At 39.5% G+C, this 253,947-nt stretch overlaps 3 protein-coding genes and 2 pseudogenes across 8 annotated transcripts; 2 read left to right on the top strand and 3 right to left on the bottom strand.

The window, feature by feature from the left end:
- The first annotated feature begins 38,108 nt into the window (after positions 1–38,108).
- PAQR9 (progestin and adipoQ receptor family member 9) lies at positions 38,109–47,581 on the top strand. Of its 2 annotated transcripts, none has more exons than XM_027587119.2 (2): positions 38,109–38,217; positions 38,588–47,581. In XM_027587119.2, the coding sequence occupies exon 2, from the start codon at positions 38,742–38,744 to the stop codon at positions 39,873–39,875; it is 1,134 nt and encodes a 377-aa protein (XP_027442920.1). In that variant the 5' UTR covers positions 38,109–38,217; positions 38,588–38,741; the 3' UTR covers positions 39,876–47,581. The 2 variants fall into 2 exon arrangements, with proteins under 2 accessions (XP_027442920.1, XP_027442921.1); XM_027587120.2 differs by having other exon boundaries at positions 38,161–38,299.
- Positions 47,582–62,697: 15,116 nt separating this feature from the next.
- LOC113915986 lies at positions 62,698–63,982 on the bottom strand (annotated as a pseudogene).
- A 20,907-nt stretch (positions 63,983–84,889) lies between these two features.
- LOC113918685 lies at positions 84,890–85,223 on the bottom strand (annotated as a pseudogene).
- A 17,585-nt stretch (positions 85,224–102,808) lies between these two features.
- On the top strand, positions 102,809–174,077 carry PCOLCE2 (procollagen C-endopeptidase enhancer 2). The gene is made up of 9 exons (XM_027587799.2): positions 102,809–103,263; positions 104,274–104,382; positions 146,541–146,796; positions 151,174–151,298; positions 154,365–154,501; positions 164,434–164,588; positions 168,579–168,662; positions 170,721–170,888; positions 173,195–174,077. The coding sequence occupies exons 1-9, from the start codon at positions 103,181–103,183 to the stop codon at positions 173,323–173,325; spliced, it is 1,248 nt and encodes a 415-aa protein (XP_027443600.2). The 5' UTR covers positions 102,809–103,180; the 3' UTR covers positions 173,326–174,077.
- An 8,102-nt stretch (positions 174,078–182,179) lies between these two features.
- On the bottom strand, positions 182,180–253,141 carry TRPC1 (transient receptor potential cation channel subfamily C member 1). Of its 5 annotated transcripts, XM_027584205.2 has the most exons (13): positions 252,512–253,140; positions 242,539–242,693; positions 235,994–236,095; positions 231,277–231,479; positions 218,052–218,183; positions 215,129–215,324; positions 210,126–210,462; positions 199,454–199,593; positions 197,624–197,767; positions 187,713–187,885; positions 186,022–186,223; positions 185,489–185,683; positions 182,180–184,093 (listed from the first exon to the last, which is right to left on the bottom strand). In XM_027584205.2, the coding sequence occupies exons 1-13, from the start codon at positions 252,684–252,686 to the stop codon at positions 183,866–183,868; spliced, it is 2,382 nt and encodes a 793-aa protein (XP_027440006.1). In that variant the 5' UTR covers positions 252,687–253,140; the 3' UTR covers positions 182,180–183,865. The 5 variants fall into 5 exon arrangements, with proteins under 5 accessions (XP_027440006.1, XP_027440008.1, XP_027440009.1 ...); XM_027584207.2 differs by lacking the exon at positions 235,994–236,095 and having other exon boundaries at positions 252,512–253,141; XM_027584208.2 differs by lacking the exon at positions 242,539–242,693 and having other exon boundaries at positions 252,512–252,685.
- Between the last annotated feature and the right edge of the window lie 806 nt (positions 253,142–253,947).

The following is a 253,947-nucleotide window of genomic DNA, read 5'->3' as shown; positions in this document are numbered from 1 at the left end:
GATGAACAGACAAACAAGCAAACGAGATGATCAGAAAGTGACAAGTGCTATGCATTGAAATTATATTGGAATGATGCTTTGCAATCTCCAGTCCAATTGAATTTATTTCCAGTCTCAGGTTTTGTCACACTTTTTCAATTCCGGGCTTCTCCTACCCTCATTCTGATCTCTAATTGAAAAGGGAATCAATTTTACGCTCTTACTGAAGATATCACTTCCTCCAGGAAGCCTTACAGACCTCCCTCCCCCACCAAGCCTAAGATAGAGACTCTGCTTCTGTTTCCATAGGAACCTAATACTTTCCCACTCAAAATGTTCATCAAACTAGACCTTAATTGTTTACAATCGGGTTAGAAAGTGAAATCATCAACTGAGATGAAGGAAGAAGGAGTGGGACTGGCTGTGCTAGTCATGTTCTGGCAGTGCTGCAGGCTGATTGTGCCAGTGATAAAGGATAGTTGGAAGGAAGACAGGCATGGACAAAGGATAGTTGGAAGGAAGACAGGCATGGACAAGGGGCCCTAAGAAGAAAACACCCTTAAAAGGATTTTACACCACCCTGGAAGGAGCCCTCCACCCTTTCCCATGTGATAGATAGATGACAAGAACCTGATTGGATGACAGGCGCAGGGAGGGTTAATCAGATTAAAACAGCCCACCAACAAGCGCATAAAAACCCCTAGACTTAGAAACTCCCGTGGCGGGCGCCTGGGTGGCTCAGTTGGTTAAGCGACTGCCTTCGGCTCAGGTCATGATCCTGGAGTCCCGGGATCGAGTCCCACATGGAGCTCCCTGCTCAGCAGGAGTCTGCTTCTCCCTCTGACCCTCCCCCCTCTCATGTGCTCTCTCTCTCTCATTCTCGCTCTCTCAAATAAATAAATAAAATCTTTAAAAAAAAAAAGAAACTCCCGTGGCAACCAGCTCGGGTCCCCTCCCTCCTTGGGAGCTTTGTACTATCACTTTGCTGTCACTCAGTAAACCTTGCTTTGCTGCCCACCACTCTGTCTGATCTACTACTTCATTCTTCAAAGCAGCGTGACCAACAACCATGGGCACTGACTGAGAAAAAATCCTATAACACCCGGGCTCTAAAAAAAAAGAAGATAAAGAGGGAGAGAGAAAGAGCTAAAAATCAGATTTAGCTCTTCTGCTAAGAGAAATCCCAGCTGCTTCTAGGAATAGTCAGGGAACAGCCTTCAAGGAGGATGTAATCTGTGTGAAATTAAAGATTCTTTTTGATAAACTTGACTGCCTGTCCACCCCAAAATGCTAGCCTGACAAGATTTCAGTGGCAATAGCAGTTTCTCCCTTTTCTCCCCTCCCCCACCAAAAAATTATTACCCGACTTACTTACTGATAATATCTAGAATTCCTTTGATAATAGTAATTAGCAGAGGCTTTTTTTTTTTTTTTAACTAAAAATGCCTGGGAAATAAAAGATATCTTAAAGTGGTGTCAACAAGCATATAGCCCAAGAATGGGCTGGTGACATGTTGAAGATAATAAAAATTGCTATTTTAGCTATGATCCTGGTGAGAATAATACCATGAGCATGCTACCATGAAGTAATTATTTTATCAATGAGATAAAACCTAAGATGGTCTAGATGGGGTATTCTGGAAACGGTGTTCCTAAGTGAGTGTGTGTGTAGGTGTATGCATGTGTGTTTGTGGCAAAGGTGTACATTCTGAAGGACCCATGGCAAGTCAAGACAACTGGCAAAGGGCAACATCTCCTAGGGAGCCCTCACTGGCCATGACCTGGCAGTCCAAAGGTGGACTTGGCTTAGATCACCAAAAGATCAGGCCTCAACTTGTGACCTGCCTTCTGCCAGTGGGGAGCCTGTATATCCCCATGAAGACTGAAATTCTTAAGACAAGACCAAGTAATATAAAGGCTAGGTGAAGAATAAACTTATGAAGAGAAAATGAAACAACTTCTTCCCTTATCAATTTCACTCGGTTGCCAATAACAGAAGTCCAAGTGTAGTGGTCTTAAACACATGAGGCATGTACCTGGGTGGCTCAGTTGGTTGAGCGTCTGCCTTTGGCTCAGTTGGTAATCCCAGGGCCCTGGGATGTAGTCCCACATCAGGCCCCCTGCTCCTCAGGGAGTCTGCTTCTCCTCTGCCCCTTCCCCCACTCATTCTCTCATTCTCCCTCTCTCTTTCTCTCTCAAATAAGTAAATAAAATCTTTTAAAAAAAATTAAACACTTAAGGCTTTATTTTGACGTTGTTATGGTAAGTCTATCAAAAAATATAATATACCAAAAAAAATATAATATACCATTCTTCTTTTTCAAGTTTTGTTCTGTTGACTTTGCCTATGTCTTATTTTATTTATTTATTTATTTATTTATTTATTTATTTATTTATTTATTTAAAGATTTTATTTATTATTTGACAGAGAGACACAGCGAGAGAGTGAACACAAGCAGGGGGAGTGGGAGAGGGAGAAGCAGGCTTCCTGCCGAGCAGAGAGCCCGATGTGGGGCTCGATCCCAGGACACCAGGATCATGACCTGAGCCGAAGGCAGACACCCAACAACTGAGCCACTCAGGCGCCCCTTGCCTATGTCTTATTTTATTCTTACTTATTTTGTCTTTTCTGTTGTTACTGCAAATAGATTGTTTTTACATTATTTATATATGTCCTAAGTAATTGTTTATATGTTGATTACTATACCTTAATGTTGTGTCCAGCCACTTTGCTGAATTCCTTTATTATTTGTATAATTTTTCCGTTTTTTCCTCTTAGTCTTTCAGGTATACAGTCATATCATTTGCAAGTAATTGCAAATTTCCCTCCTCCTGTCCCTTTCCCCGCCCCATCTTTTGTTTTTCTCTTGCGCAGTAACAGCCAGACCTCCAGAATAACATTAAGTAATAGTGGTACTAATGGATATCCTTGTCTTGTTCCTGACTTTAATAAGAATGCTTTTAGTGTTCTTATCAGGATAAGGCTGACTTTTGGGTTGAGAGTTGAATTTTTATTTTTTAGCTAACCATGGAACTGAAAATACATAATTTTAAATTCTCATAGAAAAGTCGGGGACTCTGAGGATATGCCAAAGAATGCCGATGGTCAGACAAGATGGTTAGAGAAACACTTACATGTTAAGAAGAACCAGGACATCGGGGCCCCTGGGTGGCTCAGTCGTTAAGCATCTGCATTCGGCTCGAGAAAAACCAGGACATCTCAATGACTTGGGAAAATAAAGGAACACAGGAAAAATGTCCTGCTCTCTGCACCAAGGAGAATGGGAAGTGGGGAGGGCAAATGAGAGGGAGGACATGTAGAAATCTATGTTAGCTTCCTGTTGCTGACATTACAAATTACCACAAAGTTAGTGGCTTATAGCGACACAGATGTATTATCTCACAGTTCTGGAGGTTGGAGTCTCAAATGTGCCAGCAGGCCTGTGTTCATTTGGAGGCTCCAGAGCAGAATCCTTTTCCTTGCTTTTTCTAGAGTTCACCTACATTCCCTGATTCACGGCCCCTTCCCCATCTTCGAAGTTGGCAGCATAGCATCTTCTCTCCTCTCTTACCTCCTTACATCTTCTCTCTGACTCTAACTCTACTGCCTCCCTCTGATAAGGCCCCTTGTGGTTACCCTGGGCCCACCATAACAATCCAGGATAATCTCCCCATCTCAAGAGCCTTCACTGACTCCCGTCCACAAGTCTGCTTGCCATGTAAATTAACATATTTGCAGGTTTGGGGGGTTAGGATATGGACATCTTTGGAGGGCTATTGTTCAGTCCCCCACAGGATCTAAAATGAACTTTCTGCTTCTGTGTTTTGTCGCTGGTTGGCAGGCACAGCTTTGATTCCATCAGAAAATTGACATGGGAATGGTTCTAATAAATATGGTGATGCCGAACCAATTGAGTTCTTGAAATTGTTACTGGGGAATTCAGTGGCTGTGATTCCAGTGAAGAAGGGATAAGACAGGTCCCTATTGTCAAAGACTTAACAGGGCATAAAGGAGACAAGTGTATCACAACAAGAGTGTCTTAAGTGAAGACAGAAATTTTAGTCTGATTTATTTCCTGCTGTATCCGAAGTGCCTGGAACAGAGTAAGCACCAAGCAGGCACTCGGCAAGTATTTATTAATGAATGAAATCTCTATCAGAGGAGGTTTGGGGGAGCTTAGAAGATTGGCACTGCAGAAGAGGAGAGGGAAGACCTCATGAAAGATGCTGTAGAACTTTTGGGCGTGTCTGTCTCAATCTCAAGACTTCACATCTGGGTTGAACTCCCAGGAGTTAACTAGAAGCTACTCAGAGAGCAGAATGAGAACCTTACAAAACGTTGTCTCATTTTAAGAAAATGCAAATTTTTTCTATTTGGGCAGGCTTACACATCTCCCTTCAGGTACAAATTTTGAAATAATGCAACTCTCCTCTCATCCCCAATGAAAAAACAATTTTCAAGAATCGTGTAATTTGTACACAGGCAGGCTCAATGGGCTGCAAACGTCTTTTACTGTTTGCCACCTGGAGGTGCTGCTGCAGCTGGTAAACAAAAACAAAAACAAACAAAAATTTGTAGGTATCCCAGGAACACACACAGAACCGCTGTGATCATGTTGGTGCTCTTGTCACAGCTTTTGCTACAATGAAAAGTCTTTCTAGTATCCTGTTGTTGTCCACCAAGCTTTCACTGGGCAACTGTGCTAGGGCTGTTGCTAAAAAAAAAAAGTGCTAAAAAATAATTTAGAAGGGGAAGTTAAATGTGATAAAATCATGAAATACTGTGTTGTTTATTTAGGGGCAAACAGTCCACTAAATATTAGAGATAACAAGAATATTAGAGACAACATTAGAGATAATAGCTTTACAGTCAGGCTTGCTCTATTTCTCTAGGAAGGCAGGGACAGGGCTGAATCCCGCACCTATTTCCATGCCTGGCACACAGTAGGCAAACTATATTTGTTGAATAAATAATAAATAAACATGGAAGATCACCTATAAGCCACCTGATAGCTCCCAACCACATATCTATCCTCTCAGTTTTACCCCTACCTAGAGACCAACAAAAAGTTCCTGAAACCAAATTCCAAAATCACAGCAATAAGTTTCTGAATAGTTCAGCTCAGGTTAGCTGCTCATTTTGGGTCTAATCAACGGTGCCACATAGTACAAGTACAAATGGCTCCCAGAGGCTCACCATGGGATGAATGAAGATTTGGGGGAGGGGGATGTGTGAGCTAAAGTTAATTGTAGAGTGTATGAATAATAGGTGTCAGATACATATACAATAATTTTTCATATGTTTGCAGATGCATTTGTTTTACTGTGGTCAAATACACGTAACATAAGATTTGTCATTTTAACCATTTTTAAGTATATACTTCGGTGGCATTAAGTACATTCATATGGGACAAACTATCACCACCATCCTTCTTCAGAACTTTTTCAGCTTCCCAAACTGAAACTCTGTACCCATTAAACAGCAACTCCACAATCCCCCCTCTTGCCACCCCAGGAAACCACCATTCTATTTCTGCCTTTATAAATTTGACTACTCTGGGTACCTCAGATGAGTGAAGTCATACACCATTGGTCCTTTTGTGACAGGCTTATTTTCCTCAGCACAGTGTCTTCAAGGTTCATCTGTGATGTAGCATGTGTCAGAACTCCCTTCCTTCTTAAGACTGAATAATATTCCATTTTATGTCTAGACCACAATTTGTTTATCTGTTCATCCACTGAGGGACATTTGGGTTGCTTCCAGCTTTTGGGTATCCTGTATAATGCTGCTGTACATGTTGTCAAAGCACTCTTGAATTCACAACAGCTCTTTGTCATTATGCATACTCTCGATCAAAGGTCCTAAAAGTACACCTACTATCGTGTGGGGATCAGCAGAAAAACTGGCACTATGAGTATCCTCCTGCTTGCTATCTGTTGAATCTTAGATGAGGAGTATGTAAAGAGGAGAGGAATCAATGTGGTCGTACACCTGGGAATCAACTCCAGTGAAGAAGGAATGATGCAAAATAGGCATCAGCCTGGAGAAAAGCAGACTTAACGGAAGGAAGTGAAGCAGGAAGCGATCAGAACTGTTTACAATGAACAAAGACTTTTTCCCTGTTGCTCCTTAAGGCAGTTGAGAAAGCACTGAATGGAGGCATAGAACAACAGATTTCTGATCTCAACTCAATGTAAAAAACAACTGTTAACTTCTAGAACTGTTTAACAATGGAACAGTCTACCTTAATGAAATAAGCATTACTCTGTGAAAATACAAAGACAGAAACTGATTTTGCAAAAAGGACGAGGAGGTTGGAAAAGAATTATATCTGGACTCTAAGACTTCTTAGAGCCCAACATTCTCTGTCTTTCTAATGCTTAAAACATCAGTAGGAAAGACAAAAATGACCAAAGCTGTAAAGTTGCCAAAGTCGATAATTATTCAGTGTATACTTGGTTTGATAGTTATCAGTGTCAGGTCCCTCAGATGAAGTTTGAATCTGATTAGCTAACTGTTGAGTGCTTTTAGAAATCCAGACAACCTTAGAGGAGGATATTATCTAAGATGATAGTGACAGGAGCCAGAACAGATTATCAGGGACACTGAGACCTAAACCAAGAGTCCTTGCCCTTTTTGTATAATATACTAGGAAAATACCCTGGTAAATCCAGATCAAATTAAACAAATAGCAGAGTCTTGCTCCATTTTCTTTTAATAAACATCAGTGACTCCAATTTGTCCTGTTTATTAGACTTTGGTTTTTAGTTTTTCTTCCATGATTTCTCTTTTCCTTTTTCATTAAAATTTGTGGGGAAAAAAAACTCCTCAAGGAGCTATAGAGAAGTAGACAATTCTCATACTTGGGGTTGGAAAATAAATTGGTACCACCTCGCTTGAATGGCCATTTGGCCATAGTTACCAAAATGTGAAGTTCACATACCCTTTGACCCAGCAATTCCAATGATAGGAATTTACCTTCCGGATGCATTCTCACACCAATAAAGAATGTGTGCAGCAAAAGATCAAAGACACCTTAACTAACTGCCCATCAATAAAGGACTGTTTAATAAAGGTATGGCACATCCAAAAAAAAAAAAAATCAGTGTGGAGTCAGGCCTGAAATCCTATGCCATTGCTAGAAGAATGAGGGAGGTCTTTATGGACTAACTTGGAAATTGGTTCAAGATACACTCTTGTATGACAAAAGCAAGGCGGGAAACATTTTTGTGCTTTAAAAAAAAGGCATCTATAGATAGAAATATAGTATACACATGTGCACCAGGCATCTTCTAAGTTGATGGCAATGATCTCCAACCTCCAGTAACCATGCCCTATGTAATTCCCTTCCCTTGAGATTGGGCTCAACCTAGAGACATGCTTCTAACGAACAGCAAAAGTGAAAGGATGTCACTTCTGAGACTTGGTTATAAAAAAAACTTTCGGGGCGCCTGGGTGGCTCAGTCGGTTAAGCGTTCAACTCGTGATTTCAGCTCAGGTCATGATCTCAGGGTCATGAGATGGAGCCCTGCATGGGGCTCCATGTTCAATAGGGAGTCTGCTTGAGATTCTCTTCCTCTCCCTCACCCTCTGCCCTTTCCCCACTCTCTCAAATAAATAAATAAATCTTTATTTATTTATTTTTTATTTTTTTAAAGATTTTATTTATTTATTCATGAGAGAGAGAGACAGAGGGAGAAGCAGGCTCCCAAGGAGCAGGGAGCCCGATGCGGGACCCGATCCCAGGACCCAGGGACCATGACCTGAGCCGAAGGCAGACGCCCAACCGTCTGAGCCACCCAGGCGCCCCAATAAATAAATCTTGATTAAAAAATTGTTTGGCTTGTTGTGTTCCTTGACTTTTCTGGCTCTTCTTGGCTATTTGCTCTGGGGAAGCCAGCTACCATGCTGTGAGGCACCCTATGCCGAAGCTCATGCAGCAAGAAACTGAAGGAGGCCTCAGGCCAAAGGCTAGTGAAGAAATGAGGCCATCAGTCCAACAGCTTATGAGAAACTAAATCCTGCCAACAACCCCTTGAGTGAGCTTGAAAGCAGATACATCCTAGAAGAGGTATGAGATGACTACAGCCCCAGGTGACAGCTCGACCACAACCTTGCAAGAAACCCTGAGCCAGAGGCCCAGCTAAGCCACTGGATTCCTGACCAAAGGACAGGTGAGATAATGAATGTTCATGGTTTTAAGCCACTAAGTTTTGAGTAATTTGTTACACAGCAGTAGACAACTAATACAAGATGTAATGTGTGTTTATGCATATATACAATATATTCCTTCAAAAATTGGCCACTGTGCTTGCCCCTGAGGAAAGAAACTTAAAATTCTGGGTATCAGGGGTGGGAGGAAATTTACTTTTCCCTGTACACACTTCGGTCTACTTGAATATATTGTTTACTCAGCAAATGAACAGAGGCAAAGAATAACATTTTTAATACCTTCCAATAAACAATAATTCCAAAGACCCATTTCTAAAATTCTCTTACACATTTTTTTCTATATCTGTATCCATTAGCTACTCACGAAAAAGTTTTTTTCATACTTCTCTTAACTTGGGCACGTATCACATCATTTCACATTAAGAAAGAGAGAGAGGGTGGTGCCTGGGTGGCTCAGTCATTAAGCGTCTGCCTTCGGCTCAGGTCATGATCCCAGGATCATGATCCCAGGATGGGCTCCATGCTCAGCGGGAAGCCTGCTTCTCCCTCTCCCACTCCCCCTGCTTGTGTTTCCTCTCTTGCTGTTTCTCTCTCTGTCAAATAAATAAATAAAATCTTAAAAAAAAAGAGAGAGAGAGAGAGAGAAGAGACTTTCCTTTCATACTTTTTGGGGGAATGGGAAAAATGCCTTCTTTTCAGTCTCCTTGTCTGCCCCTCCTGGTCTGACTCCCCTGTGCTCCAGCCACACCAAGGTTCCAGTTCCCGCATTCGGATCTGTTGTTTCCAGTCTCTGTCCCTTAACTCACACTTTCTCTCAATTTGGAATACTTTTCCTCCCAGGCCTCTGCCCTGACTAATTCCTATGCCAAATACAAAACCCAACTCCAGACTCCTCCCCTGACACCCTCAGGCCATTCTGGTCCCAGCCTGCCTCTTGCCTGTCCCCCTCCCCCACATCCTGCAATTCTCTTTCTGGCTATGCATCCCTGGTAAGTTGGTCCCTTACTTCTTTGGGCTGTCCCTTATTTAACATAGTCCAGAATAGGTCTTGACCCACTGTACTGCCATTTTTCTGCCTTGTCTACTAGTCAGTAAGCGTCACGGAGATAAGAAGGGAAGGGATAGAAGGCAGGGATATGGGAACTGTGGTACAACATACCCTTTTCACTTCCCCTTTCCCAGTGCATAATCCTAACCAGAGCAGTGGGAGTGGATATGTTTAGCTGACATATAGGTCATTTACATTCTTGACACAAATTCACAAGAGATATCTGAAGATTTATACATGCATCACCTTAGGGTGCATGTATAAAATACCTTTAGTTGCAACTGACAGAAGCTTCCTCACTTGTGTAGCTTAAACTGTAAGGAAATTTCATTTCACCCATCAAGAAGCTCAGAGGTAAGACTGCTGCAGGATTTGTTAATTTAGCAGCTCAGTCTCATCAAGGACCCAGTTTGAACTTTCCATCTCTGCAATGCTATCTTCAGTGGGTCAACCTACCCCCCAGGCTAATCCCTCCCCCCCCCCACCCATGGATTGGCTACCACAGCTCCCTACACTACACCAGAAGCAGTGTTCCTTTCTTCCTGAAAGCTTGTATATCTCTTTTTTTAGGACCGAGGGAATAAAGTCCTAGAAACCACTCCAGCAGACTTTCCCTTCATGTTTCATTGGCCATACATGGGTTGACACCCATGCCTTATCTATCTGATGGCAAAGGGAGTAAAATAGATGATTGGCTTATATGGAGCACTTGGACATGCATTATCTGAAAATCTGCCTTTTGCTAAAAGGAAGGAAGGGGGGTGGGTAACAACAACACTGTCTTCTATATTGTGAGGACCTGGGCTCTCTTTTTTTTTTCTCACTATTATGCTAAATTGCATATATTATAATTAGAAAACACTACAACACTCCCAGCACCTGGAGATCTTTTTTTAAAAGTACCACACATGCGACCTAAATCCAGCTCAGAATATGTATTTTTATTAAAAACTTTGAGCATTGGTACTACTAGTCTTATTGTTTGGGAAAGATACAATGGGGGTCTGAGAAGAGTGAGGCAGTTAAAACTGGGACCATGCTGGTGTTTGCCAAAGGACTGAGGTGATGACTTTCTTCCCTTTCCCAGTTGGCCAGGACACTTCAGAGAGCTTAAAGAACAACCAGACCAAGAGCTGACAAGCTGGGCATATTGTAGAATAGGACACACAGGTTCTCTAGCCAGATTCACTACTTTAAATCCTAACTCCACCACTTAATATCACATGAAATTTGGGCAATGACAGTAGATTTTCTGGGCATCTGTTTCCTTATGTGTAAAACAGAGATAATAATATAAACCTTGCAGGTTTGTGAGATTAAGTGAATCATCTGAAATGAAAAGCATATGGCAGAATGCCTATAAAATAAGAATAAACTATCAAGCCTATCACAGTAAAAACAAAACAAACAAAAAACAGTGTTATAATAGCACAAGAACTGACAAATTGGCCAATGGACTAGAAGAGAGATCTTAAACATAGACCCACTTGCACAAGAGAAATTAATGTGCAACAAAGGTGTCACCACAAATCAATGTGGGAAAGATGAATTGTCCAGCAGACAATGGGGAAATGGTGGGGAAAGTGACTCACTATGAAAAAAAAGAAAACCTGGTCCCTATCTAACACCATGCCCCAAAGCAGGTTCATGGGACTGTGGTGCAAAAATCCCTTTTCACTTTCCAAACTAGCAGTAAGGTTTCAAGATGAATGAAGGATCTAATTGTCTAAGGAAGAACTCTAAAGTTGATGGCAGAAATTGTAGTAGGGTGTCTTTGTGACCCTAGGAGTTGGGAAGCATTTCCTAAACAAAATTTCACAAGCACAGACCATAAAACAAAACGTTGATGCAATAAAGGAGCACCTGGCTGGCTCAGTTGGTAGAGCTTGTGACTCTTGATCTCTGGGTTTTAAGTTTGAGCCCTATGTTGGGTATAGAGACTGCTCAAAAAAATAAAATCTTTTTTTTTTAAGATTTATTTATTTATTTTGAGAGAGTGAGAATGAGAGAGAGAGAGTATATGGGGCGGGAGGGTTAGAGGGAGAAGCAGGCAGGGAGCCCGATGCGGGACTCGATCCTGGGACTCCAGGATCATGACCTGAGCCGAAGGCAGTCACTTAACCAACTGAGCCACCCAGGCGCCCCAAAAATAAAATCTTTAAAAGGGGTGCCTGGCTGGCTTACTCGGTAGATCATGCAACTCTCAATCTCAGAGTTGTGAGTTCAAGCCCCATGTTGGACATGGAGCTTACTTAAAAAAAAAGAAAGAAAAATGTTGATGCATTTGATTACATAAAAAATTAAAGAATGGGATTCAACAAAGGCTATCATGGATAAAAATAATAGATTACATGATAGATGATATTTGCAGTATGTGAAAACGAAAGGGTATTAATATCTGGAATATGCAAGAACTACAAATCATCAAGAAAAAACAACAACTTCACAAGAAAAATGGGCAAAGGACATGAACAGGCAATTTAAGAAAAAGAAGCCCAAAGTACACCAAACATATAAAGAAATATTCAATTTTATTAGTAATCCTAAAGAATCCAAATGAAACAAGATATCATTTTATATCTTTAAGATAGGCAAAGATTAGAAAGCTGACTGATACCAAGTGTTGGTAGGATGTGAGATATATCATGCCCTGTGATGAGGAGTTATCAACTTGTCTATTTTTTTTTTCACTTATCTACTAAGTACATAGCAAAACATCCAAAACTTAGTGGCTTAAAACAACAACCACTTCATTTAGCTAATAATTCTGTGGGTTCTCAATTTGCCCTGGGCTCTGTTGGGTAGCCAAGTCTGGTCCAACTGTTCTCAATTCACTTAGATGTCTGGGGCTTCAGCTAGTGGCTGAAGCACCTGGGTCCTCTCTCTATATGGTCTTATCCTCTAGCCCGCTAGCCTGGGCTTGATGACATTATGGTAGAAGGGCTCCCAGCTCAACAACAGGAGTTGTAGGATCTCTTGAGGTCTAGGCTCAGAATGCAACCATTTTTGCCACCTTCCACGAAAGCAAATCACAAGGTTAAATCAGATTCATGGGGAAGGGAAATAGGTTCGACTTTTTTTTTTTTTAAGATTTTTATTTATTCATTTGACAGAGAAAGAGACAGCGAGAGAGGGAATACAAGCCGGGGAGTGGGAGAGGGAGAAGCAGGTCTCCCGCTGAGCAGGGAGTCTGATGCAGTGCTCAATCCCAGGACCTTGGGATCATGACCTGAGCTGAAGGCAGACATTTAACGACTGAGCCACCCAGGCGCTCCTAAGTTCAACCTTTTGATGGGAGTTGCTACTAAGAATTTATGAACATTTTTTTGCACTCTGGTATAGGATATGTGCATTAGTTCATCCATTCTGGAGAACAATCTGGTGTTACAGTCAAATTAAATACATTTATATCCTATAGCACAGCAACTTCTTCCCTGAGTATATATTCCAAAGATTCTCACTCAGGTTCATTAGAAGACAGCATTATTTGTGGTAGCAGGGAATTAGAGACAATCAGATACACATCACTTGGCGGGTAGATTATGTTAAAGTGGTGGCTACTCACCAGAAGTATTATGCAACAACTAAAAACAATGGATTAAAAGTACACATAGCAATATAAAAATATCTCAAAGACGTGATGCTGAAAGAAAAGAAAAGAAACAGAATGAGATATATAGTACAGTACCATTCAATTAAAAATGCATGTGCACAAAACAATATACATTTTACGAGAAACATGCAGATACACATTAAACACATTATAATGGTTGCCTTTGGGGGAAGCTTAAAAAGAAGCAGATAAAGGAAGAGAAGATAATAAATCATTTAAGGAATAGGGGCACATGGGTGGCTCAGTTTTTAGGCATCTGCCTTCGGCTCAGGTCGTGATCCCAGAGTCCTGGGATCGAGCCCCGCATTGGGCTCCTTGCTCCACGGAAAGCCTGCTTCTCTCTCTCCCACTCCCCTTGCTTGTGTTCCCTCTCTTGCTGTGTCTCTCTCTGCCAAAAAATAAATAAAATCTTTAAAAATAAATAAATAAATAATTTAAGGAATAAATCAATGACAAGAAGAGCCCTGCCCAGACCAACAATGACAACATACCCGGAAATTTGAAACTTTTGTATCTGAAGTCCAGGAAGAAAAAGAGATATAGCAGCTTCATCTCTTCCATCCCTTCCTGCATGAGAGTTTCTTTTCATCATAAAACATTAAAGAATTATCAACTTCAGAAATAACAAGAGCCAAGGAAGGGGAAGGGCTAGCCCAGGGACAAAGTCATATTTAAGGGTCACATCTCTGTGTGAAGGCCACTTTCACAGGTGGCAAATTCAAGAAAATGTGGCATGTTAATATCCTGGGCATTTTTGCTAGAGTTCAAGGGTAACAGGCATGGGAACTGGATGTTCTTCCTTGAAAAGTACTCAACACCTATTTTCCTACCACTGACCTGGGTGGAATGGTTGGTCACTTTTATCAAGATGGCCACCACTCATCCCACTTTGAGCTGAACTCGCTGTTGGAAAAAAGTGCTTTCAGAAGACCCTATCCCAACTTTCCATAGGCTTCCAGACCTCTTCAAAGAGGTCCTGGTTTACCATGATCAGGCCCAAGGACACTTTGCAAATGAAGGACACACATGTGACAGTCACACTCTTAAACATGTCTATGACTTTTGTTCTTAGATCGTTTACTAAAATCAAGCATTCTTTCATTTACCAATTCCAATGGCTATTTACTTTATGATGCATCTATGTTTCTTTCATGGGCAAATTAAAGCTATGGTTAGTTTAGTATTTTTTTACTCTCAATTCAGTGATCCATATAACTAAATCTACACTTGGAAAATCACATTCAATCTGTGTATTTGGCTTCAGAAAACTGGATATTAAGGAAAAATAAATATATTTTCAATCATTCCCTTTGTTAGTTACTATTTGTTTCCGGCTTAAGAAATGTATCTGTTGTAATGGGCTGAATGTTTGTGTCCCCCTCCCACACACACACACACACACACACACACCAAAATTCATTTGTTGAAATCCTATCTCTCAACGTGATGGTATCAGGAAGTGGGGCCTTTGGGAGGTGATTAGGTCAAGAGGGTGAAGTCCTCAGGTACGGGATTAGTGCCCTTATAAAAGAGGCCCCAGGTGCCTCTCTTGCCCCTTCTGCCATGTGAGGACATGGCAAGAAGATAGCTTTTTATGAACCAGGAAACAAGTTTTCACCAGACACCAAATCTGCCAGCACCATGATCTTGCTTCCCAGTCTCCAGAACTGTGAGAAAGAAATGAGTTTTGTTTAAGCCATCCATTCTCTGGTGTGTTTGTTTTATCAGCCTGAAGGGACTAAGACACCTACTATGTTTATGCTGCTCATGGCTTTTTGTTTTTTACATTAGCACTTAGAGTTTTCACACAGATTTTTTGAAAAACACAGAAGTCCTTGATTTTTGAGAAAACGAGAGGCTGATGAAAGAATAGTTTGTTTTCTTTAACCACTAGAGGGCCCCCTGCATCAGATGTTTTGGATTTTTTTTTTCCCATTTCTATGTAATTTAAATGTGTATTTCAAAAGAATGTCAAAGAATGAGAGAAAGAATAAGAGAACTTTGATATTTCAATGTAAATGATTTTTTAAAAAACTTTCATTAACTAAATAATAAATGATTAAGTATGAAGAAAGGGACAAAATAGAGGGGGAAAAAATTCAAAATCCTTAAAACCTAAAAACTGATTAATCCAGAGAGTGTACTTGACAAGCAAATAAATAAACACACAAGTTTTTCTGTTCAGTTATTAAGTGGAAAGAGGATAACTCTGACTCTCTAGGGAGAAAAAGAGAGTATTGCAGCCCCAGAGAAGAGCCATATTATGAAGTTTACACAAAAGAAGTTCTATGAGAGGAAATTCTGTACTTCAACAGAAGTCACTAGATGTTTTATTCAGTTTTATTGAATTGGCAATATATGTATATCATTAAAAATTTAAAGGTACAAAATATGTATAGTGAAAGGAAAAGTCTCCCTTCTCCCCACAATACACAGTTCCCCTCCTTGGTGACTACCATTACTACTGATCTCTTATACATCCTTCAGAAACCAAATCTATACATTTACAAGCATATAACTGAGCAAATATGTTGAGTTTTTCCCCCACAGAAACAGCAGTGTGGTAAATACATTGTTCTCACTTTGTTTCTTTTCTTATTTTAATTTTTTGAAGCATAATTGACATATTGGTTTCAGGTGTATGACATAAGGATTTGATTTTGTATATATCACAAGTGATCACCAAAATAAGTCCAGTTAACATCTACCAGCACACACAGTTACAAGTTTTTTGTTTTTTTTTTTAAGATTTTATTTATTTATTCATGAGAGACAGAGGGAGAGAGAGAGAAGCAGAGGGAGAAGCAGGCTCCCAAGGAGCAGGGGGCCCGATGCGGGACTCGATCCCAGAACTCTGGGATCATGACCTGAGCCAAAGGCAGACGCTTAACCATCTGAGCCACCCAGGTGCCCGTTACAAGTTTTTTTTCCTATGATGACAAGTGTCAAGATCCAGTCTCCTACCTACTTTCAAATATACAAGACAGGATCATTAACTACAGTCACCATGCTGTTCATTACATCATGACTTTGCTTCTTTTTATTTTTTTTTAACTTAATAGTATATCTTGGGGATCCTTCTCTGTACAGATAGATCTGCCTTATTTCTGTCTTATTATTTTTAGTGGCTGCCTGCAATTGAAATTACATTATTTTATAATTCTGTTTAAAAATATACCCTTCTTGGGGCGCCTGGGTGGCTCAGTCGTTGAGCGTCTGCCTTCAGCTCAGGTCATGATCCCAGGGTCCTGGGATTGAGCCCCGCATGGGCTCCCTGCTCAGCGGGGAGCCTGCTTCTCCCTCTCCCACCCCCCTGCTTGTGTTCCCTCTCTCACTGTCTCTCTCTCTCTGTCAAATAAATAAATAAAATATTTTTAAAAAAATAAAAATATACCCTTCTTTTATTTAATCACTCTATTAGTGGACATTTAAGTTCTTTCCTATCTGGTTTTGTTTTGGGCTTTTTTTTTTTTTTAAGTAGGCTTCATGCCCAGCGTGGAGCCCAACACGGGGCTTGAAATCACGACACTGAGATCCAAGACCCTAAGATCAAGACCTGAGCTGAGACCGAGTCAGAAATTTAACTGACTGAGCCACCCAGGCACCCCCTTTCCAATCTTTTTTTAAAATTAACACTATTGCAATGAAACCCCTTTTACGTATGCCATTTTGGACTGTGTATATAAAGAAGTAGAACGTTGAGGTATTATCAGCCAAGTTAAGACCAAGGTGGTATACATTTAGTTGGGAAAAGAGAATCTGGGAAAGTCCTGAACTGGCCCTATAAAGAAGGCCCTCGACCTCACCCCTCAACCCCTCTACTCAGGCCTATACTATGCAGGGACCCCATCCCCTCCACAGATCTCACAGGATCCTTCCCCATCAAACCAAGATCAGATCAGATACCACTTGGGGCCAAAATGTACCCCAACTCTCTCGTCCTCATAATCCTCAGCCCTGCTCTGACCTGATCCCCTGCTCAACCTCTCCCCCTGCACTTTTTAAATCAACTCTGTCCAATAGAAATATAATTCAAGCTACATATGTAACTTAAAATTTTCTAGGAGCTACATTAAAAAATATGGAAACAGTTGTAATTGTTTGAAATAATATTTTTATTTAACATACAATACCCCAGGGCCCCTGAGTGGTGCAGTTGGTTAAGCGTCTGCCTTCGGCTCAGGTCATGATTGGGATCCAGCCCCGCATCGCGCTCCCTGCTCGGAGGCAGGGTTCTACTTCCTCTGTCCCTTCGCCTGCTCGCGCGCTCTCTCTCTCTCTCAAATAAATTAAAAAAAAAATCACAAAGGTTATACATCATAGTGTATAGGTCCTGACTACTGATGCGGAACATTAGGTTGTTTTCAGTGGTTGTCTTACAAAAAATGCTGCAGTAAACATCCTTGCGTGTGCTTCTCTGTGTATGTCTATCTCTAGGATAAAGAAAATAGAGACCAAAAGAAGCAGTAGTCCTAAGGCTCCAAGATGGAACAGAGCTCAGAGTGATGAGAAACAGGGAGAAAGCCTGTGTGGCTGGAGCACAAGGACCAGGGTGGAGACTTAAGGGCTGATATGGGCAGTGGCCATAATAGGGCCATGGAGGCCATTGGTAAGCTTTTGGATTTTATTCTGAGATGAAGATGATATGATGAACGTTTTAAAAGATCACTCTGGAGGCTGCACGGAAATGGTTTTGAGGGAAAGAGTAAGAAGCAAGAGACCAGCTATGACAAATGTAAAAAGGGGCACCAGAGCCGTGGCTGCAAGGAAAAGAATCAATCCTCAGCAAGGTGCAACGAATGGAAAATAAATGGAATAGGAAGTGCCCTGCTCCCAGCAGTGAAATCTCTAAGTGTGCTGAGGGACACAGGGATCCACAAGGCAGCTACGCTTTCTGCCTCAAGGAGCTTAGTCTTTACGTAGATTAAGCAAATAATTTCAGGTGTAGACAACAATCTACACCCGGTGTAACTGGCTTTGAAAGTCACATGGCTCTGTACTCGCTGGGAATTCTGCTCTCCCACTTATTAGCTGCTACTTTGTTGAAGTTTCTCTCTCTCGAATTCTGCTCTCCCACTTATTAGCTGCTACTTTGTTGAAGTTTCTCTCTCTCTCTGTCTCTCGCATCTGATTTCTTCATCTCTAAGGCTTAGTGAGAGGATTAAATGAGATCATGTTTGAAAAGCACCTAACACTGGTAAAAAGGAGGCACTTAATTATATTTGGTGAGTGAGTGGAAAAAAAATTCCCCTTTCTCTGCCATCTGTCCTCCTGTGCCCCTGCCCACCTTTCCAGGCAATCATCTTGGTTCTAAATTCCTGCCATCCCCTCCAACTACAGAATGTGATTACCAATGGAGTCAACCCAGCTCATTAGCTCTTTGCATGTAGTTTTGTCAGAATCATGAGTTGCCATGTAATGCGAATTAATTGTTTGCACTCCTGTCTTTTTCCAAAGTTACCTGTTTAAAAATAAATAAAATACTTCCCCCTCACCCCCTTTTTATTATCAGGAAGCTTAAAATATGCTAGAAACAATAGATGGAGGAATTAATTTATTTGATTAATGGATACCAAATTATTATAGTTAAGTTTATTGTTTTGGACCACAGCTCCATGGGGACATTAATAAATGGGAGTGCTTTTGCTAGAATATTCGTTAATCCTCTGGTTTAATGCACCGATAATGGAACATGCTGTTCCAGTGACTTTTAATGAGCGTACTCCACTATCTAGCAGGAAAGCAAATAAAATAATTTTACAAATGCATACATGTTAAAAAGACTAAGGTAGTTTTTAAAACTCCTTATGCTCTCAGAACATGTCACAGAATTGTTCTTAAATGTAATTTTTTCCTATAGATCTTTTTAAAATTTCAAATAGAAATCTGAGGAATGTTGCTCTTAAATTCTGAAACAATATGAGTCATTCCTGGTTACTGGAGTTTTAAAAGACTTTCTTTGGCTTGGAGACCTTAATTAAAATGATTTGTTTTGACAGTTACTGGGTTTTGCCTTCCTAGTGAGTAAATAATTCTAAGCCAACAAAGTAATATGCCGATAATAGATATAGTACCTTGATAATCCAGGTCATATCCACAGTTGCAAAGTGAAATACAAATAATGTTATTTACAAAATCATGGGAGATTTCCACTCAAGGAAAATAGATTGCTGAGGTGCCAAGTCAAACGTTAGCTCTTGTGGGTACCCTTTCATGCCTTCCACTGCCCTCCCGGCAATCTATCTAAATCAACGCATGCATATGCAGGGCAGTTCCCCCCCACCCCCAATTTCTTGTTTAACAACATGAAATTAAAGGCTTGTGGTTCAAGAGAGTGGACCAGTCGTACACATTTGCCTCCTGCTATTCTAGAGACCATCACTGTATACACAATTTTTTAAGAGATGCGGGGTGGGGGGTGTAAAATTAAAACAGCAAAGGGAATAGGTGAGCAAATCACCAGTGGGACAATAATTTCTGGAACGCAAGTCAGATAAAATAGAGCAGAGAAAGACAAAACCCAGGATATACCAGGAAGGAGGATGCAGACACCACCTGAGAGAGTCCCCTAGCAATGATATTTAATGAAGATATCACATGTTAATGGCTTAGTACATTGTAAGTGCTGAATAAATGTTAGCTATTATGTTCTTACTCAAGGACTTGCTTTTGCTCGTCCTGGTTTATACATCTACACGTAATTTATTCTTTTGTAGAAATACATAATATTCCATAACTTATTCATCCATTTTCTTATTTAAGAAATCTTCAGATTATTTTTAGGTTTATTTGTTTTTTTGATAGAATGGTCTGCCAAAATATGGTGCAACAAATTTCCGTATACATCTGTGCTTTAATCATTTCTATATGCTAGATTTTCAAACGTGACTTTGCTTGATCAAAAGGTATGTGCAAGTTTAATTTTAATTGATTCACCAACTGAATGAACTCTTTTAAGAATTATAGCATACGTGGGCACCTTGAACCGGGCTCTCTGGGGCTCTCTGCTCAGCGGGGAATCTGTTTCTCCCTCTCACTCTCCCTCTGTGCTCTCCCTCTCAAATAAATAAAAGATTTTATATTTATTTGAGAGAGCGAGAACACAAGCGGGGGTTGGGGGAGAGGGAGAGGCAGAAGCAGGCTCCCCAGTGAGCAGGGATCCTGATGTGGGGCTCCATCCCAGGACCCTGGGATCATGACCCAAGCCGAAGGCAGACACTTAACTGACTGAGTCACCCAGGGGCCCCTAAATGAAATCTTAAAAAAAAAATAAAAGATAATTATAGCAGACGAACTCTGGCCAGCAATGCTGAGGACCGCCTGTTTCTCTGTCCTCCAGCCAGAGTTGGATGTTATCAATCTTGTAAATCAATAAATTTATAAACTGTTGTCAGTTTGGTGAATTAAGAAAAGGAGATGTAACTACTATTGTAACTTGCATTTTCCTGGCCTAGTATAATTGAACATTTTTTAATACATCGATCAGCTATATGAAGTTCTTCATTTGTGAACCAATTATTCATATGCTTTGCCCATTTTTCTTTTGCTATTTGTTATCAGAGTGCTTTGTATTTTAAGATATTAATTTCTTGTCTGTCCTGTATTGACTTTGATTACCATTGTTTGCTAGGCAGAAGTTTCTAATTTTTATGTATGTTCACCAGATTTTTCTTTTATGGCTGCTGGGTTTCCAGTCTTGCTATAGGCTAGGTCTCCCCCATATTGAGATTATACAAATACTCTCCCATATTTCCTTGTTATTTTTACTGTTTTATGTTTTAAATTTAGTTCTTTAATCCATCTGGGATTTATTTTTATTTTTTTATGCCACTCTCATTTTTTTAATTAAAATTTTTTTTAAGTTTTTATTTTAATTCCAATTAGTTAACATATATATAATATTAGTTCCAGGTGTATAATATAGTGATTCAACACTTCCGTATGCTGCCCTTTGCTCATCACAAGTGCACTCTTTAATCCCCATCACCTATTTTACCCAGCCCCCATTCCCTCCCCTCTGGTAACCATCTGTTTGTCTCTATAGTTAAGAGTCTATTTCTTGGGCGCCTGGGTGGTTCAGTTGGTTAGGCGACTTCCTTCGGCTCAGGTCATGATCCTGGAGTCCCGGGATCGAGTCCTGCATTTCTTGGCAGGGAGTCTGCTTCACCCTCTGACCCTCCCCCCTCTCATGTGCTCTCTCTCTCTCTCATTCTTTCTCTCAAATAAATAAAATCTTTAAAAAAAAGAGTCTGTTTCTTGATTTCTCTCTCTGTCTCCCTCATTCCCCCCTTTGCTTGTTTTGTTTCTTAAATTCCACATGAGTGAAATCATATAATTTTTGTTTTTCTCTGACTTCTTTCACTTAGCATTATACTCTCTAGTTCCATCCAGGTCGTTGCAAATGGCAAGATTTCATTCTTTTTTATGGCTGAATAATATTCTGATATATATTTACCACCTCTTCTTCTTTATCTATTCATCTATCGATGCACACTGGGCTGCTGCCATATCTTGGCTATTGTAAATAATGCTGCAATAAACATAGGGGTGCATATATTCCTTTGGATTAGTGTTCTTGTATTCTTTGGGTAAATACCCAGTAGTGCAATTGCTGGCTCATAAGATAATTCTATTTTTAACTTTTTGAGGAACCTCCATACTGTTTTCTACGGTGGCTGCACCAGTTTGTATTCCCACCAACAGTGCACAAATTTCCTTTTTTGCCACATCCTCACCAACACTTGTTGTTTCTTGTGTTGTTGATTTTAGCCACTCTGACAGGGGTGAGGTGATATCTCATTGTAGTTTTGATTTGATCAATGATGTTGAACATCTTTTCATGTTCTGTTGGCCATCTTTGTATCTACCTTAGAGAAATGTCTGTTCATGTCTTCTGCCCATTTTTAAACTGGATTTTTGTTTTTTGGGGTGTTGATTTGTCTAAGGGATTTATACATTTTGAATATTAACCCTTTTTTGGATACATCTTTGCAAATATCTTCTCCCATTCCATAGGCTGCCTTTCAGTTTTGTTGATTGTTTTCTTTGCTGTGCAGAAGCTTTTTATTTTGATGTAGTCCCAATAGTTTATTTTGCTTTTGTTTCTCTTGCCTCAGGAGACATATCTAGAAAAATGTTGCTACGGCTAATGTCAAGGAAGTTACTGCCTATGTTCTCTTCTAGAATTTTAGTGGTTTTCTGTCTCACATTTAGGTCATTAATCCATTTTGAATTTATTTTTCTGTATGGTGTAAGAAAGTGGTCCAGTTTCATTCTTCCGCATTGTTGCTGTCCAGTTTTTCCAATACCATTTATTGAAGAGACTGTCCTTTTCCCATTAGATATTCTTTCCTGCTTTGTCAAAGATTACTTGACGATATACTTGTGGGTTTATTTCTGGGTTTTCTATTCTGTTCCATTGATCTTTGTGTCTATTTTTGTGCCAGTACCATACTGTTTTCATTACTACAGCTTTGTAATATAACTTCAAGTCTGGAATTGTGATGCCTCCAGCTTTGCTTTTCTTTTTCAAGATTGCTTTGGCTCTTTGGGGTCTTTTGTGGTTCCATACAAACTTTAGGTTTCTTTGTTCTAGTTCTGTGAAAAATTCTGTTGGTATTTTGATAGGGATTGCAATAAATGTGTAGATTGCTTTGGGTAGTATAGACATCTTTTTTTTTTTTTTTTTTTTAATTTGGTAGTATAGACATCTTAACAATATTTGTTTTTCCAATCCATGAGCATGGGATGTCTTTCCATTTCTTTGTGTCATTTTCAATTTCTTTCATCAGTGTTTTATAGTTTTCAGAGTACAGGTCTGTCACCTCTTTGGTTAGGTTTATTCCTGGTATCTCATTATTTTGGGTGCAATTGTAAATGGGGTTGTTTTATTTTTTTTTATTTAAAGATTTTTATTTATTTATTTGACAGAGAGAGAGAGCACAAGTAGGCAGAGTGGCAGGCGGAGGGAGAGGAAGAAGCAGGCTCTCTGCTGAGCAGGGAGCCAGACGTGGGGCTTGATCCCAGGACCCTGGGATCATGACCTGAGCCGAAGGCAGCTGCTTAACCGACTGAGTCACCCAGGCGCCCCTGGGGTTGTTTTCTTAATTTCTCTTTCTGCTGCTTCATTATTGGTGTAGAGAAATGCAACAGATTTCTGTACATTGATTTTTGTATCCTGGGACTTAACATACACAAAAGTTACAGAACACTTTTCCTTAAAAGATAGAGATAAATAATTCTAAATAAAACATTAACAAATTTAATCTAGCAATGTGTTAAAAGAATGATAGCAAATAATATGGGATTGTAATTAGAAGTTCTAAGAAATTCAAACACCACAAAAACACTAAAGGAATTTGAAAAAAAATGGCTAGAAATCAAAAACCACTAATATCAAAAATTAATAATAGCTTTTCTATATGCCTACAACAACCAGTTAGAATTGGAAATGAAAGAAAAATATCCTACTCATACCATAGTCTTATTTTTTTAACAGCACTTTTGGAAAAAAAATATTTCCAGTGTTATTTGGGAATTTGTGAAACATATTCTTGAAAATGGAAAGTAAACATGGGTGGAGCCCTGCGTGCTTTCTAATGATTAATTCATGCAAGACCATTTGGTGATAAAGCACCAAATGCATGGCTGACTCATCAAATCTTCATTCCCTCAAGGAGAACAAGTGCACCAGGCGAATTCAAGATTATCCTGTAGTTTCCCTGAAAACTGCGGCTTAAACTGTGTTTCACAAGAGAATGTCTGGAATTAATTTCATTTTGTTTGGGTTGGTCTTTACATCAAGGGCATGGCTGAAACTCACTTTCAGTCAGCTAAGCATTGTGTTGTCCATGTTAACTATTAATAAAACAAAAAACTGTCACATGTAGCTTGGATACAAAGTCCCCCTGGAGAGAAAGCACTGGGTTGTCTCCTCTATTGGAAGTTTCCTACTTCTAAGAATACATTCATTCATTTATGAATATAACAAATATTTACCACATGCCAGGCACGGTACCAGGTGCTGGGAGCACCACAACCGGACAGGCCCCCTCCCTCATGGACCTGACAGACTCGTGAGCTAAGGATCATGCTCTGAAGAAATTGTGACTGACCCATTGATCGCTTTTCTCTAGAACAGGAACATGGAGAGCAATGGGTGAATGAAGAATTGGTAATCTCCTCTTCTAACTGTACAAATAGTGTCTTTTATCATGAAAAGGCCTGACGGCAGTACGCCACAATAAAGGCTACACTAGTAGGAAAGTCCTTTGCCAGTGCAGTTCTCTATCTTGCTCCCCTCTACTGCTCCCGGCATGTATTCTCCAAGCAGAAGGCGCAGCAGCATTTCCGCTCTGCCTTCTCGCTGGGGCTGAGGTCAGCCTTGGGCCAAGGCCAGCATGAGTCAGCTTGCCCAGCACGTGCTCTCGCCTCTGCCTTGAAGATGGCCTTGCTAAAACCTTGATGCACACATGCAGTGTGTGTATCCAAGGTCCAGAACAAACGTGGGGCATGTCCCTGTGGAATATGGGCTTCGAAAGCCATCTAGGATTTGGGTTGACTGGATAGTGAGGGGAAACATTCCTTTTTTTTTTTTTCAAAGAAATTGGCTAGTCATAACAGGAGCCACCAAGCTGTCCATATATTTTTATCTCATGATTCCATTTTGAAGAATTTATGGCAAAGAAACAATCTAAAAGGAAAAAAAAAAGCCCAAAGATAATCTCATAATTGCCTTTGGTAATCATGACAAATTCTTAGCATCCCAAATACTGCCAATAGAGAAACTATAATATAATCTAGATGAAACATTACAGAGGTATTAAACATGGAAAGGACGCATACTATGTTAATTCACAGAAATATCTACGTTTAGAACAGAACATAAGATGGAATTCACATGAAACATCTGTAGACATATCAAAGAAGATTAGAAGAGAATTTTGAATATTGCTAATGGCTTAGAATTTCATTTTTTTTCCCTAGAATTCTCTATTTAAAAAAACACAACCACCATTCTTTTATGCATATAAGAACAAATGACAACTGACATATCAACATACACAAGCTATTCGGAGCAGGCTTAAGAGGGTAGAGCAGAAGCAGTGGTCTGCATGTTAGGATTTGTCAGTCTGTCCCACCACCAACCTCTCCAGGTCCTGAACAGAAGCCCATGTTCTAAGGCCCCACCACCTCCTAACAGATCACCCTGATGTCTGCTACTCAGACCTACAGCATGCATCTCAACTCTTCTGGGTTTCTGGTTGCTGGGCTCTGTCCCTCAAAAGTCTAATTAGGTGTATTACCTGAATCCGGCGACCTCCCTGGAGGCTGCCTGCTTGTCTCCCTGCCTGCCTGCCTGCCTGCCTGCCTGGAACACCACCATGTCTTTCTCCACACCTTTTGTGTGCTCCTCACATGAGCTTCTTCCCAGCACCTTCAGCTGAGCTGTTCCCCTAACACTTATTCAACACACTGCATGTAGCTGGGTTGTGCCCGGATGTCCTCTCCATTACTAAAGTTCATCGCTATGTATCTCAGTGGCTTTTCATTTTCAAGGATCTCGACTGAAAGATAAATATCCTTGAAAGTTGTGCGAACTTTGAAGCCAGTGTTTTGTAATATCTCGGCTGGGGTTGTTGTTCTTTGAGTAAGGGGGTGGTGCATAGGAATAACAGTAACAACTACCTTATATTGACACCTTGTTTGTTATCTAGCACTTTTTACACATCCAATCTTCACAACAACCTTGCAGGAGAGCATTGTGGCTTCCCTTGGCAAATCAGAAAGACTAAACAACTTGCCCAAGCTCACACGGCTGATCCACAAAAAAGTCGGACTTCAAGCTCAGGCCCATCTGACTCAAAAGCCAGGGGTCTTTCAACCACCTCACACCATGTACCCAAGGTAGTGTCAGAGAAAGCACAGGGCTGAGAGTCAGAAACCCAGGTGTGTGGCCTTGCACAAGACTTCGCTTTCCTGGACTCTGGTTTCCTCATCTGTAAAATAAGGGAGAGCTGGACCTAAAAAGCTAGGAAGGAATAGAAGGGGCTAGGAAAATGGCAAAAAGGTCTCCAAAGGCCCTTCTTTACCATTTTACCCTGAGACCACTGATAGGCTGTTGTTAGATGCATGATTCTGGGCAGCTATCCAAGCACTGGAGAGAAGAGGAGAAAGGGTCAAGGGTGGTCACCACAGTTGTCACATGAAGAACCAAGCACAGGACTCCTTACACATTTGGAAAGAGAATCCTTTCTGACAGGGAGCTCTCGGCTGGCAATTTTAAGCCCTGTAATATAAATACTTTCCCATATGATGTGGGGAAAGTCCTGGTGGAAATGTTACTGGCACCAGTCTGGGTGCAGGATTCACAGTGAGGAGGTCCTCTTGGGACAGACTCTGAATTTGCAGAAAGGGTTTGGAAGGAAAAAGTCCATGCAGATGTAATTTTTGCACTCAGGGCTAAGTAATAGCATTATCACAGGCTCTGTCATCAAAGAAAACAATGCAAACAAGAAGCATTACAACTGGAATTCCGCCCCCCGCCCCCAGGGCATATGTCAGACAATAAAGCACAGACTACTCTTTTCCCAGGAGCTACCACCAGGTGCAACCTACGTGGGCCATCGTGCACCCATATATAATATAATCACCCCTCCTGAAAATGCAAAGCTATACTTTCCTAAGTAGATACATTAAGCACATTAGATAAAATGAGAGCCAAACTCAATCAAGCTGGGAGGCATTTAAAGTTCAGCTTCCAACCATCAGGGATTAATGCTGCACAGTCTTCCTCCACCTCTCACACACCCATGTCCCAGGGCTGTTTTCCCTCAGGAGCCTCTGCAGCCCACGCAGGGCTTTAAGCCGCCTTCTCCGCAGGAGGCTGTCAGGGCACCTGGCACCTGCAGGGCCTGCCACATCCAGAAGAGGGCACACAGAGAAGGTGCTCAGCAAGCCTGCCTGCTGCCCCTGTTCTTCCCAAAGGGAGCTGGCCTCGGGGGCACATGTGTGCAAGTGAGACAGGTCACCAGGTGTAAGTGCGAGCGCGGGGGTGGGGGTGGGGTGCACGGGGGGGCGGGGGGGGGGACTCTGTGTAAACCAGTTTCTCTCTGCAGCTTGGCTGTGCTCTCAGCAGTGGGTCAAAAATTCGTGTGTGGCAATTTCAGCAGCTCTTAACGACATTTGCAAAACTCCAAGTATTTTTAAACCAGACTTTCAGGAGGAGGATCTGTTAGGTTCTAAAAGCTCAAGCTGTAGCCAAAGAGGGTGTAAATTTTTTATACCTCTACCCGCACTCTATCCACACTGACATTTGCTTCTATCTCAGTTAAGGTGAAACCATGGTGAGACAGAGTCCTAAACAGTCTCTGCTGAGCTGCAGGGGTGCTAAATGATGCTATTAATAGAAGAGATTGGAGGAATTCTCTTTGATACAAACTACTTTGTTAGAATTGACCTTTAAAATCCAAAGCATTGTAAATCTTTCCTATCATAATAGCTCATGTTATATGTTGTTTCTTTCCTAATAAATCACTAGTCCACGACCTTCTAGAACTTGAGCTGAGTGGGGGTGGAGGTTGGGGGCTATGTGTCACATTTTGATGTTGTTCTGTCCTTAAGATCGCTGGGGTGGGGGCGGGGGTGATTCTGAGGTGCAGAAACCACTGTCCTGGTCACTGAAGTTCACAGCCAACAGCTTTTGTGTTTTCTATTTTTGGTTTAGCTTTTCTAGGTTGTGGAGGTCAGTTAATTAGAGATTCTGCCTGAGCTGGGTCAATGCAGATATTCTGAGTTTAGCCTAACTCTGGACTTAGAAAGCCTTGGGGGTGGGATCTTTTTTAAACATTCCACAAATGTTTATTAAGTGCCTACTGTGTGCCGCCCTCTCTGATAGGTGCTCGGGATAGAGCAGCCAGCAAAGCCCTGCTCTCACAGAGCTTATACTTTAGAAGGGAAGAAAAAATGAATTAAGTATGTATTATGCCATATAATGTCCAATAATAAAATATGAAGAAATTAAAGCAGAGTGAGGAGGTAGAGATGATGAAGGCTGTCATTTTAGATAGGATGGGTGGCAGAGTTTTCTGAGAAGTGATGTTAAGCAAAGAACAGAATGAAGGGAGAATGTCCGGGTGGGAAGCATCTGAGGCAGAGGGAGACAGAAAGAAGCAAGTGCAAGGGCCCAAGGGCAGTAGTCAGCCCACCAGTGAATCAGGAAGACACCTGTTCTCCTGGGCAAACAGTCCCTGCCTGGGCGCTGAGCCTGGCCAGCAGATTATGGGCTGCCTGTCAGACCTCCCTGCCCCCTGAGCCAGGCCGTTGTGCGGAGACAGCGGTGCACAGCCTTGCAGAGACCCTCCTAGTGGTTCATGCTTGGGACTTAGAGGAACAGCAGGAAGACGCTGGTGCAGTTGGAGAGGAGAGAGGATAGAATCAGGGAGAATGGTAACTAGCAACCTCAGTCTTAAAAGGTTAGCGATTTAGGATAAAAATTCCTTTGTTATGTGAACTAACCACCAACTACTTGGGATAGGATTTCAGAGCAACCCCTCCATGGTCTCCTCTGCATCCTCCGTTGCGGTGATGATTTTCTGCCATCAACCATGAGGCTGATACAGAATTTAAGAACCACACCAGACCTAAAGAAAATAACATTCCAGTTTGGAAATTTAAGGCTGGCTCTTTCCATGCCCATCTCTGAGAGAAAGTCTCTCCGCCTGCCCCTCTTTTTATTTCTTCCTTTATAGCATTTGTATCATACTCATCTTCATTGAGGCAAGACATTGTGCACAACAAAGTCAAAAGAGCCTTGGCATTAGTGTAAAATCACCAATATTCTTTAAAGATTTTATTTATTTATCTGTCAGAGAGAAAGAGGGAACACAAGCAGGGGGAGTGGCAGAGGGAGAACAGGCTTCCCGCTGAGCAAGGAGCCTGATGCAGGGCTCAATCCCAGGACTCTGGGATCATGACCTGAGCCGAAGGCAGAGGCTTACTGACTGAGCCACCCAGGCATCCCAAAATTACTAATATTCTTTAAATTACATAAAAAAATAAATAAGTAAAATAGACTTTCTTCACCCCTTCTTCCATCTCTAACTCCCTTATGGGAGACTTTCATTCTCTACTTTATTTCTAAATTGTTTATAAAATGTTTTACAAATCCACAACTTTGACAAGCCCATAACCAATTACTCAATATTATTTTAATTTTTCTTAATCACTTAAGAAAAAAAAAGTGTTGTGTTGACATCTGCTAGACCCAGATTAGCTTGTCTCCCCTAAGTGGTTATTGCGAAGAATTTTGAGGACAGTAGGTAAAATGTATGTACATTGATTGCTGAAGACCTGTTAGAAATAGTAATTTGAGAATTTCCAATGCAGTCTGAAGCTGGGAATATGAGATAGAATTGTAGCCTGCAGAGCCATTTCATCCCCACTCCACTTCCCTCCCAACATAGACCCAATTAAATAAGGTTAGTAGAATCAGGAAGCCTCCAAAATACAGGAGTGGCCATTCATGCGGTTTAATATGGAAAACAAAGTAAGTTCCTTTCTCCAGCATTCAAATCTATTTGTTAATTAAAAGTAAAAGAGCGTGGACATTGTTATAATAAAGGAGAAATCAGGAAAGTGAGATGCAAGCCAAGGGACAGGCAACAAATAACACAGGATTGACAGTTCTCTTACAGATGAACAAGTCTGGTTGACTCATGACTTTTAGTTTTACATGGCTTGCTTGCCAGATGGTGCTTAACCCTCCCTCCAGCCCTGACCTCCAAGGGGTGGGGATCAAGGCTGGGGTGCAGGTGTCTGTCTAGCACATTACTCAGAGGTAAAAACACTGAAAGCTTAATGGTGTTTGAAACAGCTTTGAAATATTCCTTGTTTCCAAATGGCTACATTAAATAAGCAATCACAAAATGGTTGCATTAAAACATGGTGGACACATTTCTCATATGATGGAAAGGAGGGATGATTCTGACTTCCCTTTGCTGTGCTCCAACTTGCCTCTCTGCTCTTCCGTGCCCTGTGCATCTCGTACCAGCTTTGTACGTAGGTGATGTTTATTACTGCTGGTTAAATATATATTCAAAAGTGTCTCCAGAATGCTCCCTGTAGATTTATTCATTAATCCCTATCCAGTATGGGGAAGTGTCTCTAGACGGTGAGTTAAGTGCGTGTGAAAATTAGGTATACGGAGTTGAGACTCTTGGGAGGAGGGTGGGAGGTTGGAGTAGGGCAGGGATCAGGAATAAAACAAAACTAATGCATTTGACCATGGAACTCTCAGAACACAAGGCTCAAAGGAAACATGTCAATGGGTGAGTGACCATGAGCGTAACTATGCTCCTAGAAATAAATGCTCCTTATTCACTTTGTAGAAATGAATTAAGTGTACTGAAAAGATCCTATTGATAACTCCATATTATATACCATATTCTTACAATAAAGTAAACTAAAGAAAAGGTTATAAAGGAAATCATAAGAGAAAATGTACAGTTCTAAACTGTATTTATCCAAAAAAATCCACATATAAGTGACCCATACAGTTTATTTTTTTTAAAGATTTTATTTATTTATTTGACAGAGAGACACAGCGAGAGAGGGAACACAAGCAGAGGGAGTGGGAGAGGGAGAAGCAGGCTTCCCGCTGAGCAGGGAGCCCGATGTGGGGCTTGATCCCAGGGACCTGAGCCGAAGGCAGATGCTTAACAACTGAGCCACCCAGGCGCCCTGACCCATACAGTTTAAACCTGTGTTGTTCAAATTCTTGAGGTTTTCACATGAATGGGATACAAGAATGAACTAAGATCACTGAAATTCTCTCTCTCTCTCTCTCTCTCTCTCTCTCTCACACACACACACATATATATATATGATATATATCCTTCAATTAGTTTAGTGATTGGTACCTGGAAAATTATGCTGCTAAATATTTTCAACAAACAGATATTATACCTCAAAGAAAAGAAAAATTGTTACATTAAAAAACTAAATGTACAGGCACATGAAAAGATGCTCAAAATCACTCATCCTCAGAGAAAGGCAAATCAAAACCCCAATGAGATATCACCTCACACCTGTTATCAAAAAGACAAGAAATAACAAATGTTGTTGAGGATGTGGAGAAAAAGGAACCCTTATACACTGTTGGTGGGAATCTAAACTGGTATGACCACTATGAAAAACAGTATAGAGGTTCCTCAAAAAACTAAAAATAGAAATGCCATACATTTCAGCAATTCCACTTTTGCATATTTATCTGAAGAAAATGAAAACACTAACTTGGAAAGATACCTGCATTCTCATGTTCATTGCAGCATTATTTACAACAGCCAAGACATGGAAACAACCTAAGTGTCCATTGACGGATGAATGGATAAATAAAATGCAGTAGATATATGCAATGGAATACTACTCAGCCATAATAAAGAATGAAATCTTGCCATTTACAACAAGATGGATGGAACTTGAGGGCGTTATGCTGAGTGAAATAAGTCAGACAGAGAAAGGCAAATAACATATGACCCCATTTATATGTGGAATTTAAAACAAAACAAAACAAAAACCAAGCTCACAGATACAGAGAACAAATTGGTGGTTGATAGAGGCAGGAGGTGGAGGGATGGGTAAAATGGGTGAAGAGGGTCAAAGGTACAAACTTCCAGTTATAAAATAAATAAGTCATGGGGATGTAGAATATAGTTTGGTAACTATAGTTAATAATACTGTATTGCATATTTGAAAGTTTCTAAGAGAGTCAAACTTAAAAGTCCTCATCACAAGAAAAAAACAATTTTTTATAACTATGTATGGTGAAGAATGTTAAGTAGACTTAATTCCCAATATATACAAATATCGAATCATTATATTGCACACCTGAAACTAATATAATGTTATATGTCAATTATACCTCCATAAAAAAATTTTTTTAAAGATTTTATTTATTTATTTGACAGAGAGACAGCGAGAGAGGGAACACAAGCAGGGGGAGTGGGAGAGGGAGAAGCAGGCTTCCCGCAGAGCAGGGAGCCCGATGTGGGGCTTGATCCCAGGACCCCGGGATCATGACTGGAGCCGAAGGCAGATGCTGAATGACTGAGCCACCCAGGTGCCCCTACCTCCCTAAAAATTTTATTTTAATTTTTAAAAGTAAAAAAAGAAAACAACCCGAAATGGAACTATGGCAAGTGAGCTTGAGGCCCAAACAGAGCCCAGTAATTGAGATGCCCTCCCCTTGAATGTTATAGCAGAACATTTTCCTTTCCATATGAATGTGTTGCCATAATCAATAATATTGTGCTAAATGCAAGGATCATCTATGAAATCATGGAATTGGCTATTTTCCTCTTTGCAGAGATTGAGGGTATGGCAAGCCCCCTGGTAACAACAGATGTTATTCGTTTGCAGAAAAATGCTCTTTATGTGAAATGTACCTTCCAGCCATGCCTAATCAATATCCAGCTGTCACATATGCATGCACGCATGACTTATTTGGCACATTCTTTTCAAAACTTTTTTTTTAAGATTTTATTTATTTATTTGACAGAGAGACACACAGCGAGAGCAGGAACACAAGCAGGGAGAGTGGGAGAGGGAGAAGCAGGCTTCCCACTGAGCACGGAGCCCGATGTGAGGCTCGATCCCAGGACCCCGGGATCATGACCCGAGCTGAAGGCAGATGCTTAACAACTGAGCCACCCAGGCAGCGCCCCTGGCACATTCTTTTCAGGGACTTCCTAACCAGATCCAATTGGTTACCACATCCAGTAATACTTACAGTTGAGTTTTGGGCCAAGATGCAACAGTGGTTTATTCTCATCAGTTGTGCTCATTTAATTATTTACAAAGTTTTCCAACAACAATTTGAAAATGGAAGGGGAGGCTATGTGAGGTAGTAAGTCCCTTTACTGGAGATGTTCAAAGCTGGCTATCCAGTAGCCTCTCAGGAAAAGGCACCCTACAAAGGAAAGAGTGGGAGGGGTTGGAATTAATAAAGTTTGACTCTGACTTTGCCATCCAACAGCTTAACATCTCTGAGCCTCTGTGTTCTTACCTGAAAATAAGGATAGTATGGATTTACCTTGCAAAGAATATTCTGAGAATTAGAGCTAATGTATGTAAAGTGCCTATCCCAGTACCTGAACACAGTATATGTATTCAGACTATCATAAAGGGGAAAACAGTTGGACTAGGGATGACTCACAGGATTATGTGACGTCCCTATTCTAAGATTTTAAGATTCTAAGTCCCAACCTTTTAGGGTTTTTTAATTTTTTAAAAGATTTTATTTATTTATTTGAGAGAGAGGGAGCACGCGAGAAAGCACTAGTTGAGGGGGAGAGCACGAGTTGGGGGAGAGTGAGACTCCCCACTGAGCAGGGAGCCTGATGCACGGCTCCATCCCATGACCCTGGGATCATGACCTGAACTGAAGGCAGATGCTTAACCAACTGAGCCACCCAGGCACCTCAGTTCTAACCTTTTAAAGGCTTATAGTACTGAAAAGAATTTCTCCAACCACAAATACATGGTGAGTGCTTAGCATGTGCAAAGCACTGTGTTTCAAAGAAAACTGTTCATAAATAATGAGTAGGAACTCAATAATCTTACACACTTGTATAACTCTCAAGTTAAATTCATGAATGCTACCTAAAAGTCCCTATCAAAAGCAAGCCAACAGCCTATGACAATCTCTTACCCAAAGGGTAACTCTGAATTGGGATGAATAAAACATGTAAATGTTATGCCTTTATGGAAAGACAATATAGGCTCTAGCTAGGAAACAGGGAGGGCAGAATTGGGAGAAATAACCCCAGAATGGAGACTGCCATCCTAGCTCAGGGAAGCCGAAGGCTTGGGCAGGTCTGGTCACAGCTTAGGGACTGTTGGGTGACAGATGGCGACCTCCAAACACTCTCTCCAGTGACCTCAGAGGCAGGAAAGGGGAGTCCATCCTAGACCTGGGAGAGGGGATGGAAGCAAGTTGGACGAACAGGAGGCACAGACTGTACAACACAAGTCAATAGCATGGATGGCATACCCTTATCAGCCAAAGTGTCTTGACCCTCCCCCATGCCCCAACCTGTTATTTATAAATTACTTCCATGTAGTACATATTAAGTGTATCATAAAACCTTCACAGAGTATAGACACTGAAAAGGATTTTGAAACAGAAGGTGTAATATTTTATTCTTCACCCTGATCAGTCTTCTTGTGTACCCCACTTTGGAGACCAGTAGTACAGAACAGGTGAACTTGTGGGAGAGAGGGGAGTATGGAATTGTCCCTCCCTGCATAGAACCCCAAAAGGGAAAAACACCATCTACAAGTCTCCCCCTGCTTTTCTTCAAAAGAGAACCCTGTCACCATGTCAGTGAATAGGCAGGAATAGTGCCAGATAAGAACTCAGTGTCCCCACCACACTCTCTCTAGCTTCCAGCCTTCTGCCTGGCCTTCAGATTGCACTTGTCTTCCAAGGTTGCCATAGTTACACCTGATGCCACTGCCAGAAGGTTTTCCACCATTAGGAAGCGCAGACTCTACAATCTGGTAGTGACCATATCTGACCTGAAAGAGTTTGGATGATAACACTAGGACTGTTTTCAATTTTGGGGAAGGGAAGCACTTTGTCTCGACTGTATATTACAAGGAGAGGGAATGAATCTTACAGAGTTCTCTTTATACAGAGTCCTGGGTGCAATTAAGCACTGGATCCACAGTGGGTTTTGTTTTGTTGGTTAATTGGTTTTGGCTAAAAATTAGACTAAGAAAAAATTATTTCCTGCAAAAAACAGGTGTATTATAAGCAAATGTCATAGCATTTTTTCCCTGTGGACTCTACAAATAGCTACCAGAGAACATCAAATTTGCTGCAGAATTTTTATATATGCTTCATCTTATGATTGTAGAGAGAAACACAAATAAACCTCTAAGTCAGTCTGTAAAAACATCACCAAAGCAAGCCATATGGGGAAAAAAACATTTGTCCAGTTTGCTACAGGTCCCCAGTATGATTGCATTCTGCAGTCGGGACCCCTCAGTCCCAAATGTACAGAACTACGAAACTACAGAACTCCATAGAATTCCAAAAACATTTGTGGTCTTGGTTTGACAGCTTTCAATGGGGAGAACTAGCTGGTTTCTGCCTCTAAACTCTGGCACTGGCATTCCAATGTAATACTTGGTGATTCTTCTTGTCAAGAACTTGGTAGTCAGGGGCACCTGGGTGGCTCAGTCGTTAAGCGTCTCCCTTCGGCTCAGGTCATGATCCCAGGGTCCCGGAATCGAGCCCCGCATCGGGCTCCCAGCTCCGCGGGAAGCCTGCTTCTCCCTCTCCCACTCCCCCTGCTTGTGTTCCCTCTCTCGCTGTGTCGCTCTCTGTCGAATAAATAAATAAAATCTTAAAAAAAAAAAAAAAGAACTTGGTAGTCAGTCCTGGTTACCTTAGAGATGCCTTATCTCCCAGTGAGCCTTCAGGGAATGGTGGCCAGGCTGCTGCTTCTATCACTTTAGCCAAGCCCATGGGGTGCGGGTGTGGTTCTCACTGACAAGAGGCAGTTAGCTTACTAGAGCTAAACCACAAAACCTAGCCTGTGTAGGATTTGGGGAACACATTTTTTTATCCCCCCCCAAAAATTAAGAAAAGTTAATTCTATAGATTGGTAGTAATTATGGAAAAGTCATAATGCTGGGTTTGGTTTGGTTTGGTTTTTGTTTTTTTTGATAAGCTAGATCAGTTTTGCTGTCCTTAGATCCTATTTACTTGGCTTTGTCAAGGTGTAGCAAAGACAGCTGTTGGGTTGGCACCAAAGAGCTTTCACGACACCAGTCCGTGGCATCTTGATCTTGTGCCTCATGTGCAGTGGGAGATGGAAGAGAAAAGAGAAAAGCAGAAATCACAAAGACTTTCTGAAAGTTAGGTTTCAGATTTTTTGACTTTGTAAAACACTGTTTCAAAGAACATTATATTTTATTATAGACAGTCTCACCACTCTCAGTCATAGAGATAAATATTATTTGATCTAACTAGAGTTTTTACACATTCATTTACAGTCAATTCCATTATTTCACTCCACGTTAACTATTATATTTTCCCCAATTAAGTGAGCTGATTATGCAACTAAAAGATTGGTAAATATGGAAGTTATTATTGGATCAACATTTTCTACAGGCTACAGCTTAGATTGTGGAGTACAAAGAGAACATGAATTTTTTTTCCTACTCTGCCCTAGATTCGAGTTATTCATTCCCAGGATTGATTTATAAATGTCTAAATCGTAATCCCTTTTACAAATTAGCATGGGCCTTTAGCCCAGATGTTAAAGGAAATTTGCTTTAAATTGCTTTAAAACAGTAAAACAACAGTGGGAAAACAGAAAATACTAAAACAAAGCACTAGTTGAGTAACTACAGCAAAATCTCATCTATTTAAAATTCATTCATCAGGGATTGGTGATAGCTGAGAAAGGCACAAGACCAAAGTGTACCTTTGGCCTAATTGTTAAGACTTCGCTAAGTCAATTACTAGTGGAAAACAGTTTTTTAGAGAGAAGGCTGAAACCTCTACTGAGAACGTTTCTAATACCCTTAAGTAATTTTAGACATTTATATATTTTTTAAAGATTTTATTTATTTATTTATTTGACAGAGAGAGAGACACAGCGAGAGAGGGAACACAAGCAAGGGAAGTGGGAGAGGAAGAAGCAGGCTTCCCACCAAGCAGGCAGCCCCATGCGAGGCTTGATGCGGGTCTTGATCCCAGGATCCTGGGATCACGGCCTGAGCCAAAGGCAGACACCCACCGACTGAGCCACCCAGGTGCCCCAATTTTAGACATTTAAAACATTGAATTATTTCTCAGTTATAAATAATCCTTATCAATAATTTAAGTCCTTCTTGAGCCACTACTAAGTCTTCCTTGACCTCCTTGTGGGATTTGCTGTAGTGATGAAGACAGCCTTTCATTTATAAAATGAAAATGAAAGCCTCTTCCTAAATCAGATGCCCTTCTCTACTAGTTTCATTTGTGCAAAGCAGGTCAGATGTTCTGGTTTAAGTACATGAGCTCTAGAAGCAGCTTGCCTGGGTTCAAATCTCCCTTCTACCAATTGGGCATGTTATTTACGGTCGTGGTGCCTCCATTTCCCAGTCTGTAAAATGGAAAAAATAATAATACCTAAAAGATTTTAAAACTGTAAAGCACTTAGAACAGTGCCTGGTCCCTTTAAAATTAGCTCTTGTTGCCATTAACACTGTACTGCAGGTCAGTGAGGCAAGTTAGACTCAGTCACAGCCCCAGGGCATCGCGAAGAGAAACTTCTCTGAAATGGTACATTTTAGAGCAGACAGGTTTTTAAGCCCCTCCTCGCACAAAACTAAAGGGCAGATTTGCTTTCACACCGCAGCGCATCACAACCGTTTTCGATTCTTAAGCCTTCCTTTCTTCTGGCCTCCATCCACCCAACCTAGCCTGCCAGGTACTTCTGGTTAATTATGCATAAGCCTTTTCCAAGCCACCGCCTCCCAGTCTCTACGACTTCGTTCTTTTATTTCGTGCTAGACCGCACCTCCTCCCTGAAGTCCTCCCTCATCAACGCACCCCACTATCTATGATCAGCCCTTGACTCGGGCACAGCTCTGGTTGGGAACCCTTCTCAATAAATTCTTGAGATGGTTAGGGGCTTTTTGAATCGCCCGGTCTTCATCTGAAATTTTTCATTAAAACGTGGAGTTTCAACAGTCCGCCCTGAGCTGTTGGACTTCAGCCCCAAACCAGACTCCTAGCTAAAGACACAAGAACACGAAGATGGGTGGGCTGCGAGCCTCGAGGGCTGGTGAGCGCGACCGGAGTCCCATTTAGGAACGGTTCGTTTGGACAGGACCGGGACGAATGCGAGCGGAGGTTAGTGACGCACCTGAATAAGTCCGCTAGACGAAAGGAGATAAACGAAGGTTTTAATCGTGCAGGCTAAGAGCCGCGTGCGCGCACGCGCGCAAGCGCGCGCACACACAACACATACACGGGAAGCGAGGAGCCTTCTCAGGTATCTGACAATGACACGACTCTGACCCGGACAGGGTCTCAAAGGCCCCCGATTTCCCGAGAACCCCTGCCCCCGCCACCTCCGAAGATTACCGTTAGCACATCTGTCCGCCAAAGCCCAGGCTCCGGCGCGCCAGGCACCCTCCCCCCAAGCCCCGCGGCCACAGCTCCCCGCCCCCCGCGAACGCGGCTGCCCTGTGTCCTCTGGAACGCCTGAGTGACTGTCGGGTTTCGAACCCGGGCGTCGACCCTGGCCCTCGGCGCGCGCAGCTGAGTCGCTGGCGCAGCCTTTGGCCCCCACATCAATCATTTACAGGCCAGCTAGGGCTACTGCGGCCCGAGGAGGGGGGATGGTACGGAACTCGAGACCGGGGACAACTCTATCCCCCAAGGCGGCCGCGAAACACTAGCGGGGGAGGCCCCCGCCCTCCCTCGGTGCGCCCGTCCCTCCCTCTTTCCAGCGCCTAGGCTCCCACATCCCCGCCTCCCTCTCCGGGGGCGGCGGCGGCGGCGGCTGCGCCCGCACCGCGCGAAGCCCAGTCACCGCAGCAGCGCCGCCGCTGCCGCCGCAGTCCGCCGCCGCCGCTGTCGCTGCCGCAGCGCGGGCGGCCGCGAGCCCGTAGCAGGGAGCCTGGCGCAGGGGCCGCCGAGCCCGCGCGCTCCTACCAGTCGCTGTGCTGCTCATAACCTGATTGTTATTTTTATTTATTTATTTATTTTCAGGAACGGTTGCTTCGAATCAGGTCTTTTCTTGAATCTGCAGCGACGCCCCCGGCGCGTGCACAAAGGCTCCGACGGCGGCCGGCGGGGACTGCCGAGCGCGCCGGAGCCGGCGCCAGAGGTCGCCTGTGCGCGCCCTAGCCAAGCCCCAGGCACCATGCCGCGGCGCCTGCAGCCCCGGGGCGCGGGCACAAAGGGCCCGCCGGCCACGACCGCCGCGGCTTCGGAGGCGGCCTCAAGTTCCCACCCCTCCGCCTCCGGGGACCCTCCAGCATCGGCCAAGCCGCTGCTGCGCTGGGACGAGGTTCCCGACGACTTCGTGGAGTGCTTCATTCTGTCGGGCTACCGGCGGCTGCCATGTACCGCGCAGGAGTGCCTAGCCTCGGTGCTGAAGCCTACCAACGAGACGCTCAACTTCTGGACGCACTTCATCCCGCTGCTGCTATTCCTGAGCAAGTTCTGCCGCCTGTTCTTTCTGAGCGGCCAGGACGTGCCCTTCCATCACCCGTGGCTGTTGCCTCTGTGGTGCTACGCGTCGGGCGTGCTGCTGACCTTCGCCATGAGCTGCACGGCGCACGTGTTCAGTTGCCTGTCGCTGCGCCTGCGCGCTGTCTTCTTCTACCTGGACTACGCGTCCATCAGCTACTACGGCTTCGGCAGCACAGTGGCTTACTACTACTACCTGCTGCCGGGCCTGAGCTTGTTGGACGCCAGGGTGATGACACCGTATGTGCAGCAGCGCCTGGGCTGGCACGTGGACTGCACGCGCCTCATCGCCGCCTACCGCGCGCTCGTGCTGCCAGTGGCCTTCGTGCTGGCCGTGGCCTGCACAGTGGCCTGCTGCAAGAGCCGCACAGACTGGTGCTCTTACCCATTCGCGCTTCGCACTTTTGTGTTTATCATGCCCCTCAGCATGGCCTGCCCCATCATGCTCGAGAGCTGGCTCTTTGACCTGCGCGGCGAGAACCCCACGCTCTTCGTGCACTTCTATCGTCGCTACTTCTGGCTGGTGGTGGCCGCCTTTTTCAATGTGAGCAAGATCCCCGAGCGCATCCATCCAGGCCTCTTCGACATTATTGGCCATAGCCACCAGCTCTTCCACATATTCACTTTCCTTAGCATCTATGACCAGGTGTACTACGTGGAGGAGGGCCTGCGCCAATTCCTCAAGGCGCCGCCTGCGGCGCCCACCTTCTCTGGCACAGTGGGCTACATGCTGCTGCTGGTGGTCTGTCTGGGACTGGTCATCAAGAAGTTCCTAAACAAAACCGAATTCTGCAGTAAAAAGTGAACCTCCGCCTTGGAGGAGGCTGCTGGTTTGCCCACCTATTTGTTTGGAGTTTCTGTTGTTGCTGTTGTTGGTTTGTTTTCAAGTTTTGTTTTGTTTCCTTCTTTGCTCAAGGAAGGTGCTGCAAAACCACAGGGAAAAAGTCGAATGCAACAAGGGGGTCTCAGTGCACTTGGGGGCTTTGGAAGAGGGAGATATGGTTCAAGCAAGAGGGAGAGTGCCACTGGTTCTTGCCCCTGGAAAAAAAATTCGGGTGGTCTTTCTGACATCCAGGGGTTTTTCAAAGGGAGTGAGTAAAATCCCAAATAAAACCCCGAACAGTTTGGTTTTCCAGTCATCTTCTGCACCAGTGGTAATGAGGAGTAGTCCTGGTGAGGTCAGATATGCAGTAAAGAGGGTAAGTAGACAAAATCCCTGGGTGCTTCCATTTCGGTCTGAGGAATGCTTGGATTTGTAAAAAGAATGGAGCTTTGTAGGAAATGGGCACAAAGACACAAACCCAGGGCTTAACCTACTAGAAAATGCATGGAATGTGAACACAAATTATTTCAAAATGTTTCTCAGATGTTATTTAAATAGTAATATATACAATGATTTTTCACAACTTATCAAAGCCTGTGATATGCACTGAATTTTCTTTGTTACATAGTTTTGAATTTTGCAGCCCTTCTGCATTGCATACACTTGAACTGGACATCAGGGCAAGCTGCTTGAGAATTCTCAACTACTTTTTTAAACAGTGTTTTCTGAAGGCTTATGTGTGTTATGATACAACTGTGAATTATTCTACCTTAGGGACTCTGGTTAAACTATTGTTGAGGAGCTCAGTGGTTTATATACATCCCAGGTTCCAATTCCTTTATTACACAAAGCCCATCTAATTTTTTGTTTTGTTTTTAATTTTATTCTTTCTTTCTCTACTTATTTAAATTGCCACTGGAATAAATGTGCCTTTGAAGCAATGCCCAAATGACTGGTCGTCAGACATAGTTTGCGTGGAGAGAGCAGTAAGAATAAGCTTTTCTTACTTTACTGTAAATCAGGGTCAAAACATTCCATCCAGGAGGGAAGGAAGATGGTGTTGGTTTTAATATTTTCGTAGGACTGAAAGTAGCTTACCAGGAGAAAGGGAGCCAACCCACTAATGTGGCTGTGGTTCTTAATGCAGCCATCAGGGGAGGTGAGAGGACACTATTTTAGACCAATGCCATTTATCCTTGCTTAAAATTAAAAACATAATATTCAGGAATAACTGAGGCAGTTATATTAGGAAAGTCAGGAGCATATTACTTGAGTTGTAAGTGAAGATGTTGAGTTAAATAACATTACCTTTGCATAGTTAAACACTGGTATCATTTGGATCCATACTATGGAAATGAATGGCAGTCACCCTAAATCACTGAAAAATTAGTGAACATGTTCCTGAGATCCTTTCTGACAACCACATTGGCCAATGTTATTTAAGACATTTCTCATAAGTGATAACCTGTACTTGAGATAACAACTCTAGATTAACACAAACCACTGAGGTGGCTTATTTAATTTAACTTATCACACTTCCTGACAAGTCCTTTTGGTTAAGGGCCAAATAAGTCATTGAGTGGGGAGTCTTGACTTAATAGTATAATTTAGATCAAGCACATAAGGTAGATGAACACTTACCTCAGCACTTGGTAGGTTGGAACTCCTAAAAAGATTGCTGTTTTTGTTTATGCTTTTAATCTCTACTGTATTTGTAAACAGAGAGGCTTGGCACAATTCCCTGGAGGAACCAGTATCTTTGTGCGTTAATTTGCACACAGAAGTTAACTTTTTATATGTCTGTATTTAATTTGGAACCTCTTAATGGGATCATAAATACACTTTGCACATTTGCTGATGGGTGTCAGTATCTGATCTTTTGCAAAGTGCAAGGAGATCCCCATTAGGTGATAGAGGCTGAGAATTTGTGCCTAGCACGGATGTTATAGCTAGTTATACCTCAGCTGTAACTTAACTCAGTGCATGTATTCAAGAACAATTGTGGAAATCAGGATATTTCCACGTGCAAACTTATTTGCATGTCATTGTTGTCCCTTCTAGAGCCCTAAAGAATGTTGGTTTGGAAGCTAGAGAAATAGGTTGAGGAGTGTTTGGTGGCTTCCTTGTAAAATGGGACCTCCCCTTTCAGAAGGAACTTTCAAGGGACAGAATTCTAAAAAAGGTCCATGAGTTTGAGAACAAGAAATAAACCCTGTATTTGTCATTTTAAGTTTTTGTTGGAGATCTTCTCGGTCTACAAACAATTCTCTTCTCACCCTGTGTCTTTGTCCTTAAGTAGAGGCCATTTAAGGATAAAATTATACCCATATCATTTTCAAGTGGTTATGATGCATGAGCCCAGTAAGGTGACACACTTTTCCCCTCAAAGTTTTCAGACCCACTATGCCCCAGAGAGAATGAGGACTCACTTCCTTCCCTTTGTTGTTTCCTTCCTTTACTTTCTTTTCTCCCATTCCATCTTAGTGTTTATATACCACATATAACATTGACAAAAGGACATTCTAGTTGAAAACAGTGGTTTGGCTTCACTTCCTGTTTGCAAATAGATATATGCTATGTAGGACCAGGGATGATTTGTGAAACCGTGTATGTTATTTGCTAAATTATATCAGATTTCTGCCCAGATAAATGGTGATATTTTAGATTCAGCATATATTTACTGAGTCTCCATTTGCATGGAACTAGCCAAGTATATTATTACATATTTCAGGGGTAATAGGACAATCAGAATGAAATATCTTTAAAAATATTTTTCACATTCTCCACTTTGCGAATTAGGATTCAGTTTTACTTTTATTGTGTTCACCTGCTTGAAATGTAGGACAAATTATAAATGTAGAATGTAAGAATGTACTCCATTATCTCTGTAAACCTATTTTGGCAGTGGAATTTTGAAGCATATTATGTAATGCATTTTATTTTTACTTGTTAGTCATGATCTAGATGACATCTCAAGAAGTAGCGTCAGAGAGTCCTGCCTGGGAAATGAAGGTGTTTGACTTTGGAGCCTGTCACCCTGGGGGTTGGTCTGTGGGGTTGACTCAGCTGAGTTAGTTGGTTAAAGGGGGTTGCTTTCTTCCCTGTCCTTGGCAGCTGCACCCTCAGGTGAAAGGGATGACCTTCCCAGACAGAAGTGAGTTTTTTGGTCATGTCATGACTGGCTTGTAAAAATAAGCGTGATCTTTTCCGCTGTCCATACACTTTCTATAAATAGCCCAGGAAGAAAGTATGGGGCTTCAGAGCTAACCAGAGTGGCTTTCACATGTTTCCATTCATAAATCCTGCCCGTAAGTGCTTGCAGTTAAAAACCATTTAGCCTAATTCATTATGCCACTCCAGGGTAATCATTTCTAAGAATGCAAAATTGGGGGGATGGAGGTGATTTTTGTAATTTTTTTCAGATTTGGTGCTGAATCTGAGGGCTCACAGCAATAATAAACAGGGATTGTTACCTGCAAATCTCTTCACAACTCTACGTAGTTAATCTGCACAAAGCTAGAGTAAGAGACAGGTATAATAGGAACTATCTCCATTTCTAGGTTATACCAAGGTGGCAGAATCAAGTTTTCTTTTTTTTTTTAAAGATTAAAGATTTTATTTATTCATGAGAGACAGAGAAAGAGAGAGAGAGGCAGAGGGAGAAGCAGGCTCCCAAGGAGCAGGGAGTCTGACGCGGGACTCGATCCCAGAACCCTGGGATCACGACCGGAGCCAAAGGCAGACGCCCAACCATCTGAGCCACCCAGGCGCTCAGAATCAAGTTTTCAAACTGGCATTAGAAGTAGGGATGGTTGTGTGCTCACTTGTGAGTGTTTGCTAGTTTGCATGGCTCTGATGCCTGGTCAAGCACAGAGACACCAACTGGAGATGTGTATCTCCATAATTATATATCTATGATTAATAATATCTAATACCTATTTTATATATAGAGATATATAATTTATCATTGTAAAACAGCAAAGTGAGATGTGGTTATCCTTGAATTTAGATTATAGAATCTTAAAAAAGTGTACTTAGTTTTTATCATCTTGGGTTGTTCATCTGTTGAAGTCTTCTACTGCTGACTTCACTCTGTCAGTATCCTTTGAGTTGATTTCCACATTTGTCCACGTCATCCTTTTAGTGATCATTGAGCACCTACTGCATATAAGACATCAGGCAAGGATCCATCCATATTATTACAGCTGTTACCCCTTTGCTGGCGGAACAGAGATGGAAACACCAGAAAGCCCTCTAGCCAGGAACCAAACTCTGACCTTGGCCATAGCAGAATGTCTTAAGCCACTGAATTTGGTTCTTTTCTCCTTTCTGTTAGCATAGGAGCAATGCATAGAATCTTACTTCAGTTAACATGCTAACTTATCCAGAATCAATTTCTTCCTTCCTTCCTTCCTTCCTCTCTCTCTCTCCTTTCCTCCCTCCCTCCCTCCTTCCCTCCCTTCTTTCCTTCCTTCCTTCCTTTTACTGTCTGCTCCTAGGCCTATGTGAATTTTGTGGCTAAAAATAACTAGAGAATTTAATGTAGGATGCAGGTGAAGGGATAGCAGGCATATGTACTTGGAGAGAGTTGAAAATTTTTATCATCACTATTAATTAATAGGAATGCTACTAACAACCACTTTTTGGGAGGTTAATAGTATTTATGTCATTATGAAGCAAGTTTCATCCAAAGTGCCTAGACTATGATGTCATTAAATGTCTGAATTTCATAGATAGCATACTTATGTTTTAAAAATAGGAGCTTCAATCCGCAAAGGTGAACTCATGTTCTTTAGCCTTTTTCTTCTTTTAAGGTCTTTGTGTTGTAATCTATAAAACATGTCTTAGAAAAAATTACTCTGGAGGAAATTATTAAAAAAAAAATATCAGATGTGAAAAAGGAAGAAGGCATGAGAGCAGGGGAGAACAAGGAGGATTAGATTCAAACAGAATGGGATAGCAAGTTCAACTGTGGACAATTTCTCCTGAGTTTTAAATTTTGTCCCTAGAAAAGCATGTGAACTCCCATGGTGTTAGCACTCAAATGGACAGGCAAGGAATTCTCTTTGGCAGCCTAACCACATCCTGTAGTTTTTGACCTGAGCACCAGTGCCAAGGTATATTTTGAGTAGTACTCTTACCCTTGGCTTAATGTCCTTAATTTGTTTCCATAAAATTAGGACATAAGGCAAAAAGGCATTAGGGGATAGCACCAGCCAATTGTAAATCACCTTTCGAATCATTTCTTTGAAGGACTATCAATATCCTCTGATATAAATTGCCTGACGAAAAGCAAACAAGTCTAGACAAACTGAAAAAAGAAAGCATTCATTGCTTAAGCTGAGTGAGCACCATTGTATTCCAATGTGATAGGCCGCACACCTTCCTGTTGAAGGTTTTATTCCTTCATCACTACTATGAATAATTATCTTTTAATTGTGAAATGGGTATCAATTCTTAATTACTCTTCCAAAAATCTAATACAAATTTTTGCTCTTGTTTCAAAAGAACAGATGTATTGCATTTCTGGTTTGTAGATTTCTAACTAGCTTGTAGACATTTTTGTTTTAGAACAGCTTAAGAGTCTGTGAGCAAGTTGCAGAATTAGAGTGTTTATTTATAGGTCAGGGGCCAAGAATGCTCCATTGGCTGTTAGCCGTGGCAGAATGTGACTTGGGAAAGCTCTGAACACATCCTTACGTGCAACAAAACGATCACTTATTTACTATCTAACTCAATGGAAAAGAGCCTTTTGTTTGAGCTTTGGGAAATGTTCCCCAATGTATTGTGCTTCTAAATGTGATGCATGATCCTCAATATTTTTTGTTCTTGAACAGTCTCTGAAAGCTATTCCAAACGTGGCGTTCCTCAAGGGATATTTCTTGAATGTGCAAAAGTATTCTCGAATGTGTCAATGTGGCAGGCCACCTTTCTCATGCCTTACAGCTCCACCTAAAATATGCAATAAGCACTCACGTAGGAGTGGAAGGGTCTTCAGATGGTTATATAACCACGCCGTAGAAATGGCCCTGCTCCTCATGGCTCACACACCACACTGAGAAAGGACATCATGTAAATAAACTTTTGTTTCTAGATGAGGGGAGTACGGGGACACACGTTAATTTCGTTTCTTCTTTTAGTTCCATCTGTAATTAGAAAGTGTAATCTTTTTAATATGCTGGATGCAAAAAAAGAAAATAGGAAAACATTTTAAAGAGGTATTCTAATTTTCTATTTTAAAATTTATAATAGCAGTTTGTTTGTAAAAACAGGCCTTAGCACATAGATGAGAACCAGCGCTTTTTGGAAAGCCTCATCTTTGTCCTTGGGAGTTTAATCACCTTGAGCTCTTATCCAAATGATAAAGACCTAGCAGGTCTTTAAAAATGTACATAATGTATAGTTTAAAGAAGGGTAAAAAACAAAAAAAACCATTTTTTTAAACGAAAGAAAACAGGTCAGATATGTTCTAGGTGTGTAACAAGGTTAAATTAAACATCTTTTAAAAATTCTAGTTAAAAACTTCATTAAATTCACTCTTCCAGCAAGACTTAGCACAGAAGGTCTACTTTTCGACCAGGTTGATTTCCTTTTCTGGAGACTATGAGCAGAATTATTCTGACGAAGAAACTGAGTCCCAAGGCAGTAAGGGGATGAGGCACAGTTCACTTCGATGACGGTATAACCACAGCAAATGACATAGCCGGGAAACTGTACAACCCTGGACACGTGCTTCTCGTTTCTGTGGAGTGGAAAGGAGTGTAGAGCCCCATGCTATCACTACACAGACCTGGAGAAGGCTGTCTGCATTGCAGGGCTGGGGGTGACCCGGTGGCTGTTAAACTTTTATCTGCATAAAGCATGTGGTAGCTCTAAACTCCTCATTTCAGCCTTCTCCCAGGCCATTCCCACCACCCTCGAAGCCTTCGGTTTCCACAACCTCTGCCTTGAAGACAAAAGGGTCTAGAAGGATTCCATGTGTATTTAGGCCTTGTCCAACCATCTGCCTTATGAAGTTCATCCATTTCTAAACCAAGGACTTAAATATGATTACTGCGCTTGGATTTACAAGAATGTACAATCAGCAGGTCCCCTTTTGCAGTAAAGGGCATTAATCGAAGGCCATACTCATTTTTTCCCTCAGGTCAGAGGCGGAGGGAGAATTTCATTGACCAAATAGAGACCTCCTTGTGTCAGTATTTTTTTTTTTAAGTTCATTTAATGGTGATAATGGAGGGAGAAAGGAGTCAAGGATAATGCAGGCATGAAGAAAGAAACCAAAAGAAAGATCCCACTGCTTGCTAAATTAATTCTTCTTAGGCTGCCTGACTCCAGCCATCACCCACAGCTGTATTTAGCTGGCTAGAGAGGCTTCTCAGGATGTGTGAACTTCCATACAGGGACGATGATGTGATTTCAAATCAGTGGTGTTCTCTACCAGAGAAGCATTACTCAATCATAATTCCACATTACCTGATAAACCAATTTATAGAAATAGATACCACTTTGGTCAGTTCTGTGCATGTAGCTAACAAAATTGTGGCTCATTTCTCTTGTATAGTTTGCTATGATTTTGGTTTTCTAAGACATTTGTTCCTTATGGTCTCGAACATGGAATTCTATATTAATATTATAACTGTGTATTTTTTGCTGAAAAACAAATGTATGAAGTAAGAATAAATTATTTGTAAGCATAGTGTTTAGGTCTGTATTTGTATGCCTTCAGCAAACAATTCCTAAGTTAATAGTAAGTATGTATAACACTAATACACATGATAAGAAGAAGCATCCTTTTTATAAAAATCAGCAGGCAGAACGGAAGAATGTAAGTTTCTAATGGAAGTCCTGAAGAAGCACCCTTAGTATATTTTTTATAATTTTATTTAAATGAAAAAGAAAATTCATGAGTTACTTTGAAACCGTGTCTTCTAAGAAAATACTTAAGCCCAGATAATGAATATTTTCCTTACTCTTCCCTATATTTAAAGGCACATGTTGCGCATGGACTTCTGTGCAGTGCCGCCTGTCCCAGAGCCCTAGTGATGTGTGTGAATTTGTGGTCTCTCTGTCCCACATAACCCTAACAAAGAAGATCCAGCTTCAGTTTTTAAGGTCTGTGAGGTAACCTCAGGGAAGCCTAAGTGTAACCCAGAGGGAAGCCAGGATAAGAGTAGAACCAACACATGGAATGGGGCTGAATAGAGTAAATCACAAAGGGAGGCTTGATCGATCTGTGCCTGAAGCCAACACACTTTTGGACTTGTTCTTATATGAGCCAAGAAATTCCCTTCATTTTAAAACATTGCTTATAATCAGAAGTATCTTAACTGATCCATAAGGTTTGGTAACCTTCCAGCCATCTACAATAGGATTTGCACAGCCCCCATCCCACCTTCCCTCAGCCAGTCCCACATTTTAGGACCTGCATATTAGATATTTGAAAAACCTCATTTTTATTTTTTTTTATTTATATTTTTAAAAGATTTTATTTATTTATTTGACAGAGAGAGACAGTGAGAGCAGGAACACAAGCAGGGGGAGTGGGAGAGGGAGAAGCAGGCTTCCCGCTGAGCAGGGAGCCCGAAGCGGGACTCGATCCCAGGACCCCGGGATCACGACCTGAGCCGAAGGCAGACGCCTAACGACCGAGCCACCCAGGCGCCCTGAAAAACCTCATTTTTAAAGTACAGATTTCTGTATTAGGGCCCAGTGCTGCCCTGTGACCCTCCTGGGTTGCCTAAATCACTTTCTCTCCTGTTCTCCACTGCAGATATTTCATATTTCTGACCTTCCCACCCCCTCTCACCCCTCAAATCTCTCACCCCACCACTTCCCATCTCTTCAGCAACCACACTATTATTACGCATTGTTCTCCTGTATGTTAACTACTTCTACTCAATAGGGTTCTTCCTACGAATGTTTAAAAATGTACCAGTAGTATCTCCCATCTTCTAAATAAAGGAAGTCACCCTCTCCCCACTATGTCACACTCTAACAACCACCACCCTCTCTTCTTCACAACCAGGCTTTTTGCAAGAGTGGTGTGCACCGTCTTTGTTTCCATACCTCCCACTCTCTCCTTCACCCACTGCATTCCGGCTTCATTAACCTCACTAGAATGGCTCTTACATGATTCCCGACAACCTCCTTCTTGACTTCCATTCCCTTCCCCTGAAACTCTTCCCTTGGCCTCTGTGACCTCATACTCCCTGGATTCCCTCCTACTTCTCGGGCTACTGTTTAACAATTGCCTTTACTGACGTCTTCTCCCCCTGTTCATGGCCAAAGTCGATTTTCTCAGAGTGTGAGCCAGACCAGGGGCGCCTGGCTGGCTCAGTTGAAAGAACAAGTGACTCTTGACCTTGGGGTCATGAGTTCAAGCCCCACACGGGGTGTAGAGATTACTTAAAAAAAAAAAAAGTGTGAGCCAGACTATCTACATTAGTATACTTTAAGGACTTCTCAGCGTCTTGATTCTGCCACTTCCTTTCAGCTGTCACGGCAGAGGTATAATTCTTGTTCTAGGAAGCTCAACCTTGAGCCTACTCCAATACTTCCAGTGGATTTTTAAGCCAGCCAACACCTGTTAATAAATCCCCTTCAGCCCCAACTAGGTTGAGTGGGTTCTGTTGTCTGCAACTGAGCCTTAACTGATACAGCAGGTAAACAGAAAAAGATGGTGATCAAAAGTTCTGCAATGGGAAGCCATAACTCTTTATTCCCCAAACCAATCATTGGTGGATAGTCTGTTGGGCTTCTGATTTTTTTTTAACCTTTAATTTTCCTTGGAAGACAAAGCAGGTTCTGGATCAGGCGGCTTCTTCAGAGAGTTTGGTTCTATTTCAAAGCAAAAAAAGAAACATTAGGAAGAGAATTACCTAGAAATTTGTTTCCCCTTAATGTTGACTTAATATGGGTGGATGGAAACACAACATGAATACTTAGAATTTACGTCAGGTGAAAGAAATCTAAAATAACAAGGCTCACCAACAATAAGTGGCATTCCCATATCACTGAAGTTTATATAACTTTCATATAGAGATTAAGACCCTGATAACTAAAAATCCACTAAAGACTATACAGAATTATAACACTGGGTAGTGTTATAGGAGACTGAGCCAGAACTTCAGCAGCTGCTTGGATTCCTCTTTCCCTGGACAAAGGTGCTTTAATGCATCCCCCTTTTTCTTCCAGCAGTACCCTAAAGTTCCTTTTAGGAAGGACCCCTCCCACTCAACCTTGGTAGGACTGCTCTCCCTGGTGGAGGTAGGCGTGTGACCCAAGGTAGGCTTGCAAGCACAGAGCTTCTCTAGATTCTGAAATTTCCATAACTCGCCTGCAGATGTCTTCATGCAATTCTGAGAGCTATCCCATGGCCTTCAAAAATTTTTTTTAATTATCTTCTCCCTGTAAGTTAACCAGAAGGTTCCCATTTCTTGCAACTAAAGAGAATTAACTAAGGACTTCCAGTTTCTGGTCTGGCATATAAGGAGCTTAGAAGTTATCACTCTATCCTAACAACAATTAAAAAGCTGAATAAACTAAAAAACCAACAACTCTTCTTAGATCCGTCCGAGAATTATGGGTCACAGGGCAAAATGCTGTCCTCAAAATTAGAGAGACACACAGGTGGATACAGAGTATTACAACTTACCACATTGGGAACCCACAAGTAGAAACCTCTGCAGGAGCCAGTACTGGTTCCTTTTACCTGATATATCATGTCTGGCTTTCAAAAAAATGACAAGACTACTAAAAGGCAAAACACATAGTTTAAGGAGACACAGGAAGCATCAAAACTAGTCTCCAATAAGGCAGGATGTTGGAAATATCAAACTGGAAATTTTAAACAATGATGCTAACAGCTCTAATGGGAAAAGTAGACAACATGCAAGAACAGATGGGTAAGTGTGGACAAAGAGATGGAAATTCTATGAAAGAATAAAAGATAAATGCTGGAAATCAAAACCATTGTGACAGAAATGAAGAATACCCTGATGGACTCATTAGTAGACCAGACACAGCCAAGGAAAGAATCAGTGAACTTGAGGATATATCAGTAGATGCTTCTAAAACTGAAAGACAAAGAGAAAAAAGACTGGAGGGGAGAAAAGTAGAACACGCAAGAACTGTGGGACATCTACCAAAGGTATAAAACATACATAATAGGAATAACAAGGAAAAGAAAAAGGAACAGAGCACATTGACTGACACAACACCCACTCAAAATTCATAACTTGAAAGGAAAGGACATGATTTTTGAATCATTTGGAAAATGATTTCTTCCTCTCTCTGTCTTAGAAGACTCCTATCTATTTCTGACTGCCAAAATTTTTTTTCAAGAGCAGAAGGAATTCTTTAAGAAAGGTGAGAATTTGGTGGCTTAGTTGGTTAAGCATCTGACTCTTGATTTTGGCTCAGGTCATAATCTCAGGGTCTTGAGATCAAGCCTGTGTTGGGCTCTGTGCTCAGCAGGGAGTCTGCTGGAGATTTTCTCCCTCTGCCCCTCCCTCCCGCTCACGCAGTCTCTCTAAAATAAATAAATATATCTTAAAAAAAAAAAGAGTGGTGAGAATTTAAGAAATTTGATTACCTTTGCAATTTATAAGTACTTTCTAAAACCATAGGATTAACAAAAGAGATCCCATACCTGCCTGCCTGCATAATTTCCATTCTTTCCACCTTGCTTGAACCTATGTACTATAAAAATATATGTGGAAAGCTGAGAGGTAGGCAGAAGGCATGTGAACATTTATCAGTACAAAATGTAATTTCCTAAGAGCTACCTTATTAATTCAAGAAGACTTGAGTGGGTTTTTACTCCGGCTCTTAATTTAATGGTTCACTGTGTTAGCTCATCCTTACCCACTATAAATCTGTTTTGATGGTAATCTGTAAATATCAATTTAGAGTTCTTTCATATTCTAATTTTAGTTACACAGAAATGTCATAAAGTACAAAAAGAAATGAGTTTAAGGAAAATGTTTTCTAAAGATATACACATATAATACACCAACTATAAGTAGATGATGTTCATATCTTGCATATAAGGCAAGAAAGGCATTCTTGTCCTCATTTCCATTGTTCTGAGTGGATTTTTTGGTTTTGACTTTGGCGTTTTCTTTTCGCCCCATTCAGCTCTTAGAGAAAGGGGTCAGATATAAAACATGGCAGATGTGAAATCCTGCCAGAAGTCCCTCATTTTGATCTCCAGTGTTACCTATTTCTTGCCAAATGTAAAGTTTGTTCATTTACAGGTGCAAATTTATCACAGAAACACATAAAGGGATCCCCAACACATGGTATAAATCATGGTTCCTCCCTTCATTTTTATTACACAGGTGGATCTGGCTAGAATGAATTTTAAAAAAGAGAAGAAAAGGGGGATTTTTCTGAGCAGTAGATGGCAATTCTACATTGTCTCCCCGCCTACTGCTTCACGGAATCATTTGAGTCCTGGGGCTATCATTTGCTTGGTTGTGGCAGAGGGAGCTGTCAAGGCGGATGAGTCACAGCTATCCTGTAAGTCAGATTCAAGTCTTCCTGAGCCTAACAAACTGGGGCTCGTTATATGGAAACCAGGATACCTTAAAAAATAAACCTTGCACTCTGTGTCCTTGCTGTCCAGTCCCATTAATAATTCTAACAAGACATATGTCAGGCCACAGTGTCACTCAGCTCCCCCCACAAGGGCTGGTGACTTTTCACAGCCCCTCCTAAGAAATCCCATCCTGAAAAATGGGGGACCACATCAGGAATAGCTGCTTAAGTGTTTGGGACATCTTAGCGTCCAGCCTGGTTCCTCGCGTAGACGCAGCCTGAAGTTACTTACAACTGGGAAGAAAATGCTGGACCCCCAAATTGGGGGTGAGGGCAGTGGGGATCCTGCCCACCCCGTCCAGAGAGCGGTATCTAAAGAGTGATGGACACACAACACACACACTCTTCCCCCCCACCCCGCACACCCCAAACTCAAACTCCCTGGTCACTGCGAGAGGATGAGATGATTCTCCAAGCCGTAAAGGTCCCTAGAAAGGCCTCTTCCAGAACCATGGAAAAGAGCGAGGGGATTCCTGCAGGAATCCTGGCAGGCCGGGCCTGGGCTCCAGAATACACTGAGCAGCCAGAGGGAGGCGTGTGTTTTCCCGCCATGGGCGTGGGCGAGCTCGCAAGGGTCAGGAGCTGGGAGGCCCGCGGGGCAAGGTGGTAGCAGCGCCGCGGGGCAGCCCCGAGGCTGGTGGGACGCATGTCGGGGGTGATGCCATCAGCGCGCAGGCACGGGCAGGGGACTCACGCACCTCGGCACCTGCCTGCACCCAGGCCAGCCTGGCCCGGGGCAAGGCGCCGGTGGGAAGGCCCGCAGGCCGGGTGGTGGGACCCAGGGAACTCGAGGCCCCAGGGTGACAGGAGACACCACCACGTGGTCCCGAGCCCGTAGGTGCTCTAACTCCGGCGTCTCCTCTATTTGCTATTTGCCTCTTGCGTCATCAAGACCTCGGCTGGGTTTGACTTCTGGAGCCATTATTCTCTAGTCTTGTCATGTTAGGAAGTTACTTGGCCCCTCGGGACCTCCATTTCCTCATCTGTAAAATGGAGTTGTAAATATCTCTTACTTAGAGTGGCGCGAGAATCCAGTGAATCAATCTAAAGCTTTTCCGCTCGGTGCCTGGCACATGGAAACTGTTCAGTACATTTTAGCTAGTGCTGCATTAGCTAAAACACTTAAGAACCCATAACACACCCAATCCGTGAGGATCCTGAGGGCATGTGTGCATTCCGAGGAAAAAAGTGGAATTGATTTCACTTTCTTTCTAGATCAGTGCTATTCAATGGAAATATAATGCAAACTGTATATGTAATCATCTAGTATCCACATTAAAAGGGTAAAAAAAAAATCAAGTGAAATTAATTTTAGTAATACATTTGATTTAGTCCACTCTATCTTAAATATCCTAAATCATTTCACCAGCCACATTTCCAGACCTTCAATTTCCTAAGTTCTGGACAGCACAGCTCAGACTCCTTGTCACCATGTGGGTCTCAGCTCGTGTCACCACCACCTTTGAGCATCTAAGTAACCACCTTGGTCTCTCCCCCCACCCCCCCACACACATTCACCATGACTTCATCCTGTTTTATTTCCTACACATTATTTATCAGCATGTTAAATTACCTTATTTATTGTTTCCTTCTCCCCATGAGAATCTAGGCTGTAAGACTGCAGAGATGGATCCTTAGCAGCCAGCATAGTGCCTTGCATATTGCAGACACCCATTGAATATTTGTCAAATGTATGAATCAATGACTGAACAAATTCATAAATGACTGGATGTGGTATTATCTACCTACTCTACAGACAGAACTATCCAATTTTAACTAAGATCTCTCTGCAACGCGGAAATAATATTATATTTGAAGAATTCAAAGGATGCACAGTACTCACAGGGGTATAAAAACAGAATTCTACCAGGGCACCTGAGTGGCTCAGTCGTTAAGAAACTGCCTTTGGCTCAGGTCATGATCCCAGGGTCCTGGGATCAAGCCCCGCATAGGGCTCCCTGCGCAGTGAGAAGCCTGCTTCTCCCTCTCCCACTCCCCCTGCTTGTGTTCCCTCTCTCGCTGTGTCTTCCTCTGTCAAATAAATAAAATTAAAAAAAACAACAACAGAATTCTACCATTTTGACAATTATGGTGGCAATGGCAAGTGACTCAGCTACTGCCTTTATACCTAGGTTTATAAACTGCCTCTCCCAACTGTGATGGCATAATTATCAGATATTCTTCAATAGCCATTTATTTACTTTATGCATTATCTAAAATGTATACCAACTCAAAGATTTAAGATTTTTAAAAACAGTTTTAAAATAAAGATTAATATATAAAAATATTAAACTGAGTCCAAATGGTGAAGAGCCAGTTAACTATGGTTAGGTTAACCCTCACTAAAAAGAGAGTAACTGGCCTACTGTAAGAGTAGGTATATATCTCTGTTGGGACAATTCTACAATAGAGCTTTCTTGATAAAACTACGTTTGGGCAATGGGTCAATAACAATAGTTAAAACCTATTTCTGGACGGGCTACCCATTTAAGGCAATAATGTGTTTGTGGTACTGGTTCTAGTGGTCTTATTCACTATTATAAAATGGTTAGTGAAATAGTGGTTTCCAAACCTGGCTGCCTAGTAGACTTACCTAGAGAGTTTTGCAAGCCAGCTGATTCCTAGGGCCTATCCTCAGAGATTCTAATTCAGACAATCTGTCAGGACTTGGAAACTGTTGTTAGAAAAGCTCTCTTGGTGTCTCCAGTAATGAGCTGGGTCTGGGACACTCTGAAGCAGAATTGTCCAATTATCACCAGAGGCCGATTAACCAAGACACCAAAGAGGCTCAATTTTCAAGGACATATCATGTGCATGAGTCCCTTCCAAAGCCCGGTATCTAATTTTGTTTTTGTCATTTTGCATTCTTTTTCTTAAACAAGACCCCCAAATTATAAAGGGATCACTCCCACAAAACCTGGATCTGCTCCCGACCGACCATAAACTATACTATAGTCAGAAAACTACAGCCACAGAGCAAATCCAGCCCTCTGCCTATTTTTGTACAGCTCATAGCTAGGAATGGTTGCTACATTTTTTACTGCTTGGAAAAAATGAATAATACTTCACGACACGTGAAAGTTACATGAAATTCAAATTTTGCTTTCTATAGGTAGTTATATTGGCTCACAGCCGTGCATGCTCATTCATTTACAAATTGTCTGTGACTGCTGCCATGGCAGAGTTGAGCAGCTATTTCAGAGATTATATGGCCTGCAAAGCTCAAAAGTATTTATTAGAGGCCTTTTACAGAAAAAGGCCTTTGCCAAGCTTGAGCTACACCATCAAGTGATAACATCATAGACACAACAGAACACTGATTGAAATGAGTTACTTTATTTAATGTGAAAAGCATGTATGATGGGGGAATTGTTTAACATAAATAACTTATGAACAATCCCAACTGTAGAAGTGAGAGGTTTGTTTCACGAAAATCTAGAAGTGACTAAATTCACATGTGAATAGCAAAGAACCATAGCATCTGTTTTTTTAAAGATTTTATTTATTTATTTGAGAAAGAGAGAGCACAAGAGGGGGGAGCCGGACAGGAGAAGCAGACTCCCCGCTGAGCAGGGAGCCCGATGCAGGACTCTATCCCGGGACTCTAGGATCATGACCCGAGCCGAAGGCAGACACTTAACCAACTGAGCCACCCAGGAGCCCAAGAACCATAGCATCTTATTCAATATCACTCAGAGTAAGCTATGTTTGGTCTATAGGTTAGGAGCAATGGTTGGTGAGACCAAAGGCTTTGTGAGATGATTAAGGATAGAATGATTAGCAGTAAAAACCTTCCCAGGTAGGACATACAGGAAAAATCTGGCAGGATAGTTGCAAAAGATGTCTGCAGTTAGATTAACCACTAAGCATAAAATAAACATGTGTTCTGAGTTGTGGAAAAGTATAGAGAAATGTTGCTAAAGTTGTACTTCAAAGTTTAGCTCTGAGGTGGGTTCCTAAACCAGTTAATCCAATACTTGAAATGAAGCTAAAAACTTTGAACAATAATGACTAGGTGAATTGGGCAAGAACTGTGACAGATCATCGAATTCTGGTAGCAAAGCAGATCAAAACTACTGATTTGGCTGTCCCTCTGCATAGAAGTATGACAAGAAACTTAGGTAGAGCCGTGCGAGGGTCACTCTGAAGACCTGAGATGGAAGTGGGGAGTCTGTCAAAGGACAGCTAGAGTACCATCTGAGTTGTTGTGACTGCTGACTGGCCAGGGGCCATGAGTGTTGCAGATTTCTCAGTCAGGCAAACAGCAGGTAGAAAATTAGACCAAAAGGCAAATCAGTTGGGAAGATTAGTCAGCAAAGAGGTTATTAGGTTGAGAGGTTAATGATGACGGCACAGCTTTTTTATTAGTCGGTTGACTTTAAAGATCTCATGATTGGATTATGCCAAAAAAAAAAAAAAAAAGAACAACAACAACAACAAGAGATCTTCCTTAACTGACTCAGAGGCCCAAGACTTTGAAGATCCAAGTGGTCTGCTACTTCTGGTTCTGATGGAATTTTAGCTGTTTGAAGACCATTGGTTCTGTGTCTTTTGGAGAGATCACAGTCCTCTGTTCCAAAGACCATCTGGGAATACTATCCCAACCATAGTCCAACATTTCCACTTTCATGATCAGAGAGGAGTCTTGAGAGCTGGCAGGTAAGAAGATTGTTGAGTTGATCTGACAGATGAGTGATTTACCAGGCAGACAGACATAGGGAAAAAAGAAGTAAAGGAACATTGTGGAGCATCTGCTCTGTGCTAGCTGCTTTATATATGTTACTTCATTATCTCCACATCCCCTCAGTATAATTATCATTGATTCCACTAAATGTCTGAAGAAACAGAGATGGTAAGTTTGCAACAGGGGAAAACTTAGCATATCTGACTCCATATTGCTTCTATTGCCCTTGCTGCTGTGACCCATAGCTTAAATCTGCTTACAGCAAGATGTGCATAAATTGCTTTTTACCCCAAATCTACCTCACTCAAAGAGATAAGGAAATATGTACAGAAATGACTATGCTCTCTTTAAGATCAGGATCGACATGACCAGATTCCTGTACCCAACGATCAACTGACCAAGGTCAAAGAAGTTACCTGACTTTCCTGGGATGTCTACAGATAATCAGTCACCTTTTGACTCCAACCCCATTCTGCTTCTCCCTTTTGCTAACACAAAAGAAGCTTAAATTTCTTGCCAAGGGGAGATGGTTCTTTAGGACGATAGTCCCCCATCTCTTTGGTTTGCTGGCTTTCCAAATAAAGTTGTTTTCCTTACCCCAACATCTTGCCTCTTGACTTGTTGGCCTGTCCTATGGCAAGCAGAACGAGCTTGGACTCAGTTACAGTTTCATGCTTACAATCATCCAGCCAGTAATGGTAGAGTTGAAATACGAACTCAGGTCTGACTATCTGCTTGGCCCTGAGGTCCTCACTCTTTCCCACTCACCATCCTGCCCCCAGTAGGCCCTCCAAGCAGAGAAAGCAACAGGCAGAAAAGCACAGCATCATAAATATGGCTTGCCACTTTCAGTGACCACCGAGACATTTCTTTGTTTACCAAATTATAAAAACAGAACTAAACTACTACCCTTAATTAATTAGTAATACTGTCTCCAAGTTGGAAGGTCACATTACCCATTGTAGTCTTTCTTAAAACAAATTGCCATGTTCTAAATCTAGGAAATGTCCTTTATTGGGTCTCTTTGAGATTTTACAGAATTTAAACTCCCAAACTGGCTGTAAAAATTGCCTCCTATGCTAATGCAAAGTTTTGCTGACTACAGATTACTACAGGCTACAAAAACAGCTCTTTTGGCTCCTTGCTCCATCTGTGACTAGTTTCTCTGTCACCATATTTCAATTAGAAATGAGGTTGTAATTCTGCCTTCCGTCCCCATGGGGTTTCTTTACACAGGCCATTACAGTAATGAGTTACATGGTCTTCCCTCAGGTGATGGTCAGTGGTGAAAACACAGTCAGTAGATCATTAGAGCAATTATTACAAGCTTCTTTAAAAATTGGTTAAGGAACATGTGCTACCATTTAGAAGTCCTTCAGCAACTTATGTGATCAATTTGTAGATATTTCTGTTCCTTCCAAAACTGCATCTTCAAATTTGTCAGAGCTTGAAATATTTATATCTCCCCCTCAATTACAAACCACTCAAAAGAGGCTATAGGAAGACACTACTATCAAGTAATGCTATTTTAAAGAATCCTGGTATTTAGTAGATTTCTTTTGTAAACCTAGGCCTAATCTCAGATTAAACAGAACAAATGGTAGCTACATAGATGGCCTCTTTAAATCTATTTGCTTTACCACAGATGAACAAGCCAAGAATTTCTTAATTTGTAGTTGAGAGCTCTCTTCCCAACTTAGAAGCAGAGGGAAAAGGAAGACCAACAACCAACCTAAACAGAGATTCTGTAATTATAGGATTTTAGGTTTGGAGTCACTTCACTTAATCTTTGCATAACCCAGAATTCAACCCAGAAGATTAAAAGAACAGCATTTTGAATTCTATTCATGAAAATGAAGGACTTGGCTAGAGTTTATTAACAAAGCCAAGGGGAAAAAATATAAGTTGTTAGTCAAAGCAACATAATCCTCACTCCAATGCAAAGTGGGGAAAAAAATTTAGTTGTACATGATTTCCATTGTAAGAGGTAATACTTTGGCATACAGACTTATAAAAGAGGACATAATATCCTGAAGGTGAATTACTCCATGTGGGAGAACCGTATGAAGATTCCACTGTTGAAGCAACCCCTGAAGCTTATCAGATCTAAATAAAAGATTGATGGTGATTCTGAGCTTAAAATTTAATGCCCAGGCTAGCTACTAAATTTTACATTACAAGAATGTTGGTGGTACTGTAAATCAATAAAATCAATTATGCCCTCTTAGGGGATGGAGTTTGTAACATAAAAATTATTTACATATAGTGCTTTTTCAGAGGGCTTTGTTTACTTATTTCGCTCAGCTGTCACTTGTCAAAATTTTCATTTTGATGGATTTAATGGGTAGTATTTCATACATGCTTCATTAGAAATCCCATTCTTCTAAAAATGCCGTTTTCCCTAGAAATTACTGATAGACATGATCATTTCTACCTATAAACATGGCATATGGATTTGCAGATACGATCTAATAACGTGATACACCCATAGTCAAGAAAGCAATTCCCAACTTTTAATTTAACTGATCCTCTCCCTGGAAAAAGGAACTTCAAGGCAGCTACATTGTACTGTGAAGAAATAATCAATATAATAATCATAGCTATGAGGCTGCTTTGTAAATAAATGGTAAGTGTCTGTTTATCCAACACCTTAGTTACTATGTAAGTCTTTTCCCAAAAGCAGGTTACCAATTCACAGGAGCTTTATCTTCAGCGAAGCCCATCTCTCAGGTGAGTTAAAGGCTCGTGAGAGAAGGTAAGTGACCGTTTCTGTGTTTAAAATGGGCTGTGAGATGAGGACCTGTGAAATGCCACTCAAAGGCAAGAGTCAACAGCGTTTTCCTCTGCATGATGTCGTTAGTGTCCCCACCAATCTCCCCCTCCCCAGCCTCCGGGAGGGAAAAAGCCAACTTACTAAATAAAGCAAATGTAAGTACTGTAACAACATATGCCTCCAAATTGTGTTTTTGTAAAATTATAACATCAAGATTTTGATCATTTGGGCTGATCAGATACTTGGTGACGTTTATAATCAAGAAATCAAAGATGACAGTGTGGAAAAAGTCACAAACGCTATCCTAAGTAATCATTTAAAACATATTTCAAAATAAACTATGATAAGAACTTCCAGTTTATTAAGTCAGAATTAGAATGTGAGAAAGACAAATTTCCAGGTCAATAGCGAAATAATTTATTATTTTGTTTTCTTAACAGGGGGGAGGATATATTTTAATCATTAGGGAGAAATCCTGTTTCCTATTCCTAAATATATTGGATTAATGTCATATGTGCATCAAGTTAGCTAGGAAGAAGGCCATTTTATTTTATATTTATTTATTTATTTATTTGACAGATAGAGAACACAAGTAAGCAGAACGGCAGGCAGAGGGAGAAGCAAACTCTCCGCTGAGCAGGGAGCCCGATGCGGGACCTATCCCAAGACCCTGGGATCATGACCTGAGCCGAAGGCAGACGCTTAACCGACTGAGCCACCCAGGCACCCCGGAAGAAGGCCATTTTAAGGAACATTAATCATTTTAATTCAAGATAAAGATATAAAGAGCACTAATCAACTACATTTAAGTTCTGAAATCAAGAATTTACTCAAAAAAGGTTTTCTAGGTTTTCATCAGCTAATATGATTATTCTTTAAAGATGTTCTAGTATCAGATTTAAGCTGTTTTTCTTTTCCCAGGTCACTTGGACCATTACCCCCTCTATAAAATCCCATATTTGGTGAAACACAAAATATATGACATCCGTTTTTTTTTTTAAATTTATAAGGTTTAAAAAAAACTACAAAAGATACAAACACTCATATGCAAGTCAAACATTATAGAGGTGTACTAACACCCCTTCACCTTCTCCAATCCCATCCTCCTGAGAAACTCAATGTTAACATTTTAGAGTATATCCTCCACACCAAATAAATATGTCCAAACACATCTATCCAAACACAAATGCGTAATTATAAAAGCTCTGCTTAATAAAGTCAGAATCAGTTCTCTATATTCATCAGGAATCTTTTGATTACAAGTAACAGAAACAGAAAGTAGTGTAAGTGAAAGGGAGGATTTACTGGTTCGCAAATCTGGTAGGCTTCAAGCACAGCTGGATCTAGGGACTTAAAGCAGCACCTGGTCTAGCTTTGTCTTGGTTCAGTTTTTCTCCGTCTTGGGACATTCTTGGGAAAGTCTCCCCCTGTGGTGGCAAGATGGGCACCACCGCTCGGGGTGTACATATTTATAGTTCCAAACCCAGGAGAAAAGAGAGTATGTTTCTTTTTCAACAGAATCAATGAAAGTTCTGAGATTTTGCACTTACTGCCTCTGATTATATTAAATGTTCACCCCTGAATCCATCCCTGTGGCTAGAGGAATGCTCTGATCCTCCAGTCATGTGTCATGGGCACACATGGATTGAGAACTGGGGCCCGTCTTAGTTTGGGCTGCCATATAAAAACATCCTACACCGAGTAGCTTAAACAACAAGCGTTTATTTTTCACAATTTTAGAGGCTGGGAAGTCCAGTATCAAAGTGCTTTAAGATCCGGTATGTGGTAAGGACACTCTTCCTGGTTTGCAGATGGCTGTCTTGGAGAGAGAAAGAGACAAAGAGGCAGAGAGAGACAGAGAAAGAGATGGAAGAAAAGGAGTGAGGGGAATGGGGAGGTGGAGGAAGAAGAAGGACTGAGAGAAAGATCTCATGTCTCTTCTGTAAGGGCACTAACCCCATTCATGAAGTCTCCACCTTCATGAACTATGAATGACAAGGGGTGCCTGGGTGGGTCAGTCCCACATCTGGCGCCCCACTCAGTGGAGAGTCTGCTTCTCCCTCTCTCCCTGCTCGTGCTCTCTCTCTTTCTTTCAAATAAATAAACAAAATCTTTAAAAAAATAAAAAAATAAAAAGAATGATGGATCTGCATATGCGAGAAACATCTAAAATCTGTATGTCAATAAAAAGACAACTTCTACCATCTTGAAAGCCAGACTCAGACCAGAAGAGAATATTTGCTGCAGATATGACTAGATGAAGGCTTCGGGTTCCTCATTTGTATCTCCTTAACCATTTAGTGACAATTTGATTTTTTCGTATTTTTATTGGCCACTTGCTTTTCTTCCTCTGCAATTAACTTGTCTGGGTCCTTTGTTTTTTAATGGATTGCTGATTTTTTTTCACCACCTTTAAAAGTTCTTTATATATTAAGAATGGTTTCTGAATTTTGTCTATTCCTCCTTTAGGAGCATATATTTATTCTTTTTTTTATAAAACTATTTTGTGTACTTTAATTTCAGAACAAAATAAACCAAAAAACCCCACAATACACAGCCAAATTCCTTATCAAATATGGGAAGGGCTAGGGCTTGAGGCCCTTATATCCTGCCTCAAAGACAGGAGAAAAATAAAAACCCACTAGACATCAGCAGAGGGAACCAGGTGAGCTGGGGCCACTCTGGGCTGCTGGGGAGGAGCTATGGGGACACTACTCACGGGGCCCACAGTCTGTCGAGAGAAACCCCTAATCTACCTCTTCCATGAGAGAGGCATCCTCATCACCCTCAGGGCTGGGGTGGGGGTGGGGGAGTCTCATCAGGAACAGCAGCTCCGGGTTCCTCTGCCGTCTCTTCATCTTCGTCAATGCCCCCGCCTCTCTTGATCATGTGTTAGATGCGGTGGTCGTGAGTCTGGGGACCCTCCAGTGAGAAGCCAAAAGAAAGCAGAGCCCTTTCAAACAGCAGTCCTGCCAGGTCCTCGACAGCCTTGTCATTCCTGTCCGCCTCCGCCTTGTGCGGCGGCACTTCCACAATGGGGCGGTCAGAGTTGATCTCCAGGCGCTTGTTGGCCATCGTATAGCCCACTGTAGCGTCGTCCCCAAGAGCCTGGGCCTTCGTGATCCTCTCCATGTTGGCTGTCCTGCCGTAGGTGCCGGTTAGTGACACTGCAGCTAGTCACACTGCAGTCACATTGCCGTCACAACCAGCCTGGAGATTGTCACCTTCTCAACCTTCTTATCCAAGATTCCTTTCATGAGTTTGCAGAGGTTCCCAAGCTGGGCTTTGCTCTCCTTCATTTTCTTCTCCTCCCCTTCATCCTCAGGCAGTTCCAGGCCCTCCTCGGTAAGGAGACCAGACTCTTCCCATCGGACTCCTTGAGCTGCCCGCAGTAGTCATCCACAGCCTCCGTCATACACACTACCTCGAAGCCCCACTTCGGCACTCGCTCTGCAAAAGCCGAGTTGGCAACCCACTCTTTGCTCTCACCAGTGATGTCAATAGCTGGACTTCTGGATCTCCATCATGTGGGAGACAGAGTCTGAAAGAGAAGTCCTCTCATCTCCAGACTGAGAAGTGTGATAGCGCATCAGCTCAGAAAGGCCGTGCCGAGGTGTCGGGCTCTCATGGATCCCAAGCTTTAGGTTTTTAGAGAAGGCCTTGTAGAATTTCCTGTTGTTCTCCTTGTCCTCTGCCAGCTCAGAGGCGAGCTCAAGGCATTACTTTACAGTGTTTTTGCAAATGACCTTCAAGATTTGCTCTGCTGGAGCATTTCTAGGGAGATGCTCAGGAGCAGGTCCTTGGAGTCAACCACACCACAGATGAAGTCGAGATATTCTGGTAGCAAGTCATCACAGTTGTCCATGCTGAACACATGGTGAGCACAGAGTTTAATGTTGTTCGTTTCTTGTTCTCAAAGAGGTTGAAAGGAGCCCCAGGGGGGATGAACAGCAATGCCCTGAATTCCAGCTGACCTACAGAGAAGTGCCTGACTGCCAAGTCGTCTTCCCAGTCATTGGTAATAGGAGCATATATTTATTCTGTAATAGGAGCATATATTTATTCTAATATAAGATTATTGACTTTTAATTAGTTAACATAATATATTGAATTACGTTGATGTATTTCCTAAGGTTGAATCACCTTTGCGTGTGGTCACAGGGCATTAGTCTCTGAATCCACGTGTAAAGTCAGTTTCCACCTATTTTATTTTGGATCTTTCACTACAGAGAGAGATATATTGTTTTCCTTCGTTCATACACTTTATTTTTAAGCTTTCTTTCTATACATATACATTTATTAAAATTCCTAAATGTAATCATAGATGTTTGCATCTTTTGTTTCCCTTTTTCTTTGTTCTTCCCCACCTTCCTTATTCTCATCACCCACATCATTCTTTCCCCACCCTCCCTTTTACTTCCATGCTCACATGACCATGTTAAAAATAGATTGTGCATCTTTCCATGTTTTTTCTTGAAGCTGATGTAATCTTATAAATATAGATGTGTCTATATGTATGTTTTTAGTTTGTCCTCCCAGGGATTTTTCTTTTTGGGCAGGGAGTGGGAGCAGGGATGGGATTCTTTTTGAATCTATGGGGGTTTTTTTCCATCGGTTCTGGAAATTGACATACACACACAAGTTCCAAGAAACAGACTGTCTTCCAGCAAAAACTTTAAGCATACTAGGATATAAGGCACCAAGATCCAGCAGAACAGATAGATATCAGCAAAGGACTCCAGAGACCTCAGATACTGAACATATCAGACACCAAATATAAAATAACTATGTCTAATAATTTTAAAGAAATACAAACAAGCTTGAAATATGGACAGGCAATAAGAAATCATTTTAAAATATCAGAGACTTAAGGACCATTTAAAACTTATAAGAATGAAAACTATAATGATGAAATTAAAAACTCAATGGAAGATTTCTATTTCTGACCATAGTGGTTACCAAGATGTTTTGGACCACTCTCCCACTGAAAATAACTGAAAATGCTGGCTGAACTAGAAAAAATATCTTAGAGGCATCAAAGAGGTAACAGAACAGTAAGAAATAACCAAGCCAAAACCTAAGTGCAAGTGGGAATACAGAAAAATAAGCATAATGATGAAACCAATATTTATTTATTCAAGGTACTTTCTAAATGTACTTTAACTGTGTGTGGGGACATGCCTCATAACCTCGTGTCTTGATGACCGTATGAACAAGGCCTCAACACTGAATGGCTGTCCGCTATGCTGAGGGGATACTCAACAGTGGGCTTGTCTGGACAGGGGCCAATTAGAAGGCACTTGCCTGCACATCTCAGAATGAGATCTGTCCCTCAAAAGTCTAGACCACAGACAGCCAACTCTGCAGAACCAGCACAACGATGGGTTTGCAAACCCTTAGCTCATAATATCCAAGTAAGATTGGATTGGGGTGAGGATGGGAAGGATGAGCTAGCCTGTCATTCTTCCTACCTGCCTTACCTACCACAAAGAGGGTGGGGGAGGGGGCATGACGCTCACCCTCAGTTCCAGGGGAGACGGAGGCTGCTGAACTGAGTTCAGACCTGCCTTCCTTCCTGTACTGCAGTCGCCTTGTAACTATTCCCTGCTGCAACCTCCTTTCCTGCACTGGGTCGATGCGTTAGGCCAAGTTCAATCGCATACACAGCCTATTCGGACACTCTGTTATGGCTCAGGGCTCTGATAACACCGACTGCCAGGACTCCAACCTCAGTTAGGATGCTTCTAGCTTCACGTAACTGAAAGTCCAGCCCAGAGGGGCTTAGATACAACAAAAGGGGATGTTTGGCTAAACGTCCTAGAGAGGATTCTCAGTTTCAGCACTAAAAAGTGATTCTGACTGATCTAGGAAATAACACATTTGTTGAAAGGATGTTGGGTAAGTCAAAGGCTAGGGAGAACCGCAGCAAAAATGAGGCCACAGAAGCAGTTTGGTAAAGACAGTGCGCTACATTCTGACCCTGGGATTCAAGATACTAAGTGCTACTTCTGAAACTGTTGCTCTAGGACACTGAATGTTGCTACCGTCCACCAAACCTGCTGCTAACAAAATGAATTCTCCACGTTCATGTCGCTAGCCCGGGATTCACAGAAATCACACAGGTCGTTCAGATGGCCAAGCAGAGAAGAGAAGCCTGAGCCTCAGCTGTGAAGCTGCCTGGAACTATGAATATCCAGTCCTCAGTGCTTCTACACTCGGAGGCATCACTGTCCCCCACTGTTATGCATGTGGTGGGATATCCCCAAACATGGCAGTGTGTTGAGAAGCAGGTCCGGGCCTCACAACCATATACCATATTCACTCAGAAGGTCGGAGAGCATATGAACCCCAGAAATTCCACAAAAATCCTGAGCTTCCAGCTGACTGAGTTCTCATGTCCAGTCCCTGTGGCTATAGGAATTTCGTGAATTACCACAACCCATCACTTGGTTCCAGAGGCTGGGATTACTTTGATTGATTTAGGCCAGTTAGGGATCATCCCTGGAGCTGGGGGTGAAGATAATCTCACATAAATAACATGATTTTTTTTCCAAAATGGGTTGAGGTTTAATGGATGTTGGGGAGAAAACACTGTCCCTTCTCCAACTAGTCTCACTGGTCTTTCAGAACTTATTATTTCATACCTTCTGTAATTAATTTTTAAAAAAATGCACTGATTACCTCCCCAAATAGACAACAGGATTATGTGAACAGGGATTAGTTTTATAATGCTAGGATTCCCTCAGTGCCAAACACATGATAAGCATTCAGTAAATGATAATAAATTAAAGATTGGTTCTCCATTGCTCCATTGTTGGTGATCAATTAATCAAGACCATGAAAGTAAGGTTGAATTGAGTCAAATAATTAAATAACTAGACTTTTCACCAGTTATTTTAGTTTTTCACAGATACTCATTAAATTTTTACACAAAATGAGAGTAAAATATTTATCTTTCACATAATAGGGGCTATAGAGATTCCTTTTAAAGAGTTTTGAACTAGTGGGGAAAGAAGCATCATCTAAATCTAAGCTTTGTTCTTATTTCTCTTTAAGCCCTAAAATTGTCATAAAGGGTCTTCTTTATGAGGTAGGTATTTATTGTGTTGCCTCTGAGTTTATGTTTTTTATTAACTTATTTATCCCTTTCTTCCTCCCTACCCCAGTCTACGGGACAATTAATACAGTTGGTTGTTAGAAGAAGCATATTTCTTCAAAAGTGTGCCTTGCCCTGGTTAGTGCCAAAACAAATCCCCTTTGGGTGAACTGATACAGTAATATACTTTATAATTATTATTCTTTTTTTTTTAAGATTTTATTTATTTATTTGAGAGAGAGAGAATGAGAGATAGAGAGCACGAGAGGGAAGAGGGTCAGAGGGAGAAGCAGACTCCCTGCTGAGCAGGGAGCCCGATGCGGGACTCGATCCCGGGACTCCAGGATCATGACCTGAGCCGAAGGCAGTCGCTTAACCAACTGAGCCACCCAGGCGCCCTATAATTATTATTCTTACTCTATTAACTATTCAGTAAATAGTGCAAGAAAGTGCTTTAGGGACCAAGCTTGTCTAACTCCCTCATCATTTGCAGATGACCACTCTAAAGAAATTGTTCTTGGAGTTTTATGAACAACCACTGGGAGCTAAATAAGCAACTGACTTACATAATTAACATAGAAATTCGTCAAAAAAACAGTTTTATGGATTGAGTGTCTATTTACATAAGGAGTTTATGGTGAATTAAAAAATAAAAAAGTGTTTCAGAGACTTCGCCTAAGTTTCCAAGGATCTGAGTAAGGAAAGCAGTTCCATGTCTCCAATGTTAAGCAACAGTAACTAAAAAGTTGGACTTGCCATCTTAACACAGATGGTGTAGTGGAGTGCCTCAAGGCCCCCATCCTTCACTCTACCTTGTACCCACTCTCTTTGCAATGTGACTTTGCACCTACTCCCCCTAGGGTGAGTCCTTCAACTCTGGGTTTGGCCAACAGAATAAGAGAGAGTGAAAGTGTGTTAGTTCCAAACCTGGGCCTCAGAAGCCTTCATGCTCAACCCCTCGATGTTGGAGTTATATAAATATTTTATTTTCATATGATTCCAAGATTTTATGGATGTTTGTTTCACAGTAATATCTGACCGATAAAACTAGCTTATTTTTACATTATTTGTATCAGTTTTTTCTGGGAATGAATTTGACTTAAGATATAAAAAATTACTCTTAAAAATCAAGACTCCAGGTTCAGAAAACCAAGACTCTACAGCTAGTTCATAGGCTTGTGGTTCATCTCCCTGCAATGGAACAAATAGAAGTTCTTAAAACTTTTTGTCCCATATGCTCTTAAAAATTGCTGGGGACCCAAAAAGCTATTTCAGGTGGTTACATCTATTGATATTTACAGTTTGGAAATTAAAACTGAGAGATTTTAAAATATTAATTAATTATAAACTACATATAATAAGCCCATTATATAGTAACATAAATGACATCCTTTTATGAAAAATAACTATATTTTCAGAACAAAAAAAGATAAGAGTGAGAAAGTAGCACTGTTTTACCTTTTTAGAAATCTCTTTAATGTCTGGCTCAATAGAAGACAACTAGATTCACATAGTTCTTTAACTTCACTTTAATTTATAGCAATATATTATTCTGATCAAAGCATATGAAAAAAAATTTGGCTTCATACAGATAGGATGTTGGAAAACGAAAGAGAATTATTTTGGGGGGCTGGAAGAGTATTTTAACAGCGTTTTCAGATCATTGAAGATAGCCTTTTGTGTTACTACACCAAAACTTAACAAGCAGTAGTTTCTTGAAACTTAGTTGCAGTGTCAGGACACCTGAATGGCTCAATGTTTTAAGCGGCTGCCTTCAGCTCAGGTCATGATCCTAGGACCCTGGGATGGAGCTCCACATGGGGCTCTTTGCTCAGTGGGGAGCCTGCTTCTCCCTCTCCCTCTGACTGCCGCTTCCCTGCTTGTGCTCTCTCTCTCTCTCTCTCTCTGACAAATAAATACATAAAATCTTAAAAAAAAAAAACAACTTACTTGCAGTGTGGAAACTGATACCATATTGATGAATATTTTGCACCTTGTTATCTTAAAATCCATTGGTCTACCCAGAATTTTGAACAGATCTTTTGTGCATGCATGATTTTGACCCCATGAGCTCCCTGAAAAGGTCTTGGGATCTCCAAGGAGTCTTCAGACCACACTTTGAGAACCACTGATATAAAATATCAACTAAGCTTAATCTATATTCTACTTCACAGAGCAGCCATCTCTTTGCAAACATGCCTCTTCCCGTGAGACACAGATAGATAAAGAACATTATCCACAATCTCATTTAGTACATTAACAAAAGCTATACTTATATTTTTCTGATCCTTGAATTTTATATAAAGGGAACCAAGGAACACAATGAAACTGTGTAGAAAACAAGGCTATTTCTTAAATCATCCTTAATCTATATATGCGGGCTATTGAACTGAAGTTGGAACTATAGAGACAAATAAAACAAAGTCCTTGCTCACAACATATGTACGCCTCACAGGGAGGGTAACAGATAACACACAGGTAAATAAACAAAGATGACAATTTCAGGTCTTGGTGAGAGTTCTGAAGAATATGAGGCTCCCCACAAAGTTCAAATGTGATGTTGCCTCAGACGTAAGAGGGAAGCATATGAATCTTCAAATCTGTGTAAGTCTAGGCAAGAAGCACAAGGAGCCCTGGGCGGAGGGGAGGGGTGGCCGGGACCTGCTATGGGCAAACAACAGGGGAAGCAGAGGAGGTTGGGGCACGGTGGGGATGGAGATGGGGGCTGTTTTCTCTCCCCTCCCAATGTTCTTGGCAAAGCATTGCCTGGCCTGGTGCCACTTTGAGACAAAGCAGCTGCTGGACAGGGGTGGCAGGATGATACCAGGACGGTGCCAGAGGCTGGCCAGGTAAGGAAGGTAAGGATGGGGCCATCCATCCCTCCCACAGCCCGAGGGCTAGGGGATTACCAACAATCTCGGTAAAGGGTAGGACAGGGGTGCTAGTTCTCTGAGGGGCGTGTGTGTAGAGCATATGGGGATGGGGTGAGGGGTAGGACAGCCCCGGCTGTGGCGCTGGGGGCTCTTCTTATGCTCGCCTGGAGGGAGTCACTGGCAAGTTTACACCCCAGCTCTGTCACTAACGACCTTGAACAGGTCATTAGCCACTCAGTTTCTTTACTGGTAAAACGGGGATAACACCTACTCCAGAGGCTTCTTGTGAGGATTGAGTGATTTAATACATGTAAAGCATCTAGAACTTCTACGTATATAAGTATGTATATACAGATGGCCAGCAATCCCTCCCCAGATAGAGGTCCCGATCAATTCTCACTGAGGTCTATAAAGGGGCAAACATGAGGATAGTCACTGTAAAGCTCTTTATGGGAGCTCATCCTGAAGGGGGACAAATGCACTCTACAGAATGCTAGGGATCACTTGGAAGCAATGAACCAGAGGTACGAATAGCGAATACATATGGATCTTTAAAACCCACTGTTGATCGTAAAACATAAATAGAACAAGGTCTATGGCACAATACGATTAATAAAAATTTGAAACATATACAAAACAACACCTGACATTTTACAGTATTGCACTTATATCAAAGAGTATATATCTCCTATCTTATGGTGGATGCCTACGTGGAACGGGAGGGAATGAAAATGGAAATCAGGGCTGAGTGGGAGAAATAGCCATGAAAGAAAGGCAATAATAGTGTACCATAAACTGAGGTATATGATTGACTCACTGTTTTTTACATGAAGCATTAAAAAAAAAATGAAGAAAGAACAGGAGGGGCGGGGAGAGAAAGAATAAGATAATTAGATAGTGTCTGGGCTGCAAGTGGGGTGATTGGCACTGAATAGGGTGGTCAAGGAAGGCCTCTCCAAAGAGGTGACTGTGAAGCCTGTCATATAATGATCTGGGAATATGAATTCCAGGCAGAGGGAACAGCATGTGCTAAGACCCTGAAACAGAAATATGACATATTTGAAGAATAGGGGAAAAAAGACAAGTGTTTTTGGTGCATAGTGAGCAAATAAAGGTGAGTTTTGATTTTAAAAGATGGTCTGGTAAAGGCCTTTCCTCATACACTGGTCTATATGTCTAGATGGTTTAGGACAACTAGTTTCACAGAACTGGTAATTCCCCAGGAGAAGGGAAGTCCTCTGTGGGCTTATGGTGATCTGGTTTGTGACAGGGAGGTGAGAGCTGAGCATCAGGCAATGGGAGAGGGGCAGGATCAAACTCTGCTCCCTTGAGTGTAGAAGAGCCAAATCCCACCCTGGGGAAGACAGAAATTTTAGTGGGGCCTACGATTTAAGTTCTCCCCACCAATCGCTGGGCAGTCAGCAAAGTACCTGGTTGGGCAGGACTTCTGACACAGCACTATCCCAGATGTGGTCCTGTTTTCGCCCATGTCCTCAATGCTTCCCAGGCAACAGCGCCTCCCTGGGACCACTGTCGACATCTGTCCCCTCTGGGATTTGAACGCTGGTCTCTTTTTGCCCCCCTTCCACACCTTTCCACAGAACATACATTTCTTGGTTTCCTTCAAAATATCATCTGGTGTATCAAAACTATAAACCTCAGGTTTTCTCATCTGTCCTGGGGTATTGAGCTCTCGTCACCCAACCAAATGCTGAATGTTCCTGAAATAGCAAACAAGAAAAAAAAAAAAACCCCAATAACAAGCTGTTTTTTCATGAACAAGAAATCCTTGAGAACAGAGACCTAGTCTATCATGATTTCCATGCCTCGAAAAATGCCAGGTCTACAGTAGGTGATCAAGAAAATGGATTGAATGAGTTCATACACACATACACACACACAAACATACACACACACAAGATGATGAAAAATATCATATATTGTTCCCATGGCAAAAGCTCCAACTGGAATTCATCTTTCTCAAGATAACAAGCATAAATGTAACTTCGTTCAGCACCCGTTTTTGCTCACTTGATTTTCCTCCTTGGGGCTATAATGGGTAATGATAATGTTTATTGAGTACTATGTGCAAGACATTGAATCTCATTTAAAACCCAAGACAACCCTCTGAATTGAGGACTATCTTATCTTTACCTAAAAGAAGAGAAAGTTGAAGCTTAAAGAGATATAGGACCTTTTAAGTGATGGCTAGATCTGGGTTTTTAATCCCAGGTCACCTGACCCCAGAATTCTTGGAGGAACTTCTGAAACGCAGGTCACTCTTACAAAAATAAAATGTATTAAAGCTGTACCTGAAACAACTACGCTCCTCTGAATATTTTTCTTTTCTAGACTAATCATTGGCATCCATATATTTACGCATGTTTTAAGGAACTGAAAGCTTTTCACAATATTGCAATGATTTAAAATATAAAGTTACAGGACAGTTTGCAAAAGAGCAAGGGAGAAAGAATAGCAGTGAAATCTCCTAAGTCATAGGCTGTCCTTTGCACTGAGTCCGTGTTTGCTTTAATTTTAGTTTTCAGCTTGAAATTCCCTTTTTTTTCCCCTCTATTTTTCTTTCTTTTTCTTTGTTCTGACGGTTTAGTTAATTCTTGAGATCATAAAACAATGCCTAAGCATTGTTTTGCTGCAGTAAACATTCTTTGTCTGAGTCTGAGTGCCCTAGAAATGATAGCCTGAGGCAAAATTTACATTCTAAAGCTTTACTGGAAGAATGCAAGCCCAAAGAAGCCAGAGTGAAGGGGGACAGGGCATGGAGGCAGGAAGGAGGGGGAAGGAAAGTTCCTGAAGTGGCTCTCCGCTTCACTAAAAAGCACAACTGGATGCTTGCTCATGGAGGACGTTTCCAGAGAAGCCTCATGGAAACATTTCTCAGAAGAGTCCTTCGGGGGAGAGGAAGGAGAAGAATTTTTTCTATGGCTCTCTCTCCCATCCGTCACCTCTCCGTGGTTGAAATTTGCTTCACTGGGTATGAACGCCTGGCACTTCTGGCATTGTTTCCTGGCTCCCCTTGCTGCCAAAAAGAAATGGGAGTGACATCCACCACCCTATGAGCAGACACAAGCCAGGGACATTCCCTTTCTGCCTGCAGCCTCCTGGGCCCTATGAAGCCCATGTGCCCCTGGCAGTCCTGTTGTATCTTGTACCTCAGCGGTGACAGGGAGGCCCTGGGTAGGAGAGGGGAGGCCTGCAGTGTGAGGCACAAGGTAGGCGATGACTGGCCTGTGCCGTGGGCGAGCTGGGAGGCCTGGAGCCCAGCTGGTAGAGCAGGAGGAACATTACAACAGCGTGGCTTCCGCGGCAATGGCCCAGAAGGCAATTCTCCTGTCACGCTGAGTAGCCCGATACAGTCAGTCTGTCAGAATGTTCTCACACCTGTCTGCTTGTGCACATACAGGAGATGTCTCCTGGGTGTACCTCCTCAAGTGGATTGGCTGGCCCACTGGGAAGCTTCGACTGTACCAGATAGTGTCACGTTATACACCTAAACAATAGCTTTCAATAATCACTTGTTATTTGATTTGGTCTGATTTTTTTCCTTTCCTATACATACATCTAAAACTCATCTGTTGCTTCATATTCGCCCTGGGACGCGGGGGTGGGGGGGGACATCCCTGAATATCCCTATCACAACTTCCTCCTTAATTAAACTACAATACGCATCTCTTGCCAAACTCACAGGGAACCTGAAAATAAGAATTAAATAGTATCTGTGAAGGATTTCGAACTTCTTGAAGAGAGAGGCTATTTAAATTCACATTCATTTTAAAAACCAAAATTTCCTGTTATTTCCAGGAGAGGGCACAAATTCATCTTATGTGTATTCCTCCTGCTCTTCACCAGCCTCCCTAACCTCACCCCTCACGCACACACACGTGCACATACGCACGAATACACACCCTAACTCCGATCTTGCACTCACTCAAACCATTTATACTATCATTTCAAAACCCACGAAAGGCAACCCAGGGCAGGCTCCTTACCCTGCTGCAAGATCCAGAATGTCCACTGGGGCTTCATGAGGTCCCTGTGTAGGGCTGGGTCCCCTGGGCCTGGAATGGGGAAGGAGGAAGGGTTTTACAAATTCAACACATCTGGCTCTAAGTTAGAGTTCCTATATTATTTTTCCTCATTTCCTACGGCATGGGTGTAGTGATAGGAGTGGTCTCAAGCAATAAGGGCGTGCACTGTCTGTAGAGAATTTTGAAACAATAATAAAACAGAGCAAAAGTTGGTCTGCTTTTAAAAACGACAGTCACACACCGGCAATTCTACACAATGTCAGATCCCATGTAAAATATTCTTCTTGCCCCCAAATCTTTTGTCAGTCTAAGTTCAAGACAATTTCTGCAGTTACTATTCAATTTTATAATAAATAAAATTAGCACTTTTTAATCCTTCCATAGGCATCGTATTCTATGTAGAAGTCAGAGGAGTGCTGGCATAAACGGACCCATCTATACGTGCTCGTTGGAGAGTTACGTTCCTTACGGTTCAGAATCTTCCACGCGGGTGGCTCAGTCTGTTAAGAGTCTGCCTTAGGCTCGGGTCATGATCCCAGGGTCCTGGGGCTCCCTGCTCAGTGGGGTGTCTGCTTCTCCCTCTCCCCCTGCTCGTGTGTTCTCTCTCTCTCTCACTCACTCACTCTTTCTCTCAAATAAATAAATAAAATCTTAAAAAGTTAAAAAAAAAAAAAAAGAATCATCCATGCTTGCTTTGGGCGCCTTTCATGTCTCCAACTCGGGTGGATCTATCTGCTTCTGCGTTTAAACCCTAGATTTGAAAGAAGTGATTGTAACAGAACTCGTGCTACTTCCATTCTCTCGGACTCAATTTAATTCTCTCACTCTATGTGACCACTTGGAGCTTTTATTTGTGATTAAAATTTAAAACAGTGCAAACTGCAAGCTATAATATTCTTGTTTGGTAAGTGCAAGTTTTCATACATGAAATATTTTACTCTATTGGAATAGTATCTTTGAAATTTGAAATGGAGCCTTTTTTTTTTAAAGATTTTATTTATTTGACAGAGAGAGAGAGAGCGAGAGAGGGAACACAAGCAGGGGGGAGTAGGAGAGGGAGAAGCAGGCTTCCCCACAGAGCAGGGAGCCCGATGCGGGGCTCGATCCCAGGACCCTGGGATCACAACCCGAGCCGAAGGCAGACGCTTAACGACTGAGCCACCCAGGCGCCCTCAAAATGGAGCCCTTGTTATTATTAGCCTGTAATGTTATTACTCATGTCTGAGGCAGACTAGTATGTAGGTATATGCTTTTATCCTTTCATTTGGAAAACACTAATGTAGTTTAAAAATATTCATCTATCACCTTTCCCTCTTCTTTGATCCTGTATTAATTCATTTTATTATTTATTATTTATTTTTATTGACATGATTACATATACAAAGTTCAATAAAAGAAAAATCTCACTGTTTCTTTTCTCTCTGTTATTATGAGTATTCATTTCGTTTCAGTATTATTACTGAAAATAATGTTGTATGGAGAAGTTTCTGTTAAACAATGATCTGCCCTGTTAGATACACCGGGTACACTGCTGTTTCCTGGAGTGGTAAAACTACCTTGCAGATCCACAGAGCTGCCCAGCCTGAGGAGCCTGCACCCTGCTCCTCCGGTATGAATCTGATCACTGGGCTAATGGAGGGAGATTAACCCTCACTTTACCTTCATTGTATATTTAACTCCAAGAGGACTGAACTTGGTCTTGTTCAGCCCTGATCCCCGGGAAACAGAGCAAGCAATGAATACATTTTTGTTGAATGAAAGTAGTGTGGTGTTACTTGGCACACGTTGGAGTGTGCACATCTTTGTATTTCTGAGCGTCTTGTGGGAGTGTTTCCAGCACAAGATAGGAGCACAAAAGCAAACATCATGTATTTCCCTTCTCCACCCCCCATCCCTGCATCCCAGCAGTGCCAGGCTGACTAATCTATTAACTATAGGGTCAGGACTCAAAAGACTACTCTAAAAAAATTAAGAATGGCCAAGGAGTTAAAATTAAATAAAATAAAGTAACATTTTATATTATTTTCTTATCATCTTACTGGTTGCTTTTGGGGACAGGGTGACTCATTAGAAATAAAATGCTCAACTTATCAAAAGACACTATAATTGCTATTGATCTCTCCCAAATTTTAATAATTTATTTCTCATTCATCTAACAGATGCCCAGAAATACATCTAACTATATGTCAGAACTACTAAAGGTTATTTTCCAAGTTGGAAATGAGGGACGGTGTAATTTTTAAAAGATCTGAACAGATCATATAAGATGTTCTTTCAAAAGTAAGTAATATAGAATGTTGGCATTAGAGACCCTAAAGCTTACATAGTCCAGCCTCAGTCTGTAAGTGAAGCCAACAAGAATGCAAGACTTTTGTCAGGCTCACAGTGTAGGGGTAGAGCCAGGACCAGAGCCAGCAACCCTAACTTTTACCTCAGGCTCTCCTCCAAAATGACAGAGCTTCTAAAGTCCAAGAAAATGGCTCTCTACTTGTTTATTATATCAACTTGAGTAAAGTACTTAAGATAGGTGGTCCAGAGTTATAGCTGTTTATAGTGACCATTGACTAAACAAGGAAAAAGAACATTATAAAGACACTTTACATTGGCAGATAACAATATATTGAATAATGATTTGAAGTTACCTTTACGAACCTCTTTTATAGCACATACATTTATGGAGTAGAATTAATAAATAATTCTTGATCTCGGGGTCGTGAGTTCGAGCCCCACGTTGGGCATAGAGATTACTTTTAAAAACTGGTAATAAATATTTGTTAAGCATCTATATGTACATGACACAGTTATTTTCTATAGAGACTTCTGGATGAATAAATAATAGCACCTATTTACATAAAACTCACCATATGCCAGTCTCTGTTCTAAATGCTTTACATTCATTGACATAATGAATCTCACAACAACCTGCTATTACCATCATCCCAATTTAACAGATGAGGAAATTAAGGCATAGAGAACTTCACCAAGATCAAACAGCTGATAAGTAGAGCTGTCCTCATCAGATCATCTGGCTCTATAGGCTGCACAAACTATGATCTACTTCTCATTTTAAGGAACATAAACATAGAAAAAGGTTAATGGCAGTGCAGGTTAAAAAAATAGTTAAGGAAAATTATAAGGTCCACAAGGTGGTACACAAGAGCTGAGTGGTAAAGTCAGAGCTGTTTGGGTGCAAGTGGCAGAAACTAAATTAGAAATAGCTTAAGTTATTTCAAAATCTAGTTATTTACTGTCCATATTAGTTTTAACAGGCTAAATTGTGCCCCCTTCCTCAAAATTCATGAACTGAAGTCCTAATACCAAATACTTCAGAATGTGACTCTAGGGACGCCTGGGTGGCTCAGTCAGTTGGGTGGCTCAGTCAGTTAGGTGTCTGACTTCGGCTCAGGTCATGATCTCAGGGTCCCGGGATCAAGCCCCACATCAAGCCTCACGGCACCAGGCCCTGTGCTCAATGGGGAGTCTGCTTCTCCCTCTGCACCCCACCTCCCCAATGGGACTCTCTCTCTCTCAAATAAATAAATAAAATCTCAAAAAAAAAAAAAGAATGTGACTCCACCTGGAGACAGGGTCTTTAAAGAGATGATTAAGGTAAAATGAAGTCATATGAGTGGGCCCAATTCAATCTGATTGTTATCCTAAGAGGAGGGTAGGATACATCCAGCACAGAGGGAAGGCCCTGTGAAGGCCGTCTACAAGCCCAGGAGAGAAGCCTCGGAAGATGCCACCTCTTTCATTTTGGACTTCTCACCTCCAGGGCCATGAGGAAATAAATTTCTGTTGTTTAAGCCACACAATCTGTGGTACTTTGTGATGGCAGCCCTAGCAAACCAATATAGAAGGATACTGGGTAGTTTATAGAATTGAAGGAAGAATTACAAGGACCAGTCAAAGCTAGTAACCTCAAAGTTAGAACAGGGCCTCAACACATCCAAGACACTCACCTGGACGGACACCCACACACATCAACCTCTGTCCCTCCCTCTTTCTCTGTTCCTCGCCCCACCTCCCTCTCTCTGTGTCTCTCTCTGTCTTTCTTTCTCTCTCCTCTGTATTTTACTTCCTTCTTTTCTATTTCAAAAGGCTTTCTTTATGTGGAGGGGAAACATGGCTTCCAACTCTGCTTTTCTCTCGCACTTTCAGAATATAAAAGTGCCAAGGTTGGACTCAGTTGGCCCAATTTGTGCCATGTCTAATCCTGAACCAATCAGTTAGTTCTCTTGCACATGGTGTCTCCACCACCCTGGCCTGGCCTCTGTCCCTGAGTCTGGAGCTGCTTCTGGTTCACCGTCTTGAGCATAACCCGGACTTCTGCTGGGGTGGGAGAGAGGTGGTCACTTGGCTGCTGAGAAAAGGGGAGGGGATCCTGGGATCTGACTGCTCCTTCAGAAGACTTTCCACAAGCCTGTTTACAGCTCTGTCTCTTACCCTCTCTTTCAGAAGAATCTGTGCCTCCAATTGCAGGGCCTTTCCAGGGTGCTGTGCCCCAGATTGGCTTCCTTCTTCACATCCCCATCTGCAGACACTCAACTTTCCATTTCCTCAGCTCCGTGGGCTTAGTCTCCCTCATCTAGCCCCTGTCCATGTTCCAGAAAGGGTTGACACTGACTCTTCACCCATTTGGGCCCCTTTGTTGTCAATTTAGAGGCATTTTGGAAAGGATCAAAGTAAAGCGCATGCTTTTAAACCGCAGTGTTTGACCAGAAGTCTATTCTGGGGCTTTTCAAATCCTCCTCCCTCTCTGAACACTCCCCAGCAGCTGCCTTCATGTCTGGAAGGAGAGGTGTTGGCACAGGGGCAGAGGGGAGGGAGCAGCAAGAGAAGCGCGGGCAGGCTCTGGCTCTCACCCCTCCATCAAGCACCCCTACAAACCTCTGCTTTTTTCTGGTTTATATTTTGAGCTTCTAAGATTTTTATCTGAATGAAAAGCCTTTAACTAAAAATAGAAAACCTTAAAAACCACTGTACAACACACCAGGCTGCTCCCTACCTATTTTATAGAGTAGTAATCACAGTGTCCATATGGTTTGGTATTCTGGTTTTGTGTGTTTATGTATTTATTTATTTTCCATGAGATTGCATTATAAACCTGTTTCTAAATTTCTGTCTGGTTTCTTAACCCAGTGCCAGGTACATAACAGGTCCTTAGTAAATAGTGATTGAATGAGTACATGAGTTGTAATACTTAATAGCTGCTGTTTCTAAATATTTTTGTGATTATAGTAATAACTTCTGTTGAGTTCATGCATTCATTCGCCCAACACATATTCGTTGAATAACTGCTATGTGCCATACACTGGTGGATGGGGCTGGGAATACAGCAATGAATAGATAGACATAGTCCTTTCCGTGGAGTCGAAAGGGGAATCTGACAAGTGAGTGGACAATCACAATGTAGAAGCATCAAAGCTATGAGAAACAGAAAGGACAATGAGAACACTTAGTAGGGGCCTCTGAGACTGGAATGTCCGGGAAATCTCCCTGGAGGAAGAGACCAAGGAAAATAAAAAATAAACAGGACAGGGGCACCTGGGTGGCTCAGTCATTAAGCATCTGCCCTCGGCTCAGGTCATGATCCCAGGGTCCTGGGACTGAGCCCCGCATCAGGCTCCCTGCTCCTTGGAAGCCTGCTTCTCCCTCTCCCACTCCCCCTGCTTGTGTTCCCTCTCTCGCTGTGTCTCTCTCTGTCAAACAAACAAACAAACAAACAAACAAACAGGACATGCCAGTGCAGGAGGGAAGATAAATGCTCCATGTAGAGGAAGTAGCAGGTGGAAAGACTCTTGTCTTCTCATTAAATAGTAACTCCCTGGGCACATACTACATGCCAGGCATATAATGTATTTAAGGTGCCTGAGGGAAGTCTCAGTGAAGTTGTCTGTGAAATGAGCAGAAATGTAGTTCAGAAGCACAGGAGAGAGGGCTGGGCTGCAGGTGGGGTTGTGGGTATTCTCAGCATCGACGTGGTAAACGATGTGGAACTGAATAGGGCAGTGAGATCCCTCAGGGAATGATGTGGAGGAGAGAGAGGAAGCTACTATCATCACCCTAATCTTATAAATGAGGAAATTCAGACTCAGAGAGGTTAAGTAACCTGTCCAAGGCCACATAGCTATCGAATGACTGAACCACGACTCCAAATTAAGATCTCTTGGCCCTTGGAGCTTATCATCCTTTCCAGGACACCACACTGACATTGCTGATTTCTCTCTGCTTTTGTTGCTGACTTGAAGAATGGAGAAAAAGTCATTTTAGGATATGGTCTAACAGTGTTCTCAGTAACTGTCATACAGAAGATTGTAAAACATGCTACTTTAGGAAGCCCTTTCAGACCAGTAGGAAAGTCAGTAGATTCTGTCATTTTTCCTTTAAAATTCAGTAATGAGTATATAGCGTAAACAACAGCAACCTCCAAGAAATAGCCAGATAGAATACAGTCAGTGAAAAATTAAGGTATTGGAATACGAGAAAGGAAACAAGCAGCTAGATAGGAGAAATATTCACCTTTCTTGGCTTTTATTTGGTGGCACTTAATATTTAAAAAATTCTGAGTGTTCAGCTCCCTGGCATGATTCTAAGAACAAATTTTTTACAAAAATTACATGTGTCAGTGAATTTCCTAGGAACATTCTTTCATGGTGACACAAAATTAGGTGGCCTTAGTTCTTCAAACTTGTAAAAATGACTCTTTGCTTACATGATTTTGTTTTTCTAGCACAGAAACATCAAGCATAACAAGTTATCACTGCCTGGAATGAGAACCCTGCCCTCATTCCTAGGTAATGATCCAGGAGTTGGATTGTATTTTCTTGTTTTCACAAACCCATTGCATTATGGCTTTTTCAATTCATCTAATAACATTACTCATTATTTCTTGACGATGATCATTTAACAATTAATTTGTTTTTCGTTGGGATTCCAATTCTAATTACAAATTCATTATAATAAAATTAAAATATAGCTCAATTTCTGCTAATGGAATGTGGCATTCTTCATATTAGAAAAAAGTTCTATCTGTATGGCATTATAAAGACATAGAGTTCCAGGAATATTCTGAACAAAGTCAGAAATATCCAGTAACAGTCCTTACTTTGGCCAGATTCCCAGTAATGTCATTGTGCCTTTTCCCCAGATGGTCTACTAGAATGCTGGTTTCTTTTAAAGATGAGCAGTCCACCCTTGTTTGATGTGAAAGATGTCTCTTTTGGCCTGACTCCCTTTCTTCTCTCTGACCACCTGTCTTCCGTCTAAGAAGTGCTCCATGAAACACTTTTTTAAAATAAAAGTGAGAGGTGCCTGGCTGGCCCAGTTGGTAGAGCATGTGACTCTTGATCTCAGGGTCCTGAGTTCGAGCCCCACGTTGGGCATCGAGACTATTTTTAAAAAAATAAAAGTGAAATGAAAATAACTGTGTTTTGAGATTTTCTCCCCCCACAGAATTCTGAATCAAGCCTAGAGAATCAGCTTCAATCAAGACAATTTTATAGCCCTACTCCGTGATGAAGACAATTTTATAGCCCTTAGCAAATCCTTTTAGATTCATTAGCATCTAAAAATTTTATCATGGATTTACTATTTCTTCCTTTTCACTTAATGAAAATTTTAGAATTTAGTTAAAATAATTTACTTAAATAGAGGATTTCAGAGAGGAACCTAGCTTTCGGAGACGCTCACTGTCACATTTTCAGCCATGCAACGGCTGTGCTTTATCCTTAGCTCCAGGCCCCAGGGTAGTAGGTGGAGTGCAACCCAGCACACAATGGGGTGAGACCAAGGCAGGAATGAAAACGTGAGAGTGGCCTGGGCATTGTCTGAATCCTGTATCCGTAGGCAGATGTTGTCTTTTCCACCTTCACCCTCCCTCTGTTCTAACATATTCAGTATTCTCAGAGCTTGGTGGTTCTAACATATTCAATATTCTCAGAGCTGGGGAGAGGGAAGCAGAGAGTCAGGCAAATTTACAGAGGAGCTGAGGGAAGGAAGTGGACCCATTTTGTGGTTCAGAATGTGGTCCGTAATAGCCCATAATGTGGCCCTGACAGCAGGCAGATGGGGAAAAAAAGCATGAGAGCTTCAAGGGAATTCACCTTGAAGGAAGGAGAAGACTGAGCTACTGGCTGAGGTACCATCAGTTCACTGGGGAGCACTGGTGCTGGTCACTGAAGCCTTGGTAACTGGCATGACCCAAGAGGGTTGCCAGGTGGAGGATACATATGAAAGCTGGGGTGGAGCTTCTAAGAGAATCTCAAAGGGCAGAAGCATCCTTCTTTGTGTCTTGAGCTATCAAGACACAAGCGCCCTGGCAGGGATCTGCTCTGGGGCAGTGAGGCGAGAGAGCCATCTCTGGTCTCCAGGGCTGAACAAGGAATTCTAGGGTTAATGAGAGCAGCTGAGATGAAAAGTGGCATCTGCCTGAACTTTCAAGGTTGAGGATAGCAAAGACTTTTACAGCAACAATAACACATTGTGAAGAAACCAGCTGCCGTGTCACCTCAAACAGCACTAGAAAAAGAGTAAATATAGAGAGGACTGTTGAGGTCAGAGCCACAAGGCTGAGTGAATAACATATTCCATGTGCCTTGGGCCGAGTTCCCTGGAAACAAATTCAGATAAGACTTGCTTGCAGGTGGTTCACTGAGGGCTGTAGTCAGCGACAACCCCTATAAAGAAGTAAGGAAAGCAAGACTGGGCAGAGGGGGAGACTGAACTGCAATGCAAGTGTGACAGAGGCCTAGTTTATTTCACCTTCAGTGGGAACTGGGATAGTCCTTCAAAGTGGCCCCAAGTGGGGACTGATCTTTTGACTCCCTCACAGACCAGCCACTGGGTGCAATCCTTGGAGAGGGGGTGTAAATCTTGTCCTGAGGGATACTCCTAGACAGATGCCAATGGGAGCCTTTAGCAGCTGACGTCCCAGCAGCTGGGGGAATGAAAGCCTTGGTGCTAAGTGAGAGATCAAGGAGGCCCACTACTGCATCTGCTACACATCCATCCATGAAAAAAAAATCTACTGAATAACTACTCTTGGGCACTGCACTGGGCACTGGAAACACATCAGGGATGGAGACAGACAAATATCTGGCCTCATGGTAGAGTTATATTTCTTAAATGCTTCTTTGCCTCAATGACCTCACTGTGAACTATGGATAATAAGTTCCTAACTCATAGGATTGCTATAAGGAACGAATAAGGTAGCACATGTCAAGCCCCTAAAACTCTGCCTGGCACATAGCAGGCTTTCAATTAGTATCAGATGTTGTTATTACTATTGATAATATCTATGCTACGGTGTTTGAGGACCGCCTGGAGGACCAGCGGGCCAGTCAATTCCACTGTAATCACTACCACAGGCATGGATTTGCATGAAGGAGGAGCTCCGAAGGGAGAAAAGGTTGGAACACTGGGCCTGCCCCAAGAGAGGTAATAAGCTACCCCTGAAGGAAAAGCATGGTTCCCAGAAGTCTACCATATAGATTGATGGCCAGCCCAGTCCCCAGGAACTCAGAGTGTGAAAGGACTGCCAGAAAGAGTGATAACACCCAGGGCTCTCTGACTAAAATGTCTGTGGAAAAATAAGCATATCCCCTCTTGGAATACCATGCCAGCCCAGGCCACCAGCTCTGGGAGAGCAGCTATGGGAAAATCATCAAGCAATCAAGTCAAGCTCAAGCCCATCTCTCCACCTTGGCGCTCCCCCACCTCCCTGTACTTGGGGTCTGAACTGGGACTTGAAAAGGGCACTGCATCTAGGAGTCTCCCTTGGCTCCATGGCTCCAAACCCTGGGCTTTACAATCACAAATAGCTGTACCCCAGCCCCAGCCCCTGGTTTACCTGTTGGCTGGGCACACACCACCTAACCACCATTTGTCAGAGGGACTGGATGGCAGAAATGGCAGTGGAAGGTACTGTCCTCATGCAGAGTCCCTGCTGCAGACATGGGAAGAGACACCATTTTTATTTATTTATTTTTTATTTTTTTTTAAGATTTATTTTTATTTGAGAGAGAGAGAGAGGGAGAGCGAGCGAGTGGGTGGAGGGGCAGAGGGTGAGAGCTAAATCTCAAGCAGGCTCCCTGCTGAGCACGGAGCCCGACCTGGGGCTTGACCCCAGGACCCTGAGATCATAACCTGAGTTGAAATCAAGAGTGGATGCTGAACCGACTGAGCCACCCAGACCCCCCTCAAAATATGAGTTCTTATATAAATGTGTAACTGCACACGGGCTTCATGGTGTTTCTGTTGTATCTGAAAGGACTGTGAAGACACGAAATCTTGTTACTGGATAAAACTAGTGGTCCAGCCAGCCAAGGGTCCTTTCCAGTGGCACCTTATTAACTTGTAGAGAGCAGAAGTACCTGCCAGATAACCTTTAATCTGCCAATTTATCCAAATTTTGAAAGTGCCACAGGGGATTTTAGGAATCCCAGCCATCAGTGAGTGGGTTACCCAGACATCCATCCTACCCGCAGGTGCTATACACTGCGGCTCAGAGGGAGGCATGTGAGAAGTTAACGCTCTCCTTACACCTGGCTTCCCTGTCTTTGCCCATCCCCTCATGTCTTCAGTCACCTATGTCACGGGACACAGGTAAGTAGATGGGATGGGTTAAACTCTGGGTTAAACTCTGACAGTAAAGCAAAGTCAGAGTGAAAGGCAAATGCTGTACCAGTCACATTCAAACACAAGCTAGTGAATGAAGAACTTTTGGTTCAAAGGGCCAAATACTCAGCATTCCTGAGAAATCTCAATCAATTCCTCATTCTGGTATTTCCACATTGTATTCTGCTGTCACAAAAACTAGGTGGGTGTACATTTTTGAGTGTAGATGTACCACTTCAAGATCTGAATGAGGAGATGAAAGAAAACATTTTGTATCTATGTATTTTTCAAAAATCTGTCCATGAAGAAGGAGCCAATTATTAGTTTCCTATAGGGGCAACATTCTCATGGAGATACTGTAAGGCCAAGTCGGTCCACTTCATTTCTTGTACTTTAACAGATTCTGTGGTGCCACCGTTGTCCTGTTCAGGTTCAGGAAGCTCATTTTATTTCTATGTGTTGCTTCTTTAGATCCCCAGGGGCAGGAACTGTAGCTTATGCTCACATAGTCTTATGGCACACAGTAGGCTTCAAAGAAATGCCAGTGGTATTGCAACATCCTCATATGGCAGCTTGGCGAGAAGACAAGCATCGTCAATCAAGTCCAAGATCCTTCCATCTCTCTGTACCTCACTGTCCATTCTCCTGCAGCTTTGATCTTGTCAGACCCGCGCCGGACCCAGCGCTGCGCCCGCTTCCACAAAGCTCCCTCTCAGCATCACGTGACTGCGCGCCATTCTCACCGATCCCGGATGTGGGTGAGCCCATTTGCTTGCGCGGAGGGGCGGAGACGCCATTTTTAAAGGGTTTGGCTTTTTTTTAGCAGCAGGGGCAGTGTCCACTATCTCTGGAAGGCACTGGGGACTGCAGCAACAGCACTGTGCTTTGAGCCCCTTGGCCTTGGCAGCCACAAAAACATCCCTGGAGCCCACGGCAAAGGGAGAAGAGGTTACAGGTCCTGAGTGCTACCCAAAAGAAATGTTTCACAAGTATACATGAGACTCCCTGCTAAAATCTCCAGGGACGGAAGCTGACGTTTCCTCCCATGTTCTCACAAAGCAGGTGGAGGTAAAAACAGACAAATTCTACTTTGTATGTTCTTGTGACTCTGTCCCTCCCATCTGCCTCCCAGCGCTACCACCATCCTGTGTGGCCTAAGGCGCTAAGAGTTATATACTTACAGTTTTGTCACTCGCTCTCCATTCCCTCTGCTGGAAACCATAGCACAACTCCCTTCAGGGGGATTACCAACTCTTCTCTCCGTTCATAAAATGATGGTGGGGTAGATTGTACCATTGGCTTGAGGTATGCACATGTGACTCGACTCAGCCTAGCCATTCAGAAAGAATGTGACTTTTTTTTTTTTTTTTTGGTGGCAATGGTTGGTTTGGGGATGGGCACACAATCCAGACAGAGTCAATAAAACTCACTGAGCTTGCTGGGAATCCTGGGGAAAGGATAATTACTCCTTTCAAATAGACTTGAATGAGGTCTGCTGCTGCTGGAAGCATCTTGTGACCACAAGGGACAGTAGTGCTTGAAAATTGAGCCAACGTTGAGAAGAGCAGAGGTGAGAAAGTGACTGGTTCTCCAGTGACACTGTTTGAACCTAGATCTGTCTTTGGATTTTTCGGTTATTAGAGGCAATGTCTTGTGTTTTTGCGTAAAACCATTTGGGTTGTTTTTCCTCTATCATTTGCAGTTAAGAAAATCAAAACAGGGAGAATCTATAAATCAAGCAAGCAGCACAGGACTGGGAACATAAAAGACATGCAAGTTCATTTTAGTTCCCCTTTTTTCCTTTCACTTGATCCTCACTGCTACTATCATATGTAATAAGTAGGAATGATGGTTTTATTTTCCTATTAAAACAGTGATAAAATTACACGCTTGATATGTTGAATGACTTGCTCAAGGTCTTCTGACTAATTAATGTTTGAGCTCAGGTTGGTGACCTTCAGATTTGGGAAATAGGAAAAGTCAACAAGATCAGTACACCAAACATAATTAATCAGATCTATTTACTGATATTGTCTCGAAGATACTTTTTAAAAATTTTTTTTAAAAGATTTGATCTATTCGTTTGAGAGAAAGAGCATGAAGGGTCAGGGAGGACTAGAAGGAGAGGGAGAAGCAGACTCCCTGCGGGGCTCGATCCCAGGACCCTGGGATCCTGGCCTGAGCCAAAGGCAGACACTTAGCCAATTGAGCCACCCAGGTGCCCCATGTCAAGGATACTTTTATTTTATTTTATTTTTTTAAAGATTTTATTTATTTATTCATGAGAGACAGGGGAGAGAGAGGGAGAGAGAGAATGGCAGAGGGAGAAGCAGGCTCCCAAGGAGCAGGGAGCCCGATGTGGGGCTCGATCCCAGGACCCTGGGATCATGACCTGAGCCGAAGGCAGACGCTTAACCAACTGAGCCACCCAGGTGCCCTGTCAAGGATACTTTTAGATCATTATTTGATCCTGGAAACTTTTTCTCTTCACATCTGTCAATGTCATTTGATTCTGCTATTGGTCGTATTTTCAACTCCATGCAGCTTTTCATATTCATGAAGAAAAAAAATGGCTGTGAGAAAAAAATTCAACTGATCAATAAGAATTTATTAAATGCTTAGACAGTCTTCCATCACCTCTCACCCGACTTCATTTCCTTAGCTTTCGTGTCCCTGGCTCTCCTGAGCTGCCCACTGAGCTCCCCCACTGAGAGCAGAGTTATGCCACAAAAACAGTTGTCACAAAAATCAGAGCTGGGTCTAGAGAGCATTTAAACAGCCCTGAACTGTCTCTTCCCAAGCATGATCACTCTCCTAGCCTAGGAGTCGCAGTTTTGAGTGATGCCCAGAGACATTCAGATAGACAGACTGACTGACTGGCAAACAGAAAAATTGGTTCTTTCCGTTGTCCATCCCAAATTCTCCATAGCCTCAACCTGTCTACCAGCTGAGATGCAAATGTCTCTTGTTGGAAAACCGGGGGGCAGACTCTTGCTCCATTCATTCATTCATTTGTACAACCAATACTAGTCATACACCTACTATGTGCCAGATGCTGGGCTAGACTCTGAGGATACAAAGCCCACAAATAGCCCCTACCCTCAACAGCTTTATGGCTTTATGGAAAGAGAGACATACCCCTAAGAACAAGGATTCTAAAGCAGTTTAGGTACTATGATAGAGAGTGTAGAGTACAGTGGAGGAAAATCACTGAGGGGCCAGTTCCCCTTGGGGCTGGGGAGCAGGAAAAACTCTTAGCTCATTGGTGCTTAAAGTGAGTCTTGAATGAGAAGGTGTTTGCCAGTAGAGGGGGTAAAGGGAGCTTGCCACTTGAGCTGTATATGACAGAACACGTGACTCCAACTGGTTTAAGCAAGAAGGGAACTTATTGGGGAACCGAGAGAGAAAACAAAAAGTCCAAAGATAGACTTGTCAGGCATGGCTGGATTCAGGGCCCAAATGCTGTCTTCAGGACGTGATTTCTCTGTCTCTCATCTGCTTTCCTCTGAGATGGCTCCACTCCTATCAAGATGGTGAGAGCAGATCCAACCCTACATTCTCTCAGGTTTCAGCTTCAGAGCAAAAAGTACTACTGGCACACCACTCTTAGAAATATCTCATTCTCTGAAAGTGTCTCATGGTATCCCATTGGCTCCGTGGAGGAAGCAGTCATATGTCCACTCCTGAAGAAATCGCTACGGCCAAGGGAGTGTGAAACTGGTTAACTGGCCTGAGTCATTGTTCTCCCCAGAGAGCCAGGGCGGATCTGTCTTCACCAGGACAACTTGGACTGAGAGTGGAGAAGGACAATCCAGGCACTATTATCAAAGAAAGGGGAGTTAACAACAAATGTCCATTTCAGTGCAAGTCCTATTGACCTCTGTTACTCCATGTCACTGTGACCAAGAGCCTAGAGCTGAGAAGTTCAACACACAGAGCCCCTGGTGACTAGCACCAAGACAGATTCTCTGAAAGGGCCCATTTCTGTTCCTCTCAGCTGAAGCAGTCATCTTTTTAGTGGAGTCCACCCTTGGGGGAAACGTTTTTTTTTTGTCTTCATTCCCAAGGAAAACCCTGGCCTCTGCGGGGAGTCAGAGAGCATCCGCAGTCTGGAGAGGCTTCTGGAGTCTTGGGGGAGGCCTGGCTGTGCCGCCAGACAGGAAGGACATCATCTTTTCCTTCTCTCTTCTGCTCTGCCAATTCCTCACCTCTCTATCCCTGTGTCTACCAAGGCCAGGCCACAGGTAGTGAACCTCAGTTTTCTATTTTTTATTATACCTTACTGGAATCTCATAGCAGGAGCAGCTAGAAGCTTCATTTCCCAGGAGTTGGACTTCAAGTTTGTGCAGTGACCTCACTCCTGTATTTTGGAATCTATTGCTACTTGCTTTTTGCCTGTTATCCTCAAAGCTAGAGATAGTCTCATTCTTGGTACCGTTTCTTCCTTTTCTGGAACTTTCTGACTTATGTACAGTTTCCTATATCCCCGTAGCCCTTCTTATACAGATAAGGGGGAAATTATATATATGTGTATGTATATATAAATACATACATATACAAAGTATATATAATTTTTAGGCAGATATGTATTCTATTTTATTTTTTAAAATATTTTATTTATTTATTTGACACAGAGAGAGCACAAGCAGGGGGAACGGCAGGCAGAAGGAGAGGGAGAGGCAGGCTCAGGCTGAGCAGAGAGCCTGATGTGGTACTCGATCCCAGGACCCTAGGATCACAACCGGAGCTGAAGGCAGATGCTTAACCAACTGAGCCACCCAGGCACCCCGACAGATATGTATTTTAAAAATTACCTATATTGAGATATAAATTACATACAATAAAATGCACCCATTTTAAGTGTAAAAAACAGTTCAATGGTTTTTGACAAAAGCATATACCCATGTAATCACCACCACAATTAAGATATAGAATATTTCCATCACCCCCCAAAATTCCCTGCTCCTTTGCAATCTATACTCACCCACCACCCACCCCCATTTCTGGCCCCAGACAACCATGATATGTGTTCTGCCGCTCTAGATTAGCTTTGCTTACTGTAAAATTCCAAATAAACGGAATAAATAAATGTGTACTCTTTTAGATCTAGTTTCTTTTGCTCAGCATACTGTTTTTGAGATCTATCCATGTTCTGACACATATATCAGAAGTTTGTCCCTTTCTGTGGCTGAGTCATTTTCCATTGTATGCATATACCACACTCTGTTTATCTGCTCTCCTATTGATGAACACCTGGGCTATTTTAGCTTTGAGCTATTATGAATAAAGCTACAATAAATATTCATGTATGTCTTTGTGTGGACATATATCTTTATTTCTCTTGGGCAAATACCTAGGGGGATTGCTGGGTCAAAAGTGTATGTTTAACTTTATGGAAACTGTGCAGATTGATATTAATGGAAGAATAGAACACTCACATGTTTAATACTCCAGGCCTTGGTTTCCTCATTAGCACGATGGGAATACCTGCCCTAATTCTTGTCACCATTGCAATGATCAGAATGAATAATGCAGGGATGCATCATAAAATGCTGAACTGTGCAGTACGGAGAAAGGGCTATAGGGATCCTGAGGGAAGGGAGACAACCCTCACTTGTCTCCCTCACTTGCCTCCCTCCAGAGGGGACTGAATGGAGCAGGAACTCATCCTGGGATGCTCAATTAAATCTACCTAACAGGTGGATGGATGGATGGATGGATGGACAAATGGACACATGGATGGAGAGATGATATAGCCTCAAGGAATCAATAATAACTTAAAGAATATAGGGAGAATATTAGATTTTTTAAATTTGTGATATGTTTTTAAAAACCACATTGCTATCAAAAAGGTCCCTAACAACTTTATGATATGTATTGTCTTGTTTAGGTGCTCAACGGAGGCAAGAGTGACAAGTGGCCAGCATGGTCCTGCAAGAAAGATGACACTCCTGCCAAAGAAAAAGAGTCATCTTGGCTCTTGCTTTAAATTACAATATATCCGGCTCTAGACTTTCCTAGTGCTGTCTCTACTTTCTACTAAAAGCAAAAATTAGCCAATGCAAGTACTATAAGAGAAATGCACAAGTTTATGAAAGAATGTTTACTCTTGTATGATAAAAGTCTAAGATGATATTAAAGTTTCTCTTTCCTAAAATTCTCTGGCTGCCCAAACTCCTTCCTTTCTGAGGCGGGCTCATGCATTGTTCTGGGTCAGCAAGGAGATAAGAATCCGTTTTGCTGATGCTGGAGACTGTGGAGGCCTTTGCAAACTAGAAGTCAAGCTTTCTCACCTTAGAGTCTCCGTGCTTGGCTGTTCCCTTCACCTGAAGTGCTCTTTTCCCTTTCTCAAGGCCTGGTCTTTCTTATTATTCAGTTCTCAGCTTAGCTACTACCACACTGAAGATTCCCCGCTCACCCACGCCCTTATCATAGCACACCGTTTTAATTCTCTATAGAGCTTTTATCTCCTGGTATTTTTCATATATTTATTTGTTTGCTTTCTTACTGTTCGTCTTCCCCACTGAAACATGTGCTTCACAAAAGCAAGGACTTTTTGTCATATTTACCATATGCTCAATTCCTAGTTCCTGGTATGTAGTAGGAGCTCAACAAATATTTGATGAGTGAATGAATGAGATCACGGCCTTGGAGAAGGGGAAGAGAAGGGAAGTGATGATCTTTGAAATGCTGGAAGATTTACCCAAAATAAACTGCGAAGAATCTGGAAGTGATTGAGTTTAGAGTCAATAGGGCAAGATGAGGCTTTCTGCCAGCTAGGGCCCGAGAGATGGTTTAATTTCAGTTACAGACGAATAGAGAAAGCTCCATTTTTGTGACACCTAGATCTATCACTGTAAGATTCATATATGCTGCATAACTGATAAAACGAATGAATGTTCTTACTCATATAAAGACTACTCAATTCAAAATTAGTACCTGGTTTGATGGGCAAGATTTTATTAATGATTTAAGCAATAGGACTAGGGTCGCTAATTGTATATATGACATTTGACCAACCTAAATATAAAAATATTTCTGATTTCTTTAAAACATATTGTAAAAATTTCTAGAAATATGTCTTTAGAAATAAGCCACTGATTTTTTTAAGTCTCCTCTGAAAATACATTGGGGAGAGTATGTGTTGTGGGGAGCGCTGTGTATTGTGTAATCACAGACCTATACCCTTGAAATAAATAATACATTATATGTTAATTAAAAAAAGATGATAAAAAATGAAAATATAATTAAGCTGTTTTTCTTGATTTTCATATGTATTTTTCATTTTTTATAACTCTGAGCTCTTCTATCTTTACTTGGATAAATAAAATATAGGATTAATATAATTTTGTTTAATTAAAAAAAAAAACTTGAATTTAACCTAATCAGAAAGTTCATTTCCAGGGGCAAGGGTACAATCTCCAGTTGATGGCTATTTTGAAAGTCTAACTGATCTGAGGGCTATCTTTTTCTTTATCCTGCCTGTTGGGCTTTAAACACCAGAGGTGGGAGGAGCAGGCGACACCTGTTTAGAATGTTTAGAAGCATAGGTCTCCTCCCCAGAGAACAAAAGGATAAACAAAGCAAAGGGAGGAAGGAAAGCAGGGAGGGAAATTCTCACAGCAAGAAGTTATAAGCATTGGCTAAAGTTAAATGCACTGCTTAATCATTTGCAAGTGAGAGGCTATTTGACTATCCAGTATACCAGGCCAATTTATTTTAAAATCTAATCAATCGTCGAGATCAGCACTGCCCCATAAGTGTAGTTGGGCACTCCAAATGTGACTGGTCAACTGAGGAACTGAGTATTTAAACTTTGTTCCATCTTAACTAATCTACATTTGAATTCAAATAGTCACATATGACTAGTGGCTGCTACATTGGACGGCACAGATCTAGATAATTAGCTGCATTATACTAAGTGTTCTAATTTATTGTTTCTTAGAACAACATTAAAGCAATCATAGTTATGTTTCAAAATTAATTAATGTAATGGTGTGAGTATTTTGAAGTTTATCTATTTATTTAAGTAATCTCAACACCCAGTATGGGGCTTAAAATCATGACCCCAAGATCAAGGGTCACATGCTCTTCCAACTGAGCCAGCCAGGGGATGGAGTGAGCATTTTGGATACGTAAAGAACCAACCTCAAAAGAAGTAGAAAAGAGGCAACAATTAGGATGTGCTTCTCATCACCTTCTTGGCTATTCATTGTGTCCGATGTTCTCCTATTTCCTTGGCTTTTTGGCAGCCAAGGAGCAAGTTTCTCCTGTTTCTCTAGTGTTTTTTGCAGATTAAAAAAAAAAAACTCCAATTACCAGATCTTCATCTGATATACTACCCACCTAGACACTTACTGATTCAGTTGTTTGTTTGTTTTCACTCTGAAGAGTTCAGTTGACTGTTGGTTTTGGTATTTAAACATTTTCTTGGTGGTAATAATTTTGAAGGCAGGGAGTTATTTGCCTGGGATGTTGTTGGTTAAAATACTTTGGGCCACCCAAGTTCTCAGACCCCCTAGAGCTATCTGATGAGAGGGCAACCTGGAGAAGAGTTCAATTACGGGGCACTTGGGTCATAATTATTCTTGAGATAACTTAGTTTTCTAGCCTTTCTTTTTAAATTCATTTTCCTTGCTTGGTCTTTTCTTTTCCTCTGTTACAAGTCTTTTGTTGGTGGTGGTGATGTAAGATGGTGTGTTTGGGATTTTATTTTAGGAGAAGGGGAAATGCAATCAAAAGATGTCTCTAGATTTGTGGCCCAAGAAGAACCATGACATGAGCCATCTAGAAGAGGAAGGTGATGCGAGTTGCCCGCTATGTATCTAATTCTGTAAGTGACTGCTGGTAGGTACGTACTGTGGGACAAGAGCGCGAAAGGGATTCAGAGCCTTGGGCTTCCTTAGAAACGCATCCTTACCACTGCCCTACACACACTTCCGATGGAGTAGCACTTCAAACACTTCGCCTCGCCCAACCTAATGACTCTGATAAACCCAGCAAGCACGCAGTGAGAGTCACAAAGTTAAATTCTTACTATCTGCAGCCTTCAGCCGGGGGTCAGCAGCGAAATGTTTCTCCCACTCCCGCTCTACTCCCACCTCTACCAAGGACTTGAAAATCAACTTTCCTCTGAAGATAAAACCCTAGAATCTGCCCACACGGCAGCCACAGGAGTGTACCCTATAGATCCCCTTTCACGAGAGAAGCTGCTCTAAGGACTAGCATCAGCTGGCAGCTTCCAGCTGCCATAGTTTCAGGACGTGTGCCAAGACCCCCTCGGCCCGGCTGCTCCTGGCCGATGTCTGAGCAAGGCAGGAGGACTCGAGCCATGCCATTCCTACCCAACACAAGTCTCCTGTAACAGGCTTCTTGCTGGAGCTCCTCATTGCTCTGACGGAGATTTTACTCAGAGTGCACTGTGGTCTGAAGCTTTTCTGACCCAATCTTCCTTTTTCCTCTCACTCCTTCCACAAGTATCAGACCTGCACTACAGTCAGGTTGGGGGGGGGGGTCTCTGCCTACTCCCACTTCCTCTTCCCTTTATACTCCACAGGCATTTCCCCCAATTTATCTTTTGCACATCTAAGTCCGTATTGATGTCTGCTTCTCAGAGGACCAACACAATACAAAAGGAATGAAGTTAATTGAAGAAATAATGTTAAAAGAGCATTGTCGGCTGTGAAGATGTGAACCAGGTCTGTTCTACGCCAGGGCCTGCCTAGTGCAGCCCTGGGCGTAAAGCCCTGGGCGTAAAGCAGGCTCTGGGTAACTTGAGAAAGGAAGGAAGCTAGAGAGGGAAGGCAGGGGGCAGGCAGGGAGAGGAGAAAGATTTTGGATTAGCTGAGATTAAAACCTAATGAAGCTTTAGTAAAGGGTAAAAAAAAAAAAAAGCTGTAGCATCAGAAGGAAAAACTAGTAGACTAGGCAGAAGAGGATGGTCAGTTTAGAATTTAGAAAAGGGAACTTCACAGGTTGCAAAGATGTTAGTGTCTCTCCACCACTGACTGTGGAAGACACGTGTATACACACACACATATACACATATGCCTCACACCTGCATCCACATCTACGTATACATAAATGGTAACATGCAGGAAATAATACGTATCTGACACATATTTATACACCCATTATTTTCCTCAGATTTCTCAATCTATACCAATAATACCTAAACATTCCACAAAAGTAAAAGGAAAATGAAACAAAAATCTCTAGATGCTGCCAGTGGAAACATTAGCAATTGAGGAAACAGAGACAACTGCCAGCTCCAGGCTGTGCTTCTCTCGCTACAACTTCCCATTTGCACAATTAGTCCTCCCCAGTGGGCCAGGACACTCCTGTCATTAGTGTCTGGCAAATATCCCTCAGTTAAGAAGCAGCAATTGCAGTGTCCCTCAGAAAAGGCTCTGGACTCCATCAAGGGATGTAATCCTATTAAATGCCATCAAACAAGTCTCATGTTAATTTTTAAAATTAATAACCATTTAATACCCACAATAAATGTATGTTGATGTTCAAGCATTTTGGCTTTACTGAGAATTTACTGAGAGTGATGTTTCTCCACGTATGTTTTCTTTTGCAATTATCTTAATGGAAAAATGTGTGTTTGGAGTCCTATTTGTTTTTTAGGAAGCATGATTTTGTCGGGGTTATTTCAAAAGCACTTACAGGACTATAAAATGTTTTTAGAATTCTAAGGGGAAAGGATTCAGGGCTTATACTTGAAACTAGTTTTATTAATACCATGGATTTAGGACTCTGTTCATAGCCATCATTTTATATATATATATAAATTATACACATAATTTAGAACATAAATAGCCATCATTTAATATATATATAAATTATACACATAATTTATAATGTAAATAAATTATATCTGTAAAAAGTGTATAAATACATCCATAAATGCTTTATTATATTATTGTTTATATAATTTTATCTATATATTTTAAAATTATATTTATCTTTTACAGAAATTCTTAAATTTTAATTTAATTTAATTTTAGTTCTTCAATCCTTGTTTCTTAAATTCTTTAGAGAATTCTTAAAAGTAAACCAACTGCAAAGGTATGCCTTTGTGAATTTTGCAGTTGGCTTTCTTTTAAGCTCAGAACTCTGAACAATCTCTTAATGGCTCAGTCTCATAGTTCTAGTGCCTTTGTTTGCATATAATATTTATTTGGATAATGTCTTTTAGGTAGCTGTCTTGTTTTTCAAAAGCAATAACCGTTAAGCAATCTTGCAACTCATAATAAACCAGGCTTAAACTGGAAATACAAACTCTTTTATTCCCGGTGTTTAATGAGCAATAAATGTGAATCTATTCCTTGGGGAACAAACAAGGGATATTTTAATTGAGGTAGACTTATCAGCTCTGCCTGCAATTAGAATTGGTTTCTCCAAACAGCAGTTTAGAGGCGCAATGAGTAAACAAGAAGCTACTTGTGAGTGGACTTTAGAAGGAAAAAGATCCGCTCTCCTCTCAGGAAGTCATTCCTAAGTCAGCTGTGATTGCAGCAATGTTGACATTATAAAATCATTATCATTGATCGTCTTTATTGGTGACTTTTCCAAAAGCAAAGAAGGACATGGAATTAAAGCATACTCTTCAAATCCCTAGATATAATTTTATTGTAGAAGAGACACATTGGAAAGGAAGGAGAACCAAAATGGCGCTAGTGTTGTCTTTGGGTGGCAAAGTCAATGGTATTTTTTTCTTTTTTACTTTTTTTTTACATTTTATTTTTTACATTTTCTAGATTTTATTTAATGAGCATGTATTTCCTTTCTACTAAGGGAAATTTTTACTTAAAAAAAAAGAGGAGATGGTGATCAAAAATGGAAACACACAGCTTGAGAGAGAGAGAGCCTCAGTTTCCATTCCTTGGTGTGGTTAGGGTTCAGGGGCTAATGCCAAACTCTTGCTTGAGCTTTGAGAATCCATGAGGAGGGCACAGGGACCCCAGGCACTTGGGCATTTTTTGTTCCAGACTTCTGGCTCTTTGTTAGCAGGCAGTTTTGGGGTATTCTTTTCATCTTTGGTGTCCCAGCACTTCCCCGAGTGGCCCTATTGCATTGTCTTCTTATAGACAATTGCCAGCTTGGTATGACTAATCATTATAGAAATACTCAGTCCTGGTGAGATAGCCAGATGAGTTAGCTATGAAAGAACCCCAATGGCTATCTGGATCAATATATTGGATAAGGTTATTTAAATATGGGAAGTATATCTAACAAATAAAAAGATATTTCTTACCTACAGTTAACACGAATCATTCTTATAGGCAAAGGTTCACCCCCAAAGGCCAACATAACAAAATGATTCTGAGGTGTTTTGGTTTGGTTTGGTGCTGTTAATTATACTCCTTACTTCATGGTCCTTTTTATCGCTGATGACCTACACACACTGAAGACTTTTTAGGATCAAATTCTTTTTTTTTTTTTATTAAAACTTGTCTTTATATCTTTTTTCGTGCCCAAGTCTTGATATTATGTGTTAGAATCCTGGGTTCTCAAAAGAGTCTTTTTCAAATTCTTAAAGGTCCATCTCCATGTGGAAGGTGGGTGGCCCGTTGCTCTGAGGCATTCACCTCAGGCTTGCTCCTCTTTCCCTAGGAAATTATTAGCTTACACACTGCTTCCAGAGGAAAAACCAAAGGGGGAGCAGAAGAACCTTTTCCCCAATAGGTCCAGTAGGAAAGTCCTGGGAGAGCCCCCTCTGACTGAACAGTCCTTGGTCATATGTTCCATCCAGGGTCTGGAGGAGCAATGAATGAAATTAGTGATCCTGGGTGGATAAACAGCCTAAGTCTGCAACACCCAATGTCTCCATGTGCACGGAGTATTCATGGCTCCCGAGAGAGGCTCGGATGGATTGGCATGCAGTACTATTAAAAAGGTGAGCTTTCTAGGCAGACTAGGTTCGAATCCTGGTATTTCATTTACACAATGGATTAGTGGTTAACCTCTATATATCTCAGAATCTTCACCTGTAAAATGGTGATAATCATTCTCACCTCATAGGGTTATTGAGAAAATTAAATGAAGCCTTATTAGAAAGCACTTATCACAGTTTCTGGTATATAATAAGTACTCAGTAAAAGTTAGGGATAATAAAGATGATTCATTATGAAACGGCTCCTTTGGATAAAGTCTCATTCCAAACCAACAAAGAGCAACTGATTCCTTTGTCCAGTATGGGCAGGTGAGTAGAGCTGGTTTCATTCAACATACATTACATTGCTTTAGCACACTTATAAAGACCCCCTTGGGGCTGTTTTCTGCAGCAAGGGCATGCAGGGAGATAGGCTGATTGAACTTTGTGGATCCCTGTCATGGGCATTAATCATATTTGTGCCTGCCCATTATTTTTTGAGTAGTCTTTTAATACTGGGGGAAATTTCTACAGTATATGGCCCTTTCTCCCACAAACAGTTGAATTCCTAGCCTCTCTTGTAGCTGAAACACACTTGTGTGACATAGACATTACCAATCATATACGCTTGCATGAGACTTTGGATTTAAGGGGTTAACATGAGGAAAGAGGGTCTGTGATGAGCTTTTCTTCAGTATGTGGCACAGAGCTATCTGGCCTTTGGGGTAGAAGTTTAGTTTCCCCGGGGCAGAAATGCATCTGATGTGTTTATAGCCATCACAAGCGCAGTAAGTTGGGATACCTCCATTATTGCTTAGTCTTGGTAGCAGCAATGGCAACTGATTCCTCACTGGGCCATTTTGGAAGCCAGGCTTTGGCCATTAGCATTGACATAGTTTCTTCAGTGCTCTTAATGGTTATGCGAACTACCTTCCATTTTAAAATGGATCCCTTGTATGGCCTGTACTAGTCAGAATGGACTCAGTTGTTTGTGGCTAAAAAGACTAACCAGCACAATTCCCTTCCAATGTTTTATTCTTGGGAGGAAGTGGAGGAGGTGTACTTCCTAATGCATGTTTACAAACATAAAAAAAACTGAACTAACATTTGATTCTAAAAAGCCTTGTTCATGAGAATATTTACTAATGAGTCTGTGCACAAGAATTCAAAGATTATGGGGAGTTCCTAAAAGTTGACAGCATCCAAAAAGCTGAATTCAGAAGAGGCACTTCCATCACTAAGGTATTAATATCATAACTCTACAGTACTATATTTTCCTAGTTAAAGAAAGTAGGGGAGGGCTGCCTGGGTGACTCAGTCAGTTAAGCATCTGCCTTTGGCTCAGGTTGTGACCCCGGGGTCCTGGGAGGTAGCCCCATGTCAGGCTCCCTGCTGGGTGGGGGGCCTGCTGCTCCCCCTGCTTGTGCGCTCTCTCTCTCTGTCAAATAAATACATAAAATCTTTAAAAAAAAATTTTTTTTTAAAAGAAAGTAGGGGAAATTCCAGTTTGATGTTTTGCAAACTACAGATGTTATGGAAATATCACGAACACTGTATTGTCACTAGGGCTGCATAAAAGAATTTCCACACTAATTGTTTTCCAGATACTTTTCATTCCTTTTACACATTTGTAGCACTTATAAATCTAGAACCCCATGTGGTGCAGCTGGATTAGTGTCACTTTCAAGGAAGCACAGACCACACCCAGTTCCGGATATGGTCCTGCCTCAGAGAACTATGGGAGTGATCCAAGGATAGAGTCCAGCCCCTCATTATCTCCTGTCCCATCCTCTGCCCCTTCACTCTGATGCACTGCCCTGGATTGTTGCTCAGGCACCTTTCAAGTTAATTGGAGATTGTCCATACCTGAGATTAATTGTACTGGAAAAGGTCACTTAAAATTTACTCAACACAGGCTCCAAATTTTCACAGTAGATATCGAAAAAAATGTTCAGGATTTTATCTTCAAAAATGGAACTAGAAATTCAAAAATTAATTTTGTATTTAATAAAATTTCATTTACATTTGCAACTATGTGCCAATTCTCATAATGAACAAATAATGAATCAAATGTGGATTTTTTGACCATAATTTTCCCTGCAAAAATGCACCCTAGCAAAATACAATATATCTTTTCCTTCACTCTTGACTTTCACAGCATTATAACATAGCAAATTACTTTTTGAAAAATTATTATAGGGTTTCTTCACTTTTCTCATGGGCTCCCTTTTAATATTTTGGCATTAAAAATCATTCTTTTTTGAAGGGACTTTTGGTCAGCAATCTTCTCCAGCTTTTTCCTTCAGTTGTTCATTGGAGTAATTCATCCAGGTCCTCATTCGTCCAAAAAAGCCCATCATCCTCCCACTTCTTTCAACGTCACTTGCATTCATTTTATAAATTCTGGATCGTTTACAAGATCAATACTGCACTATGGATGGAAAGTGCATTGTATTTACATTGCATTTTCAAATGTTTACAAGGTTGATGAATTGACCAGAGACTAACCAACAAAGATGTTGACATATTGGGCCTAGCTAGATGCTAATACTGTGCAGCAAGGAATGTTTGAGTGGGGACTAATTTTATAAGTGGTCGGCTCATTGGTGAACATTTCCATATTTCCATGACTTAGATTCTCTGTGCAACCTACTTAACTGCAGAGATTGGGTAATATATACTTTGGATAATACCACTCTGCTTTTCTTTCTAGAATCTACCACTGGGCTTTCGTCCTCTCTACCCCTGCCCTTTACTAGGCCTTTGGCTAGTTCTTTGGCTCCCTGCCCATTATGCCAATTCTGCATCACTAAAGTCCAGAAATTGGTCTCACAGAAATGGACTTTACACACACCTTCAAACTCCACTTGGGTCTGTCTCTATTTTAACACATTAAGCTTCTCAGGACATTTAAGGTTTATAGTTTTGGTCAGAACTGTAGTTCCAAGTCAAATATGTTTTTCTAAGAGCAAATAATAAGGGTTTTAGTAAACTTTTTATATCATATGGTAACATCAATGTCTTCCTATGTGTCTCAACAACAACAGAACCATCAGTGTTGGAACCCTGACTCTTTAGCGAGGATATGAACACAGTCATCATTCTATAAGTTAAGAAAAGAAAATACTGTTGCATATTTATGTTCAAATAGTTTTCTATGTACTGAGACATGTTTAATACTTTGTTTATGAATTTTGAATTTTAAAACTTAGCTTAGTCCTAGGGATGAAGTATTTTCTGGCTATGATGACTTCAAATCATTACCAGAAAGTGCATTGAGCAATATTTTCACATTATGATTTAAAACTTTGACTTTTTAACAAAATATCATCTAAAACACTTATGCTGTTGGATAGCATATTCTTGAAATGTGTGCAAAATAAACAATCATTTATTTTCCTTTTTGCTGTTTTAAAGCAATTTTTATTGGGTTGAGGGTGTAGGTTTCAGGATATAATGTAGTTTGCCAAATTCTGTAATCCTTTCTTTTTTTTTTTTAATGTCATACAGGGTGTGGTGCCTTTAGAGAACTTTTTTTTAAAGTTGTGGTTCTTAAGAATGAAATCTTGCCATTTGCAAGACGTGGGTGGAACTGGAGGGTAACATGCTGAGCGAAATAAGTCAATCAGAGAAAGACATGTATCATATGACCTCACTGATACGAGGAATTCTTAATCTCAGGAAACAAACTGAGGGTTGCTGGAGTGGTGGGGGGTGGGAGGGATGGGGTGGCTGGGTGATAGACATTGGGGAGGGTATGTGCTATGGTGAGCGCTGTGAATTGTGCAAGACTGTTGAATCACAGATCTGTACCTCTGAAGCAAATAATATATTATATGTTAAAAAAAGAAGAACATAGCAGGAGGGGAAGAATGAAGGGGGGGGAATCAGAGGGGGAGACGAACCATGAGAGATGATGGACTCTGAAAAACAAACTGAGGGTTCTAGAGGGGAGGGGGGTGGGGGGATGGGTTAGCCTGGTGATGGGTATTAAAGAGGGCACATTCTGCGTGGAGCACTGGGTGTTATACGCAAACAATGAATCATGGAACACTACATCAAAAACTAATGATGTAATGTATGGTGAGTAACATAACGTAATTAAAAAAAAGTTGTAGTTCTTGGTCTTTTTTTTTCCTTCATTTTTTCAAAAATAGCAAGATAATCTAAACCCCACAGGGAAATTCTGGTTCCTACTAGTGGCTCCTGGGTTCCCCCACTATTAAAAGACAGATTATTCCCTGTAGCTAGTTTTTACTTATTTTCTTGCTAGGAGTGTTTACATTCTTAACATTGTAAGCTCATTATTAGAAATGAAATCTTGACAAGAACTATTTTAATGTTGTTTTTTTTTTGGTGTGGTGTGTTTTTGTTGTTGTTGTTGTTTTGGCTAGAAAGGTGAAACTATTTTAGAGGGAACAGCGCAGATGAGGCATCTAGATTCAGCTATATCCCTTTTGCGGTGGTGTGGTTGTTGAATATCTCAATGAATCCATTCTGTTCTTGTTTTTCTTTTATTAACCCCTAGTTATTGGAAAGCACTTAACAAAATAAGAGGATTAAAATTATTTTTCTCTAATTAAATAAAGGAAAGCCTTGGTTCCACAAGGCTGGTATTGTTCTTCTTAGAAAAACAAATTTTCTGTGAATCTTAACTCATCAATGTTACAGAAAGAAATTGTTGGAAAAGATCTTTTAAGAACAGAGAGATGCCAGCAAAGAAACACCATTTTCAGAACAGAACATGATGAGATCTGATGATTTGGGTTCTGTCTTCATTATCTGACATAGTTAACGACAATGCACTCACAAATCGCTTGGCTGAAAATACGATTTTAAATCCCTGCACAGAAACCTGTCTCCCTATTCTCATACACCAGTAAAAACAGCGAAGAATCTATTGAGGGAGTGTTTATAAGTAAAAAGATAAGAGCCGGAGTTAAAATATAACACCCTTCTGCTTTCCCCTTTTCTTGCCTTAGATCTGTGTGTTTGAAGGCGACAAAAATAGAGAGGGAACCCCAGGTGTCCAGCAACCACCAAGCGCTAACACGTCTTTTTGTTTTGTTTTGTTTTGTTTTAAAGCAACTAAGGAAAAACACTCCCCAAAGCAAGCCAGACTTCTCTGTGAATCGTCTGTGGATCCCGAAGTCAGGTCCGGTTTGGGTACCACTCGGCAGGGGTTCCCCTCCTCTCCTCCCCACAGGGCCCGCGGGCGGGATGTGACAGGGGCTGTGGGTCCCGGAGCGCCAGGGAGGACACGCCCGCCCGCCCCAGGAGGGGAGGTGGCTCTGGCCTCGGAGCCGCCCCCTCCCGCCGCCGGAGAACAAACGGGATATTCAGCAGTGGCCTGTGGCTGCCAGAGTAACTCCTCTGGGGAAATTAAGCGTCAAGTCAGCCAGCACCGTAATCGCCTTTAAAAAGCGCCCCCACCCGCCTGCCGCGCACACCCGGATACCTGGGCTGCCCCGCGGCTGCGTGCGTGCGTGCGTGTGTGTGTGTGTGTGTGTGTGTGTGTGTGTGTGTGTGTGTGTGAGAGAGAGAGAGAGAGAGAGAGAGAGAGAGATAGGGCGGGGAAGCGAGCCGGGGCGTGTGCGGCGTGCGAGCCAGTGTTTCTGCCCGTGTGTGCCGGAGGGTGAGCTTGGGCGGGGTGCGACCCGGTGTGTGTACCGGTGGGCGCGCCGGGGTGGGAGCGAGCCGCGCGCGTCTACACCGGCCATGAGGGGCGCGGGCGCCTGGGCCGCGCTCTGCCTGCTGCTGGCCGCGGCCGCGCAGCTCTCGCGGCAGCAGCCCCCGGAGAGGTAACGCGACCCCCCGCCCGGGCTCCCTCTCTCCCCGCCTCCCTCCCGCTCTCCTGCAGCCTCGCCCGCGGTTTTACTCCAGCCGCGTCGGGGCGCCCGGGGACGCAGCGCGCCACCCCGCGCTCACCCGGGCTCCGGCGTCCGCTGCCCCGGCGCGGGCTGCCCCAGCGCTCGGCCGCGCGCCCCCAGCCCGGCCTGCCCGAGGCCCCCGCCGCTGGCCGCACCACCACGTGGCGGGGGCTGAAGTGGACCGGCGCCTCCTCCCCCACAGTGCTTCTGCGGGCGGAGGGAGGCACGAGGGCCCAAATCTGTGCACTTTGCTTATTAGTTGTTTTCCCCCGCCGGGACGCTTGGCCCAGAGACGGAAAGCCTAGGGGAAAACCCGAGTCGCGCGGCGGGCGGGGAGCCGCTCCCAGAAAGTTAACTCTTCGCCAGCCTCCGCCAGAGCTGCCAGGACCTGGGCTGGGGGACCCGCCCCGTGGCCACCTTTGGCATCTCCTCTTCCACCTCCATCACCAGCAACCTCCCTTTATAAATGGGAGGCCCTGCCCATGGTCAATGACTTTCAGAAAAGGGGAGGAGAAGTAGGCACCTCTCTACATCTAGGAAATGAAAACTTTCTTGTATTAATCAGTTGCTTGTCTGTCTTTAAAACCATGTGCTTCGCCTAGCTCTCAACTTCTCTCACTCACCTCCACTCCCCAGTTAAATTTTCCATTTACCATTTTCCTATAAGCTCTTTCTACTACGTGGAGCATTTGATTGCTTATGGATGGATGGGTAAATAGATGTTGTGTTATTAGGATAGAGATAGATGGCAACTGGACTGAATGTTTTATTGGACTGTAATTATTCTAAGAGCTAGCAAGTATTTCACATCCCTTATATGGTGCAAATATTTATTAATCAATATTAACTTTATCCATATTAAGAAGCTACAACCTTTCTGAAGTTGACATTAGATTGTTAGACCCAGTTTCAAATTAAGTTTCCTTCTTTTATTTTACCAGACCTGTTTTCACATGTGGCGGCATTCTTACTGGAGAGTCTGGATTTATTGGCAGTGAAGGTTTCCCTGGAGTGTACCCTCCAAATAGCAAATGTACTTGGAAAATCACAGTAAGCATTTTTTTAAGGGTATTCTCCTGGGAGTGGGTATTGGAAATAGTGGAAGGCTGCTGCATTTTTCCTCTGGTGTCAGGATTTGGGTAGGGGGCAAGTGCCCGAATAGTGAAATGTTGGATTTACCTCAACTATTTGGGAGATTTTTATTAATAGAACTAGTGGTGTCCTGCATTAGTGATTAGAAAGGGCACAAGATAACAGTTGAAGGAATAAATTCATAAAGCAGATGTGTTTCTGAAAACCCATCCTGATTCAGTTGAGTTTCATGGATTCAAAATTAAGGCTGTTTTCAAAGGCTTGTTGTAATGACTTTTAGAATCCATTTGTTACCTGTGCCTTGCACAAATGTCTCCCAGTGGGGAATAGAATTTCAAAGGTAATGCTCATCACTAACTGCTTTATACCCACTATGGGTAAAAGAGAAAAAAAAAAAAAAATCCCACTTAATGTCCCTGACTTAAAACCACCACTAAAGGCAATCTATGAATAGAGAATAATAATAATTGTGTGGTAGGGAGGGAAAGCCTAAATATCAAACAAAGGCTAATAAAATGCCCATGCTGGTTAGTAATGACATAGATACTGAGTCAAGAAGTCAGATTTCCAGACAGCCATCTTAAAAAAGGAGTTTAGATTTAGAATCAGCTAGATTGAGTCATCTTTCCAGTCAGTATGATAGTGAGTCTTCTTCATTTTTTCATTGTTGGGAAGTTGTTTGGTAATTGAACACATTGGTTTACTGAGAGCTTTATTCAGTCAGATTGTGCTACCCACTGATTGTAATTTTTAAAAGTAGCTACCTTTCACTGAACACTTACTGTGTACTAGACACTGCATCAAGTAGTTAACAAGCATAAACTCACCAAAACCTTGAAATCACTCTGAGAAAGTGACTATTATATCCCCATTTTATAGATGGGGAAGCTGAGGCCTAGAACAATTATGTAAATTGACTTGATCAGACATTTGGTAAGACCAACTTTATGTAAAGTGAAACCTGTTTTGCAGTGAGGCATTCCCATAAACAGGCAAATATGAGGGGTCCCCCTCCTTAATATAAAGCTTGGCTCCTGTATGTTTGATACTTTCCTATAAAATATTGACTATCTGATAAACTGGTACAGATTTCATTGTGCTATTGCAACACATGGGGCCAGGGAGAATAAGTCATAAAAAATAGCTTTGAAATATTGGTATTAGCATAAATGTGAAATAAGGCTTCGAAATAAACATGTAACTTGGTTTTCATATTATAGTTGTGTTTCAATAGTAATTTAATGGCTTTAAGTTATAAATGGTCCAAGGAAGTTAATGACTGAGAGGCGTCATGTACCTTACAAGTAGAAATTCATGGTTGGCTGTATATTTAGGGTATTATGGGAATTGTTGGTGTGGCATCAAACTTTGATGGGTGAAGGGTGTCCAGTGAAAGTTTTCCTTGGTAAAGGAGTGGTATGTGTCAGGAGAGGCCTGACTGACTACCATATTCTTATGTGGGGGGAAGGGAAGTATAATGGATGTTCTATTTGGATGTAATATAAAGGTAAGGCATATGGGCTCAGCAGTCAAACTTCCCTGGATTCAAATTCTCGTTCTATCACTCATAAATTGTGTGACCAGGATTCATCTTTTTTAAACCTCGGGATTGTTGTGAAGATAAAATGAGTTAGTACATGTAAAGCCCTTTGGCTCGGTGTTGGGATTGTAATAAGTACTTAATAAATGTTAGCCATCACCATTATCATTTTCATTATCCTCATTATTGTTGGTATTGACTTCTCAATCCTTCAGACCCTTGGATCGAAATGGCAGATCACTGCTACCCCCTTACCTCACTGGCTAAGCTGGGCTTGGCATCAGCTCAAAACAACTCAGACTTTTATGGAACAATCTACTTTGTCATCTGTATCTAGGAAGAATTACTTCTGTGTTGGGTTCTCCTGTAATCTTGCTGAAGAGATTCTGTGTGAGTCAGAACTAGGTGGGCTTCCGGGAACAGAGACCCAAAACAACAATGGCTGTAACAGAAGTTTGGTTCTCTCTCACATAAGAGAATCTAGAGGTAGGCAATCCAAGATTGGTGTGGCAGCTTCAAGCCATTAGGCACTCTGTATCTTTGTCTCCCCCTGCTTTGCCATACTCAGATGTGTGGTGGAGTTCCAGCCATCATGTTTACATTTCAGCCAACAAAAAGGAAGAAAAGAAGAGTGTATGTCCTCCCTTTAAGGACATTGTGCTTAATTACATGCAACTCACTGCTTACATTTCATTGGCTAGTTCTTAGTTACACGGCCACTTCTTGCTGCAAGAAATCTGAGAAAGGAAGGCTTCGTTTCAGGTGTCCATGTGCTCTGCTAAAATTCAAAAGTCTTCTTTTGAGTAAAAGTTTTCTATCACCTGTGGAAAGAAGGGAAAACAGGCAGACGACAAGCAGTCTCTGTGACATATTTATTTGTGGTTTCCTCAGACTGCCTGAAGTGATGTTCATAAAGTTGAGTAACAAATACCAGCCTTTTTGGAAAAGAAAAAGTATTTTTTCTTTTTTTAGAAAGTATAGGTAATGTAGAAGAAAGGACTACACAATTTGCTTTTCTAGTTAAAAGCTTAATAGTTTTCACTCTTAGCCAGTTGAGTTTATTCTCTTCCAAGGGGCTGTGTCTTTTATGTTTGCATGAGTAGCCACCAAGAACTTCCAGAGAAGCCCAGCAAGTTCTCCTCATTATAATTACTGCCTCTGCTATTCACAAAGGCCATGGGTGCTCTCAAGGTCTTAGTTTGACAACATTTTTATTTCTTTGTATTTCATAGGGAATAGCACTAACGCATTTGTAAAAGTCTTCTTCATTCTTCTTCACGGTCCTTTGGTTTGTCAGAGTAACAGAAGGGAACTCCCCAGCTCCCATAGATCCTTGGGGACATAAAAAGAGGAGAACTGTGGTAGCTGTAAAGCTGGTGGCCCCTTCAACAAATGTGTTTTGAGCGCTGGGTACTATTTGGGTTATAGTAGCAAACTGAAGGCAGCCAAACTCCTTAGCCTCATGCAGCTAGCATTCTAGGTTGGAGAGATAGGCAGTTAATGTTTAAATAAACAAAAAAGGAAATATGAAGTAGTGGTAAAGGCATTATGAAAATAAAATAGATACTACTTCACTTCCATTAGGATGGCTATTATAAAAAAAAGAAAATAAGTGTTGGCAAGATGTGGAGAAATTGGACCCCTTGTGTATTGGTGGTGGGAATGTAAAATGATGCAGCCTGCTGTGGCAAGTATTTCTCAAGAAATTGAACATAAAGCAGAATCAGACCTATACATTCAGAGAACAAATTGATATTTGCCAGAGGGGAGGGAAGTGGGGAGTGGGCAAAATGGGTGAAGGGGAGTGGGAGATACTGGCTTCTAGTTAAGGAATGTGTAAGTCATGGGGATGAAAGTACAGCACAGGGAATATAGTCAATGGTATTGTAATAGTGTTTTGTGGTGACAGATGGTGGCTGCATAGCATGATGTATAGAGTTGTCCAGTCACTATGTTGTACACCTGAAAGTAATGTAACATTGTATGTCAACTATAATTCAATAAAAAAGAAAAAGAAATTGAACATAGAATTACCATATTATCCAGCAATTCCACTTCTGGGTATATACCCCAAAGAAGTGAAAGCAGGGACTCGAGCGGATATTTATACATCCGTGTTCATGGCAGCATTAGTTACAGTAGCCAAATAAACAAAATGTGGTATAGACGTACAAAGGAACATTATTCAGCCTTAGGGACACCTGAGTGTCTCAGTCAGTTGGGAGTCTGCCTTTGGCTCGGGTCATGATCTCAGGGTCCTGGGAGGATCCCCGCATCGTTGGGCTCCCTTCTCAGCGGGGAATCTGCTTCTTCTCCCTTTGGCCTTCCTCTGCTCATTCTCTCTCAAATAAATAAATAAAATCTTTAGAAAAAAAAAAAAGTAAGGGCATTCTGACACATACTCCAGTATGGATGAACCGTGAAGACATTGTGCTGAGTGAAATAAACCATCACAAAAGAACAAATAGTGCATGATTCTATTTATATGAGGCACCTAGAGTAGTCAAATTCATAGAGACAGAAAGTAGAATGATGGTTGCCAGGGGTTGGGGGATGGGGAGGTAGTATTTAACGGGTATAGAGTTTCACTATGGGAAGATGGAGAAGTTCGGAGATGGGTGGTGGTGGTGACTGTTGCACAACGATGTGCAAAGGTCATTGTGGCTGCTCTCTAGAGGATGAGTTGTGGGGAGTTAAGAATGGGAACAGGGAGACCAATTAGGAAGCTAATGTGGCATTGAGGAGAGAGAAGACGGTGGATTGGACAAGGCCGGTAACAAAGGAGATGAAGAAACAAGGAATTTTTTGCCCAAAGCAGTTCTCTCAGCAGTTCTGAGTGCAGTTAGGATGTAGTGGCACCAGCCAAGAGGCTGGATACACCAGGCTTCGGATCCTTGCTTGGTAGCTGCTCCAGATGGGGCTGAGCTCTGGTGTGGCCTCATCCAAGGCCGTCTATTAAAGGCTTTCCCAAAGTGGAGGATCCAGTCCATTTTCCTACTCCTGCAGTTAGTAAACCAAGAATAGAGTTTCTACTGGGTGATTCATATCACTTCTATTAAACATCACAGAGATGCGTGATTCATATCACTTTTATTAAACATCACAGAGATGATTCATATCACTTTTATTAAACATCACAGAGATGCGTCGGGGCTCCTGGGTGGCTCAGTTGGTTAAGCGTCTGCCTTCAGCTCAGGTCACGGTCTCAGGGTCCTGGGATCAAGCCCCGCTTTGGACTCTCTGCCCAGTGGGGAGTCTGCTTCTCCCTCTCCCTCTCCCCCTCCCCTCTTGTACTCCCCCCACTAAATAAACAAATAAAATCTTTTGATAAAAAAAAGAGTTCGCAGAGGTGCCTCAAAATGGGAGTCTCCGAGTGGCCCTAAAATTCGAGTTCCAGTAGTTGGCAAGAAATATTCTGCCTCTCACTCCATACCTGCCTCTTATTCCATTCTTCCAGATTAGAGATGTGTTTCAAGCAAGGTGGCTTTCCTCACCAAATGGTTTTCCTTGAGCTGTATCTTATCAGTAGGAGATCGAGAGTCTAATGTTAGTATTTGTATGCTTTGAAAAAGTTGAGCACTAGTCGTCACAGCCAAACTTCCTAGCTAATTGTAATGGACTTTCTGGTATGGAAATACAGCCTATAGATTGGAAATTTAGATTTGTTCTTAAATTACAGTACTTTAAAATTTTCATAGCTATTGGACAGCTGCACTGTCTCATACACTATCTACATTGGCTACTTAATTGGCTAAATTACAAATTCAGTGTCTCAGTCACATTAGCCATATTTCAAGTGCTCAGTAGCCACATGTAGATAGGGGCTATCGTATTGGACAGTATATAATATGAATATTTCCATCAACACAAAAAGTTCCTTTGGACAGTGCTGTTCCAGAGAACTTTTGAGGTTCATTTTACTCATGTAAAGATATGATGGGGACACCGTGCTCCGTGCTGCTTAGTTGTACTTCTGCTTTGCAAGTGGGGAAGCTGACCCTTGTTCTGTGTGGTGTTGAAATTGTGACTGGAACTGAAGCCTCTTGACTCAGCTTTATCTTTCTGGGTACAACTCTTGGTGACCTCAACCAGTCTTAGGTTTTACTAATTAATTTTGCTATGAAAAAATACTTTGCTGAATATATTCTCAAAAATGTATGGTTAGAGATTAAAACAGAGAATTTGAGGGTGAAGAAATTGTTAAATATTTTGTAATCCGTGATGAGGTTGAAGGTTTCTTAGTTTCCTATGAGAGTTGATTTTCGGAACTGGAATTTAAGGGGCCTCTGCATAAAAAACCTCCTTGACATGGATGGTGGGGGCAGGAGTTAAGTATGGTTGAGAGCTAAGGTATGTATAATCCTTTGGAAAACAGTGGTTGATCTAAGCAGGTTTGGAAGGACAGCAGGACTGGGTTGAGACAAAGGTCACCTGAATTGACTTAAGGATGAGAACCAGTAACTCCAGCTATACCAAGCCCTGCAGCAAGAAATGAACCTCCAAGTATTGACATAACACCCACCACCCAGACCTCTATCACAGTGGTCCTCCTGCTAGGTACATGTGTGTCCAATGGGACAAGGCTCTGCAGGAGACAGTAGATCTCTGAGATCCCTAAGTGGAGGAGGAGAGAGTGGACCATTGTGAACAAGAACAGAGCCAGTGTGATGTAGTTCACTGCTATGTTGCCAAGACAGATTCATGAAGAACCCACCAGGTATGGTTCCAGGAGCTGGAGACACACAGATGAATGTGTAGGACATGTGAACTTGGGGAGCTGCCTGGGAAGATGTGTTCCCCCCAGGCTCTGAGTGGCAGTGAGATAAAGCTCAACAGGCACCTTGCCCTCTTGGCTCCACAGGCATCCCTGACACAAAGATCTCCATTCCATTAATGGTGTCATTATAAATTCATTGCAAACATAGCAAATCACCAACACCTTTTCTGTTCCTTGGTCTTTTCATCCATAACTGGTTCATTTTATAATACCATGGTAGAATTACAGATTCATATTGATGGTTTGACACAATTTTTGAATGGAAAAAATAGGCATTAATAGCAAAATAATACCTTCTGAAAGCAACTATTCAGAGTTTGACTTGGGCTACCTATGTTATGGCCAGTTAAGTGGAACCAGCTGAATCTTTGTTTATAGCAACTATACAAATTAGAAGAAACTGGAAGCCTAGAACTTTCTGGGAAGTCTCCTGGAATAGGTACGTAGGAATTGTTATTTTAAATCAAAATTAAAACTAAACATCACATCTGAATGTGTTGGGCAGTTGCTGTCATTAACAGAAACAGCAGTTGGTATGTAGATAAAGGTGAAGATGATTTGGTGCTTGGATTTAAAGCTGGGCATGATTTACAAAAAGATTTTTTTTTTTTAAAGATTTTATTTATTTATTTGACAGAGACACGGCAAGAGAGGGAATACAAGCAGGGGGAGTGGGAGAGGGAGAAGCAGGCTCCACACTGAGCAGGGAGCCTGATGCAGGACTTGATCCCAGGACCCTGGGATCATGACCTGAGCCGAAGGCAGACGCTTAACGGCTGAGCCACCCAAGTGCCCCTACAAAAATTTTTTAAAATGAGATACTTCATTTATGTTGTCCTGTTGTTACAGATCATTATTGAATTACAAAGTATTTATTATTTATATCTCTTCTTTATTCCTCCCCCCCCCAAATTTAAAGGTATTGAAATTAGGCAATTATTGAAGGTTTCAGTTATTATTTTCAGTAGAAATCTGGCTTGAGAAAAATCAGCAAACATTTGAGGAATTTAAAATTTGGCAGAGGTTCTTTTAACTCTGAACTAAATAATGTGGGAGGGTCAGAAAGTCACAGATCTTTGCCAGAAATGCGAGAACAATTATAGCAATGAGTAGACTCACTCCCATTTAAACTGGAAGTGTGTGGCAAAATTTTCTTTATCTAGCTAATTCATGCAGAAGATAAAACACAAATTATCACATGTTGAAGATCTTTGGGCTCCCAGGTAATGCATGTACGATCATTTTGATAACTATTTTTTTCTATTGAGGTGGAATTAAATATACTAGTTATTATATAGATTGTAGATGTAAAATAATGTGTGGTTTTCAGCATACCTTCAAATATATTGTATCATTTTATTTCATTCCCATCCAATTCCTTGATGTCAGTGGGATACATATCAGGATGCCCATTTTACAAGTAGGGAAACTGAGGTCTAAAGAACTCCTAATATTGTCATTCCTGCAAAGATATGAAAAGACTAGAGAATTTTTTGACCCATTGATACAAAGGCACTGTTACAGGCTTATTGAGCAAATAAAGGACAGTTCACTCAATGCTTATTGAATATCTACTATTAGCTAAGCATTGGGTTGGGCCCGGGGGGTAAAAAGGAAAGGCAGAGTTTCTGTCCTCAAGGAGTTTATAATCGGGTATGGAGTAGTTAGACAAGAAAACCAGTAGCAGTTATGTGTGTAAATGACAGTGATGCTCACTGCAAGTCATAAGTAACTGATCATGTGGAGTGAGTCTTAGTTACATTTTTCATTATTGAAGTTCTTAGATTAAGTAAATGAAAATAATTATTGCCTCATGCAAAGAGTAAAAGATGTTATGACCCATTTTACATCTGTGCTACTCTAAGACTTGAGAAATTGTTAGTGTCCTTTGTTTGACATCCTAGGGCCGTTTTATAGCACCTGCCTTGATATTTCCAAATATGAGAATAAACAATTATATAAGGGCATTCCTGTACCATTGCCTTGGGGGTAATTGTGCCACTAATGTATGTGACAGTCATCATACTGAATCCATCCTCCAAAAGCCTGATTAAGTTTAAATGGCATTCACATTTAAAGAAATGATACATTAAAAATGTGGTGGGGATATATATTTTCCCAAAAACTTTCTTCATGAGAAGAAAGACAGCAGTGGTGGGGCATGGAGTTGTGTGAAAATTGAAACAAATAATGATGTTCTACTAAGATCAGTGCTAGGTATATAATTTGAGAAAACAAATAGTGGATTTAGACAGGAACTCAACGTTTAAGTCACTTAATTATACCTAAGGGTATGGCGAGGGGTTCTAAAATTACTGTAACTATTATTTCCCTGGCATAACCACAGCAGGACAGATAGGGGAATGGAATTTTGGCTTTAAACACATATTTCCTGGCTTTAAACTACATGTAGGATTTAGAATTATATAGAGACTTAAATTCTGATCTTAACTATGAGGGTTTTTTTAAACATACATATACATTTGTTGGACTAGACTTGGTTATTTCAGCTGCCTTGAATAGTAATTTAACCCCATGCTTGACTTAATATTATTTACATCTGATTCCTTAGTCAAGATGGTGATAATTAGCAGAATGTATGCATACCCAAGCTTGAGGACAATATGAGTGGGGTGAGAGCACTATAGCTGTTTTCTATTTGTTTTTTTTAATTGAGTATAATTCAGATACTTTGTGATTCTTAGGGCACTGAAACTGTCCCAGTTAGGTTTCAGTTCATAAGACACTGGAAGAATTAAATAAAACCTGTTCCTTTCTCCCTTAAGTCCTCCAGGGAAGCAGGGAGAATATGAATGCTAAATAAATAAGCAAGTAGGTGACATTTTCCCATTGGGGCCTCAGTCCAGTTTTTCTAAACTTGTTTAGTTTTCTTCTTGTTTTTTAAGGACCTCTGTTGCTTGTTTTTGTTTTGTTTTTCTTTGTTCTTTCACATGAAAATCAAATACATTTTTGATTAAAAACCTAATGTTTTATAAATGCTCTTATTTGTACTGCCTGTATTTTTTGTGCGGGGGTGAAATAGAAGCCTTAGAAAGGGCTTAATGAGGAGGGAAGAAAATGAGAAACCATAAAAACAGTCTTCATGTTTTTCTGAAGAAAATTCTCTTTAATAACACATATTAATGATGAAAAAGTCATTCTTTCCTGAAACATTGCTTTAATAATGGAGCACCAAAATAACACATTTAAAACCTCTGTGTTAAAAAGCAATATAAATGGAGAAGGCATTTAACAGAGGTAAAACACCCAGAAAGTATTTTAAGGAAAATGTTATTAAAAAGACTGATGGAATTACTTTTATTCCTTGCCCACCTCCAGAGTTCAATTTATGATGTGAAATTATGGGCAAATTAGAATCGTTCCATAAATTTGCAGATTCCTTAAAATCTCATCATGTCTTGACAATACAGAGAGAGAGAATTCTCATTTGTTAGTTGCTCTGTGGTGGAGCCCAGAGAAGCATTTAGGGGGCTCCTAATTCTCAAGGTTTCTCTTTTCTTCCCCCCCATTCTTCTGCTTAGGTAGGAAAGTGTTCCTGTGAACAGTTTTGCTGTCCCATGCTTCTGGCACAGTGAAGTTTTTTATGTGTGGATTATGGCTTCTTGATCCTACGAAAATGTAATCACTACCTTCATCTGACATAGTTGCACCTTATAATTTAGCAGCTTTAACAACAGTGGCAACAGCTCTTTTGGGTATACTTGAATGTCTTACTCTAGGAACTTTGGAGAATAGAAGTGTTTTCTTCAGATATATTATTTGTTAGATTGTGACAGTCAATGTGGCAAGTCTTTGGAAAACCGGTATAAACATCTAAAAATAAATGGAACACCCACAGAGGAGTAGGGAGTTGGAATTAAACCAGCACATGCTCTGCCACTAAATATCACCTCTCTTTCATCACCTTACCCCCAAGACACTCCTGAGTACTGCACATAATAAAATAGTGTCTCCCAAAATGTGGAGGGAGGTCAGAGATGGGCTGTTCCGTGGTTGAGGCTGACAAGAAGGGCGCAGGGAAGCCAGTGGGGATATTATTGCTGCTTACTGTTCCTAGAAATGAATTGATAGGAGTCTAATTGCTAGACAGAGACTTTCTAAAAGCCCTAGGCTATGATTGGCCTTCTCTGAAAAATATCATAATTTATTAATTCATTAAAACCATTTTTAAAGTACCTACCAGAGACCAGGTGCTGGGTTGGGCCCGGAGACGGCAATGAAAAGAAAACCGCATCCCTGAATAGGACAGGAGGCGATAAGGAGGCTCTTCCTAGTCAGGGAGATGTCCCTGAGATGAATGACAGTGACACAGGGTGACAAGGTTCATGGTTAAGGGTTGTAAACGTGGTACTACTCAGTGACTAGAAGAATGGTTATTGGAGAGTCATACTGACATACTGTTGAGCCGTTTACTAGGTATGTGATGCAGTTTCCAGAACTTTCCAAAGTTGGTTATTATGGTCAGACCTGCCTTGTAGGGGTTATGTGAGGATCGAAGGAGATAGTAGATGAAAGGTCCTTGGCTTGGTGCTTGATACAAGCATGCACTCATAAACTGTGGTGGTAGTGATTATTTTTTTTAAACCTCTCTTCTAGGGCTGTAATAAGGCATAAAAGGGTGGTGTTTGTGTGGAACTTGTCTACAAGCCAGTGCGTTTTAAGCTGGATGGTAATCCCTTTGGGGCATGGCTAGCTCCCATTGGAAATACCCGCTCCTACTCACTATGTCCTTTCTTCATTTAAAATATGATCTTTCATAAGACTTTGTCCACAGAAGTGCTTCCAAACCTTCCCTGCTTCTGCTCAAGCCATGTCCCCTCAACCAAGTACCTCCCACCCCAGCACCAACCAAGAGTGCCCCTTAACTTTTGAAACTAGGATGTTTAGAAACAGAGAAAGGATTGTAAGTTAAAAATTGAGAATAATTTTCTATCTTTAGAGATAGGGACTTCACTTCACCTCTGGAGCCTCAAATCACCAGAATAGTCCCCGCTAGCCACACAAATAGAGTAGTGAATTTATTCACTTATTCCTAACAGAGACACCTCATGATAGAGTGGTTAAGAGTGTGTAATTGCTGGAGTCAGACTGCCTGTGTTCAAATACCAGCTCCGCTATTGTGGTGTAAGTCCTTAAAGATGACCCCCCAATACCACCCCTCCTGGTATTTATGCCTTTTTCTAGTACCCCCAAATATTGAATCTGGGCTGGCCCTGTGAAACAAAGAGAGTGGGGCAGAAGTAACATGCATGACTTTGGGGCCAGGGCATAAGAAGTCTTAAAGCTTTTTCCTTAGTCTCAAAACATGCGCTCTGAGGGAAGCTAGCTACCATGTAAGGACTGTGAGGAAACCCAAGCCAACCATGTAGGGAGACTTCATGATGGGGGGGTTGGCAGAGAGGGAGAGAGAGAGAGGGAAAGAAAAATGCCCAGACAGGACCCAGTTATTCCTGTCTTCCCAGCTGAGGTGCTAGACATGGGCGTAAAGAAGTTATCTTGGACAACCAGTCCAGTTAGGCCTTCAGATGACTTAAGCCCTAATTGATAACTGATGATAATTATATGAGATAATTCAAGCCAGAAACCACCCAGCTGAGGCCGGTAAACTCACAGAACCGTAAGAAGTAAGAGTACATTGTTTTAAGGCACTGAGTTCTGGGGTGGTTTTTTTAGGCAGCAATAGGTTACCAAAACAATTAGTTACTAGCTGTGTGGCCTTGAGTTTGTTAGTTAACCTCTCTGTACCCCATTTTCCTCATGTGTAAAATGTGGCTAATGATATTCCCTACCTCATAGGGTCACTTTGGGTATTTAGTTATTGAACGTATGATATTAAGGTGACTTCATAGAGAAAGAACCCGGAAAGTAAATATCCTGACCCAACTCCCTTTCCTATTTTCAATTCCCGTTGTGCTTCCCACAAGCAACTGGAGGACAATTGTTGATGCATTCATTCAGATCAACTACCCAGGAAGGAGAGTAAAGTGGAAATGGGAGGAGAATGGATCTGGAGAGGCAAATAGAAGCCACTGGACACAGGGAACCTATATCAGGGTTCTCCAGAGAAACAGAACCAGTAGGAGTTATATATGCATACACATGCAGGCATGTGCACATAGAAACATCTACACGTGTCCTTATAAATACATATGCACAAATCATAGAAATTCACATGTATATATACATACATACTTAAAGAGATTTGTTTCAAGGAATAGGCTTATGCAGTTGTGATGGTTCACCAGTCCAAAATTTGTAGGGAACCTGTCAGGCAGGAGCCGATGCTACAGTCTTGAGGCAGAATTTCTTTTTCCTCGGAGATACCTCAGTTTTGCTCTTAAGGCCATTCAACTGATTAGATGAGGCCCACCCACATTATCAGAGAGTCTCCTTGAAGTGAGCTGATTGTAGATGTTAACACATTTATCACATACCTTCACGGCAATACCTAGATTGGTGTTTGAATAACCACCTCAACCAAGTGGACATGTGAAACTAACCATCACAGAGCCACTGCAGGTTTGGAGCAGGGGAGTGTCAAGGGTCTTCCCGGATGCTGTGTTGAGAACAGAGATTGGGGTGCAGGAGTGACAGTAGTGAGACTAATTAGGAGGCTGTTGCTATAATTTAGATGAGGGAGGATGATGGCTTGAACCAGCATGGGAGCCATGGAGGTGGTGAGGGCTAGTCAGTTTCCAGATATTAAAAATAGAGCCAAGAAGGCTGATGGACAAAGTGTGAGGTGGAAGAAAAAGAGGAACCAAGGATGGCTTCACAGTTACCGGCCTGTGTAAACCAGAAGGATGGAGGTACAATCCATCAGCCGTGACAGGGGGGCCAGCATAAAGCAGATTCAGTGGGGGAGGTCAGATGTTATTTTGACATGTTAAGCGGAGGTGTACATCAGATCTCACAGCAAAGTGCCATTCCAAATACTACGTATCCAGCAGAGAGACCAGGTGGCAGGTAACAGTTTGCTCCCTATTCTTGAATCAGTGCTTTAGGAAGTAACAAAAAGTAGAAACATGATCAGATGGCAGCGGCTGAGCCCCTGTCTTTAAAGCTTGAGGTTCACGAAACTGGGTGCAGACATGACTATGTTTAGACATGGTGGCAGCTGAAGATAAAGGTGCTTTTTGAAATGAAAAATGGTAGATAGTAAAACAGTGTTTCACTTCACTGATAATGCCAGTAGAGGCATTTCTTCTATTTCAAATACACCTGCTCTGGTGTATTAGAGTAGTAAATCTTGTTTCTTGCTAGCCTAAACTATTACTCAGAGCCAGAATGTCACTATTTTACATTGAAAGTAAGGTATTGGAATCTTTTGAGATTGAACCGTTTTACAAAAGGTTTGGTTGCTTGAGACGTTGGCATACTCCCAACACTGGATGTTTTTCTTCACTTTTTAGAAAAGTCAGTCAACTTATTATTGGGCATATTTTCAAGCCACCCCTAAATGTTGGAGCAGAACATGAAAAATACTTTCTAGAGCTAAATGTTATCAAACACAGAATCAGGAATCCATTCGCTGCTATTGCCCAGATTGAAACGGTTAGCTTTCTAGGTCTTGAGTGTGATATGTCCATCAACCTGACATTTTACAGAATGCTGCAGTTTATAATGAGAAATCACCTCATTATTCTGGGTCCTAATTTGATTTGAGTACCCAGAACTATGTGACAAAGCCAGCAAATACTTGCTGCCATTCTTGACATCCTATTATTCTTAGTTAGGCTTTTCTAACTTGTAGTGATAAGAATAAAAAATCAAACTGACTGCCTTGGAGACTAGTACCAAATGTATTGGCATATTTTATGATCATCTCTCTTGTTTATGTGAAAATAGTATTAATTGTAAGATAGTAAATTAATTTTAGGCTTTTTTTTTTAAAGATTTACTTATTTATTTGAGAGAGAGCGAGAGAGCAAGAGGGAGAGCACAGGTGGGGGGAGGGGCAGAGGCAGAGGGAGAAGCCGACTCCCCACCGAGCAGGGAGCCCGACCCCTGGGATCATGACCTGAGCTGAAGGCAGATACTTAACCTACTGAGCCACCCAAGTGCCCCTTAATTTTAGGCTTTTAGAAACAGACCTTAAATTGGCAAACTATGTATATTCCCAATATCCATTCAATGGTCCATGGAGGGCAAAAGTTGGAGAAACACTCTTCTAAACAATGCTTTCCTTAAGAGCAGATGCCACAGTTATCTTTGTCCTCTCCTTAGAACCCAGCACATGACCTGACACATAGTAGGTACTTGATAAATATTTGATTAATTTATTGAAAAAAATTGGATCGCCTTTCTGGGAAAAAAAGAATTATCATTGTTCCCTTGTGGTCCTGGCCCCACTTTCAAGGAACTTAGATGCATTTGTCAAGAGTTTACAAGCCATTGCTTTCTGAGTTTTACCAGTGACAAGTTTTCATACCAGTGACAAGTTTTCATCAACGTTCTAATTCAGTTTTCTCACCTACGTCAGGTATTTTTCTGAGCAGAGACCAAGAACCACAAGTCACAACCCTCCATGACAATGCAGCTTTAGGTCCTTTGGGAAACTATCAAATTACCCACTGATATTTTCTGCATTTATTTGTATATGGAGTGGCTGTTATTTCTAATTAAGGATATAGTTGATATTAACAAGATGGGATAAATTGGATGTGGCATGTAAAAACTTGCAGGATTTTTATGATAGGTCACAGGGTGATGGAGGATGACTGGATTTCTTAGTAATTTGTTATGCAGATTCATATCAATTTCAGACTTTTCCCAAATAGCAAGTTTCAAGTTTGCATGATGATGTGGATGGCACTTAGCTGGTAGCTTTGTTGAGATTGACAATACTTGTAATTTTAGCCAGCATTTACTGAGCCTTAAATAAGTGGCAAGCACTGTTCTAAATGTAGTAAATTGATAGATACGTGTTTACACCACCTGCGCGGCACTCTGTGTTTCTGCTTGTTTTAGTTTGGGTTTTTTTTTTTTTTTTAGGTGTACTTTACATATAATGCACGAACCTTAAATTTGCAATTCAATGTATTTGACAAATTCAAACACCTGTCTAACTGACACCTGTATCAAAATAAACATTTTCAGCACCCAGAACCTTCCCTCTTACTCCTTTCCAGCCAATTTCCCATCCCTCCAAAAGGCAAGTAGCATCGATTAGTTTTTCCTATTCTGGAACTTCATAAAAATGGAATAAGATGGAATGTACTCTTTTTTTCTTCATAGTTTGCTCAGTATAATGTTTTTTGATTTATCCATATTGTTGTGTTAGTAGTTTGTTCCTTTTATTGCTAATGACTTTATTATATGAATACACCACAATTTGTTTATCCATTCTCCTGTTGATGGACATTTGTGCTTTTTTCAGATTTGGGCTACTATGAATAAAGCTGCTATGAACCTTCTTGTGCGAGGCTTTTTATGCATATATGTTTTCTTTTCTTCTGGATGCATACCTGGGAGTGGAATTGCTGAGTCATGGGATAGGTATATGTTTACCTTTATAAGAAACTGCCAGATCAGTTTCCAAAGTGATGACCATTTTACTCTCCCACCAGCAACGGTAGAAAGTTGGGTTTGTTTACATTCTGGCATTTGGTATCATCAGTCTTTCCCAATTTTAGCTATTCTAGCGGGTTAATGTCTTATGGTGATTCTAGTTTGCATTTCCCTAGTGGCTACTGGGATTGACCACTTGCTTTGTACATATTGGTCTGTCTTTGTGACGTGTCTGTTCAAGTCTTTTGCCCATGTTTTTTATTGGATTATTTGTCTTTTATCATTAAACTGTAGGAGTTGTTTATTCCGAGTATAAGTTCCTTGTCAGATAAATGTATTGCAAATATTTTCTTCCCATATGTGGTTTATCTACTTATTTTGTTAACAGTATCTTTCGATGAACAGAAATTTAAAAAATTTGTGAAGTCCAATTGATCAGTTTTTACTCTTGCAATTAGTGCTTTCTTGCTGTCCAGGATTATAAAGTATTCTATATTTTCTTCTAGAAGTTTCATAGGTGTAGCATTTACATTTATGTCTGTGATCCATCTCAAATGAGTTAGTGTATGGTGTGAGGTGGGAGTCAAGATTCATATTTTTCTGTGTGGATGTCCAGGTTTGGCAACATCCTTTGTTGAAAAGACTGTCCTTTTACCCATTGAAGGGCTTTGCCACCTTTGCCAAAAATTGATTGACCGTATCAGTGTGGCTCTATTTCTGGACTGTCTATTCTACACCATTGATCTATTTGCCTTTCTTGACTGTTTTGCCATTGCTCACAGAAGTCTTTTGAACATCATATTATGGTGATAACAACCCAATTAAGTGAACCACATTTTTAAAAAAGAGAAGAATGAGCCTTAGATTAAGCAATCTCAACATATCCACATTTTCATTCTTCCTTCCCAGTCACACAGATTATTCTAAGCTGTCCATACTTCAGTTTCATTTTGCTAATATTATTGTTGACCCTTGAACGATGCAAGTTTGAGTTGCATGGGTCCATTTATAAGTGGATTTTTTTGGATAAATACAGTACAGTACTGGAAATGTATTTTCCTTATGATTTTCTTAGCACTTTCGTTTCTCTAGCTTTATTGTAAGAGAATGGTAAATAATACATGTAACATGCAAAATATGTGTTAATCGACTTTTTATGTTTTTGGTAAGGCTTTCATTCAGTATTAGGGCCATTAGTAGTTAAGTTTCAGGGAGTTAAAAGTTATTTGTGGATTTTCAACTGCGCGGGGAGTTGGCATCTCCACCCCCCACATTGAACTCTATATCATGAGTTAACATGCTAATTACATAATATCTTTTTTGTAGTTATTTCTAAAACTTTCCTGTATGTTTTAACTGGTGCTCTTTCATACTGTCCTCTGCAAAGTAGCGAGGGGCCTCCCATCCTTAACCAGGTATTGTTTCTTTTTATACTTTGTAGAACTGTTGCTGTGAAGAAATTCAAGTGGTAAGCCCATGTTCCTAACCAATGGATTCTTTAAGAGGGGCAGTTGTCAGCTCACTGTTATTTTGTGTAGAGTAACTTCATCAAACAAGCTTGTTAGAGCTAGGGCCTTGCCTCTCCCTTTTGGCTTAAAATGGATATATGAAACCAGATTTTGCAGTGTGACTCAGATGCTTATTTTTATTTCGAGTTAAGTTTTGATGCTTTTCATTGTACTTTAAAAGTGTTTTAGGATTGATGATTTAAAAAACAGCCAAAAGGTTTGAACAGACATTTCACCAAAGAAGATATACGAGTGGCCAATAAGCACATGAAGAGATGTTCAGTCATTAGGGAAATGCAACCCAAAGCACAATGAGATACTGCTTCACCTCCACTAGGATGACCGTAAAACAACAACAGCAACAATAACATAGTAACAAGGGTTGTTGAGGATGTGGGGAAATTATAACTCTTGTACACTAATGGTAGGAGTGTAAACTAGTGTAGCCAGTTAGGAAAACAGACTCTTTTAAAGTTAAACATTTACCATATGACCAGCAGTTGCAGTCTTAGGTGCAAAAAGAATGAAGACATGCATCCACGTAAAAGTCTGCACAAAGGTGTTCACAAAAGCATCATTAATAATAGCCAGAAAGTAGATACTTCTCAAATATCCATCAACTGATAAATGGATAAATAATAGTGGTATATCCATATAATGAAACACTAATTATCCATACAAAGGAATGAAGCACTAATTAGCACTACAATTTGGATGAACTTGGAAGACCCTATGCTAAACGAAAGAAGCCAGATGCAAAAGACCACAGATGAAATGATTCCATTTGTAGAAATGTCCAGAAAAAGGAATCTGTACAGACAGAAAGTCTGATTTGTGGTTGTCTGAGGCTGGGGGTGGGAATGAGGACTGACTGTGAATGGACCTGAGGGATCTTTTTGAAGTGATGGAAGTGTTTGAAAATTGGATTGTGATGATGCTTGCCCAACTCTAAAAATTTACTAAAAATCATCAAAATGTATGTTTAAAATTAGTGTGTTGTATGGTCTGTAAATGTTACCATGATGAAGGGTTTTTGTTAAGATATTTATTTATTTATTTGTTTATTTATTTATTTATTTATAGGGAGCAGGAGTAGGGGGAGGGGCAGAGGGAGAGAGAGAATCTCAAGCAGACTCCACGCTGAGTGCCGAGCCCTATGTGGGGCTTGATTCCATGGCCCCGAGATCATGACCTGAGCTGAAATTAAGAGTCAGATACTTAACCAACTGAGCCACCCAGGCGCCCTGAAAGGTGGTTTTTTTTGTTTTGTTTTTAAGTGTTTTAGGATTGAAAAATTCTGTTCTGAATGGGGTCTGGGATTTTAAGGAAACACCAAGACCCTACCTGAGACATGTGGCCAAGTGGATGAGAACAGCAGAACGGCTGTGTTAGCATCATAGGACTCTCAGTTTTAAGAATCATCTCCTTGAATTGAAAAACCACAAGATAATGGCCCCCCTTCAACATGAGCCATCATTCCAGGCAGCTGAGGGCTTTGAGGAAAGGGGGCTTGGTGAAACTTGGATTTTCTTATTTTATGAGCAACCCCAAGATTTGCAGTTGAAGAAACGAGGACAGACAGGACCTTCACGGACCACGGAGGAAATGCCAGGCACATTTGAACATAATTACCTCTACCTCGCCGAAACTTTTCAAGCCATCTGTGCCAGTTACATGCATTCTGGACTAGTGAGTTCATTCTGAGCCTCTCCGATTTACTCCTTCCTACCCACTAGTACCTTCTTTTTTTATGATTTGTCCTAAATGTGTTGTTGTCACAGAACATTTAATTTAAATGTCACACCATCCGAGCAAAATGACTCACTGTCTTTTCTCTTGCTGACTAAACTCTCCTCTGGGAACCAGAGGTTTTTCTTAAATAGGATGTTAGTTTATCCACTTTTGTTTTTTCATTTCATTTACTTTTTTTTTTAAATGCTTTTCTTGGGGTGGTCTGAGTGGAGGAGAATTTGTAAACAAAGTTCACTAGGTTGTTGGTAGGTTTGAGACTGGTGAGGTGGAAATAAGGAAGGTGCCCCCTTTGTTTATGCTCCTAACCACCATCTGCAGCTGGGCCCTTTGGGTTGTGGCTTCTGGCATCTCTGAGCCCTTCACACATCCTATTTCTCTCTTGTGGCTCCACATTTGTGAGACATCTGGCTACGGTAAGAGTCTTCTGTGGCCTCAGACTGTTTTCTCTTGTAAAAGTTTTTCCGCGTCCTCTTTGCTGACAGACCTACACCTTTTAAACTCTTCCTTCCTCAAACCATCATTCTAACTGCCTTTTGATACTGAAATACATACCTCTAATATCTTAAACTTGACCTATTCAAAACCAAACTTATTACACCCTATGTCCTTTCACAGTACCTTTCTCTAAAATAAAACAACATGAAACCTCTCTCCTCACTGCCTCCCTAGTGTGGGTGGTGCCTGTGGGGCTTGAAACCTTGAGGTCGGTGTCGATGAGGCTTCTCTTACCGGCTACCACTCGTCCCATCTCCAGCACTGAAGTGAACCCAACTTCCCCTTGCAAATGCCAACTGTGAAATTAAAACAGTAAGGTCTCATTTTTTTAACCTACCTGATTAATCACTATTGACAGCGTCCATGCAGTTGAGGGTGTGAAAAATGGCAATGTGAATTAATTCAGCTTTTCTTGGGAGTACGCTGTTATAATCTAAAATGCCTATATTCCTTGACTTAGCAAATCCATTTCTAGGAATTCGTTCCACAGAAATATTCCCTTAAACAGAGGATGGTTTATATAATTGTGTTCATAGCAGCATTATTTATATTAATGAAAAGTTAGAAACATACAAAATGTAGAAAAAGATGTGATTGTTCCTATAAATTATGGTACAGGTGTACATTAGAATAGCATAAAGTCATTAAAAATGGTAATATAGGTGTCTTGCAGTTCTTTTGTATCCTCTGGCATCTGACATAATTGTTGGTGTTTACAGATGCTTAATAGAATCTGGCTTTTATTTTTTAAATATGCTCATATATAATTTTATAATGTTATACCTTATATACTCTTGTAAATAACCTAAGAATATAGTCTTACATCATTTTTTTAAACATTTTATTAATTTATTTGACAGCAGGAGAGAGAGCGAGGGAAAGCACAGGCAGAGGGAGCGACAGGGAGTGGGAGAGGGAGAAGCAGGCTCCCCGCGGAGCAGGGAGCCCCATGTGGGACTCCATCCCAGGACCCCGGGACCATGACCTGAGCTGAGGGCTGATGCCTAACCGACTGAGCCACCCAGGTGTCCCATGGTATATCATTCTTAATACTTCTTAATAAAAATCACTTTAGTGACTTCTGGTTAAGCATGGTGGGTTAAACACACGTGTTTCTTTTTTTTTTTTTTAAAGATTTTATTTATTTATTTGACAGACACAGCAAGAGAGGGAACCACAAGCAGGGGGAGTGGGAGAGGGAGAAGCAGGCTTCCCGCGGAGCAGGGAGCCCGATGTGGGGCTCTATCCCAGGACCATGCCCCTAGCCGAAGGCAGACACTTAACGACTGAGCCACCCAGGTGCCCCACATGTGTTTATTTCTGCCCTTTCTCAGAATCCCACAAAAATTACAGTAAGGAAATGAAAAAGTTTAAACCCACAAAGACAAAGGGAACTGAAATGGAATGAACAGTAGATGAGCGATACCAACAAAATTTCAGAAGGTAAGAAAGCAGATGGTCAGTGGTAACTGAGTTAGCAAAGGAGAGAGAATGAAAAGCAGTGTGTCTGCCGGGGGGAGGGGCTGTACCAATGAGAAGCAGGCTCATTCTTGCCCCAGAATCCCTGCAAGGCTCAGAAATTGGAGGCACCAGATTTCCTGGAAGGCAGCAGAGCAGGTGGGGTTGGAGTTATGATTAGAAACCTTTTAAGAGCAATTAGCCTTCCAGGTTCCCTCCTCCACTCCAGGCAGCAAGGGGGCTGTCTCCCTTCCCATCATGGCTGGGCTTGTTCTCAGGGAACCAGAGGGGCTACGGACTGGGGAACTGTAAATCCAGCAGATGGGGCTGCGCCGAGGTGCGGCACTGAAAACAGGTAATGAAATTGAGTCTACATCCTGAACGGTGAGGCCTTCCCAACCTCCTCTCTTTCTGCTCCTCCCAAGAAAACTGCAGCAAGGTTTTAACCTTCGGGCAAGGTATTGAAGGATTTTAGAGAAAACCAACAGCCCTAGAGATAGGACCTCCAAATAATGGCAATTGGGAGACCAGGGAAAAAGCCGGCCTGTCCCCAGTCACATTACAGTGGCAAGCCCTGTCATAGAGCTTTCAGTCAACCTCACCTCAGCTCTGAATATGAATAGTCAAGGGTTACTGGACATTTGAGGAAAGCCTCTTACATGAAGAGGTGGAGCAAACAGGAAAAAAAAACCAAAAAAAAAAACGAAGGAAACAGAGACAATAGAGAGCGCAGAAGAAAATTCCAAAATATTACTATCCTTAGAGAGCTCAGAAGAGGTATAGGGCATGTAAAATAAAAGAGAATGCCAAAAAACAAACACATTATCAACTATTAATAGCCAAACTAGGGAGAGACCACAAATGTCCATTAGCTGATGAATAGATAAAGAAGATGTGGTGTATTACTCAGGGTATTACTAAAGAAGATGTGAGTATTACTCAGCCATAAAAAGAATGGAATCCTGCCATTTGCAACCATGTGGATGGAGCTAGAGTGTATTATTCTAAGGGAAATAAGTCAGTCAGAGAAAAGACAAATATGGTTTCACTCATGTGGAATTTAAGAAACAAAACAGATGAACATTTCGGAGGGGAAAAAAGGGGGGGAAACATCATGGGAGACTCTTAACTATGAAGAACAAACTGAGGGTGATGGAGGAAGGTGGGTGGGGGATGGGCTAGATGGGGGATGGGTATTAAAGAGAGCACTTGTTAGGAAGAGCACTGCGTGTTGTAGGTGATGAATCACTTAATTCTCCGGAAACCAATATTGCACTGTATGTTAACCAACTAGAATTAAATTAAAATTTGAAGGAATAAAAAAGGAAACAAGATAAGAAAAACACCATTAGAAATTAGTAACTTGATAGTGGGAATGAAAAAAATTGATAAAAGTACTGTAAATAAACTTGAAGAAGACACCTCAGAAAGTAGAACAAAAGAAGACATGAACTATTATAGAGGAAAGATAAGAAAATTAGAGGGGGAGCACCTGGGTGGCTCAGTCAGTTAAGTGTCTGGCTTTTGATTTCAGCTCAGATCATGATCTCAGGGTCTAGAGATCAGCCCCACGTGGGGCTCCGGAGTCTGCTTGTCCCTCTCCCTCCCCCTCTGTCCCTCCCCCTGCTTGTGTGCATGTGCACGCAAGTGCTCTTCCTCTCAAGATCTCTCTCAAATAAATAAATGAAATCTTAAAAAAAGAAAATTCGAGGATCTATTCAGGAAGCCCCGATCTGACTAATGAGAGTTCTAGGGAAAGAGAACAGAGAATATGAAGGGGAGGGAATAATCAAAGAGATAATACTCAGCACAGTGAATGGAAAAAGATAAACACCAAGGCACATTTTTGTTCAACTTAGATGAGAAAGTCCTACAAGCTTCTAGAGGAGGGGAAAATCACAGAGAAAGGGGAAAGAATAACATCAGCTTATTGGAAGCTAGAAGGCTAAAAATTCTGATGAAAATTACTTTAAAGCTACAATTCTATTTATTTTTTTAAAGATTTTATTTATTTGATAGAGACACAGTGAGACTATACCCGACCAAACTGGTGGACAAATGTGAGTACAGACTAAAGGTGTTTTTAGAAATATAAGATCTTAAACTTTTTCTCCCTAGCCACCCTTTGTATGAAAACTGTAAGAGGATGAGCTCCAGCAAAATGAGAGAATAAAGCAAGCAAGAAAAAAGACATAGGAGCCCTATGGGGATTTCCTGAGTTGAATGAAGTCAAGTCCCAGCCTCTTAGCTGTGTAGCAGGCCTTGAGAGCAGCCAGGCAAGACTGGACAGAGAGAGGACAGGAGGATGGAGGGCTCTAGGAAGAAAATGGAACTGATAAGATACTAATCCCTGGCCTTTATTTATTTATTTATTTATTTATTTATTTATTTAAAAGATTTTATTTATTTATTTGACAGAGAGAGAGATAGCAAGAGCAGGAACACAAGCAGGGGGAGTGGGAGAGGGAGAGGCAGGCTTCCCGCTGAGCAGGGAGCCCGATGTGGAACTCGATCCCAGGGCCCTGGGACCATGACCTGAGCTGAAGGCAGACGCTTAACGACTGAGCCACCCAGGCGCTCCCATGGCCATTATTTAGAGAGGTTTTTGTAGTAGGTACATAGAAAACTAAGGAGACATAAAGAACAAGGCAACTATTAACCTTAGGAAAAACAAAAAAATGTAGGAATAGTAAAGGAAATCCTGACAATTGATTTAACCAGAATTTTGCTGGAGGAATCGGGTAATAAGAGGAAGCAAAGAGATAATGTTTAAAAAGGATAAATCAAGAAATAACAGCACAAGCATGTTATTAAGCAAGGAGGTAGATGCCAGACAAAATAATTGAAAGAGTTAAAACTGGTTGCCTCTGAGGAGGGGAATCAGGGATGGGAAGAGGGGTGAAGATTCATTTTTCATTAAAATCTTGTAGTGCTATTTTAGATTATAAACTATAGACATTGGGTTTAAAAACAATTTTAGTTCCAGCTTGTAGCAGCCTAATGCTACTGTGTAAACCCTTGTCTCTTACTCATTCAGGAGAACATTGGCTGCTCGCATTTGCATCTATTTTGTTTTAAATGTGTTGATTACCTTACTGTGATTCTTCTCATCCCAGAAAGAAAGAGCTTTCTGTTTCATTCCTAATAAAACAGTATAATTTTGTGTTCCTGATCCATTACAGATTGCTCAGATGAAATTACAGATTACAACAAAAGTATTTTCTTGAAAATGTCATTTCAGAGTTTTCCTTTGGGCTTTGCATAGATATCAGTTCCAGCCTATAAAAGCTTTTCAAAAAAAATTACACTCCTGTGTCATTAAGAAGAAAACATGGGTGCTATATGACAAAAAGGCCCCTAGCTACCAAAGGGCTCCCCTGGCTTTTATGTCTATTATCCTTAAGCCTAGTTGTCAGACACATACCAGTGGCTTGGGGTAGGGATGCTTTTTCTTCAAGAATCTCCAATCATGTTTATCTTGTTCTGGATCAACTCATGTTGACAACTTCTGGAAAGTTGAAACAACATTGTAAAATGACACAAGCGCTTTGATCCATTTTTTGAAAGTGTGAAGAAATCGGCTAGGTTTAATTTCTGTGACCTATCTGCAGTCTTCTATCATGAAACACAGCTGAGAAAAAATGAAATGGATATCCTTACTTTTAAGAAATTATAAGCCTATAGGCACCGATTGAGAGAGAGCAAAGCTGACTGCTTGGAATGGCTGTTTTTACAGACTTCTGGTGCAATGTCTCACATGTACTTGTGGAGCCCCAACTTGCCCCAGAGAGACACTCACTGCCATGTTTTGGGTCACATGGACTTTTGGAATTTATGTTTTATCCTAGCTGGATGTATGTTGCTGTGTCAGCAACTGGTATTTAATGAACATTTGATGATTTGCAGAAGAAATAATCAAATGGCCTAGAAAAATCCTCAAACTGTTCACAGATCTGAGACTAAAATATATGAAATTAAGATAGAAAACTTCTCCCCATCTCCATCCTGTCCCCCGGCTGCGTGTGGATTCAGTTACTCAGACACAGATAAATCAGAACAGAACAGTCCTACCTGTTCTCAGGTAAGAGGTCTGTAACCTACAAGAGCAAGAAACATTCGATTGGCAGCAGACCTAGCCACAGACCTATCTGCTGCAAGGCATGGAATACGCCACAGACCCTGGGAGACCCTCTGGGCCCCGTAGATGCTGAGGAGTCCACCAAAAGCAAGGGGAGAACAGTAGGACAGTGGGCTATGGGAGAGGAAAGATAACGTCCCCCTGAGTCTGGACACTGGTTGAGGAGCAGGATGGTGGTGGGCTCCTAGAGAAGGTGAGTTTGGCCAAGACTTTGAATTTGGGGTGGCAGTCGATTGATGGGGAGAAAGGATTCCAGGTGGGGAAGGTACATGTGATCTTGTAGAAGTGGGAAAGGAAAAGGGCTGGGTGTGTGTGAGGATGGGTAGGTTCACATCCAACAAGGAAGGGCTGAGGGAGAAGAGGAGACTGGCATGCCCGACTCAGGTGGGCCTGGCACACCATTATCCTAAGGAGTTTGGACTTCATTCTGCAGGAAACAGGAAGCCATTCTGTTCTTCTTTCATCCTTTTATTCATTCAGCAGCTATTCAGTTAATCTATCATTTTTAGAGACACAGTAGGACAGCGCCAAACTTTAGAGGACAAGCCTAGATGCCTTAAGGCCAGAGTGGCCTTATGTCCTCATTTATCCTGGACTGTTCCCATATGTACCTGTCATTTAGGGCATCTCATATGATTTACCATTTGTCCTGGATTTTTCACGGCTTTAAAAAAAATATTACTACTAATAGTTGCTTTAAAATAATTGATAGTCCAAGATGGCAGAGGAGTAGGCGACCTTGGGATTGTCTGGTCCCAGGAATTCAGGTATATAGCTATCAAATCATTTTGAACACCTGCGAACTCAGCCAGGGATCTAAGAAAAGAATAGCTGCAACTCCAGGAATAGAAAAGCGACCACTTTCTACAAGGTAGGAGGTGCGGAGAAGTGAATCCGAGGTGATATATGGGAAGATGGGGTGGGGGGACCCTCCGTCAGCTGGCTACCGGCAAGTGATAGAGCCGCGGAGCACAAAATTGGAACTTTTAGAAGTTTGCTCCGCTGAGGGACGTTGCTCCAGTGGCTAAGCGGGGGATGGAACCCTCGCTGGGACTGTGTGGTCTCAGGACCCTCAGGGTCACAGGAAGACCGGGGGTGCCTGAATGCGGCAGAGGTCCCAGGTATCAGAGCAGGGAAGCCATCTGCAAACAGCAAGCCCAGGAGTGGGCTCTCAGCTCGGGGTTGCCATAAACCACAAATCGTGGCACAGTTGGGCAACTGCTCTCTGAACAGGGGCCCAAGAATGGCAGAACCATGGTGAGACCCCCCCATTCCCTTCCAGGGGAGGAGCAGTGCAGGTGCACGCTGCAAGAGTCTGCAAGGTTTGGAGACTCAAAGCAGGGTCATGTGCCTGAGATAGAAACACTTGGTCACAGGCTGGGGGAGGACAGAGTGTGGATGGAGACCAGGGAGACAGGAGTGATTGACTGCTTTTCCCTAGGGTGCACTGAGGAGTGGGGCCCTGAGTGTTCAGGTCTGGGGCTGGAGATTGGGAGGCCACCATTTTCATTCTCATCCTCTAAAGCTGCTCAGAAAGCCTTGAGGGAACATAAGCCACATAGAGCAAGCCCAAACAGATTACTGAACCTGGCCCCTGGCAAGGGCAGTGCAATTCCGCTTTGGGCAAAGACACCTCAGAATCAACGCAACAGGCCCCTACCCCAGAAGATCAACAAGAACATCCACCAAGAGCAAGTTTACCAATCACACAGAACTGTGCGACTCCAGCGCTAGGGGAAAAATAGTATATGGAATTCATGCCCCCCCCCATGCTTTAGTTTTTCAATTTTAATTTTTTTCTCTTTCCTTTTTCAACCAATTTCTTACTTTATCAACTCCCTTTTTAAAAATATTTTTTAATTTTAATTTTTACACTTCTAGCCTTTCTTTGTATTTAATTTTACTTTTGTATATATATGTTTTTCTGTCTTTACAATTTGGGGATGCAATTTCTTCTAACAAACAGACCAAAATACACCCAGAATTTAGTGTATTGCTCTGTTCTCTACACCTGTCTGATCATATCCTGTCTTTTTTTTCTTCATCTTCTTTTTTTTTGTTAAAGTCTTTTTTATTTTTTATCTTCACAGTTATATTCTGTCCTTTCCATGTATTTAATTTTATTTTTGTATTGATATAAGTTTTTCTTTCTTTACAATTTTGGGATGTAGTTTCTTCTAACAGACCAAAATACACTCAGGATATAGTGTATTGCTCTGTGCTGTTCACCTGCCTGTTTATATTCCTTCCTTTTTTTTTTTTGTCTTTTAGTTTTTAGTTTTACAGTTACATTCTATCCTTTCAATGTATTTAATTTTGTTTTTGTATGTATATAAGTTTTCTTTCTTTACGATTTTGGGATCTAGTTTTCTAACAGACGAAAATACACACAGGATCCAGTGCATTGCTCTGTTCTGTTCACCTGTCTGATTATATTCTCTCTCTCTCTCTCTCTTTTTTTTTTTCCCAGTTTGGGGTCTCTTCTGATTTGTTTAGTGTATATTTCTCTGGGGTCTTTGTTGCCATTTTAGTATTTTGTTCTCTTACTCATCTATTCTTCCCTGGACAGAATGACAAGACAGAAAACTCCCCTCAAGAAAGAGAACAAGAGGTGGTATGACTGCCAGGGACCTAATCAGTATGGACATAAGTAAGATGTCAACTAGAGTTCAGAATAATGATTATAAAGATACTAGCTGGGCTTCAAAAAAGCATAGAAGACACTAGAGAATCCCTTTCTGGAGAAATAAAAAACCTAAAATCTAATCAAGTTGAAATAAAAAAGCCGATTAATGAGATGCAATAAAAAATGGAGGCTCTAACTGCTAGGATAAATGAGGCAGAAGAGAGAATTAGTGATATAGAAGACCAAATGATGGAGAATAAAGAAGCTGAGAAAAAGATAACTACTGGATCACCAGGGGAGAATTCGAGAGATCAGTGATGCCATAAAGCGAAACAATGTTAGAATAACTGGGATCTGAGAAGAGGAAAGAGAGGGTGAGAGAGAGAGAGAGGCAGAGGGTATATTGGAACAAATTATAGCGGAGAACTTCCCTAATCTGGGGAAAGAAACAGGCATTCAAGTCCAGGGGGCACAGAGAACTCCCCTCAAAATCAATTAAAAAAATAGGTTAACACCTCGACATATAATAGTGAAACTTGCAAATCTCAGAGACCAAAATCCTGAAAGCAGCTCGGGCAAGAGGTCTATAACCTACAAGGGTAGAAACATTAGATGGGCAGCAGACCTATCCACATAGACCTGGCAGGCCAGAAAGGACTGGCATGATATATTCAGCGTGTTAAATGAGAAAACTATGCAGCCAAGAATGCTTTATCCAGCAAGGATGCCATTCAAAATAGAAGGAGAGATAAAAAGCTTCCAGGATAAACAGAAACTAAAAGAATTTGTGATCACTAAACCAGCCCTGCATGAAATATTAAAGGGGATCCTTTAAGCAAAGAGAGAGCCTAAAAGTAACATAGACCAGAAAGGAACAGAGACAATATACAGAAACAGTGATTTTACAGGTAATAAAGTGGCACAATTTAAATTTGTATTTTTCTTTTTTCTTTTTTAACATATATATAAATACATATGAAAAGCAATGCAAACAATTATTGAGTTTCATCTTCTGGACAAGAATGCCAAGCTAGTCTCTCTTCATAAAAGGCAATTACAGTTAAGGACACTTCATATTTCCTCTTTTGCCAGCACCAACTCTGCCTCATCTGTAAATTCATATCTTTCAATAGTTACCCTGACTGTAAATGTGCTGAGTGCACCAATCAAAAGACACAGGGTATCAGATTGGATAAAAAAGCAAGACCCATCAATATGCTGTCTGCAAGAGACTCATTTTAGACCCAAAGACACCTTCAGATTGAAAGTGGGGGGGTGGAAAACCATTTACCATGCTAATGGCCATCAGAAGAAAGCTGGGGTAGCAATCCTTATATCAGATGAATTAGATTTTAAACCAAAGACTGTAATAAGAGATGAGGAAGGACACTATATCTTAATTAAAGGTTCTTTCCAACAAGAAGATCGAACGATTGTAAATATTTATGTCCCCAACATGAGAGCAGCCAATTATATAAACCAATTAATAACAAAATTAAAGAAACACATTGATAATAATATAATAATAGTGGAGGACTTTAACACCCCACTCACTGCAATGGACAGATCATCTCAGCAGAAGATCAACAAGGAAATAAGGGCTTTGAATGACACACTGACCAGATGGACTTCATGGATGTATACAGAGCATTCCATCCTAAAGCAACAGAATCCACATTCTTCTCTAGTGCACATGGAACATTCTCCAGAATAGATCACATCCTGGGTCACAAATCAGGTCTCAACCAGTACCAGAAGATTGGGATCATTCCCTGCATATTTTCAGACCACAATGCTTTGAAACTTGAACTCAGTCACAAGAGGAAATCTGGAAAGAACTCAAATACATGGAGGTTAAAGAGCATCCTACTAAAGAATGAATGGGTCAACCAGGTAAAATTAAAGAAGAATTTTAAAAATTCATGGAAACAAATGAAAATGAAAACACAACTGTTCAAAATCTTTGCGATGCAGCAAAGGCAGTCCTAAGCGGGAAGTATATAGCAATATAAGCCTTTCTCAAGAACAGGAAAGATCTCAAATACACAACCTGACCTTATACATTTAAAGGAGCTGGAGAAAGAAGAGCAAATAAAGCCTAAACCCAGCAGGAGAAGAGAAATAGTAAAGATTAGAGCAGAAATCAGTGAAACAGAAACCAAAAGCACAGTAGAACAGATCAATGAAACTAGAAGCTGGTTCTTTGGAAGAATTAATAGGATTGATAAACCCCTGGCCAGACTTATCAAAAAGAAAAAAGAAAGGACCCAAAGAAGTAAAACCATTAATGAAAGAGAAGAGATCACAACCAACACCAAAGAAATACAAAGAATTATAAGAACATTATGAGCAACTATATACCAACAAATTAGGCAATCTGGAAGAAATGGATGCATTCCTAGAGACATATAAACTATCAAAACTGAAACAGAAAGAAATAGAAAACCTGAACAGAGACATAACCAGCAAGTAAATTGAAGCAGTAATAAAAAATTTTCCAACAAACAAGAGTCCAAGGCTGGATGGCTTCCCAGGGGAATTCTACCAAACATTTAAAGAAGAATTAATACCAGGGCAGGCACTTGGGTGGCTCAGTCTGTTAAGTGTCTGCCTTCAACTCAGGTCAGGATCTCGGGGTCCTGGGATCAAGCCCCGCATTGGGCTCCCTGCTCAGTGGGGAGTCTCCTTGTCCCTCTGCCCCTTTCCCCACTCATGCACACTCTCTCTCTCTCTTTCTCTCAAATAAATAAAATCATAAAAAAAAAAAAAAGAATACCTAGTCTTCTGAAGCTTTCAAAAAATCGAAATGGAAGGAAAACTTCCAAACTCATTTTATGAGGCCAGCATTACCTTGATCCCGAAACCAGACAAAGATGCTACCAAAAAGGAGAGTTACAGACCAATATCCATGATGAACATGGATGCAAAAATTCTCACCAAGGTACTAGCCAATAGGATCCAACAGTACATTAAATGTATTATTCACCACAACCAAATGGGATTTTTTCCTGGGCTGCAAGGTGGTTCAACATCCGCAAATCAATCAACGTGGTACACTACATTAAAAGAAAGGACAAGAACTGTATGATCCTCTCAATAGATGCAGAAAAAGCATTTGACAAAGTACAGCATCCTTTCTTGATTAAACCTCTCCACAATGTAGGGATAGAGGGTACATACTTCAATATCATAAAAGCCATATACAAAAAGCCCACAGCCAATATCATTCTCAATGAGGAAAAACTGAAAGCTTTTCCCCTAAGGTCAAGAACATGACAGGGATGTCCACTATCACTACTATTGTTCAACATAGTACTAGAAGTCTTAGCCTCAGCAACCAGACAACAAAAAGAAATAAAAGGCATTTAAATCGGCAAAGAAGACGTCAGTCTCTCACTGTCTGCAGATGACCTGATCCTCTGTGTCGAAAACCCAGTAGACCACCCCAAAATTACTAGAACTCATATAGGAATTCTGCAACATGGTAAGATAGAACATCAATGCACAAAAATCAGTTGCATTTCTATACACTAACAATGAGAAGGAAATTGAGGCATTGATCCCATATCCAACTGCACCCAAAACCATAAGATCTCTAGGAATAGACCTAACCAAAGAGGCAAAGGATCTGTACTCAGAAAACTAAAGAACACTCATGAAAGAAATTGAGGAAGACACACAAAAAAATGGAAAAACGTTCCATGCTCATGGATTGGAAGAACAAATATTGTTAAAATGTCTGTGCTACCTAGAGGAGTCTGTACATTCAGTGCAATCCCTATCCAAATACCATCAACTTTTTTCACACAACTGGAACAAATAATTCTAAAATTTGTATGGAACCAGAAAAGACCCCAAATAACCAAAGAAATGTTGAAAAAGAAAACCAAAGCTGGTGGCATCACAATTCCAGACTTCAAACTCTATTACAAAGCTGTAGTCATCAAGACAGTATGGTACTGGCACAAAAACATAGATCAATGGAACAGAATAGAGAACCCAGAAATGGTCCCTCAACTCTATGGTCAACTAATCTTCAACAAAGCAAGAAAGAATAGCCAATGGAAAAAAGACAGTCTCTTCAACAAATGGTGTTGGGAAAATTGGACAGCCACATGCAGAAGAATGAAACTGGACCATTTCCTTACACCATACACAAAAATAGACTCAAAATGGATGAAAGACCTAAATGTGAGATATAAATCCATCAAAATCCTAGAGGAGAACACAGGCAGCAACTTCTTGCTAGATATGTCTCCAAAGGCAAGGGAAGCAAGGGCAAAAATGAACTCTTGGGACTTCATTAAGATAAAAAGCTTTTTGCACAGCAGAGGAAACAGTCAACAAAACCAAAAGACAACTGACAGAATGGGAGAAGATATTTGCAAATGACATCAGATAAAGGGCTAGTATCCAAAATCTGTAAAGAACTTATCAAACTTAACACCCAAAGAACAAATAATCCAATCAAGAAAGGGCAGAAGACGTGAACAGATATTTCTCCAAAGAAGACATCCAAAAGGCCAACAGATACATGAAAAAATGTTCAACATCACTCGGCATCAGGGAAATACAAATCAAAACCACAATGAGATACCACCTCACACCAGTCAGAATGGCTAAAATGAACAAGTCAGGGAACAACAGATGTTGGCGAGGATGCGGAGAAAGGGGAACCCTCCTACACTGTTGGTGGGAATGCACCTGGTGCAACCACTCTGGAAAACAGTATGGAGATTCCTCAAGAAGTTGAAAATAGAGCTACCATATGGTCTAGCAATTGCACCACTTGGTATTTACCCCAAAGATACAAATGTAGTGATCCAAAGGGGTACCTGCGTCCCAATGTTTATAGTAGCAATGTCCACAGCAGCCAAACTATGGAAAGAGCCCAGATGTCCATCAACAGATGAATGGATAAAGAAGATGTGGTATGTGTGTATATATATATATATATATATATACATATATATATATATACACACACAATGGAATACTATTCAGCCATCAAAAAATGAAATCTTGCCATTTGCTATGGCATGGATGGAACTAGAGGGTATTATGCTAAGCAAAATAAGTCAATCAGAGAAAGACAATTATATGATCTCGCTGATATGTGAAATTTAAGAAACAAAATAGAGGAGCATAGGGGAAGGGAGGAAAAAATGAAACAGGATGAAATCAGGGAGACAAACCATAAGAGACTCTTAATCATAGGAATCAAACTGAGGGTTGCTGGAGTGGAGCAGGGGGATGGGGTAATTGGTGATGGACATTAAGGAGGGCACTGGGTATTATGTAAGACTGATGAATCACTTACCTCTACCTCTGAAACTAATAATACATTATATGTTAATTAATTGAATTTAAATTTAAAAATAAAAATAATCTAGGGTGGGCTAGGTGGAGCTCACTTTGAACTCGCATCTTCTGCTGTGGTCTTGTCTAGAAGTGTATCATGCACATATGCGGTGCCCAGAGTTCTCTCTTCAACACATGGTTAAGTGTGGAAGACAACTGTGAGAACACACATCTTGCCTGACACAATTAACACCTTTCAGGGACAGCATTTAAGACACCCACGAATCACATGAAACAGCTTGGGTGTCAGCCACTAGGTTCCTGTCTTGGGGGGAGGGGCGACAAGTGTTTGGTGCTGCTGTGGTTTGCACGCCGGTCAGGGAGACGTCGCGTGCCGTCAGGCTACCTGTTGGCTGATTCAGTGGACAGCATGGGAAGTATAGGTTTGTTGTACAAGAAGTAGATGCTGGGCAATGGAAGCTGAGCTGCCCTGCTGTGGAATAGTCTGACTAGTCTTGCTACCGTGGTTTCGTTACTTACTGCTTGGTATAAATTTACGGCTCTTTGTTTTATAAATATTTATTTTATTGTGTGGCAGTGCTTTTAAAAATTTTATTGTGTTGTAATGCTTTTTTTATTTTGCAGTAAACCCTTTGGGGAACAAACAGCTAGAGAGCTGATGTTTAGTGAAAATCAAATAGTGAATGTCCAGTTTTCAAGGAAGTTGACCTTGCTCAGATTTGTCATCACTTACATCTGGAGTAGGGTCCTAGTGATACCAGCCACAGGAAAACCGGAAGATGTACCTCTGTGAAAAGAACACAGTAGTGCCCCCTTATCTGCAGCCTTGCTTCGCGCAGTTACCCACAGTCAGCCATGGTCCAGTGGCAGCCAACAGTAGCCCACGGCTGTGCCGCACCGCCTGCGTCGTCCCCCACCCTTCCTCTCCTCATGCAGCCATTTTCTCATCTCACATCATGGTCAGAAGGGAAAGGATGTATACAATACAATGAGATATTTTATGAAAGACCACGTTCACATAACTTTTACTGCAGTTTATTATTATGATTGTCCTATTTTATTATGAGCTTTTGTTGTTAATGCTTTATCGTGCCTACCATAGGTATGTATGTATAGAAAAAAACAGTGTAGAAAAGGTTCTGTACTATCTGAGGTTTCAGGCATCCACTGGGGCTCTTGGAACGTATGCCCCATGGACAAGGAGGGGACGGGACTATGGGACTCTAATTTAAACTTTTTCTCCTCCCCCAAGCAAGACCTAAACCAGAGCTCTTTGCCCAATCGCTTGTCCCCCCATCCTGGCTGTAACTATCTCAGGGGTCCCATTGCTCTAGGTTCTGCTTTGGTGTTCCAGTGTTTCCCACCTGTGTTTTCTCTGGGCAGACGAGTTCAGTAACCCTCAGCGGTGCTGGGTGGCACCACCACAGCCTCGATTTCCCCTCTGACATTTTCTTCTTCACCCTTAGGGAGCATTTGCAAAAGAGGCATAATCTGAAGCCCAGCTTCTTGTTCATTTCACAGCCAAGCCTTTGGCTAAAAGGTCCACGTCTTTTCTCACCTCAAGAAGCACTCATGGCTGCTGATCGCCGTGTCACCCCAGCTGACCGGCTACACATAAGGGACTCAGAGGGTCATGATAGTGGTGCCAGAGGTACAAGTTGCCCTTTTGCAGGGGCCACTGAAATTACAGATGTACCTCAGTGAAACTGATTTTACTCACTTTTGTGATTGCTCCAAATTGCCTGTTGCCTCCACTGCTGTTCAAACAGCCCAGGACTATCTGCTCTTTGGATGGCTACATTACAGCGTTGATTCATATAGAATTTATATGCAGCAAAAAGAACAAAGATGTCTCCACAGTTGCCTGTCAGGGCGCTGCTGGGTAAGGATAGCAGGTGAACATCACTATCCATTTGTTAATCAGGGTTATTAACACAAAGTGCAGAGCTGTAACAAACGGCCCCCCAAGTCTCAGTGGCCTCACCCAACAAATGGCTATTTCTTGCTCCCTTCACAGTCCCTTGCAGGTGGATGGCTGTCCTGGGCAGCCGTCCTTTGAGCATTAGCTCCTCTGTGGCTCTGCCGTCTCCTAGAACGTTCCATTTTCCTCTGTTGAATTCCCTCCTTAGAGCGAAAAGAGAACTCCAGAAGGATTGCACTGGACATTCTGTGGCTAGGCCTAGAGGTGTGTGCATCACTTGTACCTACGTGCCATTGACCAGGACCCAGTCAATGGTCCCAACCTAATTGCGGTGGAGGCTGGGAACTGTTGACTTCCTGTGTGCCCAGGCAGAGAAAACAAGATTGCTGAGCATCTCCTCAGTCTCTGCCACAGGCAGGCCATGGAAAACACAGTTGGGTGGAAGTCAGAGCTGGGCTTTGCCACTGATGTGCTGGGTGGCTTTAGGTAAGTCACCATAACCACTCTGAGCTGTTTCTAACTTCCTGTAAGGGCTGTAACACTGCCTGCCTTGTATCTGTAAGTCAGTTTGCATTGTTGTATAAATACATGTGCTAGTAATAGGGGTTGTGGCCTGCACTCATTTTTTTAAATTAAGATTATAAGGATCCCAGTTATTGATTCAATAACTACTTTTTGAACTCCTGTAATAGTCAGGCATTGAACTAGCTGTCGACAAGCTCTGATCCCTGGGTCTTACATTCTGGTGGAGAGACAGATGACAAATAATCTATAAAGAAATAACATGGTCATGTGATCTACATGATCTAAAGCAACTGAAGGGCTCAGGATAGGCCTCTCTGGAAAGGCAGCACCTTAGCTGAGACCTAAATGATGACGTAGAGGCAGACACATGATTATTCAGGAGGAGATTGTGCCAAGCAGAGGGACCAAACTGCAAAGACCCTGAGGTGGGTCTTTGAACAGGAGGGATCCTTGAACAGCCAAATTGTTGTATGAGAGGGAAAGATTAGGTCAGAGATAGCTAGGGGCCATATCATGCAGGGCTTTAACCTCTCTGTGCCTCAGTTTTCTCACCTGTAAAATGGACTAATAATATCAAGTTCATAGGGTGGCTGTAAAGGATTAAAAGAAATCATGTGTAAAGTGCTTAGAAAAATATCTGGCACATGATATACGCTAAGTGTGTACAGTGAGTGAGGATTTTATTCCAAGCACAGTGGGAAGGTTTTGTACAGTTCACAGCAAAGGAGTGTGACCTAATGTCCACCGGTGCCACCAGGCTGGGCTTGAGGTGCGGCTTTCCTCCTTTCTTCTGGACATGAGAGTGTATAGGGTTTTTTTGGTGAAATTACCAATCCCCACCCACCAAAATGTTCAAAACATCACATGTTATTTCCATTAATCAAAATGTATGTTTTATTTTCCAAACATTTATAAAATTCCCTCTTCAAATATTTAAGTATATAAAGTATTTAAATATACACAGAATATACATGAATAAGATTTTGTAAGCTTCAGATTTATCCCCCTCTTGAAATAGAGCCAAATATTTGTGCATAGTTTGCACATAAATTTCTCTGCATTACATTTGGGGGGATATGTGAGATGAGCCAAGTTGCTGTGCCTCTTGAACTTTATGTGAACAACACGCAGCCTTCTATTTTAGAGCATGCCATCCCAAAGGTCTGTTTGTGGAAGAGGGCAATCTTAGAAAATTAAAACGATGGCTTTAAAAAAAAATCAGACATGCTGCAGAAACAGATCTTTTTGCTCAAATTAGTAAATGGTGTGTTAAGGGGGAAGAAAAGCTACAGACATAAGGAGAGTTACCATTTCTACAGAAATCGATTCCATACAAAAGAGGCTGCCCTCCTATTTGCATTGTGCTCATAAGATCCTGAAAATGCAAAGCATCAGCTTAAAACGCACCTGCCCTGGTCGTTCTCTGGCAGCAGCTTGGGAACGGGCATCAAGAGACTTGGCCGTGACAGTAAGGACATGCCAGGGGCTGTGGGGTGAGCTGAGGTCATTGTGGCAGCACGAGGCTTTGGCCCACACAGGACTCAGCTGTTGACAGGAAAAAACATGAATATAGAATTGTTTTTCTACAGGCAGATAATGAATCCCCTGGTCAATATAATCTCACAAAACAGCTTTTTCTCCATTGCCACTAAAAAAAAAATCTTTTTTTTTTAAAGATTTATTTATTTATTTTGAGAGAGTGAGAATGAGAGAGAGAGAGAGAGTACATGAGAGGTGGGAGGGTTAGAGGGAGAAGCAGGCTCTTTGCCGAGCAGGCAGCCCGATGCAGGACTCGATCCCACGACTCCAGGATCATGACCTGAGCCGAAGGCAGCCGCTCAACCGAGCCACCTAGGAGCACCCCAAAAAAAGCATCTTAACGGAGTTTCTGCATTAAGTATTAGCATTGCAGGAGATTTGAAATATAAGGTTTCCCAAAAGATATGCATCTTCTTTTGTTTATACACAATGACCCAGGAAGGAGAGCAGCCTTCTGGAACTCTGCTGCCAGTGTGGGTAGGAGATATTAGGACATGAGAGGTGGAGGGCCCAGTAGGTGCCTTGTCCAGGGTTTGTGCAAAGAAGCTGGTGTTCCATCTAGCACCTGGCAGATTCATTTCACTTAATACATATTCATGATGCCCCTTTGCCTGGGGCCACGCACTGTCCAGAGGCTGGGATGCAGCAGTGACCAAGGCAGGAGGGAGCCTTGCCTCCTTGAGCTCCATCTTTCAGGGAAAATAGACAGTGAGGGAGTAAGTGGATTGAGCCATCTCATGCTCAGGGACCTGAGGGGCAGGATGCTCACTGGGCAGAGCCCATCTTGGGAGGAGGAGCTGGGGTCTGGGAGTGCCTCCAAGAAGAGGTGACCTTGAAACCGAGACCCTCAATGTGAGCGACCGAGGGGCAGAAGTGGGAAAGTATTCTAGGCAGAAGGAATAGCTTGTGAAGGGCCTATGAGTTTTTGTTTTTGTTTTTTAAAATTGGTTGATTGATTGATTTTAGAGAGAGAGAGAACATGAGCAAGGGGAGGGGCAGAGGGAGAGGGAGAGAATCCTTAAGCAGACTCCGCACTGAGCGTGGAGCCTGATGCAGGGCTCGATCCCAGGACCCCGAGGTCATGACCTGAGCCAAAATCAAGAGTTGGCCGCTTAACCAACTGAGCCATCCAGGTGCCCCCTGTGTGTTTTTGTTTTTATTTTTATTTCTCCCCCTTCTCTTCCTCCCCACCCAGAAAACTCAAGGATGCCCAGGCTAGAGAATATGTACAGCATTATGCCATTTTCATTAATTTTTAAAACAGGCACAGAAACACAACTGTATTTTGTGTGAATACATACACATTTATATAAAAGTATTTTGAATGGTACAGAAGGAGACCCACTAAATTTATGACAGTGGTTGCTTCTGAGAAAGGGGAAAATGGGGCCTGGGATGGGAACGATAAACCTCATTTTATTTGAAAATTTGTATTTATTTTAGTAAAGGAGACATTAAAAATGTGTTGACAAAATGTTAACAATAGTTAATTCTGGATGGCTGGTACCTAGGTGTTTGTTATATTACTCTATCTTTATATATATATATATATATATATATATATATATATATATATATATATATATATGTTCTTTTTCTTTTAATATCCTTAACAAAGAAAAATTGAGAGTAAAGACTGTAGATTCTTCAAGTGGAGGGGTCACCTTTGGAGAATATGCTTTACAAAGTCCTTTAGAGTGACTGTCTAGGAACTCTAAGCAAAGTTCACATCCCAGGGCACCAGACAATCTTGATTACTCACATTAAAATGAAGAACAACTGTTGTGTTGTCTTGAAAGGGTTCCCTGCAGTATGCATCTCCCCTGCAATAGATTGCTCTTGGCCTTCAGTGCAAGATAGTATTTGTTTCTGGTTATGTAGACACACAACTGGTATAGATCTCTGCATCCTTCCTTCCAAAGAGTTTTTGCCCGGGGATGTTGTTGGGATCAACAGGTGTTCAAAATTTCAATGGTGGAACCTCATTCCTAGTGCTGAACATATGCCGATTTATCCCATTGGAAATGAGTATCCAGCTTGACCGCAGAAAGGAATCAACAGAACTTTCTTAGTGCCAAAGAACTGAGAACTTACCAGTGAAACAAGACTGCCCTCCTTGCCCCTCTTTGCTTATCTTGTTGCAGAAAGACCCCAGGGCAGTTTTCCTCAGTTCTTGTAAATTTTAGCCCCTGGCTTGCTGTCACTGTCTTCAACACTCATCCTTGTCATAATTCACAGTAATTTCAGTATCTACATGGAGGATCCTGTTGGGTCTTGCAGCTCCCCCCGCCTCCATTGTTCCTCTGCCACCCACTTCCACTGCATTATCCTGTCTCCCCCACAGTCTAGGTTACTGTCCTCACCCCACTGATTCGAGATTTCTGTTCTTACCCAGCTTAGATTCCATGGTCCATCATTATGGTCACTCGTCTGCCTATATCCTCAACTCTCTTGGCTCTGTCTTCCTCCATAGTCCTTGCTTGGCAAACTTAGCCCACTCCCCCCATGCAGAGCGGTCCCACTTTTAGTTTATGTACCTCAAGTGGGCCCTCAGCACTCCTGACACTCCTGCTGTACTTCCTTAATCTGTTTACACACCTCTCCTCTGTTCTCAGACTCCTGATAGCTCCTCTCACATACATGTTTGCTGCTGATGACCTTGTTTTCTGTTTCACAAAAGAAAAACTTCATCTGCTCTCACAGCCTCACCTACAACCCCACCTGCCCCTGCCTTCCCTCCTCTCAGTAGGCACAATTGTCCATGCTGCTTTCTGAGGCTGGACACCCGTCCGCCCCGCCGCCATCTGTGCCTTAGAGCAAATCTTCCCTTGCCTACCCAATGACATTCTCCAGCAACTCTCCCTCTCTCCTACTTCATCAATTTTGCCCTCCCTGTGCAGTTATTCCCATTGGCATGCAGACGAGCCTTAATAGAGCCCATTTTAATTATCCTGCCTTGACCTGCAACCCCTCTTCCAGCTACCCACATATTACTGTGGTCATCTTTCCAGCAAAGCTCCTTGAAAAACTTGTCCCAATTCCTCTCACCCATTTTCTCTTGATCCTTCACTTGCCGGGCTTTATCCCTGCTGCCTCACCAAAACAGCTTTGTCAGAGTCACCAGTGACCTCTGGTTGATAAACCCAGTGGCCCTTTCTTAATTATCTTTCTTTGCTCAGCAGCCACACCTGACTCAGCTGACTCGTTCTTCCTCCTTGAACACACTTTTTTCACTTGGCTTCTGGGTACCACACCCTTCTGATTGCGTCCTACTTCCTGACTCAGTCCCTAGCTTGATTTGACCGTACCTGGAAGACCTGATGACATCAGAGTGCCCCAGGGGTGAATCCTTCTACCTCTTCCCTTTTTGACTCTGCGGGTGGAAGAGCCTCAGAGCTTTGAACTACCCTCCACACAGTTTATCTACACATTTACACAGTCACTCTTTTTGCAAGGACAGTCAACATTAAATTAATATAGCTCAGAATGGTGTTTGGTTTTGTTTTGGCTGGAAAATTTTCAGTGATCGGATAGATTGCTTATATTTCAGATTACAGATGTGGCATCACATTTTTGTAATTTTCTGATCACAGGCTAACTAGAGATTGCATGCAAAAAAAATAAATACAACAAAAAAACCCAGAGGAGTTCTCCAAGAGCTATCTCAGTGAGAATGTTTAAAAATTAAATTACATTTTCTGCTATCAGCTTCACAGACCGTGGCTTTGGAACTTCTAATACGCTATTAAGACAAGCTCCTAGCAATTAGAATATAGCCATGACAAAGCCAAAATATCCTTTTGAGACTCTTGCTCTACAGGTTTTGCCATGGGGTGTGTATGTCTTTGACACAAAAGGCAAATAGCACTGGAAACACTGCTTCTTATCACAGAAAAAAAAATTTATGGCCCTGAACTCACCAACATGGAAAGCCATGTTTATGTTAAAGCATCTATTGACCCTTGAGTATGAGATAATTACTTAAGATGACTATAAACCAACCACTGTTGATGGTTGTGGGTTTGTTTTGTCTTTTAAATCACTGACTTTTTGTCATCTGTAAAATGAAATTCTTAGGCCATTCAGTGGAGATCTCTAGTTGAAAAGGTAAAATGAATCTGATTGTGAGACTTTATGACCAAATACTTGGATGAATAAATTAATAAAAGATGGCGTGAACTGGAAATGAAATGGGGCTTTTGTTAGAATCCTGCCGAATGCTTTTGTAGCCATTTTTTCTACCTGTTCAGGGAACAAGGAAGGAAACATCATAAGAATTATATGGAGGAAATTATGGTGAAGGAAGTTGTATGAGAAAGTGAAAACTCATTTTCTTCATCAGTGCCTTGTGTTTCAAGGTTGCCTACTATATAAAGTGTTCATGTGGGAAACAAAAACTCAGTGACTCTGAGAAGAGATGATTCAGTAATTACTCAGCCTAATCAGTATAAATAGTTGATCTGGATTTTTCAGGACCCAAACTGAATTATCTATAAATTAACTGCACAATTGCCAAACAGTCCCTTCAGTTGAAACTTCATAGAAGCATTCTACATATTGAGATTTTCCTGTTGTATTATTTGTGAAGAATGATATTTCAAATGTTTCTTTGCCAAGCAATATCTCTGGGTGCCATGGTGTTTTACAATTTGCAGATGTGTGCTAAGGTCCAGTCAGGACTGGTATTCTTTATAAGCAATGATTTACCAATTAATAAGACTGACTCAACATTTTGCAACTTTGTTGAGATCAACTCCCTAGGGATAAGATTGTGTACCCTCATGAATTGTGGGACAATAAACACTTACATTTTATTAGGAATTCATTATGGTAGAAAACCTTTCCTGAGTTCAGATTTGAGGGAAGAAAAGCATCATCTTGGGTATTATACTTTTTATCTGCTTACTTCAGTAATTGGCTCGATGAGAAGACTTCAGATACTGTTTTCATGACATGGTTTTCCAATTGGTGCTTTTCTCTCCAGGTTCCCGAGGGCAAAGTGGTAGTTCTGAATTTCCGATTCATAGATCTCGAGAGTGACAACCTGTGCCGTTATGACTTTGTGGATGTGTACAGTGGTCACACCAATGGCCAGCGTATCGGGCGCTTCTGTGGCACGTTCCGGCCTGGAGCCCTTGTGTCCAGTGGTAACAAGATGATGGTGCAGATGATTTCTGATGCCAACACAGCTGGGAATGGCTTCATGGCCATGTTCTCTGCTGCTGAACCAAATGAAAGAGGTACCGTTTCCACATAATGGCAGTCACAGCAATAATAATGGCTCACGGTTATTGGATGCCTCCTTTGTGTTAGGCTCTGTCCCAGGCACTTTATATGTGTTTACTCCTTTAACCTAAAGTTGAAGACCAGCTCTTCTCAAACGGAGCTAATAAATGCCACCGAACTACCAAGAGACATTCCAAAAAGTCTCTCTTTTTTTTAAGCCCATGTGATTCTTACCAAAATTCAAATATAGAAATTCCTGGAGTAAAAATGTGAAGCTTACATACACATATACACATACCCCTTCACCCCATTATAGTCCCGTCTTAGAAAGAGCCATGGCTGGTGGTTCCCATACCTTTCTATGTACACTCGTATGTATATACTTCTGCAGTAGCTTTTTAAAAATCGAAGTGGGATCACACATTCATATTGTTTCACAACTTTTTTTTTTTCACTTAAAACTGTGTGTTGGGGTGTTTTCATGTTGGTACATATGAGTACCCATGGGTAGAAACCTCTCCCCTGAAGAGATAACTGCAGTAGGCCCGATCTGTTAAATTTGGAGCCTTTTGCTTGAGGGCATTTCCTAATCTGCTCTTGCTTTGAGCTGTTGTGCAGCATTTTGGTTTGAGATGCCAGAGGACAGGATCTGGAGCTGACAGAGCAGCCAGACATTTGGGAGGAAATGCTGGCTGGGAGCTACAGAGGAATTGAAGCACAAAATATGCAGATAAAAGCCACCTAGAGCTTTGGTTGACAGCCAAACTCTACGTATGCAGAGGAGAGTCTAGTTGGCCCTGCACAAAAGCAGCAGCTGAAAAGATTAAAGTGAACAGAGATTACAGCTGCTGCCCATGGCCAGGGAGATGACTTTGAGCTTGAGTCTAGGCAAGTGAAATGCCTGCTAGAACACAAATCCTTTTTCTATGGAACACAACAGAATCTAGAGTCTCTGTAATGTATCATTCATAATATCCAGTATCCAGTCATGTGATAAAACCAGAAAAGTGTATCTATATTCAAGAAAAAAGTCAATAAAAACTGATCCCAAGATAACTCAGATGTGGCAGTTAGCAGACAAGTACTTAAAGCAACTATTGTAACTATATCTAAGGACTTAAAGAGAAATAGATGTATAGTAAGTAAACAGGTTGAGAATTTCGGAAAAGAAACAGAACTATAAAACTATAAACTATAAAAAAAGAATAAAAGAGTAATTCTAGAACTGAAAGATACAAAATCTGAAATTTAATAATTTACCTGGTGGGCTTACAAGCAGATTGGAGATGGCAGAAGAGTCAGTGGATCCGAATAGAAATGAGCCAATCTGAAGAACCAGGAGGAAAAAGATGAAAGAAAAAGAGCCCGAGAGACCAGTGAGGCAATATCAAGTGGTCTAATGAGTATAATTTGTATCCCAGAAGAGAGGGAGAGTAGTGCAGGAAAAATGTCTGAAGAAATAATGGCTTGAAGCTACCCAGATTCAGTGAAGAACATTAATTTATAGAGCCAAGAAGATGAACAAACCCCAACCAGATAAAAAAAAATAAAGCCACATTCTGATGTTGAGGTACATCAGAATTACAGAAATCTAAATATAAAGAGAAAATCTTAAAATCAATGAGATGAAAGTCAAATCACATACAAGGGAATAATGGTGTGAAGGATGGCTTTCTTTTAATTAGAAACAGTGGAGGCCAGAGGGCAGTAGAACAGCATTCTTAAAGTGCCAGAGTAAAACTATCAACCCAGAATTCTATAGCCAGTCTTCAGAAATGAAAGTGAATTAAAGACATTTCTTGCATCACTAGAAATATTAAAGGAAGTTCCTCAAGTTGAAGGGAAATGGCCCCACAGGGTAACACGAACGTAATGGAAGGATTGGAGGCCATTGGAAACGGTAAATATAAAAGACTATATGTTATTTTATGTTCTTAATTTCTTTACATGTATCTGTTCAAAACAGGACCAAAAAAACCCCTTTAACACTGTATTGTAGAATATGGAATGTATGATATAACATACGTGACAATAATAGAACAAAGGTAAAGGTAAAGGAGAGGTAAATGGGACTTTACTGTTGCACACACACACACACACACACACACACAGTATGTGAAGAAATACAGTATTAACTCTAAGCAGATTGTGATAAATTAAAGATACACATTGTAATCCCTAGAGTACCCATTAAAAATGCAAGAGTTGTAGCCAAAAGCCAAAAGGTTAAAACAGAATACTAAAATTTTTCAACTAGCCCAAAGAAGGCAAGAAAGGAAGAACAGATGAAACAAGAGAAAGGTGAGACAAATAGAGCGAAGTAGCAAATAGTGCACCAAACCCAAGCATATCAATAAGCACATTGATTGCCAAGGATTAAATACTCCAGTTAGGAAACAGAGATTATTCGAACAATTTACAAAGCAAGGCCTAACTATACATTGTCCACAAGAAAGCACTTGAAATACAAACTAGGTTGAATGTAAAAAGGTGGAAAAATATGTACCACGCAAACATTATTAAAGTTAATAAAGATCCCAATAAATACGAACATGGGCAAACACTTGAACAGACACTTCACAAAGGAAGATACATGAATGATTAATAAGTACATGAAAAACTGCTCAGTATCCTTTGTTAACAAGGTAATGCAAACTAAAACCGCACTGCGATACCGTTACAAACCCACCAGATTGGCTAAACCAACTGACATCATCAAATGGCGGCAAGGATGTCCTGTGACCAAAGTGCTTGTACCTGGAGAGGTATAAAATGCTACAGCCTCGAGAGGAAAATCTTTCGTAGTTTCTTCTGAAGTTAAACATCTACATCTATTCTTGGCCCAGGAATTGCTTTTCTGGGTATTTGTGCAAGAAAAATGAAAACGCTTGTCCACAAAGAGATTTGTACAAAACAGCTCACGGCAGCTTTGTTTACAATAGCCCAAACCAGAAAACACCCAAGGAATGTCAGCAGAAGAAAAGGTAGACACGTTGTGTTTCCACACATCAGAATCACCCACCAGGGTAAAAGAACAAACTACCAATCCGCACGGCAATATGAATGCATCTCAGACATTGTGCTAACAAGCAAGGGCAGCCAGATGCAGAAGAGTCCACCATACATGATTCCATGTATATGAAGGTCTAGAATAAAACTAATCTAAGGTGAAATTTTTCAGAAAAGTGGTGTGGAGAGTCGGCAGACTGACTGGGAAGGGATACAGGAGTTTGGTGGGAAATGGCTTCTGTACAGTCACAGGAGTGTGGCTCACATAAGGAGATTAATTTTTCAAATTAGTACAGCTAAGATTTGTACATTTCACAGTGCATGAATTTACCTTTGAAATCTGTAAAATTAATAGTAATAATAATGAAGCAGGTGGTAGGGATTGGATAGTGGTATTAATAAAAAGAACAGTAGAATGATAATAAAATTGTTGAAATTAATTATTGGATGCACAGAAGCTCATTCTATTATTCTATTTACTTTGTATCTGCTTGAAATTTTCCATGAATAAAGTTTCAGAAATTATCCAACCTCAATTTTTATAATGTATTTTCTTAGAGATGCCTTTTAAGAATGCCTATCTTCTATGTCAAAGAAATATTTAATTTGAAGTTATATTAGTTCCCTTAGTTTCAATTCAGTTTTTCTGTTAAATTCAAATAAAATTAAATTTAGAACTTCATATTAAAATATCGTTCTAAAATTACTCCTGTTGACCTATTATCAGTACCTATGCATGGAAATGTCTGAAATGATGTTTCCTAGATATTAATTGTGGTTAGTTTTAGGTGGTTGGATTTGGGGTAATTTTCTTTTTCTTCTTGATGCTCTTCTGTATTGCTGAAAATTTATAAACACTGTTTTTACAGACAAAAATTATTCTTAAAAATTATTAAAGATGTGTAGCATATAGAGTTTTTTGGTAATGAGAGTTTTCTCTGCCAACTAATTCAAATTTTGCTCATGGGCATGCATTTTAATCCCTTTAATAAATACCTTTGCCTTGAGGCTTCTTTAAAATCTATGTAATTTGTTGAGCCAGCATGATTTCTGAATGCGTTCATGCCCAAATGTTTTGTCTTTACTTGACCAAAGAAAAGAAAGAAAGAAAAGAAGCTATAGCCCTGACTCCACTCCTATGCTCTCTTGTGTGAGTGTGATATGTTAAGTAACAGAGATCTTCAGTGTGTGTGGCGGGTGGGGGAGTGTAGGAGGCTGTGTAACCATATTTTAAGAAAAAACTTTAAGAGCTTCTGCCATTGCCTTTATTTACTGTATTATTACCAATATTCCAAATTCCCAGTCCTCTTATGGTTGCATTGCCATAACCTGTAGCAGGATATAAACTTGGATTTTTTTTTTTCCATACTTAAAAACTTCAGGAGATCAGTATTGTGGAGGACGCCTAGAAAGACCTTCTGGCTCTTTTCAAACCCCCAACTGGCCAGACCGAGATTACCCTGCAGGAGTCACTTGTGTGTGGCACATTGTAGCCCCAAAGAATCAGGTAAGAGTCCCTAAAAATACAAAGAAAGCATGCATGTGTGAATTGCCTAGATGGTGCGAGGGGCCCGTCTCTCAAGAGCTTAGCATGCAAGGTAAGGAAGGCCCTGCTGGACACAGGTATCTCTTCATACAAAGACCCAGATTGAAATTGCTTTTGCACTATTTGACTTGCAAAAGTCCTACATTTAATTTCCTAGTATATAAATACAATTTTCAAATTTCAGTACAAACAGTAAGCAAATCCTCGTGAGATTGTTGAACCCCGTGGAAGATGTTATAAACAGCAGTGACCGAGTGTGGGAGGATTGGAATCCCCAATTAGGTTACCATTTGTTCACATGGCAAATGCATTGTGACAGCTTCACCTGGACAAAGCGATGCAAGCACACCACATCTTCCCCTCAAAGAACGAGTCTGAAAACTAATCTGCTTTGTGGGTATTTTTATGGTTGTTGTTTATTTTTTTTTTAAAGATTTATTTATTTATTTTGAGAGAGTGAGAATGAGAGAGAGAGAGAGTACATGAGAGTGGGTAGGGTTAGAGGGAGAAGCAGACTCCCCGCTGAGCAGGGAGCCCGATGCGGGACTCGATTCCGGGACTCCAGGATCATGACCTGAGCCGAAGGCAGTTGCTTAACCAACTGAGCCATCCAGGCGCCCTTGGTTGTTGTTTAACATAAAATTTGTGCAGGTTCCCCACAAATAACTTTATTTATTGCTGTAAAACAATCAACAGAGAGGGTCTGGTTTTTCCAGTGCTTATTAGTTTGTGGTTATGTGAAATTTTACGATTTCTGGTAACCACTTTCAGACATGAATTGCAGGACGAAACGTAGCATGGGAATAGACCAAGCCTACTTTGTGGACTTGGGGAAATAACTTTTAAAAAATTATTATTGTTACAAACACTACAGACTGTACTCAAACATTAGAGTGTGAGCATTACGATACTGTTTAAAAAAAAAACTTTCCTAGGGCACCTGGGTGGCTCAGTTGGTGAAGCAACCCACGCTTGATTTTGGCTCAGGTCATGATCTCATGATCCTGTGATCGAGGTGTCGGACTCCCCACTCAGCAGGGAGTCTGCTTCTCTCTCTCTGCCTCCTCCCCCCACTCGTGTGTGCACACACTCTCTCTCAAATAAATAAATCTTTAAAAAATTTTTCTGAACTGATCTTTTGTATCACTTACACAAATACTGTTTGCCATATATTGATTTTTAAATGGAAAATTATTCAAGTAAATATACCATGCAAGTTAGTGATTTGAACTCACACACACACACACACACACACACACACACACACACACACTTTGATCATAATCCCCAAACCCAGTTTTATTTTTAAGAATAAAAATATGGTCATTTACTTAATGATGAAAGACTCTACACATTTATTGAATTTTTTATAGTTTAAAATGACAGCATTTAAGCCATTATATAATTCTTGAGATTGTACTGGTCATTTGTCTCTCTGTGACATTTGGAAAATACATTAATTAGCCCAAATAATTTCAGCTTAATTATCCTTGCAGATTACAGTTCAGCATCTTTTTTCCAGTGTTCATCTCTTTGATTATTTAAACTTAAATTTGGGTTTCATTTTCCTAATGTGATTTTTGGCCTCAGCCAAGTAGTTTTTAGTCATTGTTGTAATGCCTGAAATCACTGGAAGCACTGTCAAAGAAGAAGAATATAATGGGAAGATGAAGTCCTAAGTAATTTCTATGCAAATCTATGAGCATTTTCTTCTGTTAAAGACTTACCTTCATTTTTTAAATCATAGCTTTTCCCTTTATTCTCCTCTTTATTTACTTATTTTTTAATCTTCTCTCCAAAAGTTGTTATGTGACTAATTTCTAAGTAGAGAAAGTTCAGCCAATTTTTAATAATCTGGAAAGCATTTTATTATTAAATGGTGAGCAGTTATTGAACCCAAAGAACTATTTTAATATAATTTAAAGCAGTGCTGAATATGAATAAGCTGTTATTCACTCATAACTGGTGCTGACTTTTTAAAGGTGGGTAAATATGTAGATACGTGGCAATTATGTTCAAAACCAAAATTTACCTTTGGTCCCTCTGTGATGCTGTTGCTGTTACCATCTTCATCCAACTACTGTGTATGAGTCTTCTTTAGCTAATAACTAGGGCCTGTTCTAACAGGAATTAATGCCCATTATCTTCCCTAAGCAGCAGGAAGGGTTGCCTGCCCACCTGCTGCCCAGCAAAAGTAGGGACCAGCTCTTTGGGTCCGTGGGTATTTATGAACCCAGCGTGATTTCCTTTGATTCACACATTGGAGGTGCTCTGGAAAAATCTGCTTGTGAGGGGAATGATTGCCTATTAAACCAAAACTTCTACTGACTTGAATAACTTAGGACACTATTATTGGTACTAGTGCAAAAAAATTAAGAAATACTTAAGAAATCTAACACTGACTCTGTCAGTGCTTTCATGCAACCTCTTCAGAAATCAACCACATCACCAAATAGGCTGTGCTCAACTCAGTAGGCACACTTTTCAAACATACTTCAAGAAGACTCACAGTCAGTCCCCACTTCCTGAATCTCTGGCCCTAAAGAATTTGCCTGCTTACATGTGATAGGAATGTCATTCTCCTTCCCTCGAAAGAGGAACAACTCTATCCACCACCTCACCTACCCAAACACGTAACACATACACCACACCTCAACACATCTCAGAGAAGAAGAATGAAGTTGGTATATACCTCTGCTTCCCACTCCAACACGTATCCAATTATGGCCTTAAGGTAGGTTGTTAGGATTACATGGTGTTCCCATACATTTGTAACTGTAGGCGAACAGATCTCTTAAATTTAAGTTCTTAACTAAGGATGGTCTTTTGAAATAATTAAAAATAAAGAATACCACAGTTTTGTTAACTACAGAAGAAATACGAAAACAACAAGAAACAAATAATTCAAACAGAATGAATGCATTCTTTACCAAGGAAAATCCTACAGATCTGGGGAGAGGAAGATTCCCGTATGAGATTATTCCTCAGTGCTATCTTGATATTTCTAATGTTGTACTTTCTCTAAAGCTTATAGAATTGAAATTTGAGAAGTTTGATGTTGAGCGTGATAACTATTGCCGATACGATTTTGTGGCTGTGTTCAATGGTGGAGAAGTCAATGACGCTAAAAGAATCGGCAAGTATTGTGGCGATAGTCCACCTGCGTAAGTAGTGCCTGTTTTATTTCACTAATGTTTTAGTAGCTCTGAACTTCTTTTTTATTCAATTGCCCAATTATATTTTATTTTCTGGGAGATTCTATGCTGTTGTTGTTTTGTTCACAAATTCTTGGATTCCGTGGCAGTAGAGTCCCATAGAGCACTAGCACAAAGAGTAACCAACCCAGAGAGTGAGGCGACATTAATGAGTCTGTAGCAAGACCTTGGCAGGCAAACAGATAACAGAAGCAGAGTTCGTGATGCCCCAGAGTCAGATGCTAGCCAGATACCTGGATGGATACGTCACTGCCCTACAAAGGTGAGCTGAAGCATCAGAGTGGAATGGGGGAAGTTCTGAGAAAAAAGCAGGGGCTGAAATTTGGAGATCCAGACAAGGAAACCTGGACACTCATGACAGACCCAGATGGTTTTACCTGATCAGAGACCTGTCCTGGACCTTTTGGGGCTTTGTGCCTTTCCTTACATTGTTGCTCAAACTTGTGCTGGGTGAGCCTGAAAGGCACCGTCTTTTTATCAACAAACATTTATGGAGCTAAGAGCTCTGCCACTCACTAGCTATGTGACATTGGGCAAGTTGCTGAAATCCTCTATTCTGTATTGGTGCAACACAAGACTGTATTTTGGGGCAAGATGTTTCACGCCTTCACATACAACACTAGGGAAATGACTACAGCTTGGGGCATCTGGCTTGCTTAGTGGGTGGAGCTTGTCACCCTTGACCTCAGGGTTTTAAGTTTGAGCTCCATGTTGGGTGTAGAGATTATTTAAAAAAAATTCTTTAAAAAAAAAAAGGAAATTACTACAGCTTGCTGTCCAAGTCACCGTTATGCCAGTTTAAATACCCTTTCTACTCTGTTGCTTAAACATAATTAGATTATATGCATCACTTGATTTTACATGCATATCTATGATTCCCATAGATGCATTTGAGGTAAAGCAAGGTATTTTTCAATTTAAATTCATTTAGATTAAGTTTGATAATAATAAAAAGTTTTAATACATACAGGTTGGTTAAAATTCGAACATTACTAATCCCAAATTTATCTCCAGCTGAATTGTGTTAGAGAAAGGCCCGTTTCTAAGTTCTCAGCGAAGGTGTTCCTTCTGTGTACTTTTCCTGCTGCTGCTGTAACAAATTACCACAAAACCAAGTGGTTTAAAACAACACATTTATTCTCTCACACTTCTGGAGGTCAGAAGTCTGAACTCACTTTCACTGGGCTAAAGTCAAGCTGTCAGCAGGGCTGTTTCCTTCTGGAAGCTCTGAGGGGAGAATCTGTCTCCATGCCTTTTGCAGCTTCAAGAAGCTGCCACATGTTTTGGCTGTGGTTCCCTCCTCCATCTTCAAAGCACATCGCTCCCATCTCTGCTTCTGAGCTCGTATTGCCTTCTCCTCTTCTGGAGTCAACCCTCTCTCTTCTAAGGACACCTGTGGTTACATTTGGGGCCCACCTAGACAGTCCGGGAGACTCTCCCCTACTCAGAGTCCCTTTGCACATAAGGTAGCATATAGACAAGCTCCAAGGATTGGAATGTGGACATCTTGGGGGGCCACTGTTCAGCCTACCACACCCTCCTCTATTCAAAGCCAGGCTTTTCATCTGTGTCCTCCTGACCTCCTCCTCTTCTCGCTGGAAACTTCCCTCTATCCAATAGTCCTCTCCTTTTTCTCCATCATCTCCATCTTTTCCCTCTGCCTCCTTTTTTCTTTTTTTTCCCATAACCTATAAATTTAAGTTCTCCTGAATGAAGAAAAAAAAATGGAACCCTTTCTTGACTCTATCCTGCTGTAGCTTTTTCTGCCGTGTCTCTCCTTCTCTTTATATTCAGATATTTTAAGAATTGTTTTCAAGTTTCATTTCCTAGCAGTATGGAAAAGTAGATAGCCTTTAAAATCGTACAGGAATAAACACCAAACAGTGTTCCTAAGTTAAAAAAAATTTTTTTTAAACATTGCTCAGTTGGCAAAAAATAAGACAACTCATCAGAGGTCAAAAATGTTGAGAATCCCAAATCCAAAAGGATAGATAAGTACTTGCAGGTGGCAGCTTCCTTCAGGACATGTGCCAGTTTTTAGTAACCTAGAACTTCATTCGCAACAGACCAGGCTTAGAGATAGGAGACGGAGCTCAGGGTAGGGGCAAGGGACGAGACTGGATCAAAGACCAGAGCATAAGGAAGGCACCCATAGAAAGTGACACCAATGTGACTGAACTCATTCTCCTCCTCCCCAAGGGAGATAGTAAGGAAATTGGCTGTGTGGTAAAGGGAAGAAAAGGTAGTCTCTCAAGAGAATTCCTAACTAAAAACCAGTCCACATGTGAGTTTGAGGTTAGAATTTACACTACCTGACTGTACAAAAAAACCGTAGTCGAGAATTTAAAGTTTCCAGGACGCCTGGGTGGCTCAGTCAGTTATGAGTCACATGATAATTTAAACAAGAAACTGAATACATGTGTTAAATAGCTGGTAAGACATAGCTCCAAAGAGGATTAACGAACTGAGAAATAGTTGTGAAGTAATTACCTGGAATATAGCGTGAAAAGATAATACATGAAAAATATTAAAAAGAGGTTAAGAGCCATAGAGGCTAAAGTGCAAGGATCTAATATACATTTAATTGGAGTTCCATAAGAAAAAAATAGAGAATGCAGGAAATTTAATGTTTGAAGAAATAATAGCTGAGTTTTTCCAATATAAATGATAGATACCAATTATTAAATTCAAGAACTCAATATACCCTAAGCAAAACATTTTAGAATCAGGCTGTCATGTTTAATGAAAAACCAATTTTGTTATTTTTAAATGACACTAATTCTTCCCATTCATGAGGAAGTATATAGCTCCATTTATTGAGGTCTTTTAAAATACCTTTGAATAAGGTCTTATAATTTTCTCTATTAAGGCCTTATACACAATTATGAGATTTATTTTTGAGTTTTTTATATTTTTAGTTGCTATGAAAATATCTTTTTAAGAATACAAACTTTTTGGGGGTATATTAACATACCCATTCCTGCATGTATTTTAGAATTATTTGCTCAGGAAAATCTCTTGTTTGTGAATAAAAGAATTAAAAGACCTTTTCAGTTAAACAAGAGCTGAGAGAGTTTTCTACCAATAGACCCTAACTAAAGAAACTTCATATTCTGTACTTCAGGCAGAAAGGTAACGGTCACCGAATAAAGAACTGAGCTACAGGAGGAAACACTGAGCGAAGATCCTGGTCCTAAGAGCTGCAGGACTCACAGGCTCCTGTGTTGTTTAGGAATAGGGTGAAGATATGAGGCTGTGTAATATGCTAAAGTAAATGTGGATGTTAAATTTAGGGCAACCATTAGAGTCTTTAACTTCCCAAACGGTGGAGAGAAAACAGGAAATGAGAAAAAAGTTCATTCCAAAGGAAGGCAAGAAAAAAGGACAAACATTTTAAAAGGAGAGACAAAAAAAGCACAAAATAAGATGGTAGAATTGTATCTAGATCTATGTGTAATCAATATAAATGCAAATGGATCAAACCATTAGTGAGAAGACAAAGCATATTAGACTGGATAATAAAACAAATCCAATATATGCTGTTTATAAGACACATCTCCAAAGAAACACAGAGCATTTGAGATTAAAAGGATAGAAAAAGATATTGGAAGCAAAGGCCAATTGAAAGAAAACTGGCATAGCTTTATTGATATCGTGGAAAAGTAGATTTTAGGCAGAAAGCATTACTAAAAATAGTCACTGTGTAATGATAAAAGGTACAATTTATCAGGAAGGTGTAATAATTGTAAACTTATATGTACAGAAAAATATATAAAGCGAAAAATAAATAAAAATGACTAGATCTGCAAAGTCCACTATTATAGTAGAAGATTCTTTTTGTTTAAATTTAATTTAATTTTGTTATGTTACATTAGTCACCATACAGTACTTCATTAGTTTTTGACAGGGGGCAGGGCAACTCTGCCCAGACAGGGTTGCCTGAGTGACAGCGTGGCAGGCCCCTCCCCCAGAAGACAGGCTGGGAGAACAAGAGGCCGACAACCCTAAGGTCCCTACAAAACAGGTTCACCTTACTTGGGTTGTGGTCAATAATTTGGACTCTGTACATTCCCTCAACCACCCCTCAACAGAATGACTAGGAGGAGGAACCTCCAAAATAAGAAAGACTCAGAGACTGTGACTTCTGCCACAGATATACAAATGGATACAGATATAACTAAGATGTCAGAGATGGTCTTCAGGGTAACAGTTATGAAGACGATGCTAGACTGGAGAAATCGATTAATGGCAACATTGAGTCTCTAAGGGCAAAAATGAAAGCTGAACTGGCGGAACTTAAAAATGCTATCAATGAGATCCAAATGAATCTAGAAACTCTAACAGCTAGGGTAAACGAGGCAGAAGAACGAATTAGTGGGAGATTCTTAACCCATCCCTTTGAGTAGTTGATAGATTAACTGTTGATTGGAGAAGGAAGGATGGAAAATTGGGATGTAGAAGATTTGAAAAACAGTCAACAATTTTAATCTAATGGATAAATCGAAAACAAGTGCATTCAACAACTGGGGAAAATACATTTTTTTTTAAAGCAGAAATGGACCCAGGAAAAAGAAAACCCAGAGTTGTCAAATAATCCTTAAAGAAACTTAATCTGTAGTTAAAAGTCTTCCTATCAAGGGGGGTTGGGGGGGGGGAATAGGCCCAGATTGTTTTTCTCCATGAGTTCTAACAAACATTTGAGGAACAAATGATGCCAACAGTATACAGATTGTTCCAGAGAAAAATAGGGATTATTTCACAGCTGATTTTATAAAGCTAGTATAAATTGACACCAAAACAAGGTAAGGACAGAACCAAAAAGAGAATATTAAAGACTAATCTTACTTATGATTGTGATGAAAAATAAATCTTAAAAGAAAAAATATTAGCAAGTAAAATCTAAAAATGTATAAAAAAGGCTCTCTATCCAGGAATTCAAGGTTGGCTTGAACTTAGAAAATCTACTAATATAATTGTATATGTTACCAGATTAAAGTGTGACTTGTAGATTTAAATTTTTATTTATTGGAAACATTAATTTATTCAAGAATATCTTAAAAAGCTTGAATAAACAATTTTGGGGGTGCCTGGGTTGCTCAGTCAGTTGGGCATCCAACTCTTGATCTCAGCTCATGTCTTGATCTCAGGGTCGTGAGTTCAAGCCCCACACTGGGCTCTTTGCTGGGCATGGAACCTACTTAAAAAAAAAAAAAGTTTGTATTTTTAAAAAGATATTTTCATAGCAACTAAAAATATAAAAAACTCAAAAATAAATCTCATAATTGTGTATAAGGCCTTAATAAAGAAAATTATAAGACCTTATTCAAAGGTATTTTAAAAGACCTCAATAAATGGAGCTATATACTTCCTCATGAATGGGAAGAATTAGTGTCATTTAAAAATAACAAAATTGGTTTTTCATTAAACATGACAGCCTGATTCTAAAATGTTCAGGAATTGCAAGGGGATGGGGGAAGGGGATGACACTAAGGCAGTTCTGAAGGAGAACCTGGCAGGAGGATTTGCCTTACATGATGGAGCCATATCAGAAAGCTGTCGTAATTAGGACAATGAGGTTTTAATAGAAATAGACAGACTAATGAAGACACCAAAGAGAGGCCAGAAACATATCCACACATGTCTGCAGATGGGGCACATCACAGAGACCCACATGTCAGCTAGTAAAAAAAAAAAAAAAAAGGCCCCACTGAAAAATGAGGCAGGGATAAGTTTTATTCTTATGGGAAAAATGAATTTTATCACACAAAAATCAACTACAGATGCATTGGAAACTTAAATGATAATTTCCGCTCATCAAAATACACCTTAAAGAGAGGGAAAAGAGAAGGTACAAAACAGAAACTGATATCTGTAACATATTTGACAAAGACCCCTGGGTCCAGAATATATCAAGAAATTCTAGGGGCGCCTGGGTGGCTCAGTCGTTAAACGTCTGCCTTCGGCTCAGGTCATGGTCCCAGGGTCCTGGGATCGAGCCCCACGTCGGGCTCTCTGCTCAGCGGGAAGCCTGCTTCTCCCTCTCCCACTCCCCCTGCTTGTGTTCCTTCTCTCCTTGTGTCTCTCTCTGTCAAATAAATAGATAAAATCTTAAAATAAAATCTTAAGATAAAGTCTTAAAAAAAATTCTAAGAATTAGAGGTGCCTGGGTGGCTCATTGTTGGGCATCTGTCTTCGGGTCCTGGGATCAAGCCGCACATCCGGCTCTCTGCTCAGCGAAGAGCCCGCTTCTCCCTCTCCCTCTGCTGCTCCCCCTGCTTGTGCTCACTCTGTGTCTGTCTCTCGCTCTGTGTCAAATAATAAATAAAATCTGAAAAAAAAAATTCTAGGAATTAATAAGGAAAAGACAATTCAGTAGGAAAAAAATGGGGAAAAGACATGAAGAGGCATTCCCAAAAGAAGAAAGCTGCACAGTGAATAAATCTTTGAAAAGAATGTAAATTGGTACAGCAACTTTGGAAATCAGCTTGGCATTATCTAACAAAGTTGAAAATGGGCATATATCCTGTGACCTTGCATGGAGCATGTACCCTCCCCTCCTGGTGTGCCCACTAAAGTTACTTTTGCCCATGTGCACCACAAGACATATACAAGAATATTATTCTTAGCAATACTGTTTGTAGTGGAGGGCAGAGGAAATAAGCCTAATGTTTATCAACAAAAGAATAGTTAAATCATGCTCTAGTGTACACAATGCAGCAGTGGAATACAGTGGATGAATCTCACAGTTATAATGTTGAGTGTGAAAAAAATAACAGAAAAATACATACCATACCCTTTCACTTATATGAGGTTTAAAAGTATGCAGACCTATACAGTATATTGCTTGGTGGTGCATATATATTGGTAAATCTATAGGTGAAGGAAAGGATAAACACAAAAATCAGGGTAGTGATTGCTTCCGTAAAGGCGGGGCGGGGGGGGGATGTGGTGAGGGCTGTTGAGCACCTCTCACTTCTGAGGAGTTTGCCTGGAATAGTTTGACAGCCAGCCTACCCACTAACACTTTCACCAGAGGAATACTTTTTCATAGAGTACTTCTGGGATGGGGCAGTGCAGAAAATGAGAAAACCTATTTGAAATGGGGCGCTTTTCCCCTGTTAAAAGCCTGACTAGAAGGAGGAGTGTTGTGGTTGGTGAGATCACCTTATCATCCCTGTGTCTTGTTCAGTGCAGTTATATCAATACCATTGGATTGAGTTCAGAAACATTTCTTAAACCCCAGCCATGTGGTGGGCGCTCTCTTAGGTAGCGGGACATAAAGATAAATAAAAAATGCCAAGATAAGTAGTGGGCGGCGTGAAACAAGGCAGATAGGTGAACTGGCAAAGGAATGTCCTGGGTGGGTTTCTGACAAGGAGTCCTCCGGTCCAGTTGGGACAAGTGGTGAGGTCAGGAGAGGTTTCTGGGAGGAGATCATGCCTCTTGAAGCTTAGTCTTGAAGGAAGAGTTGCAGTTGGTCATAGGTGGAAGGGAGGACTCATTCCAAGTAGAAGGAGCTCCATCAACAGAGGTACACAGAATATGCTATTCTGGAGCCCAGACCTGGAGTTGGGGCCTAGAGAGAGGAGGCAGGAGTGCTGAGCAGGGTTCCACACCCTGCAGACACGGGAGCCTTTAGGGTGCATTTAGGCAGGAAATGACCGGACCGGTGCCTTAGAATCTCCATCCCTGACAAGATGAGCAGAGAGGCTGGTTAGAAGCCTGTGGCAGGGGGTCCAGGTGAAGTCGAGGAGGTAGGGAAGGATGGTAGAGATGGAGGGGAGGAGGTGGATCAAGAAATGTTCAAGATGCAAGATTGGCAGGACATGGTGGTTAGCTGGCCGTAGGGATTGAAGAAGAGGAAGGCTGGGATGACAAAGCAGAGGGGGTTAACACAGCCAGCTCTGTAAGACCAAACAGCATCTTCCACCCCTCCCAGGATCTGTCAGCATGGAATGAATCCAAGTTCGATTTCCTCTTGCCTTTCTAATGATTTGTAACATTAATTTGCAGATGCAACACATGGCCCTCAGAACATTTATGGCACTGTGATTCTGTCACATTCATGCTAAAGCTCAGTAGCAGCATAACAAAAATATGTCTTTGTTACTAAAATACTCCTCCTTGAGAAAATTCAGTTTCCAATTTAACGCTCCCAAGGTTAGCTCATAGAAAAGGCATTAGATGATCACTATAATTATAACATCGTGCCCAGAAGCCTGACCTGATTAGGTCTTGAGGTTTCCTTTGTTGCTTGTAGTAAGTGCTTTTTGTAATTTTATCATTTAAACAAGTTTAACATATTTTATTTGTAATTGTAGTGGGGAATTGTGTTTCATGCACATTGTATTTATTTAATGGAATGTGTTTTCAAAAGCAAGACAGAATATTTCTGATACAGGCTTGATTCTCAGTGATCTCCATCACTTTTGTGGCCAGGATGCTAAATGTAGGTCACATTAGGTTTGTCCCATCCCTTGGCTCAGAAGGTTATAGACTTCAGGACAGAGAAGATCCTGCAGTTTTCTAACTGGTCTGGTCAAGTACAGATCTACCTCCCCCACCAACACACGCACAAACATTTTCACTCAAAGTAGCTGATAGGTGGGGGAAAAAATGGAGTTGCCTCATTATTTGCTGCCCACTGACGCCTAAGAAGTGGTTTGGCTGGGGGCGTCTGGGTGGCTCAGTTGGTTAAGCGACTGCCTTTGGCTCAGGTCATGATCCTGGAGTCCCGGGATCGAATCCTGCATCGGGCTCCTTGCTCCTCGGGGAGTCTGCTTCTCCCTCTGACCCTCCCCCTCTCATGCTCTCTATCATTCTTTCTCTCTCAATAAAAAAAAAAAAAAAAAAGTGGGTCAACTGAGAAGATGCCTCAAAAAAGTTTAGTCAAACCACCAATTAACTCAGTTAAATAACCTAATGTTCAGTTTTTTTTTCCACTTCTGAATTACTCTTTTAATAGAATTAGCCACACAGCATTTTTAACCATTGCTTAAATAATAATAGACAAAGTTCAAATGAAACTCTTTTATGTAATAGTTATCCCCTAAGACTTACGAGTGCTTCTGAGCCTCAGTTATTGTCACCACTAAATCTTCAGTGCCCGCTAACCAGCAAGCCCCTAAAATAGCTTTAAAATTAGAGTTCTCCATGATGTCGTTCATAACCACCAAAGCAGTCGCTTTCTCTCTCTCCTTCACAGCATTCTGCTACCGAGATTATAAACAAATGTTTCCATTTCGGGCATGCATCAGAGCTTTCGTTAAAAATGAAATGGAAATCCCGGCTTTCTTATCCCCTGGTGACCAGCCCACTGAGATGATCCCTCTGGATGAGTCTTCACAGGGTGTGGGAATTTGTTCATCCGATTTCTTCATCTGACTCTCTCTGGCCTGCATCTCTACTCCCTGGCCAGCTCAAATCCAGAGTCTTAGTCAAAAGAAGCAGTGTGGTTCCCATGTCAGGCCAAACGCTAAGGTGCTCGTGAAGAACCAGCCACCGCTTCCATGTTTACATTGGTCCCGATGTCTACCTGGTCCTATGTTCAAATCCTGACTCCCTTACATACTAGCTCTAGGGCCCTGGGCAAATCACTTGAACTCTCTGAACTTCACTTGTCTTGTCGGGAAGAAAGGGATAATAATAGGGTTGCTGTGAAGGCAGAATTCGAGAGTTTGCATAAAGCACAGTGGCGAACTGAACAAACACGCAGTAAATGTTAGCTAGTAGCATTAATACTGAGCAGATTGAGACTTTCGCCTTTTGAAGTATTTTAACTTTTAAGGTAACACATATCAATCTATTATCAAAAATTCATGGAATCAGAATTCTACGGGTGCCATTTAAAAAATTTTTTGTTAATGTTTTTCTTCTTTTAGGCCAATTGTATCTGAGAGAAATGAACTTCTCATTCAGTTTTTATCAGACTTAAGTTTAACTGCAGATGGGTTTATTGGTCACTACAAATTCAGGCCAAAAAAATTGCCTACAACTACAGCACCACCTGTTACCACCACATTCCCTGTAACCACAGGTGAGTCCTTCTGTTTTGATGTTTGTGCACAAACTTCAGGAGTGTAAGAAAAATTCTTTTGAAGTAGGAAAAAAAAATTAAAACAAAGATACTTGAAACTAAAATAAGTTAAATAAGATGAAAACTTATCTAAGAATATAATACGACTCCCATTAATGAAAGAAAAGTATAAGGTGTAAAAAATTTATAAGCAAATAATTTTTAAGTATCATCTAAGAAAATTATGACCACTTAAAAAATACTAGGAACCCTGGTATAGGCACAGATCATTATAAGCCCAATTTTTCTTTTCTGTACTTATAAAAATTATGGCTTTCTTTTTATTACATAGAATTGTAGTATTTTAGATTGAAGTTCTAGGGCCTTGATACTTGTCCATTTTCACATCTGCAGTTTTTTGGGTTTTGTTTTTGTTTTGTTTCGCTCTGAAATGGGTTGTGCAAAATACATTTTTTTCCGAAATTGGGGTAAATCAAACAAAAATATTCAATGTGTTATAGAAGCCAGTTGGGAAACTCTGGTCTGGGGCATCACCTAAGAAATGGAGAGGCAAGAGTGGAGCCCCATGCCGAGTCTCTACATCTTGTCAGCTCCACCCACTGAGCGTTCAGGCATCAGATCTCAAAATCTAAATCTGGGAGAATTTAGAAAAAAGTGGGAATGAAGGATCTGAAGTTAAGATACAAGACAGGTTGAAAATGAGCCCGGCTTTTTTGCCCACCATTTTCTGCTTGCACTCAAAGTAGGCCTGACCTGAGTGAGTGCAGGCCCTTCCAGAAAGGGCTGATTTTTCCGAGCACTCCACAAGTGTGCCACCTTGTGGCCTAGACATGTACTGCCTAATATTAAAGCAGTATTTCTTCTCCAGCTCATCTCAGGGGACCCTGATGTCCTTATTCTTTCCAGTGAATTAACTGACTCCCTAGATTTTTATCTTCAGTCCTAAACTTTCCCTGAAATTGCAAACATCGATTTATAATTTATAATTATCTCCTAAGGTTTTGCGTCTGCTAACCACTTAAATTAAAACATATCAAACTCAACTCATTTTTATCCCACTATTGTCTGCCTTAAATCTGCTGCTTCACTGCTTTCCCAAGCATGGTGCACAGCATTAGTAGATCATCCTTGAGCTCCCCTATGTTACCTCCCCACTGTATGCCCCCCTCCACACACACAAAGCAGACCATGTCTCCCACTTGAATTCATTGTCTACACCTGTGCTATCCAATACCGTAGCCACTAGTGGACACTTGAAATGTGGCTAGTGATACGGAGGACTTGAATTTTAATTTAATTAAATGTAAGAAGCCTCATGTGGCTAGTGGCCACCATGATGGGCAGCACAGGAGTCAAACCCTTCATGCCGTATAGAAGACCCTTCACATGTTGTACCTAGCCTCTCTTTCTAGCTCCATCTTTAGGTCCTACCACCTCTCTCCTTAGGCTTCTAAGTATTTTAGAATATTACGATTCTATCCTAAGTGTGGGGGAAACTGTCGATGGACTTAGGCAAAGTTCAGGATTAGATTCTCACTTCGTGGAGGTCACTCTGGTCACTGTGAGGTGAATGGATGGGTCAAGAGGTCACAGGCGCTTGTGGTTGTCCAGGTGCACCGTGCGATGACAGAAACACAGAGTCAAGAACTGAGGACTGTAGTGCAAGCCAGTGGCCTTGGGAGATACTGACAGGTCTTCCATTGGTGATTAATTGTACTAGGGAGATCAGGGGGGATGCTTGGCTTGCACAGTTCTGGGGATGATGAGACCATTCACTGAAGCAGAGAACCGGGTCTAGGGGTAGAGTTATTAGTTAAGCTGTGGCTCATTGGGTTTGAGGTGTCTGTGAGACACTCAAGTGGACTAGTCAAGTCCAGTTTGATCTCTGGCCTCCTCCAGAAGAGATTTCAGCAAGAGATTTACATTTGAGAATCATCAGCATATACCTGGTTGATGCCGTGATCCAGAATGAGGTCACCTAAGGAGGGGTTAGGGGAGAAAGGAGAAGGGCTGGAATTCAATCTCTAGAAACTCCAACTTTTCTTTTTTAAAGATTTTATTTATTTGAGAGAGAATGAGAGACAGAGAGCACGAGAGGGAAGAGGGTCAGAGGGAGGAGCAGACCCCCCGCTGAGCAGGGAGCCCAATGCGGGACTCGATCCCGGGACTCCAGGATCATGACCTGAGCTGAAGGCAGATGCTTAACCAACTGAGCCACCCAGCCGCCCTAGAAACTCCAACTTTTTAAAAAGGAGGATATACTGGCGAAGGAGACTGAAAAGATAAGAGCTTGAAGGAGAGACAGCTATGTTGGATGTTAGGATGTCTAAATTTGAGAGCTTGGTGCTGAAGGATGAGCAGGAAGACATGTGAGCCTGGGACTGAGTGATGGAAACAGGGCAGAGGGAACGTCTGGGAAGGATGGAGCCACGGCACTGAGAGTGGTGGGGAGACCTGCCAAGATGGGCGCAGGTGCATCTGGAGAGGAAGGGCCGGGGACCACCTGCCACGCAGGGAGTGCAGGGAGAGAGCAGACAGTGAGGTGAGAAGGCTCAGGGTGCTCTAATGATGACCTAAAACCAAGAGAGCAGGGATCTACCGACGGGAGGGAAGGAGCAGGGTGGGACACGCACCCAGTTTCCAGACTGATGTTCCGAGGTTGAGAAGAGCCATTTCCAGTGTCCACGGAAAGGATGCTCTTTCATCAGACACAGAGAACCACTAATGCCACTACTTTTTGACTCAGTTCATTAGGTAAATTAGGTCCCCAACTTCTGGAACAATGTTCCCTCTAAATGTTCTCTGAGCTCTTTGTCTTTAAAAAAAAAAATTTGTACACACACACAGATGCTGTTATATGTATTTGAACATTAAATTGTACATATTTTAATATTGTGATCCACTTGAGATCCTTTTTTGGAGTTAAGTATGGGTACAAATTAAGACTAAATAAATAATAAATTCACAGAAGAGTTCACAAAACATATCAGAAGGGCAATGTTACAATTGCAAATTCTTGCCCGGCGAGTACAGTTCTGTTACAGTTGTTGTTTGGTTCTTCCTAGCATATTGCCACATATAAGTGAATAATTAGCAAATATTTTGGAAACTTTTTTTTATTGATGATAATGGGAATTAAATACTTTCATTTCGTTAACCCACAGTTTCTCAACCTTGGCAGCATTTGCATTTTGGGCCAGATAATGCTTTGCTGTGGGGAGTTGTTTCTTGTAGGATGTTTAGCAGCATCCCTGGTATCTATCCACTGGATGCCAGTAGCGGCCCTTGTCGTGACAGCCACAGCTATTTCCGGGCTGGGCAAAACGTCACCCGAGGGCGAAAATCACCTTTGCTGGAGAACTACTGTGTTTACCTATTTCATTTTATTTTTAAATTAGTCAACTTCTCAGTTCTTAAGATCCTTATAGGCAATGACGGGCTCAAAATAAATGTTTAGTGATCGGTTACATCTAATTACAGGTATAACACACTTTACACATGAGCAGTGTTTCTCCAAACTTACACCATTCACATTTGGGCAGCTGTGTATTTTAAATGCACCAAGAAAGCTCCCTCTATCCTCAGGTGGAACACCATTGGATGCCTTTTGTAAAGTGAAGAATTAACCTATATTTTCTGAGTTCATATTTGTTGTACTGGGTTCTTCTAAGCAGGACGCATGGAGACTGCATCTGTTTTTGGTGAGTGTTAGTTATATATAAAGGAAGGAGAGAATAGGGCTAAATTTGGGTTATCTTTGATCTCAGGTTTAAAATTCAGCAGAGGGTATTGAGTTACCCTGAGGAAATTAGAGCAGTAGTTAGTAGCATAAAGAATTTCTTTTGAATGTTTTCTAATTATTTCATTGCAATGACAGCTTGGTGGCTCAGGGAAATAAATAGGAATTTTAAATAGATGGATTCAGGTCTAAACACCAATTATACTTGAATTCATTTTCCTGAATCTTATGTCTTCCTTCTTTGAATTTAGGTTTAAAACCCACAGTGGCCCTGTGTCAACAAAAGTGTAGACGGACGGGGACTCTGGAGAGCAATTATTGTTCAAGTAACTTTGGTAAGAAATAAAACGCCGCCCTTTCTCTTTAATCAGAAACTTGAGACTGCATGTTTAATCTCAAAGGAACCGCCATGAATGTGATGGTAAAGTGTCAGTTACACTCTTCATTTACCCAAGAAAAGATTTTCCTATACCCTAAGGTACGTTGACTAGTGCTGTTCAAAGTGTTAGATTTCACAACTGAGAATAATATGTATACAGAAATTATGCTTTTTTTCACATAAACTTATCAGTTTGACTCCTGGAGTATGATACTGCTGCTCTGTGTATTCTGGCCAGCTCAGTGTTCCTGAAAAACCCTGTACACTTTTTCCTCACATATTTTTCATGTCCTGGGTATTTTTTTCACACATCTGTAATTCCACTTAAGTAAATTAGAAACCAATCCAAGCTGGTCTTTCTTAGAAGAAATTCAAGTATTTCCTCTGTCATGGCCTTCCAAAGTACTAAGTTAAAACTCGGGAACCTGAAATCTCTTTGGAAATGCTTATAAATTGAAACCTGAGGAGATACTACCTAATGACTTAAAATTTCTAAGAGCTTTCTCCAATTTAAAAAAAAAAAATGGCACTTTCTGTAAAAATCAACTGAAGAGCAAGAGATACCAAATTTAATTATGTCGGCTATTTTTAAAAGGAACATTGAAGAAAAGTCTTGTCAAGAAAAGAAAGTTGCTGAAACCTAAATATATTACCCAGAATGAAGGGTCTCCCAGAAAAGGCTTGGCCTGCTTTTTCTGTGCCTGAAGGTGGTGACTCTCTGCAGCCCAGACAAACTGTGTCGTAGCAAAGGTGTGAAGCACTGAAGAATCTAGGGCCCTAGACCTCACTGGAGTTTGCATGCTGAAATTCAAATAACAGGCATAAAAATGAAAACAAACTGCTATCACATCCAGGTTAGTCCTCGGTGGGAGGTGCTTAAGGAAATCTCCCTCCATGTCCTATGGAGCCACCTGATTTCCCTTGGCTCTAGACTAACATTTTGCAGTGAACACTTACCACCAGGAATCAAAGTAAGGCATGGTAAGAATTCTGATTTTATGGATTTTGCCTGCTACATAAGCAGTGACTTCTCACTTTATCCTGAAGGGTCGGGTTAGCCAAGTCCAAAACTTGATTTATTCCACTGTGACTCTCTTACATGGCAAAATGACCAAATACTATTCCCAGTGGCACACTGGTTATCAGCCTGCCTTGGTAACAGGGATAAGGCTCATAAAACATTCTCCCAATCCAAGTCCTGCACCACACAGAATTGTCACCCGCAAAATGCCAAAAGCATGTCTTTGAGCAATACAGCATCTTTCCTTCCATGGCTCCGAAGTAAGACTCTTACCTCTTACATCACAATGGAAGAAAGAGAGGGTTACTAATGAAAAGCAACTGAGTTTTGCTAGGGTTTTTTTGGTTGGTTGGTTGGTTGGTTTTTTTAAAGCAAGAAAACGTAACTTTGTTAAATGAGATATACAGGTGGATAAGAAAGACTCAGAAAAACACAGATATTTACTGATAAGAGATGGGGACCCATGGGATGAACCCAAGTTGAAGGAGAGAGGGCAGCTAAACAGAAAGGGGAAAAGACACAGAAAGGTAGGCGCTCAAACACACAGAGAGGAAGACTCAGATCTTCATGGCTCAAACCCCTGTCATGCAACCTCAGTATCATATTGTCTCTAAAAACTCAAGGTCTTACTGAGTCTTCATAGGTAGAGGCTCATAAGCCTCTCCCTTACTTGGTAAATGGTCCCCGTGTTGGATAAAACGTTGTAAAGCGTCCCCACCTCAGCAGCAGACTGCAGGGCAGGAGACATTCAGGTTTCTGTCCTGGGTATCAACACCTAATAACCTGGGTAACATTATGGCTCCATGGCCTCTTTTTTTTCCAACCCGAGTTTTGGGGACAAATGTGCAGAATCAAATCTGATAGCTCTATTAGGGCCTTCTGTTGAACATTAAAATGTTACCTATCTGAAACTTAGAAGAACGTACAGTTATTTTCAGTTCTGCCTGCGTTTGCCTTCATGGTCATATTATTTCCACATGTTTTCTTCGGCAGTATTGGCCGGCACCGTGATCACAGCTGTCACCCGAGGTGGAAGCTTGCATGCCACCATCTCCATCATCAACATCTACAAAGAGGGAAATCTGGCAATTCAGCAGGCTGGCAAGAACATGAGTGCCAAGGTCACTGTGGTCTGCAAGCAGTGCCCTCTCCTCAGGAGAGGTAAGTATGGAGGAAAACGGTAGTCTTTCTTCTAGGGGAGTTCGACGACAGGGAAGGGAACGAGAGAGAGAGAGTCCAAGCAAGTCTCGGATCTTTCCATGCCCTGGCTGAGCAAGGGAAGTGAGATCAGGCTTAATCTGTTGCCCACTTCTGCTGTAGAATGCAGGCCTTTGGAGTCAGGCAGAATGGGGCTCTGGTCCCAGTTCTTGTAACTTGTGGCAGAAGATGAGAGAGTGGAAATGATGAAAGAGTCCAAGAAGCATTTGAAGCTGGATCAACAAGGAACAGACATAGAAGGAGCAGTTCGGGGGGAAAGAGATTTTCAGCTATTGCACTTAAGGGGCCCATGCAAGTTTAGAGGAAGATATTCAGCAAGGAGCAGGGAATTCAGAGCTGAAGTTCAGAAGAGAGAGGTATATATGGGCTAGAATTAAAGATTTGGGAATCATTTGCAGATATGGAATCATCAAATCCACACATGGAAATCAGTTTAAGAGAAATTATGGAAAAGGGAAAGTTAAAAAAAGGAAAAAGTCCAGAGCCAGAGGTGCAGGATTTTTTTTAACAAGTTCTTTAACTTATAAAAGTAATGTATAGTCTATGGTTTTTAAAAAGTTTAAGGAAGTAAAAAAGGAAATAAAATAAAAAGTGAAGCCCTTTCCCTTTCCCCAGAGATACCATGAAAAGTTCCTTCTAGAAAGTTTCTATCTATAGAAAGCACACATGTATGTACACAGACAAGTGAGGTTGTGCTATAATAGTCTGCAACTTCCCCCACATGATGTGTGTAGACATCTTTCCACAAACAGCACATATAGCTAGATCTCTCTCTCTCTCTCTGGAGTGGTAATAATGCCAGGTATTCCATTGTGTGATATACCATGATTTCTCTATCCAAGCCCAGCTCATTCCTTTCCTCAGTCTTATTACAAACCTCTCCCACAACCAAACCAAACCACACACACACACACACACACACACACACACACACATGAGAGAGAGAGAGAGAGAGAGAGAGAGAATATTCACTTCAAGAAAAGCTTTACTATGCATTCAGATTGTTCAGAAAAGCCTGGAGGCTAGCAGCTTCACATTGAGGCTTCAGAGGGAATAGCAAAGGCTCTGTAAGAGCTAACACTTCTCCCCCGAACTGCCAGAAGAAGCAGGTAACGTCCATGGAGAAACTTACTGCACGGTCTCACCACAATGCCGGCAGCCCAGCCTTGAGGAGGCACCCACCTGCACAGCCCTCCAAGCTCGCACAGGCTCAAGGTCACTCTGAGGACAGTGTTAGCCCACAGAGGAAGGGTCAGGCTGGAGGAAAGGACACACGTTATTTCTCTTATGACACACAGGAGAGAGGAAGAATAAAAGAGACAGTAATACACACCTCCTTTATGACATTTTTCCCAGACAGTGTAGATCTTCAGAGTTGAATCCAACATACCCTTAGCTTGGGCCCCAGTCTAGGCCTAACTTAGCCAGACACACTGTTATACAAAAAGTGTGTCTCTGACAGAAGTACTTCTTGGTACCTATTTGTTGCAAAGAACTGTGAGAATGCAAATAGATGACGCACCCATGTCCTCAAGAAACTACCGTGGTATAAATGCTCGAGATGTTGAAAACAGTTCAAGTCGACCACAGCAGCAGAAGATAGTGGATCGTTAGTTGCCAAATGCCTGGGAATCCAAAAGCACCTAGGGAACAATGAGAGGCCATCTGGGGATGACGTGTCCGGGAGCACGGAGGCCCCTTGAGGAAGGACAGCCTTCCACATGAACGCGGTGCACTGTGCACGGCAGATGCTCAGTCAGTCCCCCGGCCTACAGCACTGCAGAGCAGGGCGTGACCGGATCTCATCCCTCCATCCATCTTCCTAGTGGTGGCAGAGCTGGGATATGTTACTTAGTTGAATTCAGATTTTTTTCTAATGAGAGGCTTAAACCGGACTTTATCCTGGATAGACAAAATGTATAATTATACCATTTATAGATCATTTATCTAGAGGTAAGTTGTAGTCTAGGTTGTATCAAAACAATAGACATAGAGGGGCTCCTGGGTGGCTCAGTCGGTGAAGCGCCTGCCTTCGGCTCAGGTCATGATCCCAGGGTCCTGGCATTGAGCCCCATGTTGGGCTCCCTGCTCGGCGGGAAGCCTGCTTCTCCCTCCCTCTCCCACTCCTCCCTGCCCCCCCCCCCCCCCGCTCGTGTGCGCTCTTTCTCAAATAAATAAAATCTTTAAAAATAGTAATAAAAAGATAATACACAAAGAGAAAAAATTAATTTATGTTCTCTTCTTTTTAGGCCTAAATTACATTATTATGGGTCAGGTGGGTGAAGACGGGCGAGGCAAAATCATGCCAAACAGCTTTATCATGATGTTCAAGACCAAGAATCAGAAGCTCCTGGATGCCTTGAAAGACAAGCAATGTTAATAGTGAACTGTGTCAATTTAAGTTGCATTCTGTCATTGCCTTTGAAAGATCTATATTTTTCTCTGTAGAAAAAAAAATCTTATATTAAATATTGAGCATTCGGAAAGATTTACTCTTCACATGATGTAGGTATGAGACCTCCGATATCGCTGGTGGAAGTTCTGTGTCTGCACCGAGAGGAACAGATGTGTGATTGAAAACCTGCAGACTTAGTGCGGCAACAGGAAACTGAATGTATCAAGCGTTCTCAGTGTGGAAGCAGTTTATTTATACATCTCTGTAAAAGGGTATTTTAGGGATCAGTTTGTGTGAAGATGTAAAAAGATTTTATAAGTGCAATATTTATAGTGATATTTGTTTTGCCTTCAAGCATTTGCTCTGAGGTGTTATATTCTTCTCTTGCATTTTTTTAAGTCAGTGCTTAATAAAATATTTTTAAATGGTTACATAGCAGCCATTAAACTTGTTTTTATAGAAGATGGGACACTGTAAAAAGGATCTTCCCTGCTTTTTGCATATCAATTTGGCATCAATTTACACTTTGCTGAAAGAGTTAGCATTCCAGGAACTTCAGGGACGGGATGGGCCCAGTGACGTAAGTAGACTATAATTCTCTGGAGAATCAGAGAACGTTAGTGTTAGAATGGCATCCCTCGGGATCTAGTTCAACTCCTTCATTTTGTAACAGAAATTGAAGCTCGGGTCTCTTTAGTGACTCATCTAGAGCCCACATCTCCCAAGAGACCCAGCTGGCACTCAAGCTCAGAAGTCCTGACTCCAACCCAGTGCCCTCCCTGCCACTAGAAGAGGCCCTCCCTGCCCCAGAGGAAAACCCTCTCAGCCTGACTTTGCAGCGTTGGCTCTTTGTTTCCTTTGCAGCCTAAATCACCATCGGTCGTTTTATAGGACTTGAAATTAGAGGTGAGTCTGATGCCCTGGTCCTGTTCCTCCTCACTTAACTGGATCAGGCTGCATCAGCTAGGATGCTTTCTGCTATGGCCTTTGAGGAATCAGTTTTCACTCAGTGGTGGGGGAACTGTGAAGGAACTCCCCGCCTCTGCACACAGCTGTTTAACCTGCAACGGCTGTGGCAACCGGCCCTCAGGAGTTTGCCGGCCAGCAGCTGTGGAAGAGTGGGCAACCATCCCTGTCTGAGGAAGGGGGGAAGCACATCAGGGATGAACAAAGACTTGGGTCACAAGGTCTCTCATGGTAGAACCAAAGGTTTAGAAATAAGGAAAAGTTTCTTTTGGGTAAAAACAATCATTCTCAGCCCTAGAAGTGACCAGACATTCAAAAGGCAAAAAAAGAATTTCAAAAGGAAGAATCCCTCTGTTTTGGCAGCTGAACACAAGCAAGCCATGAATGTGGGCTGGTTGTGGGGTCAGGAATCATTCCTAACCTCTCCCACTGGGCTGCCCCCGTCAGTACCAGAGAATTCAGCAGCTGAGAAAGTGGATGAACGGCAGGAGTTGGTGGTTGACTTCGCTGGCCAGTGCCACCTTTTAGAAAGGCCCCCCACAAGGCACAGCTGTGTACAGCCAGAATGTAACTGTGGAATCCTGATTGAGTCTAACCTTCTCAAGGCAGGGGAGTTCCTTTCAAGAACCCATGTTATGAGACTTTGCAATGATTACCAAAGATTTCAGTATTTGGGGGGCACCTGGCTGGCTCAGTAGAACGTGTGACTCTTCATCTCTCGAACGGGAGTTTGAGATGACTCGTCGAGAGTGTGTGTGGTGTGGGGTGTGTGGTGTAGGGATTACTTAAAAAAAAAAAAAAGTTGGATTTCTTCTCCTTCTCTTCTAATTGGTGCATTACCAGCAGAAAGACTGCCATTTGTGGCTGGGCAGGTGCCTGAGTCACAGTGAGGTAAAAATTGGGAAAAGTAATCCAAACTATTTATACCATTGACATCTCTGACACAAGACTTTGAACTGTTGAGGGAATCAGTGGTTAATAATGAATGGCACTTCCTTAGTTATAAATTAAAGGAGTTAGACTAGATGACTTCTGGGAATTATTTCTCTTTCAGGAATTTTTTTTAATTTTATTTTTTTCAAAGTGCAATTGACTAAGTTTTGTTTTTGTTTTTAGTACTTGTACTTGGGGACACAAATACACTGGATGAACAAATGGGTGACCATACCAATACATCATAAAATATTTCCAGACTCTCTGATGTGTTTCAGGGGATCCTGTTAGCTTAATTTTCGTCCTTTGAATTCAATTCAATTCCTATAATAAAAATATATGAATTTTGCAAAGTTTCCAAATCTTAAATTCTGTTATATAACTTATTTAGTCAAAGGTTAACCTTAGTTGAAGAAATTTACCTTCTTTTTTTTCTTTCCATAGGAAAGGGCAGCCAGGCTCCCACTCTATCTTCTGGACTGCTTTAGTGAAAGAAACTAATAACAAAGATCTTCTTTAAAGAAGAGCCTTATGATAAAACAGCTGAAGGGGGAGCGCCTGGGTGGTGCAGTCAGTTGAGCGTTGGACTCTTGATTTCGGCTCAGGTCATGATCTCAGGGTCATGGGATCAAGCCTGGTGTAGGGGCTCCACGCTCAGTGCGGAGTCTGCTTGGGATTCTCTCTCCCTCTCCATCTGCCCCTCCCCGCTACACTTGCTGAAGCGCTCTCTCAAATAAATAAATAAATCTTAAAATAAATAAAATTTAAAAAGAGCTACTGATTAGTAATTCTAACGTGAGTTAAGTAATATTATGCAGAAATTCCATTGGCTTGAATTCATGGATATATTTATATAAGTGCAAACAAACAAATTTGCAGGAAAAAAATTCAAGTAGAAAACATTTAAAGAAGGTGGGGGAGGGGGAGCTTGCCCTAAGTGTTCTAAGGTCCTTTAATTAGAGAGAGAAGGATAAAAATACTAATTTAGAACTTTGATAACTTAAGCCTTTACATTAAAATATCTGGGGTAACTATAAAAGGATACAGAGTTTGAAATTTTACTTTATTTTTTTTTAAAGATTTAATTTATTTATTTGACAGAGAGAGACACAGCGAGAGAGGGAACACAAGCAGGGGGAGTGGGAGAGGGAGAGGGAGAAGCAGGCTTCCTGCTGAGCAGGGTACCTGATGCGGGGCTCGATCCCAGGACCCTGGGATCATGACCTGAGCCCAAGGCAGACACACCCAAAGACTGAGCCACCCAGGTGCCCCCAGAGTTTGAAATTTTAAAAACTAGCAGAGAAGGTAAATAGATTTGAAAACTTAGATGAAATGGACAAACTGCTAAACTGTACTTACCAACTCAGACTCAAGTAGAAACAGAATACCTAAATAGTCCTATAACCATTAAAGAAATTCAAACAGTAATTAAAACTTTCTTCAAATAAAATTCCAGGTCCAGATAGTTTGACTTAGGAGGTCTACCAAATATCGAAGGGACAAATACTACCAATCTAACACATACTATTCTAAAATAGAAATAAAGAAGTAACATTAAGCAATTCTTTTTGTGAGATTAGTGGAATCTTAATACCAAAATTTCAGCAAACATAGGATCCAGTCTAATCTCACTTAAGAACATAGGTACAAAAACAAGATAATTATCAGACAAAATCCAACAAACAAAATAAGTCATGATCAAGTTGGATTTATCCCAGAAATGCATGATTGATTTAACATCAAGAAATCAATGTTCATACTTCACTGCATTCCTAGATCTGCAATGCCAGCTAGGCAGTTGTAGGCACAACTCAACATTCAGACTCATGAGTACCACAGGCCTCTCTCACTACCAATAACATCCCCAGAGCTATAGAACAAGGACCAGAGCTTAACAGGATAGGGCCAGACTGGGAGCAGTTCACACAGCCATCCATGAGCTGTTTCCTTTGGCCTTCCTAGATAATGTCTCAGATGCCAGGGGCCTCGATCCATGTCAGGTGGGTGCAGACGCTCCACCTTAAAGTTCCCATTTCCTCGGAAACCAGATCTCTTCTATGAACTCCATAGGCATAGTAGCTTCCAGGCTCCTCCTAGATGACATGCCTCATTATAAGAGTTACACACTCAGGAAAACCCAAAGCTGTGGCTCCCCTATTAGGTATTTAGAGTTCCATTATAGTTCCTCCCAATCCAATGCAATTTACCAATCAGGGTTCATTTACACCACAAGCAAGTTTGCCTAGCAACATAGTAGACATACTGTAGTATCAGATTACTAGGTAAATGAAGCTGGAGTCAAACAAAGGTCGTGGACTCAACAGAACGGGGAAAGTTTCTGTTAAGCCCTATTCGCAATACATGTAAGGAGAAAAATCATTTGATCTTAATAATGCAGAAAAGCATTTGATATAATCCAACATTTATTCATGACAAAATAAACCCTGAGGAAACTAAAAATAGAAAAGAGCTTCCTTAAGCTGACAAAAAAAAAAAAAACCTGCAGCAAATGGTGACTTTTAAAGTCATGGATAAGATAAAAATGCCTGAAGTCAACATTTCTATTAAAAATTGCACTGGTGGGTCTAGTTAATGTAGTAAGGAAAGAAAAAGAAATAAATGATATTGGACAGGAAGAAATGACTGTTATAATGCAAAGATGATATGATAATTCAACTAGAAAAGCCAAAAAATCTGCAGGTGAGTTGCTAGAATTAATAGAGTCTTACCAATTTGTTCCTTAGATGTACATATAAGCCCTACTCCAAGGACAAAATATTTTTAAAAATCTTTTATAATTAAGCATCTTGAATTAAATATGTGAGGGCCATGATTCACGTGCTAACAGCCTCTTTTTAACATAGGGCCTAAGGAAGTACAAGTGTGGGAGTGTACATGGATGTACAGAATTGGGTATTCGAAGTAGCTCTGGGATGTACACAGAAATTTGTTCTGGATAATTTTGACGTTGTTATTTAAAATCCTAACTTTTAAGTACTGGGGATGAAAGGTACAGCATGGGGAATATAATCAACGGTACTGTGAGAGTGTTGTGTGGTGACAGATGGGAGCTACACTTGGGGTGAGCACAGCATAATGAATAAACTTCTTGAATCACTGTGTTGTACACCAGAAACTAATGTAACATTGTGTGTCAGTTATTCTTCAATGAAAAACATTTTAAAAAAACTAGACTTCTACTTTGTTTTTGGAATTTGCTTCTTCCTCTAAAAAACAAAGTCAGCAATTAGGTTTAAAAAGGCTAAAATTTGATTATAAATTTGAAATGTTATCTTTTGCTGGAAAGATATTCCCCTGGCATTCTGATACTAAGATTAGGTTACATTTAAACAGTGAGATAGAGCTTTTGAGTACAGAAATCTATTAAGAAAATGTATAAACTTAAACATTTCATACAGCTGGTTAATTTACCTTACACACAAGAAATTAATAATAACAGTGACATAATGTAATTAAGAGCCTCCTGGATGAGGCAGACAAAGACTTGGATTCTCCTTCACAGTGTAGCAGTGGGAGAACTTAGTTTCCTATCAAATGAAGTTTCCTTTTCTATAAAATGAGAAAGGTAAATTGGATCCTTTCTGAGATCCTTTATAGGTCTTAAATTGTTTCCAGATCCTTGAATAACCAGATGGATCAGGATATAAAGTGGCACAGAAATAAAATCAACCAGTGCCTCCTTTCTAAGCCCTTGGTCTCTCCATGCCCTGGCTTGTTATTTTTTTGAGACTGCCTCCTGGTTTTCTGTTTATGTTTACTACCTCACTGTCCCTCTTACCCCTCTTATTCTTACTCATCTCATTGGTCTCTGTTTCTGTCCTCAGTCATAAATTAAGTCTTTAATAAACTATTCGTTTGGAAAAGCAGGGACTAGGTATCTTAAGTTCTGGTTTCTGACGAAGATGAACCTACAATGAGAAATTAATTCAAAAAAGCAAAGCTTTGGAATGTATCTTACCTGATACAATAAATTGAGTTCAGGCTCTCAAATCTGTCATGATTCAATCTTGGACAAATTACTTAAAATGTGATTTTCTCACATATAAAATGAGAAGGCTGAAGTAGGTGATCTAAGTTTTCTTCCAATCTAAATGATGAAATAGGTTCGAGCGCACAAAACTGTTAGATAAGTGTCTGACTGGACATCAGTCCTAGGATGGTTACACACATAGATAATGCTAAATTTTCATTCAGCAAATTTGTGCCATTCACCATCAACATTGAGAGAAATGTTTCTGCCTAGTTTTATAACTTAAAAAAAAAGAAAGCCTCTGCATTAAAACAATCATTATAGAAAATGCAGTGATTGTTTATTTCCACTGAAATATTAAATGGGGGGGGATGAGTTTTAAAATATTTAAAATTTAAGGGGCGCCAGAGTGGCTCAGTTGTTGAGCGTCTGCCTTCGGCTCAGGTCATGATCCCAGGGTCCTGGGATCGAGCCCCACATCGGGCTCCCCGCTCCGCGGGAAGCCTGCTTCTCCCTCTCCCACTCCCCCTGCTTGTGTTCCCTCTCTCTCGCTGTGTCTCTCTCTGTCAAATAAATAAATAAAATCTTTAAAAAATTTTTAAATTTAAAATATTAAAATAACCTCACAAAATTAATTAAATTTCTGAATGAGTTACTGAGGCAGCTAGTATTTTCCTCCTCAAAATTCTTTTCAAATAGCACCTGATCATTTTTAGTATCTTTCAATAAGAATAATTTGCCTAAAATTGAAGAATGGATTAAATAACCTTACCTAATGAAAAGAGAGACCAAGAGACAGACATACAACACAGAGGAAACCCTAGAATGCAGAATGAAGGAAATGGAGCTTACCTGTCATTTACCTGGTTGAAACAGTTCTTTTTTTAAACATTTACCTCCTACATAAACCTGCTGTTTTGCTTCTTGTATTACTATACTCTAATTTGTATCAGAAGTCTTGTCTCTTAAAGATGGCTACTTTTAAAGCATGTAGGTAGCACATAAAATTTTTCCTAATTTTGAATGGCATATCACAAGTATTTATTTCAAACTGGGGACAAGGAGAGCAGGAAAAGAAAACAATATGAAATTATCAAATGAAGATAAATGCTATAATTGGTAATTCTTCTAAGTATATATTTAAGAAACACACGTTTATGAATAGGACAGTGATGCCAGAAAGCTAAAAAATAAGCTTACAAATGAAAAATTCAGCGCAGCCATATCCCTGGTACCGTTAGTATTTTCTTAGTGTAATTCCGAATAATTAGATCCAACTGGTTTACTCCTCAGGGCCTGCCTATAACCTCAGCCTATTTGGATTTTATAAATGTTATTTTCTGAGGAAAACAAAAATTTCAGTGCAATTCCAATAAAATGCAATTTTATTGGATGCCATTCCAATAAAAATCCCAACTAACCCTTTTAGTAGAAATTGATAGGCAGATTCCAAAATTTATATGTAAAAGAAAGAAGCTAGAATAGCCAAAATTATTTTGAAAAAAAAAGGTACAAAATAATTTACCTTGGTATTTATTACCATACTTCACCCCACTGTGTTGTGTTAACGATGGGCTACTAACTTGCATATTCAAGCAGTTTCCTTTTGGAGTGATAATGCATTATAAAAGTCTACTGTTATTTTCCTATTTTAGTAAGTTGTAGCCTTATGTATTTTTGTCAGGTTAATGAAGCATAATTTCCATTCATTAAAATTCACCCTTTTTGAGTATATAGTTTAATTGTGCAACCAATCTTCTCCTACCAGATCTTAGTAACCGATGATCTGATTTCAGTTTCCCTAGTTCTATCTTTTCTAGACTATCATGTAAATGGAATCATACAATATGTAGCCTTTTGTGATGATTTTCCTCACTTAGCATAATCCTTTTAAGACTCATCTATGTTATAGCATAGGTCGGTAGTCTGTTCCTGTGCCAACCTGGGTAGGCTGTTTTGTTTCCCAGAATTTTCTTCCTTATATACTTCCAGATAGGGTGAGCCGCAAGCCCCATTTGTGTGTGAAATTTGGAGGGCAGAACTAAAGCAGCGGCTTCATCTTATATTTTAGGCAGGCACTTTTGTAGTTCCCACATGGTATGACTTACCTGCTGGCTCACATTTTGGGGTGGGGCAGCAGTCTGGCCTGCATTGTTCTACCTTTCCTTGCATCCTCCTTCAGCATCTTTGACTCCTGGATCACGTGTATGTTTAGCAACCTGGCAAAAGGCAACTTTTCACACAGGATACTCCCATTATCAAAGTTGGAGGCAGTGAGAAGTGACACGGGTCTCAGTCAGGCCTCATGGGTTCCAGCTTTGTCCTTGTTTCTTCCACTTTCCATCTCCTGTCCCTTTCTAACTGCCTCCCCTGTGAAGTCTAAGCTCTTAGGTGCAGAAACAACAGCCTCATAGGGACTGCTTAACCAACCCCAACTGTGTAACAGCAAATCCCTGTAAACAAATCACTATAAAAAACATACAGGTATGCCTACAAATAACCTAGTAGTTCTGCTTCTCTGACTGAAGTCTGATACAATTTTGCATCACTGAGTAAATAAATATCCACTATATGGATGTACAGTTTGTTTATCCATTCACCAGTTGATGGACATCTGGTTGTTCTCAGTGATCCAGTTTGGGATCATGAATAAAGCTGCTATAAATGTTCACATACAGGTCTTTGTGTGAATATATTATTTCAAAACATGGTATTTATAAATATAAGAAATAGCTAAAAGAGTTCAATGTGACTGCCACTGGAGGTGGAAAGGAGCACAAAGGGGGCTGATGTTGATGTTTTACATTTGAGACCTTTCTTACCATGATTTAAAAAAACAAAAACACTGAATTGTACACTTTAAAAGAGTGAATTTTATGCTAGGTGAATTATACTTCAATAAAAAGGTATTAAAGTATATGATAATACAATAAACAGACTGCCAACTTATAATCTAATATCAAGTTTTATTTACCTTTTTTCTTACAATATGCTGTCATTCAAAATATACCTCATAAGTAACTCATGCATACAGTAGGCACTCTATAAATATTTTGATTTAATAATTAGGTATTTTTTAGAATGACTAAAAATCCTGATGTAAAATCCCAATTGGGAAGTGCATAATCCCATTGTAGACAAAATATATAACTTTACAGTAAACATTTTTATAAGAATTTTCCCCAAAGAGGGAACACTTACAATTTGGAAATTAAAAAATAAAAAGTAAAAAGCAAGATGAAACACAATACTAGTATATTTAGCCAATGATCCCTGGATCAGTGGTGCTTAGAGACCAAGGGTTACCTGCACCCTATGGCCTTAAGACCATCTGAAATTCAGTTAAGAAGATAGTCATATACCTAATAACCTCTTAACTGGAAATGCTGCAAGAAAATATAAGCAATAGCCTGTGAAACTTTTTAAACTACATCCCTTATATGAACACAGGAAAAAAATTTAAATACATATTTTATTCTCCAACTTTAAAAAAATCAAGGCTTTTCATCTTAAGCAGCAAGAATGATCCACAAATAAGCAAGAAGTAACTTTTGTAGAAGCTATGTTAAATTCTGTGGAAAATACTGTGGGAGATTAGTTCAAGAACCTTAGTCCAAATATAAAATAAATCCTTGCATTGAAGGGTCTTACAGTGTTTACAAAAACAAAACAGGCTGTGACCACATAAGATAAAGTGTCTTCTAACTCCTTATTTTGGTTTGGCTTTGTAACTATGAAAAGTCACTCCAACCTGAAAAAAATTATAGCACTATTATGCTAAAGAAAAATTAAAAGCCACCAAATGCCTAACCTTAGTGAAGTACCTGTGCAAACCTATAAACATACTCAAATACTTAATTGCTATAAAATGAAAAGTCTACTAACTATATTTTTCAAAATCCATATATAATTCTATAAAAATTTAAATATGTGGACTATATCAATACATGGAAATGTATATATAAAATACTATCAAGTGAGAATAACAAAATAAAAAATATAAAGTGATTACAACCATGTAAAAGTAAATATATTACAATAACAAAAACTGAAGTGAATTTAAACTTATAGAGACATAAATAGATTCAAACATCCATTAGGGGCTTTTCTTTGTTACGTAAGATTATAACAAAATAAAAAAAATAGACTATTATTTTAGATAAAACTATACTCCTGAACAATAAATACTGAACTACATGTGAACTCCTAAAACAGATCTTAAAAACCATGACTTACTCCATTTCAGGTGTGTCCTATGGATGGAGATCAGCCCACATTTGCTGATCTTAATTTTACAAAACCTTCTGGCAATGTGTACAATTATAATTGCCCTTCTTAAACATAAAAAGAAAAAAATTTAAAGCACTGTTCAAGTAAGAAAACCAAGCAGCATGCTAACAAAACCTATCTACTTAATCTGTTTTGCTCCTGCAAAAAGCTAACAGAGGATTTAAAAAAACTAATTCTATATACATATTTTACATAATATATTTATGCTATAAATATTTTAAAGAATGGCTTTTACATAATTCTCCATGTTAATTTCAATAGATATCTTATTTAGTCACAAATTATGCAAATGCAGTCTTCTAGAATTATTACTGAAAATTATTCTCTCCATGGTTTAGAAAATGGTTAATTTCTTGGATAAAACATAGCATATTTAGAAGTCCGAAAGCCAAGTAAATCCCTTATTTCATTTCGGAATTTTGACAGATCCTGGCGTAGTTCATTTAGGTTTTCCACGGTTGCCTGATCTGTACTTTGCATCTTCTGCCTCATGGACGTCAGGTAACGATGCACCAAGCAGCACATCACTTTTTGGTAGTTCTCATCCCTCTTTTGTTTCAGATTTCTCCATTCCTTCAAAACAAACAATTGCATGGTACTAATAATGGACATAAACCATATTTAAATGAGTTTTTTTTAAAGATTTTATTTATTTATTTGTCAGAGAGAGAGAGAGCACAAGCAGGGGGAGCGGCAGGCAGAGGGAGAAGCAGGCTACCTGCTGAGCAGGGAGCCTGATGTGGGACTCGATCCCAGGACCCTGGGATCATGACCTGAGCCGAAGGCAGACGCTTAACCAACTGAGCCACCCAGGCGTCCCTAAATGAGGTGGGTTTTTAAAAAATATTCACAGACACAAACACGTTTTATTAGACTGTATTTTTGGCATTATGTGTTACAAGGTAATATCCAACACTTATTTAAAACAAATATGGCCTGCACATTTTGTTATTCATTCACCTGGATGCTTTTCTTGATTTAACATTAGTCTTAGGAATCTTCAGTTTATAGGAAAGATTAGCAAACCACAACCCACAGGCCAAACATGGCCCACTTACTATTTTTTTATGGCCTGTGTAAGCTAAGAATGGTTTTTACAGATGAATATTTGTAATTAATTTGATGATAGGGAACACTAATTTTGAACCCTAATTAAACAAAATGTTATTTCCCTCCCCAAAATGGAATTCCATTCTTTACATTAGATCTGTATTACAAAAAAATTATTACTCAATTAATATTATACTTTTAATTTCACCAATAAAAATTTTATGGATATTTGTATTCTTTCTTGTAATATTACTTGTTATATTAATATAACATCTTTGATTTTGTCTCAGTCTGCAAAGTCCAAAATATTTATTATCTGGCTCCTTACTGGAAAAGTTTGCCAACCTCTGGTTTGTGGCAACATGTATTGAATTATTTATGTACTGAATAACTTTCAAGAAGAACTGAAAAATATGAGCTGGCTCTAGTAGTCAATCTTTATCTATGCTGACAGAATAGGTATTCTAAATATTTTCCATGTTTTAAAGCTGTGAGATAAGATTTCATGAAAAAAAATTACAGCTCTCTCCTCTCACATATTGAATCCTTACTGTCTGTTAGATAATGTGCCACGCATTAGGGGTGTATGAGCGAAAAAAAAGTAGACAGTCCTAGGTCTTAAAGAGGCCTAGGACATATTTACACTTTAGTAAACATCTGATATTAGGAACTGTTAAAACTTCCAAGTTACAATTTTAATTTCTTTTTTTTTTTTAAAGATTTTATTTATTTGACAGAGAGAGACACAGCGAGAGAGGGAACACAAGCAGGGGGAGTGGGAGAGGGAGAAGCAGGCTCCCCGCTGAGCAGGAAGCCTGATGCGGGGCTCGATCCCAGGACCCTGGACCGTGACCTGAGCCGAAGGCAGACGCTTAACCTACTGAGCCACCCAGGCACCCTACAATTTTAATTTCTTACCTTCAAACTGTTTTGCCGTTTAACCTTGCCTTTTGATGTATGAGAGCAAATCCACTTACTGAGGCTACTAATCATATAGCAAATAGTCTTTGGTGAAGGAATGATGTTGAAAGGTGGGGGTAATGTACATTTGTCATCAAAGTAGCTAAGCCATAACTTTGCTCGAGCGAACTTCCATTCTTTGTCTTCATGATTCTTTAAGAGGCAAATGAAAAAGCAATATAGAATATGAACACACACACACACACGGGGGGAGGGGAGGACAGAAGGAGCAAGGGAGAAAGGTGGGGTGGGGGGGAGGAGAGAGAGAGAGATATCATTTTAAGCTGTCCAAATGTTTGCACACCTTGTATATAAAAATCTGGTTCAAGATTTGCAGTTAATATACATTACTTACATTTTACAAAAATCTATATTTAATTTAAAAATACTAATTTTTAATTCTTACAATCTTTGGTTGCCTAGATTTATCTACTGCATACATTTGGTATGATCTAAAAGAACATAAAGGTTTTAAAAGAATGAACACTTACTGCTATCAACTGGAAGCTTTTATGAAGCATTGCCACCAGCAGCTTGGTAAGCACGATCACAACCACAACATTGTATGTCCCAACAATAACAGCTCCAACAAAGGACTGCAATTCTTCTCCATAACTAAATCTTGTGACAAAGATTGCCACATGTGCTAAGGAGAAAATATACCAGAACAAAGCAAAGCAAGTGCCAATGAACCTGTAAAGACAATTACATTTCTGTTTAAAAGGAAATTAAAGAGATTAATTAGCAAAAATGAAGAATTCATTTATATCAACATTCCATAAAACATTGATAACCTAAGAATAATACTTTAAAAAATAAACAAGGTTGAACCCAATGGTACAGATATGCCTTTCTTAAACAAAGAAACAGACTCAAAAGGAGGATAAACTACTTTTGTTTAACCTCTTACTGCTTTTCTGTCTATTCTCAACAAAGCAGCTGCTAAGACATTGTTAATGCCTAATTCAAGCTGCCACTTCTCTGCTCAAAAACTTCAAATGGCTCTCAATCTCAACAGCCCAAAGTCCTTACCAGTATCAACAAGGTTCTACATCTCCTACAACTTTCCCTCAGCTTCACTACATCCCAACCACACTGGCCTCCTGGCTTTTCCCTGAACTTGGCAGCCACACTCCCATCTCAGGGCATTTGCCTTTGCCATTCCCTCTATCTACTAATGGTCTTCCTCCAGCCATCTTCTTTATGTCTTGATTCTTCATCAGCTTCATATCTTTACTTGAATATCATCTCTGTGGGGCCTTCCCCAGTCTCCTATCTAAAACTGCACCCTCTCACACATATATCCTCCCTGGCCCAAGCTTTGTCTCTTTAGCCCCTTTTATTGCATAATATACTATATATTTTATTTCTCTTTTTATTGCCTATATCATCTCACTCTAATAGAATATAAGCTCCATGAGGTAGTGTTGTTCACTAGTACTTCATTCACTCAGCACTTCAAACAGTGTCTGTTATGCAGAAGGTGTTAAATGAATACTTATTATTAATTTAATCTTATTCCTTAAATAAGATGACATGCGAGTATCTAAAGAATAGTTGGTACATAACAGCAACACAACAAATGAGTAATTCCACACCCCTTCTCCATTATGTTATTTTAAAATGAGGGGAGGTAGGGCGCCTGGGTGGCTCAGATGGTTAAAATGAGGGGAGGTATTTTCTCTCCCTTACAACTGATTATTCAATTTCTTATGATACAGCAAATTAGAGAAAAAATTGTTGATGAAGCTCTAATGATTCTCAATTCTAGTGACCTCCTACTAAGTGTTGAAAATACAAGAGATTGTTTTGGCTGTAACAATGATGGACAGTTGCTACTGACATTTACTATGTGAAGGGTAGAGATGTTGAATGTCTTGCAATATACAGGACTGACAGAAAACTGTCCTGCCCAAAATGCTAACAGTGTACAAAATGCCACGAGCTCCTCTGTTAAAACAGACTGCAGTGGGGGAAACAATGTATGATCTTACGCCTACTAATTACTTAAGATTCTACTTATATAAAGATAACTATCAAATGATTCATGAAAATAAGTATTTCTTATTAAAAAAGAATGTCTTGGAGAAAATTTGAAGTTCTATTTCTCTAGGTACTAATTCATATACAACACAATAGAAAGAGAGAAATATATTTACTAAAAACTTTAAAAGACACTCACGAATGGAAGGTATCATTGCTTTGCTGTTCACAGAAGATGCCTACACAGTCCTGTTCTTTTGGGGTATAGCCTTTATCGTACAGTTGTGTCAGTCCAATTGTGAAAGAAAACAAAACAAGAAGGAACATCCCAAGAAACTTTCCAAAATCTTGTAACATCTGTCCCATTGAAATCTGTGGAATATATTGTATAGGTGTTGGTTAAAATTATCAGGAACAAAATAGTAAATATTAAATGACTAGGCAATAAAAGTAAAACAAACATATGATCCACAGTCTATTCCTTTTATTCCATCTGGTTAAGATAGTTTCATACTTTTAAAACATCAAAAGTCTCGTTGCCTAACAAAAAGCCATTCTAAGCATGCCAGCACTGTAAGTACTGGATGGCACAATTCTTGAATCTGGACCAGGTGTGCAGAGGACATGGCTGTGATGAAGTTAGAGGCTGAGACATGGAGATTTAAGAAAAGCCTATTTGCAAGGAATAAAAGGAAAATTCTTTGCTCAAGCCTAAAGGGAAATAAATGCTAATATTTACAGCTTCTTAAAATTTACAAATACAAAATCATATGACATAAAGTATTTGATTTTTGTGACCAATTACCATAAGATGGCATTTCCTCCTCCAGGACTGTCCTAATTTCTTTTGCCAAGGTGGTCAATTTTCTTTCATTTTAGATAAATTATAAAAAAATATTATGTGTACGAGCCAGATGAGTAGGTTTAGTATATGGGTACCTATTGTAATGTACACTTGTGAAGTGTGTCTGGAAGCTTTATTCAAGCCTAATTTCATTGTCCTCTAATACTCCTTAAAAATCTGGGAAATAGGCATTTTTCATAAATTCCTGGTATTTAAATTAGCATAGCAAATTCGAAGAATAATTTGACATTACCTTTTTGACCTAGCAATTCTATCCCTTGGAATTTAGCTAATAGATAAGAAATACGCTAAGATGTGTGTATATACAAGGATTTTCACTGTAGCACTGTTAGAGGTAGCAAAAAAATTAGAACATCCTAAATATTGTTAAAAAGAATGAAGTATATATCTCTAGGTGCTGGCACAGAAAAATGTCTATAAAAATGTCTATAAAAATGTATAGAACAGTATTATAACAGCTACTGTTTCTAATTTTTTAAAGGATAAATCAGGTATATATTTTCATATAGACAGGATTTAATGTGTACAGGGAAGTTTTGGAAGTTTACACAAGAAACTGTTAACAGTGCTTATCTATGGAAGGTAGGACTAGGGGTTAGAAGGCAGACTTTTTTCCTTTGATTTTTCTTTACTATATGCATTTATTACTTTTACAATACAAAAAATAGTGTTTAAAAATAATCCTTCCTCAAGATTTACAGGTCAGTTTTATATAGTTAATTAAATCCAGCTTCAAATAAAATTTCTCACTGTTTCAAACCTGCCAAAATAATATATGCCATTTACCAATGACACAAAATGGCAGTGACAAGCAAGTGGCCAAACCCCTCTAACCCACTAAAGTCAGCCAGGTAATTAAGTAGAAGAGGCGTGCTAAAATTTTTTAGGCACACCATAAGCTGGCGACCTGGACTCTGGAAAGGTCCAATATGCCTGAGCTGCACATGTGACTAGGCCATATGGTACTTTTAAAAGTCTTATGCTTCCCTCACTTCCCCTTGCAAAATTCTGAGAGAAGAAATAGAGAGCTTTTAGATTCAGCAAGCATGAAATGTGTGACAAAGAGAAGAAATACATTTCCCTTTTAGTCAATGATAGCTTTCTACTGAATCACCTTGGAAAAGAAATAATTTATTCAGACTGTGAGTGCTTAGATAAAGCCATGCCATGCAACTAGAGAACTGAATAAGTTAGGACAGTAAGAATGCAGTAACTGCTTTAGATAACTACGAAAAGACTGCCTTTGAAGAAAACTTAAGACACTGTAAGTAAACTTATGAGTAAATAGGGTTTCCCAAGAGTGACCATGTATGATGTTATTTAATTTTAAAAAATTTAGTTCAAAAGAGAAGCCTTAATTTAACATGACTAAGTTGGTTTTTTAAAAAATATATTTATTTATTTATTTTAGAAAGAGAGCAAGCGAGGGGAGGAGCAAAGGGAGAGGGAGAGAGAATCCTCAAGCAGACTCCCTGCTGAGCAAGGAACCGTAGGCAGGGCTCAATTCCATGACCATGAGATTGTGACCTGAGCTGAAATCAAGAGTCGGACACCTAACCAACTGAGCCACCCAGGAGCCCCTAACATTACTAAGTTTTAAAGAGTAAGTATAATTCAATTTCAGTATCAAGATGAACAATATTTAATGAAAAAAAATCCCACAAACTTCAAGGTCTGTTCTTTAAAAGCATGATATTAGTTCTTACATAAGATGGAAGAATCAAAACTAGCTACAGTGGATATCACTGAGGTGAGCATCAACTGAAAGAGCATACTAACCAAACATTCATGTGAAAGGCAAAATTTAAAAACAGTAAATCTATTTTAGTGAGACATTATGAGGCTTATTTATTTGTGAAAATAATAATGCTTTTGAAAATATTTACTTATTTTAAACTACTTGGCATTTTTACTCAAGAAAGAGGAAAATTAAGAAATGAAAAGAAAAAGGTAATTAAAATATCAATACTGAAGTTTACACAGAGTTAATAGGGGTATACACAGAGAAAAATATATATACATCTTTCTCAGTAATCAGAAAAACAGAAATGAAAGCAAACTAAGATAGTGTAACTTAGCACCAAATGCTATTCAATGTGGTGAAACAGTCTGCTTTTATACTGCTTGTGAGACCAAAAATTAACACATCCTTTCGAAGAAAACAGAAATACTAAGGCACTATAAGGATCATATCTTCTGATATGTTAATGCTACTGGAGATTTATCCTTAGGAAATAATTTAAAAGAGGCAAAGTCCTCTACACAGAGTACCGTGTAGAACAGCAAAAACATGCCAAATGCCTGAGAGGGCAAAGACTGGTATCATTAGGGTTCACAGCAAGTGTTAAATTATAAAACTTGCTAACGAAGCAATAATAATGACAACCTCTAGTCATTCTCCTTCCAAATCTTTCTCAAGAAAAAGCCATAGTTACCTGTCTAAAAGTTCTTTAAAAAAAAAAAAAGATTTTTATTTATTTACGAGAGAGAGAGCACGCACACAAGTGGGAAGGAGGAGCAGAGGGAGAGAGAATCCCAAGCTGATTCCTTGCTGAGCACCAGCCGGGCGTGAGAGGCTCGATCTCATGACCCTGAGATAACGACCTGAGCCAAGATCAAGAGTCGGACATTTAACCCCCTAAGCCACCCAGGCACCCTACCTGTCTAAAAGTTCTATCTAATCAAGCATTCATGCTCAAAACCTCCTTTGCACATATGATAATATTCAAATTCCTGGCACAGAGAACTTCAGAGTCCAGTCCGGTCTATTTTTTCAGCCTCATCTCCCCAGTAGCCACCCACTGTCTAAGTACAAAAGACATCCTGTCCTGTCTGAGCACGCCATGCTTTTAGGACTCCATGTTTTCACACATGTAACTCCCTGCTCTTTGCCAGGCAAGCTTCTCATCCCTTCAAGGCCCAGATCAAATGTCACCGTAAGAAGCTTTCCTGACTCTCTCCAGGCACTGCCTCATTTTGCTCCAAAATGCTCTGTCCATAATCTCTAAAATACTATTTTTCACTTTATACCAATATGTATGTTTGTCTCTTCTAGTAGTCTTTAAGAGCAGGCACAATGTCAGTAAGCTCCAGAGCCCAGCATATTAGTTAAAATGTTGAACACATAACTACTTTTTATATGCCTTTTTATACAACTCTACCATTTTCTAAGAGGTATCATGTATTCTTATTTACCTTGCAGTATGGGAAAAGCTAGTATTATCTCTATTTTTCCAAGTGACAAACTGAAGCTCGTGGAGATTTAGTGAATTGCTCAGGGTAACAGAACGAATAGATGGCAGAGGTAGAATTCAATTCTCATTTCTTGCAAGAGATTTTGTGAAACATCACTTTGTCATTTTTATCATAGCTCTCCCATTAAAAATTTGGGGCTGTGTACAAGTTAGAAGGATTTCGTTCTCATGTAACAGTTCCCCCACACAGCAGGGCTTATTGACTTAATGCATGAATAAATATCGGGAAAAAAACGTAATTGTTAATTAACATTTTGCACCAAGTCTTTTTTTCTAACACTATGAGCTGGGCCTTAGTTTCCTGAGCTATAAAAGGGATGGTCATGTGCTACATCAGACTCACTTACCTACATGCTATTAAAAATTTGCCAGACTTTACCCCAATCTATTTAATCAGTATCTCTGAGGGCAGGACTTAGAAATGAAGGTTTCACAGGCTCCCCTGGTGATTTTTTTTTTTTAAGATTTTATTTATTTATTTGACAGAGAGAGACACAGCGAGAGACGGAACCCAAGCAGGGGGGAGTGAGAGGGGGAGAAGCAGGCTTCCCGCCGAGCAGGGAGCCCGATGCGGGGCTCGATCCCAGGACCCTGGGATCATGACCTGAGCCGAAGGCAGCCGCTTAACCATCTGAGTCACCCAGGTGCCCCTCTTCCCTGGTGATTCTGACTGAGCCTCACCAATTTGGGAATTCCTAGACTACATGACCTCTAAGTTTCCCTCTAACATTTATGCTTCTTAAAAGAAAAATATCTATCCCCAGTATACCCTAAAATGCAAGGTACCTGAAATCGTTCTTTACTCATTGCAAAGGACAATATGCCATTTCTGTGTTACAGACCAGTAAATCAAATCTAATAATTATCCAGTAAAGCCAAATAATGCCCTAGTAATAAAGTATGCATTCATGTGTCAGACACTACATTTACTTTCCAAGTTTCCTTGTATTATGTTTCAGGTCTGCCACAGTTAACTCTACTAACTATAAAGGGAATGGAGGAACAGATCTAATCATTTATGTAAAACTCATCATGTGTCAGGGACTCTGCTATGAGATGCATATTCTACATACTGATCCATTTAATTCTCATGACAATGATACGGAACCTGAGACTCATAGAGATGAAGTAGCAGTAAATTATGGAACAAGATTTTGAACGTAGCTGGTTGGTCCTGTCTTGTCCTTTCTGTCTTATGACCCAACTACAAGGGCTAAAGGTTGTTTAATTCATTTGAAATACATGGAAAAACCAGGAAGAATTTTTGAAATCTGTAAATTATTAAAGCCTACCCAAAGAAGTGTTGTACAATAAAAGTTAATGAGAGAATCATATTACCCTGTAGCACTGAAAACAGAAGGGCAACTTAGCAGAGTGGTGAAGATCATTAGCTCTGGAGCCAAACCACCTGGGTTGGAATCCCAATTCAGCTACTTACCAGCTGTGTGACTTTGTGCAAGTTACTTAATGTCTCTATGCCTCAGTTTCTTCCTCTGCAAAATGGAAATAAAAGAGTCTGCCTCTTAGAACAGTTGTGAGGATTTAATGAGGTAATAAATGTAAATAAAGATCTTAGAATAGTATCCACAGTAAGGGCTCAAATGTTAACTGTTACTATTAAAATTGCCACCTTTATTTTTAGATTCTGTCTTCATGTCTTTTTTTGTTAAAATGTAGAACATTACTGATTTAGGCCCAACCATGACTCCTATCTGAAGTGTATTAGCTGGCATCTTTCATAAAAGCAGAAGAGCTAACTTCAAAGAGCAGGTTGGTCTATGGATTCAGAGAGACTCAGGTTCAACTCTTGACTCTACCTCTGTCTAGTTCTGTGAACTACTGAACCTTTCTAAGCCTTAGATCCGTCATTTGTAAAATGGAAATAAAAAACAGCAAGGGTTGTGATGAGGATTAAATAAGTGGAAAACAGCACAGTGCCTGGTCCACATGAAACGTCCAACAAATGTGGTTGCTGAACATATTTTGAAGAAGCAGCTCCAGGCACAGCTAGGATGTTGTCCTATTTCTCCATCAGCCTTTTTCTTTTCACATACCCATCAGCACTTGTCTCTACTGAAGCCCATTTTATCCAGTTTTTCAATTCAGTTTAACAAACAGTAAGTAACTACTATGGCAAGGCAGTAAGTAAAGTGCAGATGAAAAAATAAAGCTATATTCCCCATCCTCAAGGATTTTTTAATTTAGTAGAAATAATATCATCTAGAATTTAAGACAAGCTAAATTTTAATTGTCTTACAATTAAGACAAGCCTTAGGAAGTGCTTTAAGTGTCTTACAATTAAGAAAAGCTTTAGGAGATTCAAGGTATCAAGTTCACTGGAGGGAGTTATTCATTAGCAGGGAGCAGGAGTGTAGGAATGGATTTTCCAGTGGCAAGAGCCCTGAAGCTAGCACATGTTACTTCTCCTTGGGATACCCTAACCCACCTCCTTTCTACTCATCTTTCAAGACTTACTTCCAGTGTCATCTCTTCTGGGAAGTGCCTTAAACTGAAGCGAGTGCCCCTACTCTGAGCTGTCTATGACAACAATTACCACTGTAAATGTCATGCTTGTTGGTCACCCTCAATGCACTGTGAGCTCCTTAAGGAGATATTGGAGCTTATTCATTTTAGTGTTCTCAGTGTCCAGGACCTACCAGGCACTCAATAAATGTTTGTTGAATAAATAAAAGTTCAGCAAGCAGAGGGATGGCTGGGACATTCTAAACAGGGTAATAACAAACAATGACATGGAAGTGGAAGAGCATGGGACATGTGTGAGATTAGTGACTGGTCTTGGCCCAGATGGAGAAGAATTTCAGTAAGAGACAGAGAGGAGTACAGTGAGAGATGGCTACAAAGTAAGTAGGGCCAGACGTAGAAGGTCACCTTCCAAAGTCTACCTACAACATAAGTTACAAATTTAATGAACACAATCATAAAAATGTCAAGTACTAGAAAAGAAGATTCAATCACTGCTGAATATAGAACCATTTTATATACTCTATGACATTCCTATGACCTTCATTTGCCTAGGATAGTCCCAGTTTCCACTTGTTTTCCCAAGTTGGTATTCCCCAAAGTGTCTCTATTCAGATGATAAAATATGGTCATTCTAACCAGGGAGAGATCTGTACCCCTAACACAGGTTATATATCCAGTTAAAATAAGTCTGTCAACTTCTAAATCTGCAGAAATTTGGAAGGAAAAAATGTTAGTATATGGAGATAAATTTAACAACCAACAGCAGTAATCACATAAAAACATTATCTGACATAGCAGGTTATATACATAAAGGAAAAAATGTTACACTTTTGCTAAAGTAATTAACTGTCAATTTTCTTTTTGCATTTCTTTTAGTTTTACATTCATAACTGAATCATTCCATTTTAATTGAGTTCCTTATGATGAATAAAATGGAAAAATGTATTAAAATTCTTCTGATTTTTTCTAGAATATTTTGGCAGAATTATGCAATACAAATCTGTCATGTTAGTAGGACTACACTGGAAAACAAATGTCTTTATTTGAAAATTTAAGTAAAAGCCTGAAAATATGAATCTACAGATTCCTATTCAATATCTATTTTTTGCCCTCTTCCTAACTAACCAGACCTTGATTTCCTGGGGGGCAATATGCTCAATTAAAAGTACTCATCTCCTCAGACTTCCTTGTAGCTACAAATAACCATGTGACCAAATTCTGGCCAATGAGTTAATAAGTGGAAACATTTGGTAGGGCTCCAGGAAAAATTATTGCTCTCTTGATAAAAAGAGAAAGACAGCTGGCCCATGCTTTCTGCCATTTGCCCTCTGCCTTTCCCCCTTCTTCCTGCAGGATACCGACTTGATATAAGACTTGGAGCTTGCTTTGTAATATCATACTAATTCTATTTGTATTTCCAAATCTTTCAGTTCTGAGACTAGCCTACCCCAGCAATGGTTGCCTGAGGAGAGGGCAAAGGGAGTACTAAATGAAAAAGGTACCAAGAAACTTTTTGGGCTGATGCACATGTTCTCTATCTTGATTATGGTGGTGATGAAACAAACTTACACATTTGCAAACCTCATCAAGTTAAGATGGGTGTGTCTTACTGTACGCAAAGTTTACCTTAATAAAGATAGTTTTTAAAAAATCATTTGCTGAACTAAATCATAATATTTAAGTAAATATTATGATTAACCTGCAGACTTTCTTAAAAAATAGGAACACAATAAATATTTGTTGGCTTCACCTAAATTATGTGTAGTTCTATGGCTATTAGGATAGTATAAATTATCATGCTGGAGGAGAAAAACACACACAACAGCTGAAATGACAAATACCCACTTATGCAGTATTTGTATACACAACTATAGTTCTTTTGGGAAGAGACTAAGTCAGAAGACCTGATTCAACAGTTCTAAGAGAAACAAAGAGATAATTCCCTAAGAATAGCATACTTTTCCTTTTTAACTCTCTGTAGAAATCTATAAAAAAAATTTTCCATATAGAAACTTGGTGATCCCATCAGTTTTTAGCTAAAATAAAAAAAAATCAACATGCACGTAAAAAATACTGTTGAATCTTGACTAAAACATTCATTGAAGATATTAGTGGCAAAATTAAATCAAAATAACATAGTCTAAACCAGTGTTTCACATACTATTGCTTTGGAGAAAAACAGAGACTTGAGCATATCTAATGAAAACTGAGTATGACATTAAATGAGTTTGTGTAATAATCCTTTGAACAAGGTTAAACAAGTTTCTTTACTTCTTTCTCATAAGCTTTAATGTGATAATGTGCACTGTGAATTCCCAAAAGAGTTTTATGGAATGCAGTGTGTCTGACTTATTTCAGTCAGAGCACCTCATAGGACTTGGTTAAGGAAATCACACTTCAGGAAAACCTGTTGCAGGATGACAGCACAAGCCAAATCAAATCAAGTTTTTCCTACATATTTTATTTTCATATCTCTATTTGGAGAAGGTAATTATGCCCTCTATTTAAAACATCTCCTTTAAAAATATTTTTAAAAATCTACGTTCTTGGGGTGTCTGGGTGGCTCAGTCAGTTAAGCATCTGCCTTCGGCTCAGGGCACGATCCCAGCATCCTGCAATAGAGCCCCACATCGGGCTCCCTGCTCGGTGGGGAGCTTGCTTCTCCCTCTCGTCCTCGCTTGTGCTCTTTGTCGCTCTCTCTGTCTCAATCTCTCAAATAAATTAAAAAAAAAAATCTTAAAAATCTACATTCTTAGTAAATTTTAACTTATTGAGAAAAAATTAATATTTAGAGCTGGTCATGTAGCAAAGTTGATCCCCACCTTCTAAAAACAATCATTACTACAATCTGTGGGGTAAATTCAACCAATTATGAGTCCTTTCTTTAATGTAAAGAGACCTAGAATTTAGTCCTGGACTCTCATGATTATAATCATACTACTCTGAACAAATCACATACCATCTCAAAAGCTCAATTTCTTGAGCTATAAATTACTATAAAGTATAAAGCTGGGCCATATGAACTCTATGAAACTTGTTAGTTCTAAATATGCTATTTTCCAACTTATTTCACTTAATATTTACTAAACAAAGTGAAAGAGTATTTTCAAAATATAGCTTATTTTCAAAATCATCATTAAATATGAATTTTTTGCACAACACCTCCCTCATATTTATCACTTAAAATTTTAAATATGAGATTCATTTTGGTAAAAGCAGATTTTCATGTTCCTCTATTGTCTGAAGTATAACTATATTTTAAACAAATCTACATCTGTTGGCTGCAGGACAATAGGCCAGAGCTTAATAAAGTTTGAATACCTGAAACCAAAAGATTATCATTCAGCCAGAAGCAAAGCAGATGAAAATGCAGTGTCCTCTCAAGTGTTAATTATTATCAAAAGCAAAGTTTAACATCATGAGAGAACAATGTTCCAGTGGACCAACAACAAAATATAATAATAATGACATTTAACAAATATTCTTTAATAAGAATTAATTATTTACCTGTAATGGACCCAATATGGAGCTTGTTGTATACATAAAAAAGAGACGAAGATAACTTAGAACATTTGCAAATGCAAAAAGCCCTTCCGCCACCAGAGTAGGATGGAATGCGTCCCAGTCCTTCCGGTCAGCAAAATCATGAAACTAAAGTTAGGAAGAAAAAGCCAAAGGTAAATAGCTCCCTCAGTTTAGGAAAATAAAAATAAATATTCTGACTATTGAAAGAAAACTAATTATTTATACCTCTTTCAGGGGTTCTCCTTTTATGTTTTGTAAAGTCCTCTTCTTTTAATACAAATAACATTATTTTAACTAAATAAAAGATCTTTACATATGTGAGGCAATATCACTTACTCTATATAAAGAGGTTTTCTCAGAAATTCTTAGGTTTTAAAAAATTAAGCAATTTTTTAAAAATGTCATTAAACTTTTTATGAATGAAATGTTTACTGGTTTTCCTTAAATTCTACAACACAAACTTTAAGTATTAAGTAAAATTTAAGTAAGTTTGCTCTCAGTTAATTAGCTATCATATTAAATTAACCTAGCTCTTTAACTCAGGTTTCTAGAATGAACCCTAGAAGTTCTTCTCCCTTCTAAATACTAAGAAAGAGAGTGCATTATTATACCCAGACGTAGAGTGGCCACATGTTCCAATTGCCTGGATAGTCTCAAATTATATACCAGTTTTCCTCGCATAATCATTAACGCCCCATTTCACTCTCAAAGTGTCCTGGTTTGGATAAAAAATTATAAGAGCACCCCACTTCTAGAACTAAAGAGACTGGTGTAAGACACCAATGACCCTCAACCATTTATCTATGTATGACCAATTTTTATTTTCTTAGTAACTGCACAACTCTGGTCACTGAAAATGCCTTACAAACATGTTCCATACTACTGATCATTTAAAGGAATAGATTTTTTTTAATAAAGTAAAATGACATAAGATAACCATTTTTTTTTCTATAGGTCTATAAATTAGTTAAAAAAAAAACAAAATATATCTCTCAGTTCTTTGACTGTGATGCCTTAGAAGAATTCTAGACTCAGGGCTTAAACAAAGATAGTTAAAATAAAATCTTACCTTTTCTGGGCTTAGAAGAGCTTACATCTTCATAAAATTATAAGATGTGTATAAAACTAAATTTTTGTCAAATTCCAAATTTTAAAAATAGAGGCATCAAAAAATTATCACATTTATGTCATTTTTTAAGCTATGGAAGACAATAATCATGATTTGGAATGTGGTAAAACACTACAGAATGAATTCTTAATGATCAACTTTTTTCTAGCATGTATAAAGATAACTAACACTAATCAATTTCAGGAACTTTGTGTTCTCATTTTAAGTATATATACACATTAATGAGGTAAATGAATCTAGCTCAGATATAAGGAACTGGCATTTGGTAGAAAGAAAATGCCTAGACAGACCTGGATTTAAATCCAGTCTTGGTTTCTTACTGTGTGGTCTTGGATAAGTTACTTAATATCTCTGAGCTTCGTTTTCCTTATTTGCAAAATGGGGATAAGGACATCTGTCTCACAGAGTCCCTGTGAGGATAAAATGAGATAAAGTATAGCAAGTATCAACCATGGTGCCTGGCATATAATAGGTCACCAACATTAAAAGGCAATTAACATCCTTCAAACTACTGGAAGGCAGGAAACAATGCACATTATTCCCTTACACTGGGATAGATTTAAAATGAAAACACATCAGATACAGATTTGGGCCAATGTAACTCTGAGTTATACAGATACATATCTCAGGTTTTTCCTAACAAAACTTCATTTGTATCTCCAATTAACAGAGCTAATAGTCACCTTGTTGTGAGCAACCACTTTGAGGGCAAAAGTTGCCAAATAAAGTGAATTCATGACAAAACTGAGTTGATTACGGGATTCTTCCAAAAAGTCTTCCAACCCTTCATACCAGAGTCTTTTAATGTCTGACCAAATCATCCCTAAAAAATGGAAGAAAAAAAAATCAAATAATGCTCTTAAATCAATAATAAACTGAAGACTACTTTAAAACTCAAGATATTAAATAAACAACACTCGTATCAGCTATAGCTTCATTCAAAAGAAAAAATAACTTTTTAGTAAAAAGTTCTCAAAATTTGAAAGAAAATAACTATGTTTTATATGACAATATTTTTCTCATAGAAGAATTTTAATAAATGTGAAACAAGCATAAGAAAACAAACTGATGCTAAACACACACACACACACCCCCACACACACCCACAAAGGCTCAGTTCCTGATTCTTTTCTTTTCTCTATTATGCTCACTCCTACAGTGACCTCATCCAGTCTAATCTAATGGCTTTAAATACCATCTATGGGCAGATTTTCAAATTTATCTCTCTAAACTCAATCTGTATTTATAGAATTAATATCTCTAACCCTCTCTCCTAAACTCAACTTGTATATGAACTTGACTACTCTACATCCCCAATGGGATGTCCTAACATATCCAAACTGAATTCTTAATCTCTACCCCCAAATTCACTGTACCTTGAAGTCTTCCCCTCTCAGTGATAGAAACTTCATCATTCTAGTGGCTCAATCCAAATTTCCTTGAATCATCCTTGACTCTTTCTTTTAATCCACACATTCAATGCAACAGCAAATCCTGTTGGCTCTACTTTCAAAATATATTTAGAATCTAACCCCTGTCACTATCTCTTCAACTTCAAGCAACCATCCTGTCTAGCCTGGATTACTGAAATAGCCTACTGGTCTCCCTGCTTTTATCCTTGTCTCCTTAAAATCTATTCTCAACTCAGCAACAAGAGTAGTCCTTGTAAAAAATGCAAGTGTTGAGGCTGAGGTCGAAGAGGTTGCTGCCTGTGTTCTCCTCTAGGATTTTCATGGATTCCTGTCTCACACTTAGGTCTTTCACCAATTTTAACTATTGGGACTTAATCAGGATAAAAAGCTCTTGCACAACAAGGGAAACAGTCGACAAAACCAAAAGACAACCAACAGAATGGGAGAAGATATTTGCAAATGTCTTATCAGATAAAGGGCTAGTATCCAAAATCTATAAAGAACTAATCAAACTCAACACCCAAAGAACAAGTAATCTAATCAAGAAATGGGCAGAAGACATGAACAGACATTTTTCCGAAGAAGACATCCAAATGGCCAACAGACACATGAAAAAGTGCTCAACATCGCTCGGCATCAGGGAAATCCAAATCAAAACCTCAATGAGATACCACGTCACACCAGTCAGAATGGCTAAAATGAACAAGTCAGGAAACGACAGATGTTGGCGAGGATGCGGAGAAAAGGGAACCCTCCTACACTGTTGGTGGGAATGCAAGCTGGTGTGGCCACTCTGGAAACCAGTATGGAGGTTCCCCAAAAAGTTGAAAATAGAGCTACCCTATGACCCAGCAATTGCACTACTAGGTACGTACCCAAAGATACAAATGTAGTGATCCGAAGGGGAACCTGTACCCCAATGTCTATAACAGCAATATCCACAATGGCCAAACTATGGAAAGAGCCCAGATATCCATCGATAGATGACTGGATATAAAAGATGTGGTAGGGATGCCTGGGTGGCTCAGATGGTTAAGCGTCTGCCTTCGGCTTAGGTCATGATCTCAGTGTCCTGGGATCAAGTCCCACATCGGGCTCCCTGCTCAGCGGGGAGCCTGCTTCTCCCTCTCCCTCTGCCTGCTGCTCCCCCTGCTTGTGCTCTCTCTCTATACATATCTCTGACAAATAAATAAAATCTTAAAAAAAAAAGATGTGGTGTAAATATACAATGGAATATTACTCAGCCATCAAAAAATGAAATCTTGCCATTTGCAATGGCATGGATGGAACTAGAAGATATTATGCTAAGTGAAATAAGTCAATCAGAGAAAGACAATTATCATATGATCTCACTGATATGTGGAATTTAAGAAACAAAACAGAGGATCATAGGGGAAGAGAGGAAAAAATAAAACAAGACGAAACCAGAGAGGGAGACAAACCATAAGAGATTCTTAATCATAGGAAATAAACTGAGGGTTGCTGGAGGGGAGGTGGAAGGACGGGGTAACTGGGTGATGGACATTAAGGAGGGCATGTGATATATAATAAGCACTGGGTATTATAAAGACTGATGAATCACAAACCTGTACCTCTGAAACCAATAATACATTCTATGTTAATAAAAAAAAATTGTAGAGAACTGAAATATCTAAATAAATAAAATTAACAATAAATAAAGTTCACTTACTAGCTCTCTTATCAAAAAATCAAACAGTGGCGTCTGGCTGGCTCAGTAGGTTAAGCATCTGCCTTCAGCTCAGGTCATGATCCCAGGGTCCTGGGATCGAGCCCCGCATCGGGCTCCCCGCTGAGCTTCTCCCTCTCTCTGCCTGCCACTCCCTCTGCTTGTGCGCTCATACTCTCTATCAAATAAATAAATAAAATCTTTAAAAAAATCAAATAAAGATAACACCTCAGAATGGTGCTTAACTGCCAAAAAAAAAAAAAGAAAGAAACCTAGAATTCGGTTGTGTGGTCCTTCCACTCCATCCTAAGTGTAAACTTACCCCAGATCTCTTTTCCCTTGCTACTGGGTATATGTTTTATACTGATCCAATAAACCATGTGATTTGAGCATCAAAAAAAAAAAAAAAAAAAACAATGCAAGTGTTACTTCCCTTCTCAAAACTCTGAAGTAACTCCCAGAGGAGATAAGGATTAACTACAGGTCTGAACTCTTTCTCCACGGGAACACAACCTATGTTACTGTCTATTAAAAGGGTTTCCTTGGAAACATACTACATTAAGAAAAATATGGAAGGTCAGCTGTGTTCAACATTGTTATAAAAACAACACTGATTGGGGAATTGCATCTGGACTGGGAGGACTCTAAGTGGACTCACAAGCCCTGAAGGTATACACAGCCAAGCCTATAAAAAGACATGTTGAAACTGATGAATCACTGAACTCTACCTCTGAAACTAATAATACCCTATATGTTAATTGAATTTAAAGAAATTTTAAAAAATAATTCATAACTGAAGTATATAATAATATCATATATATAAAATCTAGTTTCTCTATGGGCTGTTTGACTACTTATTTGTCCATTCCCCAACAGTATTTTTTGTTACATTAGTGTTATGATTAATATGAGTGTTCCAATTTTGCTATTAAAAAAATCATTGTCTATATGATTTCCTGGAGTACTTTGAATATGGTAGCTTCTAATATACCTAGTAAGTTTACAGGATGGTGAATCTTTACAATGTCAACTCATCAGTCAACAGTGTGTGTTTCTTTATTGACTTTGTGACATTTAAAACATTTTTATCTATAATCTTCTTAATAGATTTTTTAAAAAAGACATATTGAGAAACACAGGCCTCTGCTTCTCTGTGTGATGTCTCTCTTCACTCAAGAGTGTGCTTGCAGTGGGAAGAGCTACACTCTTGGGCTTTATGAGGTAGAGCTGCTGCTAGATTTGAGGCTTCTCTAGTTGGGGTAGCCCACGCCCATCCCGTACAACTGAATATGCCCATAATGGGGCTGGGAAACAGCCCCAGACTTTTGTAAGAACGGCCAATAAAGAGAAATTTGAAGCTATAATGTTGTACTTTCCTGTCTTGTACCCTTCTACAAAGCTAATAAGTAAACCAGGGCCAGGTTCCCACCTATTGTGTACTGCGAGTGTGAATGTCAACGAGGACCCAGGATCACTGTTGTTGATTGTGCAGAGTGGGTGCCACACCTTCCCTTTTATCTCATGTCACTCAGAGTCAAAAGTAATTTCTTTATCATGACCTGCAAGGCCCTGTATCACTTCTCCCCTCTGGCATTCTCTCCTATCCATCTTTCCTTTCACTACTTGTCACACTGGCCTCTTTGCTTCCTTGCCATCCTCTGAACACACAAGGCTTCTGCGTTAGGGTGTTTACATCAGCTCTTCCCTCTGATTGGAAGCTCCTCACCCAGATATCCATTGATTAACTCCTTTACTTCACGTCTTTGCTTACCACCTACTCTGATCATCCTATTAATAAATTGCAAACCCCATGTCCTCCACTCCCAACTCCCTAACTCTGCTTCTATCTTTCTTTTCCCTTAGTACTTAACACTTTTAAACATTGGGTATAGTGTACTTATTATGTCTATTATTAACTGACTTTATTCACTCCACTTAGAGGAAACTCTTCAAGAGTAAGAATTTTTGTTTTTATTAACCAATGTCCTAAATGTCCTGGATGGCTCCTAATACATAGTGGGTACTCAAAAAATGTGCTAAATGAATAAATATACACAAATAAAACCCAAACAAACAAAAATCCTTTCCCCCTTTTTGACCAGAAATTCCTCCATAATTAATATATTCCTAGGAGTACCAGAGAACAATATTATATTCTAGGATAGTTTTATGATAAATTCTTTCATAAGATCTTTTTAAGGAGAATATACAGTAATAAAAAAAATAGAGTGCTGCAACATAACATATGGGCAGAGATCAAGTTAAGCCAGTCAGAATCATCCTCTGGCTTACCAGTAGGCAGAATAATTCCCCTAGGAAGCACATGAAGCATTCTTGAAAAATTGTTTATAACATCTTAATTATACAGTACCCATATTTTATGCAGAAAACCATTTTTAAATATTTGCAGATCTGACAGGGAAAATACTTTTAAAAATTCCACTTAGATGAGCTTCTATTTAAAGTGAATACATAAAAACTATCTGAAAATGTTAAACCAAACATTCTTTTTTTTAACTCAAATACTGTACCACTGAAACATTAAACCAAAACAGATGCTTACAGAAATAAGTGTTTTATTTCTGTAAAATGCAATATTATAACTAAAAGGAATTCTTGACAACAATTACAAAAGGAATTGGACAAGATTTTTGATTGAAAAAAAAAGGCAGGGGGGCCTGGGTGGCTCAGTTGTTAAGCATCTGCCTTCAGCTCAGGTCATGGTCCCAGGGTCCTGGGATCGAGCCCCACATGGGGCTCCCTGCTCTGCGGGAAGTCTGCTTCTCCCTCTCCCACTCCCCCTGCTTGTGTTCCCTCTCTCACTGTGTCTCTCTCTGTCAAATAAATAAATAAAATCTTTAAAAAAAAAAAAAAAAGGCAGACATGTGAAAGAACAGTGAGTACCACTGTCAGGTGGTTTCCCATCTTCTGCGCAACACCCCACAACAAAATGAAGCTAATACACTTGACGTATTTGATATTTCTGAATTGAATTAAGAGAACAAAATAATTTTAGACTATTATAATCAGTACATTCACTAGCCAATGTACTATATTTTAGGGTCTTTTTTGTTTTTATTTTTTTTAGAATTAGTAACCAATACTATAAGCTGTAATCCCATCATTCTGGGATTCCTCAAGGCCTGCTCCTACATCCTCTATTCTCATTTTATACTTTCTCAAGTGTCTCATTCATACCCATAATTTCATATACAACCTATATGCAGATTATTCACACATTGCTAACTCAAGTTTAAACTTCCTCTTGAGTTCCAGCCGATGATGTCTAATTGTCTTTTAGATATCTTGAAATCTTTTTAATTTCAACGTATCCAAAGCCACAATCAGGATCGACTCTCACAAATCCCAAAACCAAGTACTCTTCCAAAATACCTACACTGCTTAATAAACTCACTCTTCCTCACCTCCTATATACTGTGTATTTCCATGTCCTATTGACCTTACTTTGTAAGTATCTCTCAAATCTGTTCCCTACTCTCTTTTTCTATCATAACCACCCTAAGTCCAAGGTACCATCAGCTTTCATCTGCAACGGTCTCCCTCCATCCACTCTTGCCACAGCCCTATCCTCCTAACCATTCTCTACTATAGCCAGAATGATTTTTTCAAAAGCAAATCTGAAATACAAAAACAAAAAAACAAAAGGCAAATCTGATCATGTCACTCCAATCCTTAAAAATTTCAATGGTTTTCCAGTGTTCTTAGCATAAAGTCAAAATTACTTAACATGGCCCACAAGCCTGTCCATGGCCTGAAGTACCATCCATTTCTACAGCTTCATCTTGGATTTTGCTTCTCTTGTTCTCTCTGCTCCAGCCTTTACTCAATACCTTCTTTGTGCCACACTCCTTCTTGCCATGGTGCCTCTGAACATAACTTTTAGATCAGCCTAGAATACTCTTCTCTCCTAATTGTCTTAGTTGACTTTTTTATTTTTTAGACCCAGCTCATTTATCAGTTCCTCAAGAAAGCCTTTTCCTAACTTTCCTGACTCGGCAGGATGCCCTTATAATATGCTTGCTCTCCTAGCTCCATGACCTTTACTTAGCAGCACTTAACTCGTTTGTGCTTTTTCATTTATCTGTGCAATTTTCAAGTTACTGGGGTTTTGCCTTAATTAGACCATAAGCTCCATGAGTGCTGTACCATATCTCAGTTTTGCCTGTGTTTGGACAAAGTAGATATACAAAATTTTTAAAAATATATTTTTAGGGGCACCTGGGTGGCTCAGTCAGTTAAGCATCTGCCTTCAGCTCAGGTCATGATCCCAGGGTCCTGGGATGGAGCCCCACAACTGGCTTCCCTGCTCAGCAGGGAGCCTGCTTCTCCCTTTCCCTCTGCCTGCTCTTCTCCCTGTTTGTGCTCTCTCTGTCAAATAAATAAATAAATAAAATCTTTAAATATATATATATATATATATATATTTTGTACTAGCTGTTCTATTATATTCTAACAGTAAAAAATTAAGTAAAAGGATACTGCTAATATTCTGTGCATTCATCAACACATTATTTCCATTTACCTATGTGTTTTTTATAATTTAACCCCACTTTTCTTGGAAAGCTAAGGAAAAGAACAAGAAACAAATGTACAAAAGTCAGCCATCGTGAGTCAAAAGTCACTGTGTTCACTGCGTGAAATAATACATTGAATGAGGAAGTGCCTTTAGATAAGCAGGCCAATGATTCCTACATGTTTCCTTAGAGCAAGTTCAGATCTATATATCTAAGGTAACCCAGAGTGATCTAATTACATAACAGGCTTAGAAGATGTCCTTGGCAAGGTTTATTCAGATCTATTGGTTTCAAAGCAGAAGCTGTGCTGAGAAAAGTAAAATACTTCCAGGAATTTTACTAGCTTAATGCATATTACACTCTTCTACTGAAGCAGAATATGGTTAGAAAATTAATCATATTGTATGTGCATGAATATTCAATAATGTCATTGAAAATAGGGCCATCATGATTAAAAAGAAGTAGCAATAGTTTTACCATTATTATGAAATTTCATCACAGCAGCAATATTTACACTATCCAAAGAGTGGTATAACTCTGAGTTCAATAAGCTTTTACTCACTGCTAAGAAATATAAATTTTAGGGCGCCTGGGTGGCTCAGTCGTTAAGCGTCTGCCTTCGGCTCAGGTCATGATCCCAGGGTCCTGGGATCGAGTCCCACATCGGGCTCCCTGCTCAGCGGGAAGCCTGCTTCTCCCTCTCCCACTCCCCCTGCTTGTGTTCCTGCTCTCGCTGTCTCTCTCTGTCAAATAAATAAATAAAATCTTAAAAAAAAAAAAGAAATATAAATTTTAACTTGATCCTACACAGACTTAGGAAACCTAAATCTTACTTACAAAACAAAGAAAAGATTCTCTTTTTCTCATGACTATTTAAACAATAGTTTACAGATAAATGATATAAAATTTCCTTTATTACTAAGATATATAACAATCTTTCAGAAGTAGTTTAAATGAATAGAGGGGAAAAAGTGCTTCTTAGAGATTCCATTCAGTATAATATTTTTTAACCCATTCAAAAAACAATATAAACAAGTTTCACACTAGAAAGCTCTATAATGATGCAATTTGGAATTACATATGATAAAGTATAAATTACTTCCTAAATTAAAATATTAAGTTTTAGATTAAATAGCAGAAATACAGGAGAGAAAAATATTAACAAGAAGAAATTATTTAATTCCCTTTAACCTAGAATCCAGATGTGTTATTTTTACTTTATCTACCTAATTTTAAATGTTAATGCACAATGGATTGAATACTGCTAAAAGTAAAACTCTGATTTAAATCAAGTTGCTTGAAAGGAACTAACTTTCAAATTAAAATTAAAATTCCAAAACATGCAAATTATTTTTATAGCTGAAGGAGAACTAAAAGTGAAAATGATACATTAATTTTCTCAAAATTATTTAATGGTTAAATCAATAAAGAACATATTGATCAATCAGTGTTTTATGCCATAGAAAATACTAAATTTTAATATCCCTTAACTCTATAGCAAAGAGCAAAAAGACAGGTGAGAAATACTGAGTTTAAAAAGAAGGTTAAAAAAGTAAACAATAAAACTAAAAGGCAACCTATGGAATGGGAGAAGATATTCACAAATGACATATCAGACAGATAAAGGGCTAGTATCCAAAATCTATAAAGAATTTATCAAACTCAACAGCCCCCCAAAAAAATCCAGTCAAGAAATGGGCAGAAGACATGAACAGACATTTCTCCAAAGAAGACATACAACTGTCAAAACAGTACATGTGTCTGGCCAACAGACACATGAAAAAATGGTCAACATCATTCAACATCAGGGAAATACAAATCAAAACCACAATGAGATACAACCTCACACTGGTCAGAATAGCTAAAATTAACAGCATGGAGGTTCCTTAAAAAGTTAAAAATAGAACTACCCTACAACCGAGCAACTGCACTACTACATATTTATCTAAAGGATACAAACATAGTGATTGGAAGGGGCACATGCACCCCAATGTTTATAGCAGCAATGTCCACAATAGCCAAAATATGTAAAGAGCCCAGATACCCATCAACAGATGAATGGATAAAGAAGATGTGATATATAGATATAGATAGATAATGAAATATTATTCAGCCATCAAAAATAATGAAACTTTGCCATTTTCAATGACATGAATGGAACTAGAGGGTGTTATGCTAAATGAAATAAGTCAGTTAGAGAAAGACAAATACCATATGATTTCAGTCGTATGTAGAATTTTTTTAAAGATTGATTTATTTGAGAGAGAGAGAGACAGCATGCAAGCAAGTACAGGGAGGGGCAGAGGGAGAGGGAGAGAGAAGCCTTAGCAGACTTCTTAATGAGCTCAGAACCCCATGTGGGGCTCGATCTCATGACCCTGAGATCATGACCCGAGCTGAAACCAAGAGTCAGTCGTTTAACCGACTGCGCCACCCAGGGTCCCCTCACTCATATGTGGAATGTAAGAAACAAAACAGATGAACATAGGGGAAGGGAAGGAAAAATAAAATAAGATAAAAACAGAGAAGGAGGCAAACCATAAGAGACTCTTAACTATAGGAAACAAACTGAGGGTTGCTGGAGGGGAGGTGGGTGGGGGGGATGGGGAAATTGGGTGATGGGTGTTAAGGAGGGCACTTGATGTAATGAGCACTGGGTGTTATATGCAACTGATAAATCACTAAATTCTACCCCTGAAACTAATAATACACTATGTGTTAACTAAATTGTATTAAAAAAAAGACTGAAGATACATAGGGAAATAAAGGAGATGTCATTAAAAGACCATAAATAGACAATGTGATTGTATCTCAACTCTCCTCCATCCCCCACAAAAAAGGGCAGGAGCTGTAAAAACTGCAGAAGGTCATTTAAAATATTTATCATACAGCATAATACTTATAAAAAACAATTTTCAGAAAATAAAGTATCTTATATTTAAAAACCCTGTCATGGGTGCCTGGGTGGCTCAGTCATTGGGCATCTGCCTTCAGCTCAGGTCATGATCCCAGGGTCCTGGGACCGAGCCCTGCAACAGGCTCCCTGCTCGGTGGGAGGCCTGCTTCTCCCTCTCCCACTCCCCCTGCTTGTGTTCCCTCTCTCCCTGTATCTCTCTCTGTCAAATAAATAAAATCTTAAAAAAAAATTAAAAAATAAAATAAAAACCCTGCCATTTCTAAAGAGATCGGGGTATCATTACAAAGAACTGATTCATATTGAATGAGTCACCAGGGAATCCTTTAAATCTAAATTTAAATAATGTTTCTATAATAAAGATAAAGATGTAACCTCGTAAGTTCATAGGTTCTTAAAAGGAAAACTAATGGTATAATAAAACAAAACAGTTAACTCTTCAAATGCAACAAAGTATAATATATATCACATTTCAAAGTACCTAAGAAAAGATTCATACTCATACCAAAAAAGCATTCATCAGCACAATTTTCCGTGTTTTAATGATAATGAAAAATTTTAGAGACTGAGAATAAAGAATTTCTCACTTCCATGTAATTAAGTAATATTAAATAAGAGATCTGCTGCCTTATCAAGTTCAGGATCATTTATCGTTACAAAAATGTTAGTTAAGTCTTCCATGATCATGAAAGTGTTCAAATTCTTGCTGTGTAAATAGTTGAACACAGATGTTTGTAATGCCACCAAGCAAGGGAGAATTAATGGGCTATATAAAAGCAGATTCTTTTGAATAAACTTGACACTTACCAATAATCCACAGTATAAGTAGATAGTCTATTCTTTCAAGCGCTGGCCCCATTGTGTTTTTCTTATCCTCATTGTAGACAAGAGAGTAGAGGTTTAATAACAGCAGGAATGTGAAATATGATGCTCCATGAATAATAAATTTCATAAAAGGAGTGTGAATGATTCTGCCAAACTGAGATTTGGGAGCTATCAAATAACAAAGTGACAAAACTGGCCAAAAGATGCCAACTGTCAAAACAGTCATTATCTTCTTACAGGTGGGCTTACGTCTGTAACCTGACATCTGCCCAAACCAAACAGTGTTCAGGAACTGCTGGCAGTTAGACTGTGAGACAAACTGGAAAAAACACACACATACACAAAAATAAATAAATATTAATAATTATTAATGAATAATTATTCTGTTAATAATTATTAATAAATACTTAATATCTATAAACATAATTTGATAATACCATTATTTAACTGATATTCAAAGTGTTACTATTTTAAAATCAATTCTATACAGTCCACACAATTTTTTGTTTTTCGTTTTTCTTACATGTAATAAAAGAGTGTAGAGGTTGAGCATAGACTCTGGAGCCAGATTACCTGGATTCAAATCCAGGCTCTGCCACTTAATAATTGACCTTGAGGAAGTCTTTAAACCTGTTTAGGCCTCAAATTTCCCATCTATAAAATGGGGATAATAATAGTCTCTACTCATAAACTTGTTACAAGGATTAAATGTAAAACTCTTAGAATGGTGCCTGATTCATAGCATGTAGTATATAAATATTAATATTAATATCCTACTTAGCCATTTTGCAAAATAAAGACTCTCATAATGTTTGTGAAATTTCAAAGTTAACAACCACAAACCAAAGAAAAAAACTTTTGACTAGAAGAACTACTGATTTCAGTTATAAGAAACCAAGACACTAAGATAGAAAAGCAATCCAACTCTAAACATCAGATATATTTATCCTCCATTAAAACATTGAGAATTTCTTAAAATGTATTAAACTCTTAAATCTGCTTAAAACTAAATTCTGTGTAAGAAAAAAAGGAAATATATTACCAAATAAGAGGGAAATTCTAGTTCAAGTACAGGAATCAATTTATCAAAGTTTACAAAGCTTCTTAGTTTACTGATTTCAGAAGCAGTATTTTCCCAATATAATGCTCATGTTGTGAAGTATAACTTAAGGATTCTGGTAACTGTGGATATAATAATGTGATCAGGTTTGAAATTACCATAGCACAAGTGATCATAATGTCATTCAGATATTAAATACTAATTGGTCAATCTTCTGTTTTAAAATGATTTATCGTAGGCACTAGGTGGCTCAATCCAGTAAGCGTCTGACTCATGATCTCAGGGTCCTGGGATCGAGCCCCACACTGGGCTCCCTGCTCAGCTTGGAGTCTGCTTCTCTCCCTTTCCCTCTGCCCCTTCCCACTGCTCATGCTCCCTCTCTCTCTCAAATAAATAAATAAAATCTTAAAAAGAAAGAAAGAAAGAAGAAATCTCCTAATATACTATACTTGTTTTTGGCAGTTAAGTCTTAACTTCATTCTTCATTCTTCTGCTCAGATTCCAGTGCTCTTAGGGGATCTTAAATTATCTCTCAAGATGAAATACTGGGGAGAGAAACAGCTTTTCCTCCTACCAACTACCCAGTTTAGTGGCATCCCAAACTTAGTGGTTTCTCCCTTCCCCCCAATTATCAAAGGACTGCTGTCCTTCCCATCCCTCTATATAATGATGATTTAATTAACAGTAATGTTAAATACGTAATTTGAAGAACAAAATTTCAACTGGAAATGTTTTAAGTCTGTAGTGGTTTTAAAACATTGATACAAATTCTTTGCTACTCTTCTCATCAAGAGGTGCTTATCAATGTTTCATACCCTTCAATTCAACAAAGCTGTGACTGCTTTAATCAGTAAATTCTGGAAGAAGTGATACTATGTGACTTCTGAGGTAGGTTTTAAAAGGCCATGCAGCTTCTACCTTGTTTGAGGAACACTTGCTCTTGGTGCCATTAACTGCCATATAAAGCATCCTACTACCCGAAGTTACCATGCTGTGAGGAAGCCCAGGCTACCTGTAGGCACTCTGGGCAGCCCTCAGAGGCTTCTTAGACTATCTCCTCACAGTCAACCCACCATGATGACCATGCCCCTCTGTGATTCCAGTAGTAAGTGCTCAGGAGGCCCACCCTCTATGGATCCAGCTGGCCCACTCAAGAGCTCCCTGTTGGAGTCCTCAGCAGCTGCTCAGGCTCCAGACATTTGAGTGAAGAAGCCTCCAGATGATTATAGCCCCCAGGCATCTAAGCTATCTCCAGCTGAGACCCTAGATATAGTGAAGCAAGGACAAATTATCCATCCTTGCTGTGCCCTTTCCTAATTCCTGGCCTACACAATCCAAGAGCATAATAAAAAGATTATAAAATTATTATAAATGATTATGAAATACTGTTTTATGCCACTAAGTATCAGGAGTTTGCTATTCAGGACAGATTACCTAAACAAAGTCTACCAACTATTTGGGAAGATATTATCCTCCCCTTTGATCATATCTAGAAATCTAGTTTAAAAAACTACATTTTCATTCATCCTTAAAATTACAGAGTATTTTCCTTTCAAATAAAAATATTACTACTACTTCTTGTTTCCTTTTCTGGCATCTTCTTTAGAATGGAACATTTGGTTACATCTGTGAGTCTTCAGGGTGATATATATATATATATATATCAATCATTAGGAAACTGGCTCTTAGTTTTTCCTTCCCTAACCAGGATAATCTCAGGTCTTTCCACCTTTCTTTGAGGTTCTTTTTCCAATCCCTTAAGTTGATCTTATATCTTGTTATCTCTTTATTCTATCATTTTCTAGTATTTCATGTCTATTTTAGGTTGTGGAACACAGAAGTAAATAAATTAGCCTAAGGGCGCCTGGGTGGCTCAGTCGTTAAGCGTCTGCCTTCGGCTCAGGTCATGATCCCAGGGTCCTGGAATCGAGTCCCACATCGGGCTCCCTGCTCAGCAGGAACCCTGCTTCTCCCTCTCCCACTCCCCCTGCTTGTGTTCCTGCTCTTGCTGTCTCTCTCTGTCAAATAAATAAATAAAATCTTAAAAAAAAAATTAATTAATTAATTAATTAACCTAAGATCTAGTCAAAATGTATATTAGAGGATGATTATACCAGGGGTTCTATATTGTTTCTATTTACACAGATTAGTATAAGCACACAGGTATGTTGTTGATTTATAATCTTACAGTTACACTGATCCAAAATCTTGTGTATAATTTTTTCCTATAAATGTTTTATCTTAATGAAGAACCTTAGAGTACTAGAAAAAGCATAGGATTTGAAGTCAGAAATCTGGATAAGTGACATACCATGTAGGTAATGTTAAACACCTTAAAATTCCTGTACCAATTTCCTGAGTCACAAAACCATTGTGAGGCTCAAATTTTCAACCAAAATAATACAAAATTCTGCCTGGCACCAAAGGTCCTATATCTTGCCTTCCACAATTATTTGTCTCAGGTCCCATTTTTATATTAATACAAATCTGATAAGCAAGTTTTATTCTAACATCTATATTAATAATAAAAATAATGGGCCTTAAGGATGTCTGGGTGGCTCAGTTGGCTGAGTGTCCAATGAGTTTGGCTCAGGTCATGATCTCAGGGTCGGGAGATTGAGCCCTGCGATGGTTCTGCACTAAATGCAGAGTCTGTCCCTCTCCCTCTGCCCTTTCCCCTGCTTGTGTTCTCACTCTCTTGTGCTCTCTCTCTCAAATAATCAAATCTTTAAAAAAAAAATAATGGGTCTTAGAAAACATATCTTAAAAGTATCATTTACCAATACCTCATACTATCAACTGGATATCATTACCTACATATAAACACCCATAGTTAGTAAATTATTTCAAAAAATGAAATTTAAAATGCATACCTTCCTTCTTCAAGTTCCTGAATCATGTATTGTGTGTGTGTGCGCGCGCGCGTGCGTGTGTGTGGGAGGGGATTAGAAATAGGTATTATTTCCCTTAATAAGAAGAGATGATGCCAGTAGAGCCAGATTCAACTTAGTTATCATATCATGTGCTTCTCCACCTTTGGGTTTCAATGAATTAACAAGAACCAGGAAACACAGTATCTGATACTTTATTTTTAAATAGAAAGGAACTATTACTATAGAAAGCGCTATTTATAACCAAATCAACAAAACAAACCTATGATGACAAAACACAAGATGGAAACATCATTGTGAAAGTACTTACTATACAAAATCTTACCTCAATAGCTACTACTTGGCAAAAATATTAAATTAACATCCATATTATTATTATAATTAATATTGTTAAAAGCAACTTGTGTCAACAATACTTCAATTTTTTAAGAAAAGGAAAGTAGTAAAACTGTGAACCAAAAAATAATAATAATAGCAACTGCCATTTATTCAGTATTTGCTTAATGCCATACTCATTGTACTAAACTTTTAAAGTACATATCCTTGGGGTGCCTGGGTGGCTCAGTCGGGTAAGCATCTGCCTTTGGCTCAGGTCATGATCCCAGGGTTCGGGGATTGAGCCCCACATTGGGCTCCCCACCCAGTAGGGAGTCTGCTTCTCCCTCTCCCTCTGACCCTCATCCCAGTTCATGCTCTCACTCTCTCTCTTAAATAAATAAATAAAAATCTTTTTAAAAAAGTGATAGTAGAGTACATATCTTTAATTCTTAATTGCTCTGAACCACTGTGGAGGAAATAATTCTTTTTTAAGAGATTTATTTATTTATTTTATATATAGAGAGAGGCCTAGCAGGAGGGGCAGAGGGAGAGGGAGAGAGAACCCCAAGTAGACTCCACACTGAGCGAGGAGGCTGGCTCTATCTCACGACCCTGAGATCATGACCTTGAGCGGAAACCAAGAGTCAGACACTTAACTGACTGTGCCACCCAAGCACCCTGGAAATAATGTATATATATCACAGAAAACCTCATACCTCCTTTTGGTTATATTTGATAGCAAGTTTTAGACGACTTAAATTCATTCTTTCTTCTAGTAATCCCCGTTTGTCAAGAGGCTCATCACTAGATGTATGGTTTAGGATAACTTCCAATTCTCGTGAATTCCGGGCTTGTGCAAGCAAATCTTTAGCAAACATCTTACATTGTCGGGCTAGCTCCTCATAATCATTCCTGCAAAATGCAACAGTTTATTATTAGAAATGTCACTTCCAACTTCTAATTAAGCTTTTTTCAATAGAAAATTATTTACTCAGTAACATTTTAATTCTGATAGGGCTATACAAAATCTGAAGTCATTTTGTGCTGATGGTCAAAAGAACCTACTGGTGCATAAATTCTCTGTAGCTCTGGGGAAAACTCTAACACAATTATGTTCTCTGTGTCTCACACTGATAATTTTAGATGAGTACAGTATTTCTTTATATATACTGATATTCCTAGAAATTCTGATTATAGTTGTCAACCAGTTATTAACTCATTTGCCCTTATTCTCTATAAGTTTGATATAAAACTTCCTTTTATCTGACTTATCTAAACAATAGATAATAATAATGCTATCCAATAAATATTACTATGTAACTTTTAATGAGAGATGTTTTCAAAATAGTCTACAACATGTTGTATGCTACTTCTGATATTAAAATAATATCCTGATTCACTTTAAAGTGTTCATTTGAACAAAAGTCAAGTTGGAAAGAAAAGATGATGAAATACTCCTAGTAAAGAATTTTCTTTCATAATCACTACTCCTTGAAATTTAGGATTTAACTGCTGGTTAAAGATAGACCTAAATCAACCAACTTGTGTGAAATTAAGAAGTTTTAACAGATAATCCTCTTTAAGAACATCAATTACATTAAAATTACATCTGAGTATAACTTGAAAATAAAGTTAGAAATAAATATGAGTCAACTGAGGTCAGATTTCGGAAAATAATTTTATTCAGTTTTTTTTTCTCCTTACTGGGAAAGGAAGGGAAAACAGAAAAATTTCCCAATGATTAATCATCTATACAATGGGATTTTCCCTGAACAGAAAATTATCACTCAAAGAATTAAAAACTTTTCCTTAGAGGCTAACATTTTTCTCATCTACTCTTTGCATTTACTATATAACCAAAACTACCTAAGAATAAGTAATAGAATTTCTTTAACAAATGAAGTATTACTGCTTCTTAGTCTAGGAATCTAATTACAGATGAGAATATTCATCAAAAGTGTGTATTATTACAAAGAGGTCTCATCTTTAGGTAAACACTGACAGACCACTAAATTCAGTAAAATTAATATATTCTATTAATCTAATTTTCTTAATCTTTAACAGATTATTAGAAGACTAATAAGTGGCTATATAGTTTAGATGGAAATATAGTAGACTAGAAGCCAGGAGTCCCATGTTCTAGTTATAACTTTTGCTAACTCTGTTCCTAATTAGATGCTGATATCAGTAAGATATCTAACCTATAAAGATCACCTTCCTTGTCTACAAAAACAAGGGGATTGAAGTAAATGGATTCTATGATCTATGTTCAAAATCTAACTTTATTATCCTATGATTACAGAATAATCATAGCAGTTGCTTCAAATCCTTTTTGGAAGGAGCTGAATGAATTCTATTTTATAAGGTAACTCAGAACTCCAATTATAAGATTATAATAGGAAGTTTTTCAGATTTAAAAGGAATAATTTATTAATAGCCTCATATGCTAATAAGTTAAAAGTAGCAACAAGTTACATTTTAACCATGTCTTATGTGTTTCTCAAAGTATATACTTGATGTCGTATCAAGTTTAAATAAATTTTAACTTATCCAAATTGAAATAAAGGAGTTCCATACTTGAAAACTTATAAACAGGTATATTTAAAAAGTTTCTAGAACTCAGCTATCAAGAACACACTATAAACTGCTGTTAAGGCATAAGAAAACCAAGCTTCTTATTGGCCTTGCAGGAAGAAGTTTGAATCTTTCCATCTTGTCAAGTCACGAGAGGAGTGCAATGCAAAGGCATGGGGCTCCCACAGCAGCTAGACTTAAAAGGAAAGGTAGAAATAGGTATTACCTGCTCCCCAGAAACTTCACAGCAGGAACTGGCAAGAAATGATCAATTTCTCCTTCTTTGGGGGGCACCAGGGATACTTTAACATAAGGGAAAATCTCAAAGCTTTTCCTCAAGTCTACGAAATGTAGTTTTCTAAGGACTTCTATTTTTTTAATGTTTAAATTAGTAGTTTAATAGGCTGCTTTTTCCAGAGCCTTTTTTTTGTCCCCCCAACTTAACTCTCCAAGGGAAATTGATAACAATGATTCTTTGTGTCAAAATTACATTTAACTCTTCATTTCAGAAGAATACTCAGAATGGGATTCATCCCTCTTAATCAGTAGTATTTTATTTTTTATGTCTACACGTTATGTGTCTCCTAATAGAAAATCTCACCAAACAGTGAAAAGGGACTATGTCTGTGTGTGTGGAATGTCCCTGACACACAGAAAGCATTTTCTATGCTTCTGAAAGTTATGAAGGATCAGGCTCTCAGGATGATTATAGTATCTGGGAATGAGGGAAGGTAGAATAGAGAGCAAATAACAAATTTGCTCTGGCTTAAGGTTGCCACTCCCCCTACTCTTCACCCTTAGAACTCCTTTGGTAACATTAAACAAAGGGGGAATTTAACGATGGTGCAAGAATGGCAAAGGGCAGGTGGGGAAAGAGTGACCTAAGTAACATCAAAGTCTATTCCATTGAGCCTGAAGGAAAATCCCAAGTAGGTGGCAGCAAGGTCTGGTCATCTTGGATCAAAAGAAAATAAATGTAAACATGAATTTGGTTCATGAAAAAAAACTCAGGTTGAAGGGATTCTGGAAAAAAGGATATAATTTACAATTTCCACTCATTCCCACCTGAATTCCACCTCCACAAGGCTTAATTCTTTTAAATCAGCACTAAGTTCAAATGCTCTCAGAATTGGATCCTCCTCTGTTAACATTATTAGAGCTGGACTGGCCAAACAGCGATATATATCAAGACGAAACCTGTGATAAAATTTGATTCCATAATGTAAAATAAATGGATTGTACACATATAATTAGTATTTTCAACCTACAATTTTCATAAATTTAAAATTAAAATACTATAAAATTAAAAGAAAATAAAACAACTATAATATACTTAGGATAACTACATAAAAAGAAAAAGACTTAAAAAATAAGTCTTTGTATTTTTCAATCCAATTTAATTAAAAAATTTCTCTTCCTGAACCCAATATTATTTTAAATGAAATAGGGTAGTAACTAATACATTTTGAATATGATGTGAATGGTTATTAAATTTTTCCTTCCTCAGTGATAAGACTACATTAATATGCTAGGTATGTATAACACATGACTCACTCAACCAGGTTGTTTTTTAAAGATGTTTCAAATCTTAAGAATGAAATCATTCATTTATGCATAATCTCCAGCTAACAGAAAAGCACATTCCTTTACCTTCTGTAAACTAGTTAAGGTTCACATTCAATACCTAAATAGGAAGCAAACCAGAAAATTTTTGGTATAATTCTTTCATTTATAAACATATACTTCTTAATTTATAAATTTGATAGATATTATATAACATATTTTCTCCCAAACATAAATACATGCTTGTTATTAAAAAAAGCAAGCAGTTTAGGGGCGCCTGGGTGGCTCAGCCGGTTAAACGTCTGCCTTCAGCTTAGGTCATGATCCTGGGGTCTGGGATCGAGCCCCACATCAGGCTCCCTGCTCAGCGGGAAGCCTACTTCTCCCTCTCTCTCTGCCTGCTGTTCCCCCTTCTTGTGCTCTCACTCTCTCTCTGTCAAATAATTAAGTAAATAAACAAATAAATAAAGCAAGCAATTTAGAAACTTGATGGTCCCCAGTTCTCCTCCTTTCACCAACTCTACTCCTCAAAGAATGGTCACTTACAGAGAGTTGTGAATATCCTTGATATTTTCGATTCACACACAAACATAATCAGACATACTATATAAAGGAACAACTCCTTCTATGTCACTACATATAGAGTCATGTCATTTTTTCCCAAAACTGGATGGTTTCCCATTTGATGGCATCTCATCAGATCTCCAAAAATGGAAATTTCAGTTGCTTCTAATTTTTTACTTCTATAAATAACACAGCAATGAATATTCTTTAATTCATATATTCTTTGCACTTAGAATTGCTGGATAAAATGGCACGTGTATTTTAAATTCTAATAGCTGCTTCCGAAGCACTAACAATAAGGAGAGCTCATTTTCCCTTATATCATCATTAGTATTTTGCCACTCTAAGAGATGAAAAATGGAATTTTATCTGAATTTCTTTAGAAGCTTAAGCGTCCTTTCCTGTTTACTATCGATGTATACTATTTCTGTAAACTGTTCATTTTCATTAGCCTATTTTTCTGATAATTGTTTATTTTTTAAAATCAATTTGTAAGATCTACATATCAAAGAAATTAGCCCTTTGTCTAGTGAAAGTATTTTAAATACTTTTCTCCCAATTTATTGTTTGTCTGCATTTCCCAACTAACCCAGAGATTCATCAGGAGACAGTAGAACTCTTAAAGGCTCAGAGTGTATTAGCATAAACTTTACCCAAATCAGTGGCTCACCTATACAGACCCTGAAATGACCCTTAGGAATCAAGGCTAAAAAATAAAAATAATCAGGGGCGCCTGGGTGGCTCAGTAGGTTAAGCATCTGACTCTTGGTTTCAGCTCAGGTCATGATCTCATGGGTCGTGGGACTGAGCCCTGCATCCAGCTCTGCACTCAGCAGGGAGTCTGCTTGAAGATTCTCTCCCTCTGCCCCTCCCCCCATCACATGTGCACTCTCTCTCTAAAATAAATTTTTAAAAAAATAAGAATCAAAAACTAAATTAGGCACAGAGATCTACAATTGTACATTACAGGGAGACAGATTTTGCAGGCCAGAAAAATAATAATAAAAAAAAATCTTGGAAAAGTAAAACAGTATTCATACTTGCTACAATATATACTAGACTGTCCAGATTTCACACAAAGACATACTAGATGTGCAAGAAAAAGTCAAGCTGTGCTTCACTGAGGAGCAACATCAGAGGGGGAAAATAGACTTCACAAAAATAATCCAGCCAGATGCTAAAAAAAAAAAAAAAAAGTAAATAACTATAACAAGGCCCAGAAAATGGAGGGAACTAGCACACAGAGTTGCTACAATATATTATCTAAAATGTCCAGTTTCCAGTAAAAAATTAAGAGACATGCAAAGAAATAAGAAAACATGTTTCATACCCAAGCGGGATAAAAAAAAACCAAACAGGTAACAGAAACTGCCTTTGAGAGTGACCAGAATTCAGATTTAACAGAAAAAGATTTCAAAGTAGCCATTATAAATATATTCACAAAACTAAAGGAAGTATGATTAAAGAAGTAAAAGAGAGCATGATGACAATGTTACCTCAAGCAGAGAATATCAATACAGAAACATAAATTATGAAAAAGAACAAAATGGAAATTATGGAATTGAAAAGTACAACAACTAAAATTTACAGTTCACTAGAGGGGCTTGTAATAGGTTGGGCTGTGTCCCCCTAGAGTTCACATGTTGAAGTCTTATCCACAAGTACCTCAAAATGTGAACTTATTTGAAGACAGGGTCTTTAAAGAGGTAAACAAGTAACAATGAGGACATTAAGGTGGAACTAAATCCAATATGATTAGTGTCCTTATAAAAAATTTGGGGTATTGTGAAGACAGGAATACATACACAGAGAATACCATCTGAACATGAAGATGGCCACCTACAAGCTGATGACAAGAGGCCTGGAACAGAATCTTCCTTCACAGCCCTCAGAATAAACCAACCTTGCCAATACCTTGATTTTGGATTCCTAGGCCCCAGAATTGTAAGACAATACATTTCTGTTGTGTAAGTCACCCAGTGTGGTATCTTATTATGTTAGCCTTAGCAAAATAATGCAGGGCTCAACAGTAGATCTGAACTTGCAGGAGAAAGAACTACCAACCTTGAAGATATATCAATAGAGATTATGCAAGCCAAAGAATAAAGAGAAGAAAAAGAATGAGGAAAAATGAACAGAAATTCCAGAGATATGTAATACTATTAAATACAACAAGATACTCATAATGGGTCTATACCAGGAGAGAAGAGAAGAAAAAATATTTGCAAAAATAATGGCTAACAACTTACCATATTTATTGAAAAACAATAACCTGCACATCCAAGAAACTCAACAAATTCCAAGTAGGATGAATGCAAATAAACTCACAAACTGAATCATTGTAAATATGCTGAAAGTCAAAGGCAGGGAAAAAGTCTTGAAAGCAACAAGAGGAAAGTGATGAGTCACTTACAAGGGAACCCCAATAAGACTAACAACAGACTTCTCAGTAGAAACAATAGAGGGATAAAATAGTCAAAGCACTCAAAGAAAAAAAAAACTATCAAAAATCCTATAACCAGGAAACCTATTACTCAAAAGCAAAGGCAAAATAAGAACTTTACCTGATAAACAAAGACTAATTGAATACATTTCTAGCAGACCTGCCTTACAAGAAATATTAAAGGAAGTTCTTCAAGCTGAGAGCAAGTGATCCAAGATGGTAATTCAAATCCACATGAACAAAGAGCACAAGTAAAAGTAGTTATGTAATTATAAAAGACACTATAAATGTATATTTCTCTCTGCCTCTTAACTGATTTAAAAAGCAATTATATAGGGGTGTCTGGGTGGCTCAGTCAGTTAAGCATCAGACTCTTGATTTCAGCTCTGGTCATGATCTCAGAGTCATAAGATCCAGCCCTACATCAGGCTCCATGCTGTGGAATCTGCTTGAGATTCTCTCTCTCCCTCTCCCTTAAATAAATAAATATGGGGTGCCTGGATGGCTCAGTCAGTTGAACGTCTGCATTTGGCTCAGGTCAGATCCCAGGGTTCTGGGATCGAGCCCCATGTTGGACTCCCTGCTCTGCTCCCTCTCCCTCTGCTTACCACTCTGCCTACTTGTGCTCTTTCTCTTTCTCTCTCTGTATCAAGTAAATAAATAAAATCTTTTAAGAAATAATAATAAAAATAAATAAATAATCTTTAAAAAGCAATTATATAAAATAATATGTGTACAATGTATCATTTGGACTATAATAACACAGAGAAATGTAATACATATATCATGTATTCACCAATAACAGCACAAAATAAGTGGGCAGGACTACAGCTGTAACAGACTAAAGAAATGATGACAGTAAAATAATAATTACAACAATATGTTGTTGGGTTTGTAATATTAATAGATGAAATATGTATAACAATTACCATTAAAAGAATGGAAAAGAGAATAGAGCTATATAGAAGTAACATTCTATATATTATTAGAATTAAGCTAGTATTAATCTGAAGCTGATTCTGACAAGTTAAGATTCATATGGTAAGCCCTGGGGCAACCAGTAAAAAACAAAAACAAAATTTTTAAAAAACCCTGAAAACATATAATAAGTAATTCATTAATGATATTAAAATGCTAATTAGAAAATATACACTCAATGCAAAAGAAAGCACTAATGAAGGAACAGAGAACAAGAAAAAAAGACATAAAGGAAACAAAAGAGGAGACATACAGAAACCAAAAAGCAAAATGACATATGTGAATACAACTATGTTAATAACATTAAATGTGAATGGTTTAAACAATCCAATTAAAAGGCAGAAGTTGTCAGACTAGATTTTAAAAAAGCATAATCTATATGTTGTCTACAGGAGATACACTTTAGATTCAAAGATACAAATATATTGAAAGTAAAAGTCTGGAAAAAGATGTATCATGCAAACAGCAACCACAGGAAAGCTGGAGTAGCTATACTAATATCAGACTTAAACAAACAAAAAAATGTTACTAGCAATAAAGAGGGACATTTTATAATGATAAAAGGTCAAAGAAGATATAACATTTATAAACATATTTGTAACTAACAACAGAGCACCAAAATCATGAAGAAAAAATTAATAGAAATGGAAAAATAGACAACTGAACAATAACAGAGACTTTAATACCCCACTTTCAATAATGGATAGAACAACCAGACAAAAGTCAACAAGGGAAGAAAAGAATTAAGCAACACCATTAACCAACTAGACACTGACAGAACACTCCATCTGACAAGGATAAATTATATATTCTGAAACATTCTGAGATCTAATATTCCTCTCCCAGAAATTGGTAAAATAAATGGATAGAAAACCAGGAGGGATAAGGAAGACTCAAATACTATGAAAGAATATATGATTGAACTGAAATTTATTGAATGCTCACCCTAAGAGTACATAGAATATTCAAGAGTATTATTTCAAGAGTACAAAGAATATTCTTCACGTCAAATTACATGGTAGGCCACAGAACTAACCTTAATACATTTTTTTAATGAATGAAATCATAAAAAGTACTTTCTCCAAATTAAGTAATGGTTTCTTAGCTATAATACCAAAAAGAGGTCAACTGGACACCACCAAAATTTAAAACTTCTATGCTTCAAAGTACACCATCAAAAAAAGTGAAAAGATAACTGATAGAATGTAAAAAAAGATTTGCAAATCATATCTGATGAGGGACTTGTATCCAGAATTTAAAAAATAAATAAACTCTTACAATTCAGCAATAAAAAAGCAGATAACCAATAAAATACTGGGAAGTGGATTTGAATAGACATCTCCAAAAAAGATAAGCAAATGACCAATAAGAACTTGAAGGATGTGATTTATATGAAATATCCAAAAGAGGCAAACCCATAAGAACATAAAGTAAATTTGGTGGTTTCCAGCAGCTGGGAGAGTGACTGTTAATAAGTATAGTGTTTCTTCTGGACGTGATGAAATGTTCTGGAATTAGATAATGATCGTCAGTGTATAACTACATGAATATTGTAAAAGGGTGAATTTTAAAATATATGAATTATATCTCAATAAATTATATCTCAATAAAGTTATTTTTTTAAAGATTTTATTTATTTATTTGAGAGGGAGAGAGAGAGAGAAAGAGGGCAAGAGCAGATGGAGGGAGAATCAGACTCCCCACTGAGCAGGGAGCACAACACGGGGCTCCATCCCAGGATGCTGGGATCATACCTGAGCCAGAAGGCAGACACCTAACTGACTGAGCCACCCAGGTGCTCCTCAATAAAGTTATTTTAAAAATACAGTATATTCTTCAATCAATTAATTAAGTTAGAAATCACCAGTATAAAGAAATCTGGGAAATCCCAAAATATGTGAAAGTACAACAGCACATTTTAAAATAAACCATGAATTACGAGAATGAAAAGACAAGCCACAGGCTGGGAAAAAATATTTGCAAAAAACATATCTGATAAAGGACCCTGTATATAAAGTATACAAAGAACTCTTAAAACTCAACAATAAGAAAATAAACAATCCAATTAAAAAGTAGGCAAGAGATCTGAACAGACATCTCACAAAAGAAGATATACAGATGGCAAATAAGCATATAGAGATGTACAACATCATACATCACTAGGGAATGGCAATTAAAGCAACAGTGAGATACTATACCATTACACACCCATTAGAAAGGCTAAAATCCAAACCCTGACAATACCAAATGCTGGTCAGGATGTGGAGCAACATGAACTTCATTCATTTTTGGTAGGAATGCTGAATGGTGCAGGCAATTTGCAAGACAGTTTGGCAGTTTCTTAAAAAAGTACACATATTCTTGGGGCGCCTGGGTGGCTCAGTCATTAAGTGTCTGCCTTCGGCTCAGGTCCTGATCCCAGGGTCCTGGGATCGAGCCCCGCATCGGGCTCCCTGCTTGGTGGGAGGCCTGCTTCTCCCTTTCCCACTCCCCCCGCTTGTGTTCCCTCTCTCGCTGTGTCTTTCTCTGTCAATAAATGAATAAAATCTTTAAAAAAAAAAAGTACACATATTCTTACCATATGATCCAGCAATCACACTTCTTGGTATTTATCTAATGAGTTGAGAACTTATGTCCACACAAAAACCTATACATGAATGTTTATAACAGCTTTATTTATAACTTCCAAAACTTGGAAGCAATCAAGATGTCTTTCAGTAGGTGAATGAATAAACTGTAGTACCTTCATACAATGGAATATTATTCAGTGTTAAAAAGAATCATACTGTCAAGCCATGAAAAACATGAAGGAAACTTAAATGCATATTACTAAGTGAAAGAAGCCAATATGAAAAGGCTACATACTATATGATTTCAATTATATGACATTACAGAGAAAAGTTAAAACCATGGAGACAGTAAAAAAAAAAAAAATCAGTGGTTGCTAGGGGTTTGGGGTGAGGGAGGGCTAAATAAGTGTAATGTAGGGGATCTTTAGGGCAGTAAAACTATTTCCTATGATACTATAAATAGAAAATCCCAACTAGAAAATCCAGAACCAAGAATCCAAGGCAAGGATATTCACTCTTACTAACTTACATTCAACATCACACTGGAGGTTCTAGCCAGTGCAATAAGGCAAGAAAAATGAAGGCCTAAAGATTGGAAAAGAAGTAAAACTGTCTCTACTTACAGATGATATAATCTTATATATAAAAATCTTTAGGAATCTAAAAAGCAAACAAACAAAAAGCTCTATTAGAATAAATGAGTTTAGCAAGATCACAAGATACAAAATCAGTTTTATTTCTATATACTAGAAATGAACCATCTACTAATGAAATTAAGAAAGCAATTCATGTGCAGTATTATCAAAACAAATAAAATACTTAGGAATAAGTTGTAAAATAAATTGTAAAAATGAAGCACAAGACCTATACACTGAAGACTAGAAAACATTGCTGAAAGTAATTAGGAAGATCTAATAAAATGGAGAGATATACCATGTTCACAGATTGAAAGATTTAATATTATTAAAATGGCAATTCTCTCCAAATTGGTTTAATGCAACTCCTCTTAAAAATCCAAGCAGGTATTTTCGTAAAAATTGGTAACTCATTCTAAACTTTATTTGCAAATGCAAAGAACACAGCCTAGCCAAAAATTTTTAAAAAAGGATGAAAGATGACTTACATTTTGTTTCAAGTTTTGTTTTGTTTCAAGTTTTTATTTAAACTCCAGTTAGTTAACATATGGTGTAATATTAGTTTCAGAAGTAGAATTTAGTGATTCATTGTTTACATATAACATCCAGTGCTCTGGGCGCCTGGGTGGTTCAGTTGGTTGGGTGTCTGCCTTTGGCTTGGGTCATGATCCCAGGGTCCTGGGATTGAGTCCCACATCGGGTTCCCTGCTCAATGGGGAGTCTACTTCTCCCTCTGCCCTTCCCCCCACTCTCTCTCTCTAAAAAAAAAATAAATAAAAATCTTAAAAAAAATAACACCCAGTGCTCATCACAAGTGCCTCCTTAATACCCATCACCATTTAACCCATTCTCCTGCCCACCTCCCCTTCAGCAACCCTCAGTTTGTTCTCTATAGTTAAGAGTCTGTTTTATGGTTTGCCTCTCTCTCTTTTCTTTATGGTCGTCTGTTCCTGAAATTCCACATATGAGTGAAATCATATACATTACCTGATTTAAAAGTTGACTATAAAATTACAGTAATCAGGACACAGTGATATTGGTGTAAGGACAGACTTATAGATTAATGGAACAAATTAGAGTCTAGAAATAAAATCATACATATATGCTCAAATGATTTCTAAGGTGTAAAGATAATTTACTAGGGAAAACAATACTCTTCAACAAATGATAGTAGAACAAATGATTGGATATTGCAAAAAAATTAAAAAAAGAACTTAGATCCTTATCTCACACACATATAAAAGTTTACTCAAAATAGATTATAGACTTAAATGTAAATCATAAAACTATAAAACTTCTAGAAGAAAACAGATTTTCTAGGAGAAAATCTTTGTGACCTTGGGTTAGGCAAATATTTCATACATATGACACAAGAAATAATCTACAAAAGATAAAAGTGATAAAATGGGTCTCATCAAAATTAAAAGTTTTGCTCTTCAAAAAACACCAAGAAGAAAATGAAAAGACAAGTCACAGACAGGGAGAATTCATTTGCAAAACATATATCTGATAAAGGACTTGTGTCCAGAATATACAAAGAACCTTTAAGACAAACAACCCAATTTTTAAAAATGGGAAAAAATATGAATAGATACATCATCAAAGAAGATATATTAATGACATATAAACACATGATAAGATGCTTGATATTATAAGGCATAAGGGAAATGCAAATTAAAACCACAATGAGATACTACTACACTTCTGCTAAAATGGCTAAGATCAAAAAAACTAACAATATAAGTGACCATGTGGAGGAACTGAAACCATCATATATCACTGGTGAGAATGTAAAATGATACAATCACTTTGGAAAACAGTTCGGCAGTTACTTAAAAAGTTAAACATACACTTACCATACACCCAGCAATTCCACTCCTAGGTATCTACCCAACAGAAGTAAAAAAAATATGTCCACACAAAAACTTATATGTGAATGTTCACTGCCAAAAACTAGAAACATTTCAAATGTCTATCATCTAGTGAATGTATAAACAAAAGATTCATCCTTAAAATGATATACTACTCAACAATAAAAAGGTATAAACTACTGATATATGCAATATGAATGAACCTCAAAATATTATGCTAAGTAAGAGAAGCTAGAGACATAAGTCAATATATTATATGATTCTATTTATATGAAATTTCTAGAAAAGAAAAAAACTATAGGTTATAGACCAGAAAAAAGATCTGTGGTTGCTTGGAGCTAGGAATGGGAGCAGGGATTGACTAAATGGGCATGACAGAACTTTTTCCAGTGATGCAAATGACAGAATATTGGATTCTGGTGATAGTATACACCTGTATACATTTACTGCACCTGTATACATGTACTGCATATCATCAATCTCCATATTTAAAAAAAACTTTTTTGGGGTGCCTGGGTAGCTCAGTTGGTTAAGTAGCCGACTCTGGCTTTCGGCTCAGATTATCATCCCAGTGTCCTGGGAGCAAGCCCCATGCCCGGCTCCACGATCAGTGGGGAGTCTGCTTGAAGATTCTCTCTTCCTCCTTCTCTGCCTCTCCACCCCCTCAGCCCCACTCATGTGCACATGCTCTCTCTCTCTCTCTCTCTAAAATAAACAAATAAATAAATCTTAAAAAAAAAAACCCACAAACTTTTTTGAGTCTTGTAGTTATGTGATTATATTCTACATAACTTTCTGGTATTCATCCACACCAAGAAGAATATGGGAATATGAAATTCTACATTGTCCAAAATACTTTTAAGACAGTAAGTAATTTCATATGGTTCAACCTAAATATTTGGACAACAATAAGAACGGAGTAGATGAGACAAGATTAATATCAGGTAGGCAAAATTAATGAAATAGGAGAGGAAATTTTAATGGAATCTGTATAGACAGAAATCAGAGAGGGAATTTCTAACTTCAACATGTAACTGATGGTCATTGATGGAGACTAGTTTCCAATCTAACACCACAGTTAAGAGTCACATTTCTAACCAATTAGAATTCTAGTCATTGAGCAGAATATAGAACCTCAAGCTGATCATACTGGTTAGATCCAGAGACAGGAGGAGAATTGAGATTGGTCAAAGGACACCTGCTCAAAATTAAAGTTAGAATTTTTACACAGATTTGAGGATTTATTCACATATTACTTGTGTAGTTAAAATAAACAGCTTTCAAACTAGTATTACTAGAGCCTCATAGTTCACTGATTTTCTCAATGCCAAATCCTACTCTTCTAGCCAAGTTGTACAAATTCAACTGCTTTTAAGGGTGAAGTGGCTAATAATAGGAGTAAAGTTGAATATACTTTAGGCTTACAGGCACTCAAACTCAAAACTATAAAAATCACTGTGCAGTTTAAACAAAGCACTTCTCAACTTTTAAAAAACTTTGCCTTTCTTTGATAGATAGTAAAGATTGCAAACATTTCTTTAAAGTTATTTAAAATTTCACAACACATGAAATAATTGAGACTAAAACCAAATCACAGCAATTATATTACTGAAAATGTTTTTCTGAACTACAGTGGTCCATTACCCTTCCCTACCCCATTTAAAATTATCCCCCCTAAGGGGTGTCTGGGTGGCTCAGTCAGTTAAACTCTGCCTTTGGCTCAGGTCATGATCCCAGAGTCCTGGGATCAAGTCCCGCATCAGGCTCCCTGCTCAGCGGGAAGCCTGCTTCTCCCTCTCCCTCTGCTGCTCCCCCTCTACCCGCTGCTTGTGGTCTCTCTCTCTCAAATAAATAAAATCTTTAAAAATAAATAAATAAATAAAAATAATAATAAAATAAAATTATTGCCCCTAGATCTTATCATCACCTGGAACTTCAGCATCTCTAAAATTTAAAAACGAGTAACTTTGTAAATACAGATTGCCTCATTTTCTTATTGCCAGTATAGTGGCCCTTCAACTTCACCAAAACCTTCACCCGTATCTCTTTTTACTCATTTTGTTAGCCTCCTTTTCTTCAGCAAGTCTACTTAGCAATTCCTAGAAATGACTTGTAGTCAGGGCATTTGACACTTGCTATAACTGTTTTCTCAAATATCAATAACAAACTCTCTCAAACTTTTCTGTAAATACACCACATCATTCGGAGTTCCCTAAATAAACCACAATCACATACTGTACTTTCTGCATAAAACAGAAAGTTTTTTTTTTTTAAAGATTTTATTATTTATTTGAGGAGGGGTGGGGTAGAGGGGGAGGAAAAGAGAGAATTTCAAGCAGACTCCCCACTGAGCACAGAGCCAACAAGGGGCTCAATCTCATGACCCTGAAAATCATCACCTGCACCAAAATCAAGAGTCAGAGGCTTAACCAACTGAGCCGCCCAGGGCCCCTCTTTTTATTGTTATTCATACCTAAAGACCAAGCTCAAGCCACAGGTCCTCTAAAAGCTTCCAGAACAAAGCTTTTTCCCCCACCTGAAACCAAGCCAGGCTTAGTGTTCTCTCCAGCCCCAATTCCTACAACCTCAGCTGTTTCAACTACACACATATTTAATAAGCATACAATTTGGAAATATTTATATTTAATATTAATAAAGGATTTTAAAACTAGAAGAAGCCTTAAAGATCATTTCTGCTAGCCATTTTACAGACTAGTCATTATATGATATAGCCATAGCTATCAACCAGATCTTATAAAAAAAAATAGATCTCACTGTAAATAAACCTGAAAATAGAAAAACTTTCCAGTTCAACCTCTGCAAATAAACATTAAACTGATTCCCAGGAGACTTTCTCAATTTATGGATCTGTGACTATCTGTCAATCCACCAAAGATCTGTCCTTAACATAAGGAAGGAGTGAGGGTGAATAGCTTGCAGCTTTAAGGTTAATTTCACGTATTGTAAAAACAGTTTGTCAATGGGCTGCTTAGGACTTCCAGACCATATTTCCCATAGTAAATGTTATACTTGATATAATCTCAACTGTAATTGATTACTACATAGATAATATATATATAAAGACTTAGGCTGAAAATTAGATTCTCAAGTGTAGCCCAGAACCTTATACAACATGCCCATATGTGTGCTCTTGCTCAACCCATCCAAGATGGGATACTTTCTCACTCATTTTCTCCTCAGTTGTTGTTAATATTTTGACTGGGGAGAAAGGGAAGAGAAAAAGATTTAAATATTGTGTGAAAGGGGAAGTAAGAGGCATAACAAGTTAAGTATTTAGTCAGACAGAAAATACGTTTTCTTTCCTTATAAATAAGATAAGAAGGGGCATCTCCACCCCTTCTACTATTTGGAAATTCTCTTAGGTTAATAAACTCTGCTTTTAAAAAGTAAATAATGTCTCTAAGCCCCACCAGCAGAAGCATGAGGTAAACCCTATTCATAATTTGAAGGCTCTTCCTAACTATGCATCATTTAGTAAACATTTCTAAAAGATGTAAAACTCATATTAAGCAAAGGAACTAGATGTTTAGCTTTCATAAGCCACTCCAATACCATATTTCTTAAAAGCTGCATAGAAAGAAAAACAACAAAAATTTCACTGACATATACTTTACTAAATCACACACCTATTTATCAAAACCTTACCTGGAATGTCGGAGACTGTCCTTTTTGTTCTTTGCAGAACACAATGTGCATTCACAGCCAACTGCATGGGGCTTGGGTAGAGATACATCCTGTTTTAACAGCATTGTAAGAATTTCATAGTTGTTACGATGAGCAGCTAAAATGACAGGTGCAACATCCATAGTTGTTGAATACTCAGGATTCTGAATTCGCTCCATTAGTTTCTGAAAAATATTTATATAAATGTCCAAAATTATTATTTGTGACTTCAAAACAACATATTTATCTGAAAATGAAATGAAAAAAAAAACCAGAAGGCACAAAGAACACAATAATTATTTTTAAAAATATGATAAACATTTTACCAGGACTAAATTTTTTTGAAACCTGAAAATTTTAATTAATAAATTCAATATAATCATGACAGACAAAAATCTTCAATAGAACATATTCATACAACTAGAGTTTTGTTTTCCTAACAAAGAAGAAGTGAGGATACCTAGACAAATACTTTAGAAAAAAGTGTTTAATTTTCACAAGATTATGGAAACATGCATGACAAGGATAAAGAACAAGAATCTTAGAAAAAGAATATAAAGGGAAAAACAGAAATGTTAAAAATAAGCAGAGTACAAATGCATGAAAAAAACTTAAAAATTCCACCTTTATGGCAAACCTTGCCACATTAATAGCAATGAGGCTGCCTGAAAGGGATAAGTAAATAGGAAGCACTCTTCATTTTATGTAATTCTTTACATATTCTCAATCCTTACCTATACTATTTCCTGTTACAAATGCACAAAAACACTAACAATGGTAACTATTATTAATGAGTCCAGGACTGTTAGGCACCTTACATTTATCATGTCATTTAATCCCCACAATAGTCTGCAAAATTGAGCATTGTAATCCCCATGAAGAAACTGAGGCTCAGAGAAGTTAATGTGCCCAAGCTACACAACAGAGTGGCAAAATGCAGATCAGAACTCAGGTCCGTATTACACCAGAGCCTGAGCTGCTTTCCCTACATGGGCTCATGGGCCTGGTGATGGCATGACATGAGGAAAGAAACATTAGTAAATAAAGAGTCAGCGTTAAATAAAAAGGTTGATTATTGTATGACTATTGTATATTCTTCCCAATACTTCTCACTTTTTCACATGGGTTTTCCTGAGAGCTGTTTGATTCCATTGTATAAGCTTATCAAGTTCACAGGGTTTTTTTGGTAATTTTTATTAACATCATAAAAATAGTACACACATACTATAAAATATCTGAAACATATAGACAAGCAGAAAGAAGAATAAAAATTCCCATATTCCTACTATGCAAAATACATTTTACAGTATCTCCTTCTAGTCCTTTTTCTACTATACCACCTTTTAAGGACATCTTTGGCATAGTGATTTGGCATCAATGATTAAAAACAATGGTCCTTAATATTTTGAAATTCAAGGACCCTTCTAATAATTTCATAACCAGAATTTCTGGGAAATAAAATTCATGTATAGAACTAGCATGTAATTTAAGAAAATTCATAGACCTATGTTCAAGATATTTTGTTTTGCTTATTTAAATAACACTACCACAAACATCTTTATGAATACAGCTTTTTTGAAATTTAGGATAAACTCATTAACCACAGAAACCCTGAACTGCAATAATAGGTCTAAAGGCCATGAACAGTTTTGAAGCTTTTGATATATATTACTAAAGTTCTTTCCATAGGTTATATTTCCAATAATACAGGATTGTACCCATTTCACACTCAAGGTTTACTCACCAGCACTAGGCATGGTCATTCCCAATTTATGAGTGAAAAAAACTATCATGAAATATTACTTTCCTTTCCTTTGATTACTAGCTAAGTTTTAATATTTTCTGACATACTTAGCTTTTTCCCCCTTCTTTTATGAATAGTTTCTTTATATACTTCCCATTTATTTATTGGAAACTTTAAATTAATGAATTTATTTAAAAATAACAAAGAAATCTAAAACTTTAGCCCGTTCTCCCCTTATTACTGGTTATAAAGAGAAGAAAATTATATTTAAATAATGTCTTCATTTTTCCTATAAAACATACTTGACTAAATGAAAAACATTATTAGAAGATTAAAATGCATTATTTCATTGCTCATAATATAATCTACATACTATCAAAAAAAACCCACCTGTATTTGAAAAATCAGTATTTATCAAAAGACAATTTTGATAAGCTTAAGAATACAGAATAAATTCACTGAAATGGTAAAAAAAAAAAAGTATGTAAAAATATTTCACATTGCCTGTCAAGAAGTATTAGGGCTGTTAAAATGTGATCTTACTGTCACTAGAAATACTCAAGCAAAGGATGATAACCCTTTTTGTTAGAGATGAAGTACAAAGTGTTCTTTGGCTGAGGGATGAAGACTGCCAGAGCCTTACAACTCAAGAGTCAACTGGTGGTGCTAATGGTGATGAAATAATGTCAGTAGGTTGCTCCAATACCCTGGCATACAACACCCCACCCTCCGTGCCAAGAAAGTAAACGGGTAAAAAGGCTACAAGGTGGAATAAGTATACCGAAATATAACAGTGACTGCAAGACAGATGACAGAAAATCGAATAGGATTCTAGACATTTCTGATCATTTGGACAGGTGCTATATTCTTAGCCTTTTTTTCCCCTCTGTTCTTTTTGGTTTCTTATCACCACTTAAACTAGTTGGTACTATCCTCTGGAGAAAGTCATGCTTACAGAAACTTTGTAATACCTAAATGAAAGTAAAGATTTCAGTTAATATATGGTAAAGTATGCAATTCAGCAGAGCTTCTCATTGTTCTCAGATAATGGCAGATAATGCACAACCGATTTATAATTCTATCTTAAAACAATATTTTTCTTCAGAGGATAGCCAGTTTACACTACCAGCAAGTATTTAAAAACTGCTTGTTTCACTACATCCTCACCAATAATGAATGTTATAATTTTATGTATATATAATTTTATATATATATAATATATATAACAAATATCTCATTTTAAAGTAGAATTTATTTGGGGTGCCTGGGTGGCTCAGTCGTTGATCATTAGTGACTGTCTTCCTAATTACAAAAGCAATAAAGAAAAATAAAAGGAGTAAGAAAAAAATACCCTTAATTTAGCAATGAGATGACTGCTGTTAGGTAACATTTTGCTACATTTCCATATAGTTCTTTGTCTGTCCATCTTTTTAACCTTGGATCATATTATATGTCCAGTTTACTATTCCCATTTTTTTCACTTCCTATGTCATATTTATCCAGGTTCCTAAATATTCTTTTAAAAATACCATTTTCATATGTACGTAATTTTTATTATTTCCAATCTTTTATTTGGGGATGTTTAAATTGGGTCACATGATTTTTTCATTGCTACAAGTAAGATCACAATTAACATTCTTCTCCCCATTTCTGACCAGTTCCTAGAAGGGGAAACACTAGATTAAAGAATATGAACATCTTTCTTATTTATGATATACTCTGCCAAACTGCTTTCCAAAATACCCTCCCCACCAACTTGTATTAGACTGTACCACTCCCTTGCCATCAATGATAATTATTTTTAAAAATCTTTACTAATTTGCATTATCAACAATAGCCAAACTATGGAGAGCCCAAATGTCCATCAACTAATGAATGGATAAAGATATATATAATGGAATATTACTCAGCCATTAAAAGAATGAAATCTTGCCATTTGCAATGATACGGATGGAGCTAGAGTATATTATTTTAATATATTAAGTGAAATGAGTCAGTCAGAAAAAGACAAATACCATATGATTTCACTCATATATGGAATTTAAAAACAGATGAAAGTATGGGAAGGGGGGGAAAAAAGAGAGAGGGAAATGAACCATAAGAGACTCTTAATGACAGAGAACAAACTAAGGGTTGATGGAAAGAGGTGGGTGGGGGTGGGCTAAATGGGTGATGGATATTAAGGAGGGCACTTGTGATGAACACTGGGTGTTGTATGTAAGTGATGAGTTACTGAAATCTACTCCTGAAACCAAATTGCACTGTATGTTAACTAACTAAAATTTAAACAAAGAAATAAAATAATCTTTGCTAATTTGATAAGCAAAAATTAGTATTTCATATCTTATTAGTAGTAAATTTTAATATTTTATATTTTCTTTTCTGAGATTTTTTTCATGCCCTTTTCTGATCTTGGTGTTTTTCATCAATTTGTCAATTATTAAGATTATGAATTTGTGATATATTTTGAAAATATCTTTGCCAGTTATTCATCTGCTTTCTAAATTTTGCTCTATATCTGAATTCCAGAAATTTAACTTCTATACAGCCAAAGGCTGTGCCATTTGCTTTTTATGATCAGAAAGTCTTTCCACTCATAATCAGTTAAATATTCACCTACATTTTCTTCCAGTTTTATGGTTTCACTGTTTATATTTAATTGTTAAATCCATCTGGAAACTGTATTTACAACCTAATCTATAGAATGTCCAAAACTAAAAATATTGGTCCACACTGACAAGATTATGGAAATATCACTAATTTTAAAAAGGTTTCTTGAAAGCAAAATTAATTATTCCTGCAAGTATCTACTTACTTTAAGGCAATATTTTACAGAGTAAAAAAAATCCATTTCTTTAAAACAAAATAAATTTGGGGGAAGAAAAAAATGGGAATGGGTCAGGAGATCTATTTTGGTTTAAAAATCCAAATTAATAAATATTTAAGAGTACTAACTACTATAGTTGGTCTTGATGATCGTTTTGGTCGATGATTAAGTAGTATATCAACAGCTCCCACTACTTCAGAGTCGATTGCCACCAAAAGTGCATCTGCGGACTTTAAAAAAAAAAAAAAGGTTAAAAATGAAAATGGAGGATAAAAAGGTAAACTATTTATTTTTACTAATTCTTAAATAAAACTATCTTTAAATTTAAGCTGTATTATGTACAGTAATACTAAATTTTTAAAAATTTAGACTGTCCAAAGAGTACATTTGCTTGCCTTAGCAGTACTTTTGCGTACACACACAAATTTCTGTGCTGATTTCACTGCATAAGCTGGTAAAAAAAAAAAATAAATAAATGCTTGCTAGAAGGGTTTACTAATGGAACAGTGCTGATCCATGGAGTATTCAAAGCTGAAATTTTTTTTCAAGACCTTTACTTGTGAACTTTGAACCAAAAAGAATCTTAACATTCCAGATCTATTAAAGAAATTGTCAAGATCTATTACTACTGGTAAAGGATTATGTTCATTCTAATAAAAATGATCATCAGGGGCGTCTGGGTGGCTCAGATGTTTAAGCGTCTGCCTTCGGCTCAGGTCATGCTTCCAGGGTCCTGGGATCAAGCCCCACATAGGGCTCTTGGCTCAGCGGGGAGCCGGCTTCTCCCTCTGCCTCCCCCCACCCGCTCATGCTCTCTCTCTGTATCTCTGTGTCTCAAATGAATAAATAAAATCTTAAAAAAAAAATGATCATCAATGCAACCATGAGGATAAGGGGCGCCCTCTGGTATCAACTTTAAAACCTATATGGCTAACTGAAATGTTACAAATTTGACATTAATATTAGCAATCTTATCAAGTAAAAGCTGCAAAAAACTAGGCTGCCAATGTTCCTGGAGAAAAGAGGGAGAAGTGACTTTACGGTTTTACTCCCAAACTATCATTCATTTTGAAACTCCAACTCTGACGGGAGGAAAAAGTAAATAGAAGCTGAGCATTTGGGACTTTCCAACACTCTGTAACAAAGTGTACAGTCCATACTTGGCAACTGTGACATCGGGTTTTTGGGTTTCTTTTTGTTTTGTTCTATTCTGTTTTGTTTTAAGGAAAACCATAAAGGCAGAAGGGAAACATGGGGACAAATAATGATTTAATCTAAGAGAGTGCCCTGATTATTTTCAATCTGTACATTTTAAAAACTGTTATAATCTTTAATAACCATTTACATCAACACTCTCTCTTGAAAATGAAACCATATCAGATCTTTAGTATTCTTGGAGCTGAAAGGAATAAAGCTTCCATAAACGTTATCTAGATGTCAAAAATAGGACTAAAAACGACAGACTTTGGATACCGAAAAATAGAAATAATCACCCCAAAGAACTGGGGGCCACATTCAACCATTAGGAACTGCCTGTGTATTTCCACAGGAAAAACTCCCCACCCCAATGAGAAGTTTAATTTTTTATCCCTTAAAACTTTTAAGGTTCACTGGGTTGTAGCCTATTCTTTAAATCTAGCATCATTATTCTTCTGCTTTGCAAACATTTCTCTTCAATTTTTACCATACTTGGTCAAGTGGAGCAAACAAAAAGAATTATGTGTTCATTACTAAACATTTCATTTATGATAAATTTTAACCTATAAAGCTAACTATATAGTAATGCTACTGCTCTCCAAGTCAAAACACCAGTCAACTCCAACCATCTGAAACACAGCCATGGATCCAACTGCAAATTTCCAAAAAAACTATATTGAGCTGTGACAAACTAACTTCACGGGCATTATTTCCCAGAAGGAATTGTCTCAATGACACTGACTAAGAGTTGTCTACAAATGAAGGATAACTTGCTTTCCCCAAGTATTCTTCAGATCTTTACTGAATAAGGAAACAGCTAGATAAAAACTAACAAAATAGAAAGAAATGAAGAAAAAATTGCTAAAAGCTGACTACTGAAAAGATAAAATACCAGTATAGGAAAACAACTATCAATACAGAGCAGTCAGAAGCCATTTAATATAAGGACAAACATGTTAATAGTTTCAGATTATACAAAGCAAAGTAAAACAATTATATTTTCAATGATTCCCACTTACGATGATAAAGTTAAATTATATTCAGATACACTATTTAGTGAAGAATAAAGAAAGATTCATGTTAAATCTCTCAATGCTTAAAAGGATAAGCTTCAGGTATAAAAATATTTGTATAAAAAAGTCATGTAAATAAGGAGTTACCATTAACTTGTTCTGCACAAATCATATGCTATTTGATAAATCAAAGGAAGTTCTGAATGAAAAAAGTTTTAAATTATTTTTAAAATATCTATAGGACAAAATGTCCTCATTAGTTTTGCTTCCCAATTTCTCACAAATATTTGACCATCCCTTATTAAAATTTATTCAATATGTATATTTATTATGTATTAATGAGGTTGCTTACTATATTCCTTCCCACCTCAGAAAATGTCTTTTCAACAAATCTCATACTCTTTTCTCTAGACTCAGAGTAAGAAGCTTCTTATTTCCTTTCCAAAGCTAAGTTTTCCACCTTGGTATTCTACTTAATGCTTTTCTGTCTTCTACAGGAACTTGGTCCTTTGTTTACAGAAATACCAGTCCTAGCCTCCATCTCCCAAAATATGAAATACTTCCTCACTCTTTGCTACCTTGACTTGATCCTGTCCCACTCAAGTTTTCTTCCTCTCACTTCGTCAAACTTCTCAAATCATGCATATCATTTTCTCTAACTCTATTGATGCCAGTTTCAAAATCCAATGGCCCTTCCTACCCCTTCACTTTCTTTGATTTCTAAGCAACACATCAAAACTGCTCCTTTGGTTTTAACAATGCTGCACTATCCTAACTCCTTTAATGGAACACTTTCCTTCTATTGCCTTTATTAATGTAGATGCTCCCTGAGAAAGAATCAGCACCAGCCATTTGCTCTCCTCTGTAATTTCATCCACTTTCATGATGCAAGTGATCGTCCCATGTCCATGACTGCTGTATCTCTCCAGCCTGACCTCTCTCTACACATGTAATTTCCATCGGTAACTGTCTTTTGGAGACTGCTTGATATGCCCCAAATAAACGAGGCTAAAACCCAAATTCACATTTCTCTGCCCCAATCTTTACTTCTTAACTTCCTGTGTTTCTTTCATCCTTCTCCCAGCCACCTATGTTTAACATTTTCAAATCATCTTGGTCTCCTTTACAATTCTCCCCTCCAAATTTAAATATTAAGTTCTATCAATTCTTCCTTCATAACATCTTTCACAACTGCCATTTTTTCTCCTATCCTTACAGCTACTATTCTAGGTCAGGCTTCAACTTCTTCAGACCTGGATTACTGTAAAAACTGCTCACCCAAGCTATAGCCTTCTCCACTTGCCATTTTTCAATCTATACTGAACACAGCCACTAAAATACATTTCCCAAAATACCACTGGACACAACACATCCCTTCTCAAAAATCATTTAATGAGCCCATTTTCTATAAACCCAAACTCCTTAGCCTGGCATTCTGGCCCTTTTCACTGGTTTTGTTTGTTATTTTTCCAGATATTTCCCACTACTATCCAACCCAAAGATTTTGTTCAAAAGGCTAAGTCAATTCATTTTCTCAAAAATATACATTGCACATCTTTGTTAACATCCTTCCCCACATCCCCTGTTCTGGAGTGATCTACATATTTTGGAGAGTAGTTCTGGGTAGTAGGTAAAAACATGGACTCTGGAACCAGAACCTGAGTTCTAATTCCAGCTGGGCCATTTGTGGAGTGTCTTTGGGCAAGTTACCTAAACTTTTTGTACCTTGGTTTCCTCCTCCATAATATGGAAATAATAATAGTACCGATCTCATAGGTTGTGAGGACTAAGGAAGTGAATATATTTAAGGTACCTGGCACACAGTATCACTATAAAAATATTGACAATTATTGATGTTTGAAGGCTGAGCTCAACCAACACTGTTCCATGAAAACTTGATTAGCTCAATCCACAGTAACCTTCTCTTTTCTATGTTTCCAAAATATCTATTGTAAAGCACAAAAGTTTAAGTATAAAACATGATTTCTCAACAGTGACATTATTGACATTTGGGGCCAGGTAATTCTTCGTTGTAGAGGTCGTCTTGGGCACTGTAGGATGTTTAAGCAGCATACCCAGCTTCTACTCACTAGATGCCAGTATTGATCCATCCCCCAACTGTGAAACCAAAAATGTTTCCAGACATTATCAAATGTCCCCTGGGGAGCAAAACTGTTCGGTCAAGAACCACTAGTATAACATAAGAGAAAGTACATGAAAGCACTTTGTAACCTCAAAGTAACATACAAGGGTCAAGTATTATTACCACTCAGCACGTATCAAATACACATCTGCATTATTTAATTGATTTGAAACTTGTATGTACACGTTGACCCTTAAACAATGCAAGAGTTAGGGGTGCTCGCCCCCCACATAATTGAAAATCTGCACATAATTTTTAACTCCCCCCAAACTCAACTACTACTAGCCTCCTGTTGACCAAAGCCTTACCTATGACATAGTCAATTAACACATACTTTGTATGTTACATGTATTATATACTATATTCTAAAAATAATCTGGAGAAAAGAATATTAAGAAAATCATTAAGGAAAATATTTACAGTCCTATACTGTAAAAAAATCCATATATAAGTAGATCCATGCAGTTCAAATTTGTATTGTTAAAGGGTCAACTATACTTTCATTATCCAATTAGTTTTAATATGCTTTAGTATGAAACTCATGTTTTCCTTATTCATTTCCACAATCACACCCCATGGAAGGCCTTGGACATCTGTTGACTGATAGGTAAGACAGAGGTAACCTGAGACAGAACACAGTGAACTGGAAAGCGCATGGGATTTGCAGTCAGAAGACCAGGTTCGCATCTTAGCTCTGCCTTCACTTATTTCAGAACTTTGAGCAATTCATTAAAGTCTATGAGCCTCAGTTTTCTGATCTATAAAATGTGATATCTATATAGGTTGGCTATGATGTTCAAATACGATCAGGAACCATGTGAAAGAACCATGTATATTGCAGAATTATTATATACATAGGATCATATATGTAAAAAGACAAAAATGACGATTATACCATAATACTTCATTTATCCAGAATCATCAAGGTCTTTCTTTATAACCTTATTTTCTAGGTAACTGAAGCTTATGCCTTTAAGTATTTAACTTTGAAATTTAAACTATTTTGATGGAAGTTTTCTACTTTCAGAAGTACTATACATATTCTTCTATCTTCTAAAACAATAGGTACTGAATATAATTTAACTTTTACTTACTTACTCTGGCCATTGTAAACATTAATTAGAGATTATCAGATATGAATGCTGTTGACCTCTTTATTAAAGAGAGTCAGAGGTACTGTGCCCCATTTTGTTTCACTGCAGCCCTCATGCTCCTTCTGTTGCCCCTCTGATTCTCTATGCATTAAAGACTAAGGACTGAAGTTTGTTAAAGTCGAAGGAGGGCTCTCATACTCCTATGACTAAAGTTTATAAATGGAAAACTTCATGGCAGCTACTGCTCAGAGATGTTTTTTGTTACTTTCTGATTCTCAGTGGTGTTCTGGGTAACTGAAATTGCTGGGAAGGCAATTTCTTTTTCTGCTCTATGTATACATAGAGACAGTACCATAGATTGCAATGCATATATATGTACATAGAACTAACCTACTTATATTTTAAAAATCTTCTGTGAGGGCTTCCTGATGCCACTCAAAAAAAAAAAAGTCTCATTAATTTGAAGCTACAACAGAGCAATCATACTATTTGAAAGAAAAAAAAAAGTGCCAGGATTCATGTGCTCCCATCATAAGCAAACCCAAAAGAAAAGGAAAATAATATTATTAAATTTCCTTTCAGAATCTCTTGACTGAATTCTCTCAAGACTTATATGCATGCCTGCTTTTCTATGTGAACTGATATAAAGACAAACAGAAAGGTCTATATTTTCCAGTTAAAAAAAATTTGTTCATCTTTAGTTATAAACACTAAACTTCAGACAAAAGGAAAACTTAATAAAATTTAACAGGAGAAAATCAAAATCAAATTGAAAATTGCATTGTGAGTCAGGAGCATTTTGTTCTTATGTTTGTAAATTACATGAGCCACAGAACAACCTGTTCCCCTGACACTTCAGAACACGTGTACTATTTTTAGATATATAACATAAATAGTAATAACGTAAGTAATAAAAACAAAGTCATCTGTAATAAATCGTGATAATTTACCTCTGTGAGATGTTATAAAACATATAAGGGAGGAAGTAAAAATTTGGAGGGAAAAGATAAATCAAGTCAAAATATACTTTTAAAAAAGGCTTTTTTTGGTTTGTTTTTAAAACTTTTAGTGGCTCAAGACAAAATAAAGGGTGAAAGATAAGAATGAAAAAAAAAGGAAGGGAAGAAGGAAGAAAGGGGGGATGAAAGGAAACTAGAAAGAAAGAAGAAAACATGGCATATCTAACAGTATTTAGAAGCTACTGGTAGAATTATCTAGCCTTGTACCTGACAACCGTAGTCCAAAAGAAGCTGCAGTATATCCAAGTTTTCGTTTTCAATAGTTATGGTAACAGCATTTCTCCCAAGCACATCTACGCAATTTATGTTCAAGTCACCTGAACTGTTTTCCTCCAAAATCTTTTTAACCATATAATAGTCACCTAAATAACAATATACAAACATAATTTAATATCCAAGACATATTAGATAAGAATGACTGTAAAAACTTAGCCTGTTGATTTAAAATTTAAAAACCTAAACTCATTTTTGTATATGGAAATGTGCAAAGAAAATGTGAACATTTCCTTGCTGAAAACCTTATCCTGATAAAATACTATGTACCTCAGCTGCAAGCAAAAAGAAAAAATTTTAAATGTGCAGTTGAAATAAAAGTTGTTAGTTTAAAATTCACAACTGACTGATTATAAGGAGAGAAACTTTTAGAAGATATTTAAAGCAATGATGTCCATAAGTACGGACTGGAAACTAGAAAAACCTAAGAAGCGTAGAGGATTTAAGTTTTACACCTCAAATACATAAACACATTTACTGGCACATAATAATGGTTAAAAATATGATCTAAAAACAAGCAGAGGATATTAAGAAGTGGTTTTATAGGTAGGGGAAAAGTAGTTTGGAAAAGCAGTATGAATATATATATATATATATGTATGTATATATATGCTATATATATATATATATATATATATATATATATGCTAGTGGGTATGCATAGTAAAAGGGAAGGATGCCAGAAATTCCTTTCCTCTCCTCCCCACTCTCCCAACACACACACATACACACACACACACACACTGCCAGAAATTCCTCTCCTCTCCTCCCCATTCTCCCAACACACACACACACACACACACACACACACACACACACACACACACACACCTTATCTCATTAATGAACCTGTTTACATGGCCAGGGAATATTCAGCTCAAAACTCTAAGGCAGAACTAGGATTAATGATGGTAAAGGCTCAAGTGAGAATATTTCAAAGTGAAGTTTCACCTGTCAGGAGCATGCAGGTTACCTTCTGCCTAACTCTATTCTGTCTACATCAAAACAACTGACCCATAGGGGAAAATGAGAATAAGTACAGAGGTCATCATTTTCACCCAGTGCCCATTATATTTGTCTGTTCACCAGCTAGTGCAGTAATTTGGCAGAATAAATCAAAAAAGAAGTGCTAAATAAATAAAGCCAGGTGGGTTTTGTTTGTTTTATTTCATTTAACTTTTGAAACATAAGATCAATAAACCATTTTAAATGACTTGCAAATATAGTTGTCCTTAAAAGTCTATGAATAATAAACAGGAAAAGAACAATCAGAGTGGAAACCCCAAGGAAAAAGAAATGAATAATTTCATGATACAGAAGGAAAAAACCCTAAAACTTAACTAATTGGGTGAATAAGAAGGAAAAGTAACAGATTTCTGTTAAAACTTCTAACAAATTTGCTATTTTTAGCCAATGACTTTAAAGTCCCCACACATTTTGGAAGAAGTTGAATAGTAGTTTTTTTGATGGTATATTTCCTTAGTTCCCTCAAGAAGAAAACTAGTCACAAAAAGAAATATTTTCCTCATAGCACTACTAATTAATATTTAAACACTTTTGTTCCATGACAAAAACTTACCAAACACTTCACAAAGTGAAGCTCTCAGTCACAAGCTGAACTAATAGTGAACATACAGATAGACCAGTGAAAATTTAGCACTATTACTGGAAAACAATGTTTAAAACCTTATTTAAGGTGATTTCAATATATTAGTGGTCAGAGAATGCCTCCCATAAAAGCTCTACATTTTCTTTGGTTTCATGATGTGTCTAGGTGAGAACTAATTTATCTAGGGACTCATTAGGCTTTCTGAATCTAAAGACTTCTGCCCTTCATAAATTCTGCAATATTTTCAGCCATTCTCTTCAAATACTGCTTCATCCTCATATTACTCTTTTTTCTATTGGAACTTCTATTAAACATTATGTTGGATCATCTCATTCCAACTTCTGTGTCTCTAAAGATTTATTGTTCCTCTTTCTCTCTTCTATATTCTTGATAATTTCTTCAAATCTTCCAGGTACTTATTAATTTTAATTAACCCATTCATTTTTAATGACTATTTTTTACTTAAGTTTTATTGGATTCCTTTCCAAATCTTTTGATTTACCTTATGTTTTCATTTCCTTAAGATTTTAGTCATTTTATTTATTTTTATTTTTTTAAGATTTTATTTATTTATTTGACAGACAGGGAGATAGCGAGAGAGGGAACACAAGCAAGTGGAGTGGAAGAGGGAGAAGCAGGCTTCCCGATGTGGGGCTCGATCCCAGGACCCTGGGATCATGACCTGAGCCAAAGGCTTAACGACTTAGCCACCCAGGTGCCCCAGATTTTAGTCATTTTAAACATACTTATTTTATGATTTCTATACGGTATTATCTAAGGCCTCAGGGATTTAATCCTATGTGTTGTGTCTACCGACTCATTCTTGAGAATGGGTGACTGTCTTCTGAATTTTTAAATTGGGTGTTGCAAACTCTTCATGCAGATTAACTGTGGGAATCCTGGCAGCCTAGTTTGAAAGATTGTAACATCAAGGATGTTTTGCTTCCTTCTTCTGGATAACTCAGAGGTTTTGCTATCCTATCAATCTTTTTTATATTTATTTCTCAGTTTAGGTTTTCACAGACCAAGTAGGTAATATTAAACTCCAAGCCCTGGGGGCACCTGGGTGGCTCAGTCGGTTGAGTGTCTGTCTTCAGCTCAGGTCATGATCCTGGAGTCCCAGGATCAAGCCCCATGTTGGGCTCCCTGCTTGGTGGGCAGTCTGCTTCTCCCTCTCCCCCTGCTCCTTCTCTCACTCTCTCTCTCTCTCTCTCCCAAATAAATAAATAAAATCTTTTTTTAAAAATTAAAAATAAGTAAACAAACAAACTCCAAACCAACAAGAGAGAGGACTACAGCTGCAAATTCTTACTTACAAGCTTCACTGTAGTCTCCCAGTGCTGGTGGGTGGGTTCTTTTCTTCATCTACCCCTTTGCTACAGGTACAGTGCTTTAAGGATCCCGATTTTATGCATGGATGTTGTGCTAATTTCCCACTTTGTACAAACACAAGGCCTTATAACCTGTTTCCATATGTGCATTGAAATTCAAATCCCTATAATGCCTGGACCAATAACTACTCTTGCCCCATCCACAGAGTAGCCAAAATGTTAGCTCACACACTCCTCTGTTCTTCAGATCATTTTTGGATCATGAGTGTTTCCTTAATTTCTTGAAAGATCAGCTGTTCACTTAAATGGACATTTGTTATATTTTAACTGACATTTCTAGGTGATTTGAAGCAGAAGGGTTTTCAGATTATCTAAGTCAGCCATTTGTCAGAGACAGAAAAGTATAAAAAATTGTATAAGTACAATTCTTATAAAATTTTATAAATTTCAGGTATAGCAAATGGAAAGAAACAACTGCTACCTGTTTTAAAACTTTAGATTGCTGTTTCAAGAGTAATTGTATTGCAAATGTCAGATACTCTAGCTTTAGGTTTCAAAGACTATTTCCATTACAGTCAGGGGACTATACGAGAAAATAAAACTTAAAAAATCAAACCAAGTAAGTAATTTTCATCCCTAAAAATAAGAAGTTCCACCCTGCGACAGCTGACATACTCATGCAAATGAAAAATTACATGCTATAGTCACAGAATCTATAGGAAACTAGAGTGGTTTCTAAGTATTCTACCTAAGTTTACATTTGCAAGCCATTTAAAACAATGTGCTACATTGTTAAGCCCAGAACAGTCTTAATATTTGGTATGAGTGTATATGTACAAAGAGGTTAGTAAATTTAAAATACAAAGCAAGAAGCTAGTTATAGAGCAAGGATTACAATTTAAATGCCTTTTATGTCAAATATATGAATGCTTTTCATTTTATATTCAAGTTGCTTTTAAGAGTTACATAAATCGTTTGTCTTTTAAAATGTAATATATACAAGGAAATGCAACATAATCTTTTTACCTTTTGGCTAGATGGTTCTTTTTTTGGTGAAGGGAAAATAAACGTTTCAATCAATTCCACTAGTACACCAATTTAATAGCAAGCCTTCTCAGCTCCCTCTCCAAAATAGTTCCCATACTCATCCACTTGTATCCATGTATACTGCTACCCACAGTCAAAGCCACTATCATCTCTTTCCTGGACTCTGCAATAGACTCTTTTTTTTTTTTTAATTTTATTTATTTATCTGACAGAGAAAGAGCACAAGTAGGCAGAGAGGCAGGCAGAGGGAGAGGGAGAAGCAGGCTCTCCGCTCAGCAGGCTCGATCCCAGGACGCTGGGATCATGACCTGAGCCGAAGGCAGACACTTAACGACTGAGCCACCCAGGCGCCCCTCTGCAGTAGACTCTTTACTGAAATAGCTGCCAATACTCTAATACAAAGCTCAACACACTTTTTCTATAAAGAGCCATATAGTAAATATTTCAGGCATTATGGGCCATATTATCTCAAGTTGCAAATATTCAAGTCTGCCCTTACAGCACAAAAGCGGCCACAGACTACATATACACAAATGAATTCCAATGTGTTCCAATAAAACTTTATTTGTGAACACTAAAGTTCTAATTTCATATAATTTTCCTATTATAAAATATTATTCTCTTGATTTATTCCCATTTGAAATGTAAAATGTAAACTATTTTTAGCTCACAGGCCTTAGAAAAACAGGTGGTGAGGATCTGGCCTGTGGGCCATAGTTTGCTAACCTTGCTGTAGCCCCTGCTCTAGTCCCACCCCTTTAATCCACTGTCCACCTAGCAGCCAGAGTGATCTTTTTTAAATTAAAATCACTCAATTCCCAAAAATCTTGAGATTTTCCATCACACCTAAAATAAGTGCCAAAATTTTCACTGTGGCTTACTAAGCCCTACGGCACTTGAGCTTTGCTACCATTCCCTATTAACCTTGTGCAACTCTTCCTGTTTACTCACTGTGATCTTTCTAGACTAATGTTTTCCAAAATGCAGGTTGCAACCCACCAGGAGTCATGAAATCAATGTAATGAGTACTAAACAACAATTTTTAAAAATAAAATGATATATAAAACACCAGGGTAATCTCATGGATCTTTAGCAATCGATTCACCCTGGCCAACTGTGATAAACCCTTAAGAAATATAGTGAGGGGCGCCTGGGTGGCTCAGTCCTTAAGTGTCTGCCTTCGGCTCAGGTCATGATCCCAGGGTCCTGGGATTGAGCCCCGCATTGGGCTGCTCTGCGGGAAGCCTGCTTCTCCCTCTCCCGCTCCTGCTCCCCCTGCTTGTGTTCCCTCTCTCACTGTGTCTCTCTCTGTCAAATAAATAAATAAAATCTTAAAAAAATACAGTGGAGAAATGTTACAATATCAATTAAGAATAGATGATTCCATCTCTTCTTCATTGGCATCTCACTTTATTTTCTGGCATATGATGGTAAATTTTAATATCACTAAAATGGGAGCATTAATGTTGATCAGTTTAGTTTAATTTTATAGTATCCAAATTTTCAGTTAGTTGTGAAGTATGGGAGAATTTATGTCAAAAAAATCTGTAAAGCTTTTCAAACTAAGTTTCTGTAACAAACTTTTTGAGTGTGTCAACTGCAACAATCTAATTGAACTATTACTAAAGACACTTAAAAAAAGATTTTATTATTAAAAGGAAAAAGAATAATGAGGTAAAAAAATACAAAGACATGATCAAATTTAGTTGCTGGATCTGTAAATACAAATAGTGACAATAATGATTAAAATGTTAACTCTATAGCAAACTTCAAATTAGTTTGAACCAAATTCTAAAAAGAAAAAAATGCAAGACTTTTACAGTGAAAGTGACTTAAAAATGTAGTTTTACCCAAATGTGCAAAACCCAATATTTCTCATAAATCCGTTTTATAATCATACTTATAAACGAAACCTTAAAAATTAAAGATACTCAAAAACATGGTATGTTTGAATATTTTTGAAAAAAGACAATTATTACTGTAAGTTCTTAGCCATTTATGACTGTTAATGAAGACTATTAATGATAATGAATATCATCTGGCAAAGGAGCAAAGATTCACTCTGCTGTAGGAAAAAAATTATACTTACAGCATAGAAGGTGATGCTTTTTTTATAGTAAGTAAGTTGACAAATTAAAAATTATTAACAGTATACTCTTGTATCTATTAGAAAAACAATTAGAAGCAATGTTTATTTTGTAATTAGAGTCTGGTATGACTGGTATATGATGCAATTCAGTGATGTTGCAAGTTGTATAAAATTTTAGTTTACATCAGTTAGCTAAAAAAGTCCCATTAAATATATTAAGTACGGTCTTATTAAAATGGCAGTTTAGTATTACTTCTCCCAGAAATTCTGCCCATTTTAAAAGCATGCTTCGTCCAAAGTTATGCAAATTCATGTAAGAATTCAAACATCAAGGCACCCTTCTACACAACGCAGCAAATCCCACCACAAAGGTGACGTAAGACCTCAGACTAGACTGAGCCCAAGGACAGCTCTCTCCATCCCTCCTGTGCCCTCATGCTGAAATTTCAAGAAGGGCACCCTGACTCATTAATTGCAAATAGAAATTTCCTGAAAATGCCCTTCATAGGGAGTTGAAAGGTCCTAAATCAGGACTAAGTCCTTTCATTATTTCCTTTCTCTGCACAAGAACTTATCATAGCATATTAAAGGGTTAATATAGGTTTAGCTCGTGAACATATACTAAAAGCTACCATCTACTCAAGTTATATTAAAAGAGGTAAATTAACATGAACTATACTTAGTTAGGCATTCCCTAAACCGATGTAGTAACCCTTTCTCCAGCCATCAGGCCTGAGTAAACCACAGGCTCCCACAAATAAAAGTGGCTCATTATCACATTAACTCTCAATGAGAGAGGAAAGAGGTGGTCATAAGAATCCTGCTTAATATTTCATAAAATAGCCAGCTGTTGTTTCAATTATCTTTCACCTCTGAGTTGCAGCATTCTATGTCTATAAAGAATATGAATGTGCTTTCTGAGAATTTTACTGGGGGCAGGGCACATACTTAACTTGATTGTCACTAGTACAGGAACTTTGACTTCTTCTTCTAAATTTTATACAAAGAACCAATGATACATGATTCTGACCTACTTTCAAGATAAATAACAGCCACTATTAAGCAGCCACTACCTGGAGATCAGTACTTACCTAGATATATTGAGCTCATTTTTCATAAAAGCCAGCTATAAATCAAACAAAATCTTTTTCTTTCCTACTTTTTTCCTTTACTCCTCAATGTGTACACACCCATCCACTAACATCCACTAACATACACATAACCAAAATCTCCATAATTTTTGCTTTAGGAATTCTCCCTAAATGGACTATATGATAAACATTTTGTACACATAGAGTAGGATTTCTAAATGAAAAGGATGAGAAACATAGATACGACAGTGTGGATTTGTTCTAGTGCTATTAAAGCTTTTCACTTTTATTGGATAAATATAATCCACAGACTCAAGGTTTATAAAACATTCATAGAGAGCAAGTTTCATCTCCAACTAGTAAATCCAAATTTGGATATGTCTTTTCTAACACAAATGATTTTCATTCATTCAACTACAACTAGATCAATACAACATAGTGTTTAAGAGTGCAGGCTCAAGCAGATCTGAGTTCTACCACTTCCTAGCTAATGTAACCTTGGGCAAAGTGATTTTAAAATTTTGCTAAGCGTCATTTTCCTCATTTGTAAAATAGGTATAACAACAGATCTGGCTCATGGGGTTGTCAGGATAAAATGAAATCATCTATGAAAAGCATATACACTCTACCCTAATGCCTGTTTTAGCAAATGTTTGCCATTCAGTTTGATGAAAGCTCCAATGTAATAGTGGAAGCTATCGCTACTTCAAGAAATTTCTTACTTTTAGATTAAAAGTAAAATACACTAAAAAAGGCTTAACAATATTAGTGAATATAAACATGTAAGCAAATAAAAATACTGCTATAACTCAAATTTATTTTTTCAATGTAAATTGTATACCATAAACATATGTAATTTAAACCATTTTTCCAAATCTAAGCCAAGAATTCATTTCAACATACCTGAAAGAGAAAATACCTATTTAATCTCACTCATGTAAAAAAATGTTTAATTTATAGAAGGGGAAAAAAAAAAAACATGCATATTTACCTTCCACCCCACCCCCAAAAGCTAAATCTCTCCGAGGATCTTAATGTTATAAAATGGGAAATTGGCAAAGAATAGGAAGCTATTTCAACTAACACTACTGGATAGGCTACAAAACTATCATATATGAAAACTTTCATTTGAGGTATACCATGCAATAATTCTAAATATACATACCATTTAAGTACTTTCTCCAACCACATTCCATTATGACATTCCTCTGTCCTCAGTTGACAGCAATATTAAATTCCCTTTCTTGACATACTTTCTGTTTGCTTTAAAATAACCACAGCTCAGTAAGCTGGGGTAGATGCAGCAGCCACTTACTCATTCTAGTACAACACAATCTTGTCCCTTCCCCTCTCAGAGAATTTTTGAGGGAAGAGAACTCAGATAATCCACGTCAGTAATACTAAGTAATTTTACATAATCCACAGTGACTTTTGTGAGGTTATAAACATATTCTGTTTCTTTACATTTCCAAGTCTATTCAAAGTTGTGTCCATGGTGGACTTTAACAAAAGCTTCCATAATATAATTTAATACTATTACATAAGAACATAAAAGTGTCTGACGAGAGACACAAGTGGACTGTTTATATGTTAATGTGTTCTCAAAAAGTTGTGTAAATAAAATCCTATTTCAAAAGCAGTAAGAGAGGTGAGAAAGGCTGTGATTTATTAAAAACACACTCATACATACAAACAAAAAATCCTCTGTAGTTAATCTTTTCACAGTGTAAGCTGCCCTTTGAGTTTGTGTTTGGAAGTTTGCAGGATCCTAAACAGAGTATTCCTAAGTGAGCATGGCCATTGTAAGGCAACTTAATAAATTTAGAAAGAAAAAAATTACAGCATTTTCTTACATGTGGGAAATAAAAGCCCTCTTAGGGCAATCAATTTCCCATTCCTTTTATTATATGCATCAATATAAAGCATGCTTAAGTGAAGAGATTTTATTATGGCCATAAAAGTGATTGATTTCTAGTTGGTTTTTTTTTTTTTGAAAGAAAAACACATTAAATACATTCCACAGTTTTGCCTGTAATTGTTTTGCACGACCATTTTTTCCAGAAGGTTCAAGGACAATAAACCTTCTTCTCCAATGAAAAGCACGAACAAAGTTCCGCAAATTAAAAAAAAAAAAAAAGTTTGGCACTAAGGCATAATTTCTCCAGTCCTATCTTTATCTCCACCCAGGATACTGACATATCTAAATCCCATTCAACAGTCATTGAACACCAAGGCAATGGGTGGCTGAAGCTAATAATACCAGTACGGGTTTAAAGAAAAAGAAAAACAAAAACCAGGTGAGAGCCCATAAACACGAGGAACCCTAAGCAAGGTCATGGAATTTTCTAACTAGAAGGTCCCAAACTAGACAAACCCTGTGGGATTCCAGAAAGAAAGAACAGAAGCTCGGAGAGGGAGACCAGGTCATTCAGGGGGTTAGTAGCAGAGGCGGAGGTCTGGTCGGCAAGTCTCTACCTAAACACCGGAGCCCACAAAGGGAGGCCACGGCCAGAACCGCCCCAGGTGCGGTGCTCCGAGGGCTGCACGCCGGCTGCTCCCGCCCGCCAGCTCCACACTCACAGGGCAGAGGCGGTGCCGGGTGGCCCGGGAGAGGCAGCGGGCGAGGCGGTACAGAAGCTCCGCGCGTGAGGGAAGAATGACCCAAGGTGAGGCTGGGGAAAGGGTGAAGGGTGTGGAGGGCAGGGGCGCCCAGAAGTGGAGAAAGGGGCCTAGCTCTCACCCTTGTCGCACGCCAGCAAGAAAAGCTTCTCATTCAGGGTGTTCTCCTCCTTCACCTCCCGCACATCCTTCAGCGCCATCACCTCGTTCGGCGACGAAGAGGAGGATGGGGAGGAAGGAAGGGAGGAGGAGGAGGCGCCCGAGAGATCCGTGCTCGGGTACAGAGCCGCCATCATCGCGGCCCATGAAGGGGGCAGGCCAGGAGACGGGGGCGGGGCCCCCACCAGACCCGACCCCGACCCCAGCCCCGCCCCAGGGCTGGAAAAGGGATGAGTCGTTCCCACGGCCGCCTCAGCGCGCGGCCCGTTGGCCCCAAAGGGCGTAGTCTCCCCACGGAGCCAGCACTCGCCCTCCACTGACAGCCCCAGACTGGTGGCGGCGCATGCGCGGCCCCGGGGCCAGCGCCCCCTCCCCAGTCGTCGGCGCCCGGGCCGAGCCGGTCCGCGCCCCTCCGGGGACGACAGAGTGGCGCGCGCCAGGGCGGCAGCTGAGCGCGGGGCCGTGCCAGGAGGCGCAGGGGCCGCGCTGGGGGCGGCCCGGCCCGGGAGGAGGATAAGAGATCTGTGGGGAAGGAGCTCCGAGAGCGATTCTGCGCACGTCGGGCTCCCGGGCTGTGGGAACCGCCGGCCCAGCTGCGCCCGGAGATGTTCGCGACTCTCCTCACGTCATCTTCCGTTCTGCTATAGCGACGACAACGGGGCGGGCTCGGGGGGACGGGGCCGTTGTGGGGGGCGGGGCCTACGTACGCCACGCCCCCGGTCCTCGCCAGTCCGCTGCAGCCTCGAAAGGTATCCAGTTGGTGAGGGCTAAGTGAACGGCCCAGTGCGACCTTTCCACACCCGGGTTGTTGAGGTAATTTACCTGCGGTCCCCTGCTGCATGTAAACATGCAGCGGTATGGGTACTGAACCTTTGACGACTTAATGTTTAGTCGAACCCCCCTTGTGGAATTGTCTAATTATTTCGTGTTGGTCACGCCGCTAGACTTGTGCTTGTGTGTGTGTGTGTGTGTGTGTGTGTGTGTGTGTGTGTGTGTGTGTTGTGTTTGGACTAGCTAAACTCATTTCTAGACTATTTTTTCAACAACTTGTTTGTGATATAAAACTGGCATAACATTCTTGATGTCATACATTTATTCGCATGTAATTCAAGTGTACCAACACGTAGCCATTGGATAAGCACATTTTTAGCATCTACAGTCATTCCAGTGGTTTCTTCACATTTATAAATTTGATTTTAAAAGATGTGCGTTAGGCAAAAGCTAACTGAAGCACAGTACTACTTTCTTGAATAATTTTTTTTAAAGATTTTATTTATTTGAGAGAGAGAATGAGATAGAGCATGAGAGAGGGCGGAGGGTCAGAGGGAGAAACAGACTCCCTGCTGGGCAGGGAGCCCGATGCGGGACTCGATCCTGCGACTCCAGAATCATGACCTG

This window comes from Zalophus californianus, chromosome 1, assembly GCF_009762305.2.
Source record: "Zalophus californianus isolate mZalCal1 chromosome 1, mZalCal1.pri.v2, whole genome shotgun sequence".
Lineage (NCBI taxonomy): Eukaryota > Metazoa > Chordata > Mammalia > Carnivora > Otariidae > Zalophus > Zalophus californianus.
Note: the sequence above shows the minus strand (reverse complement) of the source record. Positions and strands in the feature narration are given on the sequence as shown.

Excerpts from the sequence above, each read along its gene's own strand:
- PAQR9 (XM_027587119.2), top strand. The coding sequence starts at position 38,742 with ATGCCGCGGCGCCTGCAGCCCCGGGGCGCGGGCACAAAGGGCCCGCCG.
- PCOLCE2 (XM_027587799.2), top strand. The coding sequence starts at position 103,181 with ATGAGGGGCGCGGGCGCCTGGGCCGCGCTCTGCCTGCTGCTGGCCGCG. Across the intron at positions 103,264-104,273 it reads CGGCAGCAGCCCCCGGAGAG|ACCTGTTTTCACATGTGGCG; the intron begins GTAACGCGACCC and ends TTATTTTACCAG. Across the intron at positions 146,797-151,173 it reads TGCTGAACCAAATGAAAGAG|GAGATCAGTATTGTGGAGGA; the intron begins GTACCGTTTCCA and ends TAAAAACTTCAG.
- TRPC1 (XM_027584205.2), bottom strand. The coding sequence starts at position 252,686 with ATGATGGCGGCTCTGTACCCGAGCACGGATCTCTCGGGCGCCTCCTCC. Across the intron at positions 199,594-210,125 it reads ACTTATACTGTGGATTATTG|GGATGATTTGGTCAGACATT; the intron begins GTAAGTGTCAAG and ends TCCATTTTTTAG. Across the intron at positions 184,094-185,488 it reads AACGGCAAAACAGTTTGAAG|GAATGGAGAAATCTGAAACA; the intron begins GTAAGAAATTAA and ends TTTGTTTTGAAG.